The sequence below is a fragment of the Peromyscus leucopus genome, chromosome 2 (assembly GCF_004664715.2).
Source record: "Peromyscus leucopus breed LL Stock chromosome 2, UCI_PerLeu_2.1, whole genome shotgun sequence".
NCBI classification, from domain to species: domain Eukaryota; kingdom Metazoa; phylum Chordata; class Mammalia; order Rodentia; family Cricetidae; genus Peromyscus; species Peromyscus leucopus.
The window spans coordinates 140,143,131-140,414,066 of record NC_051064.1 but is presented as its reverse complement, the minus strand read 5'-3'; the positions used below and the strand labels follow the sequence as shown (position 1 = coordinate 140,414,066).

Genomic DNA, 270,936 nt, shown 5'->3' with positions numbered 1-270,936 from the left:
GTGGTACATGCCTTTAACCCCAGCAATCAGGAGGCAGAGGCAGGTGGATTTCTGAATTCGAGGTCAGCCTAGTCTACAAAGCAGGTTCCAGGACAGCCAAGGCTGCACAGAGAAACATTGTCTCAAAATAAATAACAAAAATCAAAAGTAAGTAAATGATCAGTGGTGTCCATACTTTGCTCTGTCATAGGCTCCCTAACTGGGGTGTGTGGACATCTGTGTGGTGTCTCCCCAGAAAGGGTTTTGTCCCACAGCACCCTCTTGTCTCCACCTTATTACCAGTAATTCATCTGCTCTTGAAGATGTCCTCTTGAACGCCTTCCCCATTCAAAACCAAACAGGAAATGGTACAGAATCACCCATTTTAAGAGAAACTGTAAGGGGCTAATAAACCAAATTAGTGAAGGTAAGGGGAGAAAGGGCTCACAGAATACTCACAGAGAGGAAAAGAAACCAAGTGGATCCGAGAACTGAGAGAAGAAACACAGTCTCAAAAATTAGGTGGGAACTGCTTTCTGACTGAGGGGCTGGCTCATCCTCTAGCACTGCTCATCCTTAGATAAGCAGCCTTGTTGGAAGGGCACAGAAGCAGCCCCTAGAGGCCCGTATTGCAAAGAACTGAGCAGCTGTTCCACTTTGTCTAGGATACTTTCAGTGAGAGTCCCACTTCCCAGGGTACCTTCAAGTCACAACTAGCACCAACTTGGCACATGTGAGAGGACCATCTCCAGCCCACCCAGCCTGGCAGTGACCAACATCTTGGTTGTAGCTCAACACCTCATCTACAGAAATTACATGAGCTAATCAAGGATGGTAGTTGCTTAAAAAAATTAAGGGGGAAGAACTCAAGAGATAGCTCAGGGGTTAAAAATGCAAGCTGCTCTTTAAAAGACCCAGGTTCAGTTCCCAGCACCCACATGACAGCTCACAACTGTCTTTAACTCTAGGCTCAGGGGTCTGATGCCCTCTCCTGGGTCTTTGGGCACCAAGCATGTACATGGAGCGCGCGCGCGCGCACACACACACACACACACACACACACACACACACACACACACACGCAGGCGCACGCGCACACACACACAGGCAATACACACATGCACATAAAAATAAATATAAGGACAGGCATGGTGGCACACACCTTTAATCTCAACACTCAGAAGGCATAGGCAGGCAGTGCTTTGTGAGTTCAAGGCCAGCCTGGTCTATGCAGTGAGTTCCAGGACAGTGAGGGTTACATAGACACCGTATCAAAAACAAAACAAATTAAAACTGAAAAATATAATCTCTGAATTCGAGGCCAGCCTGGTCTACAGAGCCAGTTCTAAGAAAGTCAAGGCTACACAGAGAAACCATATCTCAAAAAAAATAAACAAATAAAAAACAATAAAGAAAATAAAAAAAAATCAATCTTCTGAGCAAAGTTATACTTCACTCAAACCTTAGATATTTTAATCACCCGTTTTGAACAACTCTGGTAAAATGGTAAAGTTTAAAAGGTGAATTACAAGGAACTCTATGAAGGACGGGTCACTTCCCGACCACTAGCTACTTTATGCTTCTGGCACTTAGGCAGGGAAAACTAGAATCTTGTAGACTAACTGTACTATGGAAACACAGCAGGCAGTAGATGGGGCTGGACATGAGGCTCAGCCATTAAGAGCACTGGCTGCTCTTCCAGAGGACTCAGTAGACTTCCCAGGCCCCCCATGGTGGCTCCAATCATCCATAAATCCAGTTCCAAGGGATTCAGTGCCTACCTGTGGCCAGGTCAAAGGAGCTGTAGGTGACAACTGAAGTTCAAGGTGTCAGCCCAGCAGGAGGAAACTCTCTGATGGGTAAATCTTGGTCAGGCAAGGCCCCGAGACCACAGACCCCAGAGTGTCTTTTGCTTCTGCTGTGCCTTCACATTTGCTGCTGCTGCCGCCATCTTCCTCTGGTATCTGGCATTGTGTGAACAGGTGTGGAGAGATCCTCACTACCTCTAATAGAGTGTGTTCGTCTCATGGAAACACCCCATTCTACTAGGCATTTTTTTTTAAGATTTATTTATTTATTTATTATGTACACAGAAGAGGGAGCCAGATCTCATTACCGATGGTTGTGAGCCACCATGTGGGTGCTGGGAATTGAACTCAGGACCTCTGGAAGAACAGTCGGTGCTCTTAACCTCTGAGCCATCTCTCCAGCCCCTCTACTAGGCATCTTTATCTGTAGATTGTCATGAAGATGATTCTTCCCTAAGCTGTACTGTCTAATTGATGACAATAGTAATAATGATAGAGTTTCGATGAATAAAAATAAATACAAGAAAGTGTCACACAGCTAGAACACATTGAGGAGCAATGGCTTAGTTAATAATGATTAAGAAAAACAATTGACTCCCAGTTAACCCAGCTAGCTTAAATTCTTTTAACCTTAATGTTGGGAGATGTGTTCAGAAGTTTCGGAGTGCATTAATAGCTGAAACAAAGCTTTGAAAATAACTTAAAGTTAAATTAAGATGTTTTTGTCAAATAGCTTTGAGGTAAAAAACCCAAGAAGATAATCTAAAGTTTTAGAAAGGGACATTGTTGAATGTGGAACTCTTCATGGTCAGAGAACAAGAACAAATCAGCCCGATTATTACTAACTGATGCACTTTTCTGCTAGGATTGGTTGATGACCAGACGTGATGATTAATTACTTATACCCATTTCCACCCTCAATCTCCTGACTATTGATGAGTGGGTATGTACCCTAAAGATTTAAAGTAGAGCTGACTGATTATTTTTCATATGTAAAAGTTTAGGTTTGTGATTCCTTGTAAGATTACCTTTCAAGATAAGTAATAAAGCAATTGGCCCTTTCTTTGTAACTTCAAAATGCAGCCTGCCAAAAAAAGACCTAACTGAGAAGAAAATCTTGCTTGCCCACATGGTTAATCTATAACAAGTTGCTTGGATATGAATGTATGTGGGTTCTTGGGATAACTTGTTTTTCATCTGTAATAGGTAAAATGTTTAATCATGTAAGGGATATGGAAAACATGCTGTTTTTTACTGTTTGTTTTGTATTCATTGTAATCTTTCAATTGAAAAACAGAATGTAACCATATTGTAATTTTTATATTGCCTGAAAGATTTTGCTGGGGTATGTAAGCTGTAAGGGAAAGAATAGAGATAGAGTTAGAGAGAATAAAAATGGACTAGGAGGAAAACATCAAGGAGAGAAGAAAAATAAAGAATAGAAAATGCAAAAAGAAGAATAAAGAAAAAGTCTGAAGGAAACCACCAAGAGAGTGTGTGAGTCTTTTACCCTGACCCTCTCAGATAGAAAAGTCTTAGTATATGCTGATGCCTTGGATTCCTTCTGAGCCCTGGGCTGTCTGGAGGCTGGCCCCCAGGCAGCAATAAACCAGCAACCTATTCTGGCCTCCATGGGCACCAGACACACACACAGTGAATTCACATAGATGCAGGGAAAACTCATAAAATAAAAATAAATCTTAAAACACAACAAAACAAAAAGCAAAACAAACAAACAAAACATAGCAATGTGATGTCACTTAGCCATCTTACACAAAATTCAAGCCAGTCTATCTCAAAGCTAGGGTAGACTGGGTGAGCACAGTGGTATATGCCTTTAATCCAGGCATATCTCTGTGCATTCCAGGCCCACCAGAGTTGCATGGTAAGACCTTGTCACAAAACAAAAACTAAAGCAGAAAAATGTAATGGGCATCACTGTCTCCTCTCTGGTCGCTTTTCACAAAGTCAGCAAGGACAGGGGCCTCTTGTTGGATGTGTCAGCGCTCACCCCTTACTCACCAGCTGGACAATTCACAAATAGAGGAAGCTGGTTACCACCCACAAGGAAGTTGGCGTGTTGCCTTACGCTTACAGAGGCCAGGAGAGGATGTTGGATCTCCTGGTAGTGGAGTACAGGTGCTTGGGAGGCACCCAATGCAGGTAATGAGAACTGAACTTGGGTCCTCCGAAAAAGCAACAGGTACTCTACTCTTCACCACTGTGCCATCTCTCCACATATACCCCTCCTTTAAAAAAAAAAAAAAGACAAGGTTTCATATAGCCTAGGCTAATATACAGCTGAGGATGACCAAGTGCACTATTATAGGGGTGTGCCTCCACATGTGGCTTTGTTTTTTTCCCCCCATTTTAATACAAAAGTAGCCTCAAAGTGAACTCTGAAGACACAAGACAGCTGAGGCCAGAGTCACTGATCACTGCTTTATTCCAGGGAGCATAGTCAACTGCACTTCTTCCCTTCTTCAAAAAGAACAATCAGTCCCCAAGTTCACAAGCAAGGTAAAACTTAGGATTCTTCCATGTAGTACACAGGAGCCCACACAGGAGTGCACACACACCCCACACAGGAGTGCACATACCACACACAGGAGCCCAGACAGGAGTGCACACACACCCCACACAGGAGTGCACACACACCCCACACAGGAGTGCACACACACCCCACACAGGAGCCCAGACAGGAGTGCACACACACCCTACAGGAGCCCAGGCAGGAGTGCACACACATCCTACAGGAGCCCAGGCAGGAGTGCACACACACACCCCATACAGAAACCTAGCCAGACAGTAGTGCACACACACCCCACAGGAGTGCATACACACCCCACAGGAGCCCAGGCAGGAGTGCACACACACCCTACAGGAGCCCTGACAGGAGTGCACACATACCCTACAGGAGCCCTGGCAGGAGTGCACACACACCCTACAGGAGCCCAGGCAGGAGTGCACACACACCCTACAGGAGTGCACACACACCCACACAGGAGTGCACACACACCACACACAGGAGCCCACACAGGAGTGCACACACACCCATACAGGAGTGCACACACACCCACACAGGAGTGCACACACACCACACACAGGAGCCCACACAGGAGTGCACACACACCACACACAAGAGTGCACACACACCCACACAGGAGTGCACACACACCCACACAGGAGTGCACACATACCCACACAGGAGTGCACACACACCCACACAGGAGTGCACACACACCACACACAGGAGCCCACACAGGAGTGCACACACACCACACACAGGAGTGCACACACACCCACACAGGAGTGCACACACACCCACACAGGAGTGCACACACACCCCATACAGAAACCTAGCCAGGCAGTAGAGCACACACTCCCCACACAGGAGCCAAGCCCTAGTATACATAGCTAGTTCCAGGCCAGACAGGGCTGTATAGTAAGACCACGTCTCAAAAAAATAAAATGAGTAAAAAGGTTGCATGTGTTTGGGATTGTAACTCAGTAGTAGAAGTAGAGTGTGCGCTAACACATGAGAGGCCCTGGGTTTGAGTCCCAGCATCCTCCTTGCAGGCCCCCAAAAACTTCAATCAGTAAAATTTAAAAACTGCTTAAGAAAAATAACAGGCACACGGCTCACCTTATGGAGAGCTGGGTGCAGAGAACCTGCCTAGCATGAGACCCTGGATTCTATCCCTAATGCCACATAGAAAATTATACCAATGAGATTCGAAATTTGCACTCTGCCAACATGGTGGCAAACATCTGTAATGCCAACACCGGAAGGACAGGCAGGAGGGGGCTGCAAGCTTGAGGTCAGCCTGAGCTACAGAGCAAAACTCTACCTCAGAACAACAGAACAAACCTAAATTAAGAATAAATAAGTTTTCTCTCTTTTTTTTTTTTTTTTTTTTTTTTTTTTGGTTGGTTTTTCGAGACGGGGTTTCTCTGTGTAGCTTTGCGCCTTTCCTGGGACTCACTTGGTAGTCCAGGCTGGCCTCGAACTCACAGAGATCCGCCTGCCTCTGCCTCCCGAGTGCTGGGATTAAAGGCGTGCGCCACCACCGCCCGGCTAAGTTTTCTTTTTTTAACAAAGGCCCCTCTCTCCAATGGGGCTATAGGATGTCTAGTGGGGCCAGCAGGAACAGTGAGATATGGGATGCTGGGATGTCAAAAAAATCTCATCAAGGCTCAGATAATTTGGTAGCTTTAAGAAACTTTAGTGCTAAGCCAGGCATAGTGGCACATGCCTTTAATGCTGGCACTCGGGAGGCAGAGGCAGACAGATCTCTGAGTTGAGGCCAGCCTGGTCTACAGACTGAATTCCAGGATAGCCAGGGCTACACAGAACACCTGTCTTGAAAAACCAAAAATATTTAATTTTTTTAAAAAAGGAAAAAGACTTCAGCTCTGCTATAGCTCAAGAGAAAAGCACAGGCTGTGGGTGAAAAGCCAAATTACTTGGCTTTGGTAGGTCGAATCAAATGGTGGCTCAACCATACGAATGATAGCATGGAACAAAAAGCTTAGTTAAAATCAATTCTGACTCCATGTATGCAACCCTCAACTTCTGTGATTTCAGAGAGAAGCCATGGGGTGGAATCAGTCCTCAGACTGTATGTAGCTAAGAACGCCTCTGGCATTGGCCCCACCAGGGTCAGGCAGCCAAGTGCACCTTTAAGGCAGAGCAGACCCATCAGGCTTGGAAGCAAGAGACGGAGAACAAGTTGTCAGAGGATTTCTAGTAAGACTAGAGACACAGAAGGCTAACTAAAGTCGATTTAAACAGCCTCCAAAGAGAAAAACCAAAGGTCTCATAAAAGGAAAAAGCAAAAGCAAAAAGGCCCAGAATCTCCATAGATGGGTCGGATGCATGGAGACGCTCGCTGCGGCGGCTCTCCGTCCCACAAGGACTGTGCGCCACTGGATCCCAGCAGTTCTGCAAGAAGGTCATCTTCTTCCCCCAGATTCAGTGAGATGAGAGCCCAGTCCAACTTCACCGATCCACCAATCCACGGCCACAGCTCCTTAGCTGACCCTCTTCCCCGAGGCTCTCCACTCTGGCAGGATGCTCCTGTTTTACCGCCAGGCTCGATTGAGGAGTTTCACCTGTGCCAGCCTCTTTGTGATCATGGTGGCAAACACCAGGCCAAAAAGGACACTGCTGATTAGCACATAGTCATAGTCATCCTTGAGGACATCAAACTGCTTGGACGGGTAAACTCGAGTTTGGTAAATGTCCAAACCGTAGGCCACAACCTGAAAGACAGACAGAATGAGAACTGGGAAAGAAAGGCAGCCAGTGAGTCACCAGCACCTCAGACTCTGTCAGGAAGGAGATGGGATCCTCAGGGCACAAAGCCACACTGCAGATGCCACATGGGGCCACTCACCAAACAAGTGGACTCCAGGCCTGATGGTGCTGTGTAGATGCCTCGCATTCGAGAGACTGTCTGGTTATAGTTTATGAATCGCTCTGCGTGGATCTGCACATCTGGAGAATACGGGATCAGGTTCTCCTCTCTGCAAAACACAGCAGAGGGACAGGGCTCTAAAAACTGCTGTGATGGGATCTCTTTCATGGCTGCCCTTCCTGGGACCTGGGAAGGCTCCAGGACACACATCAAACCTTGAATCTCTTTTGAGGAGTACTTGAGTTAGGTTGTACAAACGCAGCAGCTGAATGAATGGTCAAGGGCTATACTTAGGAGGCTGAGTTAGGAGGACTGCCTCAAGTTCAAGGCCAGCCTGGGCTAGTGAGCTCCGGTCTCCAGAACCAAACGAAGGAAACCTGGCACTGCACACCAGAGAGGAGTCAGGCCATTTGAAACCAGCATGCTGGACCACTGGTGACTCCTGCTCCTCACACCAGTGAAGTCCTCAGTCCCATTCACCCTTAGAAAGCCTGTCACCCTTTTAGCTCCACCCCCTTGCCTGCTCCAAGCCATCATCCTCCTGTTCTTCCCACTGCCCACTTCTGGGTATCCCGAAGAGAAAAGACTTCAGAAATAGAGGAGGAGACAGGCCCAGATGGCAGGGAAGGGAGGCGTTCACGCTAATGGTAAACAATCGATGAGCTCCAAGCCTCCTCTCCAGCCTGCCCCTTCCTCACCTTCTTCCTCCCTAGGCCTCTCCACCCTTCACTGCTCCAGGTGTGCGCCCTCATACTCAACAGACGGGACTCCAGGGCCTTGGCGCTGCTCCCTCTGCCTGGAACAGTCTCCTCAGGTACCACACAGCAGGAGCTACACCAACCACCTTCAGATCACCTTTCCCAAAGGACTTCCCAGGCCTGCTCTCCAGTTCTCCCCCACACACTCACAGCTGTCCTGTACTCTTCTCCAGTCACATGGCTTGTTACTTAACGCCAGTTCCCCCCAGACATCAGCTCCAGGAGGTAGAGCTCACGGTCATTTGTGCACCTCAGCCCCCAGCATGGCAGACTGAGGACTAACCTTATCAGCGGGCTTAAGTTCCTGACAGTCAGAACCTTCTGCCCCCAGCTGTCTCACCTGCTTTGTTCTGTCGGGATCTCAGGACGCCGGGGATCCAGCAAGGCCTTGGGGAGGGAAAGGATCGCTCCAGAAGGCAGCCCAACTGCACAGGAAGAAATGAAGGTTCACATTTCCTAATCCTGAATGAGGGCCATAGGTGGCTGTTTGAGCCATCCCTGAAGCATCGCCCCTAGTGAGGTAGCAGGTAGCCTTTACACCTGCCTAGGACCTCGAGGTACATGCCCCTGGGGTGTGGCCACTTGGGGACCCTTAAGACCTGGGATACAAGTACATGGTGCTCTCTTCGCTATCTCCTGGTTTGGAGTTACATAGAAGTTTACAATTAAGAGTTTAAAATAGCCGGGCAGCAGTGGTGCATGCCTTTAATCCCAGCACTTGGGAGGCAGAACTCTCTGTGAGTTCAAGACCAGCCTGGGCTACAACGTGAGTTCCAGGAAAGGCACAAAACTACACAGAGAAATCCTGTCTCGAAAAGCCAAAAAAATAAAAAATAAAAAATAAATGATCTCAGAGTCAGGCATGGTGATGAAACCTTGAATTCCAGCACTTGGAAGGGAGAGAGAGGATCTCAGAGAGGGATTAGAGGCCAGCCTGGTCTACATAGTGAGTTCTAGGACAACCAGAGCTATGTCTGTCTCAAAAACAAACAAAATCAGGATGCTGGGCATTCAAGAGGTAGAGGCAGGAAGGTTAGGAGTTCGAGACTATCTTGGACCATGTAAGATCCAGTCTCAAACAACAACAAAGAATGACATGGAGAGTCAGACACAGAAGGACAAGTTCCATACTTTCTCTCATACGCAAAAGGACTTAAGTTTCTGTGTGTGTGTGCCAAGGTCATAAAAAGTAGAAAGAGGACACAAAGAAAAGGAAGAGATAGTGGGGGGAAAAGAAAGAGAGCCTAGGGAACTCCACGCTACATGGAAGAAGATGGACTTTGTAGAGGGAGGGAAGAGACCAACAGAGGGGGAAGGGGTGAGTGGGGGAAGGGCATAAATAACAACAAAGAATAATGACACATTTTGTATGCTAATCTAAATATATATATATAACTAAAACAAATAGACATTAGGGATGGATTTCTGAACGCGAGAAAGCACCAAAGAATGGAAATGGTTCATGAGAATCGAGGACTGAGCAAAAGCCACCAAAGCTGAACTAAGCAAAGAGAAAGAAAGTCTAGTTTCTGCTGGCAGTGCACCCCACTTCAGTGTGAACCTGTCTCTGCTGGCAGTGCACCCCCACTTCAGTGTGAACCTGTCTCTGCTGGCAATGCACCCCACTTCAGTGTGAACCAGTCTCTGCTGGCAGTGCACCCCCACTTCAGTGTGAACCTGTCTCTGCTGGCAGTGCATCCCCACTTCAGTGTGAACCAGTCTCTGCTGGCAGTGCACCCCCACTTCAGTGTGAAGCCCTCCTCCCAACACTCACTGAGCAAGTGCCGGCTGGTGATGCCACGCTCGGTGATGGTAGCCTCCATGGCACTGATGGAGGAGGGGAAGATGTAGGACTGCTGGAGGACCTGAGGCAGCTGGGGACGGTCTAGGGAACTGAAGGCGGTGGCATTATACTGCTCAGTGCCCTCGTAGAGCTCCAGGGCGGTCAGCTCATTGCGCCGAGCCTTAGAGTTCCAGTACTGGTACTGTGGGCAGAAGGGGAGGCAATCTGGGTTTAGTGCCGAATCAACTGAAAAGGAAAGTTGCACTACAGATGCCATTAACAGCAGCTGCAGACCAGAGAGGAAAAGACCCAGTTGTCCCACGCTCTTCTTCCTTGTTGCCGTTTTACTAACTTCCATGAAGGCTTTGTCTAGGCTGTCCAATGTTGTCCATGACACAGGAACTGCCCACGTTCTCTGGAGTCATAGTAACAGCAGCCACCCTCTTCGAGCTTATGAGGTGCACTGTTCTGAGCTAGCCTGGAGGAGACTACTACTGTCTTTATTTCACAATGCAACCAAGAGCTCACAAGACTAGTTCAAGGTTCTACAGTCAGGAATGGGAAGAGCAGAGCTCAAGCCCAAGCAGTCAGATCTGACCCCCAGGTCCCACCCCATCTGCTGCTTTCCAGGGAGCTGGGATATTGAGAAAGCTAAGTGGCTGCTGTTTCTGGAAAGAACCTAAGATTCGGGGACCTTCTGGGCTTCTGTGTCCCTGGCAGTGACTCCTTACCACCACCCAGTTCTCTGAATGCACGAGGTGGACGGGGCCCTTGGCCTTCTTCTGCACAGAGGAGTGGACGATGCGGCCAGTGACACCATCAATGAGGAAGATGCCAATAAAGGTGCGCTCATGGTGGACATCCGTGCTCTCTGTCACCACCGCCAGCAGGTTGGGGTTCAGACTCTAGGGAGGGAAAACACAATGACCAACTTTAGGAGCCGTGATAGCATGTCACGGACTTGGATCTCCTGGGAGCCCTGGGGCCGGAGACCGATAAGGAGCTCAGCCACTTGGCAAAGGAACCCAGCACTGTGGAGCAGAGCAGCTCCCTAAGTGGTTTCTCAATTCAATGTTTGCTTTGAGTATTCTGAGGACTGGGGCCACACTGCATGCCTTGCACGTCCCTTAATCCTCTTCAAAACCTTGATACAGCCCCCACCCCATGGAGCTCTGAGGACCAAAGCCAGCTGCAAGTGCCTTGTCTGCTGGGCCATCTAGCTCACCACCACCCCTTTCTTTTGAGACACAATGTCACTATGCACTCTAAGCTGGCCTTAAATTTATAATCCTCCCACCTCAGCCTTCTGAGTAATGGAATTAAAGTGTACCACCGTTCTCTAAGGTAGCTTGTAACCCACAAATCACCTGATGGACTGATTAACCTTTAACCCCAGAAGACTGTAGTCATACCTGTACTATTAATAAAACTAGCATCAAGCAAGGGCCACACAGCAAGCACAGGGAGAAGATGAACAGCTCACATGATGTCCACAGCCAGTGGAGGAAGGTATATTTGTTTAGGCTGGGTACATAGCTGGGTCACAGAGTACTTTTTCTAGCATGCCAGAAGCCTTGAGTACATCTACAGTGCGCTTGCTTGCTTGCTTGCGCGCACACGCACGCGCACACGCACACACACGTGCGCACACACACACACACACACACACACACACTTCACAGACATCAATACACAGGAATCAAATAACTTGACCAGAATTTCACCACTAACTTTCTTTAAAGCCTTTCTTGGGCCAGTGAAATGCCTCGGCAGGTGAAGATACTTGCCACCAAGCCTCCTGTCAACCTGAGTCCAAACGCCAGGACCCACATGGTGGAAGAAGACAGCCAACTCCCACAAGTTGTCCTCTGACCTCCGCACATGCCACAATGCATGCCCCATCCCCACATATATAAAATAATAAGTAGGGCATGTTAGCGCACACCTTTAATCCCAACACTCAGTGGCAGGGTGATCTTTATGAGTTCAAGGGGAGCCTGGTCTATCTACAAAGTGAGTTTCAAGCCAGCCAGGGCTATATGAGACTCTGTCTCATAAAAATAAATCTAAAATTCTACACATCAATAAATAAAAGCCGGCCTTCCTCATTGCCAGGCTGCAGCATACCTTGTAGAGCACACTTCGATCCCCCATCACCCGGCCCTGGGAGTGCACGTGTTCGCTGCTGCGCTTCCCCTTCACCTTGACAACCCGCTGCACTTCTGGGGGAATGGTGAGCTCCCAACTCAGTTCCGTGGTGAGATCCTAGGGAAGAGCAAGAGCACTTGTGAGTGGGAGATAGGCCAGGGCCAGATATGGAGTTAGAGGCATCCCACGGCTGACCCAGCCTGCAGTGCGGTATCTGAGTCCTGTGGACTAGAAGGACCAGGGACAGACTCAGCTTAGGCTGGATGGATAGATAAGTCAGTGATGTACTTGCTGAGTTGGATTCCCACACCCAGATAAAGGAAATCTGTTGGTGGCTGCACTTGTAATCCCAGCACGGGGAAGGTGAAGACAGGTCTCCAGGGGTTCACTGGCGAGCCAGCCTAGCCTACTCAGTGAGCTCCAGACCAGTGAGAAACTCCACAAAGTTAAACAACAAGGTGGCTGGCACCTGAGAGATGACATCCAACATTGTCCTCTGGTCACTATACATATGCATACATGTGCACTTACACCTCACACACATGTATACACACACAAAAGTAAGACTTGTAACCAGGCAGGGCTGCACAGTAAGATCTTAACTCAAAGAAAGATACTAGGCCTGGTAAGATGGCTCAGCTGGTAAAGGGGCTTGCCACCAAGCCTGACAACCAGGGTTCAATCCCTGAAACCCACATGATGGAAGGAGAGAAACAATTACTGCAAGGTATGCTCTGAGCTCTGATCTCCACATGAGTGTCATGGCATGTGGGCTCATGCTTGTATATGCATATACACATACATACTTCCCTATACTCATACAGAATAAATAAATGTAATTTTTTAAATTAGAAAACAAGAAAGGGAGGCTGGAGAGATGGCTCAGTTGTTAAGAACACTGACTGCTCTTCCAAAGGACCCGGGTTCAATTCCCAGCACCCACATGGTGGCTCACAACTGTCTGTAACTTCAATTTTGGGGACCCGACACCCTCACACAGACATACATGCAGGCAAAACATCAATGCACATAAAATAAAAATAAATTATTAAAAAAAAAATAAAAGAGGGGCTGGAGTGATAGCTCAGCAGTTAAGAGCACTGGCTGCTCTTCCAAAGGACCTGGGTTCAATTTTCAGCACCCACATGGTAGCTCACTATTGTCTGTAACTCCAGTTCCAAGCGATCCAGTACCCTCTTACATAGTATATAAAGGCAAAACCCTAGCGCACATTAGATAGATAGATAGATAGATAGATAGATAGATAGATAGAGATATAGATAGATAAATCTTTTTCAAAAAAAAAAAGAAAGAAAATAAGAAAGAAAAACACTAAAGGAGCTGGGAATGGAGCTCAATTTATAATCCCAGAACTCAGGAAGTTGAGACAAGAGGATACCATGAGTTCAAGGCTAGCCTGAACTACACAGTAAGATCCTGCCTCAAAATAAACAAATAAATGAGTAGGGTTTCTGAAAAAAATAATGAAGCAGAGCTGGGCCATCAGTGGTGATGCATATCTTTAATTCCAGCACTCAGGAGGCAGAGGCAGGCGGATGTCTGTGAGTTCGAGGCCAGCCTGGTCTACAGAACAAGTTCTAGGATAGCCTAGTCTACAAAGTGAGTTCCAGGGCAGTCAGGGCTGTTAGACAGAAAAACTCTGTCTCAAAAAAAATTTAAAAAGAGAGAGAAAGGGAGGGAGGGAGGGAGGGAAGGAGGGAGGGAGGGAGGGAGGTCTTAAGCAGAAAAGACATTAAGTGAAAATGCAAATAACTAAAATAAATATAGATCTGTTCTCTTTGAGAAAGACATAATTTTATGAGACATGTAGAAGCATGTGTCCATACAGCTATGCAGCACACAGCAAACAGCTGGCAAGGATAGCTGGGAATGGGATACAGGGATGTGTATATTTGCTCAGGGGATCTTTTTACTTTCTTTCTTTTTTTTTTTTAGATAGGGTCTCTCTTCATATGCTGGCTGTCTCAGAACTCGCTATGTAGTCCAGGTTATTTTACATATGTGGGTGTTTTGCCTGCATGTATGTTTGTGCAGCACAGGAGGTCAGAAGATTGTTAGATCCCCCTGGGGCTGGAGTCACATGTTGCCATGAGGGTGCAGGGGAACAAACCCAGGTCTGCTGTAAGAGTAGCCAGTGTTCTTCGCCACTGAGCCATGTCTCCCGCCCCTCTAATATTTTTAATAAAAATGTTATTAATAGGGGCTGGAGAAATGGTTCAGTGTGGTGGTATTGTATTCCCCAAAATATTGTGTACCCTAATAAACTTATCTAGGGTCAGAGACAGAACAGCCACTAGATACAGAGGCTAGAAAATGGTGGCACTCACGCCTTTAATCCTAGCATTCCAGAGGCAGAAATCCGTCTGGATCTCTGTAAGTTCAAGGCCACATTGGAAACAGCCAGGCATGGTGACACATGCCTTTAATCCCAGAAAGTGAGCCTTTAATCCCAGGAAGTGAGGGCAGAAAGCAGAAAGGTATATAAGGTGTGAAAACCAGAAACTAGGTTGGTTAAGCATTTATGTGTTTGAGAAGCAGTTCAGCTGAGATTCATTTGGATAAGGACTCAGAGGCTTCCAGTCTGAGGAAACAGGATCAGCTGAGGAACTGGCGAGGTGAGTTCGCTGTGGGTTGTTCTGCTTCTCTGATCTTCCAGCATTCACACCAATAACTGGCCTCAGGTTTGTTTTTATTAATAAGACCTTTTAAGATTCGTGCTACAGTTCAGTGGCAAACCACTATCTGAAGCAAAAGCACTGGTTGCTCTTCCAGAGGACCCAGGTTCAGCTCCTAACACCCACATCAGAAGGCTCACAGTAGTGTGACTCCAACTCCCAGGGGCTCAGCATTCTCTTCTTACATCCACTGGCACCTACACGCATGCCCTTACATGAACACATATACACATAATTAAAACAACAGAGATGTAGAGGTGGTTCCATGGGTGAGAGCACTAGTTGTTCTTCTAGAGGACCTGGGTTCATTTCTGAGCACCCACATGACAGCTCAATAGTCTGAACTCCTATCACAAGGGATCTAATAACCTCTTCTGGCCTCTAAGGGAACCAGGCATGCAGGTGACACACAGACATATATGTATGCAAAGAAAATAATAAAAATAAAACTTAGTTTCTCAGGCTAAGTGTCATGATCTTATTTTTTTACATCTATTTATTATTTGTGTATTTGTTTGTTTGTTTGTTTGTTTATGCATGTAGAGGTCAGAGAACAACGTGTGAACGTTAGTTTTCTTCTTCTTCCAGCATGTGGGTTTGAGAGACAACACTTAGATTGTCAAGCTTTGCAGTGAGTGCCTTTCCCTGTTACCCTCACCATCTTACTTCATAGACATGAAAACAGGGCTGCAGACATAGTATGTGCCGGATTACAAAGCCAGCAAGCAATGAAACTGAAGTACTAATCCCAGCAGCTGAGTCTAAGCTGCTGATTGCTGTTCTTGCTTTACTTCTCAAGACATTTAAAGGACAGAAGAGGAAGGCTCTCTGGTGACCAAACACCACCCAAAGTTCCCTCTAGGTAGCCCTGCTACCAAGGCCAGCCTACTGTGAACTTCAGAGCCAGCATGCATGGATACTGGGAAGGGCTGAACCCCTTCAGAGCCAACTGACCCACTTCTGGAGAGTCCAAAGCACATACTCTGTTGAAATTTGCTTTTGTATAAACGCTCAACTCAACCCTCACCCGCAGCCCCTGCCTCCATCCTCAGAGCAGCATGACACACCCTTCCTGGGCTTCAGGATCTATATATAGGACACCACTATGCACTGCTCTACCCAAAGCACTGAGGACTAAGTCCACCACAAAGTACCTGCCCACCCAGTGTTGGGGGATATTCGATCATACTGTGAACCCCAAGTTCGTATTTGTGTCAATTAAATAAAATTAACCTTGGGTCAGGAGGCTGAGTTAGCAACTAGTTGACAGAAAGTAATCCTAGAGCATCAGAGGACATCTGGAAGAGACAGAGATGCACTGGAAGTAGTAGGGAGGGTCTGGAGTATCAAGGCTTTGTTTGGCAGAGGGGAAGGAAGCTCTCTTTCAGAAACACCAGCAAGGAAAGGTTAGCTAGGCTTCATCCCAGTCTTTGAATCTCGAGTTTTATTTATAAATAAAACAATAGAGATTTAGGTGACGCTACCTTTAGCCTCAATGGCCAAGCCAGTGCCTGTGGGAACAGAATTCCCACCAGGCTGCAGCCTGAGCAGCCGGGCAGCTGCCAGAGAAGCAGGCCAGTAACTGCAGAGTGGCAATTGCTGGCTAAAACAGCAGCAGATTAAGGCTCACCCAGTATGAACAAATGGGAGCCTTTGAATCGGGCATCAGGCCACTGTGGCCAAACCACAGGAAAGAGCCACAGTGCCTCACAAGGACAGCCAGCTGCTTCTTCCCTACCTTCCGAAGCCGATATCCACTGAGCCGCCCCTGCTCTGCATCCACCAAGTAGAAGAAGATGGAGGGAGCAAGTTCATGTAGCTGTCGCAAGACATTCCGAGTAGCTGGAAAAGCTGTGACCTTGAAAAACCCAGATAGCCCAGCAGTGTTAGACACAAGTTCAGAAACCTTGAAGCCCATTTCTCAAGAGCCATTAGTGCTTGCCCACTAAAGAAAGCTTTAAGCATGAAACAGTGAACCATAAAACCAGTCACTGGATCTACTTAAGGCTTAAATAAGGCTCTGTTAAGAACCTCAGTGTTGCTGGGTGGTGGTGGCACATGCCTTTGATCCCAGCACTTAGGAGGCAGAGGCATGAGGATCTCTGTGAGTTCAAGGACAGCCTGGTCTATAGAGTGAGTTCCAGGACAGCCAGAGACACACAGAGAAACCCTGTCTCAAAAACCAAACACCAAAAACTAAAAGCCAAACAATCAAAAGAACTTCAGAGTTAGAGGCTGGAGAGTTAGCTCAGTAGTTAAGAGCACGGACTCTTCTTCTGAGGCCATGGGTTAAATTCTCAGAACGCATAACAGGGGACTTACAACCACCTCTAATTCCAGCTCCGGGGGATTTGATGCTTCCAGCCTCTACACATACCTGCACTGATGTGCACAAACACATATTTCAACTCATAAAAAAAGAAAAAGGACTGGCCAGGTGTAGCAGTGTGCCCCTTATGAACCTAGGTGCTCACCAGGGCAGTCATGTTGCTGAGGGTGGCCTGATGACAAACATGTGCTGTGTGGTGTGTGGGCCACTTCTGTCCCAGTGCATGTCTGACACCCACCCCATACCCAGCTCCACACAGAAGACCCCATCCCCCCAAGACAAAGCACCTTGTATTCATCATCCACCAACAGCAGCACCTTGGCGTAGTCTTGATCCATGACTGGGAGAAGCAAGGACTGCAAGATGGGGCGCTTCAGCACTGGGGGAGCCACCTGGCTCCACTTGCCAAAAATGGGGTTGAAGACAAACAGAGAGCTCATTCCTGTTTCCTACAATGTGCAGAGAACAGTCAGATTCCAACACAGAAGGAGCAACATCCTACAGGTGACCCTGGGATGCTGAGGACCACGAGAAACTCCCTGCTTCCTGCCATCTTAGTGGAAAGTAAACCCTTGACCGAAGATGACTGGTCCCCTAGGCTGATGTGAAAAGGGAAAGGCCTAGACTGATTCTGTCTCCAACTCTAGCTAAGAAAGAGCAAATCAAAGTCAAGACCAGGCCAAGGTAGTAGTGCACACCTTTAATCCTAGCACCTTCAGATCTCTGCAAGTTCCAGGCCAGCTTGGTCTATATAGCTAGTTTCAGGCCACCCAGAGCTACAGTGAGACCCCCCAAAAAACAAGTCAAGCATAATTCAGCAATCTCATGATTGCTGGATTCAAAAAAGGATCTACCAAACCTCACAATACAGCTAGAATGAATCCATTCATATTCTAGAGGCAGAAATCACAATAGTTTTGTGTCCTGTTTGCTCTCATAGAGAAGAAACAGCCACTTAGCTCACGGGGACAGCCTGACTGTGAAGGGAAAGCACCGGCTGAAGGAGGACTGGGTTCCCAGCCAGTTCCACATCAGAGCTGGATGGTTCCTCCACCGAGGCCAGAAAACGGCAGGAACAAGACCTCCAACCCAAGAGCTTCTCGTAGAATGCCCAAGGCAACACATGGTGGCTCCAGTCAGCATGCCTGGACTCACCTTGTCCTTCACCAGCAGCGTGCACTGAGGCGGGTGGGGAAAATGAGCAGTAGTCCTCTGGACCATCAGCTTAAAGGAGGAGTCTGGCTTAACATTGGGCAGATACTGTTTCCACAGGATGGTGCCAGAGCTGCTCTCGATGCCAAAGAGCTGGAAGAAAACAAATACTTGACTCACAGCTAGAAAGAAACGAAGAATTGACTCAATCCTTGCAAACTGGAACACAGCAACTCTGCTGCCTGTGCCTGCACCTGACGTTTGCTTTCTAGGGCTCACATGCTCACCTTGCCTGAGGCTGTTACCATCACCATCATCTTCTGCAAGTTGAACTCATCTCTGGCCAATGTGTCGATGTTGATCTCATTCTTAATCTGGCTTCGGGGCTTCCGAGCATCGTAGAACATTTTCCAGAGGTGGGAAGTCCAGGCTTGGAGCAGGATGAGCTGAGATGACAGACGTTTCAGGAACATGCCCAGCAAGCCGTCTGGTGTTGGGGAAGAGGGAAGGCACTCCCATCAGACTAGGAGTCCAGCAAGAAGATGTGTGCTTTCCCAGGAGGGACCTCTCCCTCTCCTGTAGAACCTTCCAGTCATTCACACTCAGGCCACAGGTTCAAGGGGCAGTCTGTGTATGATGCCAGCGGTCCCACACTCTGGTACAGCCATGCACAAGCTTCCAAAACCTCCTTCCCTGGCCTTAGGACTTCACCTGCCTAGAATCTTGTAATAGGAGACTGAGAGGCAAGGAATCAGCCATGCAGGATGTAGCCATGCTGGGAAGACCAGGGAAAGGCATCTTGGTGCCACAACAAAGCCAAAGAAGTATGGGTCTCAGGTGCAGTGGGAGCAAGTGCATGCATGAATGGTGCTTCCATCTCCCACTGCTTCATTCTACTTTGTTAACCTGCTCCCAGCATCCCTTCCTGCACCTATTCCTAAGGCCATCATTCTCTCTTGCCCCGACTCCATTGGTGAGGCCTCTCCCTGAAAGTGTCCTCCAACAGGGATGTGACAGGTGCATGATACCATGGTAAGGAGGAGGGTCTTGGAAGTCTGACAGGCTCGAAATGAAATCCAGGCTCTAACCCCTACTGTTGTGTGACCCTGAAAAATGTGTTTAACCTTTGTGCCTTTGGTCTATCATCTATTAAATGGCATGCAACTCAGAGGCTTGTTACAAAGAACAGATCCTATGACATCTACTTGGGATTGTGTATGGCACCTGGTTTATAGGCAGTGCTCCTTGAGAGTATTATCTTTAGCCGGGCAGTGATGGCACATGCCTTTAAATCCCAGCACTCAGGAGAGAGAAACAGGTGGGTCTCTGTGAGTATTCTCTTTGCTCATCTCTTTTCTACCAACCTCAACTCAAGGAGAGGCAGAGAAGCAAGTCACAGGCAGAGCAGTCCACATATACACGGTGTGTGTCTCACTGATGCAAGTCAAAACAACAATGAGCCACAGGCTAGCCATGTGGGCAAGCAAGGCGCAACAGGCAGCAAGAAGAGGATTTACCTTGAATCGCTGGGTCCAGCAGCAGAAATAGATAGTAAAGTCCAGTTAATTCAAAGCTTAAGAAAACGTACAAAACCTAACGGCGTACCTCACCCAGAAGCCCTCAACAGCTGCCTACTGGATAACTGGCTGAATAGATTGGGGGGGAGGGGGAACCTTGGCCTGGACTGGAGAGGAATGAACCAAGTTTATCAGATGACCATCAGTGGAGCCATTGCTGACTCAGAGAACACAGGGCTATGTCCAGTCAGGTCTCTCTAGGCACACGTGGCTGTTGCAGTTGAGACAACAGGTGGAAGTGTCTGACATGGAGCCTGACAATTTTTAGGTCCTGGCCAAAGGCATTCACAACTAACTATAAAGTGAAGACATTTTTGTCTCAGGATCACTCACTAGAGGGACTCAGTGAAACTGTAGCTGCATAAACCACTGATGCACTGAAAACTAGCCATGGGACTCCTTCAAAACATCAGGCTGAATCAGAAGCCAGGAGCACAGTGAGGTCCATAAGCCCAGCTAACCCTCCCTGGAGCAGCCTCCCTGGGTTCATACCTGCCTTCTTGCCAAATTCTCCTTCCAGTTCAGCCTGTGCCCCAGTCAGGGGCAGGTCCACCATCTCCAGGCACACCACTTCAGCCAGGGACTCCTCTCGGCTCCACAACACCACCTTTCCAGCTACAGGAAACCAGTTTGCAATAGCTCAGTCTGGCTCCCTAGCCCTGAGAAGACTCTTAGAGGGGGTTCAGAGTTCCAGTCTTATGTAAAAGATCTCATGAGGCTGGGGTCAAAAGTCAAGTGAGGAGTATTCTATATCACATTTCATGCCCCTAGGAACTGAGAAAATTCTCAGGGTACACCAAGCCTCCCCCACCTCCCCACCCCACACCCACACATGACTGGAATTCAGAGCAGGCAGAAACACAAATGGCTGTATGGGGCACTCACCTAGCTGCTGTAGGAACAGCTGCAGATGGTCCTGTGTCTGTACCAAGGCCCGGTAGCCCACTGAGTCATCCTTCTTCAAGAACACCTGGATGTACAGCTATAAACCGAACAGTAAGAAGCCAAATGGCTCCAAGGCATCGGACCCCAAAGTTCAAAGGGTTGGGAGTCAGCTGAGGTCCAGGTCATGGCATGATGTGATGTCTAGACAATACAGTGATCATCTGGACACCAGCAAGAAAGCACACATTCTTCAGAGTCAACAGAGCAATGAGCTGAGGCTCTCTCTGATCTGTCCACAAAGGGCAGTACTTGATGGGACTGTCATCCCTTCATGCCTCAGTTGCACCCCACAAGGTGAGCAGGAGGCCAGGCCAGAACCAGCCCAGAAGCTGAGGGACACAATTCAATATCCCCAGAAGAACACTGCGTAAGACAAGTAAATATTGGGAGTCAGTCTGGAGTCTGAGCCCCAGCAACATGTCTTGCTAGCTCCATGACTCAAAATGCCCTGGGCCACCATTCACAAACCAGGTCAGTAAAGACCAATCCACAAGACTGCCAAGATGGCCTCTGGATTACTGCATAAACAAAAAGGGCCTCGTGCACACTGACAGCCGGGCAGAACAGCAGCAGTAGGCCGGAGAGTCAGAGAACTGGCTGCTCTTTCACAAGGCCCAGGTTCAATTCCCAGCACCCACACGGAAGCTCACAACTATCTGTAACTCCGATACCAGGGGATCAAATGTCCCATGTACTCATGTGGTGCACACACATACATGCAAGCAAAGCACTCATGCACATAATGATAAATAAATCTTAACAGCAGCGGCAGCAGCCGCCACTTTGCTGTAATTTATAACCAGGCAGTGGCTCTGGAGGAACTAGGAGTCTTGTTTTGAAAGCCCTGATCCAGGGCCACAGCTATGGCCCAGCCCCAAGGAGACAAAGCCCACAGAACAGGGTGAGAAGGCCAAGGTTGTCTGTCACCTACCCGCTCAGGACGAGTGCCCTTCTGCTCCAGACTGAAGGAAATGGTAGTGTCCAGCAGCCGCCGACCTGTCTCCACTAAGTAGAGGTTAATGGTGTAGGTTTGGTTGAAGCAAGCCAGAGGGTCCTAGAGGTACACACAGCACGGGTCAACAATAAACTCCCTACAGTATGTCTAAGGACAGTGCAAATCCCCTAGAGAAGGGACTAGGCTGGGAGGGAAACGTGCCTAAGAAAGTAAAGAGCCAAATCCCATGGCAGAAACAAGGTTTCTGACTGAATAAATGACATTACAGCTCCAGTGTGCACTCCAGGGGGAGCCCGAAGCCACGTGTGGCAGCACACGGATTTAATCACAACACTCGAGACAGAGTCAGGGGGGTGGATCTCTGAGTTCAGGGTTAACCTGATCTGCAAAGAAAGTTCCAGCATAACCAGGGTTACACAGAGAAACACTATCTCAAAAGACAAAATAGAAAATAAGAAAGTCATCGGAACAAGATCCAGGATAGCCAGGATTGTTATACAGAGAAACCCTGTGTCAGGGAAAAAAAAAAAGCCAGCTGCGTATAACTACTATGTGTGTACAATGACCATGAACATCTCAGAAGGGAGCCAGTGTGTACAATAACCGTGTACATGTCAGAAGACAGTGTGTACAACGGCCGTGTACATCTCGGAGGGAAGACAGTGTATACAACGGCCGTGTACAAGGAGGCAGAGAGTTCCCAGACTGGCGTTGACTGTGGATGAGGAAAGAAGGGAAAAGCTCCAGACATGAGGCCACAACCAAGACCTGTGCCTCCTGTCAGTGCCTTTAGTGCCACCAAGTGCACTACAGAATGCCACCTGCCTCTGCCAGCTGTGAAGACCCCAAATGAATGGGGAAGCCAAGGCTCAGAGAAGGAAATGAGGAGGACAGATCCCAGGAGTCTGCCTCCTCATCTTGCCATGAGAAAGGACAAGACATGCCACTTAACTGACAGTACTTGGACCCTTCCTGAAGCTGGGAACTCAAGGGGACCTGCTAGCCTCAGTTGATCTAAGCTTCCTTGGGTAGCCTCCTGGGTCCCCAGGTCTGCCACTCCACCCAGGAACACACCCTGCCCGCCCAATGCCATACCCTACCTGTGCCTTAGATGTCTCAGGAAAGCTGGCCGGATTCCCATCCCCAGCACTGCCAGGTTTTTGCTAGAGGAAAGAGACATGAGGACACTCAACCAAGGGTTACTCCCAGATGCTTCTGTCTCCTCTGCACAGGCAGAAGGCAAAGCCCTTTTTTTTTTTTTTTAAGGTTTATTTATTATGTATACAGTGTTCTGCCTGCACGCCAGAAGAGGACACCAGATATCATTACAGATGGTTGTGAGCCACCATGTGGTTGCTGGGAATTGAACTCAGGACCTCTGGAAGGACAGCCAGTGCCCTTAACCACTGAGCCATTTTTCCAGTCCAGAAGGCAAGTCTTATCTCTGGTGCCACACTCCCACAAGCCCAGCGGCCCTTAACAGTCTGCATGGAGAGTAGGGTGGCCACACTGGGACCCCATTCCTACTGAGAAAGAGACCGTATGGAAAGAGAACTCATCTCTCTGCAGCCTCCCACCCCTGTGAACAGGTGGGTGTACCCAGACTTCTGACTGTAAGGGTTCCCAGCTGAGATTAAGAAGTCCCAGGTGCTAGCTGTCATGCATGGTACTCACTTCAGTTCGACAGGTCATGACTGCAGCCACTGTCTTCTCTCCGGTGGTGGCGAAGCTCACGAGAGTGGCCTGTAAGGAATGTCAGGTATCAGCTCCCAGACAATGAGATTTAAGGCAATGTGTCCCAGTTCAAAGTCCTGCCTCCTCCCAGCTTTGTCCTGGAAGACCTTCTGGTCCTGGCAAGCACACTGCCTGCAGTTACCTGGGGGAAGTTTTTGAGCAGAGTCACGGCACCGTGGTCGTAGTGCAGCAGAGCGTAGTGGCCTGGGGACAACTGTAGGAAGAACTGGGCCCGAGAAGGAGCCACTGGGCTGGGCTGCGTGGGTAGCACTCGGGGCTGGAATCCACTTCCAAACTCTAAGTCAGGAGACTGGGAGCAGCAAGAAGAAAGGTGAGATGCTTGCCCCCTCCCAGGCCATCAGACCAGGACCCTCTGCCATGCTTTGCCAAGGAGCAGTACTAAACCAGGGTAGACAGCTCCAAAGACCATGGTCTGTACCCCGACAACAGCTCAGCCAGAGGCCTAACCTCTCCCCATGGCTGTCACAGCTCAGGAAAGCAGCAGCAACATCATAGGCAATCATGCCAGCTCCCTCCGCCCCAAAGTGACATCTCGGACCAGGAGAGCACCTCGCACCTGCAGGGGGATCTGCTGCAGTTCCCACTCCGTCTCCAGGGCCAAAGTGTGGAGAGAATGTGAGCTGGAGTCAGGGCACACCAGGACAGCCTCGTCGACTACACCACAGGCCCCAGTGAGATGCTGCAGCCATGGAGTCCAAACCCTAACCTGTGGAGACATTTCACAACACACTCATGAAGGTCATTAAGGTCCCTCCCAGCAAATCAACAGAATTGCTGCTGGAATCCCACAGAGGATCAGAAGCTCAAAAGGCATGGCTGGCTGGGCGGCGGTGGTACACGCCTTTAATCTCAGCACTTGGGAGGCAGAAGCAGGTGGATCTATGTGAGTTGGAAGCCAGTCTGGTCTACAAAATGAGTTCTAAGACAGCTAGGGCTACATAGGACCATGTCTCAAAAAAAAAAAGGGGGGGGGGCTGGTTCCAAAGAGGCTCTTCCTGTCCTCACCCACCTCCATCAACCTCCAAACCAGAAGTACTCAGGGGTTTCTTTTTGGTCACTGGGAAAATACACCCAATAACAGTAAATGCCTGATGGTCAGATGTGGCTTCCTGTAATCATTTCATATTCACCTTAGAAGAACTTGAAGAGACAGTGCCTAGATCTAAGTAGCTTCTCAGGCAGCCCAGAAGAACACCATGTATTAACAGAGTGCTTTAAACACATGCTGAGGACAAGCCAGCAGCAACAGACGAGCATCAAAAACACAAGCGGCTTTTGCAGCTGCCCTGCCAAGTTCCTTGGACCCCCATGCAAAGAAGGTCTCTACCAACTCCTTCCCTCCCACCAGGAGCCAGCTGCCCTCTGTACCTGTTGAACAATCTCTCCATCCTCCACGTTAAACTTGACGATGTTCACATGGCTGAAGGGAACGATGCCAAGGGCCCACACCACCCCGGAGCCGTAGGAATACACCATCTGGTAGTGGATGCTGTCACTAAGAAAGGAAAGAGAGAGCCGGGCGGCGGTGGTACACGCTTTTAATCCCAGCACTTGGGAGGCAGAGGCAGGCGGATCTCTGTGAGTTCGAGGCCAGCCTGGGCTACAGAGCGAGTTCCAGAACAGACTGCAAAGCTACACAGAGAAACCCTGTCTCGAAAAACCAAAAAAGAAAGAAAGGGAAGAGAGGACAGGACCACCAACTTAGCCCTTAGACTTGAGCTTTCCCAGGGGCTTCCAAAACCAAGCTGCATTTCCTAGTGAGACACCACAAACCCCCAGGTAGTTTGTTTGGCTCACACAGCCTTTGCTTCTAGGTTCTTTGCTGTTGCTGTTTGCAGGACTAGGGTCAAATCCAGGGCCTCTCGGCCGCTAGGCAAGTGCTCCACTACTTGGCTCCATCCCTAGCCTTGCTTCTGTCCTTAATTTGAATTGCTCATCAACATTTCAAACTGATATCACATACACTGACCAGACTGCCAGCTTTTCCTAAGTGACAGATGTGGCATGCCTACATGTATGTGGGGCAGCACACCAGTTGTCTGACTAAGGCTGTGGAGGTAGGCCACCTGGTTCCCCTGTAGCCCCCATTAGGTAGGCCAGACTCAGGGAGGTTCTGTTCTTGGTCCTCTAGGTTATTGACTCTTTGGCGTTTTTGTTTGTTTGTCTGTTTGTTTGTTTGTTTTTCTTGCACCACCATGCTCAGTTAGCAACATGGTTCTTTTTTCAGCAAAACTAAGAATCAAATGCAAGACCTTGTGCATGCCAGGTAGGCTCTCTACCACTGGTCTGGTCCATGTCTCCACCTTAACTTTAGCAATTTAACTTTTGATCCCTGCCCTAAACTTTTTGGAAATAGTTGCAAGAGGCTGAAGCCAACTCTTGCCTGACCCTCTAGCCGCCCTGTTCCTTCCTAGCTCTCACACTTCCAACCCCCAGGACCTCTGGAAATCCCTTCGAGCCTCCCTCAGCCCCTCCCTGTCATTCTGACTCTTAGCATGAAGAAAGAATCAGAATAGTGTGAAGTAGCAGTTGAAAGGCCTAGAGCGCTGTGTGTGTGTGAGCAAGAGCAGCCGCCTATGTGGCAGCTCTAGTGCCCCAGTTTGAATCTTCTCTGCCCTACCAAGTACACCCCAAGTATGTAGCCACGGCCTTTTCACTCAGGCCCACGTGCAAGAGTATACACTCCCATGTGATGCCAACAGGAGGGCACCTGGCCAAGCACCCTCAAGGAGATGGAGAGTGTTGTAGGGATCACGACAAGATAGTCATCACTTGGGAGGAGGCTGCCTTACCTTTCTGGGAGATGTTCCACCCACTTCAGGTGCCCACTGGAGAGGTGATGGAGGGTGAGAGTTGTCTTCTTCAGAACTGCAATGTACCTCACTGACTCCTGCAGGCCCACCAGCCCAAGTGCCTGGAAACTAAGCACAGGTATTAGTGAGGGCCTTCAGCTAGAGTGGCTGGCCCCACTACTGCGGCTGCTGCTTGCTGGATCAGAAAACAAATACACCTGGGTGCCAGTGCTTGTTCTGTCTAATCTTGCCTCCACCAATTTGAGAATCTGCCTTGCCTAAGAACCATTCAGGCACACTGCCCTCAAGGCCCCAAATCTTCTTTGAGTTACCTCTCTCTTTCTCTGGGATTTCACAGGACTCAGAAAATGCTAACACTGTTAGGCTTATGACCATGTCCACAACTGGGCAAGAATTTGATGTCAGGGCTGTCTCACATGGACAGTGTTCTCATCACCTGGGATCTACCAAGTGCTAGTAACCAGTGAACTGTTATCGTCCCATGTGCAAGCTAAAGCCAACAAGCACACAGATTAGTCTCAGCAAAGATAAGGCAGTGGTCCATGCTGTTCAATAACAGAGAACTAAAATATGTAGTTTCAAGCATGGCAACAGCTCTGCAATCCCAGCCCTTACAAGGCAGAGGCAGGAGTGTCAAAAGGTCAAGGCCGGGACTGTCAAGATGGTTTGGCAGGTAAAGGCACTTGCTAAGCAAGGCTGACAACCCAAGTTCAATCCCCAGAACCCACTCAAAGGTAGAAAGAGAAATGACTCCACGGAGTTTTTCACTGACCTCTACATGTGCACTACGGCATGCACATCTTCCCCACACATCACCCAGACAGACAGACAGACAGACAGACAGACACACACACACACACACACACACACACACACACACACACACACCCAAGTCAGCCTCATCAGCATAGCTACTTTGAGGGCAGCTTGGGCTACATGAGACCTGTCTCAAAGCAAATAAACATAAGGAACATGGAAAGCTTTGTATTATGTTCTTTTACCTTGAACACAGCACTCAAAGCTCATATATTATGGTAAGATTGGGACAGTGTTCAAGAACAGAATAAACATTGTATCTAGTACAAAACTGTTCATCTAATAGTTGCTCAATTAACAAAATCCATCCAATTCATAGCTAATCCCATTTGTTAATAACATAGAAATCTCAGTAATAAACACATATGTGCTATAACAAGTACATCAAGAATGGGCGTCTAAGCCAATGTGTGTGTGTGTGGGGGGGGTTGGTTGTCTAACACCCTCTACTGGCCTCCACTGGTACTGCACTCATGTGGTCCATAAACATACAAGCAGGCAAAATACCCATACACATAAGAAAAAATTTTTTTCAAAAACAATAGGCATCTGATGTGCTATACCTCTTCAGTGGTCCCCAAGGAAGGGAAAAAAAAAAAAAAAAGCCCAAAGGGCCAGAGTTGTTGTCTATGCAGATCCCTTCACTCAGCCACGATGAAGCACACTTCTGGCCTACCTGCCACTGTCCAGAGTGATCTCCCAGTTCAGGCCCCCAATGTTAGTCTCCCAAGAACGCATGATTCGCCCTCCATTGGATACAGTGATTGCATCTGGAAAGGACAAAGACCACTGTCATTTCCCATACTTCCTCTGTTGTCTCATAAGAGCCAGGTGCCATGACCCCCCTCTAGCTCATGGATGCAAACAGGTATGAAGCAGGTACCTGCCCTTCACTGTAGAAGCCCCGCTTCTCCTTTCCCCATCAGATCCTAAACAAAGAATCAAGCAATGGGAAATGGGGGGACCTCTGCTTACCTTGTCCATGGACCAACATGGCATCCACAGCACCTTCTGCTGTGCCCTTGTCAACATGGCGCCACACTGAGAGATAAGAGAGTCAGGCGTTGCTGTGAGTGACTGTGACCCAACGAGACTAAGAAGGGACTGAGATCTTCATTTGCATAGCATTACCTAATTTTAATTAGGAAGCAGGGATACTACTGAGTGCTATGACCTAGACCACTCACTGGAGAGGGAGGAGGGAGGGGTTCAAGAGGAATTGCTTTTCCCATCTGGGCTCTCTGCCCCTCTGGTCCACTACCACCCCATGAAACATATAAAGGAACAACAATAAGATAAAATCTGGTTGGAGATGGCTCAGCGGTTAAGAGCACTGGCTGCTCTTCCAGAAGACCTGGTTCAATTCCCAACACCCACATGGCAGCTCACAACTGTCTGTAACCCCAGTTCCAGAAGATTCAACACCCTCACACAGACATACATGCAGGTCAAATACCAATACACATAAAATAAAAATTAAAACAAAAAAATTAACAAAATCTACCCAATTCATAAGAAAAAAGTTTATGAATTCTCTTTTCACAATCTAAATTCCTACAAACAATCCCAGCAGCAGGGATAACTGAATGGCAGTCATCCAAAACTTTATTGCAAAACAGGATAGAATGTAGCTTTTGCAGTGTTATCTTATTAAGGACCTTTAGGACTGAGGACATTACAAAAGCCAGTGACACAAATATACATCTTGAAAGATGAAGGAAGGAAGGAAGAAAGAAAAGAAGACGGTAAGCTGTAGGGCAGTTGGACTGACTTCAGGCAGCTTCCCTCCAGGCCCCACAGCTCACTCACAGATCTCTCCAGTACGAGAATTTAATGCTGCAATCACATTCTTCTCTGTGGCCACAACCAACTTCTTGGACCCAGGGGAAAATTCCAAGGAGGCAAACTTGAGCTTCCCAACATACTGCTGTCTCCTGAGGAAGGGTGCAGAGGAACATCAGGGCAAAGCCATCACCATAAAGAGAAAAATTGCTGGGCTCACACTAGCACATCTCCCTCATCACATACAAGAAATGTGTGCAAATGGAGACCTCTGACCATACCCAAGATTTCTGTGCAGTGCACTCAGAAGCAAAGGCGATAGGAAAGAATTACCACCAAAGAGATGAGAGACAGTAACAGTCTTCCAGCTAAGTATAACACCCATTACTCAAGCAACATCCCAAAGAGTCCTAAACCTAATTAACTTTTAGCTGCACCAAACAGACTTCCAGGTACATAAACTGCAAAGAGAAATACTGCTATCTTGGAGCACACTGAGCAAACATGGCATTTAGACTGCATCTCTCATTTAGACCATTGTGTTGTTTAGTTTGTTTTACATGAGCTAAATTGGCAGTAGAGTCAAGTTTAGACTCAGTCATTTCTATGCGTATTGTCATGTGACTTTATTCTGCACGTAGCCACCAAACAATCCTACCAAGTGTGTAAGGCAAATGTTATTGCCTTCATTTTACAGATGCGGAAACCAAAGGCCAGAAAGTCCAGGGCCCAAAATGAAGACCTTTTAAAAATACTATTGTTCAGCTGTATGTCAATTTCCCCAGGAGCATGCAACAGTTAAGCAGCCAAATATTCCTTCAAACTGAAGCAAGCATGGCCGGAAGGAAGAGGCGAGTGAATGAATGCCTGGCTGATAAGTTTGGAGAGGACACTGTGCCCAGAGCGTCCCTCAGAGGGTAAAAAGAGAACTCACTTCAGAATCTCTAAGGCAGGAGGGCTAAGAGAGAACAGCTAGTTTCCAGGAGGATGAACTTTCACTGGGGGCTAGTGACCTCTGACACCCAGGAGATCACGACCCTGACAGCCCCAGAATCGGACACGACAGGAAAGGAGGGAATCCGTGACCTCTGACCAAAACCCTAAAGCATGCCTGGATGGCAGGCTGGCTCCACGGCAGGGCAATCTGCCCAGTCATATTCGGGTCGGCTCAAGAGTTCCCTGGGTGCTTAATTGAATGGTCTTGGGTCGACGTCTTCAAACTCTTCGTATCTGAAGAAGGGACGTTCACGTTTTCATTCTGCACAGGGTGCCGCACTCATTCATTCACCTCTCCCTTAAAGGCCTGCCTGGAAGTTACAAACTCGGTCCTTGCCCCATGGCAATCTCCCTCCTGCTAATAGGAGGGAGACAGATGCTGGGAAAACAGACACCTACTTCCTGGAGAAGCGTCACCCATACGCACCAGTCAAACTTGCCCACTTGGTCTTCGTAGACCGCGGCCGCAGGGAGAAGCAGCGTAGCCCAGAGCCAGAACCGGGACGCCACAGCGGCCGCCATGATTGAAGCCCAAGCGCCGCCCGCCGCCATCCCGGCATGCACTGGGCCTCAAGCCCCTCCCCGCGGCGAACTATAGAGCGGAGGCACTTGGAGCGCTCAGGGCTCGGGAGCCGCCGGGATTGGAGGGACTGGAGGGACTGGAGGGATCTGGAACCTGGGCCAGGAAGTGGCCTTCCAGGCGCGGGACAGAGTGCAAACGGGGAGCCAGCCCGCCTCAGTTCGGGTCAGGCACACGCGAGGGGCAGCCCCGAGCGCAGTCCCAGAAGCCCCTGCGCCGCCCGGGTCCTGAAGGGCCACCCGGTCTTCCGCCGCACGTGTCTTCAGCGAGATGCCCAAATCCAAGCGAGACAAGAAAGGTGGGCTTGGGGGACTTCCATCGTGGGGGCGACGGGGACACGGGTGAGACGCCGAGGCCTCTCGGAGGAGATCCGCCGGCCGGGGCGGCGGGTTGACATCTGAAGGCGACGCGGAGAGCGGGAGTCTGAGCCGGACCGACAGGCAGCTCCCGAAACAGTCTTGAATCCCAGGCTCTCCTCGAACTCCTCCGCCAACGAGGATAGTCTTAAACTGCTGATCCTACCTCCCGATTGCTGGGGTTACAGGCATGCACCACTAAACTTAGTTTATGCTGAGCTGAGCATGGACCACAGTACATGCCTGTTAGGAAGACACTACCAGCTGAGCACTGAGCTGCATCCCCTGCCGCGCGCGTGTGTTTGAGACAGGATCTTGGAATGTAACTTAGACCTACTGTGTAGATCAGGCTGGTCTCAAACTCAAGGGCTTTCCATTACCTCATCTTCTCTAGAACGTAGGGATTTTATAGGCATGCATCACCGTACCTGATTGTGGCTCCTGCCACAATTCTTTTTTTTTAATGCTGGAGCCTTGAACTCTCCGTCTTCTGCCTTGGCCCCCAATTCCAGGCTGGGGCACCACATCCAGCTAGTGGACTGGCACTTTTGTGGGTGTTAGAAGACAAGAAATTGAACAAAAAGGGTCTGGCTTCATCAAGCTCACCGCTTTAATCATGGTGTGTGTTTGTCTGGGAGTGTGTGTGTATGTGTGTATCCTATATCCCTGTCAGGTAAGTATGGTTTGTCTGGTAGTTAAACGTTGGGTCTGCAGAAGGTGGATATGATACTGTTTTGTGTCATGTAGTCAGGAAAGGTCTCAGTGGTGAGACCACAAACAGAAACCTGGGGAAAGGAAAGTAAGCAACCTGTACAGCTGTCTGAGAGAAGGTTGTTCACAAGGTGAAAGGGGTCTGTGGTTAACATACTGTGGGAGAAGGAACCAGTGTGACTGTAGTAAAGGGGACAAAACAGGATTGAGGGAAAAGGATCTGGCCGTTGATATGACTTTACTTTAAAAGGACCACTTTGGCTACATTGATAGCCTGGAGAATATGAGGGCCGAGATGGAAGCAGCAAGGCCAGTAGCCACCTGGACAATGCCAAGTTGGACCAAAATCCTAGCAGTGGAGAGTCTGGGGAATGGCTGGCTCGGTGTGGTTGCCATTGACTATGTGCACTGTAAAGAGGGACTGTGAGTGGCAGGCAAGATAGATAAAAGGCCCTGTCACCTGCTTGAGACACCCAGGGCTTTGTAGCTGGAGTTCTGGTAAGTCCTTATGAAGTCATTGGTTTTAGAGAGGAAGCCCTGGTCTGATGTAGCAAACGCCAGTAACTCTTTTAGAAGTGGGATAAATAGGGCCTCAGTAACTTTACAGTAGAGGTTCTTGTGCGCCTCTCCCCATCCCCGGCATTCTTGTATTCTTGGGTCCAGATGCAAAATTGAAATGCGGGTGTGTAGTAGATAGAAAAGATGTGGTCCCAACAGGATGAGTCGGTATGTACAAGTAATCCCAGCACTTAGGAAGCAGAAACAAGGAAATGTATCTTGAGTTCAAGGCCAGCCCAAGCAGCCTTGTACCAACGTCCTGCCTTTTAAAGAAGGAGGAAGGAGAAAGAAGAAAGAAGAAAGAAAAGGATTGTCGCTATCATCCCATAGCTGACCTAACCATTGATGGCCTGTGCACCATGCCCTACAGCAGGAAAGGCTCCTGCCTCAGCCAGGAGGTTAGGGTTACCACTGAGAGCACTCTGTCAGCAGGACTGAGCCCTGCTGCCACACTGCGATAAATCCAGCAGTCAACCCAAGGGGCTGAGGGTGCCTGGATTGTGCTAGGAGATATATTTAGGGATCTCTGGGTCCGGGAAGTTAGGTAAGCAAGCACTCTCCCAGCCTTGAATGCCAGAAATGACAGGATCCATTGCTGCCTTCTACATATTGGCTTAGTTCAACCAAGCCTCCCAAGAATGAAGCAGAATTAATCTCTGAAGTATCCAGATTCATCACTTACCATCATCTCCTTTTCTTGGTTTTAGTTTCTTTAACAAAGACTGCTAAGAAAGGCTTGGAACTGAAGCAGAACCTGATAGAAGAGGTAAGCGCTTGCTCCTTTGGGTTTCTAGTGTGTGTCCTTGATAGGGTTGAGGGAGGACTGTTAGCAGTGCTTTAAAACCAGCAGCCCCAGAGTTCCCCAGCTCTGGAGCTCGGTGTACCTCCCACATCAGTAAATGGGTTTTCCACGAAACCCCCAGCGCAGCCCAAGCATCCCTGTGACACAGGGCCACCGGATGCTGTTGCTGTTTTGCACTCCGGATCATGACGGAAGCTTATTAGTGAGTCCGTAATGGCGCCGAGTGTCAGAAGCCTGGAAATCGCCAGGTGTGGTGACTGTGGCCATGCCACCTGCAGCTGACCTGCTAGCCCTGTGCTGAGGACCAGGGAAGCCCAGTCTCCTGGGGCATAAATTACCTGGAAGTGGAACTTCACCACAGAGAAGCTTCAGCCAGCAACCTGGGCAGGGCAGTGTGGATGAGGTGTCTCCCCTTGTTTAATCAAAATGATGAGGTCCTTGTGTTTTGGTTTAGTGGGGTAGATGTAGGTGGGTAGATGTTTCTAGATTAACTGTAAGTAGACAAAGGAAAATACTGGTTCTAGGAGACTATAAGGTGTGGGTTCCTGCTCACCTCCTGTAGTGGGTGACCTTGGTGCCAGTCATGGCAGTGGTAGACGGCCTGTAGATGATTCTCTAGCATGAGGCCGGAGTTGTCCGACCCATGCTGCCCCTTCAACTCCAGTACCTCATGAATTGTCCCACAGCTTCGGAAATGTGTGGACACCTACAAGTACCTCTTCATCTTCTCTGTGGCCAACATGAGGAACAGCAAGCTGAAGGACATCCGGAATGCCTGGAAGCACAGCCGGTGAGCGGGCGGTGGGAAGTGGACAGGGCACCAGGCAGGAGGCCTGGGCTGCCCCATCAGAACACAGCAGAAGGACTGGCCCTTTGGGGGTCTGCAGGTCACGTACCGAAGGGCACCATTTGTGTTCAAGATGGGCTTTTCCTGAGCTGCCGGGAGACAGGACTTGGTGGTCACCTGAGATGTTTCAAGATTGGTTCCTTCAGAAAAGTGGCCCCTAGGGTCTGGCTTACTGGTTTACTGGAATGCCATTTTGTACATCCACAGACTGACCCCAAAGCAGGCTGCAGGAGCTGATGAGTTGCAGTGCTTGGCTGGCACCAGTCTACCATTGGGCCAGCTCTGCTAGTGATTGTTAAAACATGTCTCTCCCACAGCCAGACGTGATGGATAGTTTTTTATGCTTGCAGTGAGCTGACTCAAACTGTTAGCAAGATCAGGTTCTGTGGCTAAGATGAAAACAGGAATCCTGGGGACACGTAGGTGGGTTGTACAGAGAACAGAGCCTCTGGCTGTCTGGTTCTGGGCTCCCTGGATTACTAGGCACTGCCTCACGGCCGCCTCTTTCTTGATAGGATGTTCTTTGGCAAAAACAAGGTGATGATGGTGGCCTTGGGTCGAAGCCCATCTGATGAATACAAAGACAACCTGCATCAGGTAGGTCACTGGTCCGGGCTGAGTGAGTCTCAAGCTCTGCTGCCTCCTCTCTCCTGCTCTTTACCTTTGCTGTGTGAAACCTGGGGGTCTCGAGAGACAAGCTCAGCTTAAATCGGTGTTCTCCTTAATCTGCAAATCTGCAGACCCATGGGATTGTTCCCATTGTCTCTTCCTGACCTGCCTACTAGGAGTTGTATCAATAAGAAGAGGTTTTAGATGATAATATGTGTGATCTGTGGATAAGGGCCCTGAGTGAAGGAGCACTGATATTCACTTTCATTTTTCAGGTCAGCAAGAAGTTGCGAGGTGAAGTTGGCCTCCTCTTTACCAACCGCACCAAGGAGGAGGTGAACGAGTGAGTGTCTAGAGGGATGGAGGGAGAGAAGCTGAGGGTCAGGGAAAGATGGAAGGATGGTCTTCGTGCTAACATCATATTGGGGCTGACTCTTGGAAGCCTCTTACTAAAACTGGGGTTCTGTAACCGGGGTACTCTCATTCTCTCTGGCAAGGTCCTCCCACTGGCTGAGGGTTCACGGCCAAGATGGACAGGGACAGGAGGCCCCACATCGTGTGCACTCAGAGGAGGGCCAGACTTCCCCTGAACGGTGGCACAGCCAGGAACTCTCCCCTTCTCTTTCTTAGGTGGTTCACAAAGTATACAGAAATGGATTTTGCTCGAGCTGGGAACAAAGCAACTTTAACAGTGAGCCTGGATCCAGGGCCCCTGCAGCAGTTCCCTCATTCCATGGAGCCACAGCTGAGGCAGCTGGGCCTGCCCACTGCACTCAAGAAAGGTAGGAGCTGGAGAGGTGGCCTGGGGTTAAGGGGAGTGGCTGCTCTTCCAGGTGACATGGGTTTGGTTCCCAGCACCCTCATCTGGCCTCCACAGGCACCAGGTACTCACATGCTACCATGGTCATACATGTAGACAAAACACCCCTGCACATAAAGTAATTTTTAGAACGTGAAGAAAGGAAGGAGCCAGGTAGTGGTGGCACAAGCCTTTGGTCCCAGCACTCAGGAGGCAGAGGGAGGTGGATCTCTGTGAGTTTGAGGCCAGCCTGGTCTACAGAGTGAGTTCCAGGACAGCCAAGACTAAACAGAGAAAGCCTGTCTCAGAAAGGAAAAAGATGAAGAAAAATGAAGGAAGACTGTACGGGAAGTCCAGAACGAAAAGCAGCTCAGGACCACTTTGCACAGGCTCTCCCCTCTGACCAGCCACTTCTCCAGTTTCCCCTGTGAAGGCAGAGCTGTGCCTTCGCCTCCTGTGGCTGCTGAGCTGCAGGGAAGACAGCCTGAGGCCAAATGCTTCCTAGCACAGAGAGCCAGCAGCAAGTGCCAGGCGAGCCCCTGCTGGGAGTAACTTGAGGCTGCCCTCCCACAGGTGTGGTGACCCTGCTATCTGACTATGAAGTATGCAAGGAGGGCGATGTGCTGACTCCAGAGCAGGCCCGTGTCTTGGTGAGTCTGGACGTGCAAGCTGGGGGAGAGGCCATTGTCATTGACCTTCTGCTGGGACATGGCTCACAGCTGCTGCTCCTCTCTCTGCTTCCTCCACCTATTACAGAAGCTTTTTGGGTATGAGATGGCTGAATTCAAAGTGACCATCAAATACATGTGGGATGCCCATTCGGGAAGATTCCAGCAGATGGACGATGACCTGCCCGAGAGCGCACCTGAGTCTGAGGGAGAATCAGAGGAAGAGGATGACAGCTGATTGCAGGATGTGGGACTAAGGCCTTCTAGCAAGTTCTTCATCGCCATTGGACCACCAGGACTGCTGTCGCCCCTTCTAGGGGGAGCAGCTATCTATTTTGCTATGGATAGAGACAAGGGAGGGTGCTGGGGCAGGACTTTGTTTCTACAAAGAATAAAATTTTGTCCCCGGGGTTTTCCCTGTGGACAGCAAGAGACTTTTCCTAGGAAGAAGGCCTTCAGCTTTGTGCTTCTGTTTGGGGCCTGCATGGCCTGGCTCCTTGACAGCACAGCACTGCAGATAGCTGACAGCAGCCTGCAGAGTTGGGGGTACTCTCCAGCCCTTTGTCTGGAATGGATTTGCTGAGGACATTTAGTGCCCTGACAACTTCATCGCTTATATGTGAACATGCACACACACAGACACACAAACCAGGGCTAAGCCTGACACATGCCAGGAACAAGGGCTTGTCCCTAAGGCAGGGGAAAGCCACTGCTGGAGTTGGGAGCAAGTGGTTTTATTGACCCAGACGCTCTCACTGTGTAGCACAGGGTGGACTTGAGCTTGCAGCAATCCTCCAGCCTCTGCCCCTAGTGCTAGGATTACACCTGTGTGCTACCACACCTGGCTGGCTAGTTGTGCTCCACAGGAGGGGAGAGCTATATGAACTCAGTGGTAAAGTATGTGCCTGCCATGCTTAAGGCCCCAGGTTCCTTCCCTGGCAGCACACAGAAACTGATGCAGGTTGTTTGGCCTCTAGACCCTTCAGGTTTCCTGACCTCTGCCCTGGAGAATTTCAAGTGCAGAGAGACTACCAAGACTGAATAGATGGGCCTTGGCTCTTCAAAATCATGAACACAAAACCCAGGACAAGCCAGTGCATTCATGCCTGTAATCCCAGTGCCTCAGGAAGCTGAGGTAAGATTAAAGGTTTGAAGTCAAGCCAGACATGATAACACCCACATTTAGTCCCTCTCCTGAGGACTAAAAAAAAAAGATGCCAGTTTGTTCTGTGACTAAAAAAAGCCAGGCATGGTATGTATTGGCAGTGACCATGTCAGAGGAAGACTGGGTTGCAATTGACTTCAGGGTGTCAGCCCACCAGGAAGAAAATCCCTCATGGGTGAGACTCAGTTGGGCAAGGCCCTGAAGCCACAGACCCCAGCGTGTCTTTTGCTTCTGCTGCCCCTTTACATATTTGCCCCTGCCATCTTCCTCTGGTATCCGGCATGGTGTGAATGGGTGTGGGGAGATCCCCACTGCCTGTAATGTAGTGTGTTTTTCTCATGGAAACATCCTGTTCTACTGAGCATTTTTATCTGTGGATTATTATGAAGATGCTTCCTTCTTAACCTATGCTGTCTAACTGATTTTAATAATGCTAGTTTATAAAGAGTTTGATAAATTTAAAAAAATACAAGGAAATGTCACAGCTAGGGCCTATGAGTTTCACCTAAACAGCTGCACAGGCCTCAGTTCAGGTTAATGATTAAGGAAAACAATTGAGTTCCAGGAGCCAGGCTGGCTCTAATCCTCTAATACTGAAGGATGCAGTCACAGGTTTCGTTGTGCATCATTAGCTGAAACAAAGCCTTCAAATAACTTCAGGTTAGACCAGATGTTTTGATAATAGCTTTGAGATGAAAAGCCCCAGAAAACAATCTAACATTCACAAGGACATATCACTGAGTTAGAGATTCATTAGGTTAGGGTCAAAAATACAAAGCAACCCAGTAGTTGCAAATTGATATACTTTCCTTGCTAGGTTTGGTTGGTGATCAAAGGTGATTAATTTCTTCTGCCCTTTTTTGCCCTCAATCTCCTGATGAATGGGTATTTACCCCAAAATTTTGAAGTAGAGCAGACTGATTCCACATATAAAAGTTGAGGTTTGTGATTCCTTTAATATTCCTTATCTACCTTTCAAGATAACTAATAAAGTGTTGACCCTTTGTAACTGCAAAATACAGTCTGCAGTAAAAGACCTGACTGAGAAGAATAACTTGCTTGCCTAAATGGTTAATTTATGACAAGTTGCTAGGGTATGAATGAGTGTGGGTTTTGGGATAATTTGTTTTTCTTCTGTAATAGGAAAATGTTTAATCATGTAAGGGATACGGAAAACATGCTGGTTTTTACTTACAATCATTCACTTGAAAAACAGAATATAACCACATTGTAATTTTTATATTGCCTGAAAGATTTTGCTGGGGTATATAACCAGGGTAAGGGAAAGACTAGAGATAGTTAGAGTTAAAATGGTTTAGGAGGAAAACATCAAGAATAAGAGTTAAAATGAGTTTGGAGGAAAACAAGAATAATAGAGTTAAAATGAGTTAGAAGGAAATCAGCAAGAATGAGAGAGAAGGAAGTAGAAGGAAAACATCTAGAATAAAGATGGAGTAGGAAAGAAAACATCAAGAATGAGAGAAGGAAATCGTCAGAAAAATAAAGAGAATGCAAAAGAAGAATAAAGATCAGAAGGAAACCATCAAGAAATTCTGTGAATGTTTTTTCCTTGACCCCCTCAGATAGAAAAAGTCATAGACTCTCTGGCTTCCCTTTGAGCACTGCCCTGCTGGAGTCTGCCCCCCAACCCCCGTCCCAGGTAGCAATAATACATACACCAGCAATTGGGAACTAGAGACAATGTGACTAGTGTCACATTCAAGGCCAACATGGTATACTCACCTATCTCAAAAACAAAAGGCCAGTTAGATGGCCGAGCAAGTAGAAACGCTTGCCACCAAGCCTGACCAACACTACTCAATGTTCCCCACCCCTCCCTGTATCCTGTGGGCTACAACAAAGTCGACTGCAGTGCTGTGTGGTGGGCTGAGGAGGCCTGTGGTACCCAGCTCCTGCTGCAGTACTTGGCAGTGAGGGCTGGGGGGTGGCGCGGTGCCCAGGCGGCGAGGTTAGCCCAGTGGACGATGGGGTCACAGTGGGCTGTCTCTGCATCACAGCACAGGCTGGGCTGCTGAGGGCACCTGCAGCTGCTTGATGTAGCCAGGGCTGACCATGTGAGGCAGCTGCACCAGCAGCAGAAGCCCAGCAGGTGGAAGCCTGTGTCAAGGCCGGAGAGCATGTCCTGGTGGCTGAGCTGGCCAGCTGCAGCCTAGGAAGTGGGCCAGGGAAAGCCTGCAACCCGTGGGGAGAGAGAGAGCTGCATGAAAAGGATGCATTGCAGGGGAAATGTGAATAGTGGGAAGCAAGGGCACGGGCACCTGAATTACAGCCTGCTGAAAGCAGGAACTCGGACAGCTGCACAGCCAGGAGAGGCGCTGCCTCAGGATCTCTTGCCCCAGGTTGGATGCCAGATGAAGAGTTTATCTAATTTTTATATTATTGATAAAAACTCAGGAGTCAAATATCCGGGTAAACCTGACTGATAAGAGAAGCAGCAATAAAAGCAACCAATGATCTCCTCTATGTCTCCTTCCCTGATCCAAAAGCCTGAGAATCTTTCTAAACCCCTCCCTATTACATCCTGTTCCTCTCTAAATGTATCCATGGTCCTCCAAAATCTCTATGGCTAATTGTGGATATCTAGGTGCTAACTCCACCCCTGATTCAAGGGTAAACTTGTAACACAGTAACAATGTCACTGTGCAACCAACCATCCTGTACCTCTGGGGATCTGATTTTAAGGCCCTGCCTCCTGCTGTGTTGAGCTGAGCCTGGGCAAGCCTGGGTTGACCAGGTGACCTTTCAGCTTCTTGCTGCCTATACTCTGCATGAAGGATGGCTGTGGACATCACATGGCCTACAAGCTGTGTAAGCTAATGTTGTAAGTGAACGATAAGACTTCAGCTGGGGAATAGAGCTCTCCACTGCTGTGGGACTTCATGGTGGGAGGAAGATACCCAACGTGATGAGGGAAAGGAATCTGGAGGGTTTTCCTACTTGAGCACTGGGCCACCACCAAGCCCCACTGCTGGAGAGCAGGCCACCCAGGGCCTCTAACCTCTGAAATCAGGCACACTCCTGCCCACTCCCGCTGGGCCCTCAGTGCAAGAAGCAAGGCACAGACATTCAAGAGAAGAAGGCCACCAGTCTGCTGCAGCCTGGGCTACAGCCATGACAGGTGACAGTTTTATTCAACAGGAGGTCCTGGGGCAGAACTCAGCCAGCTCACACTGAAGGCAACTGGGTGTACAGGAAGGCAGTAGAAAGAAACAAAACAAAGTCATCAGGGATCTGGATGAGGAGGGAAAGACCAGCTGAACCAGCTCAAGGCTCAGACTGGCCAGGGTAGAGCCCAGAGTAACAGGCAGCACCCTCTACACCTCCCCAGGTCAGACCCAGCTTAGCGGAAGTAGTTGGGGCAATCATGGGCAACCAGGTTCCAGGCTTGGTCAAAGGCCTCCACGACAGCCGCCTCCAGGGGCCCTTCCTCAACCAAGGCCAAGTTCTGCTCCAGCTGCTCCAGGCTGGACATGCCCAGAATCACTGCATCCCCATGGGCGCCCTGCAAGGGAGGTACAGATTCCAGCACACATCTGCCACCCCATGGCTCCCATCACACACCCCTTCCTGCCTATGGCTTGCTAAGAGGTGAGATTGCTAAGATTTCACTTCAGTATTGCTTCTGGGAGAAATAACCACTGCCTTCACACAGCCTGTGTCCTCTAGGCTCCTCTACCCCACAGGACAGGTTGGGAAACACTAAGCTTCAGGCCTGAGGTTTACCAGGTACTAAAGGGGCACATTACCCCAGTATGCCCACACTGGAGAAAGGGTAAGGGGGAGCAAGTGCAGACAGCAGGCAGAGAGGAACACATTTCCAGGGACACAGAAATGATTTCTCTCTCCAGGGAGTGACGGAAGTGATGAATTAAATAATTTTTTAATGTGCTTTTCAGAATCAAATCTATCTTACTTCCTACAACATGGAGCTGTGGGACTTGAAACCGGCCTGTCTGAACCAATTTCTCCATGTGAAAATTGAGATCATTAGACCTGGAGGGATGGTTGAAATGTTAGAAGCAGTTTCTGCTCTTGAAATTGACCTGGATTCAGTTTCCAGCACCCACATGGTGCTAGGTCACAACCACATGTAACTACAGTTCCAAGGGATGTGCCACCCTCTTCTGGCTTCTGTGGGCACTATGTGAACATGGTGCCCATCAGGCAAAACACTCATATAGACAAAATAAAAATAACTAGATCTTAGGGAAAAAAATCAAGATGACTGGACTTCACACAGCCATTGTAACAGTGAGGTGAGCCAGCACCAACATGGGTCACCACCCTGGGAGAAGCTGGGCCACAGAAGATGTCGCCTCAGCAGGAGCCCACTACCACTTCCATGCCTCCCCTTGCCCCATCCCACTTCACAGCAGAGGCTGAGCAGCCAGGACCTGCTGGGCTACCTTGAGCTGTGAGTGATGGTATATCCATCGCAAGGTGGCCGAGGTCATGCTAGGGGTGCTGGTGCCATAGGTGGACTTCAGAGCCTTCTCCACCAGGGCGATGCCCTTGAAGTGTTCCTCCTTCCAGTACCTGAATGGGTCGGGGAGAGACATGGAAGTCAGTGTCTTGGGGCAGTCAGGATCCTCAGGCAGAGCCCTGCCCCTTCAGCATCAGAACACACAAGTCTCCGGGCCTCTTGGCAGGCCAGGGATGGACACAGAGGACAAGAATCTGGTACTTTACGTGCTCACCAAACATTACAATCCAGCTCCCTCAATGAGGACTCTCAGCTGCCACCAGCACCACTTGTGAGTGCTGAGTCACAGAAAAGCCTGGGTAAAGTCCTGGGCACCAGGCTGGCCTCTGTGGTCCTGGCTGAGGCACCTCCCTTCCCTGAACTCACTGTCCTACTTACAGAGGGAGGGAACACCCTCCCTGCAGCCTGTCACAGTGACTTCTTCAGGGGAAGAACCCATTGGGCTGCACTGACCATGGTGAAGGCCACCAGGACATGATTCACTGGAGGAGAGCCCTGGGCTCTGACAGTGTGTGAAAATGACGTCAGAAACACTCATGGTTGGAGGCAATGGTTCCTGCCATGGGCAGGAGGATCACAGTCTGTTAGCAGGAAGCCTGCAGGTACAGGTTCTTTTTGGTTATTTTGTTCTGAGGTGCTGAGCATCCAATGCAAGGCGTCCTGCACACTCAACAAGTACTCTACCAGTGGGCAGCATGCTCCCACTGCACAAGGCTGGAATCAAGCAGGGTACACAGGAAGGCCAACACAGACTGTTCACTGCTTTCCCTCTGCCTCCGGACTTTTCAACAAAACTGGTATCGGAGCCTCCTGCAGAAAGCTTGCTTGCTGGGCCTTACCTTGCCAGACAGAGAATTCTAACAGCAAATGTATCAGTCTATGGTCTGCAATGAACCTTGGAGACATGACAACTAAGATGCCAGAGGGGAAGGGAGTGTAAGAGTGTCACACAGTGGCTGGCAATGGTGACACACACACATCAAGTCCCACATCTCAGGAGACTGAGGCAGGAACATCACAGGTTGTTTTCTAGCCTGGATCGAACCACACCTCAATGAAAAAATTGTCACTATGTGGATTTACAAGTAGTGTTCCCCTTGCTCCACATCCTCTCCAACATAAGCTATCATCAGTGTCTTGAGCTTAGCCATTCTGACAGGTGTAGACTAGGCCCTCTGGATGGATGAGACAGTTGTTTATCTTGAACTGTTTATTGGGCCTCTAGGCAGTGGGATCAGGACCCCTCCCTGTTGTATGGGATGGCTTTTTGGAGCCTAGTGACTATGGAGAGACACTTTGGCAGCCTTGGTACAGGGAGGAGGAGCTGGGACCTGCCTCAACTGAATGTACCAGGATCTTCTGACTCCCTATGGAACACCTTGCCTTGGAGGAAGTGGAAATGGGTGGTGACTTGGGGGTGAAGTTTGGGAAGCAGGACGAGGGAGGAGAGGGGAATCTGTGGTTGGTATGTAAATGAATAGAAAGTCTCTTAGTAATAATAAATAAATAGGAAAAAATTGTCACTAGAAAGAAAAAAAAAAAGACCGAATAGTTGATAATTTTTCAATTTGATTCTCTTTTCCTATTCCTGGGAATTAAAGCTAGGGCTTTGAGCATTCCATCCCCAAGCTAGAGGCCGGCCTTGCACTGGAAATCCTTCTGCAACAGCTTTCCCAGTCACACCAAATATTTAGAAAATTAACATTTGGAGCAGAGTTCGGTGACAGACACTAGTAATCCTAGCTCTTTGGCCAGGTGGTGGCACACACGTATAATCCCAGCACTCAGGAGGCAGAGGCAGGCAGTCTATGAGATCAAGGCCAGCCTGGTCTAAAGGGCAATTTCCAGACAGCCATTGCTACACAAAGAAAACCTGTCTTGGGGAAAAAAAACAAAACAAAAACAAAATGCATAGCTCTTTGAGTGTGGAAGCAAGAGGATCATCCTGAGCTACACACAAAGTCTGAGGCCAGACCAAGATACACAAGAGGCTGACTCAAACAACTTAAACCAAACAAACAGAAAACAAAAAAGGAAAAGAGAGACAGAAGGAGGTTGGTCCCAACACTGTCCATCTATGACCACTTGAGACAATGATGACAATTTCACTCCCAAGATGTCATAGGACTTAGACTCACTGGGTGAACACCAAGCTCCAGTCTCCCCCAAGTCCATCTGAGGTTGTCCTCTCACTGTTGGAAGTGGAAGAGCTTTTCCCAGAATGGCACACAGGGTAACAAAACTACAGACAGCAAGGGATCCATACTAGGATCCAGAAACATCCCTCAGATGCCCAGGACAGCTGACATCCAGTCTTGGGTCTGAGTATCACAGAAAGATTGGTCCCCAAGAAAGCAACCTCAAGGATGCTCCCTCAATTCAGGAAACCTATGGCACTTCTTCACAAGACACAGCCCCAAGCACAGCTCACCGGTTCATGTACATCTGAGAAAACTGATTCCCAAAGAAGCGGCTCTCAGGCTGCTGTCCTTCCTTGTCCTGGTATTTGTATCTGCCAGTCAGCAGGCCCCCTGCAGGAAGAAGCAGTTAGTACCTGGCTCAGGCTCCTCCCACAGATAGCCAGGTCAGTCCCAAGAAGAACTGGAGCACAGGAGGGAAACTGGAAGGAGGGAACCCAGACACCCCTTCTCTAAGCTCCCAGCTTCCTTGTGCCTGACTGGGCATCCACCAGAACATCAATAGGCAAACACAGAACAGCCATGCCCACCCATCCATGCATAGGTCCATCCCATGGCAGTTCATACCAGCCAAAGGGTTGAAGGCATAGAACCTCAATCCAAAGTGTCTGAGGCAGGGGAGGAGCTCCTTCTCCACCTGCCTGGTGGTGGCGTTGTACATGCCCTGCAGGGAGACAGTTGAAAAGGGGGACATGTCAAGAGACCCCCAAATGTATTTACCTAAGTCCCTCACTTTAGTCCTTAACCATCCTAGACCTTGACAACTAGGGCATTCACCTAGTGCTGGTGACTAGTGTCATGCTTATGCTCCAAGATAAAGGGTCAATGGAGTCTTAGACCCCAAGGTCTGGATGGTCCTGGCACACCAGTTTCCTCTCACCTGGTACACAGTTGGCATGATCCAGCCATTTTTCTTGCAGAGGGTACAGATCTCAGCCACTTCCCAGGAGGCATAGTTGGACAGGCCAAGCTCCACGAACTTGCCCTGTAGAGGAGAGACTCCATCACAATCCAGCTTGGACCAGGAGACAAAGAAGGGGAGACTGACTGTGTGGGGAGCCTGGAGGGAGGTCTGTCCACCTCTGCTGTGTGTTGCCAGCACTCACTCTCCTGGCAGAGTCAAGTTGAAAAGGTTAGAGAGCATCTCTCCAAGCTCAGGGACCACCCTCACCTCCTGATGCAGCTGGTGGCAGGTCTTCAGTGTCTCCTCTATTGGAGTGTTGTGGTCTGGCATGTGTAAATAGAAGAGGTCCACCCGGGGACACTGCAGCCTCTTCAGTGATGTCTCCAGTTGGAACCGGACATCATCAGGCTTCAGTGTCCTCCCAAACATTGGACAAGCCTTGGTGGCAATTTTCACTGTCAAGGGAGAAAATTACAAGTTCAAACCACTTTACCAAACAGAGTACCTATTGTAACAGTTAAGGAACAGAGCTGGGCAGGACAGGATGCTGTATGCCCCTGATCCCAAGCCTAGAGAGATAGAGGAAGGAATCAGGAGGTCAAGGTCATCCTTGCCTACAAAGTACAAATCTAGGCCTGTATGAAACCCTATATCAGAAACGAAGAGAAGGGAAAGGAGCAAGAGAATGAGGGGAGGGAGAGAGAGAAATAAGAAAGGTTCAGAAGTCCAAGGCAGAGATGCAATGGGGTTCAAACTGCAGCTCTGCCATTGGTAGCTCTGGCCTTGACCATTGACTGCTCCTCAATGCTGCCTGCAGTAAATGGCAAAGAGAGTGATGACGGCTCACACAGAGTCCAAGTTGACAGGCTTAGCCTAGAGCAGACACTAAGAGTGGTTGGTGTCCTCACCATGACCATGACTTCACCGTGACTTTACTTATTGGGCTCCTGGATGAGCCAAGCCCGGCACTGGAGCTGGGAGAGGCAGAGGATCCTGTAGCAGGATTCTCAAAAGTTCTTATTAATAAAATCAAACCTGAGGCCAGTTATTGGGGTCCATGCTGGTAGATCAGAGAGACAGAACAAGCCACAGCTAACCTCACCTGGCCAGATCCTCAGTTGGTTTTGTCTCCTCAGACTGGAGGCCTCTGAGTCCTCATCCGGAATGGGTCTCAGCTGAATTACTGCTCAAAAGCCTGAATGCTTAACCAGCCTCATGCTTAACCAGCCAAAATGTTCTAGCCAAATGCCTCTAGTTTCTCGTCCTCACGCCTTATATATCTTCCTGCTTTCTACCACCACTCCCTGGGATTAAAGGCTGGCTTTCTGGGATTAAAGGTATGTGTCACCATGCTTGGCTATTTCCAATGTGGCCTTGAACTCACAGAGATCCAGAGGGATTTCTATCTCTGGAATGCTAGGATTAAAGGTGTGAGTGCCACCATTTTCTAGCCTTTGTATCTAGTGGCTGTCTGTTCTCTGACCCCAGATAAATTTATTAGAGTACACAATATTTTGGAAAACACAATACCACCACAGGATCCTGCCTTTGTGGCTTTTGCAGAGCAGAGCCAATGTTGAGTAGTGAGGCAGGGAAGAGCTTGTGGTTCCACAGTGGGGCAGAGCAGGGAGGCAGGGGCTAGCCTGGGGATCATGAAGAACCCTGAGAATCTCCTCTGAGTGTCTAGGGCAAGAGATAAGCTAACAGACAAGGAATCAGGAGGTACTTGTTCACAGGGAGGAGGAAGCAGGAAGGCCCTGAGTGGGTGCTGACACTGAGGAATCACATACTTGGGACTTTTCCATTCTACCACATTACTTGACCTTGCTGATGGGACATCAGCTTCAGATCTGAGCTGTGGCTCTGGCCCAAACAGCCCTGAACTCATGCAGGGGAAGGAGGGAGGGCTCAAAAAAGAAACATCAATCAGAAGTCAGATCCAGACTCCTGTGTGATAATGTGGAATGTGTGGAATGCCAGGACTCTAGACGCTGTGGCAGGAGTACCCTAGCCTGGGCTACATGAAGATGCTAGGCTCACCTGGGCTGCATAGAGAGATCCTATCACAAACACAAAAACAACAACTCATAGCTTTCACTGGGAGGTGGGCGGGAGATCTGGAAGCAGCAAGGCACTGAGTGAGCAGGTCTGCTTCTGTTCTGGATCCCACCGTGCTCTGCATCCAGGAGCAAAACCCCTTATGGGAACTGTGAGAGTCCAGTGGAAGAGGACAAGTTCTGTACAGCATAGCAGCAGCCCAGAGAGTGCAATGCCACCACCTGAGATGATGAGGCAGGGGAGCAATCAGGCTGCATGGCTCCAGGCCCCTGTTCCCTTTGTGTGGCCAAGCTGGTTCCTATGGCTGCCACCCTGTTGGAGCAGGAGACCTGTTAACCAACAGGCTCATGATCTACAGGATCCAGGGCCATTAGCAAAGGAAGAAGGAAGGAGGTTTCTGTCTGGATGGTGCTGAGCATTGCCACAAAGACAGGAGTCTTTTAGATCAGATGCTTCCGGGGCACCAGCTGGCAGCAGCCTGGAGCCCAGAGACCGGCTAGCCATATGGGTCCAGGCTGGACCAGAGCTAGGCACATGGTGTGAGGAGGAGCCGAGGCTAGTTTTTCAGAAGAAAGTGTGGAAGGAGAGTGTCAAGTTGAAAGCTAGACATGCCTAAAGGATTGCATGCCTGAAGAGTTGCAGTTCTCAGAGCTCTTGGCTGGACAAGGGATGACCAGAGCTCCAGGAGCCCAATGAAGCTGTGCTGGGCCAGGGGGGTGGCAGGTGTGAAGGTTACCTTTGCAGCCGCTTTGGCCCAGCCCGAGCCCCAGGCCGCCCAGGATAGTCTCCGACTGGCCTTCTGCATACACGAAGGCGGTGTCTATCTCAGTGTGGCCGCGCTGCAGGAAGGCGCGCACCGAAGCGGCGCTGGAGGTCGGGTCCATGCGGCGCCCCATCTCCATGGCACCCAGCACAGTGGCGGGCCGAGCCTGAGACATGATGGCTTTGGTAAATGTGACGGAAGGCGAAGGATAAGAGAGGAAGGTAGATCCAGCAGTCTGCAGCTGTAGCCTGTGCAGAGGCGCTGACCGCTTTAATACCTTGTTGTTAACACGCCCATGGGGCGGAGCGAGCAGAGGCGGGGTGGGATCCTGCAGGACTGTGCTACTTCTTTAGAGCTGGGGGCCCTCTGTACCTGCTCTGAGAATCTTGCACCCACCCTCGCCCCCTTGAAGTAGGTGGTAGGTCCCCATGAGCTAAGGTGCAGGCGAACCCGAAGGCTGATGGCTGGCACCCGTCCCTCTTCTCTATGCCTCATTCCTGAGCCACTCTGGGACTCTTGTTTCCTCCTAGGAGTTTGGGGGTGGGTGACCTCACGTCCTTAATCCCAGCGCTCTGCAGGCTGAGACAGGAAGATTACCACAAGTTTTTGTTTTCTTTTTCTTTTTTTTAAATGAATTGAGTAAAAAATAAATAAAATCAGATGTGTGGTGTGGGTCTTGTAATCCTTGTAATTGTAAAGCGGGGTGGAGACAGATTTAGAACTCAAAGTCCACCTTGGCCACCAAAGCCTTTGTCTTAGAAACTAAAACAAATAGCTTTATAAATGAATTGAGGGCATAGGTCAGTTGTAAACTCGTCTGCCACGTAATAGGTCCTGCAAAGGTTGGAACTGGTACCTCCTACCAGTCTTTCACTAAGTGTTTACCAAAGGTTAGTCACAGTGATTCAGCAATTTATTCTTCTGGTTTTTTTTTTTTTAAGTCAATGATATGAAATGCTTTATTCACACAAAAGCCTGTATGTTTTTTAAATATACATACATACATACATACACAGACACAAATTATGTATTTGAAAGAATTCCCTGTATCTCGGGTTGGCTTCAACTCTTTATTTAGCTGAGGATGTCCTTGAACTTCTGACTCTTTTGCCTACACTTCCTAAGTGCTGTCATGACAGGTGTGAGCAATCTCACCAGGGTTGTGTGGTCATGGAGCACTCTACCAACTGAGCCTCATCTCAGCCCTGAAGGAGACTTTAGGGTTGTCCATTTAGAAGTGGCAGAATACAGAAAGAACCCAAATGTCCCTCAGGGTAGAGTGGTCAGAGCACTAAGCTGTGAACTCACAGGAACAGATTACTCTCAGTGGGTGAAAGAAGCCAGCCTCGGGGTCCCACGCCCTGATTCTGCATGCATGACCCTGCTGCGAAGAGAACTCTAGACGGGCAGAAAACACCAAGGGCTAGAAAGATGGCTCAGCAGTTAAAAGCACTGGCTGCTCTTCCAGAGGACCCTGGTGTGATTTCCAGCACCCACATGGCAGCTCACAACCCTCTGTAACCACACTCCCAGAGGGTCAAGTGCCCTCTCTGGGTGCCCCCTATAAGGTAGGTCCTCAGACCTTAGCACAACTGACTCCATGATGGAAATACCATTCAGGCCACTAAACTCAGCATGGAGATGGTGCCACCTTCCAAAATGAAAACAACGACCTAATCCACCAAGGTCCATAGTTCTGAGGACGTTTCTAACTGTACTCACCTATCTTTTTGTCTTCTGTAATTCCGTTTCTGGATAACTGTTCTTGTCATGGGAAGCATGTCAACCCAGAATATGGTTTTTGTGCTTAAAAGCTCACCATGAGAAAGGCTCAGTGCTACACTGGGATCTCAAATACCCAGTGTAGTCACCGGCCAGCTAATAGAAACCTATTGGCTGAAATAGAGATTCTTTTGGCTTAGACTCATGTCTGAGCAGTCTTCTCTGGTGGGTACCCCATAACACTCAGTGCCAGAAGATGTATCATTGGTTACCAAGATCCTCTGGGAGAGGAGGTCATGAAGAGCTGTGTTGGATGATGGGACTGTATCTTGGTTGTGAGGGTGACTCGAGACTGTATGCCACTGTCAAAGCCTTCAGAGCTGTACACTAAAATAGGTGACCTTGCTGAGTGTCATTGGCTCATGTTTGAGAAGATTGCTTCATGCTGGAAGCTAGCCTGGACTACATAGTGAGTTCCAGTCCAGCCCGGGCTACAGTATGAGATCATACTTTCAAAACGAAGAAGAAAATAATAATTAGAAGGTAGCCACAGCAAGGTGACTCTGCACCCCATAGGCTAAGGCAGGATTCAGTTGTCACAATTTGGTAGAGGTGGCGGAAGGTCAAGGAAAAGAGAGGATGGTGGGCCCAGCAGTCTGCAGCTCCAGTTTGTGCAGAGGCACCCACAGCTTTAATAGCTGGTGGTGGCCACAGCCACGGGGCAGAGTGAGCAGAGGTGGAGTGGAATTGTGTAGGCTGGTGCAAGAGGCTTCTTCAGAGTTGGGGTCCCTCTGTACCCGTGCTGATAATTTTGCACCTATCCTCACCCCCTGGAAGGTGGGTAGGTCCCCATGAGATAAGGTGCAGGCACACTGGAAGGCTGAAGGCTGGTACCCTTCCCCTGGCCAACCAGGCTTATACAGGAAGACTCTGTTCCAAATGTCAAAAGAGGGTTGGGGAGTGTAGCTCAGTTGTTAGAGCACTTGCCTAACACACGAAGGCCTGGGTTTCTCCACCTCACATAAACCGAGTATGGTGGGGCACACATGTAACTCAGCATTTGGGATGAGAAGCAGGAGTCTCAAGGGCTACATTGAGACTCTCAAATCAACAACAGCAAATGCTTAAGTAAATAAAAAATTGGGGTTCAACAACTATAGTTCTAGGGCGATCTGGCAAGCACAGGCTTCTCAGCTTTTCCCATTGGCCACCGCTTTTGATTTGATCAGTATTTATGAGACTCCAATCACATCGGTATATAGAAACAGGCATAGAATTCAAACACTTGCTGCTAGGTCCTGAAGAAGTTTGCTGTAGCTGGATATGCTGAGTCACACCTGTCATCCCAGCACTTGGGACAGAGTCAGGAGGACTCTTAAGATCAAGGTCATCTTCAGCTACACAGGGAGGGGCAGGTCATTCTGGGATCCACCAGACTCCGCATCAAAAGAAAAAGTTTCTTCCTTTAAAGCAAAGTTGAGGTGGCCAGAGAGACTGCTCTCCATTGAAGGGGTTAATTAAGCATTGCCCCTGCTGGTAGGGCTGACAACCTGAGTTTGCTCCTGGGGATCCATGAAGTGGAAGGAGACAACTGATTCCTAAAGTTGTTCTCTGACCTCTGTTCACACACACAAGCACACACACACACACACACACACACACACACACGTACACTCACACACTAATAATAATAATACATGTAAAACAAAAACACTTTGAAAATACTTCTTTGGTAACAAGCAATTTCATCATTCATTAAAGACTATGCTAATGAGATAGAGGTGCTGGTTAATTTTTACATAAAGAATGCAATCTTGGTTGACTATTGGTACTCTCTTTTCTTTCTTTCTTTCTTTCCTTTTTTTAGATTTGGTTTTCCAACACAGGGTTTCTGCAGGGAGCCTTGCTCCAAATGGGTCCAATGACCTGGGACATGGTTACCGACATGTCCTCTTTTTTTGTTTTTTTATTGGAGCTTTTGAGCATCATGGAGAGCCATATGAAGGGCAAGTCTTAATTGTTTGTAGAAGAGTGGAAAGAGGATAATTAAAATTAAAAATAAGACAATAGCAATAGCCAAATTAATGATAAATGTCCAAAAGTGTTTTTTGTGGTCACAAAAGAGGTAAAACTGAATTTTAAAAATGAGATGTAACCTTTTAAGTGGAGGACATCTGAAAGTGTGCACGAGAAATAGTTGCAATTTGTTCATGGAGAGAATGAATATTCATATCTACATTAGAACTATTCCATATACCCCTAATATGAGCCTGAATTTGTCTCCATGGATAATCAGAACCATAAGACAATGGTGTAACACAGATCCATTTATAATTTGACAAGCTGCAATGAGACCAACCTTAATATTCTGAATCTGTATGCCTGTGTATAAGCCAGCCTCCTCCAATGCATTGACCCTATCAACAAGGCCATTATCAACAGATTCTTGAGTAAAAAAGCAACAGGAACATTTTTAGACAATGTATTAGTATGAACAGCTGTATGTACTTGTACAAGGGCCGTAGTAGAGGCAGTCATAGTTCCAGTGATAGAAATTAAAGCAGTGATACCCCAAATCAGGGCTGCAATTTAGGGCTGAAGCATTTAGGACAAGAAAGCAATAGTTCCGATAGCATAAATGTTCAGATCATCATACCAAGGTCGAGAAAGGTTAACAGGGAGAAGAATATAGGGAGGTTGGCGGACAACCAGAAAAGAACCTGGAGACATGGTTAGATTGATATAATTAGTAAAGAAGCAGACAAAAAAAATTGAAAGTGAACCAAGAAAACTTTTAACAAGTATTGCAAAAGGTGCAGTAACACAGGCTTGTAAGCCAGAATAAACAGGGGACATTTGTAAAGGTCTTTTAATAACAGTATAATTAGTAGCTGCAAAGAGTTTATATAAATGTCTTTGAAGAATGAAGTGGCGGGAGAGTTTAGCTAAAAACATGGGATGACCCATCCTGGGGAAAACCAATGATCCACAGGAGCTGGTTTTAAAATAAAGCCATCAGACCAAGAAAAGGAGGGATGTAAAATAAAATAGTTTCTATAATCAGTACCTGGACTGGAAACTGACCAATCATAAGTCTTATCATTTGTGCCCTTAACAGTGTAAATGACTCCTTTATCAGGGAACACACGAGGGCAACAACTGTGGATCCCTGTGATAGGTATAGCCAAAGCTGTTAGAGGAAGCCTATCTGCTACAGATACAAAGCCCAATGTCCAAAAATGATGACTGTCCCTAGATCTACCCCCGCCCAGGAGAATAGGCTAACAAAGTCCTAAAAGAAAGATGAATGCACCCCGAGGGAGGAGAAATTCCCACAGAGGAGAAACAAATAGGCGGTCTGTTTGCATAACCCATAGTTTAAAATATCAGAAACCCGGCCGGGCGTTGGTGGCGCACGCCTTTAATCCCAGCACTCGGGAGGCAGAGCCAGGCGGATCTCTGTGAGTTCGAGGCCAGCCTGGGCTACCAAGTGAGTTCCAGGAAAGGCGCAAAGCTACACAGAGAAACCCTGTCTCGAAAAACCAAAAAAAAAAAAAAAAAAGAAAACAATACCTAGACAGTAAGCAAGGCATCGTAGCCAGAAAAAGTGAGGAAGGGATTATATCTACTCCTCGATCCCTGACTGTATCTTCAGCATGCGATGTTAGCACCTTCCAAGTTGGCAAAGAAACCTTCCAGGTTGCCTTGGCATGTAGCATTGACTATAAACTAAGTTGTGAATGCAGAGAGAGAAGTGGATGGGCAGCTTCAGGTCAATCACGATCATCCACGCCCTCCTCCATGAGCAGTGGCAGTAGCGGAGGAGAAGGGCTCAGTTGGGGCTGCCGTGGAGGTCTGTAGCACCTTCAGTTCAAGAGGGGCAGAGGTGGAATTGGAAAGCCTGACATATGGCCAAATCAAACAGTCTGGAACCCAGAGTGGGGTATCAGCATCCTGTGGAAAGATACCAGTATACCCTCTTCCGGAAGTCAAAAGGACATCTTGTCCCTTATATTTTTTTGTTAACAGATCTTTCCATCTAACCATAGGTTTCTTCTGTATTTGGTAGTCAGAAGTCTCTGGGAAGCAGAAATGCCCTCTGAGTCTAAATTAAGATAATTAAGACAGCATGATTTAAAATGTGAAAGGGGGAATATTTATACTCTCCCTGTTGAAGCTTGTGAAATTGGGATTTTAATACTTGATGAAAGTGTTGCACAATTGTCTGTCCCTGAGGATTATAGGGAATCTCAGTTGAGTGTGCCATTTCATAGGGAATATGAAATTGTAAAGGGAGAGGTGTGGCATTTTGATGATGTAATACATGATCCTTTGTGGCTTCCTGTATGGAACAGAGAGTCAAGTGTGTAAGCCAATCGGCCTGGGCATTGCCCTCGTGGACGGGACCAGGAAGTTGGGAATGCACATGAATGAGACCCACAAAGAAGGTGCAAAAATTGAAGCTAAGAAATTTTAGAGAAAAATTTTTCTTAGATCTACATTTGAGGCTTTCTGGTCTATGGTCCTGGCAGCTGGGATAGGGATGTCCCAAAAGCAGGGAAAAAGGGAAGAGATCTTACCCCCTCAGGAATAGGCAGATGGGGAAACAGACTGTTGATTGGCAGTACTTATCTGGAGTCCATTTTGACCTGAGAGGTGGATCTGAGTCGATTTCCTGAACCCCTTTTTATCCAGTCATTCATCAGGAGACACAGGCGGTTGACTGCTGAAGCGATCATTGTAAAGCAGGTTCTTTTAAATAAAGGAATAGTTAAAAAGTTACTTTGAAACCTGTTTGGTGAGTTAATTTCTCATTTGGAATCTGGTAGCAAGAGAAATGGTTTGTAGAGTGGGTAATAGTCTTAAGAAAGCAAGGTCTTGGCCGGGCGGTGGTGGCGCACGCCTTTAATCCCAGCACTCGGGAGGCAGAGCCAGGCGGATCTCTGTGAGTTCGAGGCCAGCCTGGGCTACCAAGTGAGTCCCAGGAAAGGCGCAAAGCTACACAGAGAAACCCTGTCTTGAAAACAAAAACAAAAACAAAAAAAAAAAAAAAAAAAGAAAAGAAAAAGAAAGCAAGGTCTGTGGCCTGATTTTTTCATAGAAAGCTGAGAAATTTGGGGGCCATTCTTCATTATGGGAAGCTTAAACTTTTTAAATGCCAGTGAGTTAAGTAAGAAATTAATTCCATTACCACACAGCATGACTACAAGAACAGTTCTGACTATATTAAAGAATTTGAGGGGCTGGAGAGGTGGCTCAGTGGTTAAGAGCACTGACTGCTCTTCCAGAAGACCAGGGTTTAATTCCTAGCAACCGCATGGCAGCTCACAGCTGTCTGTAATTCCAAGATCAGACACATGCACATGCAGGCAAAACACCAATGCACATAAAATAAAACATGAATAAATTATTAAAAAAATAATTTGATCATTTACAAGATGACTAACCATAATTTATATTTTTAAACTATCCTTTTAAAAGTTTACAATATGTTGGTGGCTTCAGGGTCCAATGGGAATTGGAGAAGGCAGAGGTGCAGCAGTTACAGGAAGGAGCTAAGAGGCGTGATGAAGAAGGAGAGAGGGTGAGTGTCCTGGTAACAAGAATTTCAATCCGGGCTGGGCGGTGGTGGCACATGCCTTTAATCCCAGCACTTGGGAGGCAGAGGCAGGTGGATCTCTGTGAGTTCGAGACCAGCCTGGGCTACCAAGTGAGTTCCAGGAAAGGTGCAAAGCTACACAGAGAAACCCTGTCTCGAAAAACCAAAAAAAAAAAAAAAAATTCAATCTGGGATTCTCCAAACAGACTGAAAGACTTGAAGACTTGTCAGATGGAAATGTCCCAAATCACAGAGGTCTAGAGGAAGTTTCCTGGCATACCGGTATGGCTTTTCTTTTCTTTCTTTTTTTCTTTTTTGTTTTTGTTGTTTGGTTTTTCGAGACAGGGTTTCTCTGTGTAGCTTTGCGCCTTTCCTGGAACTCGCTTTGGAGACCAGGCTGGCCTCGAACTCACAAAGATCCGCCTGCCTCTGCCTCCCGAATGCTGGGATTAAAGGCGTGCACCACCACTGCCCAGCCCGGTATGGCTTTTCACATAGGGAACTCCATAATGACATCTACCCAGAGGGAGGGGAGAGACGAGAACTAGGAGCAGGAGAGGGAGAAAACAGCTGGAGAGATGAGTAAGCAGAATGATCCTGAAGGCTGGGATTAAAGTAAGGGTCGGGGAATTACCTTCGGAATTTCCAGTTCGTGTCGGGGCCTGGCGTGGCAGTGCAGACACTGTCAGCAAGTGGGTTGCGCAGCCTCCAAACTGTTTTTCCATGGCCGTGAGCGTTTTCCAAGCGAACTTTCTTTTCTTTCCCTAATGATTCACCTTGATGGTGGGCCTGACTATGGCGGCAACAAATCCTGCTGACCCGCCTTTATGTTTATCAGGGGGTCGTGTGCAGTGATTTACAGTCAGCGTTGCAGGCGAGGCCAATCAGGATTCCAATACTTTGTTGCCTCTTTCTTAGATCCTGAATAAGGTAACAAGGAAGAAGTTAACTCATGAGGAGGGGGAGGAAAGGATTCCTGAGCACGTGTGGACTCCTTATCACCTGTCCACACACATTCCAACTAGAAAGCGCTACAGGAGGCATGTCCGTTCTTCCATTCCCTGTATACCAGTTTTTTAATATCTGTCTCTTGTTGTGTACATGTTTCTACATCTGAAATTCTCAGGTCTGGAAACTAAGGGCTGTCTGCATAAATTGTAGAAATTTCATAACCTGGCTAGAAGTTAGATTTATACCTCTTCCTTTAAGGGAATGTTTGATAATGTCTCCATAAAGGACCCGGTCCTTTGATTCAGTCTGTCCCATTTTTCTCACGTGCCCCTCACAAGTCCTTGGGTTATCTACCCTTCCGCAACTGCTCTCACTGCCAGCAGCTCCCTTGGGTAGAAACTGTTTTGTTTTGTTTTCACACCACAAACGTTTGATACTTACGGTTCTTTCAGGCATGTTCAGGGCGCCACCTGCTGGAAGACTAATTCCAAACAGATCCAACAACTTAGGACAGATGTGTGATGTCTACCCAGCGAACTATGACTACCTGTTTCAAACAAGTAGCCCCAATAGCCTGGGCCATTTTTATTTATACAGCTTCAATAGTTTCCACGAACAATTTTACAATCAAATTTGTTTCCTTTTGTTGCGAATAATGGTTACAATAATTGCCAGTTTATTCCTTTACCTCATTCCCCTCCCATCCCCCAACTCTCCTACCCGTAACCATTACCTATTTGATTCACAGCTCTAAGGTTAGAAGCGTAAGCAGTGTTGCAAGCGACAAAGGAAATCTGACTAGGCACACCTACAGGTAGAAAGAACAATGTGCTCAGCTGGCTGCATTTGCGGCTACAGCGTCATGCAAAGTGAAAGATGAAAGAGAGTTTTGTCTCTAGTGGTTAATATTTACATCTGGTAGGGCCTGAGTTCTCACAATCAACTCACCAGCCGAAGCTGAATCGTTTCATTCTTCATTCTGTACTAGTCTATCTCTTCCAGGTTTTTCCATTTATCCTATAGGCAAACATAACTTGGAAACTTACTCTTAATTGTTGGCACTGCTTATCCCTTGTTCTCATGTCTCCTTCCTCTCAACTTCCTACAGTTATTGGCACAGCTATTAGAAAAGAGGGCAGTGTGGATTTCTATGATTCTGCTTCTTTCCCTGTTCACAGACTGTTCCCAGTAACTCCTGATATCATCTATTAACATTTCTCCTAGACTCTGTTTTTTTTTTTTTGGGGGGGGGGTTGAGACAGGGTTCCTCTGTGTAGTTTTTGATGCCTGTTCTGGATCTTGCTCTGTAGACCAGGCTAGCCTCAAATTCATAGAGAACCACCTGGCTCTGCCTCCCAAGTGCTGGGATTAAGGGTGTGTGCCATGGGGCAGCGGGGGATTGGGGGGGCAGGGGGGCGGGGGGCGGGGGGGGCGCCTTCTCCTAGACTCTTGTGGTTAAAATCATTCTCTCCATAACAGTTCTGTAAAATTATAATGTCATGAACTACTGCAAATTTTTCGGGCTAGTCACAGGTGCGTTGGAAAGGCAACGTCCTGTTCTTAAGAAGCCTGAATTCCTGGTCACACTTGAAACATCAAAGACTTTAGGAGCGGAATCAGGTCCTCTGTGTGTTTTTAACAGCATCCCCTCTGGCTCACCTACAGGAGAGTCATCAGAGGGGGGAGGTTTTCCTTTTGTAATCGCTATTTTACCTGTAGTCTGAGAAAGTGAGACTAGAGGCAGCCAGCAATGCGATCCGTATGAAGAAAGCAAGGAGAGCAGACAGCACGCTCCTGGGGTCACGCCCGGAGTTATGCAGCGAACTACGCACTGGCCTTGCCAAAACGGGTCAGGTCTCCAGGGCCTTGCCCCCAGAAGAAGTTATTTAGTCATACTATTCTCTGACTTTGTCCCCTGAAGAAGTCACATGGCTCCCAGCAGGTTTCTCTGTGTAGATCAGACTGGCCTGGAACTAAGAGATCTGTCTGCCTCTTTCTCCTAAGTGCCTGGAGTAAAGGCCTGCACAACCTCCACCCAGGAAAATCCTGTCTTTTACAAAAGGAGGGACTGTACCTATCATCCCATAGCTGACCTAGCCATTGATGGCCTGTGCACCATGCCCTACAGCAGGAAAGGCTCCTGCCTCAGCCAGGAGGTTAGGGTTACCTCTGAGAGCACTCTGTCAGCAGGATTGAGCCCTGCTGCCACACTGCGATAAATCCAGCAGTTGGCCCAAGGGGCTAAGGGTGCCTGGTTTGTGGAAGGAGATATATTTAGGGATCTCTGGGTCCAGGAGAGCCAAGCTTTCTGTTAATCTGCAGACCTATAGAGTTGTTTCCCTTATGTCCGCCTGCCCTGCCTACTAGGAATTCTACCAATCAGAAGAGGTTTTAGATGATAACATGTGTGATCTGTGGATAAGGGCCCTGAGTGAAGGAGCAGTGATATTCACTTTCATTTTTCAGGTCAGCAAGAAGTTGCGAGGTGAAGTTGGCCTCCTCTTTACCAACCGCACCAAGGAGGAGGTGAACGAGTGAGTGTCTTGAGGGATGGAGGGAGAGAAGCTGAGGGTCAGGGAAAGATGGAAGGATGGCATTCGTGCTAACATCATATTGGGGCTGACTCCTGGAAGCCTCTTACTAAAACTGGGGTTCTGTAACTGGGGTACTCTCATTCTCTCTGGCATGGTCCTCTGATGAAGGAAGTCAAAAGATTACTTTACCATTTATTAACAAGCAATCGGTGCACAATTATCACAAGACAGAGTGGGGAACCTGAACCAGGTCACCAGCTGCTCTGCTGTGATGCTTGCTGCATGTTCCTTGTTCCAAAAGGGCCTGTGCATCCCTTGGTCCTGCCTTATATTTGGGTCTTGACCATTCCCAAAGAAAACCCTGCCCTTTGACCCAAATTCTCACTCAATTAAGCTAGCAGATCAGTGACAGAATTCCTGTAACATTTCCCCCTTTTTGTCTAATTAAGAAGGAAAGGTTCTAACTGTAACATAGTAAAACTACATACAATAAGAATTATAGCCATGCGGTGCACGCTTTTAATTTCAGCACTCAGGAAGCAGAGCAAGGTGGATTTCTGTGAGTTCGAGGCCAGAGTGGTCTACAGAGTGAGTTCCAGGACAGGCACCAAAGCTACAGAGAAACCCTCTGGAAAAAGCAAGAAGAAAAAGAAAGAGAATTTTATCAAGTATTATCCAGAAGTAAGGAAAGGTAATAACTTTAACAAAAATGAAGCTACATACAACAAGAACAATTATTAAGTAAGAAATACACTCTAAATGTCCAGACCATAGGTAATTGGCAAATTTATAGAGATTATTCCAATGGGTGTCCTCTACTGAAGAATCCCAAGTTTTGTACCTAATATGTCTTTAGCTAAGATTCAGGAGAACTGTAACTGTCTAGTCTTCAGCCCCATCAAAGACCTGAGAAGGAAATAATATTACCTGAGCAAGTGGGAAGTATAAGCAAGTGACTTCCCAAAAATGTAAGAAATGACAGAAACAGCTGGCTGCCTGGACAATCACCCAAGGTTCCTCTGTAGTGTTGGGGGTATCCATCTTTGGCCTACGGACCTTTTTCAGGAAATATTTAAGGACTGTTCTACTCTGTCTTGGTCAAGTTTGGCAGTTGCTTTTCTTTGTGTCCTGATTGTCCAGATTGGACAGCTTACTGTCAGCAGTTGAGGCAAGGGCAGTTTCTTGCCCTTTAGGCCAGCTTGTGCCACAAAGAAAGCAAATTATATGTGGAGTGTCTTCAGTGCCCATCATCCTCTTTAGAAATAGATTGGTGCCGCCAGAAGCAGACACATCTCATGTCAAGAAAAGTCTAAGTTATTAAAACATTTTAAATGTCATATTATTCTGTAGGTCTTCGAAGTATTTGAAGTTGAGGTGAGAGTGGATCTGGGGGCATGTTCTGGAATATTCCTTTACCCTGTAACATCACTGTGATTGGTTTAATAACGAGCTGAATGGCCAATAGCTAGGTAGGATTTCCAGGCACAGAGGATGCTGAGAAGAAGGTGGACACATAAGGAGACATCAACAGATGGAGAACGAGCAAGACATGCAGGAGAAGAGGTAACAGCCACGAGCCACATGGCAGCACATAGATGGATAGAAATGGGTTAGTTTAAATGATAAGAGATAGTTAGAGCCGGGCGGTGGTGGTGCACGCCTTTAATCCCAGCACTCGGGAGGCAGAGCCAGGCGGATCTCTGTGAGTTCGAGGCCAGCCTGGTCTACCAAGTGAGTTCCAGGAAAGGCGCAAAACTGCACAGAGAAACCCTGTCTCAAAAAACCAAAAAAAAAAAAAAAAAAAAAAAAAAAAAGAGATAGTTAGAAACTAGCCTAAGTTGTAGGCCGAGCTTTCACAATTAATAAGAAGTCTCTGTAGGTGAATAGTCTCAGGCCATAAACATTCTGGAAGAGGAACCTGCAGTTGCTAGTCTTTGCTCACACTCACATTCAGACTCCTCAGGAAAGCTTTGCCATCCTTCCTGAGCCTGGTCCATAGGTGTAAGGGACAGCTTTGCCAATTTCTCATAGACCAGTAATTGGTCTTGGGTCCTTTACAAGCTGAATCCACGTCAAAATACTATTTAGTGAGAACTTCACTCCCTCATGGTTTCCTGGATTCCCTACACATGGGAGATGTGAGCCACCACTTTGTCACTAATAAGAGCCATTGAAAGTGATCAAGGAAATCAGCCTGAAGCCCTTCATTTTGTTTCTCCATTCACACAGTTGACAGACATTTGGGCTATTATGAATACCACTGCCATGAACACTGAGGAGAAAAGTTTTGTGAGGGCACGGGTTATCCTATCTTTCAGGTCTGCAGCTATGGGATGGAATTGCTGCGTCATTTTGGAGGGTTTCTATATTGTTTATTCATTCATTCATTCATTCATTCATTCATTCATTCAGGGACAGTATCTCACTCTAACCCAGGCTGGACTTGAAATCAGAGCAGTTCTCCTTAAGCCTTCTGCATGGTACTGGAATTACAGGCATGCACTGCGGTGCTCAGCTTCTTCTGCATGGTACTGGAATTACAGGCATGCACCGAGGTGCTCAGCTTCTTCTGCATGGTACTGGAATTACAGGCATGCACCGCCGTGCTCAGCTTTGCATTAATTTTCCCTTTGAGAAACAAATGCTTCTTCTTCCTCTTCTTCTTTGATTCCCAGAGTTTCTCTGTGTAACAGTTCTAGCTGTCCTGGATCTCGCTCTGTAGACCAGGCTGGCCTCCAACTCACAGAGAACCCCCCTGTCTCTGCCTCCCGGAGTGCTGGGATTAAAGGGATGCACCACAGGTCTGGGTTTTATTTTGAGGTATGATCCCCATCTTGGTTAATCTCAAGTGTCAACTTAATGAGACCCAGAATCACCTAGTAGGTCAGCCTCTGAGCACACTTATGAGGGATAATCTGGATAGGTTCATTGAAATGGGAAGACCTGCTCACTGTGAATAACACATTCCTTAAGTTAGTCCCTGGACTGTATAAAAAAGAGAAAGTGAGCTGAGGGCCTGAGGGACAATGAGATAGGAGGTTCCAGATAAAACTAAAGCCTCTGCTGATGTCACAAGTGCTACGAATATTCCACAGAACAGAATGTGATGGGAGACGCCTTTAATCCCAGCACTGGGGAGGCAGAGGTAGGAATCTCTGTGACTTTGAGGCCAGCCTGGTCTACAAATCGAGTTCCCTTATAGCCAAGGCTCATACACAGAGAAACACTGTCTCAAAAACAAAACAGCCGGACAGTGGTGGCGCACGCCTTTAATCCCAGCACTTGGGAGGCAGAGCCAGGCGGATCTCTGTGAGTTCAAGGCCAGCCTGGGCTACCAAGTGAGTTCCAGGAAAAGGCGCAAAGCTACACAGAGAAACCCTGCCTCAAAAAACAAAAAACAAAACAAAACAAAAAAAGAAAGAAAGAAAAGAAAAACAAAACAAAACAAGTTCCACAAGGTGTTGGTTTTGGGTTCGCTTTCTGTCCTTTGGAGACAGAGTCCCAGGCTAGCCTGGAACTCACTAGATCAGTCTTGACCTCACTCTGGGGGCAAACCTTCTCCCTGAGTCTCCTGAATTAACAGGTGTGCATACCCAAGCCCACCTCATTCTGTCACATGCAGAAGAGTGAGGGGTGAGGCTGGATCAGGACATGGTGAGGGGACCCTTGCCAGTCAGTGTCAGGCACTCCCACACCTATGCTCTCTGGAGCCCCAGCTCCTGGTTCCACCCTTTCTCAAGGGTCCCGAGGCAGCATGGAGGGAGCAGGTGTTGAGCAGTAGAGGAGACAGTCTGAGGTGCAGTCCTGGCTGCAGCCAGGCCAGATGCCTGCTTTATTTAGACAGGAAGAGCTGCTGTAGGACTCAGCCCAGCCAGTCTTTCCTCACCATGAGGTGACAGGGAGCAGGGATGCAATCTAGAAGACTGTGTGGGTGGAGATCAGAGGAAAGACCCACTGAGTCAGCATAAGGCAAGGAATGGCCAGGGTGTGAACCCAAGAGGTGGCGGGCAAGCCCTTGGCAGCTTGAGCCGGGACAGTCTATCTGAAGTAGTTGGGACACTCGTGGGCGACCAGGTTCCAGGCTTGGTCAAAGGCCTCCACGACAGCCGCCTCCAGGGGCCCTTCCTCAGTGGCGGCCAAGTTCTGTTCCAGCTGCTCCAGGCTGGACATGCCCAAGATGACTGCATCCCCTTGGGCGCCCTGCAAGGGGAGACAGCCGGATCTCAGTACCCTTCTGGCTCCTGTCAATTGTACCTCTTCGCCTATCTGTTGCTAACATTTGGGAATCTGCGTAAGTTTACATCCTACACATCCAGAGAGAACTGACTGTGTCTCTGACAGTTAGGCCTGGCCTGCCTCGGGCCCATCACTGTGTTCGTCTGTCTAGGCTGAAGGGTTCTTCCATTTGTAAAAAACGCCTGAGGTCGTTTGCCTCTTGCTTATTAGCTCCACTTAGAGAGCATCCTTTGGAAGCATGCCAGACACTATGTTGTTGCCTCAGGCTGGTGCTGAAGAGACTTCATGGGCAAGATGCAGACTCCCAGAGCAGAGGATGCAGGCTCCCACCCCGAGGAACAGCACTTACATGTGCTGCAAATAAGTTTACACTGATTCCTATGGCCTCAGTAGGACTGTATGGACTCCAGGCTCCTCATCAACAGCGCTAATCATAATGCCTAAGGCCTAAGAGAGACTTAAAACCATGGTGCAAGATTCTGGGCCAAGGGGGTTGGGGATTTAACTCAGTGGTAGAGCGCTTGCCTAGCAAGCGCAAGGCCCTGGGTTCGGTTCTCAGGCCTGAAATTAAGAAAAAAAAAAAAAAAAAAAAAAGATTCTGGGCCAAGCCTGGCACAGATGACTAGGGAGAGCAAAGGCAGACATATCATGAGAATAGAAGACAAGAATTCCAGAAGATGGGGGAAGTACGCTCTTGAGAATTCACTTAAAGGCACCGCCGGGTCCTGCCTAGGGGCGGAAGCTGAGCAAGCAGACAAGGGATGGCTGGGCTACCTGGAGCTGTGAGTGGTGGTACATCCAGCGCAGGGCAGCCGAGGTCATGCTGGGGGCGCTGCTGCCATAGGTCGTCTGCAAGGCCTTCTTCACGAGGTCAATGCCCTTGAAGTGGTCTTCCTTCCAAAAGCTGATTGGATGGGGAAGGAAGTACAGGGGTCAGTAGGTGTCTTTTGAGTGTGGTCTACTCCCTGCAGGCCTGGGGGCTGGTGGCAGGGAGGTAGCTCAGTTGGTGGTATGCTTGTCTAGCCATGCAGGAGGCCCTGAGTTTAGTCACTGCCTCTTCATAGAATGGGTGTGGCAGCACACATCTTTAACCTCAGCACTAGGGAGATAGAGGCAGGAGGACTGGAAATTTAGGTCATCTTCAGCCACATAGCAAGTTCAAGACCAGCCTGGGATATATGAAATCTTGTCTCAAAAATGTTTTTGCCTGCTCTTGGGACTCTTTTCTTCCTATCGGGTTACCTTGTCCAGCCTCAGTATGAGAGCTTTGGCCTTGTCTTATTGTGTCTTCTTTTGTCATGTTTGGTTATTGTCTCTTGGAGGCCTCCTCTTCACTGAGGGAATACAGAGGGGGAGTGGATCTGGGGATATGTTCTGGAATATTCTTTTACCCTGTAAAGATATGTCACTATGATTAAGAGCTGAATGGTCAATAGCACAGAGGATGCTGGGAAGAAGAAGGCAGAGACATAAGGGGACTCTGAGAGATGGAGAACAAGCAAGACATTCAGGAGGAGAGGTAACAGCCACAAGCCATGTTGCAGCACACAGGTTAATAGAAATGAGTTAATTTAAATTATAAGAGGTAGTTAGAAACAAGCCTAAGTTATAGGCTGAGTTTTTAGGATTAGTAATAAGTCTCCATATGGTGATTGGAGAGCTAGCTGACAGGACAGAGAAAGATACACTACAGGGGGATCTGGAAGGAGTGGAGGGAGGGGAGCTGTGGTCAGGATGTGTTGTATGAGAGAAGAATCTATTTTCAATACCAATACCAATATTTTTTTTTATTTACAAAGTGGCAGTCCATAGTGGCACACACATCTAATTCCAGTACTTAAGAAGCCGTGACAGGAAAGAAGAGCATACATTATGGGTAAGCCTGGGCTACATAGTGAGCCCTATCTAAGAAAAAGAGAATGGGACAGGAAACAATTTCCTTTTAACTATCACTGTGCATGTATTAGAGTTGACAATCTTGCTAATTTTTCTTCTCTCTCTCTCTCTCTCTCTCTCTCTCTCTCTCTCTCTCTCTTTCTCTCTCTCTCTCTCTCTCAGAACTGAGGACTAAACTCAAGCCCGGGGCCACTTGCTACACGAGTGCTCTGTCATTGAGCTACATCTCGAGCCCCACCTTTTCTCATTTCATCTTACTTGATTTCATTTGATTTGACTTGTGTATTGGGGTTATGTGTGCATATGTACACATACAAATATGTACAGTTGTGTGCACACAAAGGCCAGAAAAAAATGTTAGTGTCCTGATCTATCACTGCCCATCTTTAGAACAGGGTCTTTGGGGGGCTGGAGACATTGTTTACCAGTTCAGTTCTTCCATACCAGATGGCAGCTAATAACCTTTTGCAACTCCAGTTTCAAGGTGATCTGATGCCCTCTTCTGGCCTCCTCGGGCACTGCATGAATGTGGTACACAGACATGCATGGAGACAAAACATCCATACACATTAAACAAACAAACAAATAAACTGGGTCTCTTACTGAACCTGGACCTAGGCTCAGCAGCAAGCAAGGCCAGTGATCTTGTCTCAGCTCAACACTGTACTATAGGCATGCAAGCAACTAAGAATGACTGGTTATGTGGCTGCTGGGGTATGAACTTCTAGCCAGACACAGGCCCCAACACAGCTCACCAGTCCCTGTAGAAATAATCCCATTTCTTCCCAAAGAGGCGGCTCAAGGGCTGCTTCTCATCTTCTATTTCGTATTTGTATTTGGCAGTCAGCAGGCCCCCTGCAGGAAGGCAGCAGTCAGAACCTGGCTCAGACTCCTCCCACAGATAGCCAGGTTATTCCCTGCCAGGTACTGAAGAACAGGAGGGAGCCCGGAAAGAAGGGCAACAAGCCATCTCCTTCTCAAAGCCTCCCACCTCCTGGGGCCTGGACTGGGCACCCATCAGAGCATCAATAGGCAAACATAGGCCAAGCATGCCCACCCACCCATCCATCCACAGGCCCGTGCCCATGGCAGCCCATACCGGCTAAAGGGTTGTATGCATAGAACCTCAAACCAAAGTGTCTGAGGCAGGGGAGGAGCTCCTTCTCCACCTGCCTGGTGGTGGCGTTGTACATGCCCTGCAGGGAGACAGTTGAAAAGGGGGACATGTCAAGAGACCCCCAAATGTATTTACCTAAGTCCCTCACTTTAGTCCTTAACCATCCTAGACCTTGACAACTAGGACATTCACCTAGTCTGGTGACTAGTGTCATGGTGATGCTCAAAGGTTGAGGATCAGTGGAGTCTTGGACCCCAAGGTCTGGATGGTCCTGGCACACCAGTTTCTTCTCACCTGGTACACAGTTGGCATGATCCAGCCATTTTTCTTGCAGAGGGTACAGATCTCAGCCACTTCCCAGGAGGCATAGTTGGACAGGCCAAGCTCCACAAACTTGCCCTGTAGAGGAGAGACTCCATCACAACCCAGCTTGGGCCAGGAGACAAAGAAGGGGAGACTGACTGGGTGGGGAGCCTGGAGGGAGGTCTGTGTCCACCACTGCTGTGTGTTCCCAGCACTCACTCTCCTGGCAGAGTCAAGTTGAAAAGGTCAGAGAGCATCTCCCCAAGCTCAGGGACCACCCTCACCTCCTGATGCAGCTGGTGGCAGGTCTGCAGTGACTCCTCTATTGGGGTGTTGTGGTCTGGCATGTGTAAATAGAAGAGGTCCACCCGGGGACACTGCAGCCTCTTCAGTGACGTCTCCAGCTGGAACCGAATATTGTCAAGAGTCCTTGGTGTCCCAAGTCTTGGAACAGACTTTGTGGCAATTTTCACTTTGGGAGAGAACAATAGAAGTTAAGAGGTAGGGGATCAGTTTTGTGTGGAAAATGCTCACCTTGCACATGTGAGCCACATGAAAAAGGAGGGCTTGGCAGGGCCTTCCTAGAACCCAGATAGATGCTAGGGAGAGAAGATAGGCGGATCCTGAGGCTCACTCTCTAGCAGTTTAATAGAAACGGTGGATTCTAAGTTCAGCTGGAGAGTCCCTCAAAAAAATGAAGTAGTCAGGCAGTGGTGGCACATACATTTAATCCCAGAACTCAGGAGACAGAGGCAGGTGGGTCTAGGTGAGTTCAAGGTCAGTCTGATCTACAGAGCAAGTTCCAGAACAGCCAGAGTGACACAGAGAAACCATTTCAGAAAACAAAATGAAAGAGGTGGAATTGACAGAGGAACATACATATTTCTGGTCTCAACATCCAAGTCATCATGGGCAGGAGCACACACACATGCACACACTCACACAGGATGTAGATGTAACCAACCGTCTTATTAAATAAGAAACACAGAACCAATGTAAAAGAGAAAGCCAAGAGGTCAGAGCTCAGAGCTAAAATCTTACCCTTCCTCCTGCGGTGCTCCTAGCTCTCCAAAAGAGACCTACTTCCTGTGTGTATGTCTTTAAATAGTTTTTCTGTTCTGCCTTCTCATTGGTTGTAAACCCAAACACGTGACTGCCTCGTCACTGCCTGTAAGTACAGCCCTCCAGGTCTTACAGGCATATGTCTCCAATGCTGGCTGTATCCCTGAACACACAGAGATCTATGGTATTAAAGGCGTGCGCCACCACCGCCACGCTCTTTCTATGGCTCTAATAGCTCTGACCCCCGGGCAACTTTATTTATTAACATACAATTAAAATCACATTTCAGTACAAATAAAATACTATCATATTTCCCCTTTTCTATTTTAATAAAAAGAAAAAAAGCAAAAGGTTATAACTAACAAAAGAAAAACTATATACAAAAGTACAATAACTATATACAATATATACAAGTAATAAATACCTAAACAATGTCTAGTCCATTTGTATTTGACAAATTCAGAACAAATAATTTCATTATCTTATTTTGGTAAGTCCAAAATGAATCTAATTCACTTTCTATCCTAATTAATCTTCAACTATAACTAACTAACCTTCAACTATAACTAACTAATCTTCAACTCCCTCAGAGACCCAAGAAGGAAATAATATTAGCTAACAAAAAAATAAAAACAGGAAGTGCATGCAAGCAACTTCCAAAAAATTTGTGAGTTGACAGAAACAGCCAGCTGCCTGGACAGTCACCTGAGGTTTCTCCACAGTGTTGGGGCATCATCTTCAGCTTATAGGCTTAGTGTATCTGACAGACTCATTTGTGAAGTAGGATATACACAAGGTCAACAGTTCAACCTCACATTGAGTGACAGCAGTCCATGTACCAGAAATACCTGAATTCCACTAGTGTCATGTCATGATTCAGGATTTTAAATTCTGGAAATTTTTGACGGTTTTTTAATTCAGCTGTCCATTCTTCTTGGCTGTGTATATATGGCTTCATCTCAGCATCCCCTTCTTCTCCACATCCCTCTATTAAATGCCAGTCTACTATTGAGAGGCATGAGCTTTCAGCTGCTGTTCCATTGTACAACAGAAGCCATTGGCCCACTGCCTGTTCAGCTTCCCTCGAAGAAAAGGGCACTGTACCTTTTCTGGATTGCGAAGGCCACTTCAGGGATGGTGCCATATTGTCCTGGCCTCAGAAGATGCCTTTTGATAAAGCACACACGTGCACACCCACACACAATATGATACTCAGGCTACTTTACTGCAACAGTTAAGGAAGAGAGCTGGCCCAGGTGTGGCACATTCTTATAATTTTACCCTTTGGTAGCGGGACACAGGAAGGTCAGAATTGCAAGGCTATCCATGGCTATATATTGAGTATGAGACTAACCTGGGCTAGTGATACACTGGCAGTGAGTTGGAGGCAGGGGTGGGGGGGCAGCCCTGCCAAATTCTAACTCTGCCATTAGTAGCTGTGACCTTGACTAAATTACCCTCCTCTCCACAATACTATCCATTGTAAATGGGAGTAAAACTGATAACAGTTTACAGAAACGTCCCCAGAATTGATCAGGCTTAGCTGACGGGGGACAGTAGAAGCAGTCAGTGTTCTCACTAGGACCATTACTCAGGGGACAGCTGGCTATGGAGGAAGAAGCAGGGAAGAGCATGTGATTCCATAGCAGGGAGATGGACACTGGCCTGGGGGTGTAAACGGATTTTCCTTTGGGCCACCAGCTCACAATAAAATGTCACTGAGATTTACTTTTAATTATGAAAGTTCAGCTCACAGCTTAGGCTTGTCTCTAACTAGCTCTTATAACTGAAATTAACCCGTTTCTATTCATCTATGTTCTTTTCTGTGGCTGGGTAGTTGTGTCTAATCTTCACTTAGCTTACTTTGTCCCCCAAGGAGATTTATGTGTGCCCTGTTGTGCATACACGATTCAGTTACCACCAGGAAAGTTTCCACCAAATTGTGCTGTGCTTCAATATACCTAAAATCCAACACTGGCTGTTTAGCTGTGTTGAATCATTCTGCCTTCTTACCTCCCGCAGATTGTTACTCTGCTGGTCATGGTGGTCGAAGAGACCCCCACAGGCTTACATGACTCTATTTCCCTATGCCAGTCGAGGGGCTACTCCTTGGTAAAGCTGAAGCCACTGGTAAGCCAACAGACACCCAGAGTTTGAGAGAGCAAAGTCCAGAGTCCTGAAAAGGCTGAGACAGAAAGCAGATCTATTGCCTGGTCCAAAGTCTGTGCTGGGACTGTGGTGGCTGCAAAAATAGGGAGTCCAGCTGATGAGGTGTGACAGAGGCACCTACCCGCTAGGGACTAGGTGGGAGAGGCTGCACAGTGTGAGAGTCCCAACATGTTCAATGCCCCAGAGACAGGCTAGCCCCATGGAATTGGGCTGAACCACGGCTGGTGTATTGTAGGAAGAAGGTCCTAGGCCACTCTTCTGGAAGAAGGGGAGGAGACCACTATGGTGTTGTGCAAACATAGACTGCGGAGTTCGTGGTTCTCAGAGCTCTTGGGCAGACATGGTAAGATCAGAGCCTCAGGGGTGGGACGAAGCTGTACTGGAGAGGAATCAGTTCTGTTCAATGTGGGTAAATGACAGGCGTGACCCATACCTTTGCAGCCCCTGCGGCCTAGCCCAAGCCCCAGGTCCCCCAGGATGCTCTCGGACTGGCCGTCTGCATACACGTATGCGGTGTCAATCTCCTTGTGGCCCCGCTGCAGGAAGTCGCGCACCACCGCCGAGCTGGAGGTCACATCCAAGCTGCTTCCTATCTCCATGGCACCCAACACGGTGGCGGGCACGGCCCGCGACGGTGACTGGTTCATAGCGGTGCGGAAGAAGGGAAAGACAGGGAAAGGTGCAGACTGTTTTATAAAGATTGAAGCCAGTAGCTGCTGCTGTAGCAGGCACCCACGCACTCATGGCATTAAGTAGCTTTCAGTGACCGCTCCCACTGGGGCGGAGCTTAACGGAGGAAAGGCAGGAACGTGCTGGCAGAGCTGGGAACTCTCTGCATAGTCTGTGCCATCCGGAGCTTGGTGGCAGATCCCCATGAGCTAGGTTGCAGACACCTCTAGGCTTCTGCCTCTCTGGCCCATTCCTGAGTTGTCCTGGTGTCTCTGTACCCTCCTGGAAGAAGTTTAGCGGGTGGAGGAACCGCAGGCTGCTGTCTCCTCAAATTTTAAGGCAGTCCGGACTGTCCAGAGAATCGAAGATGGAGAGAATCACAAGTAGCAAATGTTCATGACAGGCAATCTTTGAAAACATTTATGCAGTAGGGAATTTGGATTTACACAAAATGAAGACTGTAGGAAATTGTGACATGGTGGGGGGATGGTAAATGGAAAAGACCTTTTCTCATGATAATCTTTTAAAAAGGCAGTTGAAGTCAGTGAGGTGGTTCATGCTTATGATCCCTGCACTCTGGAGGCTGAGGCAGGACGCTTGCCACAAGTTCAAAGCCAGCTGGAGCTACATAGCAAGTACTAGGCCAGCACCAACCAAATAGCAAGGGTGTGGTGGCCCACACCTGTGATTCCAGCCCTCAAAAACAGAGTCAGGAGAATCAACACAAGGTCAAGGCTCTTCTGGGCAACATAGGCAATAACAGGTCTGCCAAACCTAACAAGACTATTTCAAATGTTTGGGATTATAGTTCAGTTGACAAAGTGCTTGCCTGGTCCTGGATTCAGTACCCAGGGACTAAGGTAATGCCATCTTGTCCTGATTCCATTTTGTGTTTGCTTACACCAGTGGTTCTCAGCCTTCCTAATCGGTGACCCTTTAATACAGTTCCTCATGTTGTGGTGACCCCCAACCATAAAATTATTGTCGTTGCTACTTTATAACATAACAGTTTGCTACCCTTAGGAATTGTAATGTAAATATCTGTTTTCCCACTGTTTTAGGTGACCCTTGTGAAAGGGTCATTTGATCCCAAAGGGGTCTTGACTCACAGGTTGACAACAGCTGGTGCTGTGGATATTGTGCTGTATAAATAAAACACTGATTGGCCAGTAGCCAGGCAGGAAGTATAGGTGGAACTAGCAGAGAGGAAAATTGAGAGAACAGGAAGGAGGAGAGGAGGAGACGCCAGCCTGCCATCCAGGGAGCATCATGTAGAGGCAGCAGGTAAAGCCACAGAACACGTGGTGACATATAGATTAACAGAAATGGGCTGAGTATAAGAGTAAGAGCTAGACAATGGTAGGCCTGAGCTAATGGCCGAGCAGTTTAAATAATATAAGCGTCTGTATGTTTATTTTATAAGTGGGCTACAGGACTGCCGGGACTTGGTGGGACCCAGAGAGGAAAAACTCTAGCTACAAGCTGGCTTAGATGGTTCTCAGCGCTCTACGGCCGTAACAGTCATGTCTGCCTTGCCAGCACAGTTGAGATTTCCAGAATGTTGACCATGGTTCAGATGTATTAACCAAAATAACTAGTATTAATACAAACAGTGTTAACTGAAGAAGGTGTAAGTAGAAAAATGACTATTGCTGCCTGGGGGACCAGAACTCTCTTGTTCTTGATGTTTTTTCATTCTAGCCCATTTTAACTCGATCTTTATTTTTTTCTTTTTAGAGCTTATATAGCCCAGCAAAATCTTTCAGGCAATATAAAAATTACAATGTGGTTATATTCTGTTTTTCAAGTGAATGATTACAATGAATACAAAACAAACAGTAACCAGCATGCTTTCCATATCCTTTACACGATGAAACATTTTACATATTGCAGGTGAAAAATTATCCCAGGAACCCACATATAAAGTGAGAAGTCCATGGAGTCTGCTTGAAAGGCAAAGGAATTTATTAGGGGAGAAATTCTGTACAGAACAGAATTGTCACAGGTCCTGGACCACTGTTCTAGCTGTCCGAGTTAGTCCCACATTCAAGAGAGCCTACGTGTGTCTCAGGTCTTAAGGGTAGCCCTGAGCCATGCCAGGGACAGGTACTTCAAGGTCATAGATAGGTAGGGCAGTTACCTGCTACATCTGTAGGGGCTGTGCTTCAAGATCATAGACAGAACAGCTACCCACTACATCTCCCTCTTTTGTCTAAATAAGAATGTTCTGTAACATGAATCTTAAAAGGTCTTATAAGTAGAAAACTTGGAGCCAGATATTGGGGTGATAGTTCAGAGATCAGAGAAACAGAAAAATCCACAGACAACCTCACCTCACCAACTTCTCAGCTGATTTTGTCTCTTCAGACTGAAAGCCTTTGAGTCCTCACCTAAATGGATCTCAGCTGAAATGCTGCTAAAAAGCCTAAAAGCTTAAAAGTCTCTAGTTCCTGGTCCTCATGTCTTATATACCTTTCTGCTTCCTGCCATCATTTCCTGGGATTAAAGGTGTGTACCACCATGCCTGGCTGTTTCCAGTGTGGCCTTGAACTCACAGAGATCCGAATGGATCTCTGCCTCCCAAGTGATAGGATTAAAGGCGTGTGTGCCACCATTTTCTGACCTCTATGTCTAATATAGTGGCTGTTCTGTTCTCTGACCCTCAAATAAGTTTATGAGGGTACTCAATATTTCAACCACAATGTTCTAACCTAATACAAAATTATTAACAATAAGAACTATTATCAAGTATTGTCCAGGAGAGAGGAAAAGAAATAACTTAAACAAAAATAGAAATACAACCAGCAAGGACAACATCAAACAAGACACATACTAAAATCCAGAGATGTCCAGAACATAGGTAAATGGTGTGTCCTATCCTAAAAAAAATCTTATGGGGGCTGGAGAGATGGCTCAGAGGTTAAGAGCACTGGCTGTTCTTCCAGAGGTCCTGAGTTCAATTCCCAGCAACCACATGGTGGCTCACTACCTTCTGTAATGAGATCTGGCTCCCTCTTCTGGCCTGCAGGGATACATGCAAACAGAACACTGTATACATAATAAATAAATAAATCTTTAAAGAAATCTAACTTAGTATCTGAAATGTTCTTAGCTAAGATATGAGGGGATTATAACTGTAACTATCTAGTCATCAATCCCATCAAAGACCTGAGAAGGAACATAACAATACCTGAGAAAATAGAAAATGCAAGCAAGCAATTTCTGAAATTCTTGCAAGAATACACAGAGATGGCTGGCAGCCAGGACAGTCATCTAAAGTTTCTCAGCACCATTGGGGCATCCAATTTGGCTACAGGCTTAGAATATCTGACAGACCATTTTCAGAAACAGGAATTTTGAAAGACCATCTTACCCTGTCTTGGCAGAGTTCAGTGGTCTCTTTTCCTTGTGTCTTGCTCATTTGGAAAGGACAGTGTGCATACTGTCAGCAGTCGAGGCAAGATCAGTTCTTTGCCCAGCAGCCATTCTGTTCAAAGAAGACAGACTTCCAAACCGAGTGTCTTAGAATCCCAACATTGTCTCAGGAGTAGATCAGTGCTGCCAGGAGCAATCATGTCTCATAACAACAGAATTCTAAGTTATCAAAACATTTAAATGCCATATTCTCTAGGTCTATGAAGTGTTTGAAGACTACCTATCCATCTCACATAAGTTTCTGTAAATCTGGAAAATCTAACTAATATAACTATAGATATGACAAGCATGGGTGACTATAAATCTGTAAGTCTTATCTACCTAAATAACCTAAGGACTAAGGCTTCACATTAATAAGGTAAACAGTCTGTAAACAGATGCACAGTATAAGGACAATGACCTCAAAATTGTGACAATACACAAAGTATCTTAAACAGAGGTAGAAATGTATAGTGCAATATGATAACAATATCCCTAATATACATCTATATACAAAATATCCTAAACAGAGGTAGAACATACATATAGTATGACAAATATAATTTTACATTTGTATCAATAAACAAAATATTTCAAATAGGAGTAGGAACATGTATACAATATAATGATTATAGTTTTGAATTTGTATCAGTATACAAATTACCTTAAATAGGAATATAAAAATGGTTTACATATGTATCAATATACAAGAATTCATATCAGTGTAAATTATCTAAGGCTGATAGTTAGCTAAATTAGTTTGCTAGTAGACACAATAATCTACCTTAATATACTGTACCTATCCATTCCCCTTTTTTCTTTTCCAAAAGGAATCCTGAGTCTAAATTTTTATTGTTCCACTCCCAACCCTATAACAACTTATCCTTAATCTGGATGAAAACTTTTGGGAGAGGAGACATCATTTTATTAAAATTGCTTCTTGCTGTTTAGAGACATCGTGCGAGAAAGCTAAATGGTTAAGTCTCAATAGGACTAGTTGTAATGGATAAAGTTATCTGAGGTTCTGGCTAGAAGTGTAATATAACGGACCATTTCATCTTGAAACTGTCCTGAAGAGTTTGCAGTCCAAAGCTGATCATTGAATAGTGTTCTTGGGTACAATGGCATCATTCTAGACTGGTTTGAGTCATTGTTGTGGGGCCCCTTCATTTCTCATCACCAGATTATGCATGTGTCAGCCAAGAGGATCTGGTTCAAGTTAACTTTCTGAGTTGCAACACCTTTACCCCAGATTCCAGTAGACTGGATTTTGAACTCAAAGTAGCTTTTGTTCTGATGAAGAGGCACACTGGCTAAAAAAACCTCCTGTGCCTCGGATTCTTCTTCCATTCTTCACAATGACACCTCTTCCCATGGGCTGCATGTCCACCTTACAGCTGGCATCTCCTTGATGCTGCTGTCCCTGCAGCAATGCAGGCAGCACCAGGCTGATGTGGCCATGGCACAGCTACACAGCCCCACCACTCTGCCTGTGCCAGTGTTTCTGGGTTGCAGGAGCTTCGCGGCCCACACAGCTATGCCCCAGGGCACATTCATACCCACACAACTTATTATAGATTAACTGTGTAGGCAAGCAAGATATTTTTCTCAGCCAGGTCTTTCTCTGGCAGGTTGTAGTTTTGCAGTTACAAAAAAAGGGGGACCAATTACTTCATTACTTATCTTGAAAGTAACCTTACAAGGATCTTAAAGGAATCACAAACCTAAACTTTTATATATGGAAAAGAATCAGTCAGCTCTACTTTAAAGGTTTAGAGTACCTACCCACTCATCAATAGATTTTATTTTATTTATTTATTTATTTATTTATTTATTTATTTATTTATTTATTTTTGGTTTTTCGAGACAGGGTTTCTCTGTGTAGCTTTGCGCCTTTTCCTGGAACTCACTTAGTAGCCCAGGCTGGCCTCGAACTCACAGAGATCAGCCTGCCTCTGCCTCCCAAGTGCTGGGATTAAATTCGTGCGCCACCACCGCCCGGCTCATCAATAGTTTTTTATATCAGGAGATTGAGGGCAGAAATGGGCACAAGGAATTAATCATCACCTTTGGTCACCAACCAAACCTAGCAAGGAAAGTACATCAGCTACCAACTATTGGGCTGCTTTATGTTTTTTTTATCCTCACCTAATGAATCTCTAACTCAGTTATGTGTCTTTGTGAACTTTAGATTGTTTTCTTTCTTTCTTTTTTCCCCCTGGTTTTGTTTTGTTTTATCTCAAAGCTATTATCAAAATAGCTGGTCTACGGGGGCTGGAGAGATGGCTCAGAGGTTAAGAGCACTGACTGCTCTTCCAGAGGTCCTGAGTTCAATTCCCAGCACCCACATGGTGGCTCACAACCATCTGTAATGAGATCTGGCACCCTCTCCTGTATACATAATAAATAAATAAATCTTAAAAAAAAAAAAAACAGCTGGTCTAACCTGAAGTTATTTTAAGGCTTTGTTTCAGCTAAAGATGCACAACGAAACCTGTGACTGCATCCTTCAGTATTAAGAGAACTGGAGCCAGCCTGGTTCCTGGGGACTCAATTATTTTCCTTAATCATTAACCTGAACTGTCATCTATGCAGCTCCTTAGCTGAAACTCATAGGGCCTAGCTGTGTGATATTTCTTGTATTTATTTTTATTCATCAAAACTCTGTATAAACTAACACTATTATTATCAATTAGACAGTACAACTTAGGAAGGAAGTTGTTCATATTAATCTACAGGTAAAAAAACAAACAAACCAGTAGGACAGGATGTTTCCATGAGAAAAATATACTATGATTCAGGCAGTGGGGATCTCCCCACACCCATTCACACCATGCCAGATACCAGAGGAAGATGGCAGGGGCAAACATGTAAAGGGGCAGCAGAAGCAAAAGACACTCTGGGGTCTGGGGCCTCAGGGCCTTGCCTATCTGAGATTCACCTATCAGGGATTTCCCTCCTGGTGGGCTGACACTCTCTGCTGCTCCTGACATGGCCACCAGCAAATAACCATCATGATATGTCTGAAATAATATGGCATAATCTGGAAAAATTACTATGCTCTGTCAGAAACAAATGTTTCAAGGTTACTCTGACCTTCATCTAACATTGAAGTAAATTATGGTCTTTGTGGGTTTTGCCTTTAAAAACATTGTACCCTGAGCTTCCTCACCAAAAGACTCAGGCATAAACCTAAACCGGATCTTGGTCACTGGCCAATAAAAAACTCAGATCATTTTAATTGGCTTAATCAGCATGGTTATCTGTACCCTTTTCACATGTATTATTATTATTATTATTATTATTATTATTATTATTATTATTTGAGACAGGGTCTCACTATGTAATTCTGGCTGTCCTGGAACTCAGTATGTAGACCAGGCTGGCCTGGAACTCACAGAGATCCACCTGATTTCTGCTTTCTGAGTGATGGGATTAAAGTTGTGTGCCACCATGCCCAGCCTCTCACATGGATTATTATTAAAAAATAAATAAATAAAAAATAAAAAAAACCAGCATGTAAAACTGAGCATGGTCTGGGTGTGGTGGTGAATACCTATCATCCCACCACTCAGGGAGGCAGAGGCAGTTGGATATGTGTGAGTTGAGGCAAGCCTGGTCTACAGAGTGAGTTCTAAGCCAGCAAGGGCTATATAGTAAGATTCTCTCTTCAAACAAACAACAACAGCAAAAACTGAGCCCAGGGGAGCTGGAAAGACTGCTCCGTGGTTAAGAACATGTATTGTTCTTGCACAGGACCAGAATTCAAGTCCAAGCTCCCATGGAGAGATTGTTCAGTGGCTAAGAACATGTACTGTTCTTGCAGAGGACCTGAGTTCAAGTCCCAGCGCCCACATGAAGCAGCTTACAACTACTTATAACTCCATTATTATCTCAAAATTCACAAGTTTACTATGTGTATATATAAACTTTCTCTCGAAATATTAGTAGTCATACAGAGTACTAACTAATTCTAGAAATAAGCTTCATCTAGCTTTCTGTGCATGTTTTCAGGTTTGAGTCTGAAGCAGGTAATTTGGAACTAAGTTTGTACCGTGGTTGTACTTAATAGATTGTGGCCTTCTAACCTTTTAGAGACTGGCTGTTTATGACATTTAAAATGTGTAAGTTTTCTGCAATGACCCATGGCCATTCCTAACAGCGACTTTTGAGGTCTCCTAAAGGTTATGGGACCCTGCAAGGACAAAGCCACCAGAACTGTAGTATAGCCATTAAGGTGACAAACACCACCAAAGATCAGTTTCAGACTACAAACTGCTCAGCACAACTTCAAAGCTGCTAGCTGAGAGGGTCTGGCCTCACAGACTACTCTAGCCAAGACTTCAGATGAGCCCTGCACTTTCCCATCACACAGGGATTGGACAACAACTAGCTAGCTCTTCCAGGACTTGACCATTAACCAATTTTCTCAGGGTCCCCTAAAGATGTCCTCTAGACAGCAGAAAGTAGTGGGGTGGGTGGTTTTTGGTTGTTTGGTGAGTTATGAATGTTTGTCATCATTTAGGGGGATGGGTTGCAAGTTGTTACTGGTCATAGTCAGGGAAGAAACTAAGCAAAGGAAGTTAGATTTAGGGATTTGTAGATGTAATTGGCTTGTTAAATAAGAAACACAGAGCCAAATACAGAGTTAAAAGCCAAGAGGTCAGAGCAATAGCTAAGAACTGAGATTAAAAACCTTACCCTTCACTGCCGTTGCTGTCCTACCTCTCTGCAAGAGACCTACTTCCTGTGTGTTTGTCCTTTTTATTGACTTTCTATTCTGCCTTCTCATTGGTTGTAAACCCAACTACATGACCTCCTCGTCATTGCCCATTTTTACAGACCTCCAGGTCTTCTATGGTTGGTATTGAGATTAAAGGCGTGTGTCTCCATGCTGGCTGTATTCTTGAACACACAGAGATCCGTCTAGCTCTGCCTGTCATGTGATCGGGATTAAGGGCATGTGCTACCACTGCGAGGCTTCTACTATGGCTTGCTATTAGCTCTGACCCCCAGGCAACTTTATTTATTAACATACAAATAAAATCACATTTCAGTACAAATAAAATATCACCATAGGGATTGCTTTCTGAAAAGAAAATAGGGGGATGTAGGAATGATAGGATAAAAGGGTAGATTACTGAATCTACTTTTAGATTAAAAAGCAACTACTAGTCTCAAATATTTTATATTGGTATGGATTTTTGTATATTGATACAAATTTAACGTTATTTTTGTTTTAACATAATATATATATGTTTCTACTCTTGTTTAAGTTATTGTACCTATGCTGCTCATTTAAAAATGTAATGTAGGGCAGAGACATTCAGGCCCAGCGGCGGCCCACAGAGGTAGACGGGCCCAGCGGCGGCCCGCTGAGGTAAACGGCCCGGCGGCAGCGGCCGACAGGACATTCAGGCCCTGCCTCAGCCGGCAGAGACATTCAGGCCCAGCGGCGGCCCACAGAGGTAGACAGGCCCGGCGGCAGAGACATGCAGACACAGGTAGGCCTGCGGCGGCAGCCCATGGAGGTAGACAGGCCCAGCAGCAGCCCGCTGAGGTAGACGTGCCCAGCGGCGGCAGCCGACAGGGATATTCAGGCCCAGCGGCAGCCGGCAGAGACATTCAGGCCCAGCGGCAGCCCACAGCGGTAGACGGGCCCAGCGGCGGCCTGCTGAGGTAAACGGACCCGGCGGCAGCGGCCGACAGGGACATTCAGGCCCTGCGGCAGCCGGCAGAGACATTCAGGCCCAGCGGCGGCCCACAGAGGTAGACAGGCCCGGCGGCAGAGACAAGCAGACGCAGGTAGGCCTGTGGCGGCGGCCTGTGGAGGTAGACGGGCCCAGCAGCGGCCCGCTGAGGTAAACGGGCCCGGCGGCAAAGGCCGACAGGGACATTCAGTCCCGGCTGCAGCCTGCAGAGACATTCAGGCCCGGTGGCAGCCCCCAGAGGCAGACAGACCCAGCGGCAGCTGACAGGGACACATACAGGCCCGGCGGCAGTCTGCAGAGGTAAACAGGCCCAGGGACGGAGACAAGCAGACGCAGCTTGGAACAGGGACGCCCCTAACCCCAACATCTGGGGAAGAAGCTATCTCGGTGGTCAGAACCAGAACGAATCTGAACACTCCGTCTGAGGACAACCCAGGGCCCAGCTGCTGATCCTGTGAAACCCAACAACTTGGAGGTGTTGGTGAGACTACCCTGCTCAGCTGAAACCCATCTGGGAGAGGATTCAGATGCCTACAGTTTAAAGTCTGAAGAAATAAGATCAGCTGAGGAGTTGACAAATGAACAAAACGTGACCTGGGAACACAGAAGAAGGCGCTACCCAGACACCAAACCAGATCACCAGAATCATAAGTATATAATTCACCGATTGAAATCAGCTGCCCCTGAAGAAATAGCCCAATAGAACCAATTTAACCAAGAACCACTACTAAACCAAGACTAAAAATTAGAACAAGAGAGGCACTCTCAGACACAGACACCACCTGCACCTCACAGAGGAAGAGATGAGTAGATGCCAGTGCAAAAATACAGGCAACAACATAAAGACCTATATGGCAACATCAGAACCTAGTGATTCTACACCTGCAAGACCTAAACATACCATGACAGAAGAAACAGAAGAAATCAACCCTAAAAATGACATTAAGAAGATGATAGAGGTCCTTAAAGAAGAAATAAAACATTCCCTCAATGAGGAAATAAAAACTTTCCTTAAAGAGGAATTGAAAAACTACCTTAAAGAGGAAATAAAAACTTTCCTTAAAGAGGAAATAAAAAACTCCCTTAAAGAGGAAATAAAAACTTCCCTTAAAGAGGAAATGAAAAACTCCATTAAAGAGGAAATTAAAAACTCCCTTAAAGAAATGGAAGAAAAAAACGAACAAAAAATGGGAAGAAATCAAATCAAGCCAAGAAAAAGCAATTAAACAGATGAAAGAAACATTCCAAGATCTGAAAAATGAATTTGAGACAATAAAGAAAACACATGCTGAGGGAATGCTGGAAATAAAAATCCTGACAAAACGAATAGGAACTACAGAAACAAGCATAACCAACCGATTGCAAGAGATGGAACAGAGAATCTCTGACACTGAAGACACGATAGAGAAAATAGATTCGTCAGTCAAAGAAAACAATAAAGACAAAAAAGTCCTAACACAAAACGTCCAGGAAATTTGGGACACCATGAAAAGACCAAACCTAAGAATAATAGGGATAGAAGAAGGAGAAGAATACCAACTCAAAGGCACAGAAAATATATTCAACAAAATCATAGAAGAAAACTTTCCTAACCTAAAGAAAGAAATACCTATGAAGATACAAGAAGCTTACAGAACACCGATTAGGCTGGATCCAAAAAAAAAGTCCCCTCGCCACATAATAATCAAAACACTAAACACACAGAATAAAGAAAAAATATTAAGAGCTGCAAAGGAAAAGGACCAAGTAACATATAAAGGCAAACCCATCAGAATAACACCAGACTACTCAATAGAGACTATGAAAGCTAGAAGATCATGGACAAACCTCATGCAGACACTAAGAGACCACGGATGCCAACCCAGACTATTATACCCAGCAAAACTCTCAATCACCATAGGCGGAGTAAACAAAATATTCCAGGATAAAACCAGATTTAATCAATACCTGTCCACAAACCCAGCCCTACAGAAAGCACTAGAAGGGAAAATTCAACCCAAAGAAGCTAAACACATCCATGAAAAATCAAGCAATAGATAATCCTACACCAACATACACCACAGAAGGACAACACAACACAACCAAAAAAATAACAGGAATTAACAATCACTGGTCATTAATATCCATCAATATCAATGGTCTCAACTCACCTATAAAAAGACACAGGCTAACAGAATGGATAAGAAAACAGGACCCATCCATATGCTGCATACAAGAAACACACCTTAACTCCAAAGACACACACTACCTCCGAGTAAAGGGCTGGGAAAAGGTTTTCCAAGCAAATGGACCTAAGAAACAAGCTGGTGTAGCTATCCTAATATCTAATAAAATAGACTTCAAACTAAAATCAATCAAAAGAGACCAGGATGGACATTACATATTCATCACGGGAAAAATCCACCAAGATGAAGTCTAGATTCTAAACATTTATGCTCCAAATACAAAAGCACCCACATTCATAAAAGAAACACTACTAAAGTTTAAAACACACATCAAACCCCACACATTAGTAGTGGGAGATTTTAACACACCACTCTCACCAAAAGATAGATCTACCAGACTGAAACTTAACAAAGAAATAAAGGACCTAACAGATGTTATGACTCAAATGGACCTAATAGATATCTACAGAATATTCCATCCTAACACAAAAGAATATACCTTCTTCTCAGCACCCCATGGAACCTTCTCAAAAATTGACCACATGCTTGGACACAAAACAAATCTCAACAGATACAAAAAAAATTGGAATAACCTCCTGTATCTTATCAGACCACCATGCCTTAAAGTTAGAACTCAATAACAACAAAAATTATAGAAAACCCACAAACTCATGGAAACTGAATAATGCCCACCTGAAACATCAATGGGTCAAGGAAGAAATAAAGACAGAAATTAAAGAGTTCCTAGAATTCAATGAAAATGAAAGTACAACATACCCAAACTTATGGGACACTATGAAAGCAGTGCTAAGAGGAAAATTCATAGCTCTAAATGCACACATAAAGAAGATGGAGCAATCCCATACCAATGAATTAACAGCACAACTGAAAGCTCTAGAACAAAAAGAAACAAACTCACCCAGGAGAAATAGACGCCAGGAAATAATCAAATTGAGGGCTGAAATCAACAAAATAGAAAACAAGAGAACAATACAAAAGATCAATGAAACAAAGAGTTGGTTCTTTGAAAAAATCAACAATATAGACAAACCACTAGCCAAATTAACCAAAAGGCAAAGAGAGAGCACCCAAATTCACAAAATCAGAAATGAAAAGGGAGACATAACAACAGACAATGAGGAAATCCAGAGAATCATCAGATCATACTTCAAAAACCTGTACTCCACAAAAATGGAAAACCAGGAAGAAATGGACAATTTTCTGGATAAATACCAAATACCAAAATTAAATCAAGACCAGATAAACCATTTAAATAGACCAATAACCCCTAAAGAAATAGAAACAGTCATCAAAAGTCTCCCAACTAAAAAAAGCCCAGGACCAGATGGTTTCAGTGCAGAATTCTACCAGACTTTCAAAGTAGAACTAATACCAATCCTCTTCAAAGTGTTCCACACAATAGAAACAGAAGGAACACTACCAAACTCTTTTTATGAGGCTACAATTACCCTGATACCCAAACCACACAAAGATGCAACAAAGAAAGAGAACTACAGACCAATCTCCCTCATGAACATTGATGCAAAAATACTCAACAAAATATTGGCAAACCGAATCCAAGAATACATCAAAACAATCATCCATCACGACCAAGTAGGATTCATCCCAGGGATGCAAGGATGGTTCAATATACGGAAATCAGTCAATGTAATACACCATATAAACAAACTGAAAGAAAAAAACCACATGATCATCTCCCTAGATGCTGAAAAAGCCTTTGACAAAATCCAACACCCCTTCATGATAAAGGTCTTAGAAAGAATAGGAATACAAGGAACATTTCTAAACATAATAAAAGCAATTTATAGCAAGCCAACAGCAAACATCAAATTAAATGGAGAGAAACTCAAAGCGATACCACTAAATTCAGGAACAAGACAAGGCTGTCCACTCTCCCCATATTTATTCAATATAGTACTAGAAGTTCTAGCTAGAGCAATAAGACAACAAAAGGAGATCAAAGGGATACAAATTGGCAAGGAAGAAGTCAAACTTTCACTATTTGCAGATGATATGATAGTATATATAAGTGACCTCAAAAACTCTACCAGGGAACTTCTACAGCTGATAAACTCCTTCAGTAAAGTGGCAGGATACAAGATCAACTCAAAAAAATCAGTAGCCCTCCTATACACAAATGATAAAAGGGCTGAGAAAGAAGTCAGAGAAACATCACCCTTTACAATAGCCACAAATAATATAAAATACCTTGGAATAACACTAACTAAACAAGTGAAAGACCTTTTTGATAAGAACTTTAAATCTCTAAAGAAAGAAATTGAAGAAGATATCAGAAAATGGAAGGATCTCCCATGCTCATGGATAGGTAGGATTAACATAGTAAAAATGGCAATCTTACCAAAAGCAATCTACAGATTCAATGCAATCCCCATCAAAATCCCAACACAATTCTTCACAGACTTGGAAAGAAAAATACTCAACTTTATATGGAAAAACAAAAGACCCAGGATAGCTAAAAGAATCCTGTACGATAAAGCAACCCTTGGAGGCATCACCATCCCGGACCTCAAACTCTACTATAGAGCTATAGTAATAAAAACAGCTTGGTACTGGTATAAAAACCGACATACAGACCAATGGAATCGAATTGAAGACCCTGACATTAATCCATGCACATATGAACACCTGGTTTTTGACAAAGGAGCCAAAACTATACAATGGAACAAAGAAAGTATCTTCAACAAATGGTGCTGGCATAACTGGATGTCAATATGTAAAAGATTACAAATAGATCCATATCTGTCACCATGCACAAAACTCAAGTCCAAGTGGATCAAAGACCTAAACATAAATCCAGTTACACTAAACTTAATAGAAAAGAAAATAGGAAGCACTCTTGAACGCATTGGCACTGGAGACCATTTCCTAAATAAAACACCGACAGCACAGACCCTGAGCACAACCATTAATAAATGGGACCTCTCAAAACTGAGAAGCTTTTGCAGGGCAAAAGACACAGTCAATAAGACAAAAAGACAGCCAACAGATTGGGAAAAGATCTTCACCAACCCCACATCTGACAGAGGATTGATCTCCACAATATATAAAGAACTCAAGAAACTAGACATCAAAGCACTGAACAGTCCAATTAAAAAATGGGCTAAAGAGCTAAACAGAGAATTCACAAAACAAGAACTACAAATGGCTGAAAGACATTTAAAGAAATGCTCAACATCCTTAATCATCAGAGAAATGCAAATCAAAACGACTCTGAGATACCACCTTACACCTGTTAGAATGGCTACAATCAAAAACACCAATGACAACCAATGTTGGAGAGGATGTGGAGCAAAGGGAACACTCCTCCACTGTTGGTGGGAATGTAAACTTGTACAACCACTGTGGAAATCAGTATGGCGGTTTCTCAGAAAATTAGGAATCGAACTACCTCAAGACCCAGCCATACCACTCTTGGGCATATACCAAAGAATGCTGATACATACCATAAAGATACATGCTCAGCTATGTTCATAGCAGCACTATTTGTAATAGCCAGAACCTGGAAACAACCTAGATGCCCATCAACGGAAGAATGGATGAAAAAAATGTGGTACATATACACAATGGAGTACTACTCAGCAGAGAAAAACAATGAAAGCATGAAATTTGCAGGCAAATGGATGGAACTAGAAAAAATCATCCTGAGTGAGGTAACCCAAACCCAGAAAGACAGTTATGGTATGTACTCACTCATTGGTGGATTCTAGATATAAAATGAACAATCAGACCACAACCCATAGAACCATAAAGGCTATATATATATAGCATGGAGGTCCCTAGGACGACTGTGGCATATAATAAATTTCAGTTTTACTCAATTATTGAAAAAAAATAGCCAAATGAATGGAAACACATGAACTATGAACCAAAGGCTGAGGGGCTCCCAGCTGGAACAGGCCTCTGAATAGGTGAGACAGTTGATTGGCTTGATCAGTTTGGGAGGCATCTAGGCAGTGGGACCAAGTCCTGTGCTCATTGCATGAATTGGCTGTTTGAAACCAGGAACTTATGCAGGGACACTTGGCTTAGTCTGGGAGGAAGGGACTGGACCTCCCTGGACTGAGTCTACCAAGTTGATCACAGTCCTCGGGGGAGGACTTGTCCTGGAGGAGGTGGGAATGGAGGGTGGGCTGGGGTAAGGGGAGGGCGTGGGAGGGAGGAGAATAGGGGAACCCATGGCTGATATGTAGAACTGAATGGTATTGTAAAATAAAAAATATATATCAAAAAAAATGTAATGTAAAGTTCTAGTCCTTGAAAGCTATTATTATAAACTATTTAGGATAATTAAGAAATGCAGGTTAGTAGTTAGTCATCTATAACAATCAAACTTGTAGTTGTATTAGGTATGTTTTCAATAGAAAGATGGTCTTCAAACATTTCAGAAACCTACAGATTATGGCATAGTAAGATGTTTTAATAACATAAGGCTTTTCATGACAGGGAGATACATCTGCTCCTGGCAGCACCAATCTACTTCAGAGAAGATGATGGGCATCGAAGAACCTCCATATGGAGTTTTCTTTCATTTATGTGAAGTTAGCCACAGGGCAAAAACTGCTCTTGCCTCAACTGCTGACAGTATGCTGTCCAAATTGGACAAGCAGGTAACAAAAGAAGGCTACTGCCAAACTTTGTCAAGACAAGGTAGGACAGGCCTTCAAAATTCCTGTCTCACAGAAATGTCTGTCACATATTCTAGGCCTATAGGCTGAAGCTGGATGTTGCAGAGGAACCTTGGGTGACTATCCAGGTAGCCAGCTGTCTCTGTCATTTCTACAGTTTGGGAAGTTGTTTGCTGTGGTAATATATTGTGTGTCCTAATAAATTTGCCTGAGGATCAGAGAACTGAGCCAGCTACTAGATTAGACATAGAGGTCAGGCAGTGTTGGCACACACCTTTAATCCCAGTACTGGAAAGCACACATGCCTTTAATCCCAGGAAGTGATGTCTGGGCAGAGAAAGATATATTAGGCATGAGGAAACAGGAACTCTCTTTAGACAGAGAATTTCATAGAGGTAAGAACTAGCGGTTGGCTGTTCTGCTTCTCTGATATTTCAGCTTTCACCCTGATATATAGCTTTGTGTTTTTTTATTAAAAGACCATTCTAGATTCAAACAACATCTGGCGTCCAACTTGTGGGGCATGAATTAAAGAAAAAGTTGCTTGCCTGTGGTCTTGTAGGCCCTGGCTCAGACCTGAGCTGCATGTGCCTGGAATCTCCCCCTGGCTGGGCCAGACTCCCTAACCTGCTGGCTAAATTTTTGTTGCAACCTCTCTGCAGCAAACTCCATTAGTTTTTTGGGGCTCCAAAAACCATAGGAATCAGCCACTTTCTCACAGTCCCTCCTGCAGATGGCTGGCTCTTTGGCTTCTTCTCTGCTGGTGGGTTATGGGCTCCCCCTGAATCCCCAACTTGTGCTGCTACCACACTAGGTAGCTGCCTTAAAACCTACTTGGGCTTCTACTGTTCTATGCAGAAGCAGTCAGCCTCATATCTGAATCGTCATTTTTAGCAGATTTGGTGAGACAATTGAGTTTTTTTTTTTTTTTTGTTTTGTTTTTGTTTTTGTTTTTGTTTTTGTTTTTGTTTTTGTTTTTCAAGACAGGGTTTCTCTGTGTAGTTTTTCACTTTTCCTGGAGCTCACTTGGTAGCCCAGGCTGACCTCAAACTTGCAGAGCTCCACCTGGCTCTGCCTCCCAAGTGCTGGGATTAAAGGCGTGCGCAACCAATGCCCGGCTTTTCTTTTTCTTTTTCTTTTTTTTGACAATTGAGATTTCTTTTTTTTTTTTTTTTTTTTTTTTTTTGGTTTTTCAAGACAGGGTTTCTCTGTGTAGCTTTGCGCCTTTCCTGGAACTCACTTGGTAGCCCAGGCTGGCCTCGAACTCACAGAGATTTGCCTGGCTCTGCCTCCCGAGTGCTGGGATTAAAGGCGTGCGCCACCACCGCCTGGCTGAGATTTCTTAAAGGGAGAAATTAGTTAAAAAATAATTTTTTCTCACATTAAAAAAGGAGAAACATTTTTACAATGGAGGGAATTTGGTCCCTGTTTGATAATACAATTGATGGTCTGAAAATGGAACAATTAAATGAGGATAATTAATATAGATGGAATGTATGTAATGTCAATTATAAATATTATTTGTTTGATCATTTCTGTTTTATCATTTAAAAAGTTGGTTAATGTTGAGTGCCAAGATAAAAATTTTAGAAGAACTTGTTAAAACATATCATATAGAAATTCAGACACAGACAGAGGAATTTAAAGGTGAACCAATCTCAGCATTGCATTATAAGGTTACAAAGAAACAGCCTAAGGCTTTCAAACAGCCAACCTTAATCTATCCAGTAACCTTACAGGAACTGCCAAATGCTAAAGGCTGTGTAAGAGCTGACTGGACTCCTGTGCAAATGTTAGATTTGAGGAGATTCAAGGAAGCAATAGTGTCATATGGTATGCATTCCCTATTTGTGAAGCAGATGTTAAACTCATAGTCAACTTGTAATAGAATTATCCCTCAATAATGGAAAGATTTGGTTACAGTTGTCTTAGAAGCTGGTCCCCAATTACAATGGAGGACCTGGTGGAAGGATGAGGCTAAGACCATTGAACAACAAAATAGGGCTAGAGATATGGAAATCTCCCAAGATCAACTTCTTGGAGAGGGAGATTATGCTAATATAGAAAGGCAATCTATAAGATGACTACACCCTGGCTTTATGATGAATGGCAGCCTTGAATGCTTGGGACAGAATTGAAGAAGTAGGAAAGAAAATGAGTAATTTACAAAAGGGCCCAGAAGAAACCTTCACTGATTTCTTACAAAGGCTGTCTTCAGCAGTAAATAGAATGATATTTCAGAAGCTAGACAGATAATAATTGAATCTCTGGCTTTTGAAAATGCTAATGCACAATGCAAAAGAATAATTAGGCCTAAAAGTCAAGATCAGCACCCTTGGAGGAATGGATCTGAGATACAATGAATATTAAATCTCATGACCATGATGATACTTGGATAGGAGAGGTGATTTCCAGAGATCTGAAGAAAAATAGTAATGTCAGATGTTTCAATTATGGTAAACAAGGTCACCTAAAAAGGGACTGTAAACAGGGCATTCCTAAAAATAATGTTTTTGTTAGGAATAATCCCAATAGAATGCCCCTCCCTTCTGGATTATGCAGAAGGTGTGGTAAAGGCAAACATTGGACTAACAAATGTAGATCAACAAGGGACAGACAATGTAGTTCTTTGCCTTTGCCACTGGGAAACTCCCTGAGGGACCTCTCGTAGGATCCCATGACAAATTCAGTTCAGTCCTTTCCTACCATCATGGAAGAAACCTCTTCCCAGAGCAATTAAAGAATTTAATTCCTATTGTAAAAAACCATACAGCTCTGGATGATAGAACAGCTATAGCAGAGAGAACAGGAAATTCAGGAGAAACCATAAATCAAAATTGATAAAGATTAGATTTGGAAACTCTCCAAAGTTAGGGTTAGGGAAGAGTTTTGTTTTGTCTTTCAGGAAAATAAAGGCTAAGGAATTTGAACACTGAACAAATAAGACATCTAAAGAAAGAGGACAAATCATCCAAAAAAAAAAAAAAAATCCAACAAAAAAGATTTTCTGCAGTGAATAATGACCACACCTTACAGTGATCTTTGAAGTCTTTGAAAAGATGATGCAATCCCACAAGGATGACTCCACATGGACAATGATAATGACACCAAGCTGACAAATACAACCCAAAGATCAGCTTTGGACTACAAACTGCTCAGGGCAATTTGGGGGATGGTGGTGGAGGGGACTGGGGAAGGGGAGGGCGGGGTAACAGGAGTTGGAGTGCAAAATGAAAAAAAAATTAAAGAAAGGAAAAGAGCTAAAATTAAATAAAAACTAAAAAAAAAAAAAAACAAAACAAAACTCCTGCCTCAGCCTCTTGAGTATAGGGGCTACTGTGGCATGCTGACTGGCATGGACAGGTAGGATTTTAACAGCTAGTACCCTTGACCCTTCATATTGAGTAATTACAATGTTACAACTTAACTTGGGGGTGACTCATTGTGCAACAAAAGCTGGACCATTAGCCCAGTGGGAGGAGCTCTGCTTGTTACAGATGAGGACACAGGACCATGTCTGAGTATACACAAACCTGTCTGTCTGCAAGGTTCCTCCTCCACGCAGTCCTGTAGAGTGGTGGCTTCATCTGGGATCCAAGTTGAGCCTCTTACCTGCTTCCCAGGGACTAAGTGCTGGTGGCTGGCAGGTGCCTACCAATTGCTGCCTTGAGCAAACCCCATGCTAGTATTCAGCTGCCATGGGAAAAGGCAGGCGGCAACGATCAGGCCTGGAATTTTGTACAAGGAATTTGGGGAAGAAAATGGAGACATATTTGCCTGTACTAGTTAGCTTTTAGTGGCAGTGACAAAATGCCAGAGACAAACAGCTGAAGGGCTCATGGCTTCAGCCTTGCTGTTGGCTCTATAGCCAATTTAAACATTATGGTATGGGCCCACGCCCAGTGACCTACTTTCTCCTATTAGACCTGCCTCACAAATGAGCAGCAGTTGGGGGCCAAGCCTTTACCATGAGCCTGGGTCATTCTGGATACTGCCTCCCAACAGGAGGCCCAGATCAAAGCTGAGGAACCAAGGGATGATGAGGCAGGAGGTTTCAGCTAAGACTAAAGCCACTGCTGAGATGACAGATGTTAGAAGTGCCCTACAAGGTATGGTGGGGTGGCCCTGTAAGGCCAGCTGCTTGGCAGTTAGCCTAGAGACCACTAGAACCCTGAAATTTTAGGTCAGTCGGGGCAACACAGAGACACCACCTCAAAAAAAAAAATCAAGAAACAACAACAGCTGCATCACATTACGCAGCATGAATTATGACCTGTGTTTGACTCCCAGGTCTGCATAAACCATGCACAGTGGCTGGCACATGTCTATCATATACCAGAGAGAGAAAAATCAGAAGTTCAAGGTCATCCTCAGCATATTTGAGGTCAGCCTGGTCTACTTGAGACCCTCAAACAAATAAACAAAACCAAGTCTACAGAAGAATCCTGGTAAATATTAACATTCTTCTTTATTTTTCTTTATTTTATTTTATTTTTTAAAGTTTTTTGAGACAGAGTTCATCTCTGTAGCCCTGGCTGTCCTGGAACTCACTCTGTAGACCAGGCTGGCCTTGATGTCAGAGATCTGTCTGCCTCTGCCTCCCGAGTGCTGGGATCAGAGGCGTGCACCACCACTGCCCAGCTTAACATTATCCTTTTCACTGTACTGTAATTATACGTTTTATCTTGAAAGACCCCCACCATAGGCCCAGACACAGTTCCCCTCCAAAACCAGAAGAGCTGAGGGAAGAGATATCTTAAACAGAACTGAGTCATTTCCCCCTTCCTGGAGAGGGTGAAGTCAGGTGTTTTCAAAAGAACAAAGTCAGGGTGTCTGATGGTAACCGATTAACCACGAGATGCCCCTCTCCAGAGATAACATGACCAGACCCTGGAGATGGGTTGTAAAACTCCTGACAGGGCAAACAGATAAGCTAGAATAAGACAAAGTCCAGGCCAGGGAAAAACTGGACCAATCAAGGATGGACCCATACTAACCCCCTCCCCTCTAAGAAATTTTGTGGTTTTTGCCTATAAAAACTAACTTCTCCAAGAAAGAGGAACTCCTCCCTGCCTCGCTGCACTACGGCCAATGAGTGCTGGAGATGAGTTCCCCGTCGCGGCGATTTGTAACGGAAATAAACCTGGCTTTTGCATTCTGGTGTGCTTGTCCTCCGTGGTCTCTCTGGGGGTCACGATCTGGGCACAACATTCTAAACTCTTCTACTTCTGAGATTTAGTAAGACAAGTCTGAAGGCCTTTTAAATTCGTCATGTTTATTTTTTGAGAGGGGGTCTCCTTAAGTATCCCCGGGTAGCCTGGAACTCACTATATAGATCAGTCTTGACCTCACTCTGGGGGCAATCCTCCTGTCTCAGTCTCCTGAATGATAGAATTAACAAGTGTGCATACCCATATCCACCTCATTCTGTCACATGTAGAAGAGTTTCAGAAATTATTGAGAGCCAGGCTCTTTAGTTTCCTTCCCAGGGGCCCAGAAGAGACACTACTAACAGCAAGAATAATGAGGGAAAGGAATCCGAGTACACGGAGCTCTTTTGTCCGTCCTCCTTGTTCCTCCGAGATTAAATTCTATCTACACAGCTTCAGTTCGGTTCTCATACTCAGCTCCTCCCTGTCCTCTCGTAACTCGAACTCTTTCCCGTCTCTGTCCTCATCTTCATCCTCGTTCTCCTCCATCATGGCTCCGTTCCCTTCCTCTCCCAGAACTGGTCTCAGATGTACCAGCAGCCCGACTCTTACAATACAATGTTTTTGGTTTTTTTTTTGTTTGTTTCTTTTTTTTTGAGGGAGCCAGATCTCAGTACAGATGGTTGTGGGCTGCCATGTGGTTGCTGGGAATTGAACTCAGGACCTCTGGAAGAACAGTCGGTGCTCTTAACCTCTGAGCCATTTCTCCAGCCCAACAGCTGGTATATTAAAAGCCAAATAACACCAAATACTCCTTGAGATTTGGCTTAATCCTCTGGCAGGCCCTTAGCTTCTTCCAGGTATTAGCTTTGCCATAATCAGCTGAATTTCTGTTTCATATTTCTGCTTCGGCCTGTAGCAGAAGAGTGAGGGGTGAGGCTGGATCAGGACATGGTGAGGGGACCCTTGCCAGGCAGTGTCAGGCACTCCCACACCTATGCTCTCTGGGGCCCCAGCTCCTGGTTCCACCCTTTCTCAAGGGTCCCGAGGCAGCATGGAGGGAGCAGGTGTTGAGCAGTAGAGGAGACAGTCTGAGGTTCAGTCCTGGCTGCAGCCAGGCCAGATGCCTGCTTTATTTAGACAGGAAGAACTGCTGTAGGACTCAGCCCACCCAGCCTTTCCTCACCAGGAAGGTGACAGGGAGCAGGGATGCAATCTAGAAGACTGTGTGGGTGGAGATCAGAGGAAAGACCCACTGAGTCAGCATAAGGCAAAGAATGGCCAGGGTGTGAACCCAAGAGGTGGCGGGCAAGCCCTTGGCAGCTTGAGCCAGGACAGTCTATCTGAAGTAGTTAGGACACTCGTGGGCGACCAGGTTCCAGGCTTGGTCAAAGGCCTCCACGACAGCCGCCTCCAGGGGCCCTTCCTCAGTGGCGGCCAAGTTCTGCTCCAGCTGCTCCAGGCTGGACATGCCCAAGATGACTGCATCCCCTTGGGTGCCCTGCAAGGGGAGACAGCCGGATCTCAGGACCTTTCTGCTACTTGGTGGTTCCTGTCGTACATGCCCCTCCTTGCCTGTCCCCTTGTAAGTTCTGGGATCTTTGTGTATATCTGTCCTGGACACCCAGGAAGGTCTGAAGGGGTCTCTGACAGCTCAACGTATGTGACTCCACTCTTGCCCCTGGTCACAGGAGCTCTTCCCGGGGGGAGACTTAAGTAAAAACCCACCCTCTCTTTATAAGACACTTGCCTCGTGCCTGCCTGGCAAGCACTTTATACACCAAATGACCTCTCTAGCTCTGGAGGAAGTACTCTCTCTAGAAATAACTTAAAGGCAACTGTGGATCCCCTAAAGGGGCAGAAAATGAGTTCCTGGTGCTGGGCTACCTGGAGCTGTGAGTGGTGGTACATCCAGCGCAGGGCAGCCGAGGTCATGCTGGGGGCGCTGCTGCCATAGGTCGTCTGCAAGGCCTTTTCTACCAGGGCGATGGCCTTGAAGTGGTGTTCCTTCCAGAAGCTGAGTGGGGAGAGTGGCCAGGGGTGAGAATCTTGGGTCACACTGGGGACTAAAGCCAGAGCCTATCAAGACACTGCTCCCACCCCATCTGTAGCATGGAAAGAAGGTCTCTCCCTGGGAGTAGACCTCCTCCGTTACAGGGCTTAAGAAGCTCCTGGGCTGCCCACTCGCTCCCTAGATGCCTCACTGGTAACTCCTAGACCTGTCTATTATCCGCCTAGTGCAACAGAGAAGCTGCTGTAAACCCAGATTTAGCGCTGGCTGCCCAGGCCTCCACCCAAGGTTCCCTCCTGGCAGGGCACTTCTCGGAGTAGCAGTGGCTTATGTGACCACAAGGTCTGGGGGTGAGGATGGGGTTTCCTCACTTCCTTACAGAGGTAGAAGAAAAAGAGAAACCTTAGGATTTGCTATTTCTTATAAGAATCGAAGCTGGGCAGTGGAGGTGCACTTTTAACCCCAGCACTCAGCAGAGGCAGTGAGTTTGAGGCCAGCCTGGGCTGCAAAGCAAAGCAGATGCCAGGATAGCCAGAGTTGTTGCACAGAGAAACCTTGTCTAGAAAAACCACAAAAAAATTTTAAAAAAAGGAATCAAGAAACGGGGGTGGGGGTAGTAGGAGGTTTTATCCCTGGGAGCACAGCTAAGAACTTTAGTTAGATACAAAGTCCCACCCCCACCCCCATCCCGATGAAGAGAAACCCAGCTCACCGATTCCTGTAGGTCTCAGCCCAGCTATTCCCGAAGAAGCGGCCCACAGGTTGCTTGCCGTCCTTGTCTTCATATCTGTATTTGCCTGTCAGGAGGCCCCCTGTGGGAGGGCAACAGTCAGACCCTGGCCTAGACTCTGCCCAGAGGCTGCCTGGTCTCACCCAGCTCTGAACCGGAGAGCAGGAAGAGCCTGGAAAGGGCATCCATAGGGCAGTGATCCAGAGTTGGGCTTGACACGCCCACCCACCTACAGGGCCCGTCCCCATGGCAGCCCATACCAGCCAAGGGGTTGTAGGCGTAGAACCTCAATCCAAAGTGTCTGAGGCAGGGGAGGAGCTCCTTCTCCACCTGCCGGGTGGTGGCGTTGTACATGCCCTGCAGGGAAGGAGAGGGGCTTATTGCAAAGTGTGGATGTATCAAGGAGAGGGACCCAGCTTTCCTCTTTTTAAAAATAATCTATTTTGGAAGCCTGTCTTTTTTAGACTAGGTCTTGGTAAATTGGCCAGGCTGTTCCTAAACTCCTGGGCTCAAGTGATCCCCAGTAGCTGGGGCTAGAGGCCTGTACCCTGTGCCTGCTGGTCCTCCACTTTTTATTTATTTTTGTGTGTCTGTAGGTATGTGTTGTATATGTGTATGGGTGCAGAGGCCACAGGAGGATGTTGGGGGTCCTGCTGTACCAGTTTCTGCCTTATTCCTGAGACAGGGCCTCTCCCCGAATCTGGAGCTGGGTGGGCACCGAGCAAGCCCCAATGATTCCCTCGTCTCCTTTCATAGCACTAGGTAACAGGTGCACACAACCATGTCTGGCTGTGTGTGTGAACCGGGCAATAATGCCTGGCCTTGTGTGTGAACTGGGCAACACTCCGGGCTGTGTGTGTGAACCGGGGATGAGAAACCAGGTCCTCATGGCTGCACAGCAAGTGTTTTCACCTGTTAAACCTAGTTTCTGGCCGGGCGGTGGTGGCGCACGCCTTTAATCCCAGCACTTGGGAGGCAGAGCCAGGCGGATCTCTGTGAGTTCGAGGCCAGCCTGGGCTACCAAGTGAGTTCCAGGAAAAGGCGCAAAGCTATACAGAGAAACCCTGTCTCGAAAAACCAAAAAAAAAAAAAAAACCAAAAAACTAGTTTCTGTTTTTTGAAATAGTCTTGCTCTGTAGCCCAGGCTCGCCTTGAACTCTTAGTGATCCTCCTGCCTCAGACATCCATGTGTGCGCCCGTATGTATGCCCAGATTGAAATTTTCTGCTTTGAAAACTCTAAATCTAAACCTTCCCAGGTTCAATTATTTCAAATCTCACCTGGAGGGCACAGGGACTAACTAATACTTTTTTCTTAAATTCTAGAGATTGTAGTATGGAGTAGGGTTGAGAGTGCTGGGCACAGGGAGGGGAAACTGGACTGGGTTATCAATCTACAGATATCTCTAGGCCTCCTTTATGGGCTGGATGCTGAAATCACAACTACTCAAAAGGTTAGCAAATTCTCTGCTTCCAAGAGATGCAATAATAAAATTAAAAATATGGACAGCAGGCTGGGGTGTATAGGGCATGTATCAGGTCTTAGGTTCAATCTCCAGTACCACAAAGGAAACACACACACAATAAAAAAAATCCCCGGAGAAAGGCACTAAAGGTGAGCTCTGAGATGAAGGAGGTACTCAGGATGGCTCAGTGGATGAAGAGGGCCTTCAGAGACTGGAGGCCCCGAGGGCTTGTGGGGAGGGGATTCCCAGGAACGGGTGTTCTGGGTCAAAGGTGAGTGAGTACTTCTAGGACTCGGGGAGGTATGTTCTAGGCTGCAGTGCAGGATGGGATCAAGATGTATGTGCTCAGGCAGTAAGAAAGTGGGTGCACCATAGTGAGGCTGCTGAGAAACTAGGTGGTACCCACAGGCTTTGAGGAGGCTACTCTGGAGAGGTCTAAGGAGGGGTCTGAAGCCCAAGACGACTTGGGATCAGCTGAGCTCTGAGGTCTGGGTAGCCCCAGCACACCAAGTTCCCCTCACCTGGTACACAGTTGGCAGGATCCAGCCATTGCTCTTGCAGAGGGTACAGATCTCAGCCACCTCCCAGGAGGCATAGTTGGACAGGCCAAGCTCCACAAACTTGCCCTGCAGGGGAGAGGACTCAGCTCAGCCCAGGGCACCAGGAAGGGAAAACCAACTGGGTGGCAATGACGTCTGTGCTCAGCTCTGCCCTGGGTGCCCAGCGAGCCTCACTGTCATGGCAGAGTCAGGATGAGTGGTATAAAGATCACCCCTCTGAGCTCAGGGGCCACCCTCACCTCCTGCTGCAGCTGGTGACAGGCACGAAGCGTCTCCTCTATTGGGGTGCTGTGGTCAGGAGCGTGTAAATAGAAGAGGTCCACCCGGGGACACTGCAGCCTCTTCAGTGACGTCTCCAGCTGGGACCGGACACTGTCAGGCTTCAGTGACTTCCCATCCCAAGGGTTGGCCTTGGTGGCAATTTTCACTTGCAGGAAGATTATAATGATTAAGAAACACATTAAAAGGTCAAGCATGGTGGTGCATGTCCTTAATCCCAGCATTCAGGAGGCAGAGCCAAGTGATCTCTGTGAGTTCCAGGCTGGCCTGGTCTACAGAGTGAGTTCTAGGACAGCCAGGGCTACACAGTAAAATCCTGTCCCAAACAAAACCCAAACAACAAAAACAAAAAGACTTATTAGAATTACCCACTGGCCATGTAAATGTAAATGTTCCTGGCTAAATTACTTAATTTGTTCACTATTTCCTAATCCTTAGATAAAGTGACAATAATAGAACTGTCCTCACATGGAGGCACAGGGATTAAGTCATCTTTTTTTTTTTTTTTTTTTTTTCCCTCTTAAATTCTAGGTAGGGGGCCTGGAAAGATGGCTCACCAGTTAAGAGCACTGGCTGTTCCCCCAGAGGTCCTAAATTCAATCCCAGCAACCACCTGATGGCTCACAACCATTTATAATGGGATCTGATGCCCTCTTCTGGCGTGCAGACATACATGCAGATAGAACACTCATATACATGAAATATGTAAGTAAATAAATCTTAAAATTCTAGGGAGTCTTAAAATCCTTCTGATTTTATATGGAGACAATCATGCTATCTATGAATTAAGGGAGCTTTAAAAATAATTTTTAATTAAGATACAAAATAGGGTCAGGAGAACCGGCTCAGCAGTTAAAAGCACCTGTTGCTCTTGCAGGGGACCCAGGTTCAAATCCCAGCACCCACAGGGCAGCTTACAACCACCCATCACTTCAGTTCCAGAGTATTCAACACTCTCTTTGGATACAAGCTACATGGTATGTGGCACACATCTATATATGCAGACAAAACATTTGTACACCCACAATAAAAAAAAAAATCTTTAAAAGATTTAATTTTTTTTTAGTGAGCAAAGGACCTGAACAGACATTAAAGGTTGGCTGGTAAGCTGTCTCAGTGGATAAAGGTGCTTGCCACACAAGGCTGCATTTTGAATTTTAAGACTATATATATCGAAGGGCAGGGGGTATAGGATTTGAAACATGAGAAGAATGCAGACTCCATCCCAAAGGTGCTCAAACACTATCCCATCTTTAGACTTGATGTTCCAAGTTTTGTCAGGATGATATGAGCCCATCATTTTGCTCCCTCTAGCCATAAAATAGAGAAGGAACTCAGTGGGACAGGCCTGAAAGCAGGAAGACCACTAAGTACTATGTAAGAACGGAGGCTGAAGAGATGGCTCAGTGGTCTAGAGCATTTATTGTTCTTGCGGAGGACTCAGGTTCGATTCCCAAAACCCGCACATGTTGGTCTCACAATCATCTGTAATTACAGTTCCAGGGTACCCAACCCTCTCTTCTGGCCTTTGTGGGCGCATATACAAGCAGGCAAAGCACAAATACAAATAAATTAATGAAGTATAAAAAAAATATAAAAAAGCCAGTTAGTGGTGGTACATGCCTTTAATCCCTGGAGGCTGAGGCAAGCGAATCTCTGAGTTTGAGGCCAGCCTGGTTCTACAAAGTAAGTTCTGGAACAGCCAAAGCTAAACCCTGTCTTGAAAAATCAAAATCCCAACAAATTAGGGAAGAGATAGAGAGACCTGAATGTGTTCCTTGGCAGCAATCAATCTTTCAGACCCCCAGAAGCCTGCACCTCCAATCCACTGCAGATGCTCCCCAGTCATGGACTCAGTACTGTTTCTTCCCAGAGAGGGAACCCCAACAACTGGCCTGATGATGGACAGATGGATTCTGTGCGCTGATACTTGCTTATGTGGACTCAGCAAGACAAAGGGGAGCCCTCTGATCCCACAGCATAGAGAAGACCACAGCCTCTCCTGGCTACAACACCCACCCTCAGGCCTTCTCATGTGAACTTCTGCCACAGGAATGACCTGAGGACTCTGGCCTCTAGTGAGTCAAGAGGGAGTTCCAGGACAGCCAGGACTACACAGAGACAGAGAAACCCTGTCTCTCAAAACCAAAAAGAAAGAGAAAGGGGAGGGGGAGGGGGAGAGAGGGAGAGAGAGAGAGAGAGAGAGAGAGAGAGAGAGAGAGAGAGACAGAGAGACAGAGAGAGAGAGAAGACAGAGAGAGAGAGACAGAGAGAGACAGAGGAATCATAAACAAATCGGCCAGGTAAACTCTACAGTGTTGGGCTTGAGAGATCGGCTTACTTATGCCCTCCAGTTCTAACATGGTGAGTCTCAGGGGCCTTGGAGAGGACCACTGCACAGGAACTGGAAGGAGGAGTCTCGGGAAGGCAAAGAAGAGACCTCTCTATATATCAGGCACACGCCTAAGACTTCCAATGGTTTCAAGCAAATGAGGGACGGCTCCCCTCCTCTTCCATCAAGGGACACATGCCACTGACCATCCTGCCCCATACATGTTCTTTGCACTCTCAAGCTCCATCATGGCGCAGCTGAGCCTTCAGCCTCCAGTAGCCCTTTCTCTTGTTCTCTACCCAGCACAGTGCTGCTTACACTGCTAAGGTCTAGCCTCAGGGCTCCATGAGCTTTGCTTACTGCTACTCCCGTCCGTGCTCCCCAGCAATCGCGGCCTCAGTCTTCCACGAGGGACTGGAACTCCCTCTGGGGGTTAGTCACTCCCCACTGCAGTAGCCCCCACTGCAAGACCGGGCACAGCGTGGATAGAAAGGCCGGGAGTGCCCTCTCCCCACGCTACCTTCCACCCCCCGCCCCCTAGGGCCCTTGGCATTGCCACAGATCTCCTTGAGACGCACAGGTACTGCCAACTGCCTAGGACAAAGTCTAGGAGATGACCAAAGACCGGAAAGAGAAACATGCTCCTGGAGCACAGGGCTGGTGAGGGTAAGAGAGAAGGGCATAAGCACAAAGCCTGGGTGGGGGGAGGGGGCGGCTAAGGGCAAATCGGGAGTTGGGAGGCAAGGATTGAGGTGGGAAGCACGGGGCCAGAACAGGCTCAAGGGGAGACTGGGGAGCTTCCCAGCACCGGTCCCCGAGCTGCAACTCCAGAAGCTTCAAAGGAGAGGCGGGACAAAGTTCAGTTCAGTAGTTCAGGACTACAGGTGCCTTAGGAGCTTGGGGTCCACACAGCTGTGGACATGGGGGCTTACGAAGCTCCCGGGTGCAGACCCTGGGCGCTGCACTCCGGATGCGGGCACCAGCTCAGCTCTACTCGGTGCAGGGAGCGTGTGGGGGGGGGGGGGCAGGTGTAGCGGTTACCTGTGCAGTCGCCGCTGCCCAGCCCAAGCCCCAGGCCGCCCAGAATGCTCTCGGACTGGCCGTCACAGTACATGAAGGCCGTGTCCAGTTCGCTGTGGCCGCGCTCCATGAAGGCGCGGACGGTCGCGGCACTGGCGCTCGCATCCATGCGGCGCCCCATCTCCATGGTGCCCAGAACCGTGGCGGGCCGGAGAGGGGCGCCCGAGGCGGCGCCGGGTGCCGGAGGCCGGGACATGGCGAGAGGACGCGCTACGGAAGGCCCGGAGCGACGCGCACAGCGAACCGCAGCGCGGCCCACGGCTCGAGACGCTGCACGCAGCATGGAGACTGCGCCTGCGCGCCCGGGCGCCTGGGGCTCCGCCCACAGCGCGCGGCGGGGCGGGGCGTCGCGGAGATCAGCTGACGCAGGCGGGCTACGGACCTTGAAGCTGAGTCCGGCTGTGGATCCTCACTTGGTGAGACTGCAGGGGGCTGGCGGCAGCCTGGCTGGGGGTCGGGACTCCAGGTGGGCCCTGTCAATTCTTCCCTACACCCTCCCCCAGCCCCGCACAGTCCCTGGCGCCGGTCCCCTTTGGGGGCGCGGGATACCCGGTCTGGCCTGGGATCCGAGTTCGGGTCTGTCTCCACATCTCACCTGCCGGTCCCCGCCTTCCGGTCTCTTGGCTTCTGATTGCCTTGTTTTCCCCAGACTGGGCGGGGCCTTGCGGCGCTTGCCCCAGCGACTTGCCCTGTCATTATCCCTCGGAACCGGCCGAGGAACCGGCCGAGTCACCGGAAGGAGTTAGAGCCTTGGTTTGGAGGCCTAGAGTGAGTGGGATCCCGGAGCCAGTGCGGGATCTCCTGACACATTCTCCCAGGTCTGCAGGTAGGGAGTCCAGAATGCCCCCTCTCTCGGCAGGATTTCAAGGAGGGTTGGTTAGAAGTGTGAGGGCTGCTATAGTCTCAGATCTTGTTCAGTTAGTGTATACTGTGTGCTACTATGTGACCCAGGGGGCTACAGCAAGAACAGAATGTTACTGTTGACTGTGTCAAATGTGCTTCGGTGGGAAGCATCTTTCTGGCTTTGCTTGGAGTTGGAGGAGTTGGGTGTGGTGGGAGATACTGTCTCCTGGCTAGCCTTTCTGGACGTGAACCATGAGAGTCAGACTCCTTCCTAATACTGGGGGATTGTAGCTCAATGGTAGGGCACTTGACCGACATGTATGAGTTCCTAGGCTCCCATCATGGCTTGGACTGGGTTTTATTGAAGTCTGCAGTCAGTCTAGGAGTTAAGTACCTTTCATGATTCCCTTTATTATATGCATCAGAACGCTGAAGCTCAGAGGGACTTCTCAGTCCAACACCCCCCACCCCCACCCCCACCCCCCAGCCCGCAAATCACAATTTCCTCCCTTCCCTTCTTCTCCCCTCTTCCCTTCTCATGTCTTTTTCTTTCCTCCCTTTTTCCCTCTTTATCATGCTACCTCCCCTCTCCTTTGCATTTCTGAGACTTTGTTGTGCGCTAGTAAATCCAGACCACAAGAATAGGAAATACATGAACAGGGAGAAGGAGAGAGACTTGTTTGAAGAGCAAGGTTTAACAAGGAAAGGGATGCGTCTTCTCCAGAAGTGTGTTCCAGGGGACAAGAGGAGGTCACTGCAACTGCCTCTTGGAGAAGACAGTTTAGAAATGGGTCATGGTATCTCTACCAGGCATTTGTGGTGGAGAAGGATTCCTTAGAGGAAGAAACAGCATGTGCAGGTGCCTGGGACTCTGAGGACCTGGGCTAGGAAATGAAGTTAAGATAACAGTTCTTGTGGGTGCTTGGGACCCTGTCTCTGTGAATTTGAACTTGATCCAGTATCAAAATGGAACCTGTATCTGCTTTGGTGGGAAGCACCTCCCTGGCTTGGCTTGGAGTTGGCGAGGAGTGGGGTATTTCAGGACATCTGTCTCCTGGCCAGCCTTTCTGGAAATGAACCATGAGAGTCAGGATCCTTCAGACTGAGGGATGTAGCCCAGTGGTAGAGCACGTGACTAGCATGTATGAGGTCCTAGGCTCAAACTTTGGTATCAAGGGAAGTCTTCAAAGAAGCTGGGAGAGCTGTTTACACCCACAGTGTAAACTGCTTACTTCATTTCCTTCTTAGCCTGGTGAGAGGGAGTGAGAGGCTCCACAGTGGTCAAGATACTGGGTTCTCATCTTTAAACCATCACTACTATGGGTCAGATGTGGGGCTCAGAGCTATGTTCAGTTCAGAAGGATATTAGCCCCAGTTCATAGACAGACTCAGACAGGCTGACTCACTTGCCCAAAGCCTCTCAACCCTACCTTTAAAATGGGGACAGTGTTCCCTACCTGGCCTGAGGGATGGCAGTGTATGGATGTGTGAATTGTAGAGGCCTATTCAGAACCTACATGGGAGCATGGAGCAGGGGAGGCCAGTAGGATGTGTGTGGCTGATAAACAAGAGGGCTTCTTAGGCACAGCTCTTACCTGGACTGTGTGTGAACTAAGGTGTCAGGTAACTGCTCTCAAAATCGGCTATGCTGATATCATCTGCACCAGCCACGGAGACCAGGGAAGAGCCTTCCATCCATTCTCTGCCCCATACTGGAGCTACCCCAATAAGCTGGCCACACAGTGACCTGGGGCACCCTTACCCCCAGCTCTGGTAGCTGATCACGTTAGGTCTTCTGAGAGTCTGGGCCTCCTGAGAAAAGGAGCTGCCTTCCTTCCTCTCCCTGGCCTGATGATCGCAAGCTCAGCAGTCCTGCGTCCAGCCCGAGCTTTGTGAGGCGGTCAGGCCTCCCTGGCATAAGTGGGAACTAAGAAAGTCCAGGAGTGAGTCCGTCTGGATGAGGAAGCACCCTCTCAGCACAGTGACAAAAGGGGAAGCCGTGGCAGCCTCCAGTGAAGCCTCGCCCTTGGGGGCTTGACTCTTTTGCTTTCTGGCTGGGTGGCCCTGGCGGATGACTTCCTACTGTGGTCTCAGGTTCCTCCAGAATACGTCAGTGGTGTGCCATTGAGTCAGGCCGAGGACAGAATGTGTGAACGCATGCCAGGGACTGGAGGAGATGGCTCTCCTTCCCTCTCTAGGTTGTCATGCACGAGTGACAGTGTCCTACTCTGTGCAGGTACAAGGAACTGGGAGGACTCCTTTCTTCCTGATCCTTCCACCAGCCATACTCTGGTGTGGGTTGTGGCTTCCTTGCAGGTAGGTGTCATGCATGTCTTTCAGGCTTTGTGAGGAACGTGGGCCCCAGCATCCTATCCGGGTACCTGGGCAACCCTAGGAACCACCCTCTCATTCATACACGAAGACGCCAAGGGTAGTCTTCCCTCCAGTGAGGCCTGGCCTCAGAGACCTTGTCAGACAATAGAGATGACACAGGAATGGAAGCCTGGCCTGGTGGTTCAGACCTGTGATCCCAGCACTCAGATGTCTGAAGCAGGAGGGTTGGAGGTTTAAAGCCAGCTTGGGCAATTTGTGAGACCCTCTTGAGACACAAAGTTAAAAAAAATGCCGAGGACGCAGGACAGTTGTTGACATCTTGTCCAGCACATGCAGGACTCTGGATCTGACCTCTAAAACAGAAGAAAATACCTGCATGTTCACAAGCTGTATCTAAAGCTGCTGTTGGCACCCCGGCCCGCCCCTCTGCATATGAACCCATTTAACCCACAGCAGCTAGGTGAAGTAGGGCCTGACATTATCCTCACTGTGTAGAGGACAGGGCCAGTTGACATCACAGGATCGTGAGAAGGGCTAGACCTCCCAACGCTGAAGACCTCTTTCCCTTTTTGTAGGACGAGCCTGCGACAGCCTCTGAACTGTGTCCACACACCTCCGCCTTCTTCCCTGCTGGGACCCTCCCTCTGCAGCCATGGTCTGGAGGACGCTGGGCGCAAGCAACTTTTCCCTCTGCCCCAACGGCTCCATCCAGTGGATCTGGGATGTGTTTGGTGAATGTGCTCAGGATGGCTGGGATGAGGCCAGCGTGGGCCTGGGCTTGGTCTCTATTCTCTGCTTTGCTGCGTCTACCTTCCCGTGAGTATATATATATGCCTCTGGCAGGAGCAGGTGAGGCTTCGGGGTTGGTAGCAGTCCCTGACCTGCCTCAAGGGTTCCGCTGGCTGGTCTAGAGTCCAGGCCGGGTCTACTCCCTCCCTGATCCCATTCACTGGAGGCCAGCTTGCTCTGAAGATGGGACGCTGCATGGAGTCCTCACAGGCCGGACCTCACGCTGAGGGGGTGCTGCTGCTGGAATAGTAACATTTTCTACCATGTGTTGAGCCCCCACTCTGTTCTGGGCCCATGTCTAAGTGCGGGTGGGGTTTACCTCCTTTGCTCCTCATTAACAGCCCCGTGAAATAGGCAGAGTTCCTTTCCCTGTTTTCCAGACAAGATGAGGGCTTCTTAGTGAGCTCTTCGTTGCTCAGTTGGAAAGAGATGGGGTTGGAGAATGGGTGGGCTGGGATGCATTAGACATGGCTGTGTCCTTCAAGTGAAGACAAGCTGATGGTGAAGACATGGCTGTGTCCTTCAAGTGAAGACAGGCTGATGGTGAAGATGGAAGCAGGAACTACAGAATCGTGTGGCTGTTGTTGGGCTGGGGGATAAGGACATTACTGCAGAGGGGTCCAGAGTGTCCACACTCAGCTCTGCCACCTCCTGGCTGTGACCCGGGTCACATTGCCTTGCTCTGGGCCCTCGTTTACCCAGTATGTGCACAAGCTCGAGAGCTGGCATAGTGCCAGTGTCCAGTTACGTGAAGCATGAAAGAGAGCCCCTGGCCACTCAGCAGAGGCAGGAAGGGCCGCAGCCAGGAAGAACTTGGGGGTGTGAGCTACTAGCAGGCAGGAAGCAGCCGGCTAGGAACAGCAGGTGTGTGAGAGAAGGGACAGCCACCGTCAGGCCTGGCTGGTCATCGTGAGAGGGTGAGGCAGGCAGAAGTGAAATCAGGAGTTCACTGAGAGTTCTATCGTCCAAGGCTGTTGTGCTCTTGGGCTGGGTGCGGTGACACACACTCTTAATCCCAGCAATCAAGAGGCACAGGTAGGTGGATCTCTGAGTTCAAGGCCAGCCTGGTCCACAGAGTTCCAGGACAGCCAGGAGTACACAGAGAAACCCTGCCTCAAAAAAACAAAACAATTTGCTCTTGGGCTGGGGCGACTGGGTTAAGGGCATTCACTGCTCTTGCAGAAGACCTGGGTTTGATTCCCAGCACCTGTGTGATTACTGCCTTAACTCCAGTGATTACTGCCTTAACTCCAGTGATTACTGTGATTAACTCCAGTTTCAGGAGATCTGACACCCTCTTCTGGCCTCCGCACCAGGGACACACATGGTGCACATACATTCATGCCGGCAAAAAACTTATACACTAAAAATAAATCTTAAAAAATATGTATGCTTGTTGGCTGGGGTAGATCGCTCAGTGTAAATTGCTTGCTACTTCATCATGAGGATCTTAGTTTGGATCCCCAGAACCCATGTGAAGATGGATACAGTGATGTATGTGTGTGATCCCAGTGCTCCCAGTGAAGTAGGAAGCAGAAACGGGAAAATCCTTGGAAGCTTGTGGGCCAGCTGGCCTGGCATCTACAGCTGTGAACAAGATACCCTGCCTCAAACGAGGTGGAAAGTCTGGACTAATACCAGAGGTTGTCCTCTGACCTCCATATGCATAGCATGTGTCTTTCCAGTCCCTTCGAGGCTGAGACTGGAGGATCATGAGTTCAAGGCCAACCTGGGCTATCTAGGGAGACCCTGTAACCCTGAACTCCTGATATACCTGTCTCCATCTCTAAATTGCTGGGATTACACATGTAGCATCCACTCCTAAGTCTCTTTTCGTTTTCTCTAAAAAAATTATTTTATGCGTTTGGTTATTTTACTTGTATGTATTTAAGTGCACCACATGTGTGCTTGGTACCTGGTACCCAAAGATGGTACCTGGATCCTCTGGGACTGTAGTTTACAGTTAGTTGTGAGTCTCCGTGTGGGTGCTGGGAACTAAATCTGGGCCTTCTGCAAGAGCAGCGGGCCCTCTTAATTATAGACTGTCTCTACTCTCATGAATTTCTTTTTAAATTTTTTCATTATTATTATTGTTATTATTTTGTTTTGTTTTTCGAGACAGGGTCTTTCTACATAGCCCTGGCTGTCCTGGAACTCCCTCTGTAGACCCAGACCTGCCTCAAACTCAGAGAGAACTGCCTGCCTCTGCCTCCCAAGTGCTGGGAATGAAGGCGTGAGCCACCACTGCCTGGCTATTTATTATTAATTAATCAACTAACTAATTAATTTTGAGACAGAGGCTCACTATCTATTCCCAGCAGCCTGAAACTCACTGTGTAGATCAGGCTGGCCTCAAACTCATAGGAATCCACCTGTCTCTGCCTCCTAAGTGCTGGGATTAAAGGCGTGTGCCATTGCACCTGGCTCTTGAGTTTCTTTCTTTCTTTCTCTTTTAATTAGTTTTAATTTTCTTCTTCTGTATGTATGTTTAGCCTGCATGCATGTCTGTGCATCACGTGTGCAGTGCTCTCAGAGGCTAGAAGAAGGTGTCTGATTTCTTGGAACTGGAGTGGCAGGCAGTTGTAAACCACCATGTGTAACAATCAAGAGCAAGATTGGAGCCCAGGAGTGGAGGCCTACACAGAGGGTCTGAGGCCAGCCTGGACTGTCTGAGGCCCAGGAGTGGAGGCCTACACAGAGGGTCTGAGGCCAGCCTGGACTGTCTGAGGCCTGTCGCAAACAAGTAGTGACAGCAGCAATGGAGTGTCAAGGCTAGAGGCTCTGGCCAGGGTGACTCCTAGGAGTGGCACAGCCATCTTGGTCCCCGGTGTGCAGTGTCCTCATCGACCTGACCGTCCTTGTGTTGGGACTCAAGGAGTCACTGCCACAGGGGGCTTAGGTCCGTGCCCAGACCCCTTAGCAACAGCAGCTTACATTACATTTGGCTTCATACCCAACCCAGCCACAGCATGAAGGGCCTTAGGGCAGACAGCCAAGGGACCAGAAGCCTGTGAAACAGCTGCCGGAGTCTGGCCACCCTTCTCTGCTTGCCCTTACAGTGACCAGGCTGTAGGTCTGCGTGTCTTATCATCAGTGACTCCTAAAAGAGGGCCGGGCCGGGCCGGGCCTCAGACCCACCTCAGCCGCCCTACCCATGCTTTCAATCCCACCAACCAGATTTTAAAAATAAGCCAAGTTGTTTCTCAAGGCTGGGCACATGCTTCAGAAACTTGTACAGACCCTCGGTCCCTTCTGGAGATGCCAGGGTACAGTGGGGGAGACTCTGAATAAGGTTGCGGACCTGTCTGGAAAGATACACAGCTGCTGTGCTCCCGGGCTAGTAAGGGTTCCCACTGGTAAAATCCCTCCCCAGATCAAAGAAATGCTCTGAGGATATTGCCTTTGACGTTCTGGGTTCCATCCTAAGCCCCTGGGCCATCTCTTGCCCATCGCTGCCGCAGCCCTGCTGTTAAGGTCTTCTCATTGGCCCTTTAAAGTGGCTTCTTAGGTCTCAGCCTCTGAGCACGTGTCCCCTCCTCTTCTTCAGCCAATACATCAAGGCCTGCAAGACAGGGAACATGGACCAGGCCCTGTCCTTTTGGTTCCTCCTGGGCTGGATCGGTGGAGATTCCTGCAACCTCATTGGCTCCTTCCTTGCAGACCAGCTACCCCTGCAGGTGGGTGGGTCCCAGGTGGGTGGGTCCCAGGCACAGCAGGGCAGCTAAGGACAAGTGGGAACAGCTGTGGGAGGAGAGGCTGGGACTTCATGTCTGTCGGCCACTCCATGGCCACCATGCTATGTATAACCATGCGTGAGTCAGGGTTTCTGTTCGTCTCAGTTTTCCTCATTTACCATGTAAGCATACCACACCATAGTCTGTGCTTCTGAGGGGTTGGGGGCCCAACTAAAAATTTTGAGCATGGGGCCCTCAAAGTAGCAGATGGGGGTTTCCTTGGGAACCACAGACATTCCATGGCCAGCAGAACCAGGGTCAGTCGGGAAGGCCTTGGCTGTTTGTCTCAACTCTTAGCACTCGATGCTTTGTTGACTGTCCAGGCTGGAGTCTTGCAGGACCCCCTGTCCACCTGACCCCTCATTCGCCTAGGTAGGAACAGGGAGCCTTCTGACCAGAGCTGGTCACCAGCTGGGGTGCAGTGGAGGGCTTGCCGGGGTGGTTGCATCGGCCCAGGACAGCAGCCATTACTCGGGTCTGCCTCTCTTTCCCAGACCTACACGGCTGTGTATTACGTCTTGGCTGACCTCGTGATGCTGACCCTGTACTTCCATTACAAGTTCAAGAACCGGCCTTCCCCATGTGAGTCCAGGGGTCACTCTGGGTCGGGCTCTGCCGGCCTTGGGAGGCCTGGGACCTGAGTTGAAGCAGGCTGAGATGGAGACACACACAGATGAAGCTGCAGGGGGATCCCACTTGCTCTCTCCTCTCTCTGGTTCAGAGCCAGAAAGGAGGGTGAGTCATAGAGCAGCCTCCAGGACAGAGTGCTGACCCCTCTGCCCTGACTGTCTTTCCTGTGTATCCCTAGGGGAAGGGTACTGTTGTATCCCCATTCTACAGATGAAGGACTGAAGCACAGAGAGGCTGGGTCACTTGTCCAAGGTCACACAGCTACTGAGAAGCAAGGCTGGGACTCCCATCCCAGGCTGTCTGCTGTCACCTCGATACCTAACCTTGGCTTCTCTCCTGCCTCAATCCAGTGTCTACCCCTATCAATTCTGTGCTCTTGTTCATCTTGGGGACGGTGTGTATCACACCACTGTTAAGCATCGCTGATCCTGTGGCTCTCCCCAGGGAAGGCTTCCGGGGACGGATGCTCTTGTCTGTGGAGCCTGGCAATAAGGTAGGGGATGGTAACATGGGTGGGCTGACTCTCATTCCCCTGCATGATCATGTAGATATTAAATTGTGGGGGCTACTCTCCCTCTTGGGGAGACTGCTCCCTAAAACTCCCACCAGATAGTGAATGCCCCCTTCCGCCTCTCCGCCCCCCAGCCATTCACAAAGAAGGAGGTCATCGGCTTTGTCATTGGCTCCATCTCCAGCGTGCTGTACCTGCTGTCAAGGCTGCCTCAGATCCGCACCAATGTGAGCTTTCGGTAGGGGTGTGGGTCACACGGAAGGAGGGCTGGCAGGCTGAGCAATGGTATGGTGCAGGAGTTTATGTTCAGAAGATCCTGACCACAGCAGCTGTTGATGTGGGCAGAGTCACCCAGCTGACTGAGCCTCTTTCTGCCTCTGGGAAATCGGCCCCATGACACTTGCTGTGGAGGGGTACATGAGACTGTGTCTCAGTAACATTGGAGGTCAGGTGTGAGGGAATTGCTGAGCTGAGAAGCCAGAGAGTGGACAGGATTCCCGCCCCCCCCCCCGCCCCCCTCCCCCGCTTGCCCGGCAGGAAGAGTCCCTGAGGGCTTCAGAGCCGGCGGCCAGCAGGCATAGGCAGCCATGGTGTCTGGGGTCCTGGGAGAGGTGCTTGGAGTTGGGCCCTGGATAGGGCTGTTTTGGGTGCCAAGTCCATGCTGGGCCTTGGGCACACAATGGAAAACCAGCTCAGAGTACGTACCACCCAGGGCACACCCACGGACGGTTACAATCCAGAGTGATGAGAGCCCTCTCTGGTTTAGGGGACAGGGCTCTTTTTGTAGCCCAGACTGACCCCTCACTGGCTATATAGTGTAAGCCTGGCCTTGAACTCACGATCCTCCTGCCTTAGCCTCCCGAGTGCTGCTATCGTAGACAAGAACCCCCTGAGGTCTCTGACATCACCTCCTTTTCTCCCAGTTCCTACGGCAGTCAACCCAAGGCATTTCCTACTCGCTGTTTGCGTTGGTGATGCTAGGGAACACGCTGTACGGGCTGAGCGTGCTGCTGAAGAACCCTGAGGCAGGCCAGAGCGAGGGCAGCTACCTGCTGCATCACCTGCCCTGGCTGGTGGGCAGCCTGGGTGTGCTGCTGCTTGACACCGTTGTATCCTTTAAGGTGTGTGGTGTGGGCAAAGCCATGTGGGCAAGGCAGCCTCTGCTTCAGCTTGCACATCTCTGTCGGTCCACCCCTCCATCTATTTATGTATTCATCCACACATCCATTCATCAGCCCATCCTTCCGTCTACAATCCAGCCTTCTGTCCATCTTCCATTTGCCCATATCCAACATCATCCTATTCATCATCTATCCATTCACCCACCCACGACCCATCCACCCATCCACCCATGTATTCATCCACACATCCATTCATCTACCTGTCTTCCCATCTACAGTCCAACCTTGCATTCATCTTGTTTACCCTTCCAGCCTCACCCATCCACCCACTCACCCACCCATCCATCCATCTGTCCATCTATCTATCCATCCAACCCCCTATCTACTCAACCACCCACTCACTCATTCAACTTTCATTTATTCATCCATCCATCTACTCACCCACCCCCATCCGTCCATCTGTATCCATCAGTCCATCCGTTCATCAAGAGTATGCACCTCTTTTGTGTGTCAGGCACCTAGCCAGAACCAGCACCATCTGTGAGCAAGGACAGAAGCACCGGGTTTTTTAGGTAGTTACTCCGCTTCAGTGGGACCAAGTGCTGCAGAGAAAGACAGCGTGAATATATCACCACTGGACTGCCCTGGGTCGGGGCAAACAGGCCTCAGCAGATGTCATCTCACCTGGACCGAGGGAGAAGTTATTCAGGGAAAAGCAAGGGAGCAGAGTCCAGCTGCAGCCTGTGCAAAGGCCCCAAGGAATAGAAAAGTCAGTGCACCCATGTCCTGTGGCCCGCAACACCCATGCACTGGAAACAAGAGCTAGATCATGGAGGCAAGCGTGAGTGGGCTTGGCTCCTGACCTCCACTGCTTCCTCACTGAGGGACACAGCGGAGAGCATCAGTCCTCAGGGTTTCTCTCCTTTCACCTGAGTTAGTAGTCGCTGGCTCGCCGGGGTAACAGCTGATGGCATCAGTGTCTGAGCATCCTCCCCACGAGGCCCCCCCAGCACTCAGGAGTGCTCTGTTAGTGTTTGCCAAGTGGCTCAACTGGATATTATTTGGGTCCCACTTGACAGAAAGTAAACATGGCCCTTGTTTCAACATTTGCTACGTCCCCGCGGGGCAAGGCCCCGAATGGCCCAGCCTCTTAGTGTCGTAGAGAGGAAGACAGTCTTATTCCAGGGTTCCTGATGGCCGAGCTGGGGGATCGGGGGTGGCACTCAGGGTGGTGTGAGAGCAAGAGCAAGGCTAGGAGGTCCCGGGGCCCTGTCCCCTGCAGAGCAGGGAGGAGCGGTGGGGACAGCGCCAGCCCAGGGTGTCTGCTGTGGTCTTAACGCCATCCTCAGATCTCCGTCCAGTTCCTGGTGTACAGGAGCCACACCACTGCTGCTGCCTCAGAGCGAGAGCCCCTCCTCCCAAGCTGACCTGTGCCCCAGATGACGGGAACCTCAGCTGCCATCCCAGGAAGAGCCACGTGTGGGCAGTGATACTGCTGCCCCTGGACTGGGCCTTAGGAGGCGGCCTGAGGGAGGCCTGGAACTCTGGGCCTGGTTGCCTCCCTCCATGCCTGGCCTTTAGACAGGTCTGGAGTTGGATCATGCTGTGCCGGGACATACCTCTCAGGTATAAGACAGCTGTTCCAGGACCCTGTAGGGGACCCATAGTGGAGACCCCGGAAGATGGTGTGGCCACCTCCCATCCACCTACCTCAATCTGCCTGTGTGCCCCAGGCTACATCATATCCAGGGGACCCAGGGTTGTCCCTCTGACCGGATACAACCTAGTAAATGATACCTTTCAGCTGGACCTGTTTCTGCTGCTCCCTCCCATGGTGCTTGGGGTCTGGGCAGGGACCCAGGGTGAGTCCAGACTGGTGGGGGACCCATGTCCAGCATCCATGTCGTCTTATAGATGGGCCCTACCCTGGTGGGCCCTACCCATCAGTGGCTCCCAGCGAGGCAGATAACTAGGTGGGGTTTGGTTGGACGGTCCCAGAGGCTTGGCATGATCATGCTTCTCTGCATGCTCGCCAGGGTTGCCTAGGGTGAGGTGGTTAGCCCAAAGCGAGGCATGTGGTCAGCGAAGGTCACCTTGGAGGTAGAGAAGAGGGGCAGGCCAGTGCTTTCCTGGAGAAGGTGGTGACTGGAAGCGTGGGTGGAGGAGGAGGACAGGAGGAGATGGGGCACACACGTGACAAAGGAGGAAAGACAGGGAGAAAGGTGGCTTCCAGCTCACTTCGTTCCTCCTTCCTGCGGGCCACCACCTTCGGGTGACTTGGGGACAGAGAACTAGCTGCCTTTCCTGTTAGCCTCAGCTTATTCACATATATTATTTTAGGTCCAGAAAGCCAGGGGCCACCTGACAGACAGACAAGAGGGCAGCCACCTCAGAGTGCTCCTTTAGCTGCTCTGCCCGCAGCTGCAGAGAGCGGGTCCTGGCACAGACCCAGGCAAGGCATGCGGTGCTCCCAAGCTAGGCATGCGGTGCTCCCAGCCGACTGCTGGCTGCAGCTGGATGTCTACCCCCGTCCCATCCTGGGACCCGGCTCTCTGCTACTTTCCTAGGACCGGATGGCACCTTTCCAAGTCTGAAGATCTGGGGCCTCCACATGGCACATGACCTCAGGTGCAGGCTTGACTGAAACTGTGTGGACAGGAGAAAAGGAAATGACGGTCCTGCCTAAACAGCCCTCATCCGTCTCTCCAGTAGGGTGACACCTCTTCACGGGAGATGTGCTTTGCTGTGGAAATGCCTGTCTGACAGAAGGTGTGGTCTCTACTCAGGCACAGACCACGCAGCCTCGCTAACCTTGAGTCCTCTAGTTGGAGGCTTGCTCTAGTGTTCCAGTAGGGATCCAAGTAAGAGATGTGCAGAGCCTGGTTATGCTCGCCAGGTCTGTCCCTGCCGAGCGGTTCAGGGACTTCAGGGTCTCAAGCCTGCCTCAGCCCCTGGTGAGCCTTGTGACTTGGGCCGACGTCCTAAGCCTGTTGCCCTCTCCCACATCACCAAAAAAACAGTGTTATTGGCCGTAGAAGGTCTTTGTGCTGACTGCATGAGATTCATTTTTGGGTTTATGTCCTGGTGTCTGGCCCATGGGTGAAGAAATGGTAGCTATGTTAGTGTCCCCATCCAAGGGAGTTGAGCCATCCTCACATCTCCTCAGGCTCCTGGGGAAACAGCCAGTTTGACTAACAAGAAGTTGGCTTCCCTCTCCTCCCTCGCCCACACCTCTGCTGCTTTTTACAGGTCAAGGAGTGGCAGGGTGCTCGTCTCGATGTGGCCTGAAGGTACAGGAGGCCCCTCAGATCTTTCCTCAGGCCTCGTGTGTGGGCATTTTGGTTCCAGTCCAGGCTCAGCCACGGAGATGGAAATATACCTACCCAGGAGGGTCTCCTCAAGCCACTCAAAGGGAGGGGAGGCTGGACTATGTGCCTGCAAAGACTCCTCCTACAGTGAGTCAGATAGTGTGTGTGTGTGTGTGTGTGTGTGTGTGTGTGTGTGTGTGTGTGTGTGTGTGTGAGAGAGAGAGAGAGAGAGAGAGAGAGAGAGAGAGAGAGAGAGAGAGAGAAAGAGATTTTATTTCTTTGAGATAGGGTCTTACTATAGCTCACATCAGCTCCCAGACTAGGATTCTCATTGATTATTTATCAGACCTGGGTTTTTTTTTTTTTTAATACTTACTACAGCTAGCACAGTATGGCTTCCAGCTCTCCTCTTCTCCTGGAGGGGGAGTCCCAAATCACGCTTCTCCACCCTTCTGAATTGGCTTCAGGGATTGCGTTCCCCTTGGGCTCAATTGATAAGTTCCTAGCCTCTGTCCCAACCACACCTAACACAGCTCTGAGGATAGAGCTACTCCCACTTCCAACCCCCATCAGAAAACTGGGCAAAGAGCATCTGTCTCTACACCACTGTGTCCCCAGGATACAGGAGATGCTCAATAAAACGCCCGAGACACTGTCTATCCAGAGACTAGCAGTGAGGGAGACTGGCCTGTCACTAGCAACTGTCCTTGGCATGGAGCACACGGCGACCATTGCTGCTTGACAAAGTTGCAGATGTCAGCTTTGAGGGTGACAGGTCTCCAGCACCCCTGACTTTCATTTTCAATGATTCTCACTGTTATGTCTTTCCCTTTGGGAAATTTTGTGCTGGCTTTGGCAAAGGATGAAAATGTGCAATGGTCGGTTTTCCAAACAAAATAATTCTTGGGGAAAAAAATCCCTTCCACCTTGGAACCATATAGGGTGGTAACTGCCTACTCCCACACGAGTTAATGCCAAGCTGCTAGAATATTTAGATAAGTAACATATGCTTGATATTTGAAAATCAAGATTTGTAAACTCCCAAGGTATACTCAGGTTCATGATAATGTATGTCTAGCTAGCCTCTTCTTTGCTCACTCTTAAGCTTTAGTTAATTGGATAACTAAGCCATACAAGAAACTACAATATTCTATAGTAGAGTGTCAGGTTCCCCCAAGAAAGTCCTTTTCCCAAAGTCAGGCTTTTAGGCAAGTCCTCATTTCCTCAGGGGCTTGAAGAAAGTTCCTGCTTGCTAAAAAGGGAGACAAATTCCTGTGTCCGGCAAGAGGAACTTGTGGCCCTTCCATCAACACATGACTGGAGCCTGTTAACTTGTCAAGGCCCATGCTAACTTCCTCAATGCCTGATCTCAAGCCACACCCCAGCTCGCATGCCTCCTTTCTGCCATAGTCCTCTGTGCAAGTATAACATTTAGAAGGTGTATTCTTGGGCTGGAGAGATGGTTCAGTGGTTAAGAGCACTGGCTGCTCTTCCAGAGGTCTTGAGTTCAATTCCCAGCAACCACATGATGGCTCACAACCATCTGTAATGAGATCTGGTGCCCTCTTCTGGCCTGCAGGGACACATGCAGGCAGAACACTGTATATATAATAAATAAATAAATCTTTGTATTCTTTCTTTCAATAAACTCGAGGGCAGCCATCCCCATTCACCCTCAGATCGTGTCTGTCTCCTCCTTTCTCCTCACAGACTCCACACATCCTCTTTGGGACCTGAACCGAGGAAGCAGGTGTCCATCACATCCTTAACAATATTGTGAGGCCAGCCTAGGCTACATTGGTGTTCTGCCTGCAAATATGTCTGTGTGAGAGTGTTGGGTCCCCTAGAACTGGAATCACAGACAGTTGTAAGCCACCATGTGGGTACTGGGAACTGAACAGGGGTCCTCTGGAAGAGCAGCTAGTGCTCTTAACCACTGAGCCATCTCTCCAGCCGGAGACCCTGTCTTTTTTTTTTTTTTCTTTTTTGAGACAGGGTTTCTTTGTGTAACAGCAGACCTGGCTGTCCCGGAACTCACTCTGTAGACCACACTGGCCTCACACTCACAGAGATTTGCCTGCCTCTGCCTCTCAAGTGCTGGTATTAAAGGTGTGCGCCACCACGGCTGAGACCCTGTCTTAAAAACAACAAAAAAATAAAAACAGCAAGTGCAAATAAGCACCAAAACAGCAATCTGGGGCTGGAGAGATGGCTCAGAGGTTAAGAGTACTGGCTCTTCCAGAGGTCCTGAGTTCAATTCCCAGCAACCACAACCCTCTTCTGGTTCTGCAGGGAGAACACTGTATATGTAATAATAATAATAATAATAATAATAATAATAATAATAATAAAAGCCGGGCAGTGGTGGCACACGCCTTTTTAATCCCAGCACTTGGGAGGCAGAGCCAGGTGGATCTTTGTGAGTTCAAGGCCAGCCTCGTCTACAGAGTGAGTTCCAGGACAGGCACCAAACTGACATAGAGAAACCCTGTCTGGGGGGGGGGGACCCAGAAATTTAAATAGATTTCAAGAGTTTTGTGAGTTTATATGTTTATATTCTGAATTTCATGCTTTTAAAAGTGATTATTGAAAACTAAGCTTGGTTGGAGAGATGGCTCAGTGGTTGAGAGCACATCCTGTTCTTGCAGAGGTCCTGCATTCAGATTCCCAGCCCCCACATCAGGCAGCTCACAACAGCCTGTAACTCCAGCTCCAGGAGAGCTGATACTCCTCTGCCCCTGCGCCGCGCCCCCCCCTCCCCCCGAAATAAATTTTTAAAAAGAGGGAGAAAGAAAAGAAAACCAAGTTTGGTGGCATGGGCCTTTCATCTCAGTACTGGTGAGGCTGAGCACAAATTGAACATCAGCTTAGGCTACAAAGCAAGTAAAAGGGCCAGCCTGGGCAAGACCCAACCAAGTAAGAAGACCAGCCTGGGCAATTGAGTAAGGGAGACACAAATTAAGACCTAACTCTAGAGCAAGGGAGAAAAAGCACCAGCCAGTTTCTTCTAGGGAACTGTCTACATATCCCAGGCTGACCTTGAACTTCTGGAGGTAGCCAAGGATGATCCTCCCGCCTCTTCCTCCTGAGTGCTGGGATTCCAGGTTTATGCCACCACTTCGGACTCTACAATCTATCTTGGGGTATCTTGATTATAGAGGATTCTGCCCTTTAAGGAGCAGGCTCAGATAGTCAAGAGTTTCACCCCTAGTTTTTCATATTACATTGCATAGACAGCCCTGCTGTGGGATATCGTTCTATCTGCTGTAAATATGTGTTGCTCTGATTGGTTGATAAATAAAACACTGATTTGCCAGTAGCTAGGCACTAAGTATAGGCAGGGTAAGAAGATGAGGAGAATTCTGGGAAGAGGAAGGCTGAGTCAGGAGTTGCTAGCCAGACACAGAGGAAGCAAGATGACAAGGCAGAACTGAGAAAAGGTACCAAGCCACGTGGCTAAACATAGATACGAATTATGGGTTAATTTAAGTGTGAGAACTAGTCAGTAATAAGCCTGAGCAAATGGCCAAGCAGTTATAAATGATATTAAGCCTCTGAATGATTATTCTATAAGTGGGTGATGGGACTGCCGGGGCTTGGTGGGACCCAAGAAACATCCGACTACACAGCCCCAGGTCCCAAAGAGATACAACCCATACTGTAAAATTTGCCCCTCAGGCCTGGCTGTGGTGGCACACACCTTTAATCCCAGCAGAGGCAGAGGGAGGCAGAGGCAGGTGGATCTCTGTGAGTTCAAGGCCAGCTTGGTCTACATAGTGAGTTCTAGGACAACCAGTGTTAATCCCAATTTGGAGAATAAGACCACTACTGCAACTTGAGCCATATTTGAAGCAAGCTTGATTTTTTTTATTGGGGTACACCCAAGAGCTGACCAGCAACTGCCTCCTACATTGGGTTAAAGGGAACAGGCCCAAATCCATCTCATGGGCCCCTTTTAAGGAGTAAAATCATGAGTAGTTTTACAGAAGGGAAACATTAAAAACAAACTTTAAAAAAATGTGGTCACTATACAGACTAATGGAATCAAATTGAAGACCCTAACATTAATCCATCCACATATGAACACTTGATTTTTGACAAAGAAGCCGAAACTATACAAAGGAAAAAAGAAAGTATCTTCAACAAATGGTGCTGGCATAACTGGATGTCAATATGTAAAATATTACAAATAGATCCATATCTGTCACCATGCACAAAACTCAAGTCCAAGTGGATCAAAGACCTCAACATAAATCCAGTTACACTAAACTTGATATAAGAGAAAGTAGGAAGTACTCTTGAATGCATTGACACCAGAGATCACTTCCTAAATACAACACCAGTAGCACAGACACAGAGCAACAATTAATAAATGAGACCTCTTGAAACTGAGAAGCTTTTGTAGGGCAAAAGACATGGTCAACAAGACAAAAAGACAGCCAACAGAATGGGAAAAGACCTTCACCAACCCCACATCTGACAGAAGACTGATCTCCAAAGTATATAAAGAACTCAAGAAACTAGACATCAAAATACTGAACAATCCAATTAAAAAAATGGGCTATAGAGCTAAACAGAGAATTCTCAAAAGAATAATTTCGAATTGCTGAAAGACATTTAAGGAAATGCTCAACATCCTTAGTCATCAGAGAAATGCAAATCAAAACAACTCTGAGGTACCACCTTACACCTGTCAGAATGGCTAAGATCAAAAACACTAATGACAGTCTGTGTTGGAGAGGATGTGGAGAAAGGGGAACACTCCTCCACTGTTAGTGGGAGTGCAAACTTGTACAACCACTGTGGAAATCAGTATGGTAGTTTCTCAGAAAATTGGGAATCGACCTACCTCAAGACCCAGTCATACCACTCTTGGGCATATACCCAAGGAATGTTCAATCATACCACAAGGACACATGCTCAACTATGTTCATAGCAGCATTATTCATAATAGCCAGAACCTGGAAACAACCTAGATGCCCATCAATTGAAGAATGGATTAAGAAAATGTGGTACATATACACAGTGGAGTACTACTCAGCAGAGAAAAACAATGACATCATGAGGTTTGCAGGCAAATGGGTGGAACTAGAAAATATCATCCTGAGTGAGGTAACCCAGACTCAGAAGGACAAACATGGTATGTACTCACTCATAAGTGGATACTAGATGTAAAGCAAAGGACAATCAGACTGCAACCCCCAGATCCAGGGAGGCTACCTAGCAGGGGGACCCTAGGATGACTGTGGCTTATAATAAGTTTTGATTTTGCTCAATCACTGGGCAAGCTTTAGTGAAACATTGCACTATTTTTTTTTAATTTTTTATTTTATTTTTAATTTTGGTGTTTTGCCTGAACGTATGTCTATACATAATGTGCATGTGTAGTACTGGGTGGAGGATAGATGGAAGCATTGGGTCCCCTAGAACAGGAGTTAGAGACAATGGTGAGCTGCCATGTGGGTGCTGGGAATTGAACCCGGGTTCTCTGGAAGAACAGCCAGTGCTCTTAACTGCTGAGCCATCTCTCCAGCCCCTCACTATTTTATTTTTATTTTTATTTGGTTTTTCGAGACAGGGTTTCTCTATGTAGCTTTGCGCCTTTCCTGGAACTCACTTGGTAGCCCAGGCTGGCCTCGAACTCACAGAGATCCGCCTGCCTCTGCCTCCCAAGTGCTGGGATTAAAGGCGTGCGCCACCACCGCCCGGCCAGCCCCTCACTATTAAGATAAGAATTTTTACTGTATCAAGCTGAAGAATATGCTGGCTGTACTTTCAGGACGGGAGGCTAAAATCTTTTTAGATTATGGATTAGCCTATAGAAAAATGTCTGCCATAAATAAAACAGTGAAGGGGAAGATGAATAGGAATCTCATTTGCACAACTTAAATAAAACATAGCTCTCTGAAAAGATGAAGATAGGTCTCTTCTGTATCCCAAAATCTAATCAGTATTTATATGTATAGTTCAGCTATTATTTGGCTTAAAAGAGCTTATTGGGAAATGTTATCATTTTTACTATTTACTACAGAGAAAATATTTTCCAGTTTCAAATAACCATGGATTTTTGAATTATAATCTGTTTCTATGTTCAAAAAAAAAATGTGGTCACCATGTGATTAGGGAGGATCAGGATATTCTCAAAAACAAATCAAGGTCATGGGTTGGGGAAGGCCAGGTTCCAGGAAACACAGAGCAACTCAACTCTCACAAATAGAAACTTATTTTTAAAAATACAGCACATAATGTCTCCTGCCTTTAAAATGGAGTCAAGCAGGTTCCTCACCAGGGCTACACAGTGAGACTCTATCTCGAAAAACAAGACCTGAACAGCTGTTTGGTGGCATTAAACTGCCAGCCTGCACAGAGGCCCCCCATGAGAAGAGCCGCTGGAGCGTCTCTACATTCTCTGCTCTCTTGCCCGTTGGTGCTGTACCACTGTGTATCTAATGAACTCTCCTGCCTTTTTGTCTTGGTGAATTCTTTCACAGTTTGCACGTTACCAGTCCATCATTACCGTCCCTTATATGGGAGGGAGGAGGCACTACCGTACCTGTGTGGCACTCAGGCTATGTGAGGGTGAAATGGTATGAAAGGGTTATTGTCCTGGCATACTCCACCATCAGTGGTGAGGCTGTGTGTGTGTGGAAGTCAGCCCAGGGCCTGCTTTGAAGTCCTTGGTCACTGGGCTATTGAATGAAGAAATCTTAGGTCAGGGTGTCTAGGGCTGAAGCATACACCATTATGTGCAGGGGCTGCAGAGACACGTGCAGGTAGATCTTAGACCAAGACAGACTCCTGCCTCAGGGCTTTTGCCATGGCTTTCTTACCCAGATTCCTTCCTGGTTCTGTGAATGGACACCAGCGGAACTTCCCAGGGGTATCTAGAGAGCAAGGGACACACCACCAGATGACAAAACCTAGCTCTTGAACCCAAACAGCTATTCAACCCTTACCCCAGCTGGTATGGACCATTTTGGGTCAAGAAGAGGCTTTTTTTTTTTTTTTTTTTTTTTTTTTTTTTGAGACAGGGTTTCTCTGTGTAGCCCTGGCTGCCCAGGCACTCGCTCTGTAGACCACGCTGATCTCAAACTCACAGAGATCCACCTGCTTCTGCCTCCTGAGTGCTGGGATTAAAGGCATGTACCACATCACACCCAGCTCTTGGGTTGGGAGTTTTTGAGACAGGATCTCCCTAAAGAGCTAGCTAAAGATGATGACTTTGAACTTTTAAAACAATGTGTAAGAATATTTTGCCTACATACATGTGTGCATGCCCAGTACCCACAGAGGCCAGAATATGGGTTTGGATCTCTTAGAACTGGGGCTGGACAGTTCAGAACCATCATGTGGGTGCTGGGAGTCAAACCTGGCTCCTTCAGAAGGGCAACCAGTGCTTTAACCACTGAACCATCACTGCAGCCCTGATGACCTTGAACTCTCGATCCTTGTGCTGTCTCCGGAGCCCCAGGATTTCAGGTGTGTGGCACTGTTGGGACTGCAGGTGTCCACCACCGTGTCCAGTTTGTGTGGCGCTGGAAATCACCTCAGAGCTTTGTTGCATGCTGGGAAAGCACTCTATCCTGCACCTCCAGTCCTTACGTTCCTTCTTAGGAATGCCCCAGGGGCTCCAGCAGTCATCATGGCTCTCCCACCGATACATCCAAGGCAAGAGCAGAGGGCCACTGAGTGAGCCAGGCGGCAAGCCTTCTTTGACTTGTCCCTGGGTAGGTCATGGCGTCCCCACTGTACAGAGGGAAGTTTGCTGTGCCGACCCCACTCACAGCCCCCCCTTTTTCATCATTCTATCTTTGCAGGTTGCTTTATTAAAATAAACAACCCCCCAAAGAACTAGTTGATTGGTGTTTGTTTGCTGCATCCCCCCGCCTTTGAGTTCAAAGCAACCACATCTGTACAGCACTAAAAGTAGCATATTGTGGGGTGGCATGTGCAGTGGGGTGCTCGATCCCCAAGTTGCAGCCCCGCCCAAATCTCTATTTTGTTGCTTATTTTGACATCAATTCTGTTTTCACGTGTGCACATGCCAGCCAGTTCTCTCCTTTCCCCATTGGATTCCAGGGATTGAACTCAAGGTGGCAGCCTTGGCAGCAAGCACCCTTACCACCTACTAGGCAGCCTCTTGCTGGCCCAAAGTCTCTAATTTCAGTATTTACTTTGGGACGGTCCCACTGTGTAGGCCAAGCAAGCCTGAGGACTAGGCTGGCCTTGAATTTGGGGTGATCCTCCAGTCGCTTACCTCCTGAGTGCTGTAATTACAAAACGCGTGCCAATGCCCAGTTTTCTTTTTTAGTTGAGACAACATATGGTTGTACAGTTAGTCCAGGCCAGCCTTGAACTCACAATCCTGCCTCAGCTTCGATGTTGGTATTACAGGCCTGAGTCATGGCACCCGGCCTGCCCTCTGTCTCCCATGGAATTCTGCACTCCCCACAGAACCGAGTAAGAGAAACCAGGACTAAGGAGTCGGGGACATCACAGAAGATGTTGTGGCAAACACCACACCCAGGGAAGGTGTCAGCCAAGCGCTGGGCCCTGCTTCCGTCCCTGAGGGCAGCACAGAGGGACAGCCAAGCTCTGAAGAGCTCAGTGCCTGAGCTCCGGCCAGTGTGGAATGCGGACAGGAACCGGCACACATGGCAAGGAGGGGCTGGTCCCCAGGCCACGGCTGGTCCCTAAGAAGGTGAAAGGAGACAGTGGGGAGCCAGATGAGCTGTAGGGAGCCAGATGTGCTGGAGTGTGGGTGTGGGCTGAGAAGAGCTCCAGGAAAGAGCAGGTGAGAAAGAACACAAGGCCAGCACTAACTGTGTCCCAGTTGCTTTTTATTTACTTTTTTTTGTTCTTTTTTTCCTTTTTTTTTTTAAGTATGGAGGCTCAAGTAGAAGATGTAGATTTTTTTTGTTTGTTTAAGCTTTACAAAAAAAAAAAAAAACAAAACAAAAAACTCCTTTTGCATTCCATAAAAATCGACAGAAAAGCACCTGGCCAGAAGAGCAGCCGGTCGCCAGCCCCACCCCCGCTGTGGTCTCCTTGGGATGGGCACATCTGCACAGGACAGTGCTGAGGACACCTCTCGGTCCTCCAGAGCTGTCCCCTGTCCCCCGGCTCCCAACTCCAAGCAACTCCCAAACACACATGGAATCAGATTTCCAGTTTTTCTTCTCTTTCACACACCAGTTAGTTCATAAAATTTTTTTGTTTTACATTTTTTACACCAATGTAACAAAAAGATGGGAGGGAGCAGTGGCTGACAGTGTATTTATGCTTATAAATGGGGGAGGGGAGGAAGACGGGGCCCAGGCGAACAAGAACCGCACGGTCTCTATGGAAACGTCGTGGGAAGCAGGCCTTGGAGCCAGAGGAGGGTGGTTATCGGGCTTTATTCTTGGGGAGCGATGGCGCTGCGTGGTCGATGCAAACTGTTATGTGACCCATCGGGGAGGGAGAGGAAGAGGGAGAAGGAGCAGAAAACGAGTTTTCTAAGAAAGGAATCTAACGAGTGCATGGCGTGTCCGGTTAGCGTGAAGCGGAGGCTTAACACTGCTGCTTTCTCTTCAAGGCCTCCACCAGGTCGTTCTTGAGAGCTTCCTGCTTTGATTTGTCTGCAAACGTCTGCACAGACCTGCAGGGGAAGAGAGCCAACATCAGCAGGCGGAAGAGAGAGAGGGAGGCAGCCTGGGGCCGTCACGGGGTGCCAGGATGCACTATCTACCCTGGAGATTGGGGCCTGCACCTCAGTACCTTGCTGGGCATCACGGGCAGGTCATCTCTGCCTAGGCTGGTCACTAGGTCCCTAGGTCCACAGACTGGGGTGTAGGCCTCAAGCTGTTGGGAGCTTTCAGGAACCATGCAGCCTGGACCATCTACCTCAGACCCGCTGCCCAGGTTTCTGGCTGAGGTGAAGACTCTGGGCGATGAGGGCCATCTAATGAAGCATCTGCCCCACCCCTTCACCTGTAGCAGAGGCTGGCTCCTTACCCTGTAGAAACAGATGAAGCAACCCCTGTTCCCGGCCCTGCCCCCACCAAATGCTTAGGAAGCCGCCTCTGCATGGCTAAGCCACTGGGATCAAGCCAGAGGCTCCCCATCATCGGGGCTGCTGGGTGATGCTGGCTGCTGCGGACCCAGCCCAGCAAACCCCGGCAAGCCTGCAGCCTAAACGGTGAAGCACTCTTCACCAGAGCTGGAGCAACTAAGCCTGGGAGAAAATTAAAATTTGCAAAGTGCTTTTCACACATGTATCTCAACTCTTAGAAGTCATCTTAGGGTGGGTCTTCATCATTAAGCCTAATTTCCAGGTCAGGAAACGAAACTCAGTCAGAGAAAGGTCCCCCATGACAGTTCTTTTCCCAATGCATCAGTTAATTAAGAGCACACTAAACTATTTGAAGCAGTTGTAGAGAGCTCAGAAGCGGTGGGAGAGGCAGGGCGGCATGCTCGGTGAGTGGTTCAAGTACACACTGTGAGAGGCACTGTTGGAAGTCCATTCAAGTGCTGACAGGGGCAAAGTGAGACGGAGTGGGACCCGGAGAAGCGACCCGTAAAACCCCCGACAAGAGTCTTGAAGACGGCGAGGACAGGACAGGACCTGAGTGTGAAGAAGCCACTGGACGCTAGTGTGAGCAGCCACCACTCCAGTGCACACTTGCTTCCTCTGGGATGTTCAGGATCCCCAACTCTCACCAGGGGCCAACACTTGTGTAGCATCAAGGAGTAGTGTGAGGGTTCAGGCAGAGCTTGAGTCGCGGGTGGGTGGGGCGGGTGGGGCCCTGGGAACACATCTGGCTGACGGGCTAAGGCTCCCCTCAGGATACCTCCAGCTGCTTTGCCAGAGAATGGCAGCAGCAGTGTCCCTTAAAAGGGCTTCCTTCAACTGGGCCACGGGAGGCCTGGAGATGCTACTGAGGCCAGAACTGATGGCTGCCTTGGACCTGAAGCCAGCCCATGGGCCAGACCACAGTGGCAGGGGAGTCCCCAACTTGGAGCCTCACTGTAAATCCCACAGGCCCCTGTCGGGGCTGGGCCTCTGGTGTTCAGCCCTGGGGCCTGCAGCTTCCCAAGAGCCTTGTTTTAAAACCCTCCTCTCCAAGATGCTGACCTCGTCTGCACATCTGCATTTGTCACAAGCCAAGTCATGGTTCTTGGCCATTGTCAACAAGCGAGATTGTTTTCCTTTCCATCAGCATGGCCTGCTGGAGGGCAGCTGCAGCCCATTAAGGGGAGGCTGTGTGGGTACACGCAGCATGAGTACAGAGTGCCCAGCAGTGGTCAGGAGGAGACGGGCTGCCTTGGCTGGGGGAGAAGTGCTCAGTCACTCGCACAGACTCAGAGGGAGACCATGCTTTCCAAGTCAACAGCCCAAGGGTCCCTGAGATGTAGCTTTCGGACCTGTGGGGTCCTTGGTGGAAGAGAAAGCAGGAGGAGCTGGCTGTGCTTCTATCAGACAGGAGGTGTGTGAGTCAGCAGAAGGCAAGACACACAGACCCTGTTCCTTAGCCAGTGGGATGGGTGAACACAGCACCCTCTGCTGGAGAGGCCGTGGCAGTGCCAAAGACTGAGCTTTTGGCAAAGTGCAGAGCACACACACCGCACACATGAGTCCACACTATGTGGGGCTGAGGCGATGCGTTAATGTGGCTACCCACCAGCTGTGAGCGGACACGGGTTAGTGGCAAGGTCTTGGCAGGTTGGTGAGTCCTGTTTAGTGGGGAAGTCTCACGCCCTTCAGGCAGGGTACCTGGGTCGGCTCAATTATCAGGCTGGATGTAGACCTGGCGCTGGGTCAGCACTTGAGAAAGCTCCCTCTGCAACTGCTTAAACTTGTGGTTGTCAGGGATAGCATCAAGAGATCTACAGAGAGTGTTCGGAGAGGAGGAAGCCACAGCAAGAGAGCATCAGCAATGCAGAACCAGAGGCCGAGAGCCATGGGCACAGGCAGACAGGAGAAGGCCGCCACGGCACAGAGGTCTATGTTGGCAGTGGCCTCGGTCTTTAGGGGTTCCCACCTGCCTCCACACAGGCTCAGATGTTCCTCATGTTTCTCTGTCACTGCTGGGAATGGCGGGGGCTGGCCAGGCAGGAGAGTGTGTATGGTGCATTTGGTACCATAGCCCCCGAGTGTCAGGCCCGATCAGATCCGCAGGACCACTGGGGACCAGGAGGGGATGCTGGGCAAACTCCCAAGTTACACCCTGCCTTTCTTTTGACGGCAATACGAAACCTGGGCCAGGGAACGGCACGGGAAGACTGGGCCTCGAGGGCCCTGCAGAGCCCACAGACTCACAACGGAGCCGGGCTGCAGAGCCCTTCCCAACCATCGGCTCTCCTTGCCCTGTTGGCACCCTGCCTCCAAATGGGACAAGGGCCACTGAGAAAGGTGTGGGGAAGGATCCAGGTGACTCCCAGGCCAATGCTATCTCAGTCGCCTCCCCTACCCCCAGCTGAGTTCTGCCTCCCACTCCTACTACACTAGAGTCAGAGGCCACAGCGAGTCCTGCCTGCTTCTGCAGAAGCCAGAGCATGAGACAGTGGCTGCGGCCTCAACTGGGACTCCAAGCCAGGCTCCTCAGCCCTCTTCCGTGTCTTGGTATCTGTGTGTGGGCTCCCAGACGCCAACGCCAAAGGAGCTGGGCACATTCTCTAGATGGCCAGTGGCTAGCTCCAAGCTGAAGGCACCATAGCTTGATGAGGTGAATGAGTCCAGGGGACAGAGCCGGTAGAGGTCATAGAAAGTGCTGGACCAGTTTCTGAGCCCTTCAAACTGCACAGCAATCCCTGACCACATCCTGTGATGAGGAACCAAGAGGCCCGGGACCACACAGCGCTAAGTAGACAGGATTTAAGCCCCATGTTTGGCCCGGAAACTTCAGAGTTTTGGTACATTACCTCAGCCCATTGACGATATCCTTTGTTTTTCCAAAGTAGATCTCATTCAGTGTACTTCTGATTTTATTTTCCATGTCCTGGGGAGGGAGGTGAGTCAGTGGAGATGGCAAACAGGAACCCTGAGGCCCACGCCCACCTGCCACCATCCACCCTGCAGTCCCCTCTGTGGCCACAGGGGGGAGGTATGAGGCTGCTCCCTTGTGCTGAGAGCCGTGGCCAGGCTGTCAGAACCCCACCTATAATTTGTTTTGGGTCTTTCTTGTCCTTAGGCATGGAGGAAGCCAGCAAACACGTAGGGACTGATGGCCAATTCTGACCACTGCTGGGAGCAGGTCTAAACCACATCACCAGCGTACTGCCTGGCCACCAACTCTGTGAACAGTTCTGTGAAACCAGAGAACACATCTCCAGTCCAAACAACCCCCCTTCCAAACGAGACGTGGTGACAGGCAAGGCTGCGGCGGCCACAAGTGAAGCTGCTCCAAGGCCCCTGGTGTTCCAGAGATCTGTTTCCACCCTGAGTTCAGATCACTGTTCACACCCAGTGATCAGGGGAAACAGGGCTTTATACTTCCCAGGGCCAGAGACTGAGCAGGGAGGCTGGGGTGGGTAGGCCTGGAGCCGAGCTCTGCTTGCATCCAAGTGAGAAAAGCCGAGGCAGGGCAGGAACAGCTGCAGCAGAGAGGAGGCTGCGGAGCAGCGGGTTGGTTCTACGCTGCACCAGGACAGGGTTGAGCCCGGGGCCACTCACCTCCACCAGGCGCCCGATGTTGGCTATGTGTGGGGAGCAGTCGCTCACGGTTTCATCTTTTTCCATCTGCAAAGACACAAATGTTCAGTCAGAGAAAGCTGCAGCTCCAGGATGCCGCCAACTTACCACTGCCCCTGCACTTCAGTCCTCTGCCCCCGGGGGGCTCTGTGGAGTTGCTGTGTTACAAGGCCACTTTGCTAGCACAAGTGACTGAAGTTTTCGGCTGTACACAGTCCCGTCGGCAGACATCCCGAAGCCCTTTTATTTTCCTGATGCCATTCTGAGAACGACTCCCCACTCAGCTCCTAGGGCCACAACAGTGAGGGCAGAGGACCACACGGGCCAGGTCACTCTGGACCACGCCCATCTTCCCATCTCTCCTGGCAGGCACAGGTACAGGCTGTTACCCAGATTTGAGTGAGGCCTGATGTGGCACTGGGATCTTCCCTGCGTTACAACACTGTCACATTGTGGGACACTGTCAGCTGTCACCTGGCTGGGGGGACGCAGAGCCCTGTCAGGAGACTCAGGCGAGCGGACTGTGGGCAGCTGTGGAGGAAGCCCTCTTCTCGCCACAGCCAGCGCCCTCGCCACGCCAAGGCTGGGAGCTGTGCAGGGAAATGGCAGGGTCCTGGTTCACAAAGGGCAGGGGAGGGACAGCAGCCAGCTCCGAGCACGTGAAGGAGGAGTCGGTGGGAGGGGTGAGGCTCTGCGGCTGACTTCCGGTTCCCTCGGTAAGCTTTACCTCTCTGACAAGGGAGCAACAGTCAAAGGGGAGAGCAGCCCGTCTGTCTCACAGGGCACCAGGAGAGTATTGAGTATTTACAAGCTCAACGCTGGGGCTGCAGAGATGGCTCAGCGGTTAAGAGCACTGGCTGCTCTCCCAGAGGTCCCGAGTTCAATTCCCAGCACCCACATGGTGGTATATAACGGCCTGTTACTCTAATTCTCTCCTCTTGAATGAGACATGGGCTATTAAGAAAGGTCAAGGTGCAGCAGAACTCAGGACAAGAGAGCCAGTGAAGCCAGGTGTGTGGGAGGGACGGACCCCAGGAGGCCAGCAGGGCTGGGGCGGCCTGCGATCTGGCACTGGCACTGTAGGGCAGAGGTGGGTCTGGTGGTTTTTTTTTTTTTTTTTTTTTTCTGAGACAGGGTTTCTCTGTGCAGCTTTGCGCCTTTCCTGGAACTCGCTTTGGAGACCAGGCTGGCCTCGAACTCACAGAGATCCGCCTGCCTCTGCCTCCCGAGTGCTGAGATTAAAGGCGTGCACCACCACCGCCCGGCTATGGGTCTGGTGGGTTTTAACAGAACTGTCCACAACAGGCCCATGCTCACACTCCAGTTAGCCCTGGACCACCAAGGAGAAAAGGAGAGGCGGCCATCTAGTACAGCACTGTAAGGTGAGAGCCAAGGGCCTTCCAGAGCCTTGCGACTCACTGTAGAACAGAGTTCTGGTCCTGGCAAAGGGTCTGGCTAAGAGCTGCCTGGAGGTTGGTGGTGATGGGGGCTGCTCGAGTCATGGGTGCCTTGGTCGCTCACTCTAGGCCCTGACCTTTCCTGGGTGCTCTCTGCTCCTTAGACCGAGAACTGTCACGACAAGATTGGAGAAGCGAGGGCGCTCATGACTGCAGTCATGGCCATGGCCCCACGTCAGCTGTGGTCAGCACTGTAGATGTAAGGGTCTATTAGATAAGAAACACAGAGCAAAGGCAGAGTTAAAAGCCCAAGAGGTCAGAGCAGTAGCTAAGAGCTGACACTAAAAACTGCCTTTCTTACCCTTCGCTGCCGCTGCTGTCCTTCCCCTCAGAAGAGACCTACTTCCTGTGTGTCTGTCTTTTTATTAACTTTCTGTTCTGCCTTCTCATGGGTTGTAAACCCAACCACATGACCTCCTCATCACTGCCTGTCTGTACAGACCTCCAGGTCTTCTATGGTTGGTATTGAGGTTAAAGGCATGTGTCTCCATGCTGGCTGTATCCTTGAACACAGAGATCCGCCTGTCATGTGATCGTGATTAAAGGTGTGTGCTACCACCGCCTGGCTTCTGCTATGGCTTGCTATTAGCTCTGACCCCCAGGCAACTTTATTTATTAACATACAAATAAAATCACATTTCAGTACAAATAAAAGATCACCACATTTCCCCCTTTCTAAGCACTTCACGATACCGGAAGAGAATCATCTTCCCTGAGCAGAAGCCTGTTGCTAAGACAACTGGTTAATGTGTGTGTTGAACGGAGCTGGGGAGCACACCTGAGAGAAAGGACAGGGCCTGCCACCCATTTTTTTTTTTTTTTTTTTTTTTTTTTTTGGTTTTTTTCGAGACAGGGTTTCTCTGTGTAGCTTTGCGCCTTTCCTGGAGCTCACTTGGTAGCCCAGGCTGGCCTTGAACTCACAGAGATCCGCCTGGCTCTGCCTCCCAAGTGCTGGGATTAAAGGCGTGCGCCACCAACGCCTGGCTTCTGCCACCCATTTTTAAAAGGAGTTTTTAGAAACCAACATCCCACATGGAAATGGCTGCCGAGTCCAGCCTCAGGACTGCTTGGAGCTGCTCTGGTGGGTGGTTCTGACCCAGCAAACTATACCCCTCCCACATCCTCTCAGCCCCCTGGTCTACACAGAGGGAGATTCTTGCCCCCAACCCAACAAAGGAAGGGATGAGGACTTTGAGGTCTCTCAAGGGCCATTTCAGTGAGTGGTGGCAGCCCGGGTGAGCACCGCACTGGGGTGAGCCCAGCACTCGGGTGAACGGCTCTCACTCTGTGTGAGTAGAATCTCGTGAGCACCTCAACGCCTTATCCTCATTTTTGTGTTTCAGAATCAAGAGTCACCTTCCAGCAGAGAGGGGCTGAAACCACTAGACCCTCAAAGGAAGAGTGTGTAGGGGGAGCAGAGAGACTCCCCAGGAGCACACAGGGGCCTCTAAACTCAAGATCCTGGCACAAGTAGGCAGTTCCATAGCCCCCTTGCCCGCCCCCACGGCCTCCCTCCTCTCCACACCTGGCTGGGGTCAGCTTGCTGGCAGTGCTGACCCACCGGGAACAGAACTATTTTTGTAATGCATATATTATTACACCCTCATAAAAGAAGCTGCCAGAAGGAAAACATTTTTATGTTCTGTGGCGGCACAGATGTTCCACAAGGGGGTTCCAACTGAGTCTGGAGTCAGGGCCTAGCATGCCTGTCCCCAGTGAGACCCTTTCTCCCTCTCCACGGCGGAGACAGGGAAGATACAAGTGAGTGCTTGGATCTGGTGGCTGCTGTCCTCACACAGGGGTGGAGGGTGAGTTCAGTTACCAGGAGGGCCTGGTCAGCAGCATGGCATCTGCCTCAGCCTCCATGCCCTGCCTTTACTGCACACCCCGTGAGTGAACACACACGCAGCACCAGTGCATGCCTCGCAGCACACTGTTAAGGAAGCACCATGCCCAGGGCCCTGCGGCTTGTGCTCAGCTTGTGCCATAGACATGAGGCTGCGTCAGGCCAGTATCAAACCTGCCACCAAGCCAGAGAGGAAGGGAGGACTGTCCAACCTTTGAGTTGGCAGCTGCATATTCTAGAAGACACGGGGAGCTGCAGAATTAGCTACTCTTTACTGAGTGGAAATCAAGGATCAGAGTGGCACGGGCTTTCAATGGATGCCATCGACTCCACAGGACACATGGAGTTTTAGAAAAGTGAAAGGATTTGTCTGGTCACATGGCTATGAGGCGCCAGAGCTACAGCCTGGACCAAGTTATGGAGGACTCTGAAGGCAGTTTTCTTTGAGGTGGATTTTGTATAATGTTTAGTAGAAAAGCCAAGGAAAACCCACAACCCAAGGTTCAGGAGTCCTGAGATGGGTCCATTCCAAGCCCAATCTCATTGGCCTCCTGGAGGCCTAGCATCCCAGCCCATGCATCTCTTACCCTGCCTTCCACAGTCAGGGCAGGCTTTCATATGGCGGCTTACTGTGTCCCAGGTCATTGGGAAACACTCAACTCTTCTTAGAAGATGCACCACTCAAATGGCACTGTCCAGGCCACCTCACGGACCACAGCCTGCTGATGGGAGCTGTGTCCCCAAGGCAGGCTGGCCTTAAGGGTCTGTCTTACCCTAGGTTCCTTCCATCGGCAAGGGATGGCCATGGGCTTTGTCTTTTTACAAAAATATCTTGCCCAGCCTAACTGCTAAGCCCAGGTCAGGGAGGCATTTCCCTGAAGTCCCTGGAGTGCCAGTGGCTCATGAGGAGGGAGGTCTGCTTGCAAACGACCCATGCGCCCAATCTCCCCTCTCAACACAACATTCCACCTTCATGTCTAAATATTTAGAATCTGAAAAGAAAATTAAGCGAACATCTGCAGGGCCCTGCCCCGGATGGGAGTCCTTGGATCTCTTTCCAGAGATTTATGGTCCGCCTCATTCCCACGTCTCTGCTGTCACAGGCGAAGTGACCTCTCCATGCAGCTTCCTTTCATATCTAGTACTTGGCATGCATCACTTTTTCACTTGTTCCTTGGCCTTCCCGCTGGGGCCTCTGTGGCAGCCTGCCAAGGGGCAGCTTCTGCCACCTCCCTCACCGTGGCCTCTGCCTTGGCAGGCTGCAGTGAGGCTGCAGGGAGCTTCCAGAAAGGCCACAGTTGCTGTCCCCACCGCCTCACAGCTATCTCCCATCTAACTGACGTCCCCAAGGGACAGCTCTGAGTAGAGGCAACAAAAGGACACGGTGAAGGGTGAGGCAGAGCTGAGGGACAGCTCCCAGCACGGTGTCCTGACCAGCTGGGCCATGCATCACAGTGACAGGTGCCACCAAGAGGGGCTCTCAGCTCCCTCCCAGAAGCCACAAGGAAAAGAGGGCAGGAAGCAATCCTCAACTACTCCTGGGAGGGAACCCCTGAGGAGACAGCCGCTGGCCTTCCTGTACATGAGGCCTGGGAACCTGGGGAGCGAGGGAAGAGCTGGGGTCAGGTTGCTGGCAGAGAGCAACACTGGGAAATGGGGACCTGCTCATCCTTGAGGAGGAGTCTCCTGAGAGCGGGCCAGCATGGCATGCAGGGTCAGTGCCTGGCACCACGGGCCTGGTGAGACATCGCCACAACCAAGGGGCCTCCCTTCCCGACACTGGAGTGGGTGTGTGAGTGACAGAGGAAGGCAACCCTGCATAGTGTGTGTGTGTGCGTGTGTGTGACCAGCCTCTTACCCCACCACTCACAACTGGAGGTCACCCAAGCCCTGACTCAAAGAGCGTGTGGGAGGAAGGGTATTGTGTTAGATACATGTGGGCTCAAATCCCGGATCTGCCACTTTTGTTCTAGTTAATTATTTAGTGGCGTGGGCCTCAGCTTCCTCACCTGTTAAATGGGAATAGCAACTGCCTAGAATGTAGTTAAAGGAGACAGCCATGCAACCACGTGTTTGCAGTCTGTGTGTCCATGGCAACCACAGAAACTTTCCCAGGGCTCATGTGAAAAGCTAAGCCCCTCAGCCCCACTGCCCTGCTCACCTAGGAGCTGGGCTTTGTTCACATGCATTCATCTACCTTGTGGCTCCATTTCCTTACCTTTTTTTTTTTTTGGTTTTGAGACAGGGTTTCTCTGTGTAGTTTTGGTGCCTGTCCTGGGTCTCGTTCTGTAGCCCAGGCTGGCCTCGAACTCACAGAGATCCGCCTGGCTCTGCCTCCCAAGTGCTGGGATTAAAGGCGTGCGCCACCACCGCCTGGCCACTTCCTCACTTTTAAAGTCACTTGCACTGGAGCCGAGCCTCAGCTTTAATGCACCTTTGATGAGTTATGGCTCTGGCCCTAAAGCTGACAACAGAAGCATGGGTTTCCTCAGTCAGGTCCCAGGAGCGGCAGAGGCAATGCAGACAAGGTGTGCTGAGGACAGCCAGTCACCAGGCCAAGTTTGGCTTGGCAGGGCTACCGAGCACGGCACTCCAGAGCCAGATGCTGGCCGTGGGCCGACAGTTGATTTAAACTATCAGGAAGATGGAGGATTAAATATTTGTGCAGGTCACTATACACCAGGTGTAATTATAGACAGTTCCCAGCAGCAAGGAAGGCAGGGACAGCCTCCGGATGGATTTAGGGGTTCCCACCATTCCCTGGGTGGCAGGGAGAAGGGGAGGGAGGCCGCAGTGGAGCCGGCTGCCCGAGGGCTTGGCTGGCCCACCTAAGTCAAGGGCCCCAGAAGCTGAGGGCCCATGTCCACACAGCAGGGTGTGCTCTGCCCTGGGTACGAGTGCTTGGTTCTAAGATGGGCCTGGAACAGCTTGTCTTGAGAACCTAGGCTCCCTGAACACAGCAGAGGTGGTGAGGGGTTTGCCTGGGAGACTCTAGGGCTCCGATAGCTCCCCAGGTGTGCAGGCTGGTACCAGCCACACTGCCTTGCACTGTCCTTTTCCAAATGCACGCACATGCCTTGAAGCTTGCAGAGTGTAAACCACGTAAGAGTTACTAACCTAACCCTCCTGCAATATTTTCCTCTTAAGAGCTATCAAAAATAAAATTAGCTTGAGTGGTTTTGGTCCTGTGAAATGAGTCTTCTAGACAAGTACTTCACCACCAAGCCTCATCCCAGCCACTGGTGTGGGGAAGAGACTCCTCTGAAGTCAGACACTCAAGAGCAGGAAGGCCTGTACAGCAGGCTCACAAGCACTCTGCTCCCGAGGCCCTCTGCTGTGTTTAGGTTGCTCTTCTGTGCGCCCTGTGCACAAGGCTTCCTGCCCCTATGCAGACGTCAGAAAGCCCTCTCCTAAGACGGGCAGGTGTGGAAGGGGTCCGGAGGGTGTCAAGGTTATAAACACGAAACTTCAGATGGAGCGTGTAGGGTCTGAAACCTGCTTAGGGGCCTCTAGCAGTTCCTGATGGAGATGCTAAGAAAGGCCTATGCCAGAGCATGCAGCGCCAGAGCATGCGGCGCCAGTTAGTCCAAGTTCTACGTTCTGCTCACAGCCTGAAGGGACATCTTGGCATATGGCTGCTAGCAAAGGGCAGGTGAGCAATAGGTAGGTAGAACTTGGCAAATCTTCATGTGTGCACAACTGGAGAGTTCCCCAAGAATCTTCCACGGCCAACAGAGGGGACTCAGACCAGGCTGGGAGCAGCTCACATGGAGTCCGCAGTCTGACTGCTGGCAGACTCTGCAAGACGTGAGCATGGAAGACACCAAGCTCTGGTGGGTGACAAGTGGCAACCACTCAGTCCTACCACAGCAGGCAGCCGGCTGTGAAACAGCTGGTGTACAGCCGCATGCAGCTCAGAGGACAGTGAGGTGTGAACTCAAAGTCCCCCTTAGCTGGTGGATTGGCAGCCGGCCATCCACGCTCCCTAGCCCGGGCAAAGTGCTCACTTGCTCTGGCACCAGTGGGCACTGGCAAGAGGCTGGAACACAAGTTCTACCTGTCTGGTCAGGCTGCCTCCCAGGTTCATGGTGCCCGAGCCGGATTTGTTGGTTTGCAGCCACAGCATCACTGTAGAGGTCAACTTGTAATGGGCAGTACGGCCACTGGACTTCTCCTGGGGGAGAAGATGGAGAACATCACATGAGGTGGACCTGAGCTGAGGAGGGAGACTTGGAGCTCCCACCCCATGCCAAGGCCATTCCTCCCTTATAAAACCGCCATGGCTTTTATAGGGCAGATCTGCAATAGGAGTTCAGCATCAATAAGTACTATCGCCCTGACTTATCTTTATCCAAAATGGCTTTGGGCATTTTTAGGAATTAGTGGGGGCGCATATCCTAGCATGCCCCTTGTGAAAGCATCTGGAGATCAGGGCTGCCCTGTGGGTGTGGCACATGCACTGGCGGGGGGCTGTACCTGCACTTCCACCACATGGATGGAATCCCAGCATCCTTTGATCTTCTTTGACCCGTCTCCAGCCTTCTTTATGAGAATTACTCCAGCAAAGCCATGATCCAGATCCCAGAGGTAGACAGATGAGACACCACCTTCAAAATACCTGCAAGAGACAACGCCCATGGACCGTTAGATGCTGAGCCAAGCTCTGGGCCTTTGGCCCAGGTCCCAGACTGTTGACAGTAATGGTGCACTCAGATGATGCCCTAGACACCTGTCTAGGATTAAGAAGCATCCATGAAAGGTGCCATGGCTGACCTTATGACATGGCCTGACTACCCCATGGCTGCAGAGGCAGAAAAGCAAGGGCTTAGATGAAGGCCAGGAAGATCGTAGATCAGTCTCTGAGTTTGAGCTTTGTGTCTTTGGCAACCTTACTGAACTTGTCTGGGCGTCAGCTTCCTCCCAGGTACAAGATCCAGCACAGTATGTCCCTCCTCACAGGACAGAGCTTCTGCAATCAACTGTCACCTCATGTAACATGTCTGACAAGCCTGCCCCACGTCCCCACATTTACCAGGAATTGTGCTGGTTTTGTCAGAGTGACTAGCTATTGAACCCCACCAGAATGAAGGGCTGTGTGGGATGGTGCTTCCTCCTCAGGTCCAAGTCAACACTGAAAAACCCACAGATGGGATGGAAGAATGCAGAGGCCAGTACACTAGGGTCCCAGATTAAGGGTGACAGACAGATGGCCGCTGAGATCTGTGAGGGCTGCTGCTGTGACCTCAGACTCTGCTGATAACAACCAACACAACTCCAGGAAATCCCATCTCTTGTGGCCAGCATTTTTCTCATCATACTGTCCAGTGCCTCGCTAACCTCAGGTCAAGCCCAGGTAACCACAGGCACACCCTCAAGGTCAGGGGGCTGGCACCATGGAAACAGGGCCTCAGCACCCACACCAGATACAGGGTGGGCCTCAGGCAGACATGGGCTGGTGCCAGCAGCCCTCTGACTGGCTCTGTCTATGGCTCATGCAGTCAGGAACAAGCTAAGGAGAGTGATTACAAGTCTACTGTGAAAATCTGGGCCACAGAAATAATACTAGGTCACTGAAGAAAAAAGAAAGTTAAGCGGATACCCAACAAATGATTATTTGGGGTGAAGAGGGTACTTTTTGGCAAGAAGAGACAGGCTCTCACTACCAAGCCCAGGCCAGCCTGTCCTTGAACTCACAATCCTTCTGCCTTGGTCTCCTGAGTGCTGGGGTTACTGGTGTGAAAATTACTGCTTTTGATAATAAAATGAAATATATCCAAAATTAACCAGCATCTGTGGTTTAGGTCACGATAAAGTTGTTATATAATTAAAAAGAAGTCACATGCTAGAGAACAAGGGAGAGAGAAATACACGAGTTCTTTGGGGAGTCAGCTCCATACCTGTACCCCACATCCTTAGGCTTTGGTTAGAAAATGAAGCTGTGTGTACCAAACAGACTTTCTCGTCTTCTGATTTGCTAAGATGGACCGTGCAACTGCGGCTAACTTAGCATCGAGTTTCTCTCCAAGCAATCTCGGCAGTGTGGGTGCACACGCCTGCGGGGTGGGTGTGTGCGCCGGCGGTGTGGGTGCACACGCTTGGCATCCCAGCACCTGAGAAGCCGAGGCAAGATTGGCAGCAGTTTGAGTCTAGGCTATACAGTGAATTCCAGGCCAGCCAGAGCTACAGAATGAGGCTCTGTCTCACAGCAGCAAGGGTATCATAAGCAATCTAAAATGACTTATAATACACGGGAGGAGTCGAGTAAGTCCTGTGCAATTACTCTGTCATTTATATGAAGGCCTTGGGCATTCAGGGACTTTGACATCCTCTAGGCACCGAGGGCGGGCCAGCTATACTGTTTCTGCAAATCCCCCCCATCCCCACCCCGAGAAAGGGTTTCTCTGTGTAGCTTTGGAGCCTGTCCTAGAACTGCTCTGTAGACCAGGCTGGCCTTGAACTCACAGAGATCCGCCTGCATCTGCCTCCCAAATGCTGCTCAGCCTGTTTCTACAATTTGATCTTGATTCTAAAACTATTTCAAACCAACAAATACCCCCCAATAAAATACATACCAGAGTGTAACTGAGAAGATGAAAGCAAAGTTCCCCTCCTGCCAAGAACACAAATCTCTCCCAACATCCACAAAGTGCAGGCACCATGGCTGGTCTATCTTTCACTCCTACTCCCTGAGGCGCCTCCACTCTGATCCTGCATCCTCGAAGCCCCCCACCCCACTCAGCCACCATGATCCCTTGAGGAATGGGCCCAGCCCTTGGTGACAAGACCACTTCCTGTGCCTCTATTGTGAAGGAGGGTTCAAACTGACTTTCTGGTCCTGTCTCCCACCAGCTGGGCGGGACATGGCAGGCCGGCCATCTGTGAGTGTCTGTTGACTAAGTGCCCCAAGTGCTGGGCAGAATACATGCTGCTCACAGGCACCGATGGGCAACCATGGGACTGGTGCTCAGGGACATCACTTGGTGAATCCAGGATGATGGCCGGCCAGCAAGGGGCTCTTGGACCCCACTCTAGGGCATTAATTCTTTCTCTTGTTGAGAAACTCCCTGCAAACGCCCCTCGCCCCCTTGGCATGAGGGAAACCAAGTATTGTGATGTGGGACTCTAGGAGCCATATCTCATAAGGTGTACAGCACAAACCAAGCTATTCTGGAATGTTCCTGGAATGTGCGAAGATGGACTGGGCACCTCTAGGTCACTGCTGGATGAGGCTTTGAGGTAACAACAGATTTCCTGACTGTGTTCTCATGTTCTGTGGCCTCAGCTGTGAGCCGAGGAAGGAGGCGCAGCCCACAACAAAAGCTAAAAGCACCGAGGATGCTCTTACGAGGATGCTCTTACGCTGGGACTGCTGGATGCTCCCTTTCTGCCTGCCCACTTGGCCCTGCAGGGCTCAGGCCCCAAGCCCAGCCAGTCCCACCCTCCCCCACCAGGGCTGGCAAAGCCTCAGGCTGCAGTATTGTTCTTGTCACAGGGCACTCTTCCGGGTGTTGGCTCAGGCTGCCTTGGCGGGGACCAGCAGACACATGGTGCCTTGAACGCTCTTGTCAACACTAGCCAGTGACCAGTTCAATCGCACCAGATGACCCAAGGTGAATCCCTAGTGTTGCATGTTCTTAGAAAACAACAGCATGAATAAGGTGGGACAGGCTGCCCCAGCCCCAGCACTCCAGCCCAAAGCTGGGGTCTGCTCTGGGCAGTTTCTCTCAGGTACCCTCAGCTTCCCGAGTGCCACACAGGCCAGGTCTAGAGTTTCAAAATGCTGGAATTGAAGGAGGCAAAAAATGCAAGCCCAAGGGTGACCTCCTTGTGGGCTCCCCTCCTTGAATTAAAAAAGAAAAAAAAAAAAAAACTTTTTGGAGACCATCATAAAAAAGGAAATTTAAAAATTAGCCCACAATACCATAAATCGACATTTCCCACAAATCTGATTTTTCCGAAGTTCCTTCCAGTCTTTGTTGAGATGTCGGGTTTTTATGTAACTGTGAAGGATGGGGCCAGGCCGAGTGTGGCATTCATTTTTCACCAGGCAGTCATCCCCAGCCCTTTCCACTGTGGCTAGTGTCCCCGAGAGGCTCCTCACTGGCCATCTGACTTTCCATATGGATCTGCTGGCCACAGGGCAGAGGCCACGCTGCCAGCTCTCCCCGTGAACTGGGGTGTTCTCTGTGGGGGCAGGGAGGACAAGCGAGACTCACTCCTCAGAAAGGGCCCTAACACCACAACAATTCAAGAACAGACTTGATTCCAGAGACCAAGAAGGACCTCTGGGAACTCGCAGTGGTTACAAGTCTCAACACGATGGTCCAATACAAAGGGACTGAAGCCCAGGTGATTAGAAGGGCCATTCTGGAATCACCCGGAAACCTCAGTTTTGCTGGCAAGCACTGTCAGAAGGGCCGCTTGTGCTGTCAGGTGTGAGGCGGCCGTGGGGTGCATAAATAGTTGTACCCCCATTATATGGTTTATGGTTTTACTCTGCGCGTGAAGCATTAATTAAAGAAGGACCTAAACAAGGCTTTGAAAATTTATTCTTACCTACTGTACTTTGATCACAGTGACATGAAACAAGGAAAAAAATAATTTTATGTGGTTCACATTTATGAGTTTTTACATAAAGGCTTTTGTGGGTATTTTAAGAATGTGCTAAAATGTTGTCTGAAACCACATGAAGCCGCAGGAGGCGTTGCCCGCCAGAACTAACAGCACACACATGGAAGTACTTTGATTGGCCTTTGTACATTTAATGAGTCAAATAGTATTAATATTGTTTAAATGCTAACATGCTCTTTCAATGAGGTGGCTCTGCCATCGTTCCAGGCCTGCTCTGGGGCCTTGCATGTCAACAAGACTGGGAGCAACATGGCCAGGCCCGAGAGGCTGGGGGATCTAGGCGATACCACTTAGGTTTCCACAATTTCAAAAGCTCCACTTCTCTCAGGAGTGAGAAGGGGTCCAGGAGGAAAAGACCACAGGGCTCCTGCAGCGAGCTGTCTGGTCAAGCAGGAGAATGTTCCTTAAGAAAGGAAAGCAGGAACTCTTCTCAGGGCTCCCGCCTCAGTGGAGGGGAAGCAACAACAGGGGCGGAGTCACTACACATGGCCAACATGGCAGCTGAGCTGCTCGGATTAGGAGACGGGAGCCACCTCTCAGGAAGACCACAGAGATGTCATCTTGGACAAGGTTGGGACATGAAGGGGTAGAACCACAGAAAGCCTCACAGCAGACTTAATGACAGATCACCAGTGTATGTGTGTGTATGTGTGTGCTCGCGCGCGCGCGCATGTGTGTGTGTGTGTGTGTGTGTGTGTGTGTGCATGTGACATCAGCTTTGCCATCAGTCCCATCAGAAGTCCCGGTGGCTCTGGCTGAGGCAGAAATCAATGTCTACAAAGGAGAACAGACCTGTGGAGTGGCCTTGTGGCTGGGATTAGAGAGATGGGGGCAGAGGAAGAGGCTCTAGAGATGGGGGCAGAGGAAGAATCTCTAGAGAGATGGGGGCAGAGCCTCGGAGGGGCTGGCCATTTGCCAGTGAGGCCAGGCACAATCATGCACCTATGTGGGCACATTCTAGTCCCCTTAAGATCCTAACTGGATCGCCGTTTCTCTTCTGAGTTCCAGGTGATTTCTCCCTGAAAACCCCTTTCCAGCTGTATCCTGTCAGTCACACAGCCCATGCCCACAGTCTGCACTTCAGAACAAAAGCAAAAACATAATACGCTCCAAACGACCCACTTCACAGAAGTAGAAAGAGGTATTCTGGCCGTCAAAACTTTATGGAGTGTTTGATGCTGAGGTGTGTGGAGATCTTGGATGGAAACTTGCTTTGGGAATTTGAGCTGTAACTGTGACCCACCCAATCTGCAGTCTTGGCTAGTCTTGAGTGGCTCTGGAAACTGGCCCATGCTCCAGCATCCTGGGACAGTGGCCAGGTTTGAACACAAAGGTTTCAAATGTACTGAGTCCTGGGACACGGCCTTTCAAAGGGCAGCAAGGCCAAGGCCAGGCCAGACTTGCTAGGAACTGTCCTTCCAGCACTGTCGCTCTGAGAGACATCTTCAGCCACAGACTTGCCCGGGCTCAGGCCATGAGACTAGTAGACCCAGGCTCACAGACCCAGCTAGATCAAGGGCTTAGGGAAGGAAGCCTCAAAGACAGTAGGTGGGACTTCCTTCTGAAGCTAGATTAAGTAACACCAAGCCATACAGGCATGGCTGAACGAACATACTTGTACGCACGTCACTCAGAAGACTGAGGCAGGAAGGTCAAGAATTCAAGTGATATCCAGACAACATAGTGAGACTCTGTCTGAAGTAAACTAAAGTGTAGGGCTGGAGAGACGGCTTGCTGGATGAGAGTGCTTACATGAGGGTCTAAGTTTGAATCCCCAGCACCCACATAAAAAAGCTGGGCATGGGCTGGTGACATGGTTTAGCAGGTAAAGACACCTGTTATCAAGCCTAGTGACTCAATCCAATCCATGGAGGAAGGACAGAAATGACTCCCCCAAGTTGTCCACATGTGCATGTGTGGACACAATTAATACATTAAAATGTAGATTAAAAAAGAAAGAAAAGAAAAGCTGGGGCTAGATGTAGTGGTGTACCCCTTTATTCCCAGCACAGAGGCAGGCGAAGCCAGTTAGGTCTACAGAGTGAGATGAGTTCCAGTCTAGCCAAGGCTACATAGTGAGACCCTGTCTCAAAAACAAAACAAACAAAAACCGAAACAGAAAGCTGGGCATGGCTGTGTGTGCCGTGCTTGTCTGTGACCTCAGTGTTGGGGAATGAAGACAGGCAGATCCTGGGAGCTGTTGGCCAGCTACCCTGGCTGAAAGGCGAGTTACAGGTTCAGAGAGGTCTACCTCATGGGAATAAGGTGGCGAGCAGTGCATGAGTGTGAGCAGCTACTTACACAGGCATACACCATGTACAGGTACACACTACCTCCCGAAGCAAACATTTCTGTTTCAAACACTGGATGTGTGTGAAGCCTCTGGCTTCTAGTGTCACCCGGGACAGGGATGTCACACTCCTCACACATATCTGAAGATGGTTCCCATAAACTCCAAGAGTTCTGGCCTTTCAGTCCCTCAGTGTTCCTGCTGTGATACGGTGTTAAGTCACCATGCTCTGCTCACATCCCCTCAATATCCTGTAGGTCGCCAATGTCCTTTCTAAGGTGAACAGAATGCTAATACCTGAGTCTAGTGTTAACCACACCTCTGGGGAGAGCAGTCCAATAGCTCAGCAGTCCACATCAAGGCCTTGCCGGCAGGTTCCCTAGGCCACACTCCACATGCTGAGCTGCAGCCACCCCAAATGACACCTGCTTCCTCATGTGCAGCCAGTGTCTTGCCTCCTGCCTGCCCTGGGCCACCCTCCCACAGGGGTCGCTGTGACTCCGAACAGATGAGAGGAAGAAGGGAGGCAGGAGAGTAACCATGTTCCGGGTTTCACAGACCAGCTTCCTGCACTAGGAAACTGCAAGGCTTTCTAGACAGAGTACAGTGTGTCCTGAGCAAGGAAGGCCCTGCAAGGGAAACTGAGGTCAACCTGGAGGGGCTAGCCTCTGACACCTCTGTCAAGCTGAAGACAGAACCAAGACAAAGAAGGGTCTCAGGCTTCTGAGAGACAGAGGGAATGGCTAAGGCAGGCTGGCTACAAAGCTAGCTAAGGGCCTGGGAAAACCAGAGTGGTCTCAACTGGTAGGCGCCCTTCATCGTCTAGTGCCAGGCTGGCGGTAGAGTAGCTCTTAGGTTATGGACATCTCCCCTTGACTCCTTAATCTCCTTTTGCCACAGACACATTGTTCTGCTTCTGAGATCTCACTAAATAGTAGCACAAGACTGTGACAATGGTCACTGGGACATTTTTCACTAGAACCAGCATGTGGACAGAGCAGGGACAAGGTCACACGGACAAGACTCGGGTTTAATGACACTTTGTGGTAAGGAGAAAGAAAAAACAGGCAGAAGAGAGCCATCCTACCAGGGACTATGTAAGGGTCTAGCGCCCTGACAGCACCTTCATGTCCCTCCCCAGACTAAAACTACCACAGCCACAGATACCAACAGTGCTGGTTTCTCACACCCTCCTTTATATCCTTCTGATATGAATGAGAAGGGTACCTGATCCTCCTAGGTAGGAGCAATTCCACTTCAGCTCAGGAATGAGGGGAGCCTCCAGTGTGCCTCAGGAATGAGAGTACCTGGAAAGGCTTCTGAAGCCAGCCAGGCGCTTCCTGTCTGTGTGACCAACATTCCTTTTGACCCAATGGCTCCAAACTCATGATTTTCTTATCTCCTGTCAACAGAACCCAGGAGTAGCCCCACATGTACCAGTGTGCAGCCCAGAGAGCTGTAGATGCCATAACTCCAGGGAGCTGGGCAATGACTGCTCTTCTAATTGGCTACACCAGCTCAGTTTAAGGGTACGTGGCTGGAGACAGGAGAAGGAGACAGGATCAAGGACCTAGCCTTGGTGCCTGTCGCGTGGCGCCATGCATCAGGCTAGTTCCCTTTGACCCCTCTGTGCTCTGAACTGCCCAGGGGCCATCCCTTCCAAAACACCAAGTGCTGCTTGCTGTGAGCAGAGTCCCACCTCCATGGCCCCGGGAGCTAGATTTGGCGGCACACAAAATAGAGAGATTAACCTTGGCTGTGTTCAGATATGATGCAGAAACCTAGTCACCCTTGTTAGTGTGTGAACAGCTGTTTTCGCCACAGTTTACAGAACGTGTCTCAGTCTGCCCGCAGACACAGGACAGGTATTCTGTGGAAATTCCTCCCAGTACACACAGGTGCAGTGATCCCCTGAGCAAACATACCAATCAGCTTAGGCATGTGCAGCTTTAATGCCAGCTTTTATGCTCAGAAGTGCACATCTGGACCATGGCTGTCCTTTACAGCCTTTCATTTTTGACTCAAAGGGAAATAATGAAGGCCTCTCTGGAAATGGTGGTGTGGCTGGAGGGGCTTGGGGTCTGTCAGAGCATCTACGCTCAACACCACAGGGGCGGCCTCTGCTTGTGCACTCCACATGCAAATGTTGGCTCTGTGGAGCTTGCCTCCTGAGCAAATCACCACTCAGGATTCTTGGGCTATCAAACCACCTCAATTGACCAGAGCTGTCTTTTTTGGGAACTCATTTTGGGCTCAAAGCTTTGAATACATGATTTCACATGGGAGGGGGGTGGCTTAGTGGATCGAGTGCCTGTTGTGAAAGTCTGAGGATGTAAGTGGGGATCCCCACAACCCACATAAAAACTGGCCACGGCAGTGTGTGGCTGCAACTGGCAAAGAGAGACGAGATCATCCCTGGGGCTCGCTGGCCAGCCAGTCTAGCTAATTCGTGAGCTCTGGTTGTGAGACACTCTGTCTCAAAAACAAACTGGAGATCAACAGAAGAAGACATGTGATGTCAACCCCTGTCCTCCAGACATGCATACAGAGGAAGAGCACACCTGCACACACTCATACACAAGTACACATGTATGTGCACGTGAGTCCACATATACACAGCCCCAAGCAAACCAAAACTATATGCTAGAAAGGCAGGGGATGCACCCAAGTCACAGGCTGGGAAAGGCAGCTGGGACAGCTGTCTAGAGTGACTTGGTTAAGGCTTATATTCTGTGCTCACACCAGGTTGGCTGGCCTCATGGAACATCCTAGCTGTGAGGAGAAGTGATACATAACCTCTAGCTGTAATCGCATGTATTCGTGAAAACTTGCCACCATAAGAAAACCAGAGCAGGCAAGGAGCCCAGAGGTGGCTCAGAAGCCAGGGAATGCCACTGAATACTCTTACAAGGAATGTGGGAAGGAAAGTCCCCTGCTCCGGGGAGCATTGCAGGACAGGATCCTTGATCACTCGCCCCAAGCAACCACCTGTCCATCACAGCAGCCTAGTAGGCAGCTCAGCCATGGGAGCAAGGCGCTCTGGAGAGACAAAGGGCTTGACAGTGGGGGAGCTGGGCCTGGCTTCCAGAGAGCCACAGAAACCTGAGCGTGACTGAGTGCCATATGGTTACAGGAACCCAGAATTCGGGAGGATCGGAGCCCCTGATGCTGGCCCTGGGGGATCACGTTCACAAGCAATCTGCCTTTCCACACACTCCTGTTTTCCATTTCCATTTTTGTAGTAGATGAAGTTCAGACAGTGCACACCAACGCAGCCAATGCCCAGACTGTAGAGTCGGGAGGCCGGATGACGGGAACTGCAGGGGGCTGCACTGGATCCTGGGGGCGTCATGCAGACATGCCTTCCCCTGGAGTTCTACCGGGACTCTGGGAACTGCAGCAGATACCCGCCCAGAGGAGTGGAGCACAGGGGTAGGGGGGTGGTGGTGGAGTGGGGGGTGGGAGGTCCCCAGGAGGGCTGAAGCTCATGCTGTGAGGTTCAGAAGCTCATTCCACTCCCAGAAGATGGAGGGGGACCCCCACGGACCCACCTTTCTGTATAATTAGAACAACTCAGCTGCAGTGGGTGTGGGTCCTGAACTGCTCCCACCCTTCACACAGGCTGAGACAGTGGTAAGCTGTGCCCCCCAGAGTCGGCAAGATGTGTTTTCAGAGGTGAAGACAGGAATAGCCCATGTTAAAACCAAATACTAATCACGTAACCAAAGTCCACCGCGAGAGCCTTCTGCTGTCTCTGGGCACAAAGTGCTCACCTCCTGCCCATCTCAGGACACACTGTACCATGCTGGTTTCACCAGCTCTGGAATTTTCGTGCACATTCTCCAGTACCTCATGCTGACTCTGCTCCCTGCTCTTCCTCAGCCTGTTGTGGGAGTTGGAAACCCAAGACCAGGGTCCTGGGCTGACATTCCTGGCAGTGAAAAGCATAGGGCCTTGAACTGCAAACCCCACCTGGCCAGATGGAGAGAAGAGCCTAAGCTTGGGACTAACCAGTCAGTCTTTCCTCCTGGGGCCTTTCTGCTCCAGCCTGCATGTCCTATCCGTGGAGCTCTTCAGAACCCAACCTTGAGCGTGTGCCTATGAGACCATGCACCTCTCCCCAGTGTCTGTCCCGATCCAGCCCAGAACTGTCTTGAAATCCGGTCCATGCCTTTCCCACTGCCCAGAGAACTAACAGTCAGGGGCTGCCTTGCCAAGTTTATGGCTATACAATGCCATGACTCAAGGATATGCTAGGAGGGGCCACAGGACCCAGCACAGAGCTGTCCTCACAGCCAAGACATCAAAGTGGAGAGAGGGGCAGACCCAGAACAGCCAAGGGAGAAGGCTGGAGACCCGGGTACGAGCCCACACCCTCCTCCTCTTGGCCCATTCCCAGCAGACCCAGGTGTAGAGTTTGTTTCCTTTAATAGACACCAAGGCTTCCGGCTCTCAGAAGGGATGTGCGGCTTCCGCACAAGCCATTCATACAGTTGATGCCTCATTAGGGGACGGCAGGCTGCTCCCCGAGTTGAAGGTCTAGCACCAGCCGAGGCTAGCCTTACCAGCAGGCTTTCTGGACCACAGTCTCAAGCCACCTTTCCACCTGCACAGGACAGGCCCGATAATGACCCCAGCTACCGGTCAGTCACCTCCTACAGCCTGATCCCCTGATCTCTACTCTCTCCATGTCTGCTGTGACTCATTCTCTGCAGTTACAGATGGTACAGGCATCTGTCCACCTGTCTGTGGTCCTGTGTGTGCTTCTTCAGGGCTGGTCCTGACTCTCTCTTGGCTGAACCTACAAAGCCTGGTCCTGGCCATGGATGCTCTCTATAAATGACAGCTGAATGGCCTCTTCAGCGGCCATGAGAGTAACAATCAGTGCTTGCCTCTGTCCTCATTGTACCCCAAGGGAAGATTTCCTAAGAATCATTAACTCTAGTTCCTAGACATTTATTTGATGCCTTGTTCTGTGGGTGTCGGCTGAGCACAGTGTGGTTAGCGACATTAATGACATAGCCTGTCACTGTACCAAGGCCACTCTCAGACACAGGGAAGGCGGATCCACACAGCTAACTGCTGCACGCAGAGTTAGTGTGTGTGGCAAGAAGTCAACTTGTACACTGGAGGCACTCAGTGGGTAAGGGCAGAAAAGAGCCAAGGTCGCCCCAACTGTGTGGTGACTCATGGAGAGAGGTGGGTTTCACAGGTGGGGTCTGTTCCCGGGGCGGGCTGGGGAGGCCTCCCTCAGCTCAGACATGGCTTCCCGTCTCTGCAGGGTTTCCCCAGGAAAACTCACCACCACCTCCAGTTGTCCACAGGAGTGGACACTGAATGCCTACATCCAAAAAGGGCTGTACCTCAGAGCCCACAGCCCTGGGGAATGTAGTTTCATGGTTCCAGAACACCAAGGTGACAAGTTTTCAGACACAAATGTGGCTGCCCTCCCTCCCTTGGCCAGGGTTGCTCCAGTGTCACAGACACTAGGAAGGAGCAGAAAGAGCCACAGCTCTGAGATGGCTGCTGAGAGGGGAGAAGAGCTAGGGTGCCCGGAAAGGCCATCTACCAAGCCCCCGGCTGCTCCCGCAGAGACCCATGGGCTTCTAGGACTGCCGCAGGAACGCCAGCCTTGTTTTACTCTGTAAAGTTCTTTCAGGAAAGCAGGGTTGATTAGCAAAGCTAATTACAGCTTTTGAAGATCCTCTCAGACCCCAGACAAGGAAGAACACAGGGCTCCTTCCCACCCTGATCCTGGTCCCCCAGACTCTGGCCTTCATTAAGTTTTGATTTCAATCAATTGCACACCCCCTAAAATTAACTTATAAGGCCAATAAATTGCAACCGCATGTTTGAAGGTATTATCTGCGCTGAGCTAAGCGCCAGGGATCGCAGCGCACAGGGCAAGATGTCTGCTGCAGATGGGAGCAATCAGCTCTGGAAATGAGTGCTGCCGGCCCCTCTGCAGTTAGAACATCTGGTTTGGGGCAGAACCAGAGGCTAGGCCAGATCTAAACTGAGAGCTGGATGGGGCAGGTCCCCTGTCTTCTCTGGAACCTGAAAGATCAAAGTGATGAACTTGAGCTATTAGTCCACTGTGGTTGCTCTGGCTGGTGAGATAGCCGTTTCCAGCAGCAAGGAGACACTGCCCTGCGCTGGAGAGTCCACGTCCAGGTTCCTCCCCAGAAAGGTAGGTCTCGGGCCAGGCAGTGAAGTTCTGACTGTGAACTAGACAAGGTCTGGGCCGAGAAGAGCTGACTACAGCCTCTGCTGGGAAAGAGTGCACAACAATCTGAGTCTGCTGTCTCTGCTCCCTTTTTTAACTCCCACCTTCGCCCTCACGCATTCCCTACACGGAGCTGGCTATACCGTCACAGGCAGAAAACCACCCTGGGACTCAGGAGAGAGAGATGAACAGCTGGGATTCCAGGGCTAGGGTGGAAGTGATGGAATCCGAGAGTCTGTCCCTGAAGCAAAGCATGCCCGGCATCCTGGGCGGCTTCACAATCAACCCTTTATCTAAAGCCTGCTGTCACAGGTGCCCAGGAGGGACAAAAATCACTGTGATTATTTCTGTCCAGGATAGCAAAGAAGGAAGGGAGTGGGGGGTGGGGCTGGCTGGAGAGGTACAGTGAGGAGAGGAGGCAGGAGCAGGAAAGTGGGAACCAAGGGACTTCAAAGGCAGCCATGCAGGACCCCAGCTTGGCTCCCTGGATCCTATTTGCCTTTGTCCACTTTGGGGACAGCTAGCCCTTTATCCCTAACTGAGAAGTATTCACAGGCCTGCATGTGTGCTACATCCCCATGGGAGTTATAAGCCAGAGGGCCTGCATGGCAGCCACCCTGGCCCCAGCCACCACTCCAACCAGACGGACTCCATGTGCGGGTGATTAACTCCAATTCCCTGCAAAGTCAAAGTCTTTACAGACCCAGGATCAAAGCCGGGGTCTGAAGATAGAATCTAGTCTCTCCTCGGATCTCATGGCAGAGAACCCTGAGGGAGGCCCTGAGCACTCCCCATCTCAGAAATGGCTGGTGTGGGACGAGGCAGCCTCACATACCCCTGCTCTCTCCTTCCATCATCTTCTAAGGAAAACTAGCAATAAAGACAAGGTCACAGCAGGCAACCACGACCACATGTGTGTACTGATGATGCTCTTCACATGGTCTCATGGGCAGCAAGGCCATAGCATCTAAGCCCTGCATTCTGTTTGGAATGTCAAACTCCTGTATGAGCCTTGCCAGTAGAAAGGAGGGTTAGTCCAGCAGCCCAGTGTTCTCCATGAGGAGACTATAACTCCTCTAGGTCTGTGGCCTGGAAGTTCCTCATATGATAGGTAGGTGGTTGAAACCTTGAGTCCTGGGCAAGCACAGCCTCTACTCTGTGGTTAACCATAATCCAAGAATCCCGAACTACTGGAGACTCTCAGAAGTTTAAGGTGGGCCTGCTTGTCACACACCCCACCATAGGGCACAGCACCTTCAGTTACCCAGCCCTCCTGGGCCTAGCCTGGCCTGCTTGGAGGTACTGTTCATTTGTCTACATGTTCACATGTTCCTTTTCTTTCTAGAAGGGGTGGCTTTGTCTGGAGATCTATTTCCACCAGACCTGGAGCCAACTTGCCTTCCTGGACCCTCATGGAAGAGTCTAGCAATGGGTGGGATGTGTCCTCCCAGAGGGACCTGTGTGATTGGTCCGTTTCCACCAGGAAGGAGAGACAAGTGCATGAGCCCCCGGAGGAGCGCTCTGGCTTCACTCATGGGGGGACAACTAAGACTTCCTGTGGGCATAGGTCAATGGCAAGGAGGGGAGGAATGATGAGACGGCGTGGTCTGCTGCCCTACGCACCAGGCAACGGTGTGAAACAGCCCTCGGTGCCACACAAAGGCCTCTAAGACCTCTACTCCAAAGCTGGGGGATGAGCTCAGGCTCCAGGCCACTGACACTCATACAACACCACCACCCAGAGGCTGAGGTGGGGGCCAAGCACCAAACCAAGGTGCTTAAAAAGTTAAGAAGAAGATGATCTGTTTTCTTACTATTTGCTCCAGGAATGGGCGGTTCAATTCATGAAGTCCTCCCACACGTTGTTGGGAAATTCCTTAGCCTCTGAAGACAATGAATGATGTGACCCACATGACAACCCCCAAACTCTCCTCCAGTGACATGGGGAGAAGCTGCCCTCACTGCAGGCCAAGCAGGGGGACCTCCCTGTCCTCCTTGAGGGCCTCTGCACTCTCCCCCTCTCTGTGCTTAGTGGCACACTTAGAGTCTCAGGGCCTGGGGAATCCAGGATGATCTGCACCCAGAAGAAGGGCCTATCCTGTTACCTTTCTTAGAACCCTTAATGTCAGAACAGAGATATCTCCCTTAATGGCCAACCAAGCCCCTCAGCAGTGTCCTTGCACGTGAGCTAGGGGACAAGCAGAGAGACAGAGGGGAGCAGAGCACTGTGGACTCTACCTAGACCCAGCCCTGAATGGCAGACCAAGGCTGCAGAACCACTTCACTGAGGGACAAACACCTCAGATCTAAGCCTAGTAAGTGCCCAGAGCCGTCCTCAGCACCAAATCTAAACATACAGCCCCAAGGGTCACAATGAGGCTGGGTGGCCTCCATGGGCCGGCATAACAGACAAGGCAGCTCAGCTCCCGGCATGTGGAGACCCAACACACACTTCAGAGAGGCACTGCCTGCTCCCATCTGACACCTACCTGGGGACAGACAGGCTGTCTTCCCAGAATGCTCTAAGGTGCTCTGTGGGGAACTTTCAAAGCTATGAAGGTGCTAAATATGATAGGCTTTCAACTCTGCTTCTGATTTCAGAGGCAAGGTGTGTGCATGTCCAGGGTGGCAGCTTGGGGACACTGGTGCCAAAGCTCTTCTGCCTGGCTAGACTCTTTGGACATTAGTCCTCGGCTCTAGAGCCACCTCCTGGAAAGGTAGCATGTCACTGCTTTCCTGTCACCTACATCTTCACCTGATTCACTTCAATGTCTGCTATTAATTCTTCTTCTATACCTGCACCACAAGAGGTACCCAAAGCATACACATATACTACATATGTGCATATATATGTACGTAAACCTATATATATGTGCATATATGGATATACACACATATATGCATGTGTATGTGTATGTTTACACACACACACACACACACACACACACACACACACACACACACATGAATGAATGACTCTGGAGTTGGGTGAGGATATGTCCTAGTTAGTTTTTATTAACTTGGCTCAAACAGTCTCCTGAAGGAGAAGAAACCACAATTGAGTAATTGCCTCTATCAGACTGGCTGTGGGCAAGACTACGGGAACATCTTCTTGATTATTGATTTCTGTGGGAGTAGTTGGAGGGCCTGGGCCACTGTGGGAAATGCCACCCTTCAGAAGGTGGTCCTGGATTATGTAAGAAAGGTAACGGAGTCAGTACGCAGCATTCCTCCATGGTCTCTGCCTTTTCCCTCAATGACAAACTACAACCTTAAGACAGACAAACCCATTCCTCCCCAAGTCAGTGTTTTATCACAGCAACAGAAAGCAAAGGAGAACAGGATAGTTCTGTGCTCGGGGTGTCCTTCTGTACACTGTGAATGTACATTGCTCTCATTGGTTATGAATAAAGCTGTTTTGGCCAATAACCAGGCAGGATAAGGTTAGGTGGAAAAACCAAACTAAGGAGGGGATGAAGAAGGGCAGAGTTAGGAGAGTCTCAAGCCAGACGGTGAAGAATCAGACATACAAAATGGGATAGAGGTAAAGGCTACCTCGGGGGAGTATATGGATTAATAGAAATGGGTTAAGTTGTAAGAGCTAATTAGTAATAAGCCTGAGCTAATGGCTGAGCATTTATAATTAATATAAGCCTCTGAGTGATTATTTGGAAGCGGCTGCAGGACAGGGTGGGAAAGAGAGACTCTGTTCACAGTTCTGTCACTGAAGTCTCTGCCACCTTCTGGCTGGTAAACTTGGATGACCTCCTTTGTACTTCTGAATGTGTCAATTCATTTCTGGGAGGGGATGGTCCCTAATGGAGGTGGTCACACTCCATGGTCACCAGACAGTAACTTACTACCACTGCGGTCTATTAATATGACTGCAACATGAAACTGACTCTACTTGGGCCTCAGAGTCCACTTATTTGAAGCTGTTTCTTATGGCAAGGTGAAATCAGAGAATGAAAACTACAAATGAGTGGCAGAGCTGGTTTTCAGAACCTCTAGGAGAAGCAAAATCCCACAAAGTGACAAAACAAGAGATGTGAGACCCATTAGATATGAAAGCCCATTTTAACTGTGAGAAGTAACATTTCTGCAAATGTAGAGCAAAAGGAGATTTGAATCCTCGCTCTCTGCTGGCATGCCCTGTGAGTTGTGGAAGCCTTAATCTCTGCATCTTTCTCCGAGGACCTTGTAACTTAATTAAAAGGCATCCATATGGGGACTAGAGATATGGCTTGGCAGTTAAGAGCACTGACTGCTCTTCCAGAGGACCTGAGTTCAATTCCCAGCATCCACATGGCAGCTCATAACTGTAAGTCCCGTTTCAGGGTATCCAACACCTTCACACAGACATACATGCAGGCAAAACACCAATGTACATAAAAAAAATTATTAAAAAAAATAGTATCATATGTAAAACCTCACCATGTAAGACACCAAGATTGCTGCTAAACAGACATGTATGTGGGGGGGTCACTGGACTGTTTGGGACCATGTGCTGATGGCTTCCTGATGACTGTCTGTGTCAGGCTGAGAAGGAGCCCCTTCCCTCCTAAACGCTAATGGGGAGACCAGTCCATAGTCTGCATGCTTGAGCCCCGGGCCTCTTTTCTAACTACAGGGTCACTGTCTGAATTCACTGTTTCTCTCATTTCCTTTTTTTTATTTAAAAAAATTTTTTTTTTGCCTCTATGCTAGAGCAGGGTGGAATCAAGTAGAGATGGCAGTCGAATCCCACCCACCTCAGGGCTCAAGAAGTGAGTTTTACATTTTGTAAGGTGACATACAAAATGACAAAACCAAGATCAGCCTTCTGCGGTCTGCAAGCCTAATGGGGTCACTACCTGTCCCTTCACGGGAGTGTGCCTGCCAATCCTTGTCCCAGATGGGGGGAACTGTACTAACTTCATGTTGCTGTATTCCCAGCACAGAACCTAACTTGGAATGGGATTGCACTGATAGAACATGCAGCCTTCTCTGGAAACCTTTCTTTTTCCTTTTTTCTGGTTTTTCGAGACAGGGTTTCTCTGTGTAGCTTTGCGCCTTTTCCTGGAACTCACTTGGTAGCCCAGGCTGGCGTCGAACTCACAGAGATCCGCCTGGCTCTGCCTCCCGAGTGCTGGGATTAAAGGCGTGTGCCACCACCGCCCGGCTTCTGGAACCCTTTCTTGAAGAGTGACGGCTAAATGACCAAGTGTTTTGGTGGCGTGACAAAATGGGAGTGAAAAGGAACCAAGACCAGCACACTGACACCTTCCCTGTGCTGTGCCCTGGCCAGCTTTGGACTCAGCTGCTCAGCTGATGTCAAAGGAGGCGGCTTGGTTGGTGAGATGCTGGCTGTGCAAGCCTGAGAAGCGGAATTTGGATCCCCAGCACTCATGTATAAAGCTGGGCATGGAGGTGTGAGCCTGGAACCCCCAGCACTTGGGTGTGTGGGTGGGTGCGAGATAAGGATTCTTGGGGCTTGTTTGCCAGCCAGTCTTGCTAAACTGCTGTGCCCCAGGTTCAGTGAGGCCTTGTTTCATTAAGTAAAATGGAAAGTGTGGTACACACCTTTAATCCAAGCACTCAAGAGGCAGAGGCAAGCGCATGTCTGAATTTAAGGCCAGCCTGGTCTACAGAATGAGTTCCAGGACAGCCAGGGCTACACAGAGAAACCCTGCCTGGGGGTGGGGGTGGGGAGAAGTAGAGTGATAAAAGAGATCAATATTTAACACTGACCTCTGGTCTCCATATGTGCATGTTCACATATATCCACATTCACATGTCCATATGCACACGAGCACATATTCACATATCATACATGTGTACCAAAGGAAGGAAGGGAGGTGAAAAGGTGTTAGTTTGGGGAGGGGCTGCCATGACCCACTGCATGTGACACCTCTGTTCATTCTGCCCTGGCAACTGAGCAGTCAGCATGGGCCCCCAAGCTCCAGTCCAAATGGAGTTATAGCTAAGAGCTGTGGCGTGCTCTCATAACCTCTGCACTGGGATCACAAACCCAGTCAGCCCAGGCTACACTGTATCTTAACTGTGCATTTGTGATTGGTCAACTGTGTGAGTTTTAGCTCTGCCCCTGCCTTGGACAAATTCCTCATTCTCTCTGTGTAAGCAGAGCAGAGCCCTCTGTGCTGACTGCGTCACTGTAGCATCCCACACCTTACTCTTACTGAAATAACTATTCATTTGAAAGGACCTGAGACGGCGGGAATGCAAAACACCTGCCCATGTCTTACACGCATAGCCCGCCCCCCCTCCCCCGCCACTACTGTGAATGGGAACAGAGTAATTCGGTCACATCTGCATCAGGTAGCTCCAACTTTATCCAGTGAGGTGACCAGGCAGCAGAGCCAAGGGAGACTGCTCAGCCTGTCACCAGTCACGCTCTCACAGGAAGCTTTTGCCCGTGGAAGCCCGAGAGCTCATGTGCAGAGGGAACTCACAGGTCTCGGTATTGGTCGAAGGCATTGTTGGCCTCCACCTCCAGCTTTCTCAGTCGAGCAGACGGCATGGCCCCATCTTCCAAAGGAGGATCATACTTGTTACTCCACGGTGACCTGGAAGGAAGAAAAGAAGGAGGAGATGGTCTTATGAATCATTCCAGAGACGCTTGGCCTGTAAACAGCGAGCCCAGGCTCAGCTGCCTGAAGTTCAGGGGCCAAGTCACCAAGAGGCTTTCTGGAGAGGCTTACAGAGCAAAGGTTCAGAAGTCGGCAGACTGGCTAACAGTTGTTAACACCAGCAAACACCTTAGCTCCACCCTCATTTCCTTCTGTGGAAAACAAGGCTACCATTCGCTACCCTCTGGCTATTTCGAGGAACAGAGAGAAAGAATGCCAAGTGCCTTGGCCACAAGTAACAGTGTTTTCCTGTGTTCACTATCAAAGTGGTCAGCTGGTGTCCCTCGCCTCCCTGAGTGGCTCCTCAGACAACACACTTTAAGAAGACGGCTGTCAGTTTCGGAAGCAGGCAGGAGGTGCCTGGCTCCTTAGGGAACATAGTCAATAAACCCAAAACACAGGGCTAAGCACACACGAAGACCATGAAGTAAAGAGAGTCAGCCAGGGCTGGCGAGGTGGCTCAGAGGTTAAGAGCACTGGCTGCTCTTCTGGAGGTCCCAAGTTCAATTCCAGCAACCACATGGTGGCTCACAACCATCTGTAATGAGATCTGGCACCCTCTTCTGGCCTGCAGGGACACGTGCAGGCAGAACACTGTATACATAATTAAAAGAGGTGGTGGGGCAAAGACTTGCTGCATTTTAAATCCCCCTTCTGTCACACCAGAAGAGCATTAGGTCAGCAAGAGCAATGGGAGGTGTTTTAAGAAAGTCTCCCTGTTGGTTCCCAAAGGTGGGTGTTCAGAAAGAAGAGAATTAACAAGTGAGGCTGCCAAGATGCCTCAGTCATTAAGACCACTGGCTGCTCTTCCAGAGGACCCCGGTTTGATTCCCAGCACCCACATGGCAGCTCACAACCTGTAACTCCAGTTCCACAGGATCCAACATCCTCTTCTGCTCTCCATAGGCACCAGGCAGGCACCTGGTGCACAGACATACATACAAGTGAAACGTTCATACACACAAAATAAAATGTTTTAACATGTAAGGAGTAATGGAGAGGAGGAGGAGGAGACGACGCGATGAACTGGAGAGAAGCCTTATACCCTTAAGTATGAACGGCCCTGATGCTTCTCCCCACAGGACTCACACCGCCCTCCTGATGCTGCTCGCCACAGGACTCACACCGCCCTCCTGATGCTGCTCCCCACAGGACTCACACCGCCCTCCTGATGCTGCTCCCCACAGGGACGCACACAGCCCTCCTTTCTCCCAGGCGTCATATGCCTTCACACCCCTTCAGTTTAGGATTAACGTTAAGGGAGGAGAAGTCTGATTGCTGTCTCTTGGCCCCCAGCCTTGGCGAGCTGTCCACACAGGCGTCTCTTCCCGGTATCTAGCCTACAGCAGTGAGGCACATGAAAGGTGGAAGCTGGGGTGGTGGCGGCTGTTGAGTTCCAGTTTCCTCAGGGATGGCCCAGAGTACAGAGGGCAGAGTTGTGTGGTTCCTTGAGAGCTCCAGGCTGCAATGTGTCTGCCCACACAGAGCAGGGCCCCTAGAAACCTGTCCATGTTTAAGAACCTAGGCTCAATTCCCAGACAAAAACTCCTTTTCAAACTCAAGCCTGCCCCCCCCCTAGAACTGAAGACCTTAGACAGATGGAGGTGGAGGGAGCAGCCCAGGCCACCCCAAGACCAGAACTAGCTTGAGTCTTTGATAAAGAAGGCCTGTGGGGTGTCTGCCTTAATGCACCCTGACAAGCTCTGCAGGGTCCTTCAGGCCAACAGACAGGGAGTAAAGATGGAGCCGGGGTGGCATGACATGCCTGGAGTCCTGGCGGTGTGAAGCGGACGCAGGAAGATCAAGCCGGAGTCCAGCCAGAGCTATCTAACTGCGCCCGAGCTCCAAAAAACACAACAAAACAAGGGGAAATGGGAAGAGAAGGAAGGAAGGAAACCCTGAAATGCTTCCTTCCTCAGCTCTCAGGGGCGGCTGAAGGGTGCTGGCAGTGGCCACCACTTACTAGTCAGCGAGGCATGGCTCTGCCACTGCAGGACAATGTGCAAGGACCCAGGACTGTGACCTGGAGTCCATCTTCCCCATTCCTGCCTCCTCTGAGAACCTCTGGCATACCTGTAAGTAGGGCGTGTCTACACCCCACCCCACCTGCCATCCCCTTCACACGGGCACAGAAGACACAGCCCATGACTCACTTTGAAAGGCAACCTGGAGTCTGTCTGCAAGGTGACACTTGCTGACAAGCTTGATGACCTGAGTTTAGTCCCCAGGACCCACATGGAGGAAGGAGAGAACCAACTCTGTGGTGATATTGTGTCCCCCAATATATTGTGTACCCTAATAAACTTATCCGGGGTCAGAGAACAGAACAGCCACTAGACAGACATAGAGGCCAGAAAATGGTGGCACACACACCTTTAATCCCATCACTTGGGAGGCAAAGATCCATCCAGATCTCTATGAGTTCAAAGCCACACTGGGAACCACCAGGCATGGTGACACACACCTTTAATCCCAGAAAGTGATGGCAGGGAGCAGAAAGGTATATAAGGCATGAGGACCAGGAACTAAGTTTGTTAAGCAGCAGTTCAGCTGAGATCCGTTCAGATGAGGACACAGGGGCTTTGAGTCTGAGGAAACGAGATCAGCTGAGGAATTGGAGAGGTGAGGTTGGCTGTGGCTTGTTCTGCTTCTCTGATCTTTCAGAATTCATCCCAATAGCTGGTACTGAGTTCTTTATTAATAAGACCATTTAGAAATTCATCTACACAACTCCATCAGGTTCTGATCTCATGTGTGTGCACACATATGTACACAGACAGACAGACAGATAGATAAACGTGGTTGAGAAATTTTAAAGCTAGACAAAAACCAAAGCAACCTGCTAGGACACACGGGGATCACCCATCCCCGTGCAGACTGGGGCCTGAAGAGTAAGAAGCCTCTAAGTGTGTTACACATTCCTCCTGCCTCACAGACGAATGCCGTTAGCCCTGGAGCCGGGGTAATTGTAGCTGGGGGAAAATCATAACATTACCCAGAATATTCTTAGTGGAAGGGGCACTCAGAACACATTTAAGAGCTTAAATGGAGGCCATTTGAGAAAAGACAGATGGACAGGAATGCTTGGATTTCAAAAGTCAGGCCTTTCATTTCCCCAGAAGGCTTTTTGTTTCAGCTAACAGGTTCCAAGCAGTGCTGCTGGCAGCGGCCTCGTCATAAGGATCTTATTTAAGCAAACGATCAAACACAGGATGGAAATGTGTGGAGAAAATCAGAGGACCTTGAAGTTTCAGATCCAGAAGGGGACAGGGAAGTCAAGCTCTCCACTTACCTCCTCTGCTCCCCTGCAGGCTCTCATCCCCCAGCCTCTGGAGCCGGAGTGGGGCCTGCTGGGTACCTTGGAAGGGCTGAAGCCACTGGGGGAGGGGCACACAAGCCCAGACTTCATCCCTTCCTTCCCTACCTTCCCCTGAGCATTCAAAACAGTGCTGACCAAGATGGGCTCCATGACACCTCTCCCAGGAAGCCCTAACTGAGCCGTGTCTCTTGAGGGCTTTTTCTGTGGCCATGTTCTCCCTGGCCTACCACATGGGGGCCACTTTCAAGGCGCTCTCCTCAAGGGTTGGCCCTGTACATTTGCTGGGGTACCAGCTCTCCATGTCACACCTTCCATGTCATACCTACAGGGCACTTCCACACCTACCCAATGGGCATCTCACACTCCATCTCCAGGATTCTCCCTCCCATCGACAGTGACCATACCTTCCAGCTGCCACCTGTCTGAACACAGACCACTCTCCACTCGTTTCAGCCCCAGCTTCCAGCCCACTTTCCTCTACCTAACCTCCACTGGAAGAAGGAAAGGGACATCAGCAAAATCAGTTCTCTGATCTCAGCTTCAAACAAAGGACAAGCGCTGCGACATCCCAGAGTTCCAGTATGTGAGGAGGTCAGCCTGGCCTTCAAGGCCCCATTTCTACAGGCCTTGCTCCTGCCCCCAAAACCCTTCTAGATGCCAGTGAACTTGCCTCTACCCAGGCCTTAGGGCCCAGGGAGCTCCTCTATTGTGATTTCTTTTACTGTCTATTATAAAATAAAACTCAGGGACAAAATACAATGATAAGAACCTGAGGCAATCTCCATCCGCTTCTGGCTCCAAAAGGGCCTGCACCACCTTTCGGTCCTCTTTGCCGGAGGCCAATATTTCTCAAGTTCTGAGGAACTCTCTGATCCATTCCAACCAGCTGAATGCGAACCCCACCTCTCGAACCAACGTCTGACTTTACCGAATGTCAGCCCACAACACAAAATTCCTGCAACACTCCCCACCTGTTGAGACTCAACTCCAGCATTCTAGAGCATGACTGTGACCAAGACGTCCCTTTTGTGGAATTTTTTTGTACACTGTGAAGATGTGCTGCTCTCATTGTTTTAATAAAGAGTTAAACAGCCAATAGCTAGGCAGGAAGAGGTTAGGCGGAGTTAGGATTCTGGCCACTCCTCCAGCTATCCTTTCTCACGCTGTAACCGGCCCACTTATTAAAACCAACAGGCGGGACTTGCAGACAGGGAAATTACACTGGGATGGAGAAGGGCAGAGTCACCAGACAGGAGACTCGGGGAGAAGCAAGATGAACATACCGTGTTGAAGAAAGGTGCTGAGCCACGGGTAGAACATAGATAAGAAATATGGGTTAACTTAAGTTGTCAGAGCTAGTTAGTAACAAGCCTAAGCTATCAGCTGAGCATTTATAGGTAATAATAGTCTCTATGTGGTTATTTGGAAGCTGGCTGGCGGGACAGAAAATTCTGCCTACACACCCCTGGCTACCTACTTTGCCTCTCCCTCTCTTGCCCTGTTCTCTTTAGCAATATGTTTGCAATTTTTATCGTTTATGCATGTGCTTACGTTATGATCTGACTGGACCTCACAGGACAGACTCCAGGAAAAGAGCCATGAACAGGATCTGAAACACAGGTGACACTTGGAGAATGATGCTTCTGTATGCTCTGCTGGATGGCCACTACTGTTTCTGTTCAGGAGAGCAGAGATACAAGGGACTGGCTGAAGTCCCAGTGCTGGTTTGGAACCGAAACTGCTGCTCCTAGTCGCTCTGCCTGTTTCTCCAGCACCAGCTCCCTCCAGAGAGTGCATAGTGGAGTCTCCATTAAGCCCAAACTCAGCGTGTGCAGCCCCAGGGAAATCCTAGAATGTTTTGGGGATTCTCACACTTGGAATTTTTAAGGGAAATTATCCCAAGTGTGCCACACATTGTGGTGCACGTCTTTAATCCCAGCACTTGGGAGGCAGAGGCATGAGGATCTCTGTGAGTTTGAGACAGCCTGGTCTACACAGTTGAGATCCAGGCCTGCAAGGGATACATAGTGAGACCATCTCAAAATAATTGGTTAGTTAGTTAGTTAATAGTTAACCTATTAAAAACATCTAGCCCAGCATCATCTGTTTCACAAAGTCCTTCTTCTGGGCTCCCCCAAGGTCCCAGCCAGCTCTGAACTGGCTATATGGATCACAATATAGTTCATCAGCTACTAGATGTGTTTTCCTGGGCAGGGACCAATATCAACGTGGCCTCTTATAGCAGTCCACGTGGTGGATGGCAAAGGAAGGGAGCGAGGAAGGAAGGACATGCCACCCATGGGGCAGCTGGCTTTGCAACAGCGTGGCTCTTCCATTAGATGGCAAGACACTGAGGCCTCTGTCCAGTGCTTAGGGGAGGCACCCGCACACGCTTGTTAGTGGACGGGATGGAGAGCTGAGAGGAGGAGGAGGAAGAGGAGGACGACAGAAGGGCGGAGAGTCCTGGTGCGGCAGGGCGAGCACTGCTGGCTGAGCTCACCTATAGGAATCCCCGTCTCTGTTGTAGTCGCATAAAAGGTAATCCTTGCCCACAACCTTGTCTCTGGCGATTTTCAGTGGCTGGTCAACAGAAGACAGGAGATCTTCACACAGACTGGGGACCTGGCAAAATGAGGGGACAGGGAGAAATGTGGTTAAAGTAGCACCTCCAATCCAGGTTCCGCCACCTCGAGGTCAGGTTTTGACATCCGGCTTGTAGTGCCCTGCCAAAATTCTGAGTCTGTCTGTTCCTCTCCACATGTACCCAACACCAACTGTATCTCTCTACAAAGAAACCTGGTCGTGAGTTGTCGTGGAGTTTTCTTTCCAAGCCCGGGTGTGGCTTTAATTACCTGACCACCAGGGTGGTCTATGAGTATGAGGACGTGTGTGCTGGGTATTGGTCTCTGGTGGACAAAATACCAGCTTAGGCCTTGAGAAGAAGGCAAACACTTCAAATACACAGGAATGCAAAGAACTCAAAGAATAACCAGGCTCCGGAGAACTCCCACAGGCTCCCCCATGCTGGGTGGAGTTTCCAGCACTTTCCAGGCCCCTGGCCAAGCATTACCAGGCTGCTCATAGCCAGCTGTATCTGCTACGGAGGTGGACGTCCATACTCTTTCCACAGCAGAGAGCAGCTAGCTCACCTCTGCAGCTTTACCTGAGTGCAAAGCTGAGGCTGACGGGAAGACAGCTTTGCGGCCCAGGTGGCTGGAACAAACCACAGGGTCCTGCCAATGCCCACCACAGCCTTTGGGGGAGCAGGCTGGGGCTGCCTCCTCCCAACACAAACATCAGTTTCCACCAAAGTACTCCAGGAAGGGACGGCAGCCCTCGCAGAAGCGGATGCCTTTCTGTTGAGTCACTTCCAGTTTCCATGTCCTGACTTTCTCATTTCAGGGTCTGGGTTTATGGGGACCCCACCTCATCATTTACCAGGCAAGGTGCTACTAACATACCAGTAACTCTTGGAAAGGGGACTGCCAGCAGAGGGGGCTATCCGCAGTTTGGGTCCTGTGTCCTTCCCAAAGGCCAGCACCACTAGGACAACCAGGCTCTGATGCTGCATGCTGCTGCCTTTAGGGCCATCACGGCTTAGCTTGGAAAGTACCACCTGGCACTGGAGCATCTCTTGCTTCCTGGAATTGTCCATCTTTTGCACATACATCAGCTCCCAAGAAGAAATACATGCCTCCAGTCAAAGTATGACATGCTTGCTTTCATAAATGTGGTCCACGTGCACCCATGTACCCAACCAACCACCAAGTGGGGCGACTTTCCCAGGGAGCTTTCATGACATCACTCTATCACCGCTAGGTGCCTGTTAGGTGTTGTGTACGATGTTGGGCCAGGTATGGCAAAGCATGCTGTTTACCTGAATGCTCACACCAGCACATGAAGTAGGTAGCCATTACCTTGTGTTAGAGATTACAGATTTGAGGCCCAGAGTCCTTAAGCTGCCCAGGGTTCACACCAACAGCCAGCAGTGAATATAGAAATCCAATCCAGGGCTAGGTGGCTCCCAAGATCCTCCATTCTGTCTCTCTGGACAGTAAACACAAAGGTGCACAGCTCCTCCCAGCCCCCACTGCTGCTGTTATAGCTAGTCTTCCACCTGGGACACCCTAGCTGTGGAAAGGAGTGTGCCCCAAGCTTCCATGAGGCAGCTGAGTCTGAGGTACTGACTGCCTTTTATGGGCCCAATGAAATGACCCTGGTACCAGCATGCCACCTTTCATGTTATAGTTTGTCACCAAGGACCCAATCACGCCACTGGGCTGCTGCTGGGGACTCCATGCATAGGGAAAACATCTATGTCAAGTCAGCCCTGGCTCCTCCGACTTCTCTTCATTTGGACCCGATGTCCCACTAATATTGCTAATAACTGTCTGCTAATATTGGCTAGCACTGCCAGCCTCTTTGCACCTCAATGCACCATGCTGTTTTAGACAGTGCCGAGGGATGGCTCCCCTTTACCAGCCAGTCCGGCAAGATGATGGGGGAGTCAGAAAAGAGGCTCTGTTTCCAGCTGGGCACAGATGTGTGCATCTGTAGTCCTAGCTACTGAGGGAGAAAAGGATTTGAGTCTGTGAGTTCAATGTCAGCATGGCCAGACCTGGTGGTACAGTCCTATAATCCTAGATACTTGAGAGGCTGAGGCAGGAGGATTCTAAGTTCAAAGACAGCCTGGGTTGTAGTGTAAGTCTCAAGCCAACTGGAATAACTTAAGACCTTGTCTCAAGAAAAAACAGATGTCTGGGAATACAGTTCAGTGGCAGAGTGCTTGCCTACTATGCACGAAGTCCTAAGTTCAATCCTCAGTCTTCAAATAACAAACAAAGAACCCCACCACCAGACCAAACTCCCAAACCCAGCCTGAAGAGTCACAGCAATGTCAGAAAGACAGAACCAGAAGTTCACAAGCCACTGCTCTGCTAAAAAATAAAAAAATAAGTAAATAAAAGTAAAAAAAAAAAAAAAAACTGTCAAAAAGAGCAGGCAGTCCACGCCAGAGACCAGCCACCCCTGAAGAGCTGACCCTGACTTCTGCAAGCCCACACGTCCTGACCAACCACAGAGGCACTTACACTTCAACTGAGCCCTACCATGGTAGCACACAGTGGAAAGCCACGGAGATCGTGCAGGACATAGGACACGGACAGCGCACAAGCACCTGGGATGGGTGGGTCACGACCGGCTCTCCACCCACTCTCGTCCCTTAGGAGAAGTTCTCAAGTTGGGCCATATTTTCAAGTTCTATTTGCATCGGTCCCTCTTGTGATCAAAGACCATCTATCCCGGAGCAATGACACTACGGCCACCACTGGGAACAAGAACGGCACACAGCATGGCAGGAGCAACGGCCCGGGGCACTGGGGCACCACCCGCCAGTCCTGCCCCTCATCCCGCCATCGCCCCCTTTCTGAGACTGACCACTAGCTACCCCCCAACATGCAGGTGTATTAGCCCTTCCCACTGAGGGCTGGTGCACAAACTGTAAGGTGATCAGTTAAATGTGACTTCAGATTTACAGTGAAGACCGCTTTGGTCTGACCCTGTCTCAAATGTTATAGGGACAGTTATATTTACTTGTTCAAACTAACACTCGATCACACTCCCCTTTTATGCAGACCCATCCTGTACTCCAACTGCTTTACAGGGATTGCTGGGGTAACACTGAGGTCAGTAGGACCCCGGATGCTCCTGAGCTGCTGTCCCACCCAACACCACCAGGAGATGAGTCTTCCCTGCTCCTTGTCAATGCTCCTGGGTTAATTAATGCTGCCCACAGAGGCCACGAGGGCACCCCCAGCCAAGCACCATGTCCCACTGGCTGCAGAGGGTTCTCAATCTATGCTCAGGTCCCACGGAGTGGATGTGGGGTCTTGTGCCTGAGGTCACACTGGAGGACAATGGCTGCTCATCTCTGAAACCCAGGCAACTAGTCAAAGCTTCTCCCCTCAGCTCTTCCCACCCCCTGGTTGTGTCATACGTTTACGGGGCAATTTAAATGCCTGACCAGGTCCAACTAGCTAGGAGTCCACTTGGTGCCACGGCTCTGCAGTGGCTCTGCGGCCTTTGAGGTGAGGAGCAGGGTGAGCACAAACAGCATTCAGCTGCTCTCCAAACTGCACATCTGACCTACCCGCCATCGCCGGCCTTTGTACGGAACATTGACCTAGCTCAGAGTGTTGGCCAACCCAGGCTGCTGGGAGTTCAACTCAGTTTCCAGTGACCTGGAATAGTAGCACTGTGCTGCCAGGACAGGGCCTGTCCTCTCTCTAGAGGGAAGGCTCGGAGCGCAGCTTTCTTCACTGCACGAGAGAGTGTGGCCACTAGCCAAGGGGCAGGAACCACGGGGTACCTGGCTTTGGGTTTAGTCCGAGCACAGCAAAGAAAGCTTTGACAGGGGGCAGGACAGTGGCACGTGCCTGTAGTCCCAACTACTCAAGAGGCTGAGGCAGAAGGATCACTTGACTCTATGAGTTCGAGACCAGCATAGGCAACATAACAAAACCCTATGCCAGATAATGGTGATAAACCATAAAAGAGATGAGTGTCTGCCATTGTGGGATCAAGTCTGTTGGCATTACCCCCTCCAATCCCCAGGACAGGCCTTCATAGAGACTATTTATTTTAAAGAAGGGGCACACGGGGCCTGAGACACAAGCTGCCCAGAGTCACACACGCCAGCAGCCAGCATCTACGGAAGGGCACAGGGGACACAGTTCAGCTGGGTTACGAACTGCATGGCAGCGCTGCTCCTGCCCAAATGGCGTGTTTTCCTACTATCTACCCCAACAGCTGATCGCATGAAAGGCGACACAAATCAGAAGCTTCCGGCCACAAGCAAGCCTGTGTGTGCTGTCATATGGTTCTACTTTGCCTCTTCCTCTTCTCCATTAGTTATTAATGTTGAAAAAAAATTGTTCAACCAGAAAGAGAAACTTGAGATGAACCCTTAAAAAAAAAAAAAAAAAAACAAGCACAAAGGCCGGAGTGGTTCAGCTCTCTGGATAATCTAATCCCCGGCGCCCTCGTCTTTCAGAAGTGAACCCTTGGACCTTGGTTTTTTAAAAAATGGCCAAGTGAACACATTCCACCTTTTGATCCGCCTGCTGGCTGAAAGCCCGCCACCGGAGAGATAAGGATCGAAAGCAGACCCTGTCCACTCGGGTGCACATGCGGATGAGTGATGGTGAAATCATGGCCGAGAGAGAGTCCTGGCTGGCTCCACTCCAGGAGAAGGGTAGGTGCCGGGGACCCCAACAGCCAGCAGAGGGCTCTGCTTATAGCCAGATCCTGTTTTCCAAGGCCTCAGAGTTACGCTTTAAAAAAAAACAAACACCACAAGCCAGGAGAGGGCTCCTAGGAGCACACATATCAGCATGCATCAGAAAGACAACCCATGGTGGGAAACCAAACAGGTTCAGACTGGTCTGCCATCACCAGCCTCCTAACCCAGCAACTGGGGGTACTGAAGAGCAATTCCTCCCATACACTACGTATCAGCATGCCTGCTGCAGGCACAGGACACGCTACCAAAGATACCACCAGCGACAATGCAGACAATGCTCTCAGCCGGTACGGCCAGCCATGGAGACGGACTGGAGGTGGGAAGGTGCATGCCAATGGGACACTTGGGACTGCCAGGGCAGGAAAGGAACCTGGGGACACTGGGTGAGGCTGGGGTGGGGTGGGGGGACATGTGAATGTCAGACGGTGGTGAAAAGAGGAAGGGCACCAGCACACAGCTCTGCGGCAAGAGTCCACCAGGGCAAGTGTGAAAATGGAGGCGCGCGCATGGCTAGAACCGTCCCTGTGAGGTCACAGCAGGCCACAGGTGGCCAGGAAGGCAAGCTGTCCCAACCCAGTCAAGCTGGGAAGACAGGACGAAGAGTGTGGCAGGGTTTGCGCCTGCTCTCTGTGTGGCCCCCAGACTCCTGTGCAGAAAGACATCCATAACCCTCATTTGAATGTGACCTGTAGGGTGTGCACTATTATCACTGTTACACGTACATGTCAAGTGTGAGAAGTCCCTTCCCAACTTCAGACATACCAAACGCGAGTGAGCCACAGACCTGAGACAGCTGGCAAGGCAGTCTTGCTCCTGGCAGGCTCCCAGTGGGGGGCTAGTGCTCCGGTGATGGGGACCCACAGCAAAGCTCCCAGTGGGGGGCTAGTGCTCCGGTGACTGGGGACCCACAGCAAAGCTCCCAGTGCGGGGCTAGTGCTCCGGTGACTGGGGCCCCACAGCAAAGCTCCCAGTGGGGGGCTAGTGCTCCGGTGACTGGGGACCCACAGCAAAGCTCCCAGTGCGGGGCTAGTGCTCCGGTGACTGGGGCCCCACAGCAAAGCTCCCAGTGCGGGGCTAGTGCTCCGGTGACTGGGGACCCACAGCAAAGCTCCCAGTGGGGGCTAGTGCTCCGGTGACTGGGGACCCACAGCAAAGCTCCCAGTGGGGGGCTAGTGCTCCGGTGACTGGGGACCCACAGCAAAGCTCCCAGTGCGGGGCTAGTGCTCCGGTGACTGGGGACCCACAGCAAAGCTCCCAGTGGGGGGCTAGTGCTCCGGTGACTGGGGACCCACAGCAAAGCTCCCAGTGGGGGGCTAGTGCTCCGGTGACTGGGGACCCACAGCAAAGCTCCCAGTGGGGGGCTAGTGCTCCGGTGACTGGGGACCCACAGCAAATGGAGATGAGATGCCCAACACTGACACAGCACTGGAACTCTGGACAAGCCATGGAGGTCCAGCTCTTTAGAACCTAAGCGAGTAGATCAAGCCGGACTTACAGCAGCTTAGTGTGTCAGGCACGGGGGAGGGTGTGGCTCACACTCCTCTCTATTTTACTTGTTCCAGGGCTGTGTCTGAAGGAGGGCCCCACCAGCACAAGCCATCGGGAAGCTCTGGGTCAGTTTCAGGCCTAGAACATTTCACAGCCGGTGTTGAACTGATTTATCAGCTCTGTGGTCCCCCAGGACAGGGGTCTCAGAGTTCATCAAAAGCCCACAATACTCTATAAAGAAAAATCTGTGAGTTACAAACTGCCAGGGCCAAGCCCTGCCCTCCACCAAGTACAGACTATGTACCCTGTGGGGCAGAAAGGACCATCACAGTCTCATCAGCTTCTCCCAGCTCCATGTTCAAGTCAGAGCCCTCCTCTTTTCCCTTCTGGGGCTGCTTTCCTGCCCAGTCCTTGCCCAACCGATCCCTGACACTCATCTTCCCCAAGCCTGTCCTTTGAAGGTGGGGAGGGCCCGGTCCAGGTTTTCTTACTGCCTATTGCCCACGTCACATGTCTTCCTCAACGTCAGTTCCCGGCTCTGAGTAGCTAGCACCTAACCACTACAGAACAGACAGGGTCTCATGTAGCCCAGGCTGGCCTTGAATTTCCTATGTGGCCAAGGATGGCTTTAACTTCTGAGCCTCTTGCTTCTTTGTCTTGAAGTCTGGGATTCCAAGCATGCAGCACACACGCAATTCACGAAGTGCTGGAGGCTGAGCCAGGACTTGGTGTGTGCTAGGCAAGCACTCTACCAACTGAGCTGCACCCCTCTGCCTCTGCCTCCCAAGTGCTGGCACTGAGAGCATGCACCACTCTGAGGATGGGTGTTCTGTCTGCACCATAGAGGCCAGAGGAAGGCATCAGCTCCCCTGACTGGAGTTACAGACAGTTGTGAGCAGCCATGTGGGTCCTGGGAATTGAACCTGGGTCATCTCAAAGAGCATAGTGTTCTTAATTACTGAGCCATCTCTTCAGCCCCACATAGACTTTAAAGGGGCGATGTGAAGATGGCAAATGCCCTGGCTTCTTCAAGCACCCCAACTCCAAATTCCTCCCACAACTACCTCCCCCAGCTGCCCAGCCCACATTCCTGGCCTAGTTCAAACATCCAGGGGAAGGAGATTGAGCATGTTATACTCTTACCAACTATTTTTACCTGTCTCCCAAACCAAACCTGTTTATGGACAACCTAGGCACTCCCTGCCCAGGACGGGGCCTGCCAGTGCTGGAGAGGAAATGCTGTCTTCTGCCTCCGGTCCTTGGGGGGAGGTCCCAGCTCTCTCCAACTCACTTTTATGCTTTTGTTTTTTCCTTATCAACCAAAACACAGAAGGGAAGGGAACATTCATCAAACCCTCCTGGCTAGAAGCTCTCCAGCCACAGTTCTCTGGTTTCCAACAGCAACAGCATTTTATAGACACTACATTGAAGGGGCCAGGCAGACCTCAAACAAGAGAAGCTTGGGAGAGCCAGGTCAAGGCCAGGGTCTGTGTGCAGAGGAGCTGCCCCTTCCCGCCATCACAGCCCCTTCCTCCTCCTCTTCCTCAGCTTTCTCCAAAAGCTGCCTTTGACTTGTGTGGCTGCCTAAGCCACCTATACCCAGGCAGTGAAATCCCAGGAGGGCTCCTCATTTTCCCGGAGTGTGGAGACAAACCAACAGCCTGGCCCCTGGTCCCCTTCTCTCAGGGTTCTTCAAGCATCAATGAAAACAACAAAGGTTCTCAAAACATCCCTTCCAATGTCATGACAAGCTTCAATTAAAACAAACAAATAAACAACAACAACAACAACAAAACAAACTAGAGCCTATCTACAATTCCAGAAACTTAAATGTCTTATGCACAGCAGAATAAAAACCAATGAAGGCCGATGGGAAGGTTGCACCAAACAAACGGGAGGACTCAATTGAGACTTGCTGAGCAGCACACACTTTGGAACGATGGAATCTGAAACCCAAATACAAAAGGGCAGTGATGACCGCAGAAGAGCCCTGCACCCTCCCAGCTAGGAGCCCTTTAATTGGGGGGAGATTCCCAAAGCTGCGGGGCTCTGGCAAGACTAGAATGGAAAGAACATGAGACCCAACGGCAGCTACCAAGTCCAAGTTCCCAAGAAGGGCACATCGCCCTTGCCACCCTCAGCAGCCTCAGATGATACCTTAAAGTCAACAGAGGACCACCTGGCCGAGGAGGAGCCAGGCTGCACTCTCCACTGGTGGGTATCTCTAAGTCTGAGAGGGGACACCCTCCTGGTGTTTTAAAGAGAAAGAGAATTAGGAAAACTGGGATGTAGGATTCTTGACAGTCACAAGTCCCCATGCATAGGCAGGTGATACAAAATGGCACAGAAAAATGGCATTACCACTGTGCTCCACACAAAGGAGACGTCTGGCCATGTGGCCACCAGCCAGGAAGAGGCAGTGGCCTTCCCAGAACGGCTGACACTGCTCTGATACTTTCTCTCTGGGCTGTCACACAATTCAATGCAATCTGAGAGTGCTCTCTTTAAACGGGTCACTTACCTTCACTTCCTGGGATACCCCGCCTCCCAACAGTGCGGCGGGCGCAGCCTTATGTAGGGTTAACTGGTGCAGGGACAACGAATGGCCTGGGCTCCCACTCTTCTCATGACTTCCCAAAGTGTCAAGCTGGGGACCGAGTTCCCTCTAGGGCAGTGACTGTTCCCTACAGAGATGCTGAGAAAGCACCTGCCCCTCCAGAAAGGCCCAGGTCCTGTGGCACTGGCACACCAGGAACACTTTCTCTCCACTGAAGTGCAAGGTCACTGCCCCTGACCTGATGTGGCTTCCCCAGGCCAGCAGGGCCCAGAGCAGTGGACTCTCACGGCATGCTTCCATGCTGTGACTAACTGCAGATCAGTCTGAAGGACGAGCACGCGCCTACGCCTGCCACCTGCAAGGGACCTGTGAAGCCCAAACCCAGACCCCAAACCAGGATCAATCCCAGGTTTAACAGCTATGCACTGCTCCCACACACTCTCTGCCCAGCTCGCTGGAGGCCCTCTGAACAGGAGAAACGAGTCTCCATAGCCCCCAGCAGTCTGCCTCATGCCCAGAGAGCCTCCAGCATACCGGCCTCTCTCCTGGACTCATCGCCAAAGTTCTTCCTGTCTCAGGCCCTGCAGCCTTAGGGAAATACGGGAGGTGACCTTTGTCACCAAGGGCTGAGCATGGCTCACCCTGCACTCCACTATTGCTAGAGGAAGAAAAGGCCAGCAGAGGGTACAACTGAGAAGAGCTCCCCCACTTCTGAAGGGGCCACACTTCTCAGCAAGCTGAACAGAAAGGGAGAGGCTACCGGCTGGCTGCTCCCCAGGCTGTGGTTCTCCTCCACTCTCATGGCACAGAACCCCAAACAAGTATACTGTCACCCCCTTGCTCTTCATTATACAGTCAGAATGGTCTGCACCTTGCTTTACAATGCATGAAGCCCCTCCCCCATGGGAACTCTGCAGAGTCCCCTGAGAACAAGGGACATTCCAAACCTTCCCTGCAGCGGAGGAAACCGGTCCTAGGGCTGAGACAGTTTACTTAGTTAGACTCACCTGGACGTTTCAGGTGCACCAAGACTCAGCTAACTCAGACCAACTTACTGCCTGCCGGGGCTGATGTCCTCTGGGTCACACAACTCAATTCCAGGAGCCACCTGAATTTCCTTTCCTTGGTCATCTCTGATCAGACAGCTTGCAAAGTGTGTACAGCTCTCATCACAAATTTGGGGGGCGGGGAAGGGGGTTACTGTTTATATGCAATGTCCACCTATGGTTGACACATGGTCAGGAATTATGTTACACAGGGAAGTTCCTTGGGAACTAGGGACATAAAGGTACAGCATACAATTACCAACAAGTACCCTACGCCGTCTGCAGGGGGAAGGTCAGAGACTGCTATAGGTGGGTGAAGGAGCTCACTGCTAGAGCATTCCCCTCCTCGGGGGGTGGGGGGTGTGGGGGTGTGGGGGTGTGGGGGTGTGGGTGGGGTGGTGGGGTGGTGGTGGTGTATGTGACTGACGTGTGTGAAGGATAATCATTTCCAGCCTGGGGCCAATCTTCTGAGGACTGTGTTCTCAACTGGGAATGCTATGTTAGCTTCTAGTCAATAGTAATTAAGTATCTCAATACATCCAGAAAGTGGGGTGACGGAGGTGAAGGACAACTTGGTCTCCTCTGTTTGCCTCAGCATCTGCAAAGAGCGGCCTGCTGTCCGGTCCCCAAGTCCGGGCCTCCATCTGATACTTTCCCACCATCTGTAACTTCAATTTTGCTCTTAGCGTAAAGGTTTCAATTACATAAAAGGTAACGGGCCCACCAGGACCTGGCAGTCTGGCGTGTGACGAGAGTCGCTCACACCTCTTCTGTGCCGCACTAAGCGTCCAGAATCATTTGCAGAGACCAATTTCACAGAGGCCTAGGGCCGGATGGCCCCAGCCCTTCAGGAGGCCTCTCCCAGGCAGGCTCTGTGCACATTATGACTGACAGGGTCTCTAATGAGCCTTAATTACCAGCTCAACAGGCCTACAAACACATGCAGCAAGTGGGCAGCCGCAAACCACCCAATTACCGAGCAAAGTGTCTGGCCAGATGAGGGCCCCGACCTCCCAAAACACCTTGGTCCAAAGCAGTGCAAAGCGTTGGGGCGTCTGGAGCCCACCCCTAGCCCTAGCTGGTGTGGCCGCCTGGTGTTGGCACCTGGCTTCAGGGTCATGTGGAGGCCGGCTCCATCCCCATTAGCATTTCCTCTTTAATGACGGAGGCCAGACACCCTTGAGGTGTGCAGAGGTAAAGGCTGCACCCTACGAACACGGAGCAGCGCAGCCTACTGGCATTAGCTCTTGTGAAGGCATCTGTATTCAGCGTCAGCCATCTGCTGGTGACCTGCAGTGACAAGGAAAAAGCTATTCCTGGGAGCAGCAGTGGCCACAGACCGTGGCAGGAGGGCAGGCTTTGGAATCACGCAGACCCTCAGCAGTTGGCTGAGATTCTGGGACCAACTACACAGCAGTCTCCCTGCTTCAGAAGACAACCTGTGGTGTGCACATTAAACCCAAGGTAGGGAGGATCCAGAGTACTGCCTGTGTGCCCAGTTCTCCAGTGAAAAGCAGATTCTAGAAGGCAGCCAGTACATGCCAAATGAGTCCCCAGAACCCGCACAGACAGCTGCTACAAGCCAAGTACTATGCCAAGAGCTTTCTGCCCATAACATCTAACTCATTAGTTGGTCTCATCTCCCTTGTGGGGAAACTGAGGCCACAGGAGGAGGCAAGAGCTGAGCTTCACTGGGGCTTTCACTTTTAAGTTCACCTAGGTGCATATTTTAGACATCCCAACTCTGACCAGCATCCTAGAGATACCTGGCTAAGAATTCTGCAGGAGCCTGATTGGCAAGTACAATAACCCAGGTGGCCTGGCAAGGGAGGGGCACCAACTAGAGACATTTGTTTTCAAGACGTGTACAAAAGCAATCCACTCTCTGCTTGAAACTTTGGTGCAGTCCTTAGCTACTGGCACGTGTGTACAAGTACTTTCTGTGTGAGGGACATGAGGTATTAGCAGGTGAGGGGCTCAAACAGCCTCAAAGGAAAGACACAGAACAAAGAGGTGGGGGAGAAAGCTACAAACAGTTATTCAGAGACTGTGAAAGACCCTTACGGGTGGGTAGCCTTGGGGACTCTCAAATTTGGGGAAGGTGCATCTGGACCACATTGTTCTAGTAGACGATCCAGAAGATCCGAGGTGTTGGGAGGTGAAATGCAGGACTGATCTGGAAGATCTGGCTCCCAGGCACTGCTGGAGGCTGGGGGTGAAGGCCAAGACAAGAAATGACCCAGAGGCAAGATCACCTTAAAGATCATCTTAAAAGTTCTTATTAATAAAAACAAACCTGGAGCCAGGTATTGGGGTGAGTGCTGGGAGATCAGAGAAGCAGAACAAGCTACAGCCACCTCACCTCGCCAATTCCTCAGCTGATCCTGTTTCCTCAGACTGGAAGCCTCTGAGTCCTTATCCAAATGGATCTCAGCTGAACTGCCCCTCAAAAGCCTAAAAGCTTAACCAGCTCTAGAGTTCCTGGTTTTCACGCCTTATATACTTTTCTGCTTTCTGCCATCACTTCCTGGATTAAAGGCTCACTTCCTGGGATTAAAGGCGTGACTCACCATGCCTGGCTATTTCCAGTGTGGCTTTAAACTCAGAGATCCGGATGGATCTCTGCCTCCCAAGTGATAGGATTAAAGGCGTGTGTGCCACCATTTTCTGGCCTCTGTATCTAGTGGCTGTTCTGTTCTCTGGCCCCAGATAAGTTTATTAGGGTGCACAATATTTTGGGGAACACAATATCACCACACATCCTTGTTCAACCTGACTCTGCAACCACAATTTAATTTGTGTAGCCTACCCCTGTCCCTACCCTGGGAGCAATTTCTACATTCAGGGCACTTGGGAGGACAAAGGTGCCCACTCTGCAGCTGCAAAGAGCAGTGGGCAGGCTAGGAACCTGGAGTTAGACTTCTCATCATAGTGGACACAGGCTCCAGGCTGGCCCCTCAGTGGACACAGGCTCCAGGCTGGCCCCTCAGTGGACACAGGCTCCAGGCTGGCCCCTCAGTGGACACAGGCTCCAGGCTGGCTCCCTCAGTGGACACAGACTCCAGGCTGGCCCCTCAGTGGACACAGACTCCAGGCTGGCCCCCACAGATCCTCAACTCAATTTGGAGCAGAGGGTTTCTTCCTTCTTGGGAGCTATGCTTTTCCAGGTCAGGGAGAGTGGGGGCAGATTGTTCCCATGACCACTGAAGGGCCTCAGTGGAGGCATAACCTCCCCCCCAGTTCCAGCTCCAGCTTAAATAAGCTGAGTCCTTGTCATCAAGAGCTGCCCTGCTGTGGAAGCCGAGGTCGGGCGCACCTGTGAAAACAACTGGGCGGCGTGGGCCATGAGCACGATCTCTAGGTGGGCAGGCAGCATTCAGGTTCTAGAAAGTCAGTGAAGGCAGCATAGCATCAACTAACATTTATTTTTCATTTTTTTATTATTAAGAGATTTTCTAATCATTTTACATACCAACCACAGATTCCCCTCTCCTCCCTCCTCCTGCCCCCCAGCCTTCTCCCTCAACCCACCTCCTCCAAGGCAAGGTCTGCCATGGAGAGTCAGCAGAGCCTGATACATTCAGTTGAGGTAGGTCCAGGCCCCTCCTCCCTGCACCAAGGCCAAGCAGAGTATCCCACCATAGGCACTGGGCTCCAAAAAGCCGGCTCATGCACCAGGGAGGGGTCCCCATCCCACTGCTTGGTGCCCCCCTCAACAGTTCAAGCTAAACAACTGTCTCGCCTATCCAGAGGGCCTAGTCCAGTCCCATGGGGGGTCCACAGCTATTGGTCCACAGTTCATGCATTTCCACAAGTTTGGCTGGCCATCTCTGTGTGTTTTCCCATCATGGACTCGATATCCCTTGCTCATAGAATCCCTCCTCTCTATCATCGATTGGACTCCTGGAGCTTGGCCTGGCACCTGGCCGTGGATCTCTGCATCTGCCTCCATCAGTCACTGGGTGAGGGCTCTATGATGACAGTTAGGGTATTCAGCCATCTGATCACCAGAGTGGGCCAGCTCAGGCACCTAGTCAACTAACATTTATTAAGCACCTCCCTGCCTCACCTGTTGGCACTTTGGAAGCATATTCCTGAAACTTCCACTTACCCCGTGAGATAGGTTTTAGTGGCCCCATCTTATAATGGAGGAAACTCAGAGGCACCGTATCTACTCAAGATTTCAAAGTGCCTCCAGGCACCCCCCACCCCCACCCCGCCCCGTCCAGTCCTACTCCCCACTGCTAGAGTAGCCCTGGGGACTCAGGGCTGGAGGCAGCACCTGCTCTGCTCTCTACATGTATTTACCACAGTGGGAGGTGTGGTCTGGTTCAAACCTGAGAGAAGTCAGTTCCTCTTCTGCCAGGAAAAGGGGTTTCTGAAACTAGTGCCCTCAACAGAAGGGTATCTATCCACAGTGAGGCTCCTCCACTTCCAGGCCTCAGAACTGAGGCTGAGAGAATGAGACCATCAGGCCCTAACCTGGCAGAAACCTATTGGCCTAAAGCAAGAGCAGCCACCCAAAGTTGCCAACGAAGCTTCCGGACTGCCAACGAGGCAGTTTGGACAGCGTCTTCTGTTCACCAGGCCTATTCACTGTCAGAAATGGTCTACTGTGGGGCTCTGTTTTAAGGAAGGAGATAGTAGGAATCAACCCGGTGTGACCCCTGACCCCTCCCTGACTGCACATTAGGCACAGACTCTAGAAGGCCTTTGCCCCAATCCTTCAGCTTTCGCATCCACACCTCACAGAGTGACTTAAGATTAAACAAGAACTCGGTGAAGATTACCCGTGACAAGACCCATAAAAAGAATTTATCGTCTCATGGCTCCTGACTAACATTACTTATTTTTCCCCAAGAACAGAGTCGAATTCTAAATGTGAGAACAATAAAAACAATTCCCATCTGAATCCTGGACCCTCTGAAAAGTCACAAATGTGTACTTGGTAGTTGACTAAAGGTGACAGAGAGAATAAAATGCCTGCCTGGGGAATATTCTGGACCGCTGGCCACACTGAAGTCACTGTTACTGCTCTAGAGCTGTGGTACCCCTGGGCTCTGGGCTCTTACTGTCTGTGCTGAACTCACAAGAGGTAAAATTATTATCTGTGCTCATGTGCGCGCACAGAGGCCAGAGGTTGGTGTCTGGATGTCGAGTCTTCCTCCACTGCTTGCCATCTGATTTTTTCATTCAGGCAGGGCCTCTCACTGAATCTACAGCCTGCCTATTCTGCTAAACTAGCTGACCAGTAAGCTCCAGGGACGTTCTGTCACTGTTTCCCCAGCACTTGGGACCACAGGTGAAGGCCACCATGCCTCCCTTCTATAAAGTGGATCGGGGATTTGAACTCAGGTCCTCAAGCTTGTGCAGTTACTGTTGGGTTAACTGGGCCATCTCCTCAGTCTTTCATCTCGCTTATCTTTGTTTTATTATTATTATTTGGAGACAGGGTCTCTCTGTGTAGCCCTGGAACTCACTCTGTAGACCAGGCTGGCCTTGAACTCAGATCCACCTGCCTCTGCCTCCCGAGTACTGGGATAAAGGCGTGTGCCACTATGCCTGGCCCCTTCATTCCTTTTTTAAAGTGGATAGAATGAGGGATTCCCATTTTGCACGGACTAGGACTCATCAAACTGAATCAGTTCACATCCACATTTACAGGGCAGCAAGGCAGATGAGGGGCCCAGCAAGCCCCTCTTCCTCAGAGCAAATCCTATCATTTGTTCTTGACTTGGTGGGCCACCCCACTATACCTTGGACACAAACCTGAAGTGTCAGCGTCCCTGTATCAACAACAGGCTGAGGTCATGACAGGCCATTATCGTGTAGTGTGTGGTGCTGGCAGGTGACACAAGGCCACCTCAGCCTTCAGAGCCCAGGATCAGCTTGCCTGCTTGACTCAGAAAGCAGAAACTGGCATAAAAAGGCTCCCCACACCTTCCAAGTATGCATTCATTAAAGTACTGTTGGAGACCTTGAACTAGAATGCTTTCCCTTAGAATAGGACTGTAAACACAAGGCCACCCACAGGAAGCTCAGAAATATCAATACAACGGAACCTGATGGGCTGGTGCCCAGAACAGAGTGAGTATGCTAGAGACAACCTGGCAAACCCCAGGATGGACGGAAGGTAGAGGAGGCTAGGTTCTCCCACCTGGGTATAACCATCCAGAGAATGTTCAGGGCCACAAGAGATTGCGCTCCAGGCAAGGCAATGAACCCCCTACCCCACAGCAAGCCAAATATCAGGTTGGCACAGTCAAACCCCAGGAAAGACAGGGCTTTGATGGAGAGAGAAAACATGGTTTTTATATTAAGATGTCTTGCATGGGAACATGGTATGAACAGGAACACATTTTTTTAAAAGATAAAATCTCAAGTGTCCTCTTTGAGACATGTAACCCCCAAACCCCCCAAACCAAGTTGTTCTCTGTACTGTCGGAATACTCGGGGAGAGAGGAGACCAAGCTGTAGTGAAATAGAAGCCATTTCAAAGGTGGTGAGTGATTGGGGGGGAGCACAGATACCAGGGGGGCACAGTGTCTTCTGGGAGGCAGGCACAGCTGTTACGGCCTTCACTTTCACAGGCAGGCATGCCTGCTGTGGACCTTACTTGACAGACACACAGAGTGAAGGCTGACCACAGCCAGGTGCTCCTCCCAGAACTCCCCCCTCCCCCGCCCCGCCACCTGTCAGCTCTACAGAGGAAGGTCCATCACCAGCACCTACACCGCACCCCGCCGACAGGGATAACAACACCCAGAGAAGAGAATAATCATGTCCGCAGTTCTCAACGCCCGTCCCCGTGATGAGGTGAAGAAGCAGTGTTCCAGAAGACACTGGCAGAAACCATGTTCCACAGTGATGGCGTGTGGAATTCCCCAAGGAAGGAAGAGCCAAGGAATAAAAGTGCAACCTTCCAGGCCGCAGGCTGAACAGGGCACTGCAGATACCATCACTGTTGACCCAACTCCGAAACCTCCTCCCGGCCTGAGCCGAGACCTCACCAGGCAAGAGGAGATATTTTACATTGTCTTTGAAATAAAAGAGGGAAAATACCTGCCTGGCCAGCGGTTCTCAGCCCAGGGGTCCAATGACCCTTCCACGGGGGTTGCCTAAGACCACTGGAAAACACAGACGTGTATATTATGATTCATAACAGCAGCAAAATTACAGTTATGAAGCAGCAACGAAATAATGTATGGTTGGAGTCACCGCAGCATGCGGAACTGTGTGAAAGGGTCACAGCGTTGGGAAGGTTTCGGATCGCTGGCCTAGACTGTCTTAAATGCTGGTAACGAAGGCTAACAACAGAGAGCGTGGTAAAGCAGGAGAGCCTGACCTCGAAGATGCCAAGGGCACGGGTGGTCTCTGAGGTCCCTGGACCCAGCACAGCTCCATCACCCAGCGACAGAATGAGCTCCGGCTAATACTGGAAATGTAGCTTCCAGATTATTCAAAACTAAGTGAAAAGTAGCAAGGCTTAGTATTCACCAGCTAATCTGCTGACCGATAGCTTGTAACTACAGTATTAAGCTTAATTCTGCCCACTAGTGACAAAAGGGACCTGGCAACACAGGATACTTGAGGGTGGAAGATTCTTGGCCCCCTTCAATACAGCCCCCAACACTAAACACAGATGTTCTCTGCGGCCCAAAGGTGTAATCATACCCGGCCATTCTGACCAGTCCTGTCCCATCATGCCCCTGCAGACCTCATGCCACCTGGACAATTTCTGGGAGCAGTCCCAAGTGCAGTTACTGCTGAGGCTGGAGTGGAAGTCCCCCCACTTCACCCCATACCACCCCCATGGCCCTATTTCCGGAGGGTGGCCAATCTGCTTGCTGTCAGGAGGAATATACTGGAACAAACTTGGTCAGGTTATCAGCAGGCTGGTGAAGTATCAAGACGCCTCCTCTACCTCTTCCCTAGGCCCAGCCAGGGTGGCCAGCAGCTCTCCCAGCTCTGAGTTCTCTCTGTTTGAGTAAGTCTGGGAACACCCAAGAATGAAGCCTCTGGGTTACTACAGGAAGGAAGAAAGGCAGGAATTTAAAAAACAAAACAAAACACAGTGACTGATGTTTGCAAGCCGAGCCTCCAGGCTGGTAAAACAGATCCATGGCTATTTTTGGTGTGGTCCTAAAAAGGCAAAGAACGGATGGCCTGGTGGGTGCCAATCTGCAGAAACAAACTCCTTCCTCAGCTCAGAGCTCAAAATATACCCCAGCAGAGAGGCAGACTCTAGCTGCCAGTGTGCAGAGGAAGGCCACAGAAGGTCAAAGGGGAACCTTCCCATCACATGATCCCTGGCCCACATGGGTGTAGGTATTTTTGAAACAGCTTAGCAACCAATTGCAGCCAGCTTCCCTCTAGCACAATGGAATTAGCATGTAATAAAATGATGTTCTGGCCATCTGCAAAGAATGGTCACTTCCCACCAATCAGAGCCTGCACCAGAATCCCAAGGCAGCCAAGGCTGTGGTGCTGGGAAGAAGAGAGTTGACCCAGCACGGCAAACTGGGCTGCCGTGACCAGGCTGCCAAGCACACGGCACATTTTGATGCTACTCTGTAACCCAACCTTGTGTAGATGGGACAGCGCCATTGAGGGGGAACACAGGCAAACCTCAACATCCTCGTTCGTCAGTCTCAAAACTGGAGATACGCCTCAAGAACAGCTCCTTTCCTCACTGGCTTGAGCAGGTGAGCACACAGGAATGCTGTGAGCCCTGTGTGAGTCCCTCTAAATTCCCTGACTCCAGACAATGGAAATGTGGCCACAGGCAGCGTGAGTTTTCTGAAATTACAGCTCTGGGAAAAAACTCAAACGGCACGTGACTTCAGAACCACAACAGGACAGAACAACTCCTACAGAATAAGAGGGCTCTGCAAATTTAGTTTAAGAGGAAAAAAGTGTTATCCCTAAGCACAACAGGAGAAAAACCACAATGAGAAAAGGGATGTATTTAAAGTGACTTCTACAGTCAGTCACAGGACCCAGCAGCAAGGCGGCCCAAGTGCTCCATGCACATGGTCTGCACACATGGGGGACTCTGAAGCCAGGCCATCCCTCACATATGGCTTCTGCAGCATGCTGGTGTGGCTTTAACGAGCCATGCTTCACTGGACCCTAATCTGTTGAGAAGTCACGCCTCATTTCTATCTTGACATCCATCATGCTTCAATTAAAAAATTAGTAAGCACCCCAAATTCCCAACCCACTCTCTGACAGGGGTCTGCTGTCCAGACTGGAGGTAGGTGACCCCAAGCCTGGCTTCACACAAGCTGGCACCTTTCAAGCCACGCCATGAAGCTATGGAAGCCAATCCTAAAAGGCTCAGCTCTAAGAAGGGAATCCCTTCATGCCCCATATAATATTTTTAAAGTGCGACAACTTAAAATAGACCTGGGCATGGTAGCTTATGCCTCTGAACCCAGTAGTAGGGGAGCTGAGGCACACCACAAAGACATGCACATTCAATCTCTTGCTAGGGTGAGCCTACTCAAAGGTGACCAAAGAGCCTAGTAAAGAGCAGGAGAGGGCTGGCAAGATGGCTCAGCAGTTAAGAGCACTGGCTGCTCTTCCAAAGGTTCTGAGTTCAATTCCCAGCAACCACATGGGGGCTCACAACCATCTGTAATGAGATCTGGCGCCCTCTTCTGGTGTTCTGCATGTACGCAGGCAGAACACTGTATACATAATTAAAAAAAAAAAAAAAAAAAAAAAAAAAAAAAAACGAGCAGGAGAGACCAGCATTCCTGATGCCACCTGGCCACACCACCTCCCTACAGCCTCAGTTTCTCAAAAAGGTAGGTTAGGCATATGAATCTTCAAAAGTTTATTTTAAAAAAATCAAACAGAGAAACAACAGAAATTTTGTGCTCAGACATAGGGACACAGTGGCATGCAAAGTTTCCATTATGTGACCAAATTCCCGACACAACTTAAAGGGAGGTCATGTCACATTTTCTGTCCATAGTTGGTTGGCTCTGGGACTCTTGGGCCTGTGAGGAGGCCAAACATCGAAACACAGCGTGTGGAGTGACGCTGCTCACCTTATGCAGACCACAAACAAAGGCAGGGGCCAGGGGCCCAGGAACCTCCTCCGCTGACTTGTCCCACAAGGCCGACTTCGTTCCACTAGGCCCCACCTCCTAAAGGTTCAGTGCCTCCCACAGAGCCATGAGAAGGGGATCAAGCCTCCCATGTATGTAGCCCTTTAAGAGCAAACCCTAACTGTTGGGTGCAGTCAGCAACTGTTGGTTAGTTCTTCCCCTCCCTTGTGCAGTTCTGGCAGAAGACAGACTAGGAAAGGGGGGAGCAGCCGGGCGCCAGGACAGATGCAGTTTGTGGTACTCTACCCTGTGTCTGCGCACCCTGACCCAGCATTTGGCTCGAGGCAGCCCGCAGCCTCGCCTTCCCTCCCTATCACGCTGTGACTCCCTCTTGGACCTGAAGGAAACTGGCATTTACAGCAAAGCAATCAAGCTACACACACATCTCCGAGATGAGCGGTGAAGGGGTCTCAGGGGAAAGCAACAGCTGAAATCCAATGCTTCAGCTGCCGTAAGAACAAAACAGCCCGTTAACCACCGAGAGCAGGCAGAGAAATAGGTGTTCAGCCTCCCATGCTCCCACGCTAGGACGGTTATTTCAAAACTACAGCAATAACTACGTTAGCCAACTGAGGTGAACCTCACACAGAGTTACAGAGTCTAAAGGACAACTCCTGAAGCTGAGCAGAGTGTGTGTGTGTGTGTGGGGGGGGGCAGGCTGATCACATCTCTGACTCTGGCCTGCCTCGTCCACACAGGGTCAGCCACAGGCTGCTGAAGAAAGAGCCAATACTTCCCAGGATGCACTTGGCAGAGCTGCCTCATAGGACTGCTGAGGACTCAATAAGGCCACACAACAGAGGCAGCGGATATCCTGCGCGAAACATTCAGAGTGGTGGATGAAACAGTCACCACAACATCAAGTCTGACTTCTGGATGTCTGTGCCACCCCCATGTACCATGAGCATGCATGCATGCATGCATGCATGCGCGCATGCGTGTATATGTGCATGCATGCATGCATGCATGTGTGTTTATGTGCATGAGCGTGCATATGTATATGTTTGTGTGTATGTGTGTGTGTATGTGTGTATACACACCCTGAGACTATCTCTTTCACACCCACCTTGTGTTCAAGTCCAGCACAAGGCACCTGTGGCTGGCTTTCTCACAGGGCCACTAACCTGAAACCACCCCCTTCTCACATCGCCAACAGTTTGCAATTCCTGCTCACAGCTCCTTCCGCTGCTCCCTGCTTGTCTCGCACACCTGCTCGCAGCTGGAGCTGCTGGCCCTATAAACAGAGATGGCTGCACTGGGGACCTTCCTGGCTGCTAGCAGAGTTTTATCTGGGATTGATGGCAATCTCCTACTATCGCATTGTTTTCCTGGTGAAAGCATTCTGAATCCTGACAACGGAATAAAAGTAAATCACCAGAGCAGATGAATGGTCGAAACCCCCCTTTAAATGATGCCTCACTGCTCCACATCCAGGAAGACACGGGACACAATGGGAAAAACAGACTTGGTTCCAGAACCCATTAAATCATCTCTGTAAGCTGGAAGGCCTCCTGGGAGCTGATTTCAATTACTCCTGGGGCTTTACAAGGTTGAGCATTTTAGTATTTTCATGTACTATTTCAGTGCCAGCTCATCCAAGGCATCATTTTAAAACCAATTATTTTATACGTTAAAAAAAAAAACTTTAAAAATGAGCTGCATACTTTAAAAACAGATGTGTTAAAACTATTTGTTGCTAAACCTTTCAAGCTAAAAAGGACACTGCTGGTATGGGGCTGGCTGAGGAAGCTCACCCAACATGGGGGCCTGGGGTGCTTTCTTAGTGGATGTCTGCAGAAGTGTGGCCTATATGCAAACTTATAGAAAATGTAATCAATGTAACTGGGGGAAGGGGTCATAATTAACTTTATAACCAACACTTATTCTGGACTTTATCAATACAGATGGGCTCAGAGAAAGACCACCATATGAAACTCATCTTCTCTCTGTCGGAAGGAATCTCAGAGCCCAGTGGTGGGGTCTGGCTTGGGAGAGAAGAGGTTTCCTGTGTTTGGAATTCCACACAAAGAGCAACACAGAAGAAAGCAAGTGTGTGCCTTGGCCTCGAGTGAAACCATATGAAGAAGGTACGCACCAGGTCGATCAGGTCACTGAGGTTTTTCTCGATCTGCTGTGGAGGCAGGCGCCTCATTAGGTCCAAGGCACAGTCCAGCTGCTGATCGCTCTGTGGAGGAACAAAAGACAAGCATCTAAGTCACTCCCGCCAACACTCCGAGCGCCTTCAAATCGGCATTCCTTCCTTCTGATGCTGCTTCCTCGGGGTACTCTGAGACCCAGGGAGCTGCAATGGACCCTCTGCCAGGCTCTTCTGAGTCTGCAGCCCGGAGGGAGGCTGTACAGACAGTCTGCCCCCTTTCCAGAGCAGCCTGCCTGGGTGATCCTGCAGGGGAGAAGGCACGATGGGGGCTCCTTCCAGCCTCCCAGCGCTCACCCCTATGCAGCAGAGCTCCCAGCTACAGGTGCTGACTCCCACAGGCTCCTGGAGGAAGTGCAGGTTACCTCTGCTCTAAGCCAAAGATGAATATTATCACGTGACACCGCCAGCCCCCCCCCCCATGTGTCTGTGACAAACTCCACATCCAAAGAAAGAAGTGAAGAACTGGGCAGGCCAAGGTGTGTAATGAGATTACAAGCTCGTCAGTCAGTCAGTCAGTCAGTCAACCAATGCCTACGAAGTTTCCCGGGCCTCTCTGAAAAGCAGTCTAAGGCCTACAATACCAAACAGGCAAGATGTGGCAAGGTGGTTAAGCAGGAAAGCACCTGTCACCAAGCTTGGCAACCCGAGTTCAATTCCTGGGACTGACACAGCAGAAGGAAGAACTGACTGCCCACGAGTTGTCCTAACTTTCACAAGTGCACCTTGCCACATGCACACACGCAAAATAAATGAGTTAATTTTAAAAAGGGCTCGCTCTAGCCAGTAAAATGTAACATAATAAACTGTGCCAACTGCTGTCTTAGGGTAGGTACGGAGGGTAAAGCCCACTCTCTCTCACTGAGCACCTTCCCAGTCACAGTTTGCTGCTTGGCACTCCCCTGACTCATTCACCGAGGGCCACCGTACACCACTCCCCATAGACATACAGCAACGCTAGAGAAGGGACAGGAGGGGAGGGCGGAGGGGAGGGGAGAGGGGGGAGAGGAGGAGTGGGGCAAGACCAGCATAGAGCAGAGGCAACTCGGTGCACAGCAGGCTCCGGCACAGAGAACTAAGTTCCAGTACCTTGGAACTAAGTGAGGAAGGTGTGCCGAGAGAATGGTGAGGACCAGGATGAGGGTGGGACATTCTGCGGGCAGGCAGCCATGGGAGTCCCCAGCATCAAGAAGAGGTTCTGATTCATATCTGACACCTGCACTGGTCCAGCTCATCTCAGGACCTCTGAAGGCACTAACGGAGCAGGTCAAAGGGTCTCATAAAACACACAGGAATCCTTAGGACGCCACAACCTTTGAGGATTATTGCCATCCAGACTCGACCAACCACAGCAAGCGTGGGGCAGGGGCCCACTTTGTATCCACCAGACATGGCACACGGCTAACTGGAGCCAATTATATTTTCACATATACATATATGGCAGATTGTTAAAAAAAAAAAAAAAAGTGTGTCCCTTGCTCAAGATGGTTATATACGATCATTTATTCTTGGAGAACAAACTCAAGAAAAGAAAACAAAGTACTCCCAACCCTGCGGCTGCTTTTGCTTAACGAGGCATTCAGTACTCGTAAACTTCTTGCTTGTGACATCCACTTTTATGGCAAGGTATGTTGCCAAGGCCACGGTGGTATGGACTTGGCGCACCGGCACAGAAAGCTATTGCAACATGTCAGGGTACAGACAGGTGGGCTGACTAACTCCATTTCCCAGGTCTGCCCTCCCACCCCATCGACTTGGAACCTTGGGGTGGTTTCTTCACCTCCACCAGCCTCCCTGTGTGCATGTGATGGGGACAGTTATGGCATAGTGACTCAGGAATAATGAATACGAGATGTCAGCACACAGCAGCAGTATGTGTTTAAAACCTGGAGCATCTTATGTAAATATCATTCAGGCCTCACATATGTAAAAACTTGATCTAAGGGCTGGAGAGACGGTCTAGAAGTTACAAGCATGTGTTGCTGCTCTTCCAGAGACAAAAAAGTTCAATTCCCAGTACCCACACCAGGTGGCTCACAACCACTTACAACTCCAGCTCCAGGGGAATCTGCTACACTTCTGGCTTCTGGGCATGTGCGCGCGCACGCACAGCCACACACACACACACACACACACGCACGCACGCACGCACGCACGCTATCACTATTTTATAATACTCTTCCCATCTTATTGCTGCCACCAACTAGACAGCATATTCAATCTCACTTTGCCCTCACAGAAATGAAAACCCTGGAGCGGGAAATGTACTCAGCTGGTAGAGTACTTGCCTAGCATGTGAAGGGCCCTGGGTTCCATCCCCAGCATAAGCCAAGAGCATGGCGGTACATATCTGCAATTCTAGCACCTGGGAGGCAGACAGAGGCTCAGAAGTTCCAAGTGATCCTCACCTACATAATGAACTCAAGACCAGCCTGGGACACCCAAGATCCTGCCTCCAAATAAGGGCCTGGGCAGGTGCTGGAGAGATGGCTCAGTGGCTATGAGTTCACACTGCTCTTGCAGAGGACCTGAGTTCCATTCCTAGCACCGGTATCAGGAGGCTCACAAATGCCTGCAACTCTAGTTCCAACGTATCTAACACCTCTGGCCTCCGAGCATGCACATACATACATATACATACTTAAAAACAGTAATTTTAAAGAAAGAACGGAAACTCTAAGTGAGTCGATTTAAGCTAGTGTTTCTCACCCAGAAATGACTTCTGCAGGACTTGCCCTGCCCTCGCCTCTACCTGACCTGTTGTAGGAGATGCATGAGAATACTTTTGCCTGTCCCAGGGAAAGGGATGTTGCCAGCATTTAATGACAAGAGCTCAGGGACTCCACTCAACATCTCCAATGCAAAGGACAGCCACCCCATAATTGCCTGGCAAAGAGAGTCAGTTTTTGTTTTTGTTGTTTGTTTGTTTGTTTGTGGGGAGGGAGGAGCTTGCTCCTAGTACCTGGTCAAAACAAGGGCCCTCTTCAGAAACACCTGGCATGCATTTATCAAAGCCCACTCAGGCCCTAAAAACTTGGGGGTTTTGGAAAATAGACATTAGCAACCTTCCTCACAATCCAAAAGAAAATGTCTACATATGTAAGCTGAGCTCACTTGCAACTGTAACCCTGACACACTGGGACTTGTGGGATTACCTAGAAACTCAATTAACAGAAATTTGACGCAAGAGCCCCATTCGGACCTCTGGGCAGCCTCTTTGGACCCCCAAACCCCGGCATGCCATTCCTCCTCACCCTGAGGGGTCTCTGCAGAAGGCCTTCCTTCCAACCGGCCAGACTGCACCCGCTGGCAGGCACCATTCCTGCCCGGCAACCTCAGGAGGACTCGGTGCTCGTCCCAATTCATCTTAATTGGAAATGTTTCACAACAAATTTCTGGGGCTAAGGATGTTTAACTCTCATTAGGTTAGGAAATGACTAAATACTTCCCATAAGTGAAGCAACATGGGAAAGCCTGCTGACAGCCCGTAAAAAGTTAAAATTAGAGCAGACTGGAGCCACTAGCTAGGAGTCGTCCCAAGTCCAAGGGGTCCAAAGGGAAACGGCACCAAGAACACGAAGAAAACAGGATTAAGGTGAGGGGGTCCCTGGGAAACAATCTAGGAGACACCCCCATTTTCATAAGGTCCAGAAAGGTCCATACCTTTCATAAGGTATGAGTGAACTTGTCTGTTATACGTGGATGTTTATGCCCCTCAAACTCATGTAGCAGCCCAGGGAATGATGAGGAGTCACACAGCTATCAGAAGATGGAGATGACCTTGTCCAGGTCTTAACAAGACATGCTGTGAAGCTTCAAACTGTGCTCATCTGTTACTGCTGTAGTCAGCAGGCAGATACCTAAGTATATATATTTTAATATTTATTCTTTGTGTATGGATATATTGCTGGCATGTATGTCTATGCACTCTGCACATGCCTGGTGTCAATGAAGGTCAGAAGAGGATGTCAGATCTCCTGAAACTGGAGTTATAGATAGTTGTGAGCCACCATATGGGTGCTGGGAATTGAACCTGGGTCCTCTGAAGAGCAACAAGTGCTCTTAACCACTGAGTCACCTCTCTAGCCCTCCTAAATGAAGTACTAGGAGGAAACACCCAGGAGCAAGTGAGGATGAGATGCAGCAGAGGAGGACGTCCTTCCTGTGGCTAGATGTTTGTGTGACTTCCATCTGTGCCTGGCTTTGGCCTGTTTGCCCTCTGAGATACCTCCTAGATGGATCCTACCCCTCCTTCCTCATTCTAACTGAAGATGCATGGCTGGGTCCCTCTCCCCTGCCTGTCCATAAAACCATCATTCTTGATTCACAATTCGACAACTAGGCATTGAGTGCCAACCTTGGGCCAGGCCCCGAACTTGGCCCGATGTATGAGATTTAGTCATAATTATCACAGACCTGTCCAAATAGCCACCTGCTGTGGGATGTGCACATGAAAGAACATGAAGACACAGGCAGGCACAGCAAAATGGAGTGATTAACTTGGTTCCTGTGCCCATCTTCTTAGGCTGACCTCCCTCACAGTTACTTCCTTTTTTTGCAAACTCCAACCCCTTGACTAAAATGGCTGCTTCCAAATGCCTTCCTTCAGAAAGCAAGCTTTCTGGGCTCTCCCGCCCAGAACACGGTGGTTATGGGATGGGATGAAAAGGAAGTAGCCAAAGAAAGGCCACTTCACTTCACCTTCCACAACTCTCTGCCCATTCAATTAGTCACTCAATAATTATTTATTGTCTCCTAGGAAACAAGCTCTGTTTTTGATGCTAAGTAGTGAACACAAAGTCCCTGGTCTTTACAGAGCTTACAGGGCAGTAAAAAAATCAGACTCAATTAAGAAAAAAAAAAAAAAAAAAATCAGCTGGGACAAGAGCTTGAGGGTCTGAAAGCGTTAAGAGCGGAAGCTTCTGAAGGACATCAGCGGAGGTAGGAAAGATTTGGCTCTTGCTGGCTTTCACAGGACTTAAAAAAAAGTCACAAAACTGCCTAACATGCCTGGCAACAAGTAAAATAATGTCCACATGGACGAGAACTAACAGTCAAATAAAATACCACAGGCTAAAATATCCCCTGGAGAGTACAGACTGGTACCAGAGTGTCATCCAGTCTTCTGCAGACAGTCAAACCTGCCCTGCTAAGCACACACAGAGACAGTCCCTAGGAAATCATCAACAAAGAAAGCGTGTCAGTACCTATGGAGGGGACACCAAGCGCCAGGCATGTCCCAGCCTGTGATAAGCCCCGGCTGAACACAGTACACACACTATCCCAGCGCTGATAAAGCCCAGAAGACTCCCAGGGACATGGAGGGGGGGTGTCTGTACCCCAGGCAGCTCCTGGGGGGCCTGCAGGGCCACACTGCACCTCAGCAGTCCAAAAGGAAGGGAAGGGCTGATGAGAACCCTCCTGTCCTGAGCGCCAGCACAGCACAGGGAGGGGACGAGCAGCTGGGATCTGGTGTGGGAGGTGACTGGGCCTTATCAGGAGTGACTTGTACTCAGTTACTCCCCAGCCACTCAGAGCTTGTTTAGCCTGGGCCCTGGCATAGAGCCCCATCACTCCATCAGTGGGTGCTTTCATCTCTGTCAGAGGGAAGGCTTGCACTTCTGCGCTAGGTTCTCTGGACTCTTAACTTTAAAATCCACTGCTCTGTGTACGTTTACAAGTTTCTGAAGAGTTCCACAGAGAAATGTCAACACCTGCATCACAGGAGACTAATTTTCCAAAATCAGCCTAACTAGGCACTCTACCCTGTACAACGTGCCTGGTCACCCTCCCCCTACTGTACCCACTTGTGTCCGTACCTCTGTCTTCTTGGAAGTGGGGTGAGTCTGTGACTGTTTCAACAATCCTACAGCAAGCCTAATGTTGAGTGAGTGCTGAGGAGAGGTGAGACTGGAAGAGAAGCTCAGGCTCCATGAAAGAGACTGGCCCTAAGGCACTTCCAGCTCTCACTGTGACTACAATATAAGCCCCTAAGCCAGAATGACCTGGCAGGATGTCCCTGAGCCGATAACCCACAGAAAAGGCTGGAGAAACTTTGGAGACACCAGGCCTTGGGCAATCTTGTTGGATGACAGTATTATGCAAAATTCTTGTGATGACCACTGGGGGGCAGTCTCACTAGAGATGAGCTCTGTGCAGAGAAGACCAGCAAAGGGCCTTCTCCCCACCTCTCCTTCCAAAGACAGCAGAGTCCGCAGTTAAGGGGCAGAGCGGAGAGAGAGGGTGAGGTAGTGTCTAGGAGACAGGAGGTGGTTTTAAAGTTCAGAGTGCATGTGGTCTGGGCATCCTTTGAAACATGGCATATCTAACTCCAGAGAGGACCAGGATTAGGCCTGGTCTCCCTGACTGGTTAGGGCAGATCTGGACTGTAGAGGATCTGTATGTAAACAACCCTGGAGGCCTTGGAGCCTGCAGAGCTGGTGCCTCGGTTTACATTCCTGGGAGGTTTAGCGAACACTCACTTCACAGACAGCACTTGGGGGTGGGGGGGGCTGCTGGCGCCTGGAGGCTGGGCTGACTTACCACAGACATGTCTCACTTGACCAGGACTGGCCTCAGATGGTCTCGTGACCCAGCAAGCAATTGTTTAAAAACAGAATCTGCTTTCTGCCTTGGGACTTAGAACAGTTTGTGCTGGGGGCTATCTGGGAGAGAATCGAGGGCAAACCCAGCCTCTGCGCCAGGTCACTCCAGAAAAATGCACATTTTGGTTTCATAAAATGAAAAGTGATTCTTGTACTGAATGACTGCCTCTGGGAGGGACATTGATGAATGCGGCCAGGCACAAACAAAGTACCCTCGGGGCGGCATTTGTTTCCATCTGCGAAGAGGTCAAAGCAATACCTGGTTGGACAGAGGTACCTCCCTGAAACTTCGGCGTCTACTGCACATTGCCATGGCTGGGTCACCGACATCTTTTAAAACAGGCTAACACAAACATCATGTGACATACCACGAACCATCTAGTGCTGTCTTAGATCATGCAGATGGCCCTAGAGGATGGTGACACCTCAGGAAGGAGGGAGCTCAGGTCCCTGAACTGCCTGGCCTGCTAGCTCGTGTGCCTTATCTTGACAGAAAAACGAACTATTTAAAGTGCCCAGCATGGTGGCAGAAGCAATGTCATTTTGACAGCACATCTTTCCCACACTGTGGAACTCACTGGGGCATAACGACAGGGCTTCTCTGCAGGGCACCCTCTGGGCACCCTAGGGCCCATTCTTGCCTGGTTTCTCTCTATTGACACAGGCTTTCCATGTGGGCTGCCAAGTCTCTAGGAAGGAGGGGGTCACTGAAATTGCCAAGTCACTCAGCACCAACAGAGGACAGACCCGAAAGCCAACATCCACCCCGGAGCATGGTAACAGGCCTAGAAGAGCCCCAAGGTGCCTAGACAGCTGACCCCACAGTGGGAACTGCCCCATACTTCTCCACTGTGTTTGCTCCAGCGGAAACTCAGCAACCTGCACACGGCTCCCCGTCTCGCTCTCGAACCACCATGGATGGCCCTTCTCCTACACAGTCCTTTAGGAACTGGCGCATCCGGACTGAGTCACAGGCAAGAGCTGGAGCTGCGCTTCTGCCTGCAGTCTCAGCCTGCAGAACTCTGGGTAGTTTCTTCCTGGGGACTGGAACTCACTCTGCAAACCTGGTGGAAAGGCGGGGTTCTCTGGAAGGACCAGGTCCCAGAGTCTCGGGAGGGACAGCTGTGTTGGCATCTCCTGACGATGGTAGACTGCTCTCAGCAAGCAGGTCTACTTCGGGCTCTTCTACCTGCTGTGGACGGCAGCTGCCCTCACCTCCTGTACCCTCCACTTCTCCTACACACAGATGGTGGCCACCTATGGTACCCGCACATATGTCCTGTGTGCTAAAACCACCCCCAGCCAGTACTTCTGCAGGCGGTGGCTGTCTGTTTCCATGCCTTGGACATACTAAGGCAACAGGGATGGCAAAGCAGAGAAACACCCAGGTCAGACAGCAGACGGAGTCAGTGCTTGGCTCCGCCAGACTCCGCCAGACTCCGCCAGCATGTTCTTGGGCCTGCTTATGCCAGCTGGATGACCTGGAGCAGAATCCTCGCACGAGTAGCTTGCTTACCTGGCCAGGCTTGAAAACACAGGGCTGTTACACTGACGGGAATCTCCAAACCTTCTCAATGAGGCAACTTGTGGCCCAGATTGACCAGGAACTCACTAGACTGGAACTCAAGAGCAAGTGGACCGGGACCCAGATACAAACCCTTCACTCCACACCTGAGCTTTCCACCTGCTCAGTCATAAGCAGAGACTGAGGAACGAGGCTGGGCTGGCTTCCTCAACCAACAGTACGGTGGAGGTTCTGTCGGGAGACCTGACCGTGACAGCACTGAAAGGCAGGCCCTGGGTTCACCGGAAGGAAGTTAGAGAGGGAAGGAGGGGAACACACGACTCAGACCACTCTGAGTTTCCAGGTGAACTGCTCATCGTTAAGAATATTCAACATGCAAACCAACTTCAAAAGAAAAGGGGAGACAGTAACATGGCAGCTGTCACTGAGCCACTGATGAGCAGCCCGTGTCCTGGGGAGGATGGCACCAGTTTCACAGGCAAGCAAAGGGAGCCAGGAAGCTTAGGCCACCTGCCCTGGAGCCACAGCACTAGGACACGACTGGTCTTCATGCCCCAACGGTCTACACAGACCGCTAACCAACAGGCTCCACCGAACATCAACTTCCAGGAACAGGCTGCTGGCTCAGAACCAATCAGCAACAGCGAGTCTTCTCTCAGGCTGGGCAGGGCTGGGGCAGTCCTTCACCAATCTGTCTCCTTGGATTACAACCAAGTCTCACACACACCACTACTGACAGGTGATTTCTTGAAAACACTAAGGCCTTCTGGAGACAGTTTCTCTGGTTGATGGTTTCCTGGCCCCTTCAGAAGAGTCCACAGGGCGCCATCACCTATGGGCTGCTCATTAATGGTTCACAGATGTCTACAGCTGCCGCCTCTGCACGATCCTGGCTGGTTTCATATAACCATCGACTAATCCTCCACTTTGTCAACTGGCAGCTAGACACATAATTAGGGGCAATCCCAAGACTTCTTCAATAAATGGCATGTGTGCTGTCCACATCCACCTCAATGGCACCAGAAATGCAAGAAGACTCTTCTCAAAAGCCAGACAATTAATCCAGTGTCCTTGTATTCCAAACACAGAAGAAAACTGTTTGGAAAAGGTCCACACATGCACTGGCCAAGAGAAGTGAATGCCTTTTGTAGCAGGCGTGGCCAGCCGACAAAACCCTTTTCCTAAACATAGTTACAAGGTAGCCTGGATGCAATCTATAATATCTGGACATGGGTTTACCCCAATAAAGCACTGCACAGCTTTCAAAGATGGGGTGGGGGTATGCCAAATCAGGTCCAATCGGCCAACAGCACAAATAGAAAGGTCTCAAAGCAGCAATATGTAAAGAATGTGGAGGAATGAGGGGCTAATGAAGTCTCCACCAACCCAAGCATTCTACCTACAAATATGACAGGGCTGTTTCTTGATTTAGGTCCAGAGGGAGGCTTAAAAGGAACACAATACTTGTGCATCAAATAAGCACTGGGTGGGCTGGGATGTAACTCAGCAGTAAAGTTGCTTGCCCAACACACATAAATCCCTGGTTCAAGCCCTGGCACAGGAAAAATAAACCAATAGCACATGTCTATTTTAAAACGTATTTTAACTTGTAAACTCACCCACAACGTGTACTGATCAGACCAAGGCCTATCTACTACCTCTAACACACCACTTCTCGGGCAGGGCCATTCCAAGTCCTCTCTACTAGCTATTTTGAGTGTATGGGCAACTGCTATCCACTGGAGTTGCTGTACTGTGTGCTGTGAAACAGTGGTGCTCTAGGCAAAGGCACCTCTGAACTTGGTGACTTCTTCCTACTTCCCAGGCCCATATGTGACAACATTTGATAGACTACACCCAACTTCTGCAAATTGCTGTCTGTGTGTCCCAGCTCAAAGATTAGACACCACACTGAACTGTCAATCACAGGTACAGAACAGCAGGACAGAATCCTGCAAGGACCTGTCCCCGCACCCCTCCACGATGTCACCAACGCTATTCTGCTGATGGAAACATACAATGCAATATTTTACCAACATGTGACATGCTTGCAATTTTGTTATTGTTGTTTTTCAAGATAGAGTTTCTTTGTGTAGCTCTGGCTGTCCCAAAACTAGCTCTGTAGACCAAGCTAGCCTTGAACTCAGAGATCCGCCTGCCTCTGCCTCCTGAGTGCTGAAATTAAAGATGTGTGCCACCACTGCCAGGCATGCTTGCAAATTTAAACTAAGACCTGCTAATCCTCTCTTCTGGTTTACATCAGGACCCACAGGGCAGGGAAATGTCAAAAAAATGATACTTCCTAGCTTCACTGTTCAAGACCCACGACAGACACCTGGCAAATCCGTGGCTGGCAGACAGGACCTCAGTAGCAAGACAGTGGAGGGTGTCAAGCCTGCACCTGCCAAGTCCTAGTAGTGGGGGTCTGGACAAGTCTGTCACCTTCCTGAGCCTAAATTTTTCCATCTGTTAAATGGAACCAACCACACTATCTCCTATGGAGGGTCACTGGAAGGCAGTGTTTAAGAAGCGCCTGTAAAGAAACCCACAGTCTAACACCATGTCCAGAGGCCAGGCTCCAATGCCTCTACGCAAAATTCAAGCCACGCCTGTCCTCTGCTTATTGGTTAACCTGAAGGCACACAAGTAGGTAGCCTCTAACAAGGGCTGAAAAATCCATCCTGTCAAAGGCAGTCATTTTGGTTCTTTAGCTAGACCAAGGCAATCTCTACCAAGGGCCTAGTCAGCCTTCCATCTGCAGACGTGGCTCATCTGAGCTGGTCTGCCAGCAAGCCGCACCTGCAGAGGCTCGAAGCCCTCCCATCCTCTGTTCTCGAATGAATGCTGAGTGCAGTGTCTCAAAGGAAGCTGTCAAGGGAAGGAGTCGAACGCCCTGAATGGGCAGAAAGAACTAGAGAGGGAGGCACCAACTCCCCCTGCCCCACTTCCAAAACGTCATGCTGACCGGGAACTAAGCTCAATCCTGGGCAGTACTGTGGAGTACCATGCTATCAGACTACCATCTAAAGCAGCCTGGTGAGGTCAGGCCAGCTCCCACTAAGCCAAAATGGCAGCCTCCACCTCACAGCCACAGAGACATCAGCAAAAATACAGCTATAGCTTTGTGTGTGTGTGTGTGTGTGTGTGTGTGTGTGTGTGTGTGTGTGTGTGTGTGTAGGTACATGTGCATGTGCACAAACGTACGTTGAGGGCCAGAGGACAACCCTTTCTTACTTTACTAGTTAGACAAGGCCTCTCACTGGCTTGGGACTTACTAGGTAGGCTATGGGAGCTAGCTAGCAAGCTCAAGGGCTCTGCCTGCCTCGACCTCCTCTCTGGGATTGTAACACACAGCCCTAAATAAATCCATCCTCCTGTCCTAAGACCCTGCCACCTCTCTGTGACATTTCCACAGGAGGAGGAGTCAGTTACTCAACATCTGGCTTGGTACCACTGAGCCGCAGAGGAAGCGGGCAGCACCCTTGGTGTGCAGGTGAGGAGGACCACTGAGCTGCAGAGGAAGTGGGCAGCACCCCAGGAATGGTACAGAGGTGGTCAGCAAATTCAGACCCCACCAGGTGTGCGTGCACAGCCTGCGGCTAGCCTCTGAACTCCAAGCTCAGGTTTTCCCCAGAAGATAAGGATCGTGGTGATCTCTGCTCTGTGCTATTCTTTAGAGAGGAAACAGGGGTGACTAATACATACGTGGGCCATGAGTCAACAGGAGAGAAAAGGAATGAGAAGGTAAAGAAGTCTCACATTTCAAACTAAGGGCTTCGCTGGCCACCTCTAGGGAACAGTGCTGGACTCTACATCACAGCACAGCTGAGACTGTGCCCTGGAGGCCCGAGGATCCACGAGCCGGGACGCTTCCACGGCCAGATCAAGGGGATGGACGAGCATGCTGATCTGGGCTGTGCATCTCTCTGTGCACCTGTGTGAAGGGACCGCTGGGAGGCCAGGAGAACACATCTCTACAGATCCCAGCACTCAGTTCCTCAGACGGCACTTCCCGTCCCCAGGCAGATAAACTCTCGTCCTGGTGCATCTGCCAATCTGACCACTTCCACTAAAGGTAAACAGCCTTGGCTGGGGATACAGCTCAATCATTGGAGCTCCAGCAGTCACAAGGCCCTGGGATAGACCTCCAGTGCTGACCGCTCAAAAAATGACAAACAGTCTCATAGCTTTCTGTAAAGGTAAGAAATGCCACATGGCTCAGAGGCCAGGAAAGGAAGAGACTGGAGGGAAAGACCAGGGTGCCGCCCCCGATTACCTCTACACTGTAGATCGCTAACCTACAGATGGCTACATACAGAACCCCACCGAGCACTGGGAGACACACTTGCCCAATTAACGTTGGAATGGTTTCCAAGAGAGACAATACACCGAGCCTTGACTGCCTCTGCCTCTCAGTCCTGTGAATGCCCGAGCTGCCTGGAGACTATGGCAGTGTGAGACCTGGGGTGAGGAAAGGGTCCTGCACCAGAGGACAACTCACCAGGGGCAGTAGGGTTACTGTCACACAAGATGTCCTAGTACTGTAGCATCAGAAAGGCATCTATCCAGGATCCCTCCACCCCCACCCCAGCACAGGGAAGCCAGATAAACTGCTACCCAGGGGCCTCAGCAAAGCCAGCTTCAGAACTCACTCACTCATGACAAAAAGAGAAAACATCTTTGCTTCACTTTGCCAAGTTTGTCTGATGGTTAGCTCATAAATTCTGCAACCAGATAGAACAGAGCCGAGTTCAGGAAAGCAGAGGGGGGTGTTTCCTTAGCTTTCTGCTCAGGGATAGGCAGAGGGCAACTCACTTTTCTCTCCTAACCCTTGACTCCCCAGAGAACAAGTGTTTGCATGGCCAACAAATGTTCAGCTTTCTGCAGAGGGCCAGACAGAATCCATCCATCCATCTGAGTATTGTTCTTACCTCCCACCACCTCCCCCGGCAGGAGGGACCAGGCCCATGGCTCCGAGGTCACACTCCTCACTTAAAGGATCGTGGGAACGCTTATGGAAACCCTTGTCACAGCTCTGCCAGCTGGGATAAGTGCTGGGGAGAAGCTGGAGAGCTGTGGAGTGCGGCTCTGACAGGACACGGGGGCCGCAGGCAGAGGCTGCACTCTGTAAACACGCACAGCTCAGTGCTTCGGGCGCAACTCAGGGAGGAAGGGGGGCACCCTCCGCGCACCTCAGCAATGTGATGCTCCCCGCAGCTTTGGGAAGGCAGATCGTAATGAGAAAATTCTATTAGGAAATGAACCAAAGGCAGCCAGAACATGCTGAGGAAAAGGGGGAGTTTCCCAAGATGACCCCCCTAGGCTTCCCACCGCTGATGCCCCTGGCTTCTATGTGGCAGGGGCCTGGCCCATCTGTCTGTGTGCTGTCTCCCGAGAGATTCTGCACAGGGCCCGAGGACCATGCCAGGGGCTGTGTCTGTTCCTCTGCTCGGAAACCAAAAAGGAGAAGACTCGGGTGCTGTGCCTGAGTCCCCAGTGGGGATGACCCGGGAGACCGGCACCGGCACTGGCACCAGCAAGGTTCCTTCACTTTCTTCCGGTTTCCCCTGTGGCTGAGGAGCATGGCTTAGCTCATTCGCACAGGAAGATTAATTCCAGAGCAAGGGGCAGGGTAGGAATCCGTTTCCAATCAACGATGGAAAACAGCTTTGCTCACGGCCAGATTTGTTCTTGCCTGAGTTCCCTCTAAGACCTTGCAAGTTCAAGGAGGAGCGTGGAGGTAGGTCTCAATGGCGACTGCCTGCCCATAGGAGCCTGCTGGCCTTGACTGTCCACTTGAAGTGGACACAACCTGAGGAAAAGGCAGGTGAAGTGCAGGGCTGTTTCAGCCCCATGGGTGGGCATCAGAGTTTTAAAACCATTGCAGACACCCTATTCCTGTAGAATGCAGCCACACACACTTGGAGTGGAATGGAAAAAGCCCATATCAAGTAGCAGGAATTTTGAGTTAAGATCTTTGTTTCTTAAAAAGCACCACAGATGCCGGGCGGTGGTGGCGCACGCCTTTAATCCCAGCACTCGGGAGGCAGAGCCAGGCGGATCGCTGTGAGTTCGAGGCCAGCCTGGGCTACCAAGTGAGCTCCAGGAAAGGCGCAAAACTACGCAGAGAAACCCTGTCTCGAAAAACCAAAAAAACAAAACAAAACAAAACAAAACAAAAAAAAAAAAAAGCACCACAGACTCTTGGGGGACTTCAATTACTTCAAAGTCCCGGTCCCTACACAACCCCGAAGCACTGGCCTCCAGTCTTTGCTGACGGCCACCTGGGGACCGTCCCTTCTTACAGGCAGCCTAATCACAAAGCACTAGCTGCTTGTAGCTCTTCTTCCTCCCACTGACAGTCCTTCTGTTTACCAGACCCATGTCCAAGCTATCCCAGTTCTTTGCCACACAGCATCCTCCAAAGACCGAAAGCCCCGAAGCAGAGCTGCTACAACCTCCCTGTTGGCCTCTGTTCCCAGCTCCACCTGCGTCCATGCACAACAGATGCAGGCCACTTACTGGGCAGCTCTTCCAGGGCTTAGTGCTTGCCACTTGGCATGTTCCTGACAGATCTAGCCCTTAGGTGTGTGTGTGTGTGTGTGTGTGTGTGTGTACACGCGTGTGTGCTTGAAGAGATCAGAGGACAACCTCTGGTACTGGTCCTCTCACCATGTCTAACCTTTTTCAGCAGGTTAGCAGGCCTGCGAGTTTCTGGGGATTCCTGTCTCCACTTCCCATCTCATCCTGTCTTAGGGCAGGAGTTCCAAATGTGTGCTACCACGTCTGGTTGTACGTGGTTCTGGGGATACGAATGCAGGCTCTCGTGGCTGTGAGGCAAGTGCGCCCCGCACCATCTCCGTAGCCCATCTGTTTGCTCTTGAGAGAATCGGGTCCTAACCAGAAAGAACTTCTGCTGCATCTCTTCCAGCCCACTCTCATGTGTAGTCCAGACACTTGGGTGTGTGGGGGTGGGGGAGGGCAGGGGAGAGCAAGGCAGAGCAACAACCATTCCCACAGCTAAAGGAACACACACACACACACACACACACACACACACACACACACACTACTGACTAGTCCAGTGAGCTGCCTAGAGTAATGGAGACACACTCATTCAGGAGGCACATTAATAAAAGATCCTTCATGATCAATGGGCACTGTAAATAAACGCTAGCAGGGGTGATGTGGAAACAATCCACTCTTTACGGAGATTAGGCATTTCTCCTGAAATCCAACCCTCACAGCTCTCTCCACCCTCGTGTGCAACGAAAAGGTGAATTTGAGTCCAGCCTAAGACCAACTGCTCAGGACAACCCGGGATTCTCAGCAAGGGGCCACCATGCTCGCTGTGGGATCTGGGCCGCCACAGTCAACAGACAGGAGGGACTCAGGATCAGCATCTGTTCATGCATCCACTCCACCAGCTCCCTCTGCTTCATCCCAAAGGCATATTATGCTAAAAGTTACACTTTCAAAGCCAGGTGTGGGGGCATGCCTTCAATACCAGCACTCAGGATTCCGGAAGGGGCAGGCAAATAGGTATCTGTGACTTTCAGTGAGGGCTACACAGTGAGCTCCTGCCTCAAAACAAAACAAACAAGGAAAAAAACCACAAAACTCCACCACTTTGAAAAGACACTGAAATTAGAGTGCGGCTGTCATGACAAGCAGGAAAGCAACAAGTGCCTACTGCATCCTGCCTGTCCTGCCGACCAGACCCTGCAGGGAAGGGACTCAGGGCACCTGGTGGCACACCGGGAGTCCATTTGTCCAGGGACTCGGCTTCCAAGTGAGGGAGGGGTGTACACAGGATTGCTGCAGCCCGGGCTGGGGCAGGAAAAGGAGCCTCCATGACAGACATGGAGGCACGGCCTGCGGACAGGGTGACGGGAGGGGGAGGGGCACAGCACACACATTCAACTTCACTCACTGAGCACACACCACAGCGGGCGGCAGAGCAGCATGTCTGCCCTAGCTGCACAACAGATGCCTGACAACAGATGCCTGGCGGCTCCCATCACCAGAACTATAAAACTGCAGGGGACCACTGGGTGGTGGCGGCAGGTGGCACAGGCCTTTAATCCCAGCACTTGAGAAGCAGAGGCAGGCGGATCTCTGTGTTCAAGGCCAGCCTGGTCTACAGAGTGAGTTCCAGGACAGCCAGGGCTACACAGAGAAACCCTGTCCATTTCACCGGCGACCCGGGTGTCTTGGAAACAAACAAACAAACAAAAACCAACAACAGAGGAATCAAAGCTGAACACTTCAGACATGGCATTGAATGCTTCTGGAGTGTCAGACACTGTTAGGATCTTTAAAATTAGGAAACCAAACTGCCAGGGGCCAAATTGTTGTCTAAACATCAAAATTCTGTGCCAGCGCACCAGCTCCTCTGCCGTCGGCCATCCCCCGCAGCCCTGGCCTCAGGAAGTCAGTTCGTGATCCTCCTACCTCAGCCTCATGTAACAGAGCCGGCCCTGGGATCCCGAGCCAATCACCACTTAAGCCTTTTGAACAACTAGATGAAATGCAGGCAAGATAGCTAGAAAGCAGTTTTGCAACTAAGTTTCAAATTGGGAAGAAAAACAATTTAAGAGTAAGCACACCAACCCTGAGGCTCAGGAATTCATAAAGATTGTATAAGAGGCTCTGACATGAAACATGTTCATTTCAGCAATATTCATAACAGCCCAAAGTGAAGGCAACCTTGATTTCCAACAAGTATAGTACCGTACAAAGATAACATAACACACTGCAACCTGTGATCATTAACAGGAAGTTTCCAAAGCTGTTAGATGATGCTGTTGGGAGAGGTGGAAAATTTGCTTTGCTAAAAAAATATGTTCAGAGAAGACTGGGGGGAAACACCAAAATGTAAAAGAGGTTTTGCCCATAAAGGGGAATGCTGAGTAAATTATTCCTCTCTCCCACCTCAACACGATTTCCCTGTATAGCCTAGGCTGACCTTGAAAGTGATCCTCCTGCCTCAGCCTCCTAGTGACAGAATTACAGGTGTGCACCACCAAGCCTGGCAAATCTCTTTTATTTTTTGCATTTTCCACAAGTAAAATACAAACTCTTCCATTTACCATATTTTCCTGATTGTTTGTATGTATGTATGTATGTACGTACGTACATATGGTGTGATCTCTATAAAAAGGTAAGGCATTGCAAATAAATAAATAAAAAAATAAAAAATAATAAATAAATAAATAAATGAATGAATGAATGAATGCAATGCCTCTCACCCCAAAAAGATCCCTTTACTCACACATCCCAAAGGAAATAGCCAGTTTGACAACCTGGTCTCTACCGTTGGCAAATGCTTTCTGATAGATATTATTTTCAGAGCAAAATAATTACTTTAGGGACTAAGGACATGGCTCAGTGGTAGAGCATTTGCCTAGCATGCATAAGGTCCTAGGTTCAATTCTCAGCTCCACAAATGCTACCAACTACTTTAAAATAGAATCCACAAGATCCACATACATGAAATGATAAACAGTGGCTCCCTGGGGCAGGGTGGGAATGAAGAGGACTAGAAATGGATAAGGCTCTTTTCGGGGTGAGGGAAGCATTCTAAAATTGGACTGTGGCTATGGTTATACAACTCTGTACAGTTACTAAAAATTTACAGAACTGCACTGTACACTGAACACGGAATTTTTATTTGAAAGAAACAAAGAAACAAAACCACAATCACAAGACTCGAGACGCTGGTGGCTTTGAGGGAGACAGCCACAGCTCAGGGCTCTGTTGCCAGCAGTCCAGGGCAGGAGCCTGTGGCACATCATGTGGAGGCTCACCAGATGCCCAAGTCAGCTCCAATTGGCACATGGCCTGGAGAAGGCAGGCTCACAGAAGAGACCATCTTCTCTGCAGAGAGGAGTGGAGATGGAGACCGTGGCGGCTCACGTGCCTAAGTGCTACACACAGCTCGGGACACGCTGTGTGCCGGAGGACTGAAAACACTTGGCTCTCCTTCACAGGACTAACTGCAGAGCCGCCGGGTCAAGATGTGCTGTGGAATCTGTGCAAGTGCTCAAGTCAAGGGGAGGAGACGGTGAAAGCTGACATGAAGAAGACTACAGTAATGCATGTGGAGGAAGTGAAGGGCGTTGATGATATGATGTAATAATGCAGTACAGAGAGGGCTTGGTGATTAGACGCCAGACCAGCTGGAGGCCTGCACAATCTCAGGAATTAACTGGCAATTAAGCATCAAATGCTTTTAGAATGTTCCTTTCTTTCTAAATAGGGTTTCACTATATAGTCTTAGCTGTTCTGGAACTTGTTCTGTAGACCAGGCTGGCGTCAAACTCAGAGATCCGCCTGCCTCTGCCTCCTGAGTGCTGGGATTAAAGGGGTGCACCACCACCACCCGGCATGTTCCCTTCCTTCTGTGCTCTACTCAAAAGTGGCACTGGGCCGAGGTTAGCTGCCCCTGCAGTGAGGACATGGAGACCAGCCTCCCAACACAGACAGGCAACTGCACAGTCTGCAGCCACATCTGCAGTGTTAACACGAAAACAGCATAACTGAACTTAATAGTTAACCCTGAGTGAGTGAGTGAGTGAGTGAGTGAGTGAGTGAGTGAGTGAGTGAGTGAAACACCCTTTCTTTGGAGGCGAGATGTGGAGCATCTATGCTGCTTTTCTACATCTTTTCAATCCTGAGATTTTTACAGCAGAACTTCTCAGACTCTCAAAGACTACAATCCATCTGTCGGTTGGGTCTTGTCGACCTAGCCCTCTCTGGGGGACTCTTTTTTCTCCAGACACTTTTTGTTTGTTTGTTTGTTTGTTTGTTTGTTTGTTTGTTTGAGACAGGGTTTCTCTGTGTAGCCCTGGCTGTCCTAGAACTCACTGTGCAGACCAGGCTGGCCTCGAACTCAGAGATTCACCTGCCTCTGCCTCCTGAGTACTGGGATTAAAGGTGTGCACTACCATACCTAGCTCTGCCACATTAAACAAAAGTGTTGAGTGTTTTGCCCACGTGTAGTCTGTGCACCACCTGTGTACAGTGCCTGAGGATACTAGAAGAGGGACTGGGAACTGAACCCAGGTCCTCTGGAACAGCAGCCAGTGCTCTTAGCTGCCGAGCCCTCTCTCCAGCCCATACATTAATTCTAATACCAAATATATGTTCCAAATGTACAGCCTCGCTGCCCCAAACATGACACCTGTCGCGCTGGTGACTACAATGGGTCCATATTCCAGCCCTCACGAGAACACCTGCCCTGTGAGCATTTAAAACTTTGGTCGGCCTTGGTGTGAAGGACTGGAAAGGATGTGGGAATGAGTTTAAATGTGGCCAAGGGATGTCGGCAACCTTAGACCTTGACTTTGAGGAGGCCTGGGGAAGCAAGGACCCTAGACCTCTCCATGGATCTTCTTCCAAGTATTGTGGGGATGTAGTGGTACAGCCACGTGACCTCAGTTGGCGAGCACATATCCCCCAAGCTCAGGACCAGGCCTCTGTCTCCCCCGTTCACAAACCTCACTCAAAGCAGAGCCAGCTGCTTGCAAACCATCACAATGCTGTCCCAGCAATGACTATCAGAAGTTACAGCAGGAAGTTTAGATTTCAGTGGAAAAGCCCTTTGCCTAGCAAGCTCTGGGGCCTGGGTTCAATACCAGCACTGCCCCTCCAAACAAACAAACAGACAAAAAACAAACAAAGTTCATCACCCACTGTCTCATTCTGACCTCGCACCCCCACTGCATCCTAAGTCACCTTCAGCACAGCAGAAGGCTGAGAGCCAGAAGCCCCAGTACTCTGCTTCCCAAGAGAGTCTGGAGATCGAAATTAGTATAGTGCCTCCCTCATCCTTTTAATCCACAAATCTGAGAAAAAATCTCCCGCCCCATTTCCTCTTTGAACCTGGTTCCTACTGTGACCATGTAGACCAAAGGATGGATGATGTAGTTAGTGTCCCACCCTCCTTCATTTGTGACGACGCCAAATATCACTGCACACAATTCCCCCTGCCTGGTGACCAGACTGACTTTACTCCCCAATGCGGCAACCAGCTGTCACTCAGCCACCACGGTTCCTAGGGAGGCTTTGCTGCGATGGGTCTCCTCACCTGAAGACTGTTGGTGCTGGTGCAGAGACTTCCACCGACTCTGCTGTTCCACCCTCCCTTCCATGCCCTCTGCTGTGCCATGCTCTGACCCTAGCAGCCACTTGGCCACCTGCTGCTCCTCTCCCACAAGACCTGAGGGCCCATCGGCTCAGGCTCTGGTTCACACCTTCCGGGCTGGTGGCTGCCCAGTCCTGGACTACCTGGCACTCCAGGAGACAAGGGTGAAAGGAGGCAGAGGCAATAGGAAGTGGAAAGAGACCACTGGCCATTGCCCCAGGCTGCCCCGCCCGCCCCGCCCGCCCGCCTGACTGCTCCCATCTGGCTCCCATCTGACCCACGCAGCTGGCCAGGTGGTTTTCATTTGCAGATGAAACCCCAGCGGCTCTGTGGCCACAGAAACGCCTGACCTTGGAGTCTCTGGGAGGCTGACACACACGCACAAACCATACTTGTGTGCCACTGAGCAGGGCTAAAAGGTCACACTCCAGAGTCAGAACCCTGAGGGCTACAAGAACCAAGTGGGGCTTCTTGGAGAGTCTGATGACAGCCAGCAAAGGAAGCACTAGGACTGGGGCTGAGAAACGGTGACAGTGCCCTCCGTGCCAGTCTCAAACTAAAGACACCTCTACATCGTATGCCAGGGTGCTCAAGGCAGGAGAAGCAGCTCTCAGGTAGAACTTCCAAATGTCCACACAACAGCACAGTACAAAAGAGAAAGACTGGATGCATAAAGCAAGCACAGTCGAGCCCCTGAGATGCCTCAAGGGACAGGGCCACATGCTGCTAACCCTGACTGACATGAGGGGGTCCCCAGGACCTACATGGTAGAAGAGTCAACTTCCACAACTGTCCTCTGACCTCCACAGGTGAGCTCCGTGTTGACACATGCTTTTTATTTTTATTTATTTATTTTTTTGGTTTTTTTGAGACAGGGTTTCTCTGTGTAGCTTTGAGCCTTTCCTGGATCTCACTCTGTAGACCAGGCTGGCCTTGAACTCACAGAGATCCGCCTGGCTCTGCCTCCCAAGTGCTGGGATTAAAGGCCTGCGCCACCACTGCATGGCGACACACATGCTTTTTAAAGAAGCATAATATACATACATGATGATGCCATTTTACAGGGAGAGTTGCAGGCTGCACTTTCAGCAGCGAGGGGTACTATAGGCAGGCACTTACTTCATGGGTGAGCTCAATCAGCCCGAGGAATATTTATGAAATATGTCCCAGCGTCACTCCCATTTCCTAGGCTAGGGGACTGAGGCAGAGATGTTAAAAACATGCCAAACTATGCAGCTAGTACTTGATGGGGCTGGAATGGAATCTGACCCCAGAATCACAATGTTAACTACCCTGCCCTACTGTCTGTAACCATGTTCTTTATTAAAAACAGCATCTATGCGCACATACGACCCCCAAGATAAAAAGTAAAAGGCCAGAGAAACACCCTCCACGTCTTGTCCCGGCCGTGGGAGGAGGCAGGGTTATCTTCTGTGCTGTACACGCCCAAGTTTCTAACTTTTCCACAACCACAAAAGCAGGGTGTGACTGCAGCATTCGTTTTTAAGACCTTAGAGAGCAAACAGTTCTGTGACTGGGCATTCAGGCCAGCCTGTCACGAGGCCAGGGCAGGGCTGTTAAGACGGAAGTTACTTAACTCACTTCCTCCCCTCAGGCACACAGTGGGAATGCCACCACTGAACCTCAGCACCATGATGATTAGGGGCAGAAGGGAACAGCTCCTGGCACACCATCTACCATGGCATCTGTCCTGGGGGTCCCAAACACGAGTCTTCACAACAGACACCACCTCTGGCCCACCCCAGGAGATGCTCTGGTCAAAGGAAGGGAGGCTGGGAAGCCTGCTTGGAGTCACAAGGCCTGGCAAAGACTGCGCCCTGAGATTCGCACGCGGCTCGCCCTACACCAGCTCCTTCCCCAGCCTGCTGGCCCTATGAGAGCGGCTGGGGAAGATGAGCAGGACAAGAGGAAGGGGTGCAGTTTCTCATCCACTTGCCCTCCAAGGGCCACACCCTCTCCATCATCGCAGCCCCCCAAGCCCAGCCAGGGGAAGCCGCCTCCCGCTGGGACAAGCCACTCACACTCTAAAGCAGCACACTCTAAAGCAACGGAACTTTAACTTAGGAGGAAGAGTTTTCATGGCAGCTATTTGCACCCCCCTCTTTTTAGTATTTTTTTTCCTTTGTTTTGTCTGCCTATATATATGTGCACCATATGTGTGCCCGGTACCAGAGGTCAGAAGAGGGCAATGGATTCCCTGGAGCTGGAGTTACAAGTTTTAAGGCCCGGGCCTCACTGCCCTGGGCAAGGGCTCTGCCTGAGTTTTACTACTGAGCTCTTCTGTTTTCCCTGTAAGACAAGGTCTGGCTCTGCAGCCCAGGCTGACCTGGAATTTGTGATCCAAATGCCCACGGTCTCTGGAGTGCTGGGATTCCTCATGTTCTGCCACACCCAGCTTTGTGATTCCTGTTTTATTGTGATCAGAGAGCTTAAGGCACCGGCCCCCTCTCCCCCTTAGCAGAAGGCTGTGTTCCATATACCACTGCTGCCTGTGGGCACAGCTACAGCAGATCATCAAGGCTGCAGTCCAATCTAGGCAGGGGAAGGGGCCACAGGTCCCAGCTCCTTCAAAGTGAACAAAAGTTCAACCCCAAGAAAGCCCAGAAGAGTAAAGGAGATGATGCCACTATGGGTGGTGGCCTTGACAACTGGAAGACTATGTCCCTATGCAAAACAACACCAGCACACCTGCACACAGGTACCCGCAGGGACTGACACCCAGCCACGTGGAGCAGGACTTGCTTGTTGTGTCCTGCCTTAAGAAACCAGACCATGGCGCTAGTGAGTTGGCTCAGCAGGTAAGAGTACTTACCACACAAGCCTGAACGCCTGCCCTCAATCCCAGGAAGCCACACTGGAAGGGGAGTGCTGCTTTTCCACCGTTGTCTCCTGACCACACCACAGCACACCACAGCACACCTGCACTCCCGAGCAAGGGCAGGAGACCCTGAGCATCTTGGGCTCTTTCCATTCCCAAGCAGAGTTCCTGCTGCGGCTCATCCATGAGACACAGAACTGCTGAACTCTGAAATTCCCTTCCAGTTCACCGTGGGGCCCCCTGGAGTGTGGCTCTGCCGTATGTGATGCCAGCTAAGCTGGCTACACAGCATGTCTGCAGGAGCTGAGTGCAAAGGCCCCTGAAGCAGCCCCTTGGCAGTGCCAGCGGAGGAAAGGCACAGAGACCGACCATCATCACAGGTAACTCATGCCCAGATGAGAGGACAGAGCCCAGAGGGGCCGAGGCTGGCCCAGGAGTCCTGGGAAGGGAAACCCTGAATCTCATCCCTTCACACTTTCGAGGTTGATATTCAGGCTGCTATGTGGAAAATCTTGTGCTCCTGAAGAAGGGGAAGGCCAGCTCGAGGGAAAGGCATCTAAGCTCGAGACACGAACACAGTGCTTGTTTTGGACAGGCCCCAGTGACATGACCGCCGATGTTTGCCTCGGGGATAGCAGAAAGATGTTTATTATTGGTAAAAATCATCTTTGCTGTTACATGACTCATTCCTGCCTGCGGGGGCTGCTCTCATCTGCAGCCAAGGAGAGACTGCTGAATTACCAAGTTTGCAGAAGTTATCACTGACCGATACTCAACACTGCAGGGCCACCAGCCACAGGAGGGCTGCGGCTGTTCTCTTGTTACCACCAGCTGTTTCTGCTTCGCTGAAAGGCCTAAAGGACATCGTCCGACTCAGCAACCCAGGTGGTGGTGAGGTTGCTCAAAATACCCAGGGTTTGTTTGGGGTTCAGTTCCAGGGGCAGGACTCAAGAGTGTGGGGGCAGAGGAAGGGAAGGAAGACTATGGCAGATGAAATCATGGGCACAGATGTCATATAAGCTAGTTCCAGAGTGAAAATGAACTATTCTGTAACCAACAAGCACATGAGCTTCCCTTGTACTACCAGAGAGAGCGGGACGGATGGAGAGAGAGGGATGGATGGAGCATCGTTACACCACCCATGCATGCTGCCCCTCAGTGGCTTGGCCCCTCAGCAGTGCTTGGGCCTGCTGTCCCTGGGTATAGCTCAACAGTGGCCCAGGGACACAGGGCCATTCAGTGACAAGCTGAGGCTGGGGGCAGACAATGCATCTCCAGACCATCTCATTCCTGTGGCTTGTCATCTCTAATGACTGGAAAGGGTCTTGTTCTCAACACATCTATACTAAAACCAACTTTTAAAAACACACTAACCAATGGTTCTCAACATAGGGGTCATGACCCCCTGGGGTTAGAAAAACCCTTTCACAGGGTTGTATATCAGATATTCTATAGATCACGTATTTACATTAGGATTCAACACAGTAGAAAAATCACATTTATGAAGTGACAACAAAACCATAGTTTCATGGTTTGGGGTCACCGCATGAGGAACTGCATTAAAGGGTTGCAGCAATAGGAAGGTTGAAAACACTACCCTAAATTCAGCAGTTCCATTTGCAAACACCAGTGAATATTTATTGAGCTTATACTATATGCCAGTAATAACACTAGGAAGCCTGACTTGATTATTCTAATTATTTTGTTATTTCTCTCCATCCCCAATCCCTTGACCAGTGACCACAGCTGTCTCCTGATGGAGCCACACCCGATCCACCCTCCCTCCTCCTCTATCTTGGGCAGAGCAAGCTTCCCAAGACTCAGACTTGGCTAGTCCTCAGTGCTGATGAGCCTCAAGGGCCCTTGGGAAAAAGAGACACCTGCCCTTGGTCTCAGGGGACTAGGAGGGCCTGCCCACCTCACCATCCACCTGGGATTCCCTCACTGAGCTCTTGAGAACAATTGTTCTACATGCCATATTCCTTCTGCCTAGACAGCAATTCCCACAGCTGGAGCCCAGAGCCTCATCCCACGCCAAACCCACTGTGGGCAGACTTGATTTCCCTCTGCACTGTGCCACCTGAGGCCTCGCTGAGCCCAGACATCAATGGCAAGTCAGATGCCTGCACTCCGCCACGAAAAGGTGGTGGTGGTGGTTTCAGGGCGGGGGCTGTCGGCTCCCAAGCTGCAGAGCAACTACAAGCATCCTGGGTGAGGCCCGGAGCCTAAGTCAGATTGTGAGTCCGACTGAGTGGTACAGAGAGCAGCTAAGGCCTCTTGTCAGGTGAAGAAGGGTGTCCATCCAGAAGAGAGCAAAGGGTCTAGAAGGACGAGGGGCTGAGGGCGGAGAACTCGATGTGAGAGAGCATGCTTAGCATTCATGAGGCTCTGGGTTCAGGTGGGAGGGAGGGAGGCAGATGGCCTGAGTATGCTGCAAACAGTCAGAGGGAAGGAGGGATATCTAGTACTTTCTAAAACCCTTGGCACCAGCAAGGGAATTGGTCCTTATTTTTCCCACCTATATAACTTGCCCTGGAATCGGGACTTCCTGACTTAGAGGATAGTCTGATGGACTCTGCAGGCTGTGATGGTGTCCTTGGATTCTAGGTCTGCCAGCCCTTCTGGAAGGACCAAGATGAGCACTTGGCTCTTCTGTTCTCCTTGCTCTCATTCATCAACGACACCATTGAGAATGACCATTAGCCGGGAAGCCTGAATGGTGAGCACGGGTGCTAACTTGGAAGAAGGGGGACGGCTGCTGGTACGGGAGAGACACCCTAGCTCTTGCGATGCACAAAAGGCAGCCAGAAGCAGCAGCTCACCAACATTTTTCTTGCCATCAAAGGCATCACAGTACAGAGTTCTCTTCTCCAGGAAACAGAACCTAGCTCACCCCTGCTAAAGGCAGGAAGTGGACAGACACAGCAGCAGACATGACGGCTGATGGCTGGCCACAGGTGCATTTAAAGTTAACACTGCATGATGCTACTGGTGTAGCTCATTTCATTGTGTGTGTGTGGGGAGGGGGGTGTATACACAGAGGTCAGAGGGCAACTGCAGTGTCTGTTCTCTCCCCTGACCCTTACATGGGTTCTGGGGAGCCATCTTTAGATGGTCTGGCTTGCTCAGCAAGCACCTAGCCTCTACCCACTGAATCATCTTTCCAGCCCCAAATGCATGATAAAAACAAAACACGAACTCTCGGGATATTAATAAAACCCTCACGAGAAGACCAGATGTAAATCCAAGACATGGCCAGCTGCTCTACTTGGAACTTAAGAACAAAAACAAACTCAAAACACCACCTCTCTCGTTTCATACAGAGAGTGGCATGCAGAAATATCTTTCCAACAACAGTGGCCTCAAAGCTCAGTGTAGAGTACCTGCCTAGCACAAGGCCCTGGGTTCAATCCCAGGAAGAGAAGGAGTGAGGAAGGGGAGGGAGGGGAGAGGGAGGGAGAAAGGGAAGGAATTAAGACCCCAGTCTTAGGTCCTTTACCACAGGTACTCTTAATCTGCACAACCACCCTCCTCCTGCAAGACTTTGTGCAGAGTTCGTTTTGGACTGACTTGCCACGTGAAACCCTCAGACTGTTCCACTTGGTCAATGCACGTGGTCTATTTGGAGAAAGAGAAGAGAGGAATCTGTGGCCAGAACCACTCAGACCCGGGGAATCCACGAGCCAAGACGAAAAACCACAGAAATCATACTGGGAGAGGGAAAGCCGCCGCCGTGGAGCCTCGGCGAGACTTCAGCAGTGGTATGCTGGCACGTGGCACCCTTCCTCCAGGCCATGGGACAGAGAGGCACTGAGGAGGACTGCCACGCTCACGTCGAGGGGACCCGCTCCAGGATTTGCACCAGCATTCAACATAAGCACCCGGAGACTGGTGAGGTGTAGACTGAGGGATGGGATGAGGCCCAAGAGCTGGGAGAAACTAAGCCTAGCTTTTTAACCCATCCCATCCCATCCCAGCAAGGCAGGAGGCAAGCCGCCATTCTAGCCAAGTCTTGTTGGAACTGAAGTGTGGCAGGAGAGACAGGCAAAACAAAAGGGATCAGAGTCACTCACAAGGGGGGGGGGCACTGCAACTAATGGACCCTTTAATTTATGAATTTCCTGAGGTTTCCAGCTAATTAGGCCCTTGGTCATACTGTAATGGATCAAATTTCAACTGAACTCACGAAACAGTTGAAAGTGGAAGAAGCCACGGAAATCACAGAGGACCCTGGGGACTGCAGACAGGCCTATGGCACTCGCTTCCGGCCTTTATTCCCACTAATGAGGCAGCTCTCATTTCCCAGTCAGTGGCACTCAGAGGGCATCGTATAAACCACCAGGTACACCTGGGGAGCCCTCTGCCATCCACACGTCTCTAATCTGAGGCATAGAACACACGGCTCCAAGGTGGGGAACAGCACTGACGACAACCAGTAAGTGCAGTCGATTAAAACACACCTTGCCAACCAAAGGCCCGCCCCAAGTGAAAAATGAGGAGCCGTTTCCTGCTCAGGGACCAGGAGCCAAGACAAACACCCAGCCGCAGACTGACACACTGCTGGAGGCTTTCCCAAATGACATGACACTTCCAAAATCAATCTGGTGGCATTAGAGTTGTGAAGGGGACTGGAGATGGCTCAGTGGTTAGTAGAGGACTGGGGTTCAGTTCCCGGTACCCATGTGACCGCTCACAATTGCCTGTAACTCCGTTCCAAGGGATCCAGATGCCCTCTTCTGACTCTGAGGGCCCTGTGCATCCAAGTGTTGTGTCTCCATACACGCATACAGCATCTCTGACAGCAGGAGAGAGGAACAATTTCCCCTTTCCAGTTACACATTTACACGCTGCTTGGAACCCATCAGCACTGCTTATGACAGTACTCAGAGAGAGAAAATGAGAAAGAAACCCCCTTTGAAATAGTTTCTAAACTTCCCACTGTCTTCCTCAGTCTCCCAGACCCTATCTGACACTTCCTAAGGTGCAAAATTTCTTCCACAAAAGATGAAGGGTTGGCGGGAAGAAACATCACCTCCTGGACTCCTAGCAGGGCTGAGCACTGGCCTGGAACTGTGAGGACATTGGCAGTCCCTCATGAATGAGGAGTCCTGTTCCTACCCAGGGTCACATAGGCCACCTGTATCCAAGGCCCACGAATGAATGCCGCCTGCAGCACCTCTCCTTGCATCTCTATATGCACATGCATTCATGCCTGCATCTGCATGTTATCTGTTGGCTCACTGACCTGCAGGAACTGACTACTCATCTCTGGAGAGGAGAACCCAGGGCAGCGGGGCCAGGGGTTCACATTCTCTTCAAAACCTCACTTGGGGGGGGGGGGGGATACTTGGAAAGATGGCTCAGCAGGTAAGAGCACTGACTGCCCTTCCAGAGGATCCGGGTTCAATTCCCAGCATCCACATGGAAGCTCACACCTGCCTGTAACTCCAGTTCCAGGGCTTCTGACACCCTCACACAGACATACATATATGCGGGTAAAACACCAATGCAAATAAAAATAAGTAATTAAAAACAACCTTCACCAGGGAGGTTACTGACACTGTGGACCCCACTGCTACGAGAAGGCGTGTTTGCCTCCTTGCATTCAGTCCTGGGGGCTCTGGCACAACACCACGTGTCCACAGGGACTGCTGGGAGAGGAGAAAATGAATCTTCGCAGGCTCAGAGAGGCCAAGTGACTTGCACAATGTCACCTGCCAGTAGGGAGAAGTAGCAGTCAACTTTGAGCCAGCAAGCCAGCAGTCTTAGCGTGGACAGGAGCCTTATGGCAGGTCTCGATCCCTCTGGAACAGGCAGGCAACCGGAGGCCACTGACAGATCCAGTTCTGCCTCTTCTCCTTCCTACCCACCGCCATCCCCTGTAGCTGCTGCCAGAGCAGCCGCACCCAGCCTGTGCTGAGCAGCGCCCCCAAGAGGGCACTGCAGTGGAGGCAGGCCTGCAGTGGACAGGAGATGCTTAGAAGGTCCCTGAAGTCACCTGCCTGCCACAGCATTCCTAAACCCTAAACAGAAAGAACCAGTGCCTCAGAAAAGAAAACAAGTCAGAGTGAGTCTCACTTTCAAAATCAGTTTTTGATGTGGAGCATCTATTTTTCAGATAGGCGCTGCAGTTGCATAAACAGACTTAACAGCGGATGAGCTGAGCATCAACTGGCAACCCAGGAGGGACTCTGAATGCCACAATCAACCCTGGGCGTGACAATAAGCAAATGACTTAACCTCCCTGAATCTCAATTTCCCCATCTATAAAGGCAGGGTGACAACACCTAGCTGGGATGGATGAGCGGAGATTAAATTGCTACACTCAAACAGATGACCGCTCTTACTTCATCTCTCCTACTACTCTAGGCAAAACACAGGGCAATCAATAAGCAAGGCTATGACCACTGCTCCTGTTAGGGACACGGCCATTAAAATGACACATAAAGGGGGCTTTAAAAAGCTCATTCAACACCGGGCAGTGGTGGTGCACACCTTTAATCCCAGCACTCAGGAGGCAGAGACAGGCGGATCTCTGTGAGTTCAAGGCCAGCCTGATCTACAGACCGGTTCCAGGATAGCTAGGGCTACACAAAGAAACCCTGTCTCAAAAAAAACAAACCAAACAAAAAGCCCATTCAGTCCAATACCCCCCTTACACATGGGGAAACTGAGACCAGAAGAGGGCAAGGATGATGGACCCCTTCTGACTCTGCAACATGGCATTTACCAGCGGCTTTAGCAAATGGACTGGGCCAAAAACCACATTGGGAAAAAACAAATCAAAACATTTGCCTGTTTACCTCATCTACTTTGAAATAACTAAAACAGCCCAGTTTACCAGACAAGTGGTGTGTGCCTATAGTCTCAGCTGCCAATAGGATGAGGCAGGAAAACCAGCCCGGGGAAGACAGTCAGACTTGCCTCTTAACAGAACAAATACCGAGTAAGCCTGGCTATCCGAGCACTCAAGAGGATGAGAAAGGGAGGCCAAGCAGTCAAACGCTACGGAGGAAGGTCCTGTCTCAAAAAATTTAAAGCAGAGCTTGGCTTAAATTTGTTTTAACAAAGATTTATTATTTACTTTTATGGATATGAGTGCTTTGTCTCTACATGTGTGTGCAGTACCCAAAGGAACCACAAGGGGGGGCACTACATCCACGGAACTGGAGTTAGAGCAGGTTGTCAGTCACCATGTGGGTGCTAGGAATCCAACCTGGGTTCTCTGGAAGAGCAGCCAGTGCTCTGACCTGCCGAGCCATCTCTCCAGCCCCAGTACATAAGTTCCTTACATATAAACTCTGATGCCAAAATTCCCGTATGACCCCAGTAAGGCCAGCACAGCCTCACCCTCAGCTCCACTTCGGTGTGTAGAGCTAAGCCTGGTTACACAGGACAATCCAGGGAGCAAGCCTTGTTGCCAGAAATAACACCCCCACAAGACCAAGGTCACACCCCATTCTGGGGGTCCGGCTGGTTTGGCACCCTTTCTAGGAACTGGGAGGCCACTTGGCACCTGAGCTCCTGGAATCCGGAGAAACATGGGCTAGTGACAGTTTTCTCATCCAGCAGCAACCTATTCCAAGGACAGAGGACACACTTTCTACATGAAATTTGCATTTACTTATTATGCATAAAGAAATGCAGGGGGGAGAGTCCACACAAAAACTTATCCAAGAACAGTCATGGTTAAATTATTCATAATGTCCCCCAACTGGAAGCAACCCAAAAGCTACACCCATGCCATGGAATGCCTTATAATACTATACAGCAATAAAAAGGAACGGAACAGGGTAGACAGCTGTAAGGATGGAAAGGTTGGTGAACAGGTCCCCGGGCACATGCAGATACAGAGGTTCTGATGCCTACAGAAATCAGTGGTGTACTGGGTCTTCCCAAGAAGCTGCACAGAAAGGGCCTGAATGATTCTGAAATACTTGAGAAGCTGGTCTAACCTTGACTTGGGTGTCAGACAGTGGAGCCAGGATATGACAGTGAGCACCAACAATCCCCAAGTTAGGAGGCAAAGCCAGGAAGATTTGAGGAGTCAAGGTCACCCTCCACTACACTGTGAGTTTGAGGCCAGCCCTTAAAAAGAGGCTGAAAGCAGTGTGGAGACCCTTCGGCCTCTCCCATCAGATGCGACAAAGGCAGCAGCAGAGCTTTCTCTGTGACTATGACACCAAATCTTGCTTCTGGACTTCCCAGCCTCAGAACTGAGAGCAGGTGGTGTCTGTTGTTTATAAATTGTCCAGTCTAACATATTTTGTTTCCGTGGCCCATGAGGGCCAGGGCCATGTCCTGATTTTTGAGACTTGTAACTGCAGAGCCTTGTGCATGCATGCGTACATGCAGCCAGGCAGTATGGTCCACGGTGGTTCCCTGTTGTGCTTCTGGCAGGAACAACTTGTGAGGTAGGGTCAGTTCAGGATCCAACAAGAATCAAATGTGGAGCTGTGCATGGTGGCACATGCCTTTAATCCCAGCACTCAGGAGGCAGAGGCAGGAGGATCTCTGTGAGTTTAAGGCCACCCTGGTCTACAGAAAGTTCCAGGACAGCCAGGGCTACACAGAGAAACCTCAAATGTGGGGAAACGAAACAAACACCTCCTGGCACAGCAACATGAAGATAGCAACCTTTTACTGAGCACTTACTATGTGACCCGTGCTCCCTCAGTACTGATAAAACCAACATGGGTCCACTACGTGCTAGGTTTAAGCACAGGCATTTCCCTGCTTCATCTCATCTGACTGGCCTTAATGGGGAGGAGGCAGTCCAGGTTTAGGCAGGACCTAAACCCAGGCAGCACAGCTTGAGAGCCAAGGTCACTCATCAAAGGACAGCCATGGCGCTGGGGCAGAGGCAACACTAGCCACACCCACTCAGACCTGGGGTGAGGGTGGGGGAAACAGGAGACATGCAGACAGATCTGTGCTCCTGACCCTAACAGCAGTTCACAATACAAAGGAGGAAGGGGCAGAAAGACAGAGGGAGTCAAGACCCTGCCTGATTCCAAAACTCTCCTTACTCGGCACTCCAGCAGCTGCTGGCCACCAGGTAGGGAGCACTGAGACCCATGGAGGATCAAAAAGTGCATGTGAAGACACGAAAGTTCTTCCTTCTGAGCAAACCAATTAACTACATGTATGGGTCAGTGTTTTGCGTGCCCTCACCACCAGGGTGCCCTCCAAGGAAACAGTGATCAGAGGTACCCACATCCTGCAACTCTTGAGCCTGGAGGGATCCCAGGGCTCTTAAGTCCAAGATGCAGATTGAGGTGTGGGGACAGGAGGGGGGATGGTTCAACATCACTCACACAGCACATGGATGTCAGGCTCCTGGCAGTGCCCTTGCTACCCCACGGCATTGCTGAGCTATCCTCTATCCGGACAGACACGGGGTCTGAATGACTAAGGCTTAATCATCACTGCTTTTCATACATACAATACATCTACCTGGGCATCACACTGGATATTCTAAGGATGTGTCTGCTTCAGGGAGACGCTAAAGTAGATTTTAAAGAAAAATTCTGGATAATAATAAAGGCACACGAGCCGGGCGGTGGTGGCGCACACCTTTAATCCCAGCACTCGGGAGGCAGAGGCAGGCGGATCTCTGTGAGTTTGAGGCCAGCCTGGTCTACAAAGTGAGTTCCAGGACAGGCTCCAAAAGCTACAGAGAGAAACCCTGTCTGGAAAAACAAAAACAAAACAAAACTAATAATAAAGGCACACACAAACCCAGCAAGCACGGCGCTGGTGGCTGGCCTTGCAGAAAGACACATCCCCACCACACTGAGTTTGCTCCAGCATCAGGTAAAACAAAGCCAAAAAGAGGAAAGAGAGAAGTTACAGAGGGCCCGAGTGAAGTCCAGCGAGGGAGTCCCAGGTAGCAGTGAACACAGATGTGCCCCGCCCCTCCTCCCCTCCAGCTTATCTAGCAACGATCTTCACACCTTACACACCTAAAAGCCCAACCACCGTCCATCAACTGAGTCGGTGGAACCATGTCTGAGTCCTAGATGCCCCTGACTGTGGCCTCAAGGACTGTGGTGAAGGCCCCCTTTAGCCCAAAGCTGAGCCTTCTGGAGGCAGTCCATCCATCCCCACCCCCTTGCCTCAGTGACAGATGACACGGCACTTCTCTATCCCACTACATGCTTTCTTTATCTCCCATACAGTGAGGCCAGAAGTTCTCCTCAAACCGCCTCGTTCAAAGAGCTCAAATCTTCCGGGCTGTTTTGGCTTGAAGCACAATTTAGATTCCTGCAATACTTCCTGATGCTCCCCACATCTGTTTGCACACCCACATCCAATGATGGGGTAGAGCCTGGATCCATGGGGGGAGGAGGAGAGGGAGAAGCAGAGAACCAGCTAGCCCACCTTGTCCCATCAAGAATGGAGCCTTCACCTAAAACCATCAAGGATACCCAAGGTCTCAGCATCTCCAGGAGACCCCAGAGAAGCTACACCAACTCTGAGAGTTGGAAGCACAAACCTCAAGACAAGAAAGTGGCTCCCACTCACTCACTGGAAAATGTCCAGTACTTACAGGGATCAGGTTTCTCCCCCAAAACACAAGATAAAGTATGTGGAAGAAACAGATACAGTGGGCCAGGCCTGTCATCCCTGCACTTGAGGAGCTGAGACAAGACAGAGACTTCTAGGACAGTCTGAGCTTGATAAACAAAACTGTCTCAAAACAACTGGGCTGGAGCAATGGCTCACTGGTTAAGGGCACTTGTTGCCTCACAGTGGATCCAACGCCCTCTTCTGGCCTCCGGAGGTACCTGCATGCACGTGGTGCACATACGTACACTCAGACCCCAAACACACAAGATAAAAATAAGTGCTGCAATTAAAAAACAGATTCTTTTTTTTTTTTTTTTTTTGGTTTTTCGAGACAGGGTTTCTCTGTGTAGCTTTGCGCCTTTCCTGGAGCTCACTTGGTAGCCCAGGCTGGCCTCGAACTCACAGAGATCCGCCTGGCTCTGCCTCCCGAGTGCTGGGATTAAAGGCGTGCGCCACCATTGCCCGGCCAAAAAACAGATTCTTTAAAACAAACAAAACAAGGGCTGGAGAGATTCAGCGGTTAAGAGCACTAATTTCTCTTCCAGAGGACCCAGGTTCAATTCCCAGCACCCACATGGCAGCTCACAGCTGTCTGTAGCTCCAGTTCCAGGGTATCTGCCACCTTCATACAGGTATACACGCAGGAAAAACACCAATGCACATAAATCAATTTTTTAAAAAAATGAACAAAACAATGACCAGTGAGATAGCTCAGCAGGTAAAGGCACTTGCCACCAAGTCTGATGACCAACTGATCCCTGGACTCAATATGGTGGAGGGAGAAAATTGACCCTTGCTGGTTGTCCTCTGACCTCTACATGTGTGCTGTGCTCCAGCCCACACAAAATTCCTAAGTGTATAAGAAAATCTTTAAACAAAACACATAGAAAATTCTTATTTAAATCTTATTTCATTTGAGGCAGCGTCTTGCTATGTAGCCTAGGCTAGTCTCGAACTTGTGCCTGTTACCTCCAAATGCTGGGATTAGAAAAGCATGTAGTGTCAAAAAATTCTATTTTTAAAGCCTCCACTGTATCTACTTCTGCCTCCAAGAGGTGCACAAGCCAGGCTTCTGGACACATGCTACAAGCAGACTCTTTCCAATCTGGACAACATGTAACGTTTTTATCATTTATTTATTTACAGACAGGGTCTGGCTATGTGGGCCTGATCGACCTGGAATTTGCAAAGCTTCTCTGCTCCACAAGTGCCAGGGTACCATATCTAGCTTTGTTTCTTCCACGGTGGGACCCTCGAGGCCCCGGCTACTCTCAAACTCACCACGTAGCCGAGGATGGCCCTGAACTCCTAAGACCCCGCTGCGTCCCACACCAGGTGCCAGCTTTAAAGGCAGGCATCACCACAGTTGCCTTAAAACTTATTTTTAACTCCCAAATCTGTACAGTTGGTCCTTTGGTATCCAAGAGGGTTTGGTTACTGAACCACCCACCTCCCCACCTGTGGTGATCCGCGGAAGCAGGAGCCCCCACGGGCTCATGGGTTGAACACATGGTCCCCAGCAGCTGGTGGTGCTGTTTGGGGAGGCTGTGGAACATTTTTTTAAGGACATGTAGCCCTGCTGGAGGAAGTGATCACTGCAGGGCGGACTTTGACAGCTTACAGCCTTTCCTGACTGGCTGTTCACTCTCTGCTTCCTGTACGGATAAAGGTAAGCTCTGCCGGCTCTCTGCTCCGGCCACTGTGCCATGTCTTCCCTGACACTGCGGACCCCTAGCCCTCTGGAAGTTGCTTTTGCTCACAGTATTTTATCTCAGCAAAGTAGCTAACACAGCACCCACACGCCACCCCCAACAGGCACCACCACACAGGTGCTCACAGAGCATGATGCAGTGTATTCATTTATTATTTGTGTATGTCTGTCTGTGCCTGTGTTCCCCAGTGCTCATGGAGGCCAGAAGGGGGTGTTGGATCCTTGGAAGCTGGGGTCAGAGGCATCTGTGAACCACCCAGTGTGGATCTGAAATCTGAACTCCACCTGGTTCCCTCTGATAAAATAGTAAGTGATCTTCATCACTGAGCCCTCGCGTTCCGCTTTTTGTTTGTTTAATTTTATTATTTTGAGACACAGTCTCATGCAGGCCAGTCTAGTCTTGAACTTGATACATGGCTAAGGCTGGCCTTGAACCCCAAGTCTCCCTGCCTCTTCCTCCTGAGTGCTGGGATTACGGCTGTGTACCACCTCACCTGGCCCTCCTGTACAGTTCTTGTCACACTCTAGATTGCTGACAGTACTAATATAACATAAATTACATGCACATGGTTACTGTATTATTTAGGAAATAATAACCAAAGAATGTTTATATATGTCAACAGTCAACGTGGACACAGTATTTCCAAGAAATATCTCGTCTGCTCGGTTTGTTGGATCTGCTGACAAGAAGGCTGACTGTGCTCCTGATGCTCTCATGATCATTCACAGGTACATGCTGGGAAACGATGCTGTGTCCCTGCTGTAACTCCCCCTGTAAATAAATGGCCCCTTTCACGGCCTCTGTGCTGCATTTTCAAACTTATGCATGCTTTGCTGAGTTGCTCATTTAAAAGCACTGCTAATGTTTTAGTCCCTAAGCACACCAGGGCCAGGATGTTATACTGCCAGTGTGCCCAGTATCAATTCACTGGCATCACACACGAAGGGCATTCCACAAAAATACTCAGGGTTTCTCAGTTGCTTTTCTATTTCTGTAATAAAACACCACAACCAAGCAACTTATAAGAGGAAGGGCTTATTTGGGCTTCTGGTTCCAGGTTAGTCTATGCTGGCCAAGCAGAGGAGGCAGGCAATCAGGCAGCTGCAGCAGCAGCTGAGAGCTCACATCTGGAACTGCAAGCAGCAGACGAGAGAGCTAACTCAGGGTGGGGAGGGTATCCGAAGCCTTAAAACCCCGCCTCCATTGACATACTTCCTTCAGCAAGCCACACCTCCTAATACTCCCCAAACAATCACCAAAAGGGGACTCCAGACACTTACAGGAGATGCCTCACTCGAATCATCACAGAGTTACATACTAAGCAGATGGTAAGAAAGACTGTGGCCAAGCCAGGTGGTGTTGCATGCTTTTAATTCCAGCACTTGGGAGGCAGAGGCAGGTGGATCTCTGAGTTCAAGGCCAGCCTGGTCTACAGATCGAGTTCCAGGATACCCAGGGCTACACAGAGAAACCCTGTCTCAGAAACAACAACAAAAAGACTAACTAGGGCTGGAGAGCACAGCTCGGTGGCAGAGCACAAGCTTAGTATGAGAGAGGGCCCTGGGTTAGAGCCCCAACATCCACCCCCCCCCCAAAGGGAAACCATTTTAAAGGAAAGCCAGCAAGCAGCAGCTCTGTCAGGGAGCTAGATGGGAAAGAATACAGGCTAGCCCTGTAGAAGGGGCCTCTCAGCTTGCAGACTGCCGGATGGAGGAAGTGGAGCTTGCTCCAGGCAGGCAGGATGAGGTGGCTCCCAGGGCCGCAGAGGACAGCAGGCAGGCTCAGGCCACTAGGCGAACACTTACTCCACTCACTCCCTGGGCTACGTGACCAGGAAGAACATGGGAAAGTGTCTCTCCTTTCTGCCCTACAGTTTCACTCCGGGGCACTTCCTTCCCTAAAAAGTGAAAGAGAATGGGGGCAGGTGGAATACAGACAGACAGACAGACAGACAGACAGATGTCTACTGTAACATAGCAAAGAGCCTATGAATTTCACCTATTAACCACGTGACCCCTCTGACAGAACACTGACTACTTTGCCTCTTCCAGGACTGCCATGAACATCTGTCATACTGCTTGCTATGTGGTCTTCACACCCTACCCTTTGGAGGCCACATCACAGTCTACATAATACACACACACACACACCTAGGCAACCCCCCTCCACTTTCTTCGACTCCCTGTTCCTGCAATCCATACTTCCCAAACAGAAAACAAATCAGGAGCTACAGGTCAAAGGGACCTGGGTTTGAGTTCCAGCCTGTTACTGGATTTCTTCTTTGATTGGGTTCTGGGACAAGCCTCACAATGTATAGGACCAGCCGAACTCTAAGACTTCACAGAGGTTGCAGGCAAAGGGTTTGAGAGCAGAGTTAGAGTACCTCCTTCAAGTCCTGCCTCAGCCAATGCTAACAATTTAAATACACTACCCCACTCCTAACAGAAGGTCCTAAAATCAAAGGATCCTGTGCACAGGAGAATTCTGGGAACTCGGCAGGACAACGCACACAAAACTCTAAGGGCTGACCAGTGCCATCAGCACTCACCCACACTTGTCCCAACATACAGCCCATCCCTTGAGGCTTGGAAATCTCAGCCTCTCCTCCCCCATCCCTCTCCTTAGTGGTGCTGGAATAAGATCCAAACCCCACAAAGCACCCAGTTCATCATATAAATGTGCAGGACCAAGCAGAGTACGGTGGTGCATGCCTGCAATCCCAGCACCTGGGAGTTAGAGGGAGGAAGAGCAGGAATTCAAGGCCATCACTGATAACAGACCAAATTCAAAGCCAGTTCAGGCTACATAAGACCATTTCAATTTTTTTTACAAATTAAAATTTAACAGAAATGGTGCAGAATCTGAGGATTCAACCCTGGTTCTATGTCTACCTTCTGCCAATTAGTCACACAGTGGGAGGACCCCTCCTGGGTGCCTAGCAACCAGTTACCTATGCTTTCAAGAACTGTTTCTTCTGGGGCTGGGGACGTGGCTCAGTTGGTAAAGTGCCTGCCTAGGATGCAGACCTGCACTGGGTCCCAGCACCACATCAAACCAGGCACAGTAGCATTCACCTATGATGCCGAGTGGAGGCAGGAGATCAGAGATTTAGGGTCATTTTTGACTACAGGGACTTCCGAGATCAGCCCGTTCTACCTAAGACTCTGCTAAGCCCCTGTCTCAAAAACAACATACAGCCCAAACAACAAAAGCAAAACAGAGCTAGAAAAAAATTGAGCCAGGCGTGGTGGCACACGCTTCTACTCTCAGCACTCAGCAGAGGCAGGTAGATCTTGAGGCCAGTCTAGTCAAGTTCCAGGACAGCCAGAGCTACACAGAGAAACCCTGTCCCGGGAAGAGAAGAAGAAGAATTTTGAATGATTTCACCATAAACAATAAGCTTATGGATTTGAACATTATATAAAGCACACATGTACATACATTTTACATTAAAGGCCACGTCTGCCATTGTACTAGCCATTCAATCTCATAAGACATCCCATAACCTTTCAAGTCTCCACTTCCGTATGTGCAGACAGAGTGTGGTAAGGACATGGCAGCACGGTCATGGCAGAGGCTAGCCCAGTGCTCCCCACACCGTGAGCCTGGAAGTGACACTCAGAGGCCTGAGGGCAAATGCTGGAGCCTGACTGCCCTGAAGATTTACACGATTTCTTAGGGCTTCTTAGAGCCAAGCAGCCTGAGAGTCTACGTGACAATCATCAGCTGATTGCAGATACACACAGGCCTACTTCAAGTGCCCACATGTGAAGCCTGAGAGACTGCACTCTAAATAATTATGCTTAGCTGATCCTCTCCCCTCACTTACGGATGGGGAAGCTGGGCTCGGAAATGGGACGATGAGTCTGAGCTCGCACAGTTCCATAGCGGCCAGAGGCTGCAGATGTGAAGGGCGTTCGTTTCCCAGCACCCATGTCAGGTGCCTCACAACCACCCGCAACTCCAGCTCCAGGGAACCGGATGTCCTCTTCTGGCCTCCAAGGACACACATGGCAAGCACACACAGACACACAAAAATAACACTTTTTTTTTTTTTTAAATCACATACACGGAGTGGTAGCACATGCCTTTAATTCCAGGTGAAATCTCTGTGAGTTTGAGGTCAGCCTGGTCTACATAGTAAGTTCCAGGCCAGCCAGAGCTAGATAGTAAGACTGTGTCTCAAAAAACCAAATGAAATATTGGGCATACGCCTTCAAACAAAAGCGTAAGCTCCTGAGGCAGTTAAGTCTGGTGAGTCTATGGTAATTTCCACAAATGCAACCCGGTGAGTAGAAGCCAAGAGTGCCCAGGAAAAGAGAAAAACTGGGCTGGAAAATAGGTATGGTATAGAGAGGGGAGCTGGCAAGGAGCACTGATGAGCATCACACCTTGGCTCCTTCCAAGTCTCTGGGTACCAAGGACAGCTGACACACACCAAAGTTGGTCACTCAAGCTCAGAAGACTAAAAAAAAAAATCCATTTTCCCAGAGTGGCTTGTATTATCACCTGGAACGAACGCCCCATTTCAAATAGCTCGTTCACAGAGGGCAGGTGCATGACAGACGCTCAGAGCTGGTAGGTTTGCAGCCTCCTCAGAGTCGGCTCGAGGCAAAGAGTCCACCTTGAAGGTCCTTTTGGGTCTAACAACATGCTAGGCTCACGGATGTTTGAAGCATGGAGCTCTTCCTCCCAGTGTGCAGTGGCAGCACTGTGTGCCTGGCTTTGCGCTGGCTGTCATCCTCACAAATGCACGGGAAGTAGTGTCCCCGCTTTCTGCTGTGCTGGGGACTGAACCAGCATGCTCACAGGCAGAAGTAGCTGCTTTTTTGTTGCTGGATTTTGGTGGAGGTTTTTTGTTGGCGGTGCTTTGTTTGTTTGTTTTTGCAGCAGAGTCTCACTCTGTAGCCCTGGCTGGCCTGGAATTCAGAGATCCTCCTGCATCTGCCTCCCAAGTACCGAGTGAGATCAAAGGCGTATACTATCATGCCTGTGAAAATAGCTGGTTTTATTCTCACCATTTTAGAGACAAGACAGAGGAAAGGGCCTCATCCCAGGCTCTCTGCCCCCAGCACATGCCCTCACAGCCTCAAGACAGTCACAGACTCCAAGAAGCTCTGTAACTTCAGGCCAAGTGCTCATCCCCCACTGGCTGCTATCAGGATCACAGGTAATTTTCACCTAGGCCTGCTGTCAGCCTTTGGTATCAAGAGAGAGTTGACCTGACCTTGGCGACAGACCCTGCTCAGTCCCTCTTCCGTCAAGCCCTTTATTCTGATCTTGGTTGAGCCTTGTGAAGGCCAGGTTTAAGAGAAAGCACAGATCCAAGGAACACTGGACACTGCTAGGGTCTCCCACTCAAATCACCCATGTGTTCTCTATTATGATATAATACATATTATGATGAAACTGATACCAATTTTTACCTACCCAAAAATGGCAGCCCCACATGGCTCACCCTCATACAGGGAAGCTGCTCACATCATTAGGGACAAACAGACAATTCAGTCATTCAATACCTATGGAGCCACACCACAGGAACAATGGAACACTGCTGGAGTACTCACAACCAAGCCAGGGCATCATTTCCCTCCCAAGGGTAATAAACAAACTCGGCAGGCAGAAGAATAACCAACTGGCCTGCCCGAAGCCACCTACAGCACCAAGTGCCCAAGGCTTGGATGTGCTTCCCAGGAAACAGACAGCGGAACCCTGCAGGGCCTACCAACCAACAGTTCCCAACAGGAACTGGCCTTCTTATCACTCCGGAAGCCTGGGATGCTGGCATTCCTTCCAAAAGACCTGGCCTGGTGCAGAGGCTCGGGCCCTTTGGTGGAGGCTAAGTCACCACCAATGCTTCCGGACTAGCAGACGTCCTTTGGTAACCACACTGCAGTTCCCTTTTATGTCAACCATCTGACCCCAAACACAAACTTCTACCTTCTACACTAAGCCCAAACTCGCTTAGCCACTGTGGCTGGACCTACAGCGGGACCATATGGCTTCAGTTTTCTCATCTATAAAATAGCCAAGCCAGGTGGTGGTAGCACACACCTTCAATCCCAGCACTTGGGAGGCAGAGCCAGGAGGATCTCTGTGAGTTCGAGGCCAGCCTGGTCTATAGAGCAAGATCCAGGACAGGCACCAAGACTACACAGAGAAATCCTGTCTCGAAAAACAAAAACAAACAAACAAAAAAAAATTAAATAAATAAAATAGGCAACCCAGCAGATTTCAACAGGCAGGAGCTTTTGAGTAGGATGGGCCTGGAGCTGGGGTGCAGTGCCTCGCTGGGGCCCCTGGGTGAGTTACCACAGTTACCACTCTCTCTGAGCTTTGGTTTCTTTATCTGCAACAGGAGGAAACGGATCTAGGGCTGGGCTGGGCAGAATTAGAGAGCAAGATTGTGGGTACCCCCTGCGGCAGGAGAAGGACACTTGTGACTAATGGGAGCCCCAGGAGTGGATTCACACTCAACCATGCAGTTTGCCAGCAACTTCAATTCCAGGACATCAGTGCACACCTCAAGCTCAAAGCTGTCACCTCAAATCACAGGACAGCCAGAAACAACCACTGACATGTGCATGCACACGGCAAGTGTTTGTGCCTGAATGAGACTTCACCAGAGGGACTTTCTGCAGGGTGCACACTGAAAGCTCACAGCACAAATCCTCAACAGTGGCCAAAGAGATGGTTCAGCATGAAAAGGTGCTTGCTTTCAGCACAAGCCCTATGAACTGAGTTCAAACCCTGGAATTCATGTCAAAGTGGAAGGAGTTGTGTTTGAGACACACACACACACACACACACACACACACACACACACACACACACACACACACTCCTCAACAGAAGCTGATGTGATGGTACACACCTTTAATCCTAATACTTAGGAAGTAGAAGCAGGAGGACCAAGAGTTCAAAGGCATTCTGTCTCCATAGCAACCTGCACCCTGAACCTAGGTGAGGTCACCAGGCAGTTAGAAGAGGTGCAGAGGACCAATAAGAACAAACCCATGTGGCAGAGGGAGAAAGTCTAGAGTGGCTCCCTCAACTGCTAGGCCCCACTGCGCCAGAGGGTAGGTGCGCACACGCTCCTCCCCAGGCCTTTCAGTACAAATTAATACAGGAAACTGGACGTGTGAATTAGAGACAGCCCAGCAAGGTCAGAGCCTCGAGTAGAGAAACCCTGAGCAACAGGACAACACGAGCCGGCTAGACATGAACCCTCTCGCCATCCACCATTCACGACCACCAGGAAACCTGGCCTAGTGCTGACTGGAAGCGGCCGAAGAGCCATTGCATTGCTGGGACAGGCAAAGGTACCTTTCACAACTTGACCACAGTCACACACCACATTAACATTTTGGCCAAGGACCAACTACATATGCCACTGTGGTCCCAAAAATGAGAGTGGCCGTAAAGAGCCTAGCCATGAGGCAGAGGCTGTATTTTAAGGTAAAGATGATTCCCATAGTTTTTTATATGTAAGACCACTGTAAGAGTGGCCAATCAGATAATGGTTTTGGAGAAGCCTGATGAGTTCAGCACAAGAAGAGGAAGAAGCTTCAGGGAGCAGTTTAAGCAGAAGTTCAGGGTCAGGGCCAGGGGGAACAGCTGCCAGGGACCCACATGGTGGTAAAAACTCTGAGGCCAGAAGTATTGGGCTGGTGTTCTCACCAGGCTGGGGTTTAACTGGGCTGGCCCCTGAGCCTGGCAGCTTTGGGCTAGGGACCTCAACTATAGCAGTCTCCCGTCTCATAAGGGCCAGCTGGGAGGTTACATGAACAGCCAGCCATCGACTACCCATGTTAATAAAAATAACCACATAACGGCAGCCAACACGCCTCTCACACGTAAACCATGCCAGGCACTGCCTACACTTTCCATACACACTCAAGCAATCCCCACCATAACCCGTCTACGGGGACGGCAACCACTCAGGCTTCGGCCGCTGTTGGCCCACACAACATTAGAGGACTGAAATCGACCACAGGGACGTTAGAAATGTTGGATGCAGTATGGATGCAGCAGGAAACACAGTAAAGGAAGGCAAGGAGGCTGGCCTGGGTCACAGTTGGTGGCCATCACCCCAGTTCTCACTTATCTCTAGCTTACCCAGAATCTCAGACGTGCCGCCTTCCAGCCTCCCCCACTGAAGTTTAAGACTTGGTGGATGTACCTAATAGGTTTATCTCGTGGTTCAGTAGATGTCCACAGAATGAATACATGAGGAACAGGGCTGGCAGGAGAGGGGAGGGGGGACTGGAAAAGATGGCTCAGAAGTTAAGAGCAGCAGTTCCTCATGCAGAGGACCCAGGTTCAGTTCCCAGCACCCACATGGTGGCTCAAAACTACCCATAACTCCAGTTTTAGGAGATCTGACACTCTCTTCTGAACTCCACAGGCACCACACATGCATGTGACACGCAGACACACATGTAGGCAAAATACTCACACACATAAAACATAAACCTTAAAAAGAAGGGAAGATGACAGGCCGCTGGGCGTGGCGTCAGGACAGCAGAAGCGGCCTTGGTTTCTCCACCGTATCATGACAGTAGCGCAGGCCCGTCTCAGCACTGAATGGAATAGTCAAACAGCCAACTGAAGCAGCCCCTGTGGCTTTTACAGCCACTCTGCAGAGCCTAGACGAGGGTCTCAGACACTTTTCTGTGTCTAGAACCTAGAGTACACGGGGCTAATCAAGTGCCACCAGCAGATCCAAGATGGCTGGCTGAGCACTGGGCTAGCCAGGCTGAAATGCCCCTTCAGTTGTCAACCGTCTGTCAAGGTTCTGTGAATACCGTTATCTAGGATTTAAACTGATCAGAAAGAGTTGTGTGTCAATGACAAATCACCCCATCAGAAGGCCCACACTGTGATTTCTGGGGGGAGGGTGTACCTCTCAACCAGAGATGGCAACTCTCCAGCTCACTGTGTGTCTCTCTCTCCCTTCCTCCACCATGCCTTCCTTCCAGACACAGCCACAGTGGTGAGAAGGATCACCAATGCATCCCTCTTCCCTCCCTCTTCCATCTCTAGGACCTCTCCACAGCACAGGTAGAGAATCTGTGCTAAAATTCCACTGCTCCACCAGCCTGCTCAAATTTCCACCTGCCCTGGGAGAAATGTCACTGGCTCCATGCTGTCCAGACCAAATGCAAACTCCTGAGCTTAGCAGCTTGAGCAGCTGGCAGCTGGCACCGCTCGCTCGTTGTCTACCCAGTGGTCCTCAAACCCACGGGGCTGACACCACACTGACCTCGGACTCGGGTCATCGGACTCTCAGGCTGATGGCGCCCCACCCAAACCTCCCCTTCCTCTCTGGCTGGGCGAGGTCTTCCTGGGCTCCAGGCCCAGCCCCCAAACTGGCCGAGGACTGGAGTGTCTACAGAGCTTCCTGGAGGAGGTGGAACACTCAGCTACAACCCACAGGTGACCATTCCCATCCCCTCCCGGCTGTACTCAACTCCGTGGACACACCTTGTGTCCTCTCCAGGATGAGTGGACAGCGACTGTGTCTTCCATTTGTGTCACATACACTTGGGTGTGCAAAATACGTCAGAGAGGAGCCATAGCTCCGACTCATTGTGTTAGTAAAAGTGTATTAAAATGCTGTTTCTGGGCCAGGGAAATGGCTCAATGGTAAAGGTCCTGGCTGTTGAGCCTTAGGACCTGAGTTTGATCCCCAGAGCCCGATGGTAGAAGAGGAGAACTGACTGCCCGAAGTTATCCTCTGACCTCCACACACAGAAAACCATAAATTCACAACCATTTCCTTCCCCTGGTGTCCCTATGAAATGTTCCCCTCACACTACACAGCAGGGAACTGCGGGAAGAAAGGAGAAGTCCTCACTGAGGTCACACACTGAGAGGCCTCCATCCATCAGGACTCCATCCAGATCTGCCCCATGCTGAAGCCAGCAAAAGAGAGACAGCCACCTCTCAACTCTCACTTCTGGCTTCCTCAGCGCCATGAAACACTCCAGAGCACCAGGCAGCCAGTGCAAGGTACAAGTGATAAGGTCTGAGGGCACAAGAGCTGCTGCTTTCTGTCCCCTGTCCTCTCGCTTAGAGGGGACTCCACCCATGCAGACAACACAATCAAATCTGATTGCTTTCTCTCTCTCTTTGGGAGGAGGGGTGGTTTTGGAGACAGCGTCTCTCTAAGTATCCCCAGCCAGCCTGGAGCGCTGCTATGCAGACCAGGCAGGCCTTGAGTGCATAGAGATCTGCCTGCTTCTGTCCCCCAGGCAATGGGATTAGAGTGCCACCACTATGCCTGGCTCTAAGTCTGACTTCTACTGTGCTGTCTGTGGTCCAAGGCTGAGCCTTCCTCATCAAACTTATGCAAGGCAAAATCAACAACTTCCAGCCGAGTGCATGGCACAGGGCTAGAGTCCATCAATATCCCCATCTCCTTACACTGAAGCATTAACCTGGGAATGCCTAAAATGCCATTACACCAGCCACTCCCAAAACCAGTGAACGTGCAGTGGCCACTTCCAGGCTTCCAGACCCCACCTTCAATCAGAGGGTCTGTTCCAAGCAGGGCTTATGGGTCAATACTTAAATCCACTGTCTCACAGAGGACCTGCCAGTCACACCATTCACTTGACCTCCTGAGCTTGATCCTCCTTGAGCAAGACAGGCTGAGCAGCTGTTTCTAGATTCTGGTTCAGCGACAGTGGTGGACTTCTACCACGCCAGAGAAATAGGCTGCACACACACACACACACACACTTCATGGCACTGCATGGTAGGCACCAGACCAAGAACACTTGAAAAGCCTGAAGAGTAGAACCCAGCTCAAGCCGAAGCGCTCCCTTCCGTCTCCTCCACAACTTATGCTTATGTGCGTGTAGTTATCTTAAACACTTTCTCCCTTAACATAGGAAAGAGTGATGAGGTAGCTCACTCACCATGTTGCCCAGGATAGACCTGAACTTCTCGAGTAGCTGGAGTTATAGGTATGTGACACTATGTCCGGTTTTCCAAGCTGTATCTGTCAGTTCTAGGCCCCGTAAGAGTGGAAGCCGGAAGGCCCAAATCCGTGTCTGCCTTGCTCACCGCTGCTTCCTGGCACATGAGCAGCACACAGCAGCCACATATCCATATACCCTGAAGCAATGGTACCTATCACTTCAGACAGGCAAGGTCCCTTGTGATTGCTGAACGGTAAACACCTCCCACTCTGGCGGGCAAGGTGCTGAAAAGCCAGGTCCCTTGCCCGCCATGACACCATCATCTGTCCCTCCTCCTCCATAGGATCTAACAGTACAGAGCTTCCAAGTTAGAAACAGAAGACCTACCTTCACGGGCATGGCTTGTCATTTCCTTAAACTAGTGACACACGCTACTTTTTCTTTTTCCAGTTTTTGAGCCAGGGTTTCTCTGTGTAGCCAGCCCTAGCTGTCCTGGTGCAAACACACATGGGGTCTCTGAGTTGAACTATGCATTTTTTTTTTAAGTTATGGTGTTCATTTACTTATTATTGGAGAAGATTGCATTTTTGAAGTTACAGTGTTTATTTGTTATTGGGGGAAGACTATGTACTCTTTTAAGTTACGGTGTTTATTTATTTACTGGTGTTTATTTATTTACTTATGTATTATGCGGGGAGAGACTATGCGAGCATGGAGGTTAGAGGAAGACTCGGAGTATCTGGTTCTCAGCTTCTATGATGGGTTCCAGGAATTGAACTCTGCTCCTCAGGCCCGGCAGCAGCAATCACCTTTACCCACTGAGCCACCTCTCTGGCATCTGAACTCTCTTATTCACAGGAAGAGGCCACCAAGACACATTCATGGCTGCTCCATGATTTCCCTTTTTAACAACACAAGGAGCCTCTCCTACCAGCTCCTGTCAGCAATGCCTTCGGAGCTGGAGTGGCAGCCCCTGAGAGGCCTCCTTGGCCTTTCACTACCGCAGCTCCTCCACCAGGCAACAGCATCCGAACTCTCAGAATAATAACCCTAAATTAGAAGCCAGAGCCCTGTTAGGCAAAGTGCTCTGAAACGGGCAGCACTTAGGGACAGTGCTAAGATAGCCGCTAAGGAACTGCAAATAAGCTCCGTTTGCCTAAGCATTCCTAACAAGGACGGGGAACCCACACCAAGAAAAATCGTGGCCTCCACTCCAAAATCAAATGCATTTTAAGATCTCAAGCTTCAGCGGGCAGTGGTGGTGCACGCCTTTAATTCCTTTCGTCTTAATCCCTTTAATCAGGAGGCAGAGGCAGGCGGATCTCTGTGAGTTGAGGCCAGCCTGGTCTACAGAAAACAAACCATGGTGACCTTCCTTCATTACCTATGATGTAGCCCCCCCTCTGCCACTTCTGGCTTGTCCCAACTACCCACACCAGGACATCATATCATTCAAGCATGGTAGAAGCTTGACAACAGGCAGAAATGACTTAGGAGGCTGGGGGACACGAAGAATAAGTCGATGAGTGAGTGAGTACCAAACCCAAGTGGCTAAAGCCCACAGGCACAGGCCAGACCACTCTAAGCAACCTCTTTTTTGAAACAGGGTCTCACTCTCACTGTGTTGCCCACACTGGCCTTGAATGCCTTAAACAGCTGAGATTACAGGACCAGCCTTCCAAGCCCTATCTTTCAGTCTTAGGTACTGTTCTAGAGCCCAGACAGACCGAGACAGAAAACACAAGACCAAAATCTTGATCCCCAAAGGGCTCGGGATCAGGCCCATGCAAACCATACTATTGTCTCTCTATGCCATTTCCTACCAGGAAGATCCACACTCAGTCTGCAGAAATCAGTACTTGCCACTCCCACGCCATGTCTGAGCATCCCATCATTAGGTTTCTTAAACAGTGTCATTATATATACAACATACAACAGCATGTAAGGAAGACCACTGCCTGGAGCCTGGCCGGCACGCTTCCACTGGCCAACAGTGGTCTATACACAGAAGGAGCAACGCTTTGAATAAGGCTCGATGAATGTCCTAGCGCTTCTTCACCTGTCAGACGATGGAGACAGTGGAAGCCTAGAGGACTCTGGCCACTCCACCATCCTCTCTGGCTTTGGCCCTGGGAGCACACACAGAAAACGTCAGTCTACTTTTTAAAGTCTCACTCACAACTGTCCTGGACAAGTCTTTCCCCATACAGACTCAAGTCAGGGCCCAGATCAGAGCAACAGTACGAAAAACAGTCTTGTCTACATTTTTCATCAATATATAGAAAGTTTACTCGCCAACCAGAATTATGCACCCTAATTCGGCTGATACACCCTTGATTAAACAAGGAATGGGGCTCCTCAAAACCATCTAGGGTTCGAAGTCCACTCCCAAACATCTATCAGGCAAGGGGAGCCGCCCTCATGACTGATGCACGCAGCAGGTGGATGGCCTTAGCTCCGTCTACTTTACCAGAGTCCTTGACCACGAGAGGCCCTTCCATCTAGGTGCTGGGCCTGCTCTGCAAAAGTGTACACGTGGATGGGGGTGGGGCACACCTAAGGCTCCTCAAATAAGTTGCTCGCACAGCAGCCTGCCTTCATTACCGAAACAAACACCACAGAGTTCAACCAGAGAACTCTCAGCCTGCAGAGTTTCGCTCACCTGATCCGACGTACCTCCATAATCAGCAGTTCCGACCCTTACAAGCTGACAGTTCAGGGGGAAAGGGAGGCTGCGCCTGGTAGTGTGCATCATGTCCAGGCCATATGTTGGGCTCTGAGCTTGGTGCCCCCCAGTCCAGGGCTGCGGCCTCACAAGGGCGATTGTGCGCTCATCCCTGTCCACTTGGCTTACTCACCGTCAGCGCCCCGCTCCCCACGCAGGCAGGGCGCCCCGCAAGACGCTCTGCACTGGCAGCACCCAGGCGGCAGCCACGGGAAATGCCCTGATCTGCCTTCCGGGCACACAGATGCCGCCCTTCTCTCCCTCACTCGCTTGCTAACTCACACCGAAGTGGCCCCCCCAGAAGGGGCAAAGCTTCAAGTTCTAGGAAGGCACAGCACCCAGACCACCCCCACCCCGGCTGGAGCTCTCCCCCGCTAGCCACAGACTGCCAAGAGGGAGCGTCCTAGGAACAGGGGAGGGGACACCTGGGCCGGGAGCAGGACACCGAGCAAGCAGGGTGTAGATGGGAGGGTGAGGGTGAGAACAGCGCCGGGCTGACGCAGACTAAGCTAAGTCGTGAGAAGTCTGGGGGAAGGGGATCGCTAGGGCCAGGGTCAAGGAGGTGGACACAGCAGGAGTAGAGTGCAGACTTGAGGACCACGGAGAGAAGATTCCATGGGGGTTAAAGAAACAAACGTAGGCTGGAGCCACTAGAAAGGGGTTGTTGGGGTGCAGGCTGAGGCCATGGAGCTAAGAGTTTGGGGGGAGGGGGTCTAGCCTGGGCCACAGCAGCGAGAAGCACCGTTCTAGCCTGGCCCCTGGGACTGAGGTAAGGGAACCTACTTAGGCCATGGGATACAGGCTTGTGAGAGGGGTGCCTGGCCCGGCCTCCGGGAGAAGGAAGGTCTAGCCTGGGATCCTCGAGACTAGCCTGGACACGTAGGGGAAAGAGCAGGGCTCCACCTGGAGCCCAGGGCGAGGTCACGGGCCACCCGAGCCTCCCGCCGCCCCCTCCGGACCCCAGGGGTGGCGTCTGCCTAGGGTCCCGGACCCCGCCCCTCCCCCACCCTGGGTCCCCACCCTCCCCGGGCCGGCGAGTCGGCGAGGGAGGGGACATGAGCTCCCGCAGGGGGTCCCGGGATAGGGCCGTGGAAGAGGGGGTCCCTTTACCATGGTGGCGGCGGCGGCGGCGGTCCCTGTCCCGGCGTCTGTGACTCTCCCCCCCGCAGCAGGGCCCGGCGCTTCCACTTCCCCGGGTGCCCAAGAGTGAACATCCGGGTCAGCGCCCCCCTCCCCCCCCCTCCGCGCGCCGAGCCACAGCCACCTTCCTTCCCCGCCCCGGCCAGCTCGGCCCGCCCCCCACGCCGCCAGCTCGCGGCCAATGAGCGCGCAGGGCCGCGGCGATCGCCAAGTATGGAGCGCTGCGCGGGGGGCCGGGCCAGGGGTGGGGCTGGTTGCCGGGTGGGCGTGTCCTGGTGTGGGAGGGCGGGCCCTACGCGGGCCAGGCGCGACAGTTCTGCAAGCCCAGGACTGCGGCGTACCGGAGGGACCAAGGCAGCCCGTGGCTCCCTCATACTGCCAGCTTCGCGTCTAACATCCGCAGGACTCGGGCTACCTGAGGGTGGAGAGGGTCACTGGCTCCCTGGGCGGAGGATGCGGAAGGCCCTGAACTAGGAGGGGACCGGCCCTCCGAGCCCCACCCGAACCCGGAACTGGTGCGCCGGAATGGGGCCCGGCCCCTTGAGAGCGAGCGGAACCTGGAGTGGGACGTCCGCGCTGCCGCCACTGTTGCTGAATGCCTGCTATCACGACCAAGAAAGCAGCCTTTAGGTACCAAAAGATGACAGGTGGCTAAGCCATGAGGATCCCTGCCCGCACTTCCTGGTTACCAGACAGGGTAGTTGTGAGGAAGACGTGGGTAAAAAGATTAGAATATTGGATTCAATAAATGCTGGCCGTTTCGTTATACTTTCCTACATTATCTGCAGAGGATCAGCCTGATTGCCTAATGAGGCGCTTCCTCGCGCCATACAGTGACTCAGAAATCCCTCTTTGTTTTCAGGACTGAAGATTGAACCTAGAGCCTCATACATACTAGGCTAATGCTCTTACACTGAACTGAAACCCCAGCCCCAGAAATTCGCTTTTCAAAATGTTTTCTCGAGTTATCTAGAATGCAAGAAACCTAGGATGCAAATCTTGGTCACAATACCTACCTACCAGACTTGCTCACCCTCTGTTTAAAAACCAAATCAGGTCGTGAGAGAGGGGATCAGTAAACTTCATCTCTGAGCTCATAGACAAGTGAAAGCCTTCAGGGACAAGCCACCAGCAGAGAAAGCATCCAGGTAAGTCCCTCAAGAATGGCATAGACCAGTATTACAGGAGTTCAGAAAAGGGAGTGGCACTTAGAAAGTCATTACTCCACAAATATTTACTGTTTAGCTATTGGCCAAGCACTATGCAAACTATGGAGATTACAGCTTTGGGCAAAAGATCTCATGCTAGCCTAGAGCTTGTAAGTGAGATTTTGGTTCTGGAGATGGAGCCTCCTGCATGCTGGGTATGTGCCCCTGCCCGGAGTTAAGGCCCTGTCGAGCTTGAATGCTGTCAGGGGACAGTTAGCCTATCTAGACAGTTTTGGGGGTGAGATGTGGAAAACATCAGAGTGGATAGAGGAGGTAGGCAGAGGTAGATATAAGCACTGTGTGGTGGCATTTTGGAAGATGGTCCAAGGGGGCTTTAACTTAGGAAGAAACATTTGATCAGAGAGCTGAAGGTGGGTGTGGAGCAGGCCACATGCATACGGAACAGCAAGGGGTATCCAAAGAGACCCCCAGTGTATCCATAGCTAGCAAGGAGGCCACTGTGGCCATCCTGAGTTGTGTTAGCGGAGAGCTTCAGGAGCAGCAACAAACTGTGACCCCAAAAGACCGTGAGCCTACTGGGTGCTGGTCTATAGGGTGAACAGGGCTCAGGGAGCTATTTGTGGGTCCCAGACATTATTTATTTAAAAAGCAGTGTGTAGGGAGAAGGCTTATTTGGTACAGTGTGCTGAGGCACCTGTGTTTGGTTCCCAAAACCCCTGTAGAAGAGTCCAGCACTAGAGAGGCTGAGCCAGTTTGGTTTCTGGGACTTCCTGGTCAGTTAATCTAGCTCCAGGCCAGTGAGACATCATTGTGGACAGTGTCAGAGGAATGATCCCTGAGGTTATCCTTGGTTTTCCACACACTTCCTGCATGCAAACATAGTAACACACATACGTGTACACACACACACACACACACACACACACACACACACACCAATTTTTAAAGCGCTGACATGGGGGCTAGGGAGATGGCACTTGGGATGAAGCACTTGTACAAGCATAAGGACCTTTCACACCCACAGCACCAATGCATGTAAATGCCGGGTGCAGCAGGGCATATCTGTAACCCAGTGCTGTGTGACAGACAGGAGGATCTCTGGGACTTGGTGACTACCCAGCCAAGCCAAATGGCAAACTCCAAATTCAGTGAGAGGGCCTGGTGTGGTGGCCCAGGCCTTTAATCCCAGCACTCAGGAGGCAGAGCCAGGCAATCTTTGTGAGTACGAGGCCAGCCTGGTCTACAGCGTGAATTCCAGGACAGCCAGGACTGTTTCACAGAGAAACCCTGTCTCAAAAACAAACAAACAAAAAAAACCCGAAGCCAAGGGGTAAAAGTGTGAAGTAAATGACACTAGAAAAGAGATTGACGGGTTGGGGATTTAGCTCAGTGGTAGAGCACTTGCCTAGCAAGTGCAAGGCCCTGGGTTCCATCCTCAGCTCCAAAAAAAAAAAAAAAAAAAAGAAAAGAGATTGAAAGGAAGCCTTATCCAAAGTGCACTGTCTGTAGTTTCTCACTTTGTTTCAACCTTGACGGATCAATACTATTATTATATCTGTAAGATGGGGAACCAGAGGGGCTAAGTAATGTGCCCATGAGTTCAGCGCCAGGCTGTCTAGAACCAGCGCCCATATTCATAACCCGCAGTGTAAGCATATTGCTTCCCTACTTAAAAACCTTTGAGTGGTATGTCATACTGGCCAGGGGGGGAGGGGGGGAGAGATGGCTCTAGGGTAAAGTGCTTGCCATACATACCTGAGTATGTGTCTCCAGCAGCTATATAAAGGCTGGGTGTGGGGGCGTGGACCTGTAATCCTAGTGTTGGAGAGGCACAGGAAAGGCTCTCTGAACTTGCTGGCCATAAATTGGTATTCTCCAGGTTCAGTGAGAGACCCTGTCTCAAACAAATAAGGTGAAAGGCTGGAGACATGGCTCGGGAGTTAAGAACGCCTCTTTTAGAGGGGACCCATGTCAGGCAGTTTTCAACCACCTGTAACTGGCTCCAGGAGAATGCAACACCCACTTCTGGCTTCTGCAGACACCCACACATGTGGCATATACATGTATATAATAAAATGTAATTAACTTTTAAGACTTTAATCTTAAAAATATATCTATATGGTAAAGAGTAATCAGATACCCGATGCCAACCTCTGCCCCACCACACACACACAAATGCACAAACGTGTCCACAACATACCACACAACGAACCTTACATCATTTTAAGTTCCTCATAATAAGAGGGCACCAGAACCCCACGGGGTTCAGGGACACTTACTCCATCTCCACCATTGAGCCCCATTTCAGTTCATTTATTATTCGTGGGGGAAACAGGTGTACAAACCCGCCACAGTGGCCTTGTGGGGGTGGACCTTCGGGAGTCAGTCTCTGTTGGTCTGGGGACTGAATTCAGGTTGTCAGGCTTGGTGCCAGGTTGCTGTACCTCTGCACCATTTCACCAAGGCCCTATTTCTGCTGCTTCTCTTGCCTCAGCTACTCACTGGGCTCCTTGGCTGGCTTCTAGCCATATGCTGTCAATGCTTTAACCTATATGGGGCCCCATCCTGGTGGCCTTTATCCTTTTTATTCTCCACACCGGTTTCTATTAACTAACAACTTCATGTCTTTCATAGTTCAGATCCCCAAGACCAAGTCCGATGGGCCAGCCCATCTTTTAGTCACTGACCAGATCACTAGGTCAGTCTGCAGGTTGACTGCCCATATGTCAGATCCTACCTCTAGATCTGTCACCATGTGCTGTGAGCATGAAGGCTGGACTGGACGGGCGGCCTACAAGCTCTGGGTGGATAGACAAGCACCATAAGTATTTTAGTACTGTCACTCTTCTCCCTGTGTGTGTGTGTGTGTGTGTGTGTGTGTGTGTGTAGGCCAGAGGTCAACTGTGAGTCTAAGATGGCCATCCACTGTGGTGATATTTTATTTGTGCTGAGATGTGGTCATATTTTATTTGTATGTTAATAAATAAAGTTTGCCTGGAGATCAGAGGAAATAGCAAGCCATTAACACAAAGGTCAGGCAGTGATAGCACATGCCTTTAATCCAATCACTTGGCAGGCAGGGTCTCTATGTGTTCAAGGTCACACTAGGGAACAGAGCCAATCATGGTGACACATGCCTTTAAGCCCAGTACCAACCATAGAGACCTGGAGGTCTGTACAGACAGGCAATGACAAGGAAGTGAGGTAGCTGGGCTAAGAGCCAATGAGAGGGCAGAACAGCAAGGCAATCCAAACCTAGGCAATAAAAACCTAGGTAGACGGGAAGTCAGGGCATTTTGGAAGCTACAGAGCTGGTAAAGTAAGGTGGTTGGTGGCTCTCACTATTTCCCTGATCTCTAAGGCTTTCATCCCTATATTTGACTCCGTGTTCTTTATTTAATAAGACCGCTTAGAGATTCGTCTACAATCTACCTTGCTTTTTGAGACAGGTGCTCATTGGCCAGGAGCTCTCCCACTAGGCTAGGCTGGCGGACCAGCAAATTCCAGGGATCCTGTTGTCTGCCTCCCCAGCACTGGGGAAGGGTTACAGGTACACGCCATCAAGCCTGCTTTCTACATAGGTTCTGGGGATCCAATTCAGTCCTTGTGCGTGTGAGGCAAGAACCTTGGAAGTCTGATCTTCACTTTACAGACAGCCCTACTTCCCCTGTTCTGAAATCCTAACCTAGCCGGGCATGGTGGAGCATGCCTATAACCCCAGCACTCGGGAGGCTGAGGCAGGAAGAGAGCCTGGCCTGCACCCTATACCCTCATCCGGTTCATACTGTGATATTGTTCCACCTGCCACTCCTGATTGTTGTCATGAACTGACCTTCACACACACACACACACACACACACACACACACACACACACACACCATACTTTCATGATTTCAGCATCTATAAATAAACACAGCGCATTATCAATACACTTCTCCCTTATTGATTTCCTCTCTACCCACGAGTTTCCTTCCTCTCTTTCCAGACACCCATACCCGTGCTTTTATGGGCTTGTCCAACTCAGCGAGATCTCGAAGATCTCAAGCCTGACCTTAACCTCCTCAGGACTACGTTAACACATGAGCATCCCTCTAGCTTCATAGAGACCTGTATACCTGTGGCCCTGCCAGACTCTCACATTTACAACACAGGTGTGCATGCACACATGATAAAATATGTGTGTGAGTGTGTGCACACATCCTTAGTAACAGTGGTCATACTTCCTTGCAAAAATCCATCAAACCCTCGCTCCTTCTCTTTTCAATTAACCAACCCCGGTGAAGCTCAGTTATCCCACACACACACACTATCAGAACATTTGAACATTAGGAATTCACAGTGACTGCCACCATTTTTACTTAACATCTACAGACGTAGTGAGCCTGGCCGTCCTACCATACCCCCTCACTCTCTAAGATGGGGTTTCTCAAGTTTCCTCTTTTGTCCTCTCAGATTTTACCCTAAGCCGAAGACCTTGCTTCACACTCCACAGATACAAGAGAATCAGCCCCACAGGAGCCCCATCATTTCCCAAGTCCCCATCTTAGTCTTTTCTGTCTTCCCTGGTTTAAAAATGAAGGGGCCAGCCGGGTGTGGTGGCACACACCCGATCCCAGCACTCAGGAGGCAGGGGCAGGCAGATCTGTGTGCGTTTGAGGCCAGCCTGGTCTACAGAGTGAGTTCCAGGACAGCCAGAGGAACCCTGTCTTGAAAAATCAAACAAATAAACTGAAGGGCTGTGTCCCTGCTGGAGCCCACCCTCCCCAGCACACGGAACCTTCTTGGTCTTCAGTTTCTCCCTCTGTACCTCCTCGTTCCTGTCAGCCTCATAAAACATGTCCCAGTAATGCCAGCAACCAGGGCCTGCTTGGTCCCCCATCTGTTAGCCATCTCCCCCATATTTGTGTTCCTGTTCATATAAAAACTTGTGAGTTCCTGGGGGCTCGGGACATGGCTCAGTGGGCATGGTGCTTGGCACACAAGCAGAAGGACCAGAGTCGGATCCCCAGCAGTCATGGAAAAGCTGGGCATGATGGCACACATCTATAACCCCAACACTACAGACTGGAGACAAGAAGATGCCGGGGGGGGGGGGGGAGCTCATTGGTCAGCCGGTACAGTAGCCAAGATGGCGAGCTTCAGGTCCCCTGAAAGATTCTGTCTTTAAATTTAAATGAGAGGCTAGAGAGATGGCTCAGTGACTAAGAGCACTTGTTGCTCTTGTAGTGGACCTAGGTTTGATTCCCGTCACCCTCATGGCGGCTCACAAGCACCTGTAACTCCAATTCAGCAGATTCAGCACCCTCTTCTGACCTCTGCAGGCACGAAGTACACAAGTGTGCACATACGTATATGCGGGCAAAACACCCATACACAGGATAAGTAAGTCTAATGAAGCGGAGAAGCTACTGAGAAATAAATGCATCCAACCACCACCTGTGCCTGCACGGGCAAGTGCATGCATGTACACTCATGCATACACACCACACACATACAAACACACACACACACACACACACACACACACACACACACACACACACACACACACACACACATGTTCTGCCAGAGATAATTCTGCACTGAGTCTAGATTCCCCTCAGGGGTTCGGATTTTACCTCGCCCCGATCTCCCCACAATTTCACACCTCTCAAGCTGACTTGGAACTTCCATCAAGCAAATGTCAGTGCCTCACTCCTGACTTCTGGTGTCTGCTGCAACCTCCCCTGACATGACCTCACTTCTGTCTAAACTTCCTCTTTGAATGCATGGTTCTGGGACCCCCATCTTTTCTGTATGTGAGTCAGTCACGACATCATTTACACAGAGAACACGGTAGGTACTCAGTGAAGGTCCATGAACATAAGAGCATCAACATAGGATGAATGTAAGTCAGCATTCTGGGGTGAGCAATGAAGCTTCGGCTGCTGCTTGTTGTTTGTTTGTTTAATTTATTTATTTATTTATTTATTTATTTATTTATTTATTTATTTATTGGCTTTTTTGAGACAGGGTTTCTCTGTGTAGCTTTGGAGCCTGTCCTGGAAGTCACTCTGTAGACCAGGCTGGCCTTGAACTCACAGAGATCCACCTGCCTCTGCCTCCCGAGTGCTGGAATTAAAGGTGTGGGCCACCACCGCCCGGCTTTATTTATTTGTATTTTATGTGCATTGGTGTTTTGCCATGGGTGTCAGGTACCCCAGAACTGGAATTACAGACAGTTGTGAGTTACCATGTAGGTAGGCCCTCTGCAAGAGCAGTCAGTGCTCTTAACCACTGAGCCATATCTCCAGCCCCCGGCTGCTTGTTTTTTTATGGGTACTTACTATGTACATTTGTTGTTGTTTTGAGACAATCTCACCATGTAGCCTTAGAATTCCTTATGTGGACACTCCCAAGATCACCTTGCTTCCTGAATGCTGGGAATAAAGGCATGCACCACCATTCCTGGGACCCTGCATTCTTATAATCTCAACTCCTTCTAGTAAATCTTTGGAACTAGCAGCTTCAGTCTTGACTGGGTTTTTTGTTGGTTTGTTTGTTTGTTTGTTTTTGTTTCTGTGTTTGAGATAGGGTCTATTTATTTATTGATGCTAGGGATCAAACCCAGGGTTTCATAGGCTGGCTTCAAACTCATTGGGTAGCTGAGGATGACCTTGAACTCCTGATCCTCCTGCCCACCATCTCTAGAGTTAGAATTACCAGTGTGTACTACCACCCCTGGTTTATCTAATGTGTTAGGGGAAGGGAGATGGAACCCAGGGTTCGTGCAGGCTGGTTAAGTACTCTCCTCACTCATTCCTCTATCCCTCATCATCACAGAAGAAACTGGGGTGAAAATGGACAAGCCACTCTAACTTCACTCTGTCTTCACCTGTCCACAGAACCACCCGACAGATTGTAAGTAGCCTCAGAAGACAAGGGTGCACCATCCTCCCTCGTCACGACCCCTTACACACAGCAGTTGCCCATGAGCATCTCTTGAGTTGAGGCAGGACGGCATTGTAGCAGAAAGTTTTTCTCCCGTCCCACCCGGCTCACAGTCCTGCAGCCACTTATAAAAAAAATCATTCAGAGGCTTATATTAATTAACTTAACCCATTTCTATTCATCTGTAAGTTGCCACGTGGCCGTGGCATTACTGATCTGCTGGCATCTTGCTCCTTGGACAGCAGGCTGGCCTCTCTCCCGACTCCGCCTTTCTGTTTCCTGTCTCTCTCCTTGGATTTCCCGCCTGCTTCTAAGCTACCTTGCCATAGGCCAAAGCAGCTTATTTATTATCACACATGGAAGGGAACTTTGTGGGAGCAAGGAGCATGTGGAATTGGATGGTCATTGACTGATACCAGACCCATCTGAGTATTCATTACTCAACATTGCCTGGTGAGCTTTCTTTCCTTCATCAATCAAGTCCTACAGCTGAGACTTCTGTGTTAATAAATGCAGTTATCCCAGAAACTGGGGGTCACTTAGATCCTAAACCACCTCCCACTCACAGGCCTGGCCCTGCTTCCTGAGGTCATAAGATGGAGTGGTGTCAATGTGAAAGTAGCCTGTCTGTCACCGGCTACTATGCCCAGACATCTGTTCCCCAGTTAGTGGTGCCCTTTTGGTGAAGTTGTGGGGCCTGGCTGGTGGAGGTGTGCCACTGAGGGCAGAGCCTACCTCTAGTGCCACTGTCTCAGCTCTCACTGCTGTGCCTTCTCTGTGAAGGATTGCACCCCCAAATCCTTCTTCCCTTAATTGCTCTGTCAGGTATTTGGTCATGGTGAAAAGTGTTTCATTTGTGTTCTTCTAGGGTTACTAAAGTAGTTCAGATGTGTGTTCTTATGTATGTGTACCTCTGTAGTGCTAGGGACCATACCCAGGGTTTCATGGATGCTCAGAAAGTACTGAGCTACCCCATAGTCCTTTTCTTTTGTTTTAAGATAAGTAGAGTCCAACCTAACCTCAAGCTCACGATCCTCCTGCCTCAGCTTCCCAAGACCTTGGGTGGCCCTTTGGCGGGAGGGAGGGGCAGGGTCTAACTATGTAACCCCAGCTGGCCTGGAACTCAATATACAGATCATGCTGGCCTCAAATTCACAGAAATCCACCCCTGCCTCTGCCTCCTTAGTGCTAATGAAAGGTGTGTGTCACCACACATAGCCACCATTTTTAATTTTTTTATTTTGGATTATTTTATTTTTATGTATATGGAAATTCTGCCTGTATGTATGGGTGTGTAACACATGTGCACCTGGTGCCCACTGAGTTCAGAAGAAGTTATCAGATGCGCTGAACTGGAGCCATGAATGGTTATGAGCCACTGTGTGGGTGCTGGGAATTGAACTCAGATCCTCTGAAAGAGTACCAAGGACTTCATTGCTGAGCCAACTTTCCAGTCCCAGAATTTTTTTTTTTAAGAAGCATATACCAGAGAGTAAAATAGCCTTTTGAGTCTTAGAAACTTCCAGTTATTGGGACATAAAGTAGAACTGAATGTCGGGGGAGGGGAGAATACGCTGACTTCTTTTGAAGACAGAAAACTGTGGTTTGTAGTAAAAGAGGCAGCCTTGACTTGAGAGCTTAGATCGACCCTCCCACCATTCAGCATCTTGACAGGACATGTAGCAATGAAGGGGAGGAGGCCAGAGCATTGGCAACCACTGGTTTAATACAGCCCAAGGCTGTGGTGCCAAGAGGATTCTTTACTCTGAGGTTTAGCACAATCATCTTGGGGTTTTTGTTTTGATTTTCTAATAGGTACCTGGGAGAACTCCCAGCTGCCTTCTGCTGGACCAGAAGTGTTTGTATCCTGTCCATCTGGGGGGTCCTGATCGGAGATGTAGAAAGGCCTCTCACATGTGGGCCAGCTGTTGGAGTTTTTATATGCACATCTGGGGAGAATTCACGATCGGTGAATTAAGTTGGCCAGCCAGCCAGCCACTAGGGTTGGGCTGGACTATACAATATACCCCAGGCTGATTCTCACTTTGGGCTTGGGATAAGTAGCCCCTTTCTTTCCAGGTGGTATTCTCCAACACACCCTCAACAGCTGGGCTTGGAGCTGTGGTTGTGTGTTTCCATAGAAACCATGCACTTTGTACACCTTATCTCTTACTCTCCCCTTATCTTTTGTCCCCTACTGCTCTGTGGGCTCCTTGGGGTGGGGCTATGAGTCACTCCCTAACATTAGGTAGTTTCTGAGATACAATCCAGGGCCACAAATGGAACCTGCCAAATGGTGGCCGAGGAAGAAACTCCAGTCATCCAGGATGTAAACTGTGGTCAGCTCCACCTGATCCCATCCCTCCTGCAGACAAGACTTTGCAGTGGTCCTAATGAGACTCAGCCAGATGCAAAACTTGCCCAGGAGCTTATGTAGTAACTGGATGAGAGCATAACCTGGTGAAAGGCTGGAGTACATGGTGAGAGCATCTGTGGTCCCAGCTACAGGAGGCTGAGGCCGGAGGATCACTGAAGTGCTGGAGTTCAAGGCTAGCCTGGGCAACATAGAGTCTATCTCTTAAGACAAAACACTAAAAATAACAACAACAAAAAATCCAAGCAATGGAAACTTAAAAACAAAAAAAAATTAAATATCACTTATAATAATAATATTAGAAAATATATGAACCAGGCATGGTGACATATGCCTTTAATCCTAGTACTGAGGAGGCAGAGGCAGGGAGATCTCCTTAACTTCAAGCCTGCTTAGTCTACATGGCAAATTCTAGGCCAGCCAGAACTACATAATGAGACCCAATCTCAAAACAAAACAAACAAACAAACAAAGTTGCTCTAGCAGAGGCCCTGGGTTCAGGGTTCAGTTTCTGGCACCCACATGGTGGCTGACAACATTCTGTAACTCCATTTCCAGATTGTCTAAAGCCCCCTTCTCTCCTCATAGACACTGCATGGACATGGTGCACAGATCTACACATGCAGACACACACACACACACACACACACACACACACATCTTAAAAAAATAAAATTAAATCTGGGCATTGGTGGCACATGCCTTTAATCCCAGCACCCAGGAGGCAGAGGCAGGTGGATCTCTGTGAGTTCCAAGCCATCCTGGTCTACATAGTGAGATCCAGAACAGCCAGGACTACACAATACAATGAAACCCTATCTTGAAAAAAAAATTAAAAATATAAAATATATCAGCCTGATTTCTGTTCAAAAGAACCTATGGACCACACGTTGTAAGTGGACCTTTGTTGAAGTTTTCAATTTCTAGGACCAGACTAGATCAGGGAGCATTTTTACCTATAGCCATTGATATCACTATTGATACAAAGATCGAGATTGAAGCAAAAACAGGAACATGGAGGGCTGGGGATATAGCTAAATTGGTACCGTGCTTGCCTAACACACACAAAGCCCTAGGTACAGTTCATAACACTGTGTGTATCAGCCATGCTGGTACATGACTGTAAGCCCCACATTCAAGAGATGAAGGCAGGAGGAACAGACATTTAAAGTCATCCTCTGCTACATGGGGAATTTGAGACCAGTCTAAGCCACATGAGACTGTGGTGATATTGTGTTCCCCAATATATTGTGTACCCTAATAAACGTATCTGGGTCAGAGAACAGCCACTAGACAGACATAGAGACCAGAAAATGGTGGCACACACACCTTTAATACCATCACTTGGGAGGCAGAGATCCATCCAGATCTCTGTGAGTTCAACGCCACACTGGAAACTACCAGGCATGGTGACACACATCTTTAATCTCAGGAAGTGATGGCAGGGAGCAGAAAGGTATATAAGCCGTGGTGAGGACCAGGAACTAAGTTTGGTTAAGCTTTTAGGCTTTTAGCAGCAGTTCAGCTGAGATCCATTCAGATGAGGACACAGAGTCTTCCAGTTTGAGGAAACGAGATCAGCTGAGGAATTGGCGAGATGAGATTGGCTGTGGCTTGTTCTATTTCTCTGATCTTTCAGCGTTCACCCCAATACCTGGTTCTGGTTTTGTTTTTATTAATAAGACCTTCTAAGACTCATGCTACATAGGACTTCGTCTTCAAAGATGGAGAAGTGATGAACACCTGGTCCAGCGGCCATCAGCAGATGAAATGGGTCCTGTGCTGGCTTGTTTTGTCAACTTGACAGACACAAACTGGGATCATCTGGGAAGAGAGGACCTCAGCTGAGAAAATGCCACCATCAGCCTGGCCTGTAGACAAACCTGTGGGCCATCTTCTCGATTAATGATTGAGGTGGGAGAGACCGACCCACTGTAGGTGGCGATACCTCTAGGCAGATGGCCCTAGGTGCTTTAAGAAAGCACACTGGAGCTGGAGAGATGGCTCAGGGTTAAGAGCACTGGCTGCTCTTCCGGAGGACCCAGGTTCAATTCTCAGCACCCACATGGCAACTCACAACTGTCTGTAACTCCAACATCTAACACCCTCCCCCTTTCCTCCTGAGCACCCTCCCTCCTCAATTAATAATAAAAATAAATCTTACAAAAAAGAAAAAACCTATCAGACAGGATCAGACATCTGTGGTCTAGGACCTTGTAGGACCAGCGTAGCATGAAACATGTCTGTCAAGAAAACGAATTGCCCGAGGTTCTCTCCTAGGTGCCTGGGTGGCCATTGCAGCTCTATCGGGGCTTTGATCTTGACTTCACTCTCTGCCTCATACCACTTACGGTCAATCTATGTATGTCAATGTTAGCAAGTTATATAGCCACCTTGCCCGTTCCCTCTTTCTGAGCACACTGTCTATATTGTCCGGCCCCCATGTGACTGGTTTTTAACCAGTGGTGTCTAGGAGGAAATGACATGGTGCCATCTCAAAGCACAGCCATAATGTGTCCTTTGTGTCCTGCCTCATGGTCATCAGTTGAATGGATTTGGAGGATCCAAAGGAAGCCACCAAGGTGCAGAAGCCTATGTCCCCTTCAGTGGTAAAACATGGAAGGGATCCAATCACATGATGCTTGGGGGAGAGGGAGACACACCAGTGTTGAGGAGTGTTGATTCCAGCAGCCAGTGTCTCCCTGATACACATCTGAGCTGTTCTCCTTTATAGCTCCCAGTGGATCAATAAATGTCTGGAATGCTAAACATCACTGGGATAGCCATAAAAGTACAGTAGTTTTACTGATCTTTGTAGGTAGAGTGGGGAGGCTGGACAGGGGCCCTGCAGCTCCGTTTACGGTAAGCCAGGCTTTGAACTGAGCACTGTCTGTTCCTCCACCTCAGCCAAACGAAGAGGTGGTTAGAAGATGATCAGACTCCAGGCTTCTGCACACCTGCTGTTGTGACTTACAGCAGAACCTCCTCCGCGCCCCGCAGTAAGTGACGTCAGTTATGTATGACGCCTTTGATCTTTATGTCCCCATCATCCCCAAGCACTCAAAGCAGGGGCAGTTAAAATGACGACCAGTTGGCCATCTCAGTGTCCTAGAATCCCATCTTTTCCCATGCTGCGAATACCTTCCCCATCAGCTTCTTCTTCCGCTCCTAATGTCTGTTGGGATTCAAGTAAGAGATGCCTTCCATTGGCTCAGATATACAAACACGTGATATTCCAGCTGGTAGCGCTGTTTGGGAACAAGGTGCCCAAGGAAATCCCTCGCCAGGGGCAGGATTTGAGAGTTCTTAGCCTTGCCCTACTCCTGGTTTGCTCTCTCCACTAGGTGTTCATAACTGAGGATGTAAGCTCTCGGCTTCCTGCCCCTGCCCCCATTCCTGTCCTCGGCTACCATGCTTTCTCTGCCAAGATGAACTCTTAGCCTTCTGGAACCATTAAGCCACAACGGACTCTTTTGTAGCTTGATTTGGTCATGGCATTTTGTCACGGCATCAGAAAAGTGGCAGATACGGTCTGCTCGGTGTCTTTCTTACCTAAATAATCACATCTTCGTCCTCCCTGCAGTCATCATGGAGCAGACGGCAGAGCCTTCTGCTAAATCCTGGTGTCCTCGTCTATCGAATGGGGACTCAAGACCACCCATGTACAGCCATCACTCAATAACATAGGCAAAGCCAGGTGTGGTGCACACCTGTAATTCTAGAACTCAGGACGCTGAAGCTGGGTGGATCTTTGTGAGTTTGAGGCCAGCCTGGTCTACATAGCAAATTCCAGGCCTACCAAGGCTAACTACCCTTTCTTAAAAAAACTTGTATGTGTGTGTATGTGTAACATGAATCTTAAAAGGTCTTATTAAAAGAAAACCTGGAACCAGATATTGGGGTGCAAGCTGGAAGATCAGAGAAGCAGAGCAAGCCAGCCACAAGTTCTTACCTCTCTGAAATCCTCAGCCTCAAGAGAGTGAGTTCCTGTTTCTTCACACCTTATATACCTTTCTGTGTCCTGCCGTATTACTTCCTGGGATTAAAGATGTGTGTCACCACTGCCTGGTTCTGTTTCTCTCATGTAGCCCAGTGTGGCCTTGAACTCCCAGAGATCCAGACGGATCTCTGCCTCCCAAGTGATAGGATTAAAGGTGTGTGCCACCACTGCCTGACCTCTATGTCTAATTTAGTGACTGGCTCTGTCCTCCGATCCCCAGGCCAGCTTTATTTGGGCACACAGTGTATCACCACATGTGTGTGTGTGTGCGCACGTGTGCAAGCGTGCTTGCACACCCATTATAGCTAGAAGTTGGAGATACAACTCAGTGAGAGAGGCAGCAATTGCCTGATGTGTGTGTGTGCAAAACCCTGATTTGAGTCCATAGAGCCACTAACAATGGCAAAACACACCCAAACAAACAAACCAACCAAAAGGGAATTTATAGCAAGATGAAAGCACAAAAAAAGAAAAACAGCCTAGACACAACTGCTGCCTTCTTTTTAGAATGAAAATTAATCTTTTTCTGTCACACATATATGCATAATTTACCATAATGAGCTCATGCAGCAATGCAGGTTTCTACATCGCTTTTTCCTTAGCCAATAACTCATCATGGTTACTTTACACATTAAAGCTTCTCCCAGGGCAGAGGGTTTAAGGGTTTGTCAGTATCTATTCATGGAAGCATCTTGATTAAAAACAAAGCATGGGGCCGGTGAAATGGCTCAGCAGGTCAGAGCATGGACTCTGCAAGTCTGATAGCCTGACTTCCAATCCCTGGAGCCCACAGAGAAAGGAGTCTTCTGATATGCCCGCTCCCTACAGACACACACACACACACACACACACACACACACACACACACACACACACACCTGCTACTACTAGTAATAATCCTAACAATAATAAAGTAGATGACCCCCCCAGTGTTGCACTGTTTTTTTTCTTCTGAGCATCACCAAGCGTCTTTACATGCATCCCTTCATCTTAATTACTTTCTGAGGACCCACAAGTATAACTCAGTATCCGAAGAAGAGCATGTGGTCCATCTTTTTGCTCTCCCTTCGACAAATAGTCAGTCACAACTCCACCAGCAGTGTATGAGAATGCCATAACAACAACAATTACTACTACTAGTTTCTGGGAAAGAAGATGACTGTGCTGGGGGAAAAAAAAGGAAAAAGACGATAAGTATTTGCTAAAGGCCACCCCACGCCAGCTGTGTTTATTTGTTGAACTCTATCTCCATGTCCATGGACCAAACACCCATGGTCCTTTAGATTTGTAGTTTATATAGTACATCTTTCAACACCCTGAAACTTTGACCCAGGTTGTAGCTGAAGGAAAGAGGGTTTCTGGTAAATACAGTTTCCAGTCAGGAATCCCAAGCCAAACCTTCCCATCCCTCTTCCTGGAGTGGACCACCTCTGTGGTTAAAACCTCTGGCAATCCATCAAAAAGGGGGGCGGGGTGACTTGGAGCTGAAACTGTAAGTGCTTATAAGAAATGAAAGACATGGTTTGGGGTGAAAAAGTCATGCTTCCGGGTACAAAGGCAAAACCACTAATAACCCAAGGATTCGGTGTTCCGTCTGACCTGTTCTGATGCTGTCACCATGGCGATGGTCTCCATAAACAGCTACAAAATAACCAGAAGAAAAGGAAGGAGAAACATCGACCCTGGCGATCTGGAGTTATTTTAGGGACCAAGGCGATGTCATGTGGGGTAAATATGGAATGCAGAAACTGTTCTTTTAATAACCATCCTCCCTTCCTTTTGTGAGGTTGAACAAAGGTCTGGCAGATCACAGGAAGAAGCCCCGGCCCAGTGTCTTCAGGGTTCAGAAAGTGCAGCCAAAAGAACAGAAATAAATGGGTACAGACGCTCAGATTCCTCACACACCCTCCGCCTGGGACACTCAGCTGAGCCTTATGTGGAGTCCAAGGGTGGAACAAGGCTAATGTTCTTTGGAAAAGAGGCTTGGTCTGGGACTCCAGGGAACTGGATTTGGTTGCCTGCCCCTGACCTTGATCCCTGAGCCAGCAGCAGTGATGGAGGGAAGCATCTTCAAGCCACACCATGTCTCTGGGGCATCTGCATCTGCTGCAGATTCCTTTACCACTCCTGGCCTCCTGCTATTCTCTTTGAATCCCTGACTCAGCGCGCCCCAGTCCAGAGAGCAGAACCAGCTATGTGTTTATAATGCCAAGAAAAAACTTCAGGCAGTATGCTTTGCTGACTTCTTCACTGACCCTGAATCACTTCCTCTTCCAACTTAACCCCTTGCTCTCTTCTCTTCCAGTCTGCTAAACTGAAGAGCCTAACACATAGACTGTGTTCTGTGTTGGCCAATAGAAACAGAATCCAAGCCACACATTTAATCCCAGCACTTGGGAGGCAGAGACAGGCAGATGTCAGTGAGTTCGAGGCCAGCCGGCTCTCCTAAATGGACATTCTCCAGCAAGCCTGCGACTGTGGCCATCTGTTCATTTAGTCAACAAGCATGTATTGAAGAGCTACCAGGACCCGGTGAGGAATGGAGCTACAGGGATGAGCGGGATCCTGGGCTCTTCCTCTCCCTCCCTCTTTCCAGCAGTAAGGATTGAACTAAGGACCTCAGCCATGCGAAGCGCTCTCTCCACAGCCACCTCTTTTGGAGAGGGTCTCATAGTGTGTCCCTGGTTTGTCTGGAACTCATTACAAATTCATAGCATCTTCCTGCTTTTGCCTCTCAAGTGCTAGGATTAAAAGTGTGCACCACCACACCTGGTTTAACTTTTAATTTTGAGAAACAGCCTCAGCCTCTGAAATAGCTGGGATTGCAGGCGTGTGCCAGTAATCAGTAATCTCAGACCAGGAAGAGATCATATTTTTAAATAAATTGTGCGTGAACATGTGCCATGGTGTACATTGTAGGGATTGGTCCTCTCCTTCCGTCATGGGTTCCAACGATGGAACTGAGGTCCTCAGGCTTGGCAGCAGGTATCTTTATCTGCTGAGCCATCTCACCAACCCCAGAACCTTATATTCCCGTGGAGATTACATTCTTGTCTGAGCACTATGTAGGATTTCTGTTACCACAGAGCCTTCTCTGACATTTGGACATAAACTGCACTATTTCCATGGAGGCTATAGATATGGGTCAAGCTGAGTTAAGAACACTTGCTGCTCTTCTAGAGGACTGGAGTTAGGGTCCCAGCACCTATGTCAGGAAGCTCATAACCATCTATAACTCCAACCCCAGGGGTTAAATGTCTTGGTCCTCTGTAAGCACCTGCACTCACATGCACATACCTACATGCACGCGCGCGCGCGCGCACACACACACACATCTATATGTAATTAAAAATAACACAGATAAACCTAAAACGGTTGCATTTATTCCTCCTGTGTTGGTTTTTCTTCTTTGCACACTCTGCCTGCACCATCTGTCTTCCTATGAATAAGTGCAGCAGCCTCTTTGAGGATACTTCTCCCATGGGATCCCATGCTGAATCCCTGGCATGGAGAACCATCCTCAGCACCCAGCAGGTACCACAGTCTGTTAAGTATGACAAGATGTCACAAACTGATGCCAGCCATGGTGGCACATGTCTGTTATCCCAGCAGACCAAAGCGATCCATTTGAAATGTAAGTGAGCCTTTTGAAGATGTGGTTCAATGGGTAAAACATTTGCCTAGCATGCATGAAGCCCTGGGTTCAAATCCCAGCACTGCCTAAAAAGGCCTGTCATCCCAGCACTTTGGAGACAGAGACTAAAGGATCAAAAGTTCAGGGTCAGCCTGTCTCCATAGGGAGTTCTAGGCCAACCTGGGTTATGTAAGACCCTGTCTCAAACACCTAAAAAGGAAATGTAAATAGTAAGATGTCTGTGTGAATTCTCGTGAGTGTAGTAAGTAGATCGCTTAATGTGCGACAGGCAAGTACTTGGGATAAATAAAAATCACAAGCTACAGATGAAATGCCTTTCCCAGCATGCATGTGAAGTAGAACAGTGCTTATGTGAAAAACGGAGAAGAAACTCATGAGAATGTCCATAGCCATGTGATGAGATTTCCAAAGATATTTCTCTCTCTAGTGGCTAATATTGCTGTAATGCAGATAAATGGCTTTTGCAATTTACAGCTTTCAAATGAAATTAAGTCAGGTGTGGTGGTGCACACCTTCAATCTCAGCACTCAGGAGGCAGAGGCAGGTAGATCTCTGAGTTCCAGGACAGCCAGGGCTACATGGTGAAATCTTGTCTCTAAATAAATAAATAAAAATAAATAAATAACAAATAATAAAATTAAGAGCCTCTGTTCACGAACCCAGTAGCATTGCCCACATGGCACGTGGACGGCAGGGACTGTTTCAAATCGCTAACCAAATAGGTGGATTTCCTTTGGTATCTGCTCAAACCATAGAGCCGAACCACCTCTCTCCCCTGATCCCCGTGTGTGCTTTGGCATTCTAAATAAACACAGGTGATTTCTTAAGCAGTTAAATGTTTTACAAGCTGAGCATGGCGGTGTGCAGCTGTGACCTCAGCACTCAGGAGGCTGAAGCAGGAGGGTCATGAGTTATTGGCTAGCCTGGGCTATATACAATGAGCTCCAAGCCTTAATTGGCTACATAATGGGATATAATCTGGAAAAGTCAGTTGTGAAGGAAGGAGGAAGGTTGGAAGAAATACAGTTTTTATGTCAAATGTTGTCAATGAGACTTCCTGAAGTCCGACCTGTCAAGCACTGTGCATACTTGGTTCTCACTTATTCCTCACAACCACGAGAGGCTGCTTATGCCCAACAATATTCCCTAGAAGACACTGAAATTCAGAGGAGTCTCCAAACTTACCCAACCTCATGACCCTGAACCTCCAGATACAGTCTCGCGGGGTATGCCAAGCCTCATAGAAGGATTCTGATTGGTCACCCCTGCTGTGGGATGGTCTGTATGTCAAATTGCTTTGATTGGTCAATAAATAAAACACTGATTGGCCAGTGGCCAGGCAGGAAGTATAGGCGGGACTAACAGAGGAGAATTGAGGGAACAGGAAGGCAGAAGGAGACACTGCCAGCCACCGCCATGACAAGCAGCATGTGAAGACACCCGTAAGCCACGTGGCAAGGTATAGATTTATGGAAATGGATTAAGCTATAAGAACAGTTAGCAAGAAGCCTGCCACGGCCATACAGTTTGTAAGCAATATAAGTCTCTGTGTTTACTTGGTTGGGTCTGAGCGGCTGTGGGACTGGCGGGTGACAAAGATTTGTCCTGACTGTGGGCCAGGCAGGAAAACTCTAGCTACACACCCTTAAGACCCACATGGCCTTAGAAAGACTGGCTATCTCTATTGGTCAGATTTGACCAATGAGCTCATGGTCTACCAAACCATCAAAGAACTTTAGAGTGGAGAAGGATGAGGCCGACTAAAGAAAGCCCTGCTGCTCATGCACCCCCTCAGCTCCAGCCGTGTTACACCCATTCAGCTTGCTCACATGCTGACCTCATTTTATGAATTAACTCAAGGAAAACACTCCCGACAGTCATTGAAGGTATAGGCCCCATGCCCTATACATGCTCACACTTGAACCTCCGTCGTTTCTCTTTCCTTTCCTCTTTATTATTGCATTTAAATTTTATCTGTATGGGTGTTTTTGTCTGTGTGCACATCTGTGCACCACTTGTACACCTGGTGCACACAAACGCCTGAAGAAGAGGTGAGATCCTCTGGAACTGAAGTTATAGATGGCTGTAAGCGGCCATGGGAGTGCTGGGAATCGAACCTAGGTCCACTGAAAGAGCAGCCAGTGCTCTCACCTACAGAGCCACCTCTCCAGCCCCCTCCATTGTTTTTCAATAAGTTTGGGCTGTTTTCTTGCTTTGGCTAGAAACAGGTTGTGTTTTCTAGACGCTCACACTTGGTCTTCCCAGCTTCTCTATGGTCTGTTTCTCACCTTTTGCAAGATGATCTGGTTCAATTCAAAGCCAATCTTTTGCCCTGATGTCTGCACTGCCTTTGGGAGTTAAATGAAGGAGGCCTTCATGCCCAGGACTGTTCACTATGTTGATCACCAAGGAAGCCCAACTTAGAGACGGTCTGTGGGCTTCACAGTCCAGCCTGGGAACTGGACAGTTGAACAGACCATCGGATGCCCTCCTGAGGTCCACTGAGAGCTGAAAGGTCTGTTCCAGTGGTCCTGGGAAAGGGAGGAATGTCCCAGAGCCATAGCTTCTCCTTGGATTGAATCCAGCCTACACAAGAGCCGCTTGGGACCCAAGCTGTCTAAGTAAACATGGATTCCTTGATGAGTTTCCACAAGTCAGGAGTGCTGTTTGGTCTGAACAGGCTGTGCACCCTAAATTACCCCTTACAGACCACTGGGGCCCTGTGTAACTATTTCAGCCATAGATTTCGAGAACATGGTGTTTTGGGGATTCCCATCCCTTCTTTTCAAGACTTAGAATCTGAACTGTGTGGTGCTTCTGTAGTTAGATGGAAATCAGTTATGTGTTATGGCTATTCATTGGCAAGTCCAGGCCTCTACTTGGATTATAACCCCTTTGGATGTGTCTCTACGGAGGTTGCTGGAGTATGGGAAGATCCCAGAAAATAACATGCCCCTCTTCCTGATTGAATCCGACAGCAAAAGGAGATAGCTTGTGGGTGTCTATCTAATTGCCCATCCTAGAATTAGGCAGATTTAGCCACTCAAGCCAAAACAATGCTGGACAGGGGCCGACCTAGGCCTCAGAAGTCAAGCCTGCCCTACAGGCCTGAAGGCGTTAGACACACTGTCCAAGAGAACAAAGGGAAGGAAACACTGAGTCTACACTTGGTTGCTGGACCGAAACACCAAAGTCATGTAATTTATGAAGGAAAGAGGTTTATTTGGGCCCATAGTTCTTGAAGTCCAAGAGCTTGGCCCTGGCTTCTGTTCAGCTTCTGGGAAGAACCATAAAGTGGCTCAGCCTTTAGTGCAGGGCGGGGAACAGGGAAAGACCAAGAGGTCAGATAGCCTGCTCTCATAACAACCCCTCCTGCAGGAATAACAAGAACCTTTCATGACGGCAAGCCCCGGCGACCCAGACACACTTCCTTCAGGCCCTCTTGCCTCTCAGTGATGTGACACCAGAAATGAATTTCAACAGTTTTGGCAGGAACAGACGGCATCCAAGCCAGGGCAAGCGTAGCGTGTTCAATTCCTTCTCTCCCGCCCATCAAGTAGTTACCTCTGGTCCTGTGGGAAGCAGTAAGAGAGGGGACCGAACGGCTGGGAATATAACTGTTAGAAGAGTGATTGCCCTGATTCCATCCACAACACTCCATAAAGCAGGTGTGGCGGCTCATACACAGAACCCCAGCACTCAGGAGGTGGAGGAGGGAGGATCAGAAGTTCAAAATCATTTTTTGGTTACATAATGAATTCCAGGCCAGCCTGGGATACATTACACCCTGTCTCAATCAGTCAATCACTAAAAAAAAAGAAGGATAAAGCAGCTACGACGTTACTCTGATGGCTCCTGCCCCATGGATACCTGAAGCTCACCACCAACAGACACCTTGAGGAATGACACAAAGCTAGTGTTCATCATCGATCGCTTCCAGATCCCCGGGTTGCAACCAGCAACATGTAACTGCTAGAATCAGGAAGCAGAACTTGAGTGTGAAGAGGAAGTTGGCCCTCAGGCTTAGTTTCAATCCTGTGACACTCCACTTTCTTTTCTTTCTTTCTTTTCTTTTTTCTTTTTCTTTCTTTTTTTTTTTTTTGAGACAGGGTTTCTCTGTGTAGTTTGAAGGTCAACCTGGGCTACATTAAAAAAAATGCACAAAAAGAAAAAGAGAGAAGCAGATGTAGCTCAATTAGTAGGGGTTTGTCTAGCATGAATGAGCCCTGGGTCCCATCCTCGGTCCCATACAAAGCAGGCATGGTGGCACACCTACAGTCTCAGCATTTGGAAGTAGAGGCTCCAGGTCGACTACTGCATAGCCTGGGCTACATCACCTAACAGGAAGCATCACTCATAGATCTTTACTGTTACACACACACACACACACACACACACACACACACACACACACACACACACGCTGCCTGATAGCTTTCCTGAATTCTAACTCTAAAAGCACAACTTTTCCTTTTCCTACTTTTTTGTTGTTGTTGTTGTTCTGGTTTTTGAGACAGGGTGTGTGTGTGTGTGTGTGTGTGTGTGTGTGTGTGTGTGTGTGTGTGTGTGTGAGACACTCTGGCTGTCCTAGAACTAGCTCTATAGAGCAGGCTGGCCTTGAACTCACACAGATCGTCTGCCTTTGCCTCCCTCTGCCAGGGATTAAAGGCGTGCGCCACCGCCACCGCCACTGCCCTTTTTCCTTCTTTTTTTGTCTCTTTTTCTGATACTAACCAACAGCCTGTGTGTGCTTTCCTTGCCATTCTGAGTTTGTTCAGTGTTCTCTGAACACACACACACACACACACACACACACACACACACACACGGGAAAGAGTAAATAAATACATTTTGTGTGTTTTTTTATGTGTATGAGGGGTTCACATGCATGTTTGTATGTGTACCACGTGCATGCCAGGTGCCTACAGAGGGAAAAGAGGGTATCGGATCCCCGGAACTGCAGTTACAGATGGTTGGGGGCCACCATGTGAGTGGTGGGAACCAAACCCAGGTCCTCTGCAAGAGCAGCAGGTGCTCTTAACTGCTGAGCCATCCCTCCAGACCCAAGTAAACATAATTTTTAAAAAATCTAAAAAAAGAGTAGCTGGGAAGATCACTCAGCCATTTAAGAGCATGTATTACTCTTCCAGAGGACCTGAATTTGGTTCCCAGCACCCACATCAGGCAGCTAAAAACTGCCTGAACGGTAGCTCAGTCAGTGAGACCCAATGCCTTTGACCTCCATAGACACTTGCACTCATGTGCACATACCCACATGCAGAAACACCATACATGTAACTGAAAATATCTTAACGTAAATCTTAAAAACAAGCCGGGCGTTGTTGGCGCACGCCTTTAATCCCAGCACTCGGGAGGCAGAGCCAGGCGGATCTCTGTGAGTTCGAGGCCAGCCTGGGCTACCAAGTGAGCTCCAGGAAAGGCGCAAAGCTACACAGAGAGAGAAACCCTGTCTTGAAAAACCAAAAAAAAAAAAAAAAAAAAAAAAAAAAAAGCAAACAAATCTAAACAAAAGAAAAACCAAGGGATTACCTTGTCCTTGGCCAAGTATTCCCCCACTCCCTGACCCACAGCACCTCCCTTCTTGACTGGCAGGGGAGAGGGGCCGAGTCCTCACCATACATATTGGTATGTACTACACTTTTTTTTTTTTTTTCCAGAGCTGAGGACTGAACCCAGGGCCGTGCGCTTGCTAGGCAAGTGCTCTACCACTGAGCTAAATCGCCAACCCATACTACACTTTCATACGCATGGCAGGTCTGTTTATGCCAGCCTGGCCACAGACAGTGAGCAATGCAGTCTTGCTGACGTTACCAGACCACAGGGAGTTGTCATTGTGGTTATATTTATCCATTGTGTGTGCACTGCAAAACTGAAAAACAACAAAAACAAGCTTGGCAGATAAATCTTGCTATTATAGACAATACTACAATATCTTAACATTGACTACCACCACCCCCAAAATAAAAAAAAAAATCCAACTCAATCTTACAGATCCTTTGGTTTTAATGACCAGATTATATAAACAAACAAACAAACAAAAAGACACCATAGAGGTGAAATTGGCCAACTAGTATGTGGTAGTTTGACTGTAATTGGCCCCATAATCTTGTAGGGAGTGTCACTATTGGGAGGTATGGCCTTGTTGGAGTGGGTATGACCTTGGAGGATGCTGTCACTGTGGGAGCAGGTTTTGAGGTTTCCTACGCTCAGGATACTGCTGAGTGTCTCAGTTGACTTCCTGTTGCCTGTAAGAAGTAGCACTCTCAGCTCAGGCACCACATCTGCCTGCATACCACCATGCTTCCTGTCATGAACTCTGAAACTGTGAGCCACCCGCTTAACTCTTTCTAAGAGTTGCCATGGTTGTGGTGTCTCTTCACAGCAATAGAAACCCAAACTAAGACATAGTAGAAGATAAATGAATGACATTTAAAAAAGAAATTCAGAGACCAATGGAGTGGGAAGATGGCAGACAAAGTCACCAGCCAAAAAGCCTGAGGGTCTGAGTTCTATGGCCCATACCAGCAAAATGAGATAGGAGAAAAATGAGACAGAGACAGGAGAATTAGCTAGAAGCTCACAGGTCCACCAGTATGGAGCACGCAGCCCAGCAGACACAAGAGAGGACTGCCTCAACACACTGAAGGAGGAAACAGACCCTTTTTAAAATAATTATTTTTATGTGTGAGTATTCATGTGTACCTGTGTGTGTGAGTGGTCCTGTGTGTTGCAGGTGCCCTTGGAGTCCAGAAGGGGGACTCTATGGAGCTGGAGACAGGCAGCCATGAGCAGCCCAGGCTGCTCACATCCGAATCTGGGTCTATGGATAGAGCGGCAGCAGGCTCTTGGTTTTGTTCTGTTTTGTTCTGTTCTGTTTTGTTTTGTTTTTGAGACAGGGCCTCTATATGTAGTAATAACTTCCCAGGAACTATGTAGACCAGGCTGGCTTTGAACTCACAGAAGCCTCTGCCTCTCAAATGCTAGGACTAAAGGCATGTGCCAGCATGCCCGCCCTTCTTTTTTTTTTTAATATTACTTTTTATTTTATGTGCATTGGTGTTTTGGGATGGGTGCTGGGTCCTCTGGAACAGGAGTTACATAGACAGTTATGAGCTGCCATGTGGGTGCTGAGAATTGAACCCAGGTCCTCTGGAAGAGCAGTCAATGCTCTTAACCATCTGAACCATCTCTCCAGCCCCTATGCCCGCCCTTCTAAACCACTGAGTCTCTCTCCAGACCCCCTCTCTCTTTTCAAAAGATTTACTTTTTAATTTATGTGCATATGTGTGAGCTGTAGGAGTATGTGTATAGCATATACATGTAGGAGCCCTCAGAGACCAAAAAGGATGTGGGTCCCTACGAACTTGAGTTACAGGTGGTTGTGAGGCACCACATGGATGCTGGGAATCAAACCCAGCCCCTCAGAGCAGCCAGTGCTCCTACCCACTGAGCCATCTCTCCAGCCGCTGGACCAGTTCAGACAGCAGGAGCAGTGGTGGGTTCTAGGACAGCCAGGGCTGAATGGTGACACCCTGTCTCAAAAAAGTTTACAGGAGCTAGAGGGATGTCTCAGCAGTTAAGAGCACTGGCTGTTCTTCCAGAGGACCCAGGTTCAAATTCCAGCCTCCACATGGCAGCTCACAACTGTCTGTAACTTGTGGTCCTTGGGATCTGACAGACACATGTGCAGGCAAAACAATACACATAAAATAAAAGTAAATATTTTTTTAAATTTTATGTGTATGTATCTGTGTGTGTGTGTATGTGTGCTCACGCATGTGTGTTTGTATGTGTGTGTAACACATGTGTGCATGCATATGGGAGACCAGAAGTCAAGTGTTGTCCTTTATTGATATCATTTTTATTTATTTGTTTATTTATTTAGAGATAATAACATTTCACCTAGGCATAATGGCCATTTTATATGATTTGAACTCAGGTCCCTCTTACTTTCACAACTAATGTTCTTCCCCAATGACCTGGCTTCCATGTAGCCCTAATGGGCTTGAGTTTGTAATGCTCTTGATCCAGCCTCCCAGCACTGGGATGATAGGTGTACACCGTCACATCAGGCTATACTTTTCCTTCCATTCCGGATCTTCCAGATATGATGTGTGTTGTCCAGGTGCAGCATACCTCAGTTTGGCTTCATCACACTTAGCCACGTGTCACTAGTGACTACGGTGTTGGAGGAGCAGGGAGCTGACGCGGTTGAATGGTCAGGCCTTCTGGAGTTTGTTTCCTGGGATTTTCTCTGCATCTAGTTTCATTTGGTTCTTAAGACAGCTTCTTTTGGTATTTTGTTGTTGTTCATCTTCCTTTGTGGTTTTGTTTCTGTTTATTATTCTCCTTGGTTTGTTCCTTTGGTATGGGAGGGAGGTTGAGCCAAGGTATCACCGTGCACAGCTGTGTACCTCGAACTCACAACATAGACCAGGCTAGCCTGAAACAGAGATCACCCTGCCTGTGTTTCTCAGGTACTGGGATCAAAGTGATGCCTGCCACGTCCAGTTGTTTTTGTTGATTTTTTGGGACAGTATCTCTTGTACTCAGGCTGGCTGGGAACTTGCTATGTAGCCAAGGATGACCTTCAACTTCTGATTCTCCTGCCTCTACCTTGCCAGTGCTGGAATCACAGGCGTGCACCACCAATGAGCTGACTCCTTCATATCTGCAAAGGGACATTGCCCAGAAACCAGAACGGTGGCTCAGTGGTTAAGAGCATTTGACTGCTCTTCCAGAGGTCCTGAGTTCAACTCCCAGCAGCCACATGGTGGCTCACAACCTTCTATAATGTGATCAGATTCCTTCTTCTGGTGTATGTGAAGACGGAGCACTTATATACATGAATAAATATTTTTTTTAAAGAAACCAGAATGGTGTGTTTCTTGTCTACTCAACAGAATAAAGAGCCTGGCAAATTCTCTCCGGGTATGTTATAAATTCCCTCTTGGCCTAGACCTGCCATTGCGGAACCGATAACCGGAGAAAGAGTCAAATTACTATGACCACGCAGACTCATCAGCGGTCTAGACCTGGCTGTTCCCCAAGCCTCACCCCGGGGCCTGTAAGGGAAGATGAAGCAGAATTTAGCAAGTGACACTCAAAGACATCTATGTTAGGGATGGCCAGATGTTCTAGCACCCAGGAATACCATCTAACCACATTAAAAGTCTTCTCCAGCACCCATGGAACAGGAGAGCTCAACTCCCTACTGGGCAGGACGCTGAGCTTCTCGGTGTGACCCAGGAGGCTTTCCTAGGAACTAAAGGGCACTGTGTAGATGGCACCGCCATGCTGACTTTGACACCTGCACTACCCACCGCTCCTCAGATGAGAGAGAGGCCTTGGCTCCAGGAAGATTCATTGTCCCATGAATGTTCCTGTCTATAAACAACAGAACTGGATCAAAACAGAGGTGCCCCCATTGTTCTTTTTGTTTTGTTTTGTTTTGTTTTGTTTTATTTTTGTTTTTCGAGACAGGGTTTCTCTGTGTAGCTTTGCGCCTTTCCTGGAACTCGCTTTGGAGACCAGGCTGGCCTCGAACTCACAGAGATCCGCCTGCCTCTGCCTCCCGAGTGCTGGGATTAAAGGTGTGCGCCACCACCGCCCGGCCATGTTCTTTTATAATGACATTTTTACAGAGAAGCCCACCGTATTAAAGAGAGCATAGAGACCTCAGCGTGGCATAGGGCCAGGGAGCTGGCTCTCCTTGAGTCCTATTGCACTGACCGCACTCTGGTCTGCCCTAGGTCATCTACTCTTCCACACAAATCCCCTAAATAATCCTGTGAGGAAGGAATTATTTTGACCCACAGTTTATATGTAGCAACAGAGGCCCAGAGAGGTTGAGTAAGTTGTTCAGGGCCGCAGAGCAAGATTCAAACCTAGATAGTCCTATCCCAGGCCTCATGCTTCTCACTTCTCCGAGCCATGGGGTTCTTTCTATATTCACATAACCTGGGATGCACTCACAGCCCTACTATTCACCCCTGCCAGAAATGCACTCACAGCCGTATCACTCACCCCTGCCAGGGCCAAATGCTCTATGAGGCACAGTAAACGCAGGCCTAGGGCCCATGAGACTTTCAGCAGCCTACAAAGTTGTTCTATTTAAATGTGTTTTGCTCAACATTTTAAAATTTTCTTTATTATAATCATCATCATCATCATCATTATTATTATTATTAGAGAGAGAGAGAGAGAGAGAGAGAGAGTGTGTGTGTGTGTGTGTGTGTGTGAGCCACAGCATGCTTGTGAAGCTCAGAGGACAACTTGCAGTTCTTTCCTTCCACAGCATGGGTTCCAGGGCTTAAACACATCATCAGACTTGCATTGAGAATATTCTTAAGTGCTAGGATTATACATGTGTACCACCACGACCAGTTTGTGGGGTGCTAGGAATCTGATCCAGAGCCTTGTATGTTAGGTGAGCATGTTTCACTGAGCTACAGCCCCATCTTCTTTAATTAAATTTTTTGTTTAATTAAATTTATTTAGCCGGTCGGTAGTGGCGCATGCCTTTAATCCCAGCACTCGGGAGGCAGAGCCAGGCAATGTCTGTGAGTTCAAGGCCAGCCTGGTCTACAGAGCAAGATCCAGGACAGAGAAACCCTGTCTCGGAAAAAAAAAAAAATTATTTGGAGTGTTTATGTGCATGCAAGCTATGGTGTGTGTGTGTATGTGTGTGTGGTGTATGTGTATGTGAGGTGTTTGAGTGCGTGTGCGTGTGCATGCGTGCGTGCGTGCGTGCGTGCTTGTGTGCGTGTGTGTGTGTGTGTGTGTGTGTGTGTGTGTGTGTGTGTGTGTGTTCGTGGTGTCTATATAGGGATCAGAGAACAACTCACAGGACTTAGTTCTCTACTTCTACCTTGTGGATCCTAGGGATCAAACTCAGACTGTCACGCCTGATGGCAAATGCCTTAACTGGTTGAGCCAGCTTGCCAGCCCCACCCCTCTTTTTTTAATGTAGCAAAGTGATCCACAAAGGCAAGATTGCCTTAACTAAGCCAATACACCACTCTGTGAGACCAGGTAAGTGCTATTTTTTAATATTTGTTTTTAATTTATGTGTATAAGTGTTTGCTCGAATGTGTGTAAGTGTTTACATAATAGTCTGCTGCCCTCATAGATCAGAAGAGGCAGGAGATCCTCTGGGACTAGATTTACAGACAGTTGTGAGCCCTCCACGTGGGTGCTGGGAATCAAACCTGAGTCCTCTGCAAGAGCAGCCAATATTTTTAACCTCTGAGCCATCTCTCCCAAGGTAACTCCCAAGGTAACTTCTCGAAGGCAGACCCTGCGCAGGGACTCAGATAAGAGTGCTTCCATCCAGGCCTCAGGCTTGGCTGCCACATGAGAGGAATAGCCAGCATGGTTGCCTGTGGCCGCAGGACAAAGGTGCACATGCGCATGAAGTCTACTGCTCAACGAGGTTTCAGTGCGATGAGCCCCACCTGACCTCAGACCAGGACAGCAGCAGGGACCAGACCGCTCTGAGAGCCCGCCAGCTGACAGCACCTGGGGCCAACACCTCATCAGACTCACCAGCCATTCCAGAACACCTTCACAGCAGCCTCCAGAGACATTCTGATGGGTTCTTCATCTGACTAAGGGAGATCCATGCTCATAAAAGCTTCCAGACCTCTGAAGTAATTTCCCCCTTCCCACCTCCTCCCCAGTCCCTGGGGACCCTCCGATCTTGACTGTGGAAGAAGAAGGACAGAACACACTCCATGTTGAGTGAGTGAAAAAGAAGGAGCCCAGACTGGGAGCTCTTGGTTGGGAGGGGGTTGGGGGTTGGGGTGCAAAAAAACACCTGGGATAAGTTAAGTCCGTGAAACACGAGAGTCCTCAAGCAAGTAACAGATCTACACCATTAAGATGCTAATAATGTCTGTGGGTTTGAGGGCAGCCTGGTCTACATGGTGAGTTCCAGGATAGCCAGGGCTATGTGGAGAGACCCTGTATAAAAAAAAAATGCTAATAATAATAGGGGACTGGAGAGATGGCCCAGTGGTTCAGAGCACTGGCTGCTCTTGCAGAAGACTCAACATTGATTCCTGGCACCCACATGGTGCCCCCCAACAGTTTGTTGCTCTAGTTCTCGGAGATCCGATACCCTCCTCTGGCTCCTGTGGGTAGAGGCATGCATTTGATGCACAGACATCCAGGCAAAATAACCACACACAAAAAATAGACTTTAAAAAATATTTAAAAAGAGACCAGAGAGAGACCCTCTACCCCTCTCATGACAGGAAAAGGCACAGCCATCTATGAGCCACAAAGGAGAGCCTTACTTCACACTAGATCTGCGGACTTTATTGCCTTGGGCTTCTCTGTCTCTGGGTTTGTGAAAAATAAACCTTGGTCATGAGGCATCCAGTAGTTTTGTTGCAGCAACCCGAACAGGCCAAGACAGGTTTCAGTTCTGCTGTGGCTCTGGCCCCGGAAGACCTTCCTTTTCTAAAGCTAAAGTGTACTTTTAGTTTTTGTTTTTAAAACCGGAGTCTCATGAAACCCAGGCATGCCTGGAATGTACTATGTAGCAAAGGAGAACCTTGAACTTCTGATCCTCTTGCCTCCCAAGTGCTGGGATCACAGACATGTGCCACCCCACCCTGCTGAAATGCTGCTTTAAGCTGCTGTGCTTGAGGATCATTTGTTCCTCAGCAATACACACACTTCCCTTATGGAGACTTCTCCGTTCATTCTCCAAGGTTGCTTTCGAATTGTTCAGATTATGGTAAATGCGACATTTACCAGGACTGTGTTGTGCCTAGTCATGGATTAGGAACCTCCTCCCTTCAAGATCTCAGGTTGGCCGCCTGCTGACATGGTCTGTATTCCACATCTCCACTGGACCGGGAGGGAGAAGTCAGGCTCAGGACAAGCGGGCTTCCATCCAATCAGTAGCTCACATTTGGAAGCATCTTCTTGTCTGTTTCAGGAGCATCATCGCAGAGAGACTATTCCCTTACCAACAGTTCCCCAGCAGTTTCCGCAGGAGCTCATCCGTTCACCTTCTTTGGAAACATCTTCCCTAGCAAGCCGTGTATCCCGTCAGCAATGAGTGGGGAGAGCTCCCGTAGGCCTTTGTGCTCAAGGAAACGCGGTCTGTCCTGGGAATTCTCATTTCATAGTAAGCATATCTAATATCGGTCTGGCCCAAGGGTACAGCGGTGGCGCCAGGGCCAAACTCGACGGGCTTTGAGCGGCTGTCATTGTGCTAGTCTCCGTGGATAAGGCCAAGTCGCAAAAGCGGAGGAACAAAGTCCTGGCCCTTTAGCCCTGACGTGGATGTGGATGCTGGGAACCAAACTCTGGTCCTCTGCTAGAGAAGCAAGTGCTCTGAACTACTGGGCCGTGTCTCTAGCTCCTAATTTATATTTTTTTAGTCTAGTTGGGGGAGACAGGCAAACATCAGAGCAGCCAGCAGTGGATTTCCTATCAGGCAGGAATTGAGAACAGAGCACCTGGAACATGGAAGGTCCCTGGGCCTTTGGAGGCAAAGCACCAGATCTAGGGGAAACCGAGGGAAAATGAACCACATGCAAGAAGCTAGGGACGGTTTCCTAGGCAAAGGGAAGGGCCCAGGTATGCCTAAGCTAACCAGGAAGCTCGCATGTGGCGGGGGAGGCATGAAATGGAAGAGGGCCTTGCTGACTGTGGTGTGGAGTTGGGGACCATCCTGGAAGTGTCAGGCAATGGCTAAAGGCTTCTGCAGAAAGGAGACAAGACTGGGTCTAGGTTGGGAGATGTTCACTAAGGCCACCCTGGGGAGGAGGGAGCTGGATGGAGGCTGGAGACAGACAGGCCTGTGAGATAACTGCCACAACTTGTCCAGCCAGCTTTGGAAGTAGCCTTGGGGATGGAAAAGAGGGGAGACACTCGCAGAATATAAGGCTTCCAACCACAAGCCAAGTCCAGGAAGCAGTGGGTCCTCCAGGTGCTTGGTCATTGTCTCTTCTGGAGTGGCTGGGGTCTAATTAACATTGTCCCGTCCCTCTTAGAGTCAGGTGGAAACATCAACAGGCAAACTGGATTTGCCCTTTGAAGGAAAGTCTCACTAAAATAGGCCCACAAACCCACCCCCAGTTTCTGATAAGGAGCCCAGACAACGGTCGAATGCAGACTTCTCTCCGTTCCTCACAAACCCAGGTCTTAGCTACTGTCCTCTCTTGATGGGTCTATTTCTTTTTTCTTTTCTTTTCTTTTTGGTTTTTCGAGACAGGGTTTCTCTGAGTAGTTTTGGTGCCTGTCCTGGATCTCGCTCTGTAGACCAGGCTGGCCTCGAACTCACAGAGATCTGCCTGGCTCTGCCTCCCGAGTGCTGGGATTAAAGGTGTGCGCCACCACCGCCCGGCCATTATTCCTTGTTTAACTGGCCTTCCATTCTAGCACCTCCCTTTCCATGGCCTGTCTAACCCTGTGTCTGCTTCTGCCCACCCTGGAGTCTCCTCTTTTGCCCTGCCCTTCTTGCCCAATGTGTTCCATATGCTGGTTCTTGCCCCCAAACTCCTCTTTCCAATGTGATCCCCCTATTCACGTAGGAATGTTTATGTGACATCGGCTCTGTGCCACACACTGGGAACAAAATGAACACAAATTTCTACTCTTGAGGAATGTACATATGGATGTATGTATGGATGTATGGATGGATGAATCTGAATGAACAGGGTCTGGTGTCCAAGCTGACCTCAGACTTTGTGTGGAGCCAAGTTTCTCCTGAGAGCACTGGCCCCCAAAACCGGAACAATTCACACACCCAGGAAATGAGCTCTGCTTGGAACTATGTGGACAACCATGATAGTTGTTCTCGTCTGCAAACTGAGAGAAACCGCCTTTCCTTACCTTAAAGAAAAAAGGAGTGTGTGCTAAGGAAATCAGCTTAGCTTGTGTGAAACCCTGGAGTTGATCTCCAGTGTAGCAAAACAACAACAAAACCAGCATGCTAGCTGCCTAGGGAGTGGCCAGTGGCTTCCACCGAAAGCCAAATCCTGCAGCTTGCAAGCTGACACTGCAGAGTTCTGAGGGTACGGCCTCAGTGACCTCGGTACCTCTCATCTGGCTCCGCCTCCTGAAGGTTCTGCCTCCCAGCGGCACTGTCCCGAGGGCAAAGCCTCCCAGTCCGTCACAGTGGGCCTTTGGTGGACATGATTAAACTATATGGTACCGTGTTTGCTGGCATGTGTGAAGCCCTGGATTAGAGCTCAGTATTACAAAAACCTGGTGTGTTGGCATGTTCCTGTAATAGAAGCATTTGAGAGGTAGAGGCAGGAGGATCAGAAGTTCAAGGTCACCCTTGGTATGTAACAAAGCCACATGGGGCTACATAACACAAGAGAGACAAACACTTAGAGGGCATGTAATGTATGTTTAACCTGATTCAAATATTATACAATGTATTTGTGTATTAAATAACATTTGGAGGGGCTGGAGAGATGGTTTCAGCTGTTAAGAGCACTGGTTGCTCTTCCAGAGGACCTGGGTTCAATTCCCAGCACCCACATGGCAGTTCACAACAGTCTGTAACTCCAGGAGTTCCTGGGGATCTGAGACCCTCACATCAATGTACATTGAATTAAAAAAAACACTTAGATACATAAATACTACCAATATGTACAATTTTTATGCTTTTAAAAAATACGTGTATTTAATAGCCACATGTATTTATGTGTACTTTCAGAAGCTCGAGTGTACCATGTCCTTGCAGGTGCCCACGGAGGTCAGAGGGCATCAGATCCCCTGGAACTGGAGTTTTATGTAGTTGTGAGCCACCTTATGGGTGCGGGAGAATGGACTCCAGGTCCTGTGTAATAGCACTAAGTGCTCTTAACCACTGAGCCATCTCTTCAGCCCGCAATTTTCTGCTGTTATTGTGGTTAGTTTCTGTTTTTCCAGACAGGGTTTCTCTGTGTAGCTCTGGTTGTCCTAGAACTAGCTCAGGCTGGCCTCAAACTCCTAGAAATCCACCTGCCTCTGTCTCCTAAGTACTAGGATTAAAGGTGTTCTCCACCATCGCCCTGCCCATTATTTTTGTTTGTTTGTTTGTTTGTTTTAGACAGGGTTCCTCTGTGTAACAGCCCTGGCTGTCCTGAAACTCACTCTGTAGACCAGGATGGCCTCAAATTCATAGAGATCTGCCTGCCTCTGCCCCCCAAGTACTGGAATTAAAGGCTTGCGTCGCCGCCACCGCCGCCGCTGCCACCACCACCACCACCCAACCGACTTTTTTAATTACAGATTTTCAAATTTATTTTCAAATTATGTGTCTATGTGCCTGTAAGGTGTGGGTATGTGCATGTGAGTGAATGCAGATGCCCTCAGAGGCCAGAGACATCAAATCCCCAGCAGCTGGACCGACAGACCTTTGTGAGGGCACCAACACCAATACACTGGTATTGAGAACTGAACTCGGGTTCCCTGCAAAAGCAATTAGCACTCTTAACCACTGCTGAGCCGTCTCTAGTCCCAAAACAATCACTTTAAGTTCTCTAATGAAAGTGTTCTGCTGTTTGGTTTGCCAGCTTGGAAGCTCTAAGCAAGATGTCTCCACCATCAACGCGACACCTGAAGTGACAGGTACCTAGACAACTTCCTATCCCAACCTGCCTTTTAGTGCACCTTATTTCTTTTCTCTCCTGACTTTTGTTTAGTCCTGACTTCAGCAGTCACCTTTAAAAATAATAAATAAATAAAAGAAGGAAAGAAAAGAAACTGCCTGACATGTGTTTAGTAAACCCTCTTTGGAACATGGTAGAACATATAAATAAATCAAACAGGAGGGAACAGTATCGACAGAACATCTTAAGTTGTGAGTTTCCAAGTATCATCAAGGCATTCCTTCCAAGGATAAACAAAACTCCAGCAACTCTATGAAGTCTATCTCATAGAGCAGGAAAAGTCAGCAAAACATCGAAGCAGACCCCTTCAAGCAGCATATTTAATATCCCTCTGTAAACAGGAAACACACATTTCTAACCGCCAAGCCCTGATGAGTGGAGGAGAGGTGGGTGGCTGGATCTGTGAACGAACAAATTAGAACTGGGAAAACTTACGATACCACACAACCCTGGTCAGAGCACACAGGAACTTAGGGCTGGTAAGAAGGGCTTAAGCTGCTTGCTGCCAAGCCTGATGACCGGAGTTTGCCCCCCTCCACATGATGGAGAGTGAGAACCAGTTCTCACAAGTTGTCTCTGACCTCCACATGCATGCTTATCCAGGCACGTGTATACACACCCACATAGAAATGTAATTTTGAAATTTCCAGTTTTAGCCAGACAGTGGTGGCACACTTCTTTAATCCCAGCACTCAGGAGGCAGAGGCAGGCAAATCTCTGAATTTCAGGCCAGCCTGGACTACAGAGCAAGTTCTAGGACAGCCAGGTCTATGCAGTGAGACCCTGTCTCAAAACAAAACAAAAAAAAAAATTTCTGGCCCAGAGGGATGACTCAATGGATGATGGACCTTGGGTTTGATCCCTGGGACCACATAGTGGATGTAGAGAAGCAACTCCTGGAGGTTGTCTGTCCTCTAGCCTCCATATGAGAGCCATGGCGTGCACACTTGCACATATGCCAAATAATTAATTAATAATGGTCCCATGATTATGGCCCTAGCACGTGGGTAGGCTAAGTAAGGCAGAAAGTTAGTCTGTGACCAACCCAGGCTGTGTAGTAAGGCCTTATCTCAAATACTAGAAGAGTCGTTTTTCTTGAGATGATTCTGATGAGGGACATTTTTTGAGGAAATGTAGCATCTGTCCTCAGCTTGCCTGTCAGGGTCACTTTCTGCTCTTCTTCGTTTTCTCTGAACTACTTGTGCACTTTGTAAGTTGTACAACGTGACACAAATGATCCTTGTCCACAGACACGCTCGGTGTGTCTCATGAAAGGCAGTCAACCCCTGTGTGTGGCTCCTGGCCAGCATCGCTGGCTGTGAACCTATGTGAACCTACTGCAAGTTCACCTCACTGTTCCCTCTGATTAGCATTGTGGAATATGCGGACTTCCCCTTCATCTCCCAAGAGTTTCTGAACAGCTCCTTCATTACTTAGTAAGTTTCATTAAAATGTTGTGGGGTACATATACTTGTGTGTGTGTGTGTGTGTGTGTGTGTGTGTGTGAGAGAGAGAGAGAGAGAGAGAGAGAGAGAGAGAGAGAGAGAGAGAGAGAGAACATGCTCTCGAATGCACATGCAATTTGGAGGCTAAGAAGCTGTCTTTGGGTGTCTTCCTCAATCTCTCTCCACTTAGTCTTTGAGTCTCTCACTGAACCTGGAGCTCACTTGTTCAGCTAGGCTGGCCCATCAATCCCGGGGATTCTCCTGTCTCTAAGTCTCCAGAGCTACGGTTAAGCTGCAGGCCCACCACACCCAGCTTTTTATTTTGTGTTTTGGGTTTTTTGTTTGTTTGTTTGTTTTGATTTGATTTTTCAAGTTTGGTTTTTCAAGACAGGGCTTCTCTGTGTGGTTTTGGTACCTGTCCTGGATCTTGCTCTGTAGACCAGGCTGGCCTCGAACTCACAGATATCTGCCTGCCTCTGCCTCCCGAGTGCTGGGATTAAAGATGTGCCCCACTTTTACATGGGTTCTGGGGATTGAATTCAGATTTTCATGCTTGCATGGCAAACACTTTATTGACTGAGTTCTTTCCCCAGTCCCATCCCACTCATTTTTTTTTCCTTCTGGAGTCTTTGGATCACTCTGCCAGGCTAGAGTCCATCCTTCAATCTTTGCATCTTCCCTCTGAAGCTTTTGTAGTAATTATGTTGCAACTGTCAAGTGTTCTGTCTAATCCACGAGCCCCACATTAACCTGGGACCCAGTTTGGCTGGATCTCCTAGCACACAGCTGAATCCTACAGGAACCCCAAGTGCTAGAGCTGAGGCTTTGGGGTACAGATATGGGGCACATGCTTTGCAGAGCTGACCCAGAACCCGGGTTCTGCTGCCCTCTGATGCCTAACCTCCCTGGGTCCCAGGAAGCCCTAGGGATCATCTAGTCTCCTCAAGAGGATGCCCAGGGCCACCAGCCTCTCGTGACTTTCTATTTTGTCTTCTTGTCACTTTTCCAAATCAAATTCCACAAACCCAGGTTTAAAAATAGCCAAGAAATGCAATCTTCTCCACCAGGCAGCTTGGCAAAAACAAACCCTCAACAAGAACCAGTGAGCAACTCGCTTCACACTTACTGATGTTCAGGCCCCCAGCTCAGCTCAGTTCAGGGCAGGGAGGAGCGAGGAAGCAGGACCCCTGGTCACTGAGGACAAGGGCATGGCAGCCGGGGCACCAGCCCAGACTGGATGGGAGGCCCTCCTGGATTTTCAGGCACACGCCCTAGTAGGAAGACAGCTGGGGACTGCTGAAGAATCATTTGCTTTGGAGTCCTGGCTTGCTGGTCTCCAGCCTCACACTGGGCAAGAGATCAAAGCTGCCCTACAGAACTGTCTCCATTAGTGATCCAAAAATCGAGCTCCTTCCCTGGGGAAGCATCGCCTGTGATCCAGGCTGTCCTTCCCCATCTTGACTCTGGAAGCTGGCTGGTGTAATAGGAAGAATACATTGGCTAGAGATCCATTCCAAACATCCCCTCCCAACCCCTTTTTTCTACATGGTCTATTTTTCAAACGGTCACCTTTTTTTTTTTTTTTTTTTTTTTTTTAATGCCCATTTTGTGAGCAAGAAAAAAACGTGTGATGGAATGGTGGACGGTGGACATTCAGGTCCAGGGAAGGCCCGGAAAGCAGTCCAAGTTTGTATTCTATCCTCCTCTGCATCAGCACCTAGGCCCCGAAGTGGGCTTTTCCTGCCTGTGATGGTGTACCTCCCTCCCTGTTAAAACACTGTTTGCTGCTTTTTCCTTTCCCTGCCCCTGGGTAACTTATTCCAGGGAACTGCTTTCCACCTCAGAGGGAAATAGTGGACAGGAAAAAGTGGTCCTGTGGTTGGCAGCCCTGGCTCCCTGTGGATTCTGCGCTTTTTTTTGAGAATAGGTCAGGGGAGGGGACACGAGCCTCACCCTCTAAAGGCAGTTTCCAGGAGCTCTGTGCCAACAAGAAGAAGACACTCCTTCTAGATCGTGCGCATCTAGGAAACACCCACAAGTTGCCGAGTCCTTTTCCAACCTATTTGCTTAGTACCTGCACTCTGTGAGAAGCACTCAGTGACCTTTTGGTTACAGACAGCGTAGAGAGGTCAGTGACGCTGACGGTCAGAGCTGCCCAGGACACACAGCTGTTAGCAGCAGAGCTGGGATCCGAGTTTGTCTTTTACTGTATGTGTGGGGTTAGGGTGGGGTGGGGTAGGGTGGGGTGACCACAGAGATGGCTCAGAGGTGGAGTGCTTGCTTTTCCACCAGAGGACCAGCGTTTGGTTCCCGACATCCACATGGCGGCTCATAGTCACAAGCAGCTTCCCTTCCAGGGCGTCTAATACTCTCTCCCGACCTTGGAGGGCGCCAGGCATGCAACACTGCACACAAACATACATGCAAGCAAGACACCCATACAATACAATAAAATAAACAGAGCTGAAACCATTTTTGTGTATATGTCTGTGTCTGAACCCAGAGCTCCTCTGTTTGGTCAGTCTAACCAGCTTGCCCTGGGGATCCCCAGTCTCCCAAGAGCAGGGATTACAGAGGAACCATCACCCCCACCCCACCCCCGGTGATTACAGAGGCATGGCATGTTTTGTTTTTTTGAGACAGGGGCTCTCTGTAGCTCTGGCTAACATGAAACTCACTATGTAGACCAGGCTGGCCCAGAACTCAGAGAGATTAGCCTGCTTCTGTGTCCCAAGTGGGCCACCATGCCTGGCCCATTTCTGCTTTTTGGTTGTGACTGTTCACTATAATATCTGCCAATCACTTCTTCCTTCCTTCCTTCCTTCCTTCCTTCCTTCCTTCCTTCCTTCCTTCCTTCCTTCCTTCCTTCCTTCCTTTCTTGGTTTTTTGAGACAGGGTCTTTCAGTATAGACCGGGCTGGCCTCGAACTCCTAGGACTGCCTTTGCCTCCCTAGTGTTGGGATTAAAGGTGTGTACCACTGTACCTGGCTGTACCCTTTGTTACTATAAAGTAAGTCTTAACTTACTTTACCGAGCATGTTTTCTGTACCATCACTCTTGCCACAAGAAATACAGCAATGAGCAAACTACAGGGTCATGTGATATGATGGCGTGCCAGAAGCCTCAGATTATAGGTGTACAGCACCACACTCAACCTGAATTTTGTTGTTCTTCTTTCCCTTTGTTTTTTTAATTATTTTGTTTTGGTTTTGGTACTGGAGATTACATTTTCGGTCTTGTAAATGTTAAGTAAATATTCCACCAATGGGAGATATCCCAGGCCTCTTTTTTACTTTGTATTTTCAGATACACACTAAGTTGCCCAGGCTGGCCTTGAACTTGAGATTGTCCTGACTCAGTTTCCCTAGTGACTGGAATTAGCAGCCTGAGCCACCATGCCTGCTCAGTCTCGAAGTTTTTATCCTTATGCTTCAGCTCCTGAGTGCTTGGGTGTGTTAGCAT

General features: G+C 49.3%; 7 protein-coding genes and 1 long non-coding RNA gene across 17 annotated transcripts; 3 read left to right on the top strand and 5 right to left on the bottom strand.

The window, feature by feature from the left end:
* Positions 1–5,992: 5,992 nt before the first annotated feature.
* On the bottom strand, positions 5,993–30,282 carry Emc1 (ER membrane protein complex subunit 1). Of its 2 annotated transcripts, XM_028875269.2 has the most exons (24): positions 30,140–30,282; positions 28,744–28,868; positions 27,910–27,975; positions 27,611–27,704; positions 26,098–26,226; positions 24,674–24,800; positions 23,862–24,011; positions 23,427–23,594; positions 23,225–23,293; positions 22,651–22,713; positions 21,527–21,649; positions 20,536–20,632; positions 20,143–20,265; positions 19,591–19,599; positions 18,361–18,560; positions 18,077–18,226; positions 17,209–17,370; positions 16,331–16,450; positions 11,876–12,013; positions 10,480–10,653; positions 9,740–9,950; positions 8,306–8,390; positions 7,187–7,316; positions 5,993–7,052 (listed from the first exon to the last, which is right to left on the bottom strand). In XM_028875269.2, exons 1-24 carry the CDS (start codon positions 30,262–30,264, stop codon positions 6,873–6,875), a joined length of 3,018 nt encoding a protein of 1,005 aa, XP_028731102.1. In that variant the 5' UTR covers positions 30,265–30,282; the 3' UTR covers positions 5,993–6,872. The 2 variants fall into 2 exon arrangements, with proteins under 2 accessions (XP_028731102.1, XP_028731103.1); XM_028875270.2 differs by lacking the exon at positions 19,591–19,599.
* Positions 30,283–30,285: 3 nt separating this feature from the next.
* On the top strand, positions 30,286–36,855 carry Mrto4 (MRT4 homolog, ribosome maturation factor). Its single transcript, XM_028875271.2, has 8 exons — positions 30,286–30,590; positions 32,625–32,683; positions 33,406–33,509; positions 34,082–34,163; positions 34,451–34,518; positions 34,806–34,957; positions 35,548–35,624; positions 35,731–36,855. The coding sequence occupies exons 1-8, from the start codon at positions 30,563–30,565 to the stop codon at positions 35,878–35,880; spliced, it is 720 nt and encodes a 239-aa protein (XP_028731104.1). The 5' UTR covers positions 30,286–30,562; the 3' UTR covers positions 35,881–36,855.
* A 3,038-nt stretch (positions 36,856–39,893) lies between these two features.
* On the bottom strand, positions 39,894–47,529 carry LOC114697173 (aflatoxin B1 aldehyde reductase member 3). Its single transcript, XM_028875272.2, has 7 exons — positions 47,208–47,529; positions 44,681–44,868; positions 44,390–44,494; positions 44,077–44,173; positions 43,743–43,842; positions 41,235–41,364; positions 39,894–40,330 (listed from the first exon to the last, which is right to left on the bottom strand). Exons 1-7 carry the CDS (start codon positions 47,407–47,409, stop codon positions 40,169–40,171), a joined length of 984 nt encoding a protein of 327 aa, XP_028731105.1. The 5' UTR covers positions 47,410–47,529; the 3' UTR covers positions 39,894–40,168.
* A 14,303-nt stretch (positions 47,530–61,832) lies between these two features.
* LOC114697174 (aflatoxin B1 aldehyde reductase member 3-like) lies at positions 61,833–69,551 on the bottom strand. The gene is made up of 7 exons (XM_028875274.2): positions 69,257–69,551; positions 65,877–66,064; positions 65,584–65,688; positions 65,272–65,368; positions 64,928–65,027; positions 63,051–63,180; positions 61,833–62,240 (listed from the first exon to the last, which is right to left on the bottom strand). The coding sequence occupies exons 1-7, from the start codon at positions 69,468–69,470 to the stop codon at positions 62,079–62,081; spliced, it is 996 nt and encodes a 331-aa protein (XP_028731107.1). The 5' UTR covers positions 69,471–69,551; the 3' UTR covers positions 61,833–62,078.
* Positions 69,552–91,691: 22,140 nt separating this feature from the next.
* Positions 91,692–99,353, bottom strand: Akr7a2 (aldo-keto reductase family 7 member A2). The gene is made up of 7 exons (XM_028875275.2): positions 99,017–99,353; positions 95,604–95,791; positions 95,326–95,430; positions 93,601–93,697; positions 93,323–93,422; positions 92,487–92,616; positions 91,692–92,100 (listed from the first exon to the last, which is right to left on the bottom strand). The coding sequence occupies exons 1-7, from the start codon at positions 99,336–99,338 to the stop codon at positions 91,939–91,941; spliced, it is 1,104 nt and encodes a 367-aa protein (XP_028731108.1). The 5' UTR covers positions 99,339–99,353; the 3' UTR covers positions 91,692–91,938.
* Positions 99,354–99,393: 40 nt separating this feature from the next.
* Positions 99,394–112,907, top strand: Slc66a1 (solute carrier family 66 member 1). 4 transcript variants are annotated; one of them, XR_005090947.1, is made up of 11 exons: positions 99,402–99,471; positions 99,705–99,881; positions 102,135–102,214; positions 102,808–103,048; positions 106,569–106,698; positions 107,250–107,337; positions 107,736–107,878; positions 108,031–108,123; positions 108,820–109,005; positions 110,367–110,879; positions 111,358–112,907. XR_005090947.1 is itself a non-coding variant. In XM_028875277.2 (10 exons), the coding sequence occupies exons 4-10, from the start codon at positions 102,885–102,887 to the stop codon at positions 110,442–110,444; spliced, it is 882 nt and encodes a 293-aa protein (XP_028731110.1). In that variant the 5' UTR covers positions 99,402–99,471; positions 99,705–99,881; positions 102,135–102,214; positions 102,808–102,884; the 3' UTR covers positions 110,445–112,907. The 4 variants fall into 4 exon arrangements, 3 of the variants coding, with proteins under 3 accessions (XP_028731111.1, XP_028731110.1, XP_037059032.1); XM_028875277.2 differs by having other exon boundaries at positions 110,367–112,907; XM_028875278.2 differs by lacking the exon at positions 99,705–99,881 and having other exon boundaries at positions 99,394–99,471; positions 110,367–112,907.
* Positions 112,908–121,484: 8,577 nt separating this feature from the next.
* Capzb (capping actin protein of muscle Z-line subunit beta) lies at positions 121,485–231,347 on the bottom strand. Of its 6 annotated transcripts, none has more exons than XM_028875280.2 (10): positions 231,224–231,347; positions 181,000–181,089; positions 158,896–159,017; positions 152,900–153,013; positions 133,777–133,918; positions 133,358–133,474; positions 125,980–126,045; positions 125,229–125,305; positions 124,081–124,193; positions 121,485–121,965 (listed from the first exon to the last, which is right to left on the bottom strand). In XM_028875280.2, the coding sequence occupies exons 1-9, from the start codon at positions 231,224–231,226 to the stop codon at positions 124,091–124,093; spliced, it is 834 nt and encodes a 277-aa protein (XP_028731113.1). In that variant the 5' UTR covers positions 231,227–231,347; the 3' UTR covers positions 121,485–121,965; positions 124,081–124,090. The 6 variants fall into 6 exon arrangements, with proteins under 6 accessions (XP_028731113.1, XP_037059028.1, XP_037059031.1 ...); XM_037203133.1 differs by lacking the exon at positions 231,224–231,347 and adding an exon at positions 230,051–230,155; XM_037203136.1 differs by lacking the exon at positions 231,224–231,347 and adding an exon at positions 230,065–230,085.
* A 190-nt stretch (positions 231,348–231,537) lies between these two features.
* Positions 231,538–248,628, top strand: LOC119087472. The gene is made up of 2 exons (XR_005090946.1): positions 231,538–232,401; positions 247,515–248,628. It is a non-coding gene; the product is annotated as an uncharacterized LOC119087472 (long non-coding RNA).
* The last annotated feature ends 22,308 nt before the right edge of the window (positions 248,629–270,936 follow it).

Coding starts and splice junctions, on each gene's coding strand:
- Emc1 (XM_028875269.2), bottom strand. CDS start 30,264: ATGGCGGCGGGCGGCGCTTGGGCTTCAATCATGGCGGCCGCTGTGGCG. Junction 28,869..30,139: donor CAAGTGGGCAAGTTTGACTG/GTGCGTATGGGT, acceptor ACCCTTCCTCAG/GAGACAGCAGTATGTTGGGA. Junction 23,294..23,426: donor TGCTCAAAAACTTCCCCCAG/GTAACTGCAGGC, acceptor CATTCCTTACAG/GCCACTCTCGTGAGCTTCGC.
- Mrto4 (XM_028875271.2), top strand. CDS start 30,563: ATGCCCAAATCCAAGCGAGACAAGAAAG. Junction 30,591..32,624: donor ATCCAAGCGAGACAAGAAAG/GTGGGCTTGGGG, acceptor TCTTGGTTTTAG/TTTCTTTAACAAAGACTGCT. Junction 33,510..34,081: donor AATGCCTGGAAGCACAGCCG/GTGAGCGGGCGG, acceptor CTTTCTTGATAG/GATGTTCTTTGGCAAAAACA.
- LOC114697173 (XM_028875272.2), bottom strand. CDS start 47,409: ATGTCTCAGGCTCGGCCCGCCACTGTGCTGGGTGCCATGGAGATGGGG. Junction 44,495..44,680: donor GCCACCAGCTGCATCAGGAG/GTGAGGGTGGTC, acceptor TCTCCTCTACAG/GGCAAGTTCGTGGAGCTTGG. Junction 43,843..44,076: donor TGCCTTCAACCCTTTGGCTG/GTATGAACTGCC, acceptor TTCTTCCTGCAG/GGGGCCTGCTGACTGGCAGA.
- LOC114697174 (XM_028875274.2), bottom strand. CDS start 69,470: ATGAACCAGTCACCGTCGCGGGCCGTGCCCGCCACCGTGTTGGGTGCC. Junction 63,181..64,927: donor GATTATTTCTACAGGGACTG/GTGAGCTGTGTT, acceptor CCATCCAATCAG/CTTTTGGAAGGAAGACCACT. Junction 62,241..63,050: donor ACCACCACTCACAGCTCCAG/GTAGCCCAGCCA, acceptor CTCCCCTTGCAG/GGCGCCCAAGGGGATGCAGT.
- Akr7a2 (XM_028875275.2), bottom strand. CDS start 99,338: ATGCTGCGTGCAGCGTCTCGAGCCGTGGGCCGCGCTGCGGTTCGCTGT. Junction 95,431..95,603: donor GTCACCAGCTGCAGCAGGAG/GTGAGGGTGGCC, acceptor TCTCCCCTGCAG/GGCAAGTTTGTGGAGCTTGG. Junction 92,617..93,322: donor GCTGAGACCTACAGGAATCG/GTGAGCTGGGTT, acceptor CTCCCCACTCAG/CTTCTGGAAGGAACACCACT.
- Slc66a1 (XM_028875278.2), top strand. CDS start 102,885: ATGGTCTGGAGGACGCTGGGCGCAAGCAACTTTTCCCTCTGCCCCAAC. Junction 107,338..107,735: donor CAAGAACCGGCCTTCCCCAT/GTGAGTCCAGGG, acceptor GCCTCAATCCAG/TGTCTACCCCTATCAATTCT. Junction 107,879..108,030: donor CTGTGGAGCCTGGCAATAAG/GTAGGGGATGGT, acceptor TCCGCCCCCCAG/CCATTCACAAAGAAGGAGGT.
- Capzb (XM_037203133.1), bottom strand. CDS start 230,143: ATGATGCACACTACCAGGCGCAGCCTCCCTTTCCCCCTGAACTGTCAG. Junction 133,919..152,899: donor TTCGACCAATACCGAGACCT/GTGAGTTCCCTC, acceptor TGTCTCTTGCAG/GTATTTTGAAGGTGGTGTCT. Junction 126,046..133,357: donor GAGGCAGCCTGACCAGACAG/GTAGAACTTGTG, acceptor GTGTCTTTGCAG/ATGGAAAAAGATGAAACCGT.